General features: G+C 42.6%; 13 protein-coding genes across 43 annotated transcripts; 5 read left to right on the top strand and 8 right to left on the bottom strand.

Annotated features, from left to right (window-relative positions):
- Positions 1 to 2,945: 2,945 nt before the first annotated feature.
- Positions 2,946 to 8,777, bottom strand: LOC102696463 (NmrA like redox sensor 1). The gene is made up of 6 exons (XM_069196681.1): positions 8,551 to 8,777; positions 7,735 to 7,973; positions 6,752 to 6,877; positions 5,984 to 6,107; positions 5,326 to 5,516; positions 2,946 to 3,465 (listed from the first exon to the last, which is right to left on the bottom strand). The coding sequence occupies exons 1-6, from the start codon at positions 8,588 to 8,590 to the stop codon at positions 3,286 to 3,288; spliced, it is 900 nt and encodes a 299-aa protein (XP_069052782.1). The 5' UTR covers positions 8,591 to 8,777; the 3' UTR covers positions 2,946 to 3,285.
- Positions 8,778 to 14,300: 5,523 nt separating this feature from the next.
- On the top strand, positions 14,301 to 21,305 carry LOC102696269 (BTB/POZ domain-containing protein KCTD18). Of its 10 annotated transcripts, none has more exons than XM_069196577.1 (7): positions 14,303 to 15,792; positions 16,142 to 16,353; positions 17,045 to 17,238; positions 17,797 to 17,891; positions 18,519 to 18,621; positions 19,421 to 19,983; positions 20,223 to 21,305. In XM_069196577.1, the coding sequence occupies exons 1-6, from the start codon at positions 15,645 to 15,647 to the stop codon at positions 19,977 to 19,979; spliced, it is 1,311 nt and encodes a 436-aa protein (XP_069052678.1). In that variant the 5' UTR covers positions 14,303 to 15,644; the 3' UTR covers positions 19,980 to 19,983; positions 20,223 to 21,305. The 10 variants fall into 10 exon arrangements, with proteins under 10 accessions (XP_069052679.1, XP_069052678.1, XP_015214160.2 ...); XM_015358674.2 differs by having other exon boundaries at positions 14,304 to 15,191; positions 15,636 to 15,792; positions 19,421 to 21,305; XM_015358673.2 differs by having other exon boundaries at positions 14,305 to 14,421; positions 15,636 to 15,792; positions 19,421 to 21,305.
- A 116-nt stretch (positions 21,306 to 21,421) lies between these two features.
- On the bottom strand, positions 21,422 to 56,236 carry parp14rs1 (poly(ADP-ribose) polymerase family member 14-related sequence 1). Its single transcript, XM_015358485.2, has 35 exons — positions 56,178 to 56,236; positions 54,573 to 54,855; positions 53,361 to 53,470; positions 53,061 to 53,088; positions 52,152 to 52,409; positions 51,450 to 51,671; positions 49,039 to 51,314; positions 48,317 to 48,553; positions 47,809 to 48,030; positions 47,521 to 47,620; positions 46,581 to 46,730; positions 45,283 to 45,345; positions 44,763 to 44,939; positions 43,839 to 44,045; positions 42,822 to 43,433; positions 42,479 to 42,627; positions 42,144 to 42,318; positions 41,311 to 41,591; positions 38,071 to 38,314; positions 36,258 to 36,382; positions 35,901 to 35,931; positions 34,949 to 35,158; positions 34,178 to 34,414; positions 31,777 to 34,052; positions 31,125 to 31,361; positions 29,964 to 30,185; positions 29,257 to 29,338; positions 28,121 to 28,270; positions 27,518 to 27,580; positions 26,666 to 26,842; positions 25,920 to 26,126; positions 24,981 to 25,589; positions 24,333 to 24,478; positions 23,572 to 23,746; positions 21,422 to 22,885 (listed from the first exon to the last, which is right to left on the bottom strand). The coding sequence occupies exons 1-35, from the start codon at positions 56,226 to 56,228 to the stop codon at positions 22,599 to 22,601; spliced, it is 11,079 nt and encodes a 3,692-aa protein (XP_015213971.2). The 5' UTR covers positions 56,229 to 56,236; the 3' UTR covers positions 21,422 to 22,598.
- parp9 (poly(ADP-ribose) polymerase family member 9) lies at positions 55,197 to 65,680 on the top strand. Of its 3 annotated transcripts, none has more exons than XM_015358486.2 (9): positions 55,197 to 55,731; positions 56,774 to 57,669; positions 58,786 to 59,010; positions 60,022 to 60,240; positions 61,105 to 61,177; positions 62,322 to 62,885; positions 63,695 to 63,828; positions 64,448 to 64,604; positions 64,819 to 65,680. In XM_015358486.2, exons 2-9 carry the CDS (start codon positions 56,788 to 56,790, stop codon positions 65,109 to 65,111), a joined length of 2,547 nt encoding a protein of 848 aa, XP_015213972.2. In that variant the 5' UTR covers positions 55,197 to 55,731; positions 56,774 to 56,787; the 3' UTR covers positions 65,112 to 65,680. The 3 variants fall into 3 exon arrangements, with proteins under 3 accessions (XP_015213972.2, XP_015213973.2, XP_069052675.1); XM_015358487.2 differs by lacking the exon at positions 55,197 to 55,731 and adding an exon at positions 55,791 to 55,933; XM_069196574.1 differs by lacking the exon at positions 55,197 to 55,731 and adding an exon at positions 55,985 to 56,409.
- A 905-nt stretch (positions 65,681 to 66,585) lies between these two features.
- Positions 66,586 to 73,995, bottom strand: faima (Fas apoptotic inhibitory molecule a). Of its 6 annotated transcripts, none has more exons than XM_015358631.2 (6): positions 73,713 to 73,995; positions 72,785 to 72,844; positions 71,702 to 71,837; positions 70,854 to 71,082; positions 69,305 to 69,354; positions 66,586 to 68,569 (listed from the first exon to the last, which is right to left on the bottom strand). In XM_015358631.2, exons 2-6 carry the CDS (start codon positions 72,826 to 72,828, stop codon positions 68,420 to 68,422), a joined length of 609 nt encoding a protein of 202 aa, XP_015214117.2. In that variant the 5' UTR covers positions 72,829 to 72,844; positions 73,713 to 73,995; the 3' UTR covers positions 66,586 to 68,419. The 6 variants fall into 6 exon arrangements, with proteins under 6 accessions (XP_015214117.2, XP_015214120.2, XP_015214121.1 ...); XM_015358634.2 differs by having other exon boundaries at positions 73,884 to 73,989; XM_015358635.2 differs by lacking the exon at positions 72,785 to 72,844 and having other exon boundaries at positions 73,713 to 73,994.
- Positions 73,405 to 87,796, top strand: cep70 (centrosomal protein 70). 5 transcript variants are annotated; one of them, XM_069196511.1, is made up of 19 exons: positions 73,405 to 73,470; positions 77,298 to 77,354; positions 77,770 to 77,792; positions 78,566 to 78,665; positions 79,512 to 79,635; positions 81,131 to 81,311; positions 81,643 to 81,818; positions 82,079 to 82,138; positions 82,278 to 82,392; positions 82,687 to 82,775; positions 83,034 to 83,111; positions 83,702 to 83,807; positions 84,441 to 84,539; positions 84,754 to 84,918; positions 85,288 to 85,506; positions 85,715 to 85,883; positions 86,295 to 86,409; positions 87,014 to 87,093; positions 87,627 to 87,796. In XM_069196511.1, exons 2-19 carry the CDS (start codon positions 77,336 to 77,338, stop codon positions 87,686 to 87,688), a joined length of 1,980 nt encoding a protein of 659 aa, XP_069052612.1. In that variant the 5' UTR covers positions 73,405 to 73,470; positions 77,298 to 77,335; the 3' UTR covers positions 87,689 to 87,796. The 5 variants fall into 5 exon arrangements, with proteins under 5 accessions (XP_069052612.1, XP_069052611.1, XP_069052613.1 ...); XM_069196510.1 differs by lacking the exon at positions 73,405 to 73,470 and adding an exon at positions 74,725 to 75,117; XM_069196512.1 differs by lacking the exon at positions 73,405 to 73,470 and adding an exon at positions 75,101 to 75,117 and having other exon boundaries at positions 77,770 to 77,845.
- Positions 87,797 to 88,382: 586 nt separating this feature from the next.
- Positions 88,383 to 116,009, bottom strand: esyt3 (extended synaptotagmin-like protein 3). Of its 2 annotated transcripts, none has more exons than XM_015358666.2 (23): positions 115,989 to 116,009; positions 107,715 to 107,756; positions 106,992 to 107,126; positions 106,121 to 106,197; positions 103,970 to 104,039; positions 102,290 to 102,379; positions 101,696 to 101,751; positions 100,581 to 100,701; positions 99,777 to 99,953; positions 99,240 to 99,322; positions 98,579 to 98,627; positions 97,768 to 97,857; positions 97,531 to 97,593; positions 97,376 to 97,444; positions 95,943 to 96,014; positions 94,856 to 94,942; positions 94,299 to 94,448; positions 93,679 to 94,028; positions 92,911 to 93,009; positions 91,761 to 91,892; positions 90,998 to 91,103; positions 90,319 to 90,368; positions 88,383 to 89,642 (listed from the first exon to the last, which is right to left on the bottom strand). In XM_015358666.2, the coding sequence occupies exons 3-23, from the start codon at positions 107,088 to 107,090 to the stop codon at positions 89,609 to 89,611; spliced, it is 2,124 nt and encodes a 707-aa protein (XP_015214152.2). In that variant the 5' UTR covers positions 107,091 to 107,126; positions 107,715 to 107,756; positions 115,989 to 116,009; the 3' UTR covers positions 88,383 to 89,608. The 2 variants fall into 2 exon arrangements, with proteins under 2 accessions (XP_015214152.2, XP_015214151.2); XM_015358665.2 differs by lacking the exon at positions 115,989 to 116,009 and adding an exon at positions 115,007 to 115,957.
- Positions 116,010 to 121,081: 5,072 nt separating this feature from the next.
- On the bottom strand, positions 121,082 to 149,427 carry cfap221 (cilia and flagella associated protein 221). Of its 4 annotated transcripts, none has more exons than XM_015358562.2 (25): positions 149,330 to 149,427; positions 147,818 to 147,994; positions 147,300 to 147,400; positions 146,143 to 146,229; positions 144,901 to 144,996; positions 143,451 to 143,551; positions 140,171 to 140,274; positions 138,741 to 138,900; positions 137,149 to 137,281; positions 136,810 to 136,900; positions 134,533 to 134,641; positions 134,073 to 134,160; positions 132,716 to 132,805; positions 132,318 to 132,413; positions 128,383 to 128,470; positions 127,979 to 128,100; positions 126,678 to 126,758; positions 125,789 to 125,896; positions 123,985 to 124,149; positions 123,575 to 123,733; positions 122,838 to 122,938; positions 122,108 to 122,203; positions 121,711 to 121,821; positions 121,450 to 121,512; positions 121,082 to 121,243 (listed from the first exon to the last, which is right to left on the bottom strand). In XM_015358562.2, exons 2-25 carry the CDS (start codon positions 147,939 to 147,941, stop codon positions 121,111 to 121,113), a joined length of 2,607 nt encoding a protein of 868 aa, XP_015214048.2. In that variant the 5' UTR covers positions 147,942 to 147,994; positions 149,330 to 149,427; the 3' UTR covers positions 121,082 to 121,110. The 4 variants fall into 4 exon arrangements, with proteins under 4 accessions (XP_015214048.2, XP_015214052.2, XP_015214050.2 ...); XM_015358566.2 differs by having other exon boundaries at positions 149,341 to 149,375; XM_015358564.2 differs by lacking the exon at positions 149,330 to 149,427 and adding an exon at positions 149,215 to 149,303.
- A 1,285-nt stretch (positions 149,428 to 150,712) lies between these two features.
- sctr (secretin receptor) lies at positions 150,713 to 167,654 on the top strand. Of its 5 annotated transcripts, none has more exons than XR_011191239.1 (14): positions 150,714 to 151,437; positions 151,899 to 152,019; positions 153,734 to 153,841; positions 154,868 to 154,971; positions 155,902 to 156,002; positions 156,458 to 156,590; positions 157,030 to 157,183; positions 157,516 to 157,576; positions 157,745 to 157,814; positions 158,171 to 158,262; positions 159,865 to 160,003; positions 161,210 to 161,251; positions 163,031 to 163,327; positions 167,386 to 167,654. XR_011191239.1 is itself a non-coding variant. In XM_069196388.1 (13 exons), the coding sequence occupies exons 1-13, from the start codon at positions 151,393 to 151,395 to the stop codon at positions 163,202 to 163,204; spliced, it is 1,335 nt and encodes a 444-aa protein (XP_069052489.1). In that variant the 5' UTR covers positions 150,713 to 151,392; the 3' UTR covers positions 163,205 to 165,859. The 5 variants fall into 5 exon arrangements, 3 of the variants coding, with proteins under 3 accessions (XP_069052489.1, XP_069052488.1, XP_069052490.1); XR_011191238.1 differs by lacking the exon at positions 167,386 to 167,654 and adding an exon at positions 165,095 to 165,859; XM_069196388.1 differs by lacking the exon at positions 167,386 to 167,654 and having other exon boundaries at positions 150,713 to 151,437; positions 153,743 to 153,841; positions 163,031 to 165,859.
- Positions 167,575 to 170,599, bottom strand: tmem37 (transmembrane protein 37). 2 transcript variants are annotated; one of them, XM_069196390.1, is made up of 3 exons: positions 170,203 to 170,599; positions 169,113 to 169,271; positions 167,575 to 168,968 (listed from the first exon to the last, which is right to left on the bottom strand). In XM_069196390.1, the coding sequence occupies exons 1-3, from the start codon at positions 170,221 to 170,223 to the stop codon at positions 168,387 to 168,389; spliced, it is 762 nt and encodes a 253-aa protein (XP_069052491.1). In that variant the 5' UTR covers positions 170,224 to 170,599; the 3' UTR covers positions 167,575 to 168,386. The 2 variants fall into 2 exon arrangements, with proteins under 2 accessions (XP_069052491.1, XP_006636427.1); XM_006636364.3 differs by lacking the exon at positions 169,113 to 169,271 and having other exon boundaries at positions 170,203 to 170,474.
- A 3,192-nt stretch (positions 170,600 to 173,791) lies between these two features.
- dbi (diazepam binding inhibitor (GABA receptor modulator, acyl-CoA binding protein)) lies at positions 173,792 to 177,400 on the bottom strand. The gene is made up of 4 exons (XM_006636363.3): positions 177,051 to 177,400; positions 175,058 to 175,175; positions 174,310 to 174,372; positions 173,792 to 174,135 (listed from the first exon to the last, which is right to left on the bottom strand). The coding sequence occupies exons 1-4, from the start codon at positions 177,057 to 177,059 to the stop codon at positions 174,062 to 174,064; spliced, it is 264 nt and encodes an 87-aa protein (XP_006636426.1). The 5' UTR covers positions 177,060 to 177,400; the 3' UTR covers positions 173,792 to 174,061.
- Positions 177,401 to 179,282: 1,882 nt separating this feature from the next.
- Positions 179,283 to 182,771, top strand: c12h2orf76 (chromosome 12 C2orf76 homolog). Its single transcript, XM_006636264.3, has 6 exons — positions 179,283 to 179,682; positions 179,952 to 180,093; positions 180,392 to 180,442; positions 180,907 to 180,944; positions 181,697 to 181,778; positions 182,447 to 182,771. Exons 2-6 carry the CDS (start codon positions 179,961 to 179,963, stop codon positions 182,521 to 182,523), a joined length of 381 nt encoding a protein of 126 aa, XP_006636327.1. The 5' UTR covers positions 179,283 to 179,682; positions 179,952 to 179,960; the 3' UTR covers positions 182,524 to 182,771.
- Positions 182,772 to 183,491: 720 nt separating this feature from the next.
- steap3 (STEAP family member 3, metalloreductase) lies at positions 183,492 to 196,278 on the bottom strand. 2 transcript variants are annotated; one of them, XM_006636263.3, is made up of 5 exons: positions 195,941 to 196,278; positions 191,837 to 192,326; positions 190,722 to 191,249; positions 187,858 to 188,022; positions 183,492 to 185,699 (listed from the first exon to the last, which is right to left on the bottom strand). In XM_006636263.3, the coding sequence occupies exons 2-5, from the start codon at positions 192,314 to 192,316 to the stop codon at positions 185,418 to 185,420; spliced, it is 1,455 nt and encodes a 484-aa protein (XP_006636326.2). In that variant the 5' UTR covers positions 192,317 to 192,326; positions 195,941 to 196,278; the 3' UTR covers positions 183,492 to 185,417. The 2 variants fall into 2 exon arrangements, with proteins under 2 accessions (XP_006636326.2, XP_069053325.1); XM_069197224.1 differs by lacking the exon at positions 195,941 to 196,278 and adding an exon at positions 195,669 to 195,765.
- Between the last annotated feature and the right edge of the window lie 15,469 nt (positions 196,279 to 211,747).

Raw genomic sequence — 211,747 nt, 5'->3', positions numbered from 1 at the left:
TGGTACGTTCACATTCCCACAACTCCCTCGTCGTGGGGGCAGAGGTACAGACTTGCCATTGATCTTCCCGTTTCAGTCTTTAAGGCGAAGGATTAACGCGCGGAGGTTTAGTGGCGCCAGCAGCGAGGCAATTAAATTAAAGGCATTTCGGTTTTATGTCTGCCCACATCAACGTAAACCAGTGCTAGCACTTCAAATCAATTCCACGAGATGTCTTTCTCCTGCTGGCTCCTGTTTTGTCATTGGATGTAGTGAAGACAAATGAGATACTGAAAACTCTTCTTTGCAATAAAGCACTAAACACTAATGATGATGTTGACTGAAAAAAAAACTGTAAAGAAGGAAATAAAAAATAAAACCTGTATAATAACTTAATATTTCTGCATTTTACCCCCAAATGACAATAAGCTTTCCAAATAAGTAATCATTTCTTAAAAACCTAAAGGTATTATAAACCATTATTTCCAGCTTCTCAATAAATAGGTCTCATAATGTTTAAGAGAAAGGCCAGCTTTGTCTTAAACGCTTACAAATGAAAAATTCGCAGCTCTGAATTCCCACGTTTTCTCACGTGTAGAGCAAGAAAATGCTTTTTAACAGGGGAAAGGAAAAAGCAACATGATTTTCGACACAGAATTTCTGAATGTGCACACTCTTTTATACAACACTTGAGCAATTCAAACAACAGGGCCGCCTGCTCCAAACGCCGCGCGCAATGCAACACCGCAAAACCTGTTCAAACCGCTTGATTATATTACGGTATTTAGCACACTAAGATATACGGTGAAGAACGGATACCTGGGAGAACTAAACTGATTTTGATCGTCAGAGTACGGATACGGTGGTGCGGGTGTCCAGTCGCGTTGACGTTGCTGTTTTACAGAAACCAGATGCACGCATCCGCGATCGTCGGCCCAGCAAGCAGGAACTCGGCGTGGCGCTGCCCTCCAGTGGCGAGACCGTGGTACCGCGCGTGTGGAAACAGCTCCGTGCTGTTCACAGACAGGCAGGCAGCTCGAGAACATTAATATTATTAATAATAATAGCTTACACTTATATAGCGCTTTTCTGGACACTCCACTCAAAGCGCTTTACAGGTAATGGGGATCCCCTCCATCACCACCAATTCTGCCGTGGAATTCCTGTGACCTTTATCACGTACGTAAATCACTATCAAATGCGACTAATGCCTGTACGAGTTATTTTCTGCTGTAACTTATTAGCGTCGGGATAGCAGTATAAGGTGAGCTAACAGCACTTGATTGCCTACTAGGGCGTAATTGTGTAATTACGGAACAAGTAAATGTTTATTCCATGCTGATAAGAGAAGAAAAACACAGCATTTTGGCTGTGGAGGCTTCATCAGGTGTGGGAAAGAGAGGAGAGTAGACAGCTAATAAAGCATGAGAGAACAATTATTATTAGCTGCTGACTTTTCTCTCTTTCCCACACCTGATGAAGGCTCCACAGCCAAAATGCTGTGTTTTTCTTCTCTTATCAGCATGGAATAAACATTGACTTGTTCCTTTGCAGCCTATCTATGATATCTACTTCCATTTGAAGAACAATGGCTTTCAAATTAGGTAAGACATTGTCCTGCTCTTGACCAAAGATGATCAATATACTTTATTTATTAATAATCCGTTGCCTGATGATCTGAGGACAATTCGACGCAAAGGGCCCAAGGTGTGGTTTGCACCGATTTGCTGTTTTGTCCATAATGGCAGCAGCCCCATCATTCACCCAGTTACCAATCTATTCCACCTTCACTGTTAAGACTAAAGAAGACCAGGCATGGTCTCTGCAAATCGACGGGCACAGAAGTGCTGTTGATCCAAAGCCCAAGTCTCCACATCCACTGTGCTCCTTGTGCAGTATTTTGAAGCAGCAGCTAGAGGCAGATGGCTGGCATTAAACTGTCACCATAGCACTCACTGCGTCTGCTACACATTTCCTAAAGGTAATAATGACAATGTTAATGATAATGTAATAATGATAATAATAATAATGTATTATGATAATAATGATAGTTTCTTTATTAGCCCTATACAATTTCTTGCATTAGGAATTTGTCTTTTCACATACCCCAGCTTTTCTCCATGGAGACACAGACACACAGACAGGGAGAGAAGCTTGGGGTCAGAGCGCAGGGTCTGCCATTGTACAGCGCCCCTGGAGCAGTTAGGGTTAAGGGTCTTGCTCAGGGGCCCAACGGAGTAGGATTCCTCTGCCGGCCGCGGGATTTGAACTGGCAACCTTCCAGTCACAGGCGCAGATCCTGAGCCACAGAGCCACCGCTCGGTCTTGATAACACCACTGTCTAGAGTACAATACCCACAACACAACCACTCTAGCCTCTCCGTCCGCGTTCTCAAAGACGGTTTTCCCAACTCATACATCAGAAAGACTACAGAAACCAAAATTACCCTGCAGCTAGGATCACACCTTCCCCTTCTCTTAACGACAGACCACTTTTCTTCTAAATTCTCTCTATTCATTGGAGGTTTCATTTCACACCTCTCTACACCTATCCTGACTTCACACCTCTTTCTGTCCCCTGCTCCCGCCCCTCGCTCCTCCTCTCTCCCAGCCTGTGTTCTCCCGCTACCTTTGCTTTCTGCCCTGTCTTTCTCACACCTGAAGAAGGCTCCATGGCCGAAACGTTGTGTTCTCTTTCTTCTCTTTTCAGCCTGGAATAAACCTATTACGTGTTCCTCTGCAGCCTACGCATGCTGACGCAGCTACCCACCTGAACTACATACCCGCAATACGATCACGGTCCTCAACTCTATAAAGCTTGCTCCCATTTCAATGAACAGCAGAATTTCAATTACCAAAGGCAGTGAATGGACAGGGTGAAATACCCAGCAGTGAAATTAGCACACAGGAACATGAAAAGTATCCTGTGTGTAGCGTTGTATAAAGAAGGCACTTGACAAGCGGACTTCATTTTCATGTTTAATGCAGTTTTTATATAAAGAAAGCATTTATTTCAGACTCAACTCGGATAGACAGTTCTATTTCAGACAGTTCAAACCAGATTTGCAAGCTCCCTGCTCCTTCACTCAGACTGGTCCTTGTTCGATCTGGCTCAGTAACGATTGTCATCCGAATGTAATTAGCCAGGCCTGGCCTCACAGTTGCAGCTCTTAGGGTCTTTAGAGATATGGGCTCACTACACTTTTCACCCAACTGCGCCACCTACAGGAAGTCTGGAGAATTAATCCCCCTGCCTTTTGTAAAAGCGGAGGCGGCAGGGGGGCAGCGTTTCCGGGGCGACCGGGCTCACAGGGCCTGGAAGGCAGCCTTGTTCTTGAGGAGCCACTGCTCGAAGCTCAGGACCTGGGGGTACAGCCGGCGGGTCAGGGCCAGGTCGCGATCCGGCTTCATCAGGTAGAACCGGAACATGTTGGCCAACTCCGGAGCCCCAGGGAAACCCAGCTTCTCGAAGTCCTCCGGGGACCTCTGAGGGACAAGGGACAAGGGGACGGGGGACTTTCACAGGCACGTACTCATCCTTCCAGCAGAGCGAGTGCTCCTCTCTTCCCGAGAGGAGAAATTTCCTCTCTTCCCACATTTCGGTAACTAACAGGAGCAAGAGAAGGACCACCAGCTTCCATAACAGGACCGGCCCGGAGGCCGCAAGATCCCCGAACTCTGCGCAGGGCTCCTTGTTACTTATTTACATACCGGAGTGCGTTCAGGATGGACTATGAGGAGGAGTTGGGTGGATGCTGGTGCGAGCTCACCTAACCAAACCCCATGCAACCAGCTGTTATTTGTGACTGAACCGAACACTTCCGTTTGTTTGCTCTATCATGCAAAAATTCATCAGGCCGTAGGACTCCTCTCCTCACACAATTACCAACCAGCCTCCCGAACACTGGCCCCAGCACTTTTCCCTCCACCCTGCTTGCGAGCACAGCTTCACTCCGGCTCTTCCACAGCGTGACAGCTGGGCGGCCGGTGGGCTACCGAACCTCTCAAGGTCAAGAGCTCGACCCCCTGGCACGGTCCAGCCACCACCGCGGGGAGCAGGTCCACCTGCTCACCCCCGGGTGACAGCGACAGGACAGTTCCAGCATGGGAGACCTCCCGGGAAAAACTAAGGCCGCTGCTGGAAGAGGTGTTAGTGGGGCCAGCAGGGGGCGCTCACCCTGCGGCTCATGTGGGTCCTAATGCCCCAGTATAGCGACGGGGACACTATACTGTAAACAGGCGCCGTCCTTCGTATTAGACGTAAAACCGAGGTTCTGACTCTCTGTGGTCATTAAAAAAATCCCAGGGCGTTTCTCGAAAAGAGTAGGGGTGTAACCCCGGCGTCCTGGCCAAAATTTCCCATTGGCCTTTATCAATCATAGCCTCCTAATAATCCCCCTCTATGAATTGGCTACATTAATCTGCTCTCCTCCCCACTGAGAGCTGGTGTGTGGTGAGTGTACTGACGCACTATGGCTGCCGTCGCATCATCCAGGTGGATGCTGCACACTGGTGGTGGTGGAGGGGATCCCCATTACCTGTAAAGCGCTTTGAGTGGAGTGTCCAGAAAAGCGCTATATAAGTGTAAGCAATTATTATCATTATTATTATTATTATTATTATTATTCTCCAAGCGGTTTCCACCGATTCAGGGCTAGCACTTACAGCCTTCAGAAAACATAAGCCTTCAAATGAGAGAAAAATGACTTATATGAGTGCCACACGCCGCCCAGGTGGAACTGCACTGCAGTGGGGGTGAAGTGGGTCTCCTCCTGTGTGTAAAGTAGTTTGGGATCCTCTGAGATTGAAAGGACCATCTAAATGTAATTGACTGATTACTGTTTCATAGATGTCGTTTAAGATTAATAACACTCATTTAAGGCATCCGTATAGCACTACTTAACACTGAGGTGCAGGGAGTGCAAATTATTCAGGACAGAGTTATCACCTCTCCTGTTTCATTCTGTGCCCTGAGATCTTTAATGACCAAGTAGTTAGAACCTCAGTTTATCGTTTCCCACAGAAGTGTCCCCGGTCACAACAGTGCTGAAGTGATTTAGTAAGGGTAGTCCAGATGGAGGAGCGCCACCTACTGGATCACCACCGACATCTCACAGCAGCAGCCTGGCTTCCCTCAAGAGGTCTCCTAGTCTAGTACTGACCAGGCCCAGCCCTGCTTAGCTTCTGAGAGCCAGCAGGACCAGGGAATGAGGTGGTCACTTTGCCATCAGCTGCATGAACCACATGGCCTACTGTGTTTAAACTTTCTTTCATACAACACTCCTCGTACAAGAGGTCTCGGACCTTTTAACTCGTCAGAGTAAAAACAATATAAAAAAAACATACCTTGGCGTCAACAAAGGTCTTTCCCAGGCAGCGGGTCATGACCTCACAGTACTGCTGGACGGTCAGTCGCTCCGCGCTCAGACCAATGTCCTTCCCCACAAACTCCTCCCTGTTCATCAGGACACTGACCACCACAGGGCCCAGGTCTGCTACGGACATCCCATCCATGGGCACATCACCCATGGGGACCCCTGAGGAGAGAGGGGCTGGTCAGCTGAGAGTTCAGGAGAATACACAGGAGCTCTGGACAGGCTGGGGCAGCCAGAGAAAGACTCCATCAATCACGTGCATCAGAACGGTCAAGGTGGGTAAATATTTTAAGAGTTGAGAGTTACTGTAATGCCGATCTCCATACTGCCAGCAGCCACATTTACTTCTGCCTGTGTGCACATATAAAACTCTGTTCCCCTGGCAGCTGCTGCCTGGCTCCTCCCTCAGTAAAGCTGGGTTTGGACACCTCCCTCCTTACAGACAGACTTTCATTCTCCTCAGCCAGGAGAGTTACCTCAATAAAGCTCAGCACACGAATTGTGCCCGACGTACGGATCGGCCCAACTACTGAACTGAAATAGGGTACAGAGAGCTGAGGTCAGGGCGCCCGGGACAGTCCTTAGACCGTTGTGGGATGAAGACGACAGCCGGCCAGCTCAACACTCACCTATCACATAGGCACCAGAGTCGGTCGCCTTCGCGGGCTTGAAGAAGGAGGTGAAGTTCTCGAAGTAGAAGGGAAGGCGCACGCTGGTGGTCGGGACGCCAAGGGACCGGAAGTACTCCTCCACCTGATCACGGCACAACAGGAAGTGTCCCGCGGGGAAAACAAACACTGACGCACACGTACAGGGACAGCACAGAGGCGAAGGTTTCTCCAAGAGGGGACTCTTGCAGGCTGGGGGAGTGGCACCAGCAAAGATCATTTAGTCTGGTCACGCTTCTTAAATACGTAGAAGGAAATGGGGGAAGGACTGAAACCATATTTGTTGTCTTCAAGTAAGAGCCAGTGTCTCTGTAGGTTTTCAGTCCTAATGACCTCAGTGAGCTCATTAATGGATTAACAAACTCATTTAACAGTTTATTTTAGCTGTTGAGATGTTGGTGCTTTGAAGAGAAACTAGGACCCTCCATGATCTCCCAGTTTAACAAGGGTAAGATTTTACACTACGTGTCAGCATACAAAATTCACGGAGGAACGAGAGCTGAACCAAGGGAACCGTAATTATAACCTGTGCATGGCTGTTTGCTACACTGAGAGCTAAATTCCAAGCCTCCAGCCTTTCATAATTAAAAACAAAATCAAGAAACAGGATCTGATTCTAAAACAGGATCAAGTAACCTGGAGCACACTCTCCAGGAAAATGTCACCTCCACAGTTCTGGAGGGGGGAGTTTCAGACACGCCCCGCCCCGCCCCGCCCCCCTGTGCTCACCTCTCCTTTGCCGTCGAAGTGCAGCACCGTCAGCTTCCCCCCGGTCAGCCTGTGCACGTTCTCCAGCCCGCTGTACACCACATGCTGCAGGCCCAGCTTCTTCGCCAGGTCCGCCACCATCTTACCCTGCAGGCGCAAACACCAGCCCGTCTTCAATAGCACGACCCGCCTAGCATGTCTCTCTTAACCGTGCCTGCGTGCGTTGCCTTATGGGATAACATTGTCCCTTTTTCATTCGGAAAATGCTACGGGACGTTATGTCGGTCCCATAGACTCGAAGGAGGGAATGAGCCAGGCGGGACACTCCTTATTTGGATAGGTGGGCGGGGCCACAACAGAGGGCGGGGCCTGGCTCTACCAGCTAGAGAGAAAAAAAACCGCTCATACCCGGCTTTTCAGCTTGTCAGGGGAGAATCTGTCACTGCTGTCGGGCCTGTTCGTGCTTAAACAGAACAGGCTTGCAGTGGAAACAAAGGTCAGACCCACCACCCTCTGTAAAGAGCAGAATTGCATGTAGCAAGAAATGAGACATGAAGTTAGGGGTGTCAGGCTCAGCTTCTTTGGGGCCTCTTCTGGGTTTTAGTGCAACCTTGGTAATCAATTAATCAAAAGTTACACGCATACAGGAGACATTGTGCCTTAATTAAGCTGTTGATGCAATTTCTCACGCATGCCCCTGATCTGCATGCACTTATGCAATGTAATAGAAATGCCATATAATTATATTCCCACTTCCGGTCAGCTCTTCTATGTGCCTGCTCCCTCACCTGCACCACGTGAACCAGTGGACCGTGTGCCTGATCCCAAGGAGCTGTGCAGACAGACATGCCAGCCGGCTACACTGCCCGGCCAGCACGCACCAGTACTGCGCACCTCCTCGATCGCCAGCGAGACCAGGGGTGAAGAAAACTCAAGGAGACGGCTGGAAAACCATTCTGCCCTTCGTCGTGCACCGAGCCGAGACGGGCCGGGCCTGTCCGTACCTGCTTCACTTCCGTGCTCTTGTCAAAGTGCTCCCAGAAGTTGGTGACCAAGAAGGCGCCGTAAGAGCCGCGCAGGGCCGCCTCTACCTCCGCCGGGCAGCCGACGTCGGCCTTCACCAGCTGGGCTCCCAGGCGGCCCAGCTCCACCGCAGCCGGCTTCTTGGGATCCCGGGTCGCGGCCCGAACCTCGAACCCCGGGTGCTGGAGCAGAGCCCGCGCCACCGAGCCCCCCTGCGCGCCTGCGGGGAAAGACACGCACACGCGCGGCGCTGTCACGCACCCGGACTGCCACCGCGGGGACGAGCGCTCAGGCGCTCGGATAAACAGACAGACCTACAACCTTCAGGAGAGGGAGCGAACTGCAGACAAGCCTCTAGTCTCGTCCCGCCCCGCGCTGTCCCTTTCAAACTCCTGGGCACCGCGCACTCTGTTTTCATTGCAACACAAAACTCGAAGTCACAAGTGGGAGGACAGGCGGTGGGTACCGTGTGCCCGTTTAAGGTAGCAGTACGCTTGTTTTAAAATAGAGAGCGAAACTTACAAATACGGTTACAGGACGTTTTAGGGCTTCCAACATGAACTCTGCGAGTCTCCACAGAAAACTGCAGCTGAGCAAAAAAGCACACACAACCGCGCATACCAACTCGAGAAACAGTTGGGTTTTGCGATTTCCTTTGAGTCGCCTTTGATTTTTTTAAAGAAGATATATTTATATCTAAATATATATTTTTATCTTTGCCGTGCGGTTGTCCGACGGGTCTGGCTGGTCGCTTGAACTCTTCTAAGATCGGGGGGAAAACAACTGCTGTTACCCACCTGTTGCGCCGAAAACGACGATCACCTTCTTATCGGACATGCTTCGCAGGTGATGCCTTGGACAAGCTCTTGCGCAGACAGGTTCTGTAGAGTGACTCCGCGAATTCAGGAAGTCTCCCTGATGATAGTAGAGCAGGTTCCTGTCTCCGCCCCCTCCGCCTCCCAGTTTCCAAATCTTTCCTCCCGGCCTCCGCACTCTGCGGTTTCAGCTCTGTTTCATTAGCAGGTGGATACTTCATGGCCCAGCACTGTGGAAATTTGGCTTCGGCTCCTCTCATGAAAAGTGGAAAAGTACGTCAAACATTAATCACCCACAAAACACAACATAAAAGTCACATCAATCGCATACTGGTGCATAAAATGATAACAACAGTACATGACGGATACAGAGGATAAATTGGAAGGGGGGGCTGAAACCCGCAGGACGCACGCCCGACATCTGTACTTTTCATTCAAACAAGTTTAGGCTGTTCCGTGGGTTATTGTCAGGGTTATTGTTAGGACTGATTCTACTGCATTCTTTTGTCGAGTCGCCACAGAACTGAATGCACGGTGTTGTAACATCTGTTGACTCTGTGCGGGTCAGAACACGAGTCCAGAACCACCTGCCGGCCTGTCCTGTCCGTGGTGTCAAAGCAGCGTCCGAGTTCCGCCCTTCCTCCCCTCCGACCAGAACTGCGCACTCTTTGAGACCGGTTTCGGCGGAAGGTGAAGGATATCAGAGAAGTCACCTTCTCTAAGCTCCTTCAAATCCAGACTCAAAACCCTCTTCTTCAGAAAAGCTTTTACTGAACTGGTTCCATTCTTCACCCCTCTGCTTTTCTTAGTACCACCATCCATGTCTCCTCTGTATATTGTAATTGTGTTTTATCTTGTGTATTCTTCTTATTTATTGTTGTTGTCATCCTGTAAAGCGCTTTGAGAAGCCACCTTTAAAGGCACTATATAAAATAGTTTATTATTATTATTATTATTATTATTATTATTATTATTATTATTATTATTATTATTATTATTGTGGTCAGGTTTGCCGAGGGGAGGTCTCCACACTGCTGTATCCACGTCCGTGATATTTCCACAGCACCTCTCCAGGGTGTGTAATGTGTTGTGGAAGAGTAGGGAGGTGAGCAGGCTGATCTCTCGCTGCCCCACTGGCCAAATAAAGTTGCATGTTTTTTGGGGGGAAGTTAGCACGGACGGCCGATGGCATACAGCAAATACAACAACAGTTCTAGAAATGGATGTAGTTTTATTACTACTGAATAATAATAATAATGAGTGGTAGGCTAATAATATCAGTAGACGTAAAACGTCTAATACCCGTTATAATTAACTGATTTAAAATAAAAAAAAGAGATATACCATGTAGAACACAGGTAAACGCACACAGATGCGTGTGTAAGTCGCCGTGCCCCGAGTACAGCCAGTGGGTCCGGACCTGACACTGTTACAGGACCCCAAGACTAAACACTGCTACACTCCCGCACCGCACGTCGCCTTAGCAACACTGCGTTGCCATGGCACCCCAGAGGCACATTAGGTGTTGTAGTCCTGTCGGATGTGCTGCCATCGTTTTGTTTACACGACCGCTCTCTGTTACACAGCTAATTCAGTCATTACTATTTCATGCAGCGTTTACGCCGGCAGCACGTTAGACTGACCCGCCCGCCTGCACGGTGCGATACGAGCGGACACTGAGACACGGAAAGAAACAGTACTGCACTGAGGCAATATTGTTCACATTGGTGCCCTGCGGTACATAAGCAACGCACAGAAGCTCATTGCTGTCACCAACGAGAGAAAGATCCCGAGTTATCTCGTTATCACGAGAAAATTATCTCTTAGTTCGACATATCAGATTGCCTGGTAATTAAGAGAGAGCACTTTTTCGTGGTTATCACGCGATAGCACAACGGACATACAACACCCACATTATCATCAGCCGACTTTCAGCCTTCAGCGGGTGGGGCGATTCCGCTGTACAGTCCTTCTTGTTCAGGGACACGTGTGAGTGTCCTCATACTTACAACCGCGTTTCCCCGAGGTACAAGCCGTGACTGAACCGCAGGGGTGTCAGTCCATTTCACACTCCGCAGGGCTGCAGACGGGCCCGAACACTGGACCCTCCATTCCTGCTGAGCTCTCGGTAGCTTGTAGGTGCTGCCCTTGCACAGGGCAAGAGGTTGTTCAAGCCCCCGACTGATCATCGGGATCTGAGATAAACCTTCTGTCTCCGAATTACGAGAGACGGCTTTCTCTGTATTTTACGAGATCACTCAGAAATGTTGGGGTTGTTTTTTTTTTTCCGTTGATGGCAGCAAAGCGCTTCCGCGGAAACGCAGAAGAAACGTGGAACAATAAAATATTCTAAACGTAGATAACAAATGCGACATAAACGTGAGGGGGAAATGTAGATCAATGAATCGACGTAATGGGGTTGGTCGCGGCGAACTAGTTGATCAACCACAGGGGATGATACCGTGCTTGTTAAGCAGTTACCTCCCAAACCCTCTCGCTCGGTGATTCTGCATTAATACTCAAGCTTTCGCTATGAAACGTGTCGCACTGTCAGAAAGGCACCGTTTTCTCACACACCCAGTTCAGTGTTAAATTTAAACACATTCTACATATGTCAGTGTAATTGCAAATATTCAGAAAACTGCGCACAGTGTTTCCTAAAGGCCACGTGGAAAATCACTTTCCAACTTCTCACCGAGCGCACAGACGATCTTGAGTACTGTGTTTCGACAAAAGTAAGAAGCCTTGGTCCCCTCTGATCGCTGCCTGCTGCTGCTACAGGGATGCCTGGAATGAATATAGCTTATTGTTGTGTGACCAGCTGTTCATCTCCACGTGCTTTTCTCCGCTCCTGGTATCTTAGCGTTGAACATTTAAACGGCTCAGAGAAGATAGAAGCACCGTTGTATCAAATAAGGTCATTTGATAGTCATCAGGGATTAAAATGTTTCCAGTATGGTTTAGACCTGGAAGGTCTTTCATGTAACAGTTCAGTTTGTGTAACTGAAAAATCTTTTGGTGTTTTTCTATGATTTCCTGAACATTTTTTTTTGTATACAAAATTGTGTTCCAGAAGAATGAAACGAGATTAGAACATTTTCTCACACATTGTGCAGGAAACTATTAGGGGGATTTATACAAGAACATAAAAAAATTTGTTCTGTTTTAGAAATGCTAGACTCCTGAGACTGCGTGCTAGCGCGGCACATGGATTCATGTTGCAGGTAGAGCACTTCACGGCACTTCATTACAGCCATAACCAGGAATCAGGAATAATCAGGAATCAGTCCAGAAAAGGACAACCAGTGCAATTCCTTCCACTGACAGGCTTTAGCCCTGGAAACAAATCTAAAACCGAGAACAGGAGGCCCGTCTTTACACTAAGAGTTGTGGGTGACTGGAACATGCTGTCCGGCTGATTTCTTTCAGGAAACAGCAGGGTGAGAGCCTTGGATCAATTAGCTACCAGCAAGGAAGTAAGCTAGATGAGCTGAATGGTGAGGGACATTTCCTATGTTCTTAATTGTTTCCTGTTCGGGTTTATTTTAAGTTGTTAAGTAGTTTATTTTACGTTCTGTGAACACACACTCCAGGGCTAAATTCCAGTGTAGCTCCCTCCATCACCCCTCACACACAGACATCCTAAGACCCTGATCCCAGGTTTGTCAAGGAAGCACCCTGTGATTTCAAAGCTCTTAAAAACCAATATTCTTGCATGCATGGTGAGTAACTTACACAAGAACAGACAGGACTCATTGTACAGCACACGGAACATTGTAAAACAAGTGGATGTCTTTTCAAATAGGGAGGAGGAATTACTTTAGGAAGGACTGTGTAAGAAAGAGGAATATGGATTAGGGATTTTAAAATCAAAGAATAAGCCTGCCTGTAATCCCAAAACACATATCCACAGGATGTATGTATGGCTTAATTAATGGAAATTTGTCTTTGGGTTCTGGGTTTGAATCCTGCAATAGACAGGTGTTTAGCGAGTCTGCTGTAGATCAAACTGAATCAAACTGCTCCCCCCTTATCAGAGTCTGTTTGGAGCTCCGTCAGCATGACTCGGCAGAAAACGAGTGAAAACAATCTGCTCTGTTTGGTAAGATCATGCCTGTCCCAGGAAGATGTGTGCAGAGTGTGCAAAGACCTCAGCTGAAGAGATGAGTCTTATTGTTAGCAAGAGGAATGCTTCTTAATTGCCGCAGAAAAACACGTTTGACAGGAGCACAAACTGAATGTTTTGTTTCTCGGGGAATGTTTACAGATATATATGGGCTTGCCTTGAAACCACAAAGGACGGTGTTTTGAAATAGCATTGTTTGCTTTCAACAGTAGGATTTCTGCACAATGAAATCAAGGAAACAGGCCACAGCTAGCACACCTCAGACCTGAGGGCTCTGCACTGTAGCTCCACCAGACTCGCACTGTGGGCATTGTGCTTGTGCATTGCTGAATTATCCACCAAACTGCTGGATTAGAATGAGAATTGGTTTCGATGGTCTCTGGATACCAGTTTTTCTGGCTAACAGATATAAATTGTGTACTTTGAATTAAAGGAGAAATCAGATTAAAGGATAATTTTAATCAAAGCAGAAACAAGGCAGATATCTTTGGTCGGTAGTAGTTCAGGTGGGCAGCTGCGTCAGCATGCGTAGGCTGCAAAGGAACAAGTAATAGGTTTATTCCATGCTGAAAAAAAAGAAGAAAGAGAACACAACGTTTCGGCCGTGGAGCCTTCTGCAGGTGTCTTCTTCAGGTGTACACAGGTGCATACACCTGAAGAAGGCTCCACGGCCGAAACGTTGTGTTCTCTTTCTTCTTTTTTTCAGCATGGAATAAACCTATTACTTGTTCCTTTGCAGATATCTTTGGTTCCTAATTGTAGTTTTTATGTTTTTAAAAGATGCATTTATAATCCCTTATGTTCTCGAAAGTGTACAGTCCTCTGTTGATATTGTTGATTTTTAACATTTTTCTGAGTCAGGGACAGACGGGTTCACACCTCAGAGGCACCGCAGGGCTCATCAATGTGCCGAAGGCGCTTGTCCACACTGGAAGCATAACTTCACAGGCACCTCCAGTCCTCTGAGGCTCTGCATGGCTTGGCACCTCCAGACCTGTCTGAGTTATTGTCTCCCTGCTCCCCACCTCGCAACCTTCCTTCATCTCTCCGATCTCCTGTCTGTCCCCCCAAGCACGTCTACACTCTGTGGGTGACGGGACCTTCTCCAGCTGCACTCCAAAAGCTCTGGAATTCTGTCCCAAGGATATCAGAGTCACTGTCCCCGAGCTCTTTCAAATCCAGACTCAGAACCTTCCTCTTCAGAAAAGCTTTTATTTAATTGATGTCTGTGCCTGTCCCCTTTGCATCTTCTACAGTCTAAACCCTTCTTTTTAATTGTGCTAATTTCCTATCGCTATTTCCTCTCCTTGTTTTTATTTTCTTACTGTAAAGCATTCTGAGAAGCTACTTTTAAAGGCACACCTTTCTTTTTGGTTGTTGTGCTAAAAAAAACAGAAAGCAAGATCACAGGTATTTTTCTGATTTGAAGACCTAAAAAAAAGACCTAAAGTAAAATGAGTTGTTGTTCTAATAATTAGTCCACTTAAATAATTAAGATCCGAGATTAAATGAGATCAAGTTGTCTTTCAACTAAAGAGAATAATAAATCTGTTTCGTAATATCCCCTCCACGGCACTAGGCGTCGCTATTATCAATGTAAACCATTAACACCAAACATCTGTTTTAACAGATATCTGTACTCTTTGTGTTGTGGTTTACGGCTCTACATAAGTTTTGTTTTTCGTTCTCTGTGCGATTTTTCAAAGTTGGGCTGTGTTTGTAGTGAGGTATAGCACAATTAAAATACACTTTGATCAGATAAAGTACAACAATAAAGTTTTTTTTTTCCCCGCACACGGCGCTGGACTTATTTTGGGCTCAGGGATTGTATAGGAACGACAGGTTTGCTCTTTTAAATCGTGTTATGCTACTCCGTGCGGAACGAAAGCGATCCTGATATATAAAGGTAGATTTAAGCAGACTACACGGTACAAGCTGGATAACAGTGAAGTTTTTAATTGGTATATGATTAATTTTAGTGAATGTTCTTAGTGAAACAGACATCCATTCTTTCCTAGCGATATAGTCCGGAGTCAGTCCTTCCTTATGCATTGCAGTGAATTGTACAGATAGAGTCTGGGGTCACCGTGTGTTGAATAAAACACAATAATTCTGAAACTGACGGTTTTTCTTGTACTGCATCTGAATTATTCAACTACTTCTTCCCAAATGTTGACAGTGCTCTGTAGATAATTTTATGCCGACTGTTCGTCTTATTGTGACAGGTTGCAGCAAGAGTGAGTTAAATTGTATACACAATTTCCCCAATAGTGCATTTGTGTTTGTAGGCATTAAGTAACCTTTACTTTTTCTGCCCTCAGAAATCTCTCACGTCTCCTCTCCTTCAACGTAAACGTATAGTTTAAACGTAAATAGTTTCAACTGGTAAAATTGGTTGAAATTATTATTTTTGTAAATTAATTTTAGTGTTGGCAGCATGGTGTGACAGCACCACTGCCTCACAGCCCTTGGATCCTGGGGTCTGTTCCAGCCTGAGGTGCCTTCTCTGTGGTGCCCCCCTTGTTACTGGGTGCACTGATCTGCTGGCTAGGTTAACTGGTGTGTGTAAATTGTCCTTGTGTCCCTGTGTGTGTGCGCTCTGTGGTGTACTGGTTTGCTGCCCAGTGTTTAGTCACACCACATGCCCTGTGCTTGTGGGGTGAGGATCTGTTCACACTCTATAGGATGTTGTGGATATTGATAGTGGATGGATTTCTGTGTAAAGGAACTCATTATTGTGCTGAGTGTGTTTGAGTACGTAGAAAATGTAACTTGCAGAGTGAGCGCGGCGCTTTCTGGGAGTTTGGAGCTGTGGTGTGAAAAAAAGCAGCACTGTTCCCCAGCACCATGGGCAGCTTAGGACACATGGATAACTCCTGCCTCCCTCCAAGGGCGAGGAACCAGCTGCCGATCCACGTCTCTGTGCCTCTGTGCTCCCCAGGCGGGAGAGATGGAAACGGAGGAGGTGTCGGAGGTGCTGCAGCTCTCAGTGGGGGGTCGCCAGTTCACGGCTCGCAGGGAATCCCTCTGTCGCTTCAAGGACTCCATGCTCTGCTCCATGTTCAGCGGAAGGTTCCCCCTGAGGCGTGATCAGAGCGGTGAGCTTCCGCACGGAAAGGGGATTGTGCACGGGCCCGCGGGAGACACGCAGAGAGCCGCTGCTTTCGCACTGACACAGGTCTCCATGCATTTGTCAGACATGCTTTGAACGTGTGTTGCAGTGGTATTTCTGTCCAACTTCAAAAAGGATCCCCAAACTCCTGCTGTGTTATGACAGCCTCAGAGCTGAGTCTGATAATGTTACTGGCCTACACGATAACATACTTCTGTCTTTCACTAGAGCAACAAAGTAGCTGTCCTGTATTTACACAGCTGAAGTAGGTTCCAGGCAGTCAACTCTGTTGTATCTGTGTTCCCAGAGCTGTGTTATTCCATTCTCTGCTCCAGGGTCATGTGTGATTGACCGTGATGGACGGCTCTTCAAATTCCTGCTGGACTACCTGCACGGAGAGCTCCACCTCCCCGAGGACGAGGAGACGCGACTGGCCGTGCAGCAGGAAGCGGATTATTTCGGGGTGCCGTTCCCTGGCTCTCTGACCGAGCAGCTGGTGATGGAGCTGGAGGCAGGGGTTCAGCGAGACGGTCTCCCCCTGCGCCAGGTGAGCCTGCATCTCCTCCCACGCTGGTTTCTAGAGCCTTTCTCTACATACTGTATTACTCTAGCTGGACAACACCTGGAGATCCCTCCGATCCCTTCCAGCCAACTGGATTCCCCTTGTCTCATTTGCATAGGTGGATATCATGAGAAATAGCCACTTTCGTAACTGTAGGAATTCTTGTCTTGACTCCAAAGCTTAATATGTTTTGTTGAGACTGCCGTTTTGACTTGTGTATAGGAAAGCCGATTTTAAACCTTGCATAAAGCCTTTGGGATCCTGTGTGAGGCTGTAGCTTAATGCCGGTCACCCTGAGATGATAAGACAAGTGACTGCGGTTTTTGCATCTAAAACACTGTCAAAGGATGCGTCACCACCCGAATGAAACATAGCTCCGTCATGCAAGCATCTATAGGTAGGGGGCATGCAGCAAGGCCCGAGTTTGTGGAAATGCATTATCAACACTGAAATGGACAGAAGCGTCTCTTATTAATTCAGATCCCCATTACATTCAGACTGCGTATAGTCTCTCTTTGTATTTGCTGTCTGCGCCCCGTCCTCATGCCCATCCTTCATTAATCTCTCTGTGGGCAGAAGGCTTCCTGTGTGCAGGTAACAGCAGATCGGCTGTCCTGCAGGAGAGCGGCCGGGCGTGTCAGGGGTGTGCTCTTCAGTGCTGTGTCCTGTGTCCCAGGCCCTGGGGGAGCTGTGCCAGGCCTACGGGCGGGTGTGCACGGAGCCCGCGGTGTGGGTGCTGCACTACCTGAGCGCCTGCGGAGCCAGCTGCGAGAGCAAGGTGCTGGGGGTGTATGGGAGCCGGGAGCAGGGCCTGCAGGCCATGGACAGGCAGCTGGGGGGCAAGGGCACCAGCCGCAGCGTGCACCGCAGGTACCGTGGACCCGCCCACACGCGGACACACGTCGTCCGTCTGCGCTGTGCGCCGCAGGACGGAAGTATTCCCACACACTCCCAAGCCCCGCCCAGAATCACGGGCGCACCCATATCATCAGCTGCGCCGAGCGCTTGCTGGGCTGTGATGTCACCAGAGCACAAGGTGCGGTACGCGGAGTACAGTGCACCTGCATCACGGCTTTCCAGGGGTTACTCGCTCATTATCTCTGTGGCACCCCTGCTGTTGATGTTGTTCCGGATCAGAGAGCCAGCAGAGCCGGTAGATCTGTTGCAATAAAATCTAGACTATATTTTATGCTTTTGCTGCAACAGTAGCTTCTCAATGAGCAGAATGAGGAGGCGGCAGGACGTACCTTTTGTATTGAGGTAATAAGGGCTCCTGGCTCTCCTGCAGGGGCCGTTTCTCCAGGGTCCAGCACTCGATCAGCTCGATCAGAATATATAATGAATAACCATCCTTTGCCGTCCGGCGTATTGACGCATGGGTTTGTCTTTTCTCCCCCGTTCACGCTGTTCCTGGCCTCGGTGCTGCAGGGAGGCAGGAGGCAACATGCAGTGCATCTGGAGCTACTACTCCCGCTCCGAGCTGGGCAGGATGATGGACGCCTTCGACAGCTGGGAGGGGCGGGGTGAGTGCGGACCGCCACAGGCAGGGGCGGGCAGGCCTCCAGTTCCAACGTCAGGTGATCCCAGGAAGGTATCCCTCCTTACCCCTGCCCTCGCAACCGTGCAGTGCCTACGGACAGAAGCTGGAACTAAGCCATTCCGGACACCCATTGCCCCTTTCAGTGCTTGTTAAGAGATTTCATAAAAATCCACAACAACATTCAGTTTTGCTCCAGTGTAAAAAAAGTTCTCTTTTCTTCCCCTTTTTTAAGAAACTCACTGTTAATTTCCCACCAATGTATCTCAAAAAGAGGGAGCGTTCATCCGATCTCTCTTCTCTGGAATGATATTATCCCTTTATGGGCTTGGGATTTCGGAACGCATGGGGCAGATTTTGCCTTGAAGCACAGGGTCATCTATGGGAAATCCTCCCCAGCTTTCATAAAAGGTATCGGAGGGCATGTTATATCCCTAAGAGGGTAAAATGAGAAGGCGGATGGTACTTGTACATCACTCCTCTCAAGGGAGAGGAAATCTGGCCAGCTAGTGTCTTTAAATGAACAGCCTCCTTGCCACGGGGGGGGGTCTGCATGGCTCCCTGTAGACAGCGTGGTGCCTGATGGCCTGTGCGCGGTGCTCTCCCCCTGCAGGGGTGAGCTTCTGGAGGGTCCCTCAGGAGCTGATCGAGTGCTGGACCCTGGAGAAACGGCCCCTGCAGGAGAGCCAGGAGCCCTTATTACCTCAATACAAAAGGTACGTCCGGCCGCCTCCTCATTCTGCTCATTGAGAAGCTACTGTAGCAGCAAAAGCAAAAGCAAAAGCAAAATCAGAATCAGACTGTTTCCATAAGTATATTAAACTGTCTGATCGTGCAGAAAAAATGCCAGATATTTATCCTTCTTCCCAGGATAAAGCAGTGTTGCTCCTGTGAGCTGCTCATCAGACGTTGTATTTCTCCTTTACGAGCCTGCTGTATACACTTCCTGTATTTCCAGGTGCGAGTCCCACTACTTGTTTTGCCCCTACATTTGAATTCCTGTGTCATCTGCATTACTGCCTTTCTACTCCTGTCTGTGTCTTTCTCTGAGATACCTGACAGTTGTTTCTCACAGGATTCAGTCCCGTCTTTTCATGCTCTTAAGTAAACAGTAAAATCTGCGCGTTACTTCAGAACTTAAAAGGTAATACACCCAGCGTTGTTGTCCTGTTGACACAAAAAACAAAGTTTTGGCTGTATCAGCCTGAAAATAACTGCACACACAGAATACAATGTCCATATTAGAATCTTATTTTTTAAATATTTACATACAGCATGTTCAGGTATGCTGTAATAAACAGGGTACCTATTAATTGTGGGTATGATAAATAGGTATATTAAAATTTCCCCAGGGATAATAAAGCTTGAATTGAATACCTGGCTCAATTGTTCCCAGGCTGCCACCTCCCTCTCTGGCTTTGAGGTGGGAAATAATCTAGCCCTGCTTCTTCAGAACCCGAGCACAGTTCCCGCGGAGCGATTGTTTCTGTCTTTCATGCTGCGTTTTTCTTTCAGGTGGTTCCCTGATCTGCTGGAGAGGGAAGAAGAAGCGGAGCCAAGTCCCAAGCGCGTGGCCAACAGGATCACCTTCACCGGGCCATCCACCAGCACCGCCATCCGCGTCAGGAATTCTGGTATAGCGCGGTCCTCCGACCCCGCTCCGCGCCCCCCGAGAGCCACCCAGGCCCGCTGGCCGCAGCCTCGTGGAGCTCAGAGCCCAGGTGCGCAGCCCGGACACACGGAGAGCCCCCCCGGGGCTGGGCGTGCAGCTGGGCATGGCGGTGGCACAAGCCCGGCGGCGACAGCGAGGCTGGCCCCGCCCCCAGCACGGAGCCGGCAGCCGGACCCGCCCCCGCCCACGGCCAGCCGCCCCGTCCGTCTGAAGAGACCGGCGCTCCCGAGTCGAAACGAGAGGGCGGAGAAGAACGAAGGAGGCGGCCGGTCGTGGCAGGCGGGCGGGGGCGCTGGGCTCGGAGAGACGGGAGAGGGGCAGGAGCCGCCGGCAGCAGGAGGAGACCCGACAGTGAGCCAGCAGGGAGGGGCGCAGGGGACCGAGAGGAACGGAGAAGGCTGACGTGGTGCGTCTTAAACAGCGGCACAAAACAAACAACTTTTGATCACACGCTCTTTCTTGAGCAACACTGAAAGGACCCGTGTTTGGTGAAATACAAAGGCAGCCGCTCTGAAAGGAAACGGTTGATGTGTGTAGGCAGACACATCCTGTACGGTTCAGTGTTTTTAGATTTGCTCAGTGTTACTTCTCTATCATCCTTCTCCCTGCTCTCCACTAGATGTCCCCTTAATATCGTTCCTCCAGGATTCTCCTTCCAGCATGTTGCTCCTCTGTCTCAGCCCTTGAGTGCCAGTCAGCACCTGGACCAGAAGGCTTTTTCCATCCCTAAGCTGTATCACGAGTGCCAAGGAAGATCTGGGAAGGATTGCTGTTTCCTGATTTTATTCTAACATTCTTTTAATTTTAACCCTGCAATATGAAGAACTAAAATCTTCTTCCTGGTGGAACTTTCTAAATGTGGCCGTTATCCGTTTTTCCAGTATTTGAAGTTACTTCAGCAAGGGAGATGTTTCACTTTCTCACAGTGTAGTTGATTGTCTTGGTGCACCGCTGTTCAATATCAAGAGGAACTTAACTATTAAGACAGCTAAGTCATCTCATGGTGTTTCAATAGTTGTGAACATTTTGAATATGTAATGCAATAATTGTTGTTTCTCACTGAAACTATATCAATGAAGAGGCTGTAACGCACAGACAATGTGATGTAAGGTGTTTTAAACAAGTTGAAGCCTCTCTGCACACAATTCTGAGTTATACCTCAGTGTGTCTGTTTGCCTGTTACTGTATGAGGTGGACTTCTCGGACATTTATATCCATAACATTTTTCTCCAGATAATTTTTGGACATTTTTTTTATATTTTAATGATTTTCTTCTGCCACTAACAGTGTATTTGTGAGGCAGTTGATTCTTCTTGGGAAATAAAGCAGTTCTGAAACTAAAGTCCAACTATTCAGAGGTTCTAATGCTGTTTTGCTTTGCAGCTGATCTGAGCTCCTGTCACCTGTGTGGTACTTGATTTTGTAACCAGGTGTTTTTATGTTCTCTACAGTGTAGCACTAATGAGCAGTTCGATTTTTTGGATCACACTTTTTCTTTGCTGTAATTAATGTAACTACTGTATTTGTATGCAATGAAAATAGACCGATAACCTGAATCTGAGGGGTAGCAGTAGAGTAGAGATTTAGACTTGCAGGTTGAGGGTTCAAATCCCTGCTTTTCTTGAGCAAGGTACTTCAGTCAGGTCTCTTTAGTAATTACTCTTTTTTATACATGTATGGTTGAAAACTGCTTTGGATAAAAATAAAGGCCATACAAATTAGTGATAATGGTGGCTTCTAAGCTTGGCTTATTTCCTGATTTTAGTAAACTGCAGCAAAAACTGTCATCCCAAGAGTTTATTGGAAAAGAACTCACATTGTAAGCAATGCCAAACAGTCAATACTGCTTCAAAATACAGATTTTTATTCACTTAACGTACAGTTAAAATATTGTTACTCAAGCATCACTGTCGGTCTCATCAGATTGTTCAAGTATTCCACATTTTCAGCGTCTATTTTTTGTCCTACCACACGTTTGTCCTGGCCTTTTGCCAGTTCTGATGCTCAGCATATACTGTACAGTGCCCTCCAGAATTATTGTCACCCTTGGTAAAGATGAGCGAAACAAGGCTATGAAAAAGTGTTTGTTGTTTATCAGCTTGATTTTACACTAAAAATATATGAGAGAAATCTAACCTTTCAGTGAGGTAAAATTATTCAAAGAAAAAAAATCCTCATAAAATATTTTTTTTACTCAAAAAGACGTGTTGGTTTTTGAGTGCTAATGATCATACAATGATTGTTATTTGCATTTTAGAGGAAGGTATTGTGTACTGTTGTAAAACACTGAGACTGCTGAAGAACGTGTATTTGTTTACCATCAACGTTTGTTTTTAAATTACTGAAGATCTGACTGATTCAGTGTCTGGATGTTGGTTCATTTTACAATTATTTGAAACAAAACTTATAATATAAAAAGTGCTTTTAACCACTTAGCTTTACAAAGTGGGATATCCTAAATATTAAACAGAACATTGTGCTTTACGTAAATATGAGATATTTTCTAATAATATCCATCAGTATAAACATTAATGCTCAACATAATGTTAGTTATTTATTTGAGAAGTAGAATGTGGGCTTCACAGAAGTGTAGCCAATTAAAAGTCTTCAAATATAAAGAGTGTTTTTGTATTGCTAATCCCCCCAAAAACTGCAAACTGTATCCATGCCTGGACTGAATAACTTTAAACAGTAAAACAAAGCAAACAAGAATCATAGGCAACTCCAAAGAAGTGGAAATTATATCTGTAAGATCCCACAGGAGCAAAGAATGACTAACAAATTGATTAAAATGTGTAAAATATCAGGTCTAGGTACATAACACATCCTCAAATCTGCTGTTACTATTCAGAAACTTTTTACACAATCTCAAAAACTCTAGCACAGAAACATCTCATGTCTTGATTTCTTTGCTTCAACTCTAACACCCTTGTCCTTTCTTGATAATAGCCATTCCATACATCACTGCACATGAAACCAAGTTTCCATAATTAATCCGAGAACGTATCGGTCTAGCAGCAATTAGGAGAATGTGATTAGATACTCTGGATAGGCCTGCACATCATGGAAAATAACAAACACCCTGGGATTTGATGTGTTGTCTACTACGCTGTCATATAAATCTGTAGAGTCTGTAGAGTTCTTGGCAGGAGGGACAATCAGACCTTGGCTGCCCCGTGTGTAGTCCCCAGTCAGGACTCTGGTCAGGTACATGAACTTCTGACCCAGGGAGTCAGGCACAGAGTAAGTGTTGCTTGCAGAGTAACTGGCATCGACTGCGAAGTAAGTTCCATTGCCAATGACTGCAGCTGCAGGGAAACAATATTTAACAGTGTGGTTAAGTGATTACATGCAACATTGCAGGGTTGCCAAATGACTGGACCAGTCCCTGTATAGCTGTCTGAGAACTCCAGAATGGTCATTTGACTGTAAGGTTTTTATCAGCTAATAGCTATACATTAACATGAGGCTTACAAGCTGTGCTGGATCACTGAACTTGAAATGGCATTGCGCATGCAACTTGTTAACATACAGTATCACTGGAGAACTGCACAGTATCCCTCCATTTCAGCTCCCACTCTCTCTTTAGAGCAGAGTGCAATGTCTGGAATTGTCATTCTAGAAAACATCTACAGTAATGGTGCCTCCAATCTAGTGCCCAGACTGCATCAATGCCCACCGATGCCTACTTCTGGATAACCCTCCAGCCCCAGGGTGATTAAAGTCAATGCAAGTGTGCATTTGATTGTTTGGTGGCTACTGAGACGTAGGTCAACAACAAGGAAAGCAGTACAGCCATGCCAACTGATGTTTTAATTCCATTTCACTGGGGTGATGCTTTTATTGAAAGTGGTACAGCTGTGTTTTTTAGTAAAGTAAGCCACATATCAGATGTCAGTGGCAAGTACTCCGCTCCAGAGTCCAGAGCCCTGAGCACTCCTCCCGGAACATGTAACAAGCATGTCTAAGTGAAAAGGCGCAATCTGGGCTGTACCGTTTCTCCCTGCGTAGCTGCGGTTGAAGCCGTGAGCGTTGATGTGGCCCAGGTTGGATGGGGAGGTCCCGTGGAAGAGCAGCCTTTCGTTGTTACTGTGGCAGTTCTTCTCTTCCAGAAACTTCTTTTTGATCTGGTAGCTTTTCCACAGGTTGCTGTTCTGAATTCTTTCAATCTAGGAAAACCACACTCAGTAAGCCTGTTGTTAGTGGCTGTAATAGGATGCACGAACAATCATAGAAAATTGCGTTTTATCTGAATTATTACAACAAAGTAAAAACGGATAAAATAGTAATTATGTATGCAATATAATTCATAATTATAAGTAGTAATTCTTAAAATATCAATTATGTTTTGAGTAAATTTGTCATAGGGTGGCCTTGCAGTGCTGGGGTCCTAGGTTTAATTCCCGGAGCCTGGCTGCTGTCTGCACAGTTGGCTTACTGCCTCTGCCCGTTTCCTCCCACAGTCCAAAAACATAATGGTTACAGCAAAAGTGGCCCTGGGTGTGACTGTCCTGCAATGATGGCGTCCCCTCTAAGGTGTACTCTGCCTTGACCCGTCACTTGATCTGGCTCCTTATATAAGATTCATATATAAATCTTTTGTTGTGATTAAAATATCTGTTTTTAGTCTTTTTTGCACAGAGAAATAGTCATTTATCAGTTGTGATAATGTCTTTAGACAATGACAGCTTTCACTATAGAGGAAAACTGAACAAACGGCCATCCCTCTGGGCTTCGGGAGAGGTGATCTAGTACCTTAATAATCTGAGAGTTTGGACATGTCTTCCGGAATTCATTTTCCACTTCCTGGTACTCCCGAGAGCCAACTGTCAGCTGGACCTGCATCTTGTGTAACCCCTTCATATCAGTCCAGTGGCTCGGAAGGTTTCCCATACTGTCATCTGTAAGGCAGGTAAAACAGCCAAGTCGTAAAATACAAGCAAATTAAAACATTGTTATTCATTGTGCTTGATAAATGTCTACTGTGAAAAACACACACTCTACAACGTGCTCACTAATTGTAACTGCACAGCGCCCAGGCCTCCAAGGCATCTGAAGTTCTAACCCGGGCTGAGCCAGGTGTCTGTCCTTAACAGGGCCCATGAGTCACGGTTCAGATTCTTTTGCTCATATTGGCTTGGGCATATTGTCAAAGCATGGCTTCACGCCAGTCAGCCCTTGCTGGTGCCAGGTGGAGAATGCCCAACTTTAAAACCCTCCTCCAGGAATCAGATGTTTTCAGCCCTCCTGAACCCTTAAGACTTCCTGGCTGAAAAGAAGTGAACTAGGCAGTGATATCTCTTCTTTGCTCTGAATCAGTTTAAAATGGATTTATCTGGTGTTTGTAGCAGACATTTCCAAATAGGCAGAAAGGGGAAAAAGTGCATGTGAAAAAAAACGTACCTGTCAGTAAGACTCTTTTTAATTTAATTGTTTTGTTTCCCCTTCCTTCTGCCACCAACTGATGAGGGTCCACTTCATATTCGTAGTTTTTTATCTTGATTCTGACTTGTCGGGTTTTTCTTTCAAAGGTCTGTTCCAGGGTGAGGTTGGTGAGCGTGTCGAAGGGCACGAAGCTCTTGTTGTCCTCGTACTGCCATTCCACCACGCTGCCCACCAAAACTGCATCTCGCTTCTGCACCTCTTCGGTCTCGATCTTCCTTATCATCGCCTGGATCTCGGTGATGGCGTCCAGCACGTCTCTGGTCAGCCCCGCCAGCTGGATGGAAGAGTCTGAGCCCCTGCTCTCCAGCTTGGCGCTGATCTGCAGCCTCTTCTGAAGGCTGTGGATCTTCTGGTGTTCTCTGTCGGAGAAGAAGGCGATCCACTTGTCGCTGATGGTCCGTTCAGTTTGTTCCTTGACGATGAGATCTTTGATCCAGTCCTTGGCCTTGGCAAGGTTATGGCTCGTTTCTGCGCAGAACTGAAAGATGGCTGGTTCAATCTCCTCGCCCACGATTACAAACTCTTCTTGAGGTTTTGCTTCTGCACTGTTATCCCCCAGAAAGAGGGCTGTCATAAAAAAGAATGCAAGTGACACTGACAGCATTAGCTTTATAAAATATAATGTTTGATTTTGGTTTTGATAATCAAATATGTTATTTACACACATCAAAATGAATGGTACAAATGTGCTTGTTTGGCTTTGCAATTCTTAATTCATGGGGACATGCTGAATCTAATTTTAAAATACACAGAAACTTCAACATAACTTCTAACATGCATTTCTTTTATCCATTAGATAGAGGCCCCTTTTCAACCTGAATGTCTGTTAAAGCACAATGAATTTCCGCTCAGATAAAGCAAAACATTGTAACAATTTCATAACATAAACCAACTTACATTTCAACCTTGACAAAAGAGACTTTTGCTCCGGTAGGGCTGTGCCTTCTTTAGTTTGCATGCTTTTATGGAAGTCGGTCAACATCGTTGCCTGGAAGATCAGAATCCTGACGTGTTTTAAATATACTCCATTCTTCTTACTCACGAAATCGACCACAGCATTTATCATTGCATCTGCAACTACAGCAGGACTTGCACCTCCTTGTCCTGAAAAAGCAGAGCAAAACGTTTTCAATCAAAATAAGAATCACGACTCATCTGTGAGAACAGGGCGCATGGGCACAACAGAACTATACATTTCAAACGAGAACTGTGAACAAAACTCTCTCAAATGCTTCTTGGAAGGTCCAATGTCCTGATTTTTCCAAAGTTGGTAAAGACTTCAAAGAACATTAAAGCAGGAAACGAAATATGTAAAATCATTCTGCATCAACAGGTACAAAAAATATTAGGTACAAAATTATTAGATGATAAATACATGCTTAAATAAAGGTCAGCCTAATCTGGAAAACTGCAAAAATATCAGAGCATTTTTCTCTTAACTCATTACTTTTACAAGCTTCTACAAATCAGGGTCTAATTTTCATCTAGATGACACTATCAGGATGAAAGATGATAAGCACTTTATAACAGACCAGCATTTCCATAATGTCAACAGGTAGCACACGTGCTTGCATGAATGTTTTATTTGAAGTATACACAGAGGAGGTCAGAAGCTGGAATTGACTCCTCTTTCTCTGGCACACCTGTTCCAAGGGCTGGGAAGGCGACTGATTGGAACTTCCGCTCCTCGCAGGCCCGCAGAACTGTCCTCACCACGCCCCTGATGTTGTTGGGGTCATTCTGTCCAACAATGTGAATAATGTGTTGACACTGGAGGTTCCCAGGCTGGGTCATTATTAGCCCATCGTTCGGCTGGGATGCTGGTGAAGAAAAAACAGTGGGAAGTAAAACAGAAGATCACAAAGCTTTTAAAAGCCAGCTGCGATTGGCAAGTGACCTGACTGAAATCGGTGACGGCTGCGCTGTGAGGCTCGATAAAGATGTGAAAATAAATGTGTCATTCAGTTCAGTCACAATACTAATGGATTTAAATACATTATTTATACTAGAAATATGAAACATAATTGGGGCATGTTGGGTTAAATTGTAAAATGCACTTTCTTTAGAACATTGTGTACAATTTTGGTCAACATGTTACAGAAAACATTGTTGTTCTGGAATCACCCCAGAAATAAATTACCAGATTCTTGGGATTAAAGGGAATATCCTATACTGACAGGCTAAAACTCAATCAGAGAAGACTACAGCTGGATCTGATCAAGGTAAGAAGAATCCACAAGGGCACTGACAAACTGACTTCTTCACAGCCAACAGTGAAACACAAACCAGAGGACACAAAGTGGAAATCATGTGGACACACATTCAAAGTGAGCTTATTTCCTACTTTACCCAAAAGACTGTAGGGGTCTCTAGCCACTCAATACCCTGGCTTCTCTGAAGAAACGGCTGAATGAGATCCTCAGATCCTCACTTAGATACGAGCAACTGAACAAGCTAGATAGCAGAATGACTTCTCTTGTTTTTAAGTGACGTACCCAACTGGAGACATTCCAATTCCACGGCTCTGCCCGCTGCGTCTAGAATTGCTTTTGACACACCTGAGGAAGGAACACAAATGTGTAAATCCGGGGCTTACACCAGCGCCAGATTTCCCATTAAGCACTGCAGGCCCAGTGCCTAGGGCCTATGAAATGTTTAGGGCCTACAAAGGAGGGAAACACTGAAAAATGAGCTGAAACAACATGCTTGCGATCGGCTCGAGGTGCTCCAAATCAATAATCTAGTGGCTGTTCTAGAAACTGGAAGGATCGAAGTGGTTGTTGCTCCACTCGCTCCATCAATCACGTGGTTCAGCATTAGAATAGTTTAAGGTGCATCACGTCAATCAACGTATTACAATCATCGTTTCCCCCTTTTTGCACATTCTGGAGTGAAAGTGCCTGGGGCCTATGGACACCAAAATCCAGCCCCGGCTCACACTTCTTTTGCTGAAGAGATTCTGTACTTGCCAAATCCTGCGGCAATCTGCATCTTCTGACTAAGAGCAGCCTGTGCCCCCGACCGATCCTGACCCTCCACACTGGCCCTAGCAGTGGTGAGAACAGGTGCAACAGCAGCACAGACAAAGGCTGCTTTACCTGATTTGAGAGAGAAGGTGCTGTTGGATGAGTTGACGATGACATCCGTGGTCTCTCTCGTGATGTCTCCCGTCAAGACCTCCAGCGTCAGCCCCCCCATGGTCATTCTGTAAACTCCCAGACTGGGGCTCGAGATCCTGCTGAAGAAAGCTGGCCAGGGATTGAAGACAAACACATCATTATTATTTGCACAATTGGTCATTAAAATGGCCAGTTAGTCATTGTAATGGTTATTACAACACAGCTTCCACACACAACAGATTCACATGGGTCATGTTTTGGTTACAAAGCTTAAAACAAGTATGACTTTCATATCACACAAAAAAGTAAAAATACACAAAATTAAGCAACATACTAAGTTGAAACTGTATATATATATATCAGACTCTGGGAAACAACAAAATATTTTATATGATTTTGAGAATATGGTTCCTTATGTTCTGCTGCTCATTCTGCAGCTCTAGAGAAGTGGAGATTCTGCTATTTAAATGTTCACCTGCCACACGCACTTTTGTGTGAATTGTTTTTGTTAATCAGGCGAGGCCCTTTGGCTTGTGTGCTCATGTATACACAGCACTGGGTTCGCCAAGACTCTCACAGTGAGTTCATGACCTCCTGGATAGCATGTACTCTATCTGTCACTGTCAAGCCCATTCATTTCATTTTATTGGGTGTCAGAGCTTGTATTATTTTTTTATTGATTCTGAAATGTTATGTTTTTTAGTTTCCAATCACTTAGATCAAGTTCTATGGAATCCTCCTCCCATCTTTTGCGCGACAGCCTCCTTAATGTCATGTAAGGAGAGGTGGCTGTGTGAGCAAGCGGCCATGTTGGCTCAAAACCCAGGCCCGGTGATATGGCCTTGAGCCAAGATGGCAGATTCTTCACAGAGAAAAATGCATTCAGTTCCATCAGCCAATTTAAGCTCTTCCATATGTACAGAATCACTTTTACTACATCAACCCTTTCTATAATACAAATCATTTAGGTAATATACACATATAGTTTACATTCACATATGCTTTTAGATTATTATGACCAGAAATAAAAATACGATTTTTCTCTGTTAGATGTGTATGAGTAGTAAGTTTTAATCCATCAGAAATGAATGTTGTCAGACTGCGTAGCAGTTTACCAGTTTCCTGTTGGGCTTCAGCTGAGGGCCGGAGTTGTGGGCGATGGCCCTTGTGCTGACCTCTGAATTCTGCAGTGAAATCCTGTATCAGAAAGGCGCAGTCAGTTACTTCACAAGACAGGATCTCCCCCGCATTGCTAGTTCAAAAAGACAACTGATATACAGTTCACGAGCCCAGATTTAAGGGGACCAAAAATCATTAAGAAACAGAGACTAAAATATGCCCGGGTTTATTATTACATTATTCTATAAAGAAATGTACATGATGAATTAATCTGAAAATTGCTATTTAAAAATGGGTGTTATAAAGACACAGTGATGAAAAAACCATTCTAGTCATTTTCTAGAAATAAATTCATTCAGAATGTTTTCTCTAACACTCCGGTATCAAGTAGTATTACTTGCAATAAGAGATTGTCCTGTAGCATGCTGGTTTCTGAATATCAGGAGCAAAGGAACGGTGTTACATTATATCGCTGTCAAAGCAACAAAATGATGAACACTGACTTTTACTCCTCCACTTTGTGAAATAGCTGAGGGGCTTGGTTTCCTGAGGAGCACTGGCACGTTTCTAGAAATGCTGCTGAAGCCTGAGTCTGCAGCCTCAATGTTTGTTTCAGTTTGGCTCCCAGAACCCAGAACACAAAGATTGGGTTTTGCCAATTATTACCAAGAAATTGTCAGAAAAATGCCGGACTGCTTCTTACCCTGACGGTCTGCTCATCGCTGGGATGCACTATAAAAACAACTTGTTGAAGATGTTTGGGGCTCCACTTGCTGCTGAACTTCAGGACTTGGTCCAGCATCACTGAGGCCACTAGAGATCTCGGGAATCCCAGATTGCCTGTGCCAATCGCTGGGAAGGACATCGATTTTTGTTTTTGCATATCAGCTTCTTTCAGGCACTCTTTAATGAGGTGTTTCAATACCTGCAAAACAGAATGCATCATATCATCCTGGCAGCTACATTTGTAAATTGTACCCTTCATGTGTAAAAGCACAAATTGCTTTTCTTCCATGGAAAAAAAATGTCTCGCTCTGCAGAAATGTATTAAAGAGGAACTGCAGTCCCAATTTCCCAATCCGGTTATTACATCTCTGTAACCGAATATGTTAATTGACGGTATCACAAATATTGTACAAATTCCGAATTAAGCACAAAATTGTGAACTTTGTGAAAGTGCTGTATGGTCGTCTTGTCGGAAAACCACTGGTCTCACCGGAGGCAAGAGAGAGAGTTTACGAGGATTGTGTCTAAAACCAGCCCTTCCTGCTCACTAGTCACTGTAATGACTGATGTCATGTGATGTACAAGCAAATAAGTCCAGGTTGTGCGGCAGACATTTCACCATAAAATGATCCAATGTGACAAGGTGACCCCCATACAAAGTTAACAAGTAGTATTTGTCCGCAAAACCATCTCCAAGTCAAGAGCAATATTTCTATCAGATTAAAAGAGAGCCTGCTTGTTTAATAGATCGTTTTACTGACTCGTTCTGAATAACAGACAAAGATGGCAATATGGTGCTGCACATAGAGTACCTGAAAATTTCAGCTATTCTGTGATGTCAAAATGTAAATCTAATGTTGCTGTGTACATTTTACTTTCATTGTGGTTTGAAACGCACTCATCAATGTCAATTCTTTCTAACCTCAAAATACAAAAACAGAGGTGCAGTTCCCTTTTAAAAGGGCAGTTTGCCATCACTGCAATATTAGAACCAACATGTTATTTTTTGCCTGGAATGGAAATGTCAGAAGTGTGCTAAAACTATAATATCAAGCTCATTTAATTTAAAAACATTTCCTTTACTCACTCCTAACTCAAGTGTTAGCACACAGCAACATATTCACACATAAAGCATTACCTCTTCCGCTTTGCCTCTTCCCTGGTCCCATGAGGGGCAGATCACATGAAACACCTTGTTACACCTCAGCATGCAGCCCCCTGTTATCACCACATCCCCGTGATCGAAACGGGCGCCCGCGGTCTCTGTCTTGACCAGGGTTTGGAGCTCCAGCCCGGCTGCCTGGAAAATGGCTTTGGAGACAGCTCCTTTATTCAGATCTAGGTCCTCAGAAATGGTATTTACAATGACATCAGTCTGCAAATCCCAAGCAGAAGGACATGCAAGAGGGGAGTGAGTGTTACTGTATGTGTGTTGGGGAAAGCAATTGACAGATTATTTCAATTTTAAAAAGGACATACTGTAACTACACTCTTCAAAATACACAACAGCAGTTTTTTTCAAATGTTATCCTAAAACATATTTATTAAACAATGTGCTCTAAGGTATAATATGCCAAAGAAATATAACATTGGGTATAGAGCTCTTTCAGCATTAGTAGCATACTTCCGATGTGTATAGATGGGCTCCAAACAGTTCATTCACACTTCCAAATCCATACGGACAGTACAAAATTAAATTTGTTTGTCCGAGTTAGATTCCTTCCACAATGCTATACTGCCAGGATATCTGTGTTGATCTAATTAACACATAAATCACTACGGATACTCACCGATGCCTCCTGGATGTTCCCTTTCCTGAGGGTGATGGCAAGTCCCTCCTTCGTCTGGACAGTCTCCAAGGCTCCTCTGCTCTCGACTTCTACACTTCTCTCACCTCCCCTGAATCGTCTGTGTTCCTCAGCAGGTTTGGCTGGCAGGCTCCTCAGCTGTGGGGCCACATCAGCAAACTCCTTCTGCACAGCAGCTGTCATGGCCCGGACTGTTTTGTCATCGTTATTCACCAGGTGGATCTTCCTCAGCGTGTTCTCCCCGTAGAAGTCCTGACAGTGCTCCCTCACGGACCGAGCAATCGTTTCTGCACACAGGTCCAGAGGAAAGCCGAAGATGCCGGAGCTGATGGCTGGGATGGCTATAGATGAGCAGTTGTGCGTCTCAGCCAGTCTCAGGCTTTCTTTCACAGCCCTTTTGAGAAGACAAACTGCTCTTCTAGAGTCTGTATCACCAAACCGAGGCCCAACGGCATGAATGACGTGTTTACAAGGGAGACGGCCAGCATCCGTGATAACAGCATCTCCTGGCTTCAGGGGTCCGTTTCTTCTGATGTGCTGGTCACAGAGGTCCTGCAGCTGATGACCAGCTGCCTTGAGGAGAGCTAAAGCCAAACCTCCAATGTGCTGCAGATTCTCATTGGAGGCATTGACCACAGCATCTGCAGGATACTGACATATATCAGCTTTACAGACTGTAATTGCTACTCCATCAGACATCTGCACCTGACAAACAGACTGATCCACTTCCTCTTCTTCCAAGAACCTGTCATCCTGAAGTAACACCACGCAGTTGTGTTCCCTCAAGGCAATGGAAACAAACATCTTCCTTTCTATTTCCTGGAAATACTTCTTTGCCCCTGGTTTGACAATCATTAGCTGGTCAGTATGGAGAGCTGCAGCCAGGTGTTCAAACAAAGTCTTCACTTCCTGGACGTAAAGCCTTGCCCCACTTAGAAGGATCCGTGGTCTTCTCTGGTCGAAGTCAGTTGCCACCTGCCGTGAGCTGGCACAGTTTTTCCAGCACTCTGCTTTGTTTTCCATGATGAACTTGATGACTGCGCTGGACTTGACTGGAACAACCTCTTTGACGTGTGAAAATTTGTTTATAAAATCAGCCAGTTTCTCATGTACCTGCTTCACTGAATTGCAAAAGCCAGAAACTATAATTTGGTCTTTCCCTTCGGACTCCACTCTTCTGATCAACACTGTTTTCTGGGGGGAGTTGAAAGTTGTCTTTAAATCATTAACCAACTTCAGCCACTCTGGTTTCCTCAGCACATCTCTGTCTTCTACATGAATGTGCTGAAAACCCAGAACTGCCTGCAGCTGCTTTGCTGCTTCAGTCAGGGCCTTGTCACTGTTTCCTATAATCTCCACACCTCCTTCTTCCATTTTGTAAACAGCACTGATGCCCCGTGAAGTGAAGATGGAGTAGGACAGCTCCTTGCTGTCTACTTCACTGAGAAAGCTGGTAACACTGGGGTCAATCTCTACCTGCTTGTGTTTCATATGCATTACAGCTTCCAGGATCTTGCTCTTTACACTGAACACTTCTGAGACCAATCCAGAAAGAATGAGCTTCCTGACATCAGGTTTGTAGGTGAGCTTCAGTTCTGGATACTTGGCAGCTGTTGTCTCCTGAAGTCTATCTTGCTGCAGGATGTAGTACATGCCAGGCTCCACATCAACCTGCTCTGTTATGCTGTTTTTCTCCCTTTCAAGCCTCTTAGAGTTTCTCTCCACAATTTCCACCAGCATCTCTTTCAGTCTGTTAGCATCTTCGGACAAGCCTGCTACAGCTACAGACTCTTTAGTCATGTCAGGCTCCAAGATTGCTGCCTGTGTCACTGCTCTGCGGATTTCCTTCTCAGATTCCCTCCACACTGAGGGATTCACAGGATATTCAAAGGAACTGTACTTGGACATGGTATTGCGGAAGGCAGCGGAAGCATTCTCTTTCCAAGCATCAATGTGCTTGGCTGTCAAACCTTTTTGCTTCAGCAAGGCTGGTAATGGGCTGATCCTGACAGTGGGGCTTCTCAGGTCCACCTCACAGAAGTGCTTCTCCATCTGACTGCTGATGACTGTCACCTGCTTCTGACCTGTATGAAGAAACTTCCACAGGGCCGGGTCAATGCTTTCAGTAAAGGGGTCTGGCAGCTTCCACACTGGTCTGTCTTTGCCATATAAAGCCGTGCCCAGGGACTCATAATACAGGTACACACTGACGGGCACTTTACTGATCTGATGTCTGTTTCTTATTACGTTTTCAGCAACTGGAACAGAAAGGCAGATTTACAGAAATACAACAATTGAATCGAATAAAGGTAATCTAGAATAAACATAAACATAAGCATACTCACTCAAAAGACAGGGGAAAAGGGTGAGTCTTTGGTTTTACCTGTAGGGTCCTGGAAGGTGACAATGGCTGACTGCTCCTCGGGCAGCACCGCAACGCAGTCCACGGCCCCCCCTCCATTCTTCTCCTTCTCGAAGTACAGCTCCAGGAGGTCCTCGGTGACGTGCCTGGGCAGGTTCTCCACTCTCACACTCCTGCTGGGCTCCAGCGGCTGGGCTCGCAGATTGTTCTGGCAAAACCGTTTGTTCTTCATGCACTCTTTGAGGAAATGACCCACATCTGGAAAGAGCAAAGGACTTGCTTTCAGAGTATGATAGGTGTTTGGTTCTGATGCACTCAAAACAAGCTGCTAAGGGAATGTTTTTCCTTCAACGTGTATTAGGCACCGACGTCCCACTTTAACATTAAATATGAATGTTGAAGTTTATAAACAAACTACAATGTAGCTCAAGCAGGGAGCTGCATCAGCATGTGTAGGCTGCAAAGGAACAAGTAAAGGTTTATTCCATGCTGAAAAGAGAAGAAAAGAAACACAACGTTTCGGATGTGGAGCCTTCTTCGGGTGTGTGGTCCAAAAAAAGCTCCACAGCCAAAACGTTGTGTTTCTTTTCTTCTCTTTTCAGCCTGGAATAAACCTTTACTTGTTCCTTTACAATGTAACGTAACCGACATTGTTTAAATCAGAAGAAATGGAATAACTGGAAAATTGTTACTACATGCTCAAATAAGTACATAAGAAATGTTAATGCAGAGCTAAGGAATATACTCAATATGATAAAGCGCATCCCCATGTCAGAATGCCTTGACTCATACCATTCCTGTTTGTGAAGGATATGACAGCCTTTTTGATGTCACACATCATTTCCAGAGTGAAGTCCCTGTTCTCTTCTGATAAATTGCAAATGTTCTCCACCATCATTCCCAGGACTTCCCTTGTAAGTTTTTCCTGCACATTCTCCAGCACAACGGAACAGGTCTGTAGACTCTGTTCCCCTCCTGCGTCCTGGTTGGCATTATCCAGTCCTGAAATATAATCCAGAATATTATTAAATATTTATATAGAAAAATATTTAAAAATGTTCTTTAGAAAATAGTAATCATAGCTTCCCTTCTCATTAATTAAATCATCACTCAAAAGGAGTTGTCTCAAAAATTACTAAAGTTGCGTACTGTTCAGACTTAACATCTTCTTGCTAAAATATATCTGTCCATACACACAGCCACATGCTTTTATTAGCCTTACCTAACAGGAGAAATCTCTCTAATCATCCATTCATTATTGGAAAGCTGCATATTCCTTATAAGGGATACAGCAACCTGGAACGTATCCCAGAAGCATAGGCTCAATAGACACTATTACCTACCCACAAGTTCTTAGGAGGTTTGAAAAAAAAGAGAGCAGCCACAGCAAGCCCAAGCAAATACAAATTTGCAAATCTGCAAAGTGCACACAGAGATTTTCTTCCCAGAAACGAATCCAAGACCCAAAAGCTGTGAGTGCTGTGGTCCTCTGATCCAGCTGTGACCCGAGAATAAGGCAGCTATGACCCAAGTCAAAGAGCTTTACTGGCATGAGAGATGAGTTATGGTGTTGCATTGCATAAACACATCCTTACAACAGCCTCCTAGCTAATGGTGGCATTTTAGGAGCATCCGGCTGCAAAAAATTATGGATATGAATATTAATTACCACACACGCAATCATAGCGCTTTAGAGAAGGCACTTAATGCCCATTACATATGATATTCACTCACAGTACATTACCTGGCTCCTGAAGTTTACCAGACTCTTTCTCCTGAAAAAAAGTTCAAAAGAAATAGTCACATTTAATCTGAACCGGACTTGAATCCATCATACAGGTGCAAAATTCTGCAATTTAAATGCTTAAACTTTTCCCCAGCACACACTTTACAGCTTATGTGTCCAGGCCTGGTAAAGGCTGATGGGAGAGCACAGCAGTAAACACTGAAGACAAACTGTCAAGGTCATGCTATGGCCACCCTTAGTTATTAACAATGTTCTGCAAAGTAGTTCTGCATAAGAGCATTTAAAAAGAGTGTGATTGTATTCTTCCTCAGCCCTTAGCTGCAGTATCTGTACTGTGATGATAAATTAACTCACGGTGGCAGGGCCTTCGACAGGAGGTGTCGCCTCTTCTGTTTCCTCCTTCAGTCTGACAGTCAGTGTCACTTTCTGGCCTTCAATAACCAGCTCATGGCTTCCTCTCTCCAGGGCTCTGTCCCTGACTGAAAACAAGCAGCCAACCAAAACAGTGTGAGAGAGCAGAGAGGTGTCTTTTCACCTTCACTCTTCTGCATGAAAAGACAACATTTCCCTTTAGTGAAATAATATTTTTGGATCGAGTACATTGATAGTTGAAGATGCTCAGGAAATGACACGATTTTGTGCCTTTCATAGTGTAATACAAGGTTTGTGGTGTAAGATGAGAGCTGTTGCAGTGATGTTACTCTCAGATCTCCTGTGTCTTTTGGTGCTGCGTGAGTTGAGTAGATCAGACACCTGTAGAGGTATGCAAGACAGAAGATCCCTGTCCAGTGCCCACTCACAGATGCCGGAGTGGAGTTAAGTGCTAAATTAAGTGTGACTGATGCCTCTTGATTGCAGAGGTCAATCTAGATAGTTCAAAAATGTACTATAGAACTACAGTACATAGTTATTCCAAGCACTATATTGCAATATACAGCAGAGTATAGATGAAGTGTAAATCTTGTTTGTCAAAATAATGTATATCAGGCTCTCAAGTCAGGTGATCTCTTCCTGTGATAACAAAGGGACGAAGCAGTACTGCTGGATCATGATTTCAGTGCATACTCCTGTCACCCAGGACACAACATAAAGGTGTTTATGCTTTCTTGCCATTGTGGCCTGTAAAGGGATATGGTCAACAACTGTCCTTGTTGAATATAATGAACTGTTTCCTTGGTGTACCTCTGCAGTCTTATCAAGTGTCCTACCATAGTTCAACTTTTATAATAAATTAATCCATGAAAGAAACATTATGAAAGTGACATTCAATTCTCTAACAAGAACAATTATTTTAATTATTGAAATGTTATCACAAGAAAAAAATAAATAAGCAATAAAATAATAGCACAATTTTCATTACATTGCACAGCAACTTTCACTGTTTGGCATGCTTATTTCTTTCAGTGCAGTACAGATTTAACCAAATGAAGAAAATGTCACAATTCAATATGAAATTAATGACATGCATGATGCAAAACACATTTTGCCTCAATATCATCCCCTTATCCAAGATCCAGGCGTGGCAGTGACACTGCAGGTGTAGCCTAAGCGAATTTCCTGGTGCAGAGCAGCAGGCTTTTATACATTTCATACTGGCTATAGGCCAGGCAGCCCAGCACCTCACCCCAGAAAGCCTACAGTATATAGGCAACCTCTGAAACTTGTAATAACTGTTGCTTCTTCACCCTCGGTCTGCACTACCAGATAATAAAAGCAATAATGCAGGCCCGTGTTAAACCTTCCCTGCCTCACCCCACACGGAGGAGAGAAACAGATTTGAACGTTAGGTGTGAAAAGGAATCCGTGCGACTCCGTTTACATAGTATAAACCTGAAACAGAATTACAAATGGCAAATGACACACTCCTAACGATGTTGGAGTAATATATATATATTTAATCTTGAAAAACACAATTACCATTCCGGGAAAACCTGAAACGCAAAACCTCTATCTGGGACATCTCCGGTGTCTAAAACTGGAATGGCATAAGGTAGCTTGCCCACGTTACTTATTTCGGCCACGCAATTTATTTTTCTGAGTAAGTGTATCCCCCCGATTCACGTTAACACTCAACGATGGCCTCTTTTGAGCAGCTTCAGAAGAGGAGGTTACAACTAAATCACCACAAGGCAGTCTCACTGATCAGATCCTCTTAACTGGCACTTACTGTCCTGAGACTTGAACCACACCGTCGCCCTCGGTCTCTGCAAATCCTCGTACTCCACCTGACAGTCACCCCCGCCGGACTTCTTCTTACTCTGGAAATAAATCTGCAGCTTGTTTTTAATGACTTTGGACAGATCTGCGCCCCAGTCGCCCTCCACTATAAGGGGGTACGAGTAGGAGTCCTCCATGTCTCCGCCAGCAATGCCCTGGTTCACTCCCGGCTTCCCATTCGGCTTGGTTTTTAAGTTTCACTTTTGTTTCACTTCAGCAACTTTTAGGGCCGAGACGAGGAATCTGTTTACCTCATCTAGCTGCAAAGACCGAGGGGCGTGATCCGTTTTTCGACTCGTTACTTTACAACCCGCTTTTACTTGTGTCCAGTACCGTTGACGAGCAGCATTCAATGCTTTTTCTAGACAAAATGAGTCACACGGACTCGGAAATCAGTAAAACGGTCTTTAAACTTTAAAAATAAAAGGGAATGAGAAGCAGCTTTAAAGGCTTCCAAGTGTCTCATTTCAGGAATAAAGAGTTTTATTCATTGTGGGGCAACACACTTTTCTGTAAAAAATACGAAGATTGACTCTATTGAAACTGTTGGACTTCATCACTTGGCGAGATCGACCGTTATGTCCTTTTTTTTAAAAAAAAAACAAAATTTCACGCGCTCGGAGTGAAAGCGGCATCGCTCGCGCAGTTAACTGATAACTCAAATAGCGGTGGACGAACAGAAAAAGTTAAACAAATGTATAGAAAATGAGCGTTATATTTTTAATAATTACAGTAGTTTTCGCTGTGTGCGTCACACGAGCGAAGTCCTCGCCTGCTGGCTTCACCTGGGTGAGTCAACTGAGTACATTAAAGCGAACTAGAAAGATAATCGGACTCGATAAAAGCTCCGTGGCCGAGATGAAAAGTGTTGCGCAACATGTAGCCGAAGCAGGTTTAAAGTCAGTTAAGAGGTTTCTATGACAGCGGTAGTTAAGTTTATGAGAGCAAAGTCTTTTGATCAGGCAGCCATCTTGATTTAAGCAGGATGTTTCGACCCATGTAAATGATGTTTTCAGTTAGAGTGATACCCACCATGTTTACAGATGATTGGCTAAACAGTTTTTGTAGACGGAGTTGCCTATCACAAGAGAACAAAATGGCACTCAATCAACCGTCATTGCTTATATCCTAATTGTAACTGCGTAGTCAGTTTAAAATGACACCTACCATTCATTGACCAACCACTTTCTGAGCAGGTAGCATTAAGGAGTGTGTTGTGCCAGGTAGGTGACGAGCCAGAGAGGATTTTGAAATCAAGTGTAGTCTTAAATCAAATCTGGACGTGATGAATCCCCATGGTTCCCAAGACAAGCATAGTTTTAATTTGTAAGAAGAAAGTGGTACTCGGGCAGCTTCTGTGTTTCACAGAATATCACCACAGGTTAACCATGTTGTCACTAGATCAATACCTACCAAGTTTGTAATTACTGGCTAGTAATTATTCTTTACTAGCTAAAATCACTACAGAACTAGAATGGTATCTTCAATGGTTAGAGGTCACTGGCCAAACAGGCTTTGCACAGGGGCAGTTTGTGGTACAGAAGGATGTGCTTCTCCAAAGTACAGAATGGCAAGTCCACAGTTTATTAAAATGTGCATGAAGTTGCAGATATATACTGTATATACAGTATATGCCTACAAAGTGGGAACTAGTTCTTATCACAATATATTCTGTAACATTAGCTGTCCTTCTTCAAAGACTGGGCAGTGACCTCTAACCATTGGAGACACCATTCTAGTTTTGTCTTAGTTTGCTAGCAATTCACTCACACTGTTATTGTGTGGGATCGGCTTTTAAGCTTTCAAAGCTGCTTGGCGTTTTCAAGTTTTAGTTCTGATTCCAAACTCAAGTGAAACTCAGCACAGGATCCAAATAGGTGCAAAACAAATATTTTTGCACATGTAGATGGAAAAAAAAAAAGATACCCTTTGAATGATAAAAAATGTCAATGACACTGAAGGAGGATCCCTTCCCTTTGTCCTTGTCATTTGTCCTGAATCAATGTTTTTATTCATATTTTCAAATATTTTTCAAAATTTGAACCCCAAATAATCATACAGTAATACTTGCTCCAACACACACCCCAACACCAAGGTTACAGTTTAGAAACACTAAAAGAGGCAGAGGAGGACCTGGATTGTAACTTTTATTTTGACAATTTTCATACTAATTTCAACTTTTAACAATCCTTTTACCACCAAAAAGAAATACCAGGAAGATATTAACACAGACAGCAGCATATCCATATTCATTATTGTCAGGGAAGCAGCAGAATTCTTTCATGTGGAACTATTTACCTCATCTCTGCATTACGTTTTCCTCTCCCCCATTCTGCAACACACACTTGAGCAGCCACAAGTTGTGTTTTTTCATCTTTTTACTGTCCAGCAGGGAATTAACTCCTGCTTCATCCAGATTGAAATGCAGGAGTTTTGTTCTTTTGTGATTAACATTTATGTCTATGGGGGCTTCCACTGTCACGATGGTAAATCCCTCCTCTTAAGGGCGCTCCAGCTGTTTCCTGTTTTACTTGATTATGTGCACCTGCCTCCTTTTCAGCCCCTCCCTATTTAAACCAGACGCTCCTACCATTCTGGGCTCAGTGAGACCAGATGGCACAGGCTTCACCATGGCATCCTGACCATCTGGGTCTGGGGCTGGGAGCGCCTGGCCCCATAACCCTATTTTATTCCCCGTCCCTGAACCGGACCCCGCTCCGGTTTTTAAACCTTGTCTTGTCTTTGTCTCGTTTGGATTTTCCGGCTCTGGACTTTTGGACAACACCCTAGATTTCCCTTTGGACTCCCTTGGACTTGTACGCCAGGACCACGCCCCCCCCCCCGAGCACCAGTGCACAGTCGTCACACTCCCCTGTTCGTCTGCCTGCCGAGTTCCTCGTCGTCTCCCCCCGTGTCTGTTTCACTCTCTTCTGGTTTGACTGCCACATGGTTTTATTATATTGCATAATACCGTATCAGAGAACAGAAAGAGAATTTTGATTTCAAGGACAGTGATGTCAGAAACTAATACTATATATGTTTAGCCCATAATAACTTTAAAAAGAAAAACAAACTGTAAACTTCTTTCTTCTCACCTTCAGGAAAGGACATTTGCTCTGAAGTGCCAGCTATGGTCACATTTATACCACAAAGTGTAATTTTTACCATATGTCTTCCACAATGGCTATTATCGGAAAGTGATCAGGTATTCAGGGTAGGCCCCGATGTCATTGAATATAACAAACATGGTGGGCTTTCCCGCATTGTCAGTTACGCTGTCGTACAGATCAATGGTTGAGTTGTTCTTGGATGGAGGAACGATCATTCCTTGTCTTCCATTGGTGAAATCACCAGTAAGGACCTTGACCAGGTACATGTACTTCTGCCCCAGTGCGTCTGGCACAGAGTAGGTATTCTGGGCTGAGTAGTTTGCATTGACTGCAAAATACGTTCCATTTCCATAGCAAGCAGCTGTAAGAGAGATAATTGATCAGAAATCAGGAACACCTCAATGCTTCAATTAAAAATAGATCTAAACTGAGACCTCCTGTAACTTCTTAATGACAGAAGCAGCCCTTGTTAGTTGTCAAGATCTGCTCCAATCCACAGAAGATAAAGCCTCAGGTATTGACTCTCCCAACATGGATGTAAAACAAACCCACAAATAAAAAAGAGATGAAGCAATATCCTGCTCAAACCACTTAGTGGATCAGGATAGGAGACATAAGTCTAAACACTTGCAGGTTTATAGTTACTATATTCCCTGAAAAATATTAACTGGCTTCCTGTACTATTGACAGGGAGACACAGGTGTAACACCTAGAACAACCCATAAGATTGTTTTTGTGACAAAAACAGAAGAAAAAACAATTGACCAGAACTAAAACTGCATCCAGCATTTTCTTTAAGTCCCAATAATTCCAAGGCAGAACTGCTTTTTAAATCAACACTGATTCACAGATACCAAATCACAGACGAGACTTTTGACTAAAGAACGCAAATCAATCAATTCTGTCTCCATACCGTTCTTGCCAGCGAAGCTGCGGTTAAAGCCATAGGCGTTAATGGTTTTAATGGTGGGTTCACTGGTTCCGTGGAACAGGCGCTTTTCATTGTTCTGGTGCCCATTCTTGTCGTCCAACTCTTGCTTCCGGATCTGGTAGTTTTTCCACAGGGTGACATTCTGGATTCTTTCAATCTGTAATAAGGAAACATTAAATAGACTGACATTTCAGTAAGCTCTAGTGACCTTGTAAAGTTTTCCACACAGTATGAAGTTTTTAATGCACAGATTTATTGTAAACCTTCATACATGAAATGATTATATCCAGCTGATCAAATAAAAACTAGAGAAATACCTTTAAAACACTGTTTTTCGCACAGGTTGCTTTAAATAAGTCTTCTACTTCTTTGTACTCAGGCGTTCCTGCTTGTAAGACCACAGTCAGGGCTCCCTTAACTCCAGCCATGGAATCCCAGTGTTGTGGAAGGTCATTCAAATGTTTGGCTGTGAAGTCAAATCCAAACAGATTTTATCCCTCCTTACACCATACACACCATTAAAAATACATTTTAATAATTTTAAAATTATATTATTGCTCATTTTAAACTTAATAAAAACAACCTGCATCACAGAGAAACATTATTATTTTTTTTTTTCTTTCTCAGGCTCAGGAAAAAACTTTGTTCCAACAAACCTACCTTCAGTCTTATTGATTCTTCTTATTTTTAAGGTGACGTCCTGAAAGCCCACTGCTGGGCCATCGGGCAAGAACACCTTGTATTCTTCCTCCTGTATAGTGATGGAGACATCGGGCACCTTGTTGGCAAAAGCCTGTTCCAGCCTGAGGTTGGTGAGGTTGTCAAAGCGGAGAAATTTATTCCCATCCTCGTACTGCCACTCCACCAGGTTGCTGGCCAGTTCTGCCTCTCGTTTCAAGGTCTCCTCATCGCGGATCTTCTTGATCATGTCCTGGACTTCAGTGACAGCCTTCAGCACGTCTCTGCTGAGGCCTTCCACCTTGACGTAGGCCTGGGTGGCAGTGCACTCCAGTTTCACGCTGACCTGCAGCTTCCTCTGAAGGTTGATGATCCTCTCGTGCTCCTGTGGAGTGAAGCTGTAGATATATTCGTCCGCAATGGTCATCTCATTCTGCTCCTTGATGATCAGATCTTCCACCCACTTCTTAGCTTTTTCTACACTACTTTTTGTTTCTCCACAGATGTGGAAAATTGCTGGCTTGATCTTTTCTCCCTCGATGATAATCTCCTCCATTTGTTTTTCCTCTTTCCCATTACCTCCCCAAATAAAAGCTGTAAATACAGATAATCATGTCAGCATGTTTCAAAACAAAAAAAATTAAATATAAAACAAAAACAAAAAAATAAAACAAGATAAGTAAAATTGTTTTTGGACTTCATCACTTGCCTATGTAGTTCCCCTGTTTTGTAACTCATTCCACTGCCTCAAAGATTTCTCAATACTGTTGTGCCTTTTGATTGCTCTTAAGGCATAGTTGTTGGTTCTTGTGATCACTAGCAAATCTTTGACTTTGGAGGCCATGCTTTATGTGTTTTAAGGGGTGAAAAACAAGCAAATCCATTTTTTCAACAGGAAAACGCACACAATCTACTCATTTCAGTGAAAGAAATTATAAGTTTATGGACCGAGAAAAAATTAGTATGTGTTTGCAAACAGAGTCAGAAATGAAAGCTTACATTTTAGTTTCGACCAGACTGATCCCTTCTCAGGTGGGACTGTTCCTTCTCTTTTCTGCATGCTTTTATAAAACTCTGTCAGCATCTGTGGCTGGAAGATGACCACTCGAACGGTTTGGAGTGAAAGCGCAGATTTCTGGCTGACAATGTCCACTACAGCATCCAGCATTGTGTCTGCAATCACAGAAGGACTGGCACCACCCTGCCCTGTGAGAGAAATCATTTTGATAAAAGGACCATTACCTCTGCTAGGGGGAAACGTAAGACAGTGTGACATTTGTAGGAAAACATTTTCAAATGAATCAAGGCAAAAAATGGAAGATGTTTAGACGATGACAGAACAACATAGTAAAGATATCAGGGGGCTTCCAGATGAACTTAACCAGTGAAAGTGCTTGTCTGAGTGCAGGCTGACCTCTATGATCACAGGTTCGAGCATGGGCCATGTAACTAGCCAGCTGCAACTGAGATTCCCCAAACCAAGTGCCACAGGCAGTATCGAAGGAATAGTCAGCCAGGGCTCTCCCTCTCAGCAACACAACAACCGCTGTGGCCACCTGGGAGCCTGAAGGTACGCAGTGCTAATGTAGAGGGATGTGCCTCTCCTCAGCATTGTACCCCCTGCAAGTGGCTGTGATGCCTCTCGTGTGTTAAAAGACAAGTGGCTGGAAGAAAGGTGGGATAGAGAAGTCTGCCCACACCTTCTTGTTCTCTCCAGTATGCGGTGTATCATAGAAATAGGTGGTGATTATAAAGATATTAAGAAGAGGAGGTTAATGAGTCAGTCATGGCAGGTGAAAGTCATAAGAAGTTAATGTTTTACTTCGTAGTGCCCAAACAAACCACATCATAATCACCTTTTTTAAAATGATCTGTTTGTTAAGTAAACATCTCTTTTGACTTTAGTTATTTATTTTACCTTACCTGTCCCAAGAGCAGGAAGCGATACAGATGTAAAGTTGTTTTCTTCACACATCTGCAAAACTGCTTTGACAGACTGGCAGATTTTTTCTGGATCAGTTTGTGTTGCGATGTGAATGATTTTCTTGCTCTTCAGATTGCCTGCTTGGGTCATTATCAATCCTTTGTTGGGCTGTGCACCTAGAGTAATGGACAGAGTACTTACTGTACAGGGTTTCTGTAAGAGATTCCTGATCCTTTACATCTATAAACACACCGATGGCACAATTCAAGCTAATATACTGTTATGTCACTGTTATGCCTAACTTTTCGATTTTAGACACCTCACCAAGTTTGCATGTCTAACATCTCACAGTGCAATTCTTTTACTGCATGATTTAGTCTATGATGCCTGCTCATCAGTCTCTGTTGTGTTAGACAGGTTTTTATACGTAAGCTTAAGCTTCTTGATCATTACAGCCTCAGCACTGAAAAAAGTATAAAGATTTTATAAGAAAAGCAGATAACAAAACACAGGACTTACTCAGCTGCTGGCACTCTGTCTCTACTGCTTGTCCGGCTGCCTCTAAAATTGCCTTTGAAACACCTGAAAGGGATTGAAATAATTTACAGGGTTAAATAACAGCTGATTTAGGATCATTGATGGGACCCTAAATGACATGAAAGCTACACTTTGAAGCATTTTTTGTCATTATTGAATCAATTTCACATACTAGGGCTTTAACCCTTTACCCTCCAGTCTGAGTACTACAGACCTGCTATGTGATTTAGGAGAGAAAGACCCTTCAACCTGCACTGCAGTGACGTTTAAAGTCTCTGTCATTTCTCAACCGACTTGGTTATTAATACACTAGACCGACAATTGAATTGGGCCGATGCTGTCAAGTATGTATTTCCTTTAGTCACACTTTTAGATTTTTGCTTACCTTCACTTCTTGGTCAGTCCTGGCACTTTTTAATGATTCATAGAACTAAGCAAATTCCCTAACAGCTCTGCCATTTACAGTTATAATCATGTCAGAATCAAAACACATCTGATTATTATCTCTAAAACAGTAAACCCTCAGTTAGACTAAGGGGGGAAGGAGTATACTTTATTGCCAGATGTTTGTTAAATTATGTTTTTCAGCCCACAATCACAATATTATATGAGAAATATATATATATATGCTTTCTGGGTTCTATTTGACTTATTTTTTAACAATTATAATCAACACAGTCAACAAGAAATGTTCTTGTGCCTTTTTATCATAAATACACAATAAATACATAAGCTTTTTATTTCATGTGTCTTAGATTGTACAAATTGTGCTAAAACATACAAAACACAAACAACCATCATAAACAAGTGACGTTACCCTATAGAGCACCATTCATATTCCCGAACTGTAAACTTCTGTAATATTTTTTACCCTGTTTTATTTTTTTTGCATTTCTGTCTTATTGCAGGGAAAGTCTGGTATTTCTGATCTGACAGGCAACTTTCCCCTTCAGCAGATTTTGTCCATTAAATCCAAAGCCCATTAATGCGAAGTCTATTAAACCAAGGGTTTACTGTACTGAACCCTATAATACAGGTAACATTTCTAATATGCATGTGAGATAAATTATTTTGTTGATCCCAAGACTAGCTTTGAATCCTTCTCTGACCAAGTACAAGAATCAAATTGACAAAGATAAATCTACAATAAAGTTGGCAAATATATTTATGTACAGTCCAAGACAGGGCTTCTAGGATGTGTTATTTTTACCAAGAGTTAAAGTACTCAATATGTGTATGTAAAATCAGTAAGTATTCAATTCAATGAGAGTTTGACCGACCTTGTTTGAGGGAGAAGGTATTGTTGGAGGAGTTCACAATGACATCAGTTGTCTCTTTTGTTATATCTCCAGTGATGATCTGCAACAGTATCTGTCCAATGTTCATCTCATGCACTCCTAGATTCGGTGAAGTGACTTTGCCAAAAAAACCTGATAGGGAGCAGATACAGAAGTCATGAAATTCTGCTTAAACAGAATGAATGTGCAAAATTACCTCTGCATTTAGATTACATTGAATTCTCAGAGAACAACTGATTGTATTCTAGTTGCATGGCAAACATATACAGTACCATATATTTAAGATCATTTCATTAAGATGAGGTTAGATAATCAACAAGAATGCACTAATTATCCTAAATATTATGCAATCCAGAACAATAACCCACTGTTCTTCAACTGCACATGCTGTTCACCTCAGTCAATGCCCTTCCATTCCTCTCTCAGAGAACATTCTTTGAACATCTTCCCATGCAACCTAATTGCTTACACATACACAGACATATATTACACATTTTAAGAAAATGAACATGGGCTGATCCAGAGCACCAGCCAAACCACAGTTCCATCAAAATGCAGGTAACAGATGGAGTTTTTATTGAAAGGTTTGTTTTTAAGGAAAGTTTGGGAGGGGGGACAGCAACCAAGTCCACCTTTAATTCTAATGTTCTAAATCATAAACCTTCTTGATGTCAATTCCTGAAAAGTTATAAATCCCACAATGAGCCCCTTCCTCTTTCTCACATTCTTTCTGTATCCCTCCCCCAGCCCTTCTCCCACTGGGTAGCTGCCCCTTGGTTAGTTCCTCTTACTGCGTGGGGTCCTATGGCCTGGGGGCTGCTCCTCAACCAAGCAGATCCAGGTCTTATGCCTGGCTTCTCAAAAAATATTCCTAAATGCATTATACTCCTGAACATTTATCTACAACATAATAAGGAAGCACCTTTTCCAAGCTCTGTTGATGCAGATTCAGACGATGACCCAGAGTTTTTCACTTTAGCTGTCTGGCTCTTAAACCTCTTACTGAACTCATCTGTGAAGGCCTGGCAATGGAGAGAAAAACAAAAACATCAGAGCATAAATGTGTCTGCATGCAGCCAAACCTCTAGGCCAGTGAAGAACTTGTTAACTGGAGGGATGTCTACTCCCAATGTTGCAGATGAGGGTCCTCACAGAGAAAACACTCTTTCACTCTGTAACCAGAATGGAAGGCAAAGTAACTGTTCCTTACCTGAACAGTCTGTGTGTCACTGGGGTGTAAAAGAAAAGCAACTTCCTGGAGATGTTTGGGCTTGGATTTGCTGCTGAACAACAGAACCTGTTCCATCATCACTGAGGCCACCAGGGGCTTTGGGAATCCCAGATTGCCTGTGCCAATGGCTGGGAAGGACATGGATCTCTGCTTCAGTTGCTCAGATTTCTTTAGGCATTCCTTAATGATACCTTCAAACACCTGTGAAAAGAGTGACATTCACCTGCATGGTCTTTGTAGAAGAGGAACCGGAATGCATTTGAACTAAAATTTGGGAGGGACAACAGCTTTTTTGTTACTCACTACCCTATATGGTATACACAGTTTCTGCATAGTATCTGCAGACAAAATGGTTTTAGCATTTTATTTAGTAACTTATTTGACAGTCTATTTGCAAATGGATTTTCAGATCACTTTAATAGGTGAATAAAGGGAACTTAAAGAAGTGAATCAAGCTGAGCTGTAGAACAAGCGACATGATATTTACCTTCTCTGCAGTCCCTTTGCCTTTGTCCCAGTGAGGAGCGATGACGTGGAAGACCTTGTTGCTCCTCAGATTGCAGCCATCAGTGACCAGTACAGCCCCCTCCCCTGCAGAGCCTGCCGACGCTGCCTCATAGACCAGATTCTGGAGATCTGGCCCAGCTGCCCGGAGGATCGCCTTGGACACTGCACCGCTGTCCAGGGTCAAGTCCTCAGCGATGGTGTTCACAGTGACATCAGTCTGCCAGCACCAGGCACGCAGAGAAAGCAGGTGAGTTTGAAAAGAATGCCTTACACTGACAGGCTGAAAAAAGCACCTTCTTTATGTTGATTTTTCATTGTTTCTATACGGCTTTTGAGTACAAGTATTCAAACTAACATGATTTTAGTATCTCCGTTCTGCAGTCAGTCTTCAGAAACATCCACTGTCCTCACCTTTCAACAATATACATGATAATCAACAGGGTATTTTAAGGTTACTGTGTACATATATATTCAAATAGACTTTCACTTTATTTTTCTGAATCTTCAAAACTATCACATTTATTGGATGATCTCTGGACAATGGAAAATGTTTACTAAAAATTGCTCATTACAGGAACACATTTCATAAGTACAGTGCTACAAACTTTGTGCTATGTCACTTCAATAATGTCAATGCTTTACAGCTGGATCTGTTATATGCATACAATATTTTTCTTTCTCCTTTATTATCAAACTACTCACCGATGCCTCCTGGATGTTCCCTTTCCTGAGGGTGATGGCAAGTCCCTCCTTCGTCTGCACAGTCTCCAAGGCTCCTCTGCTCTCGACTTCTACACTTCTCTCACCTCCCCTGAATCGTCTGTGTTCCTCAGCAGGTTTGGCTGGCAGGCTCCTCAGCTGTGGGGTCTCATCAGCAAACTCTTTCTGCACAGCAGCTGCCATGGCCTGCACTGTTTTGTCATCGTTATTCACCAGGTGGATCTTCCTCAGCGTGTTCTCCCCGTAGAAATCCTGACAGTGCTCCCTCACGGACCGAGCAATCGTTTCTCCACACAGGTCCAGAGGAAAGCCGAAGATGCCGGAGCTGATGGCTGGGATGGCTATAGATGAGCAGTTGTGTGTCTCAGCCAGTCTCAGGCTTTCTTTCACAGCCCTTTTGAGAAGACAAACTGCTCTTCTAGAGTCTGTATCATCAAACCGAGGCCCAACGGCATGAATGACGTGTCTACAAGGGAGACGGCCAGCATCCGTGATAACAGCATCTCCTGGCTTCAGGGGTCCGTTTCTTCTGATGTGCTGGTCACAGAGGTCCTGCAGCTGATGACCAGCTGCCTTGAGGAGAGCTAAAGCCAAACCTCCAATGTGCTGCAGATTCTCATTGGAGGCATTGACCACAGCATCTGCAGGATACTGACATATATCAGCTTTACAGACTGTAACTGTCACACCGTCACTTGTCTGCACTTCATAAACAGACTGAGTGGGCTCATCTTCCTCTAATGAGTCTTCATCATCAAGCTTCACCACACATTTCAGCTCTCTCAGTGCCATAGATACATATAAGTCCTCCTGATCACTGAAAAATGTCTTTGCCCCTGGTTTGCTGACCTTCAAAACATCAAAATACACTGATTTGATTAAGTTGCCAAATAAGTCTTTGGCTTCCATGACAAAAAGCCTTGGACCACTCAATACGATGCTTGGTTTCTTGGTCTCATCAAATTTAACATGTATCTCTCCATTTATCTTCTCAGTCCATGAAGTGCTTTTTGTATCTTGGATGAATTTGAGCATTGCTTTTGACTTGAAGTGTACTGTTTCAACAGCATGTGTGTTTTTGTTCAGAAAATCAGAAAGCTGCTTGCTCACTTGATTGATCGGATCACAAAAGCCAGAAACGACTATCTGGTCTTGTGCTCCCTTTATCTCTGTTCGTCTTATTGATACTGTCTTTTCTGGCGAGTTGAAAGCCGACTTTAGGTAATTAACCAACTTCAGCCACTCTGGTTTCCTTAGCACATCTCTGTCTTCTACATGAATGTGCTGAAAACCCAGAACTGCCTGCAGCTGCTTTGCTGCTTCAGCCAGGGCCTTGTCACTGTTTCCTATAATCTCCACGCACCCATCTTCCATTTTGTAAACAGCACTGATGCCCCGTGAAGTGAAGATGGAGTAGGACAGCTCCTTGTTGTCTACTTCACTGAGAAAGCTGAAAATATTGGGGTCAATCTCCACCTGCTTGTGTTTCATATTCAAAACTGCTTCCAGAATCTTGCTCTTTACACTGAACACTTCTGAGGCCAATCCAGAAAGAATGAGCTTCCTGACATCAGGTTTGTAGGTGAGCTTCAGTTCTGGATACTCGGCAGCTGTTGTCTCCTGAAGTCTCTCTTGCTGCAGGATGTAATACATGCCAGGCTCCACATCAACCTGCTCTGTTATGCTGTTTTTCTCCCTTTCAAGCTTCTTAGCTTTTCTCTCCACAATTTCCACCAGCATCTCTTTTAGTCTGTTAGCATCTTCGGACAAGCCTGCTACAGCTACAGACTCTTTAGTCATGTCAGGCTCCAAGATTGCTGCCTGTGTCACTGCTCTGCGGATTTCCTTCTCAGATTCACTCCACACTGAGGGATTCACAGGATATTCAAAGGAACTGTACTTGGACATGGTATTGCGGAAGGCAGCGGAAGCATTCTCTTTCCAAGCATCAATGTGCTTGGCTGTCAAACCTTTTTGCTTCAGCAAGGCTGGTAATGGGCTGATCCTGACAGTGGAGTTTCTCAAGTCCACCTCACAGAAGTGCTTCTCCATCTGACTGCTGATGACTGTCACCTGCTTCTGACCTGTATGAAGAAACTTCCACAGGGCCTGGTCAATGCTTTCAGTAAAGGGGTCTGGCAGCTTCCACACTGGTCTGTCTTTGCCATATAAAGCCGTGCCCAGGGACTCATAATACAGGTACACACTGATGGGCACTTTACTGATCTGATGTCTTTTTCTTATTACGTTTTCAGCAACTGGAACAAAAACAGACATATACAATTATGATGAAAGGGTTGGTTTCTGGTTTCAATTAAATATTGAATTACTGAAACAGGTGGAGGAACATGAAAAATAATTTAATAATGCATCATGTTTTTAAGAAGCATTACCTCTGTGGTCCAAAAAGGTTACAATAGCTGACTGCTCCCCATCCATCATCAGAACCTCTTTCACCTCTCCCTCTCGTTCGAAGTACAGCTCCATAAAGTCTTTGGTAACTGAAGGAATGTTTTCCACTTTCACACTTGTGGTGACTTCAAGGGGTCGGGCAACTAAATTCCACTGTCTGAACATCTTGTTTTTGGCACACTTGGCAAGAAAGGTCTGAACATCTGCAAATACAAGCGATTCTTCTCCATGACTGACTCATTGTATATTGGAATCACAGTCTCTCGTCACTCAACATTCATCAATTTTTCATCCATTTTCAGTACCAGTTTATCCTCAGAGGGTTGGGGTGGGGCAGAGCCTGACCCAGCAAACACAGAGTGCAAGTTGACAACTGCACTGAAAATGGAACAGTCCAACTTAGGGTGCACACTCACATATCCACACACCCCTACACACACAGAAGGCAATACAGAAACGCCTTATAGATAACATGCACTGAATTTTAAACAGGGAAGATCTCCAAATCTTTTAATATGATTTTTGTTCATGCCAGTGAGATTTGTGATATACTGAAAGGCAAGAAGCTAAATACCAGCTGCTCACAGAGGTGTAATCTCAGATTTAACTGATTTAACAGAAAAAAATTAACTTTCTATCAATATGTAACGCATGTTTCATTTCACGCCTCCACATAATCTTACCTTTGCTGTTTTTAAATGACACAACTGCTGCATTTATATCATATATGATCTCTAAACTGAAATCAGACTCTGCAGAGCAATCTGCGATGTTTTCCACCAGCATCTCCAGAAAATCCTTGCTAATTTTCTCCTGAACATTTTCCAGCACCAAAGAGGCTGTCTCTGGAATGTCTTCATCTGGATCTGTGTTTTTTTCCTGAACTTTGGAAGAAACACTGGATTCTTCTGGAGCATCTTTGAGAGTAGAAGATGAAGACGCTGCAAGAGAGGTATTGCAATCAAGAGGCTAAAAATGCAATGGCGTTCACTTATGGTATTATAATTCTAGATCTTAATTTAGAATTATTCAGAGCTTTTGCAATCTCATGTTCTAATGAAGACTATGAAGAGAGATGGACCAGAGGAGTGTGTTCACACATTCTTATTCTTCCCATGCAAGGCAGGAGGTATCAGAGCCGGATGCCTATTCACATGTTAAACAATAGTCAATATAAAACTGCAAAATATAATTTTGAAAACCAACCATTCATTTTCAGGAGCTCTTATTCTTGCCCTTGGGAAACTGAAAAGTGTCAAAGGGAGTGTCATCCAGCACATGGCACAAGGCATGACCACACCCTGGACAGGACGCCAGGGCACACACACATGCAGAAAGCAATTCAGAGATGCCAAATAATTGATTTCTGAACAGCATGTCCTTGGACTGTGGGACAAATCCCACACAAACAAGACGATTACATGCCACATCCTCCACACGGACTGAGCCACAGTCAAACCAAGGGCCTTGGAGCCAGGAAGCAACAGCAATACCCACTCACTGACAGTTTCCACGTTTTTTTTAAAAGAACAGGGTTTGAACGCAATCATGCTTTTACAGTTGTCCATTTCATTAAAATGCTTTATACTTACATTTATGTGTGCCAGAAGATTCTTTTATCTGAAATAAGAAACAACATATCTGCATTTTATTCCTAGATTATAAAACTGAACAGCTAATTGTGCTTTTTTCTCTCTCAGGCTTGTGCCATTTTATGTCAGAGTAGTTGACACATTGTGTACTTTATGATTTAGCTTAAGTCTTGATTTTTTTTTGTAAATGTAAACCTTTCATACGTCTGTAGAATATTATACTCAGGTCTCTTTAGAACACAGAAAAATGAGGGTGATGCGCGATAAGCACCCCACCACCTGCAAATCTACATCACTTACTGGCTCTGGGCTTTTCTCAGCTGGTTGTTCCTGTTTTCTGACAGTCAGCTTCACCACACTTTTGTCTAACTTCAGCGCATGGTTCCCCTTCTCAAGAATGCGCTGCCTGGCTGAAAATTGGAGAGAATGCTGTTCACAACCAGTAATTACTGACTTGCTGGTTTCACTGCCCACTCTCTCCAAAGGCTCAAGGTTAGTGGACAGTATGGCACATTGGTTTTAGTGCTCTCATTTGTTTTTGACACACTCTAACTTCTAACACCATTTGTGGGCTCTTGTATTGCTTCCAGAACTACTGTATGTTCTAATTAACCACAGGATGGCCTTGCACCAGCAGGACTCCCCCACACTCCATTCATTCTTCCTTATTGAGGCTGTGATTATGGACATGTGACTCTCAGACTGAGATAAAGACACCAGCTTTTTGGAGATGAATCTTCAGACATACCCCAAGAAAGAGGTCTGGAGCTGACTTACAAGCCTCAAGCAAAGAGTCTGAGTTTTGTAGCTTTTGGTGATGCAGTCTGGGTTAGTTGCGATTCAGGGAAGGAGTGGAGTAAAATCAACAAGTGTATTAGATATTCATTAGCTGCAACTGTGTTGCAGGTCCTCTCCAGGTTTGGTAACTCCTGTGTTCAGTCATGCTGGTCTGGGAGTTCATCCCTAATCCCTGAGAGCTGCAGCTCTGCAGGTTATGTAAAATGAACTAGTTAAGACCAATAAAAACAATATCTGTTTCTGTTAAGTCATAAAGAGCACAGGTGGAATGAAACCCAGCTCTCTGATATAATTTATATAATTTCTTATACTCAATATTTAAAATAAGTAATAACTGTTACTTAAGGTTATATTTTGCTGTATTATATTATGACATTTGATCACAGATTTGTAATAAGCAAATTACTTTCATTTTGAATATCGTTTATTTATACATATTTAATTTACAATAGCACGAACGTGCATCGAAATGTGACTTGCAAAACCCTCCCATGTCTGGTGTATCACAAGGTAAATCCTTACCTCTGCATGAACTTTATTTGCTGTTCCTACAGCTTTATCGGCCACACGCAGTTAATAGGTCGATTTGACCATTTTGAGCAACATGCAGACATCTCGGAAAGACGCACTAACACCTGAGAATGTAGGTCTTTACAGATTTAAGAAAGGTGATTTACGCCAAAGAAATGTACTGTATGTGTGGACGGTACTTACTTTCCTCAGTTCTGAACCACACGACAGCCTTTCGTTCCCCGACGTCTCCACAATCCACCTGGCAGTCCCCTCCACTGGACTTCTTCTTACTCTGAAAGTAAATCTGGAGCTTGTTTTTCAGATTGGGAATGCCAGTCCAATCGCCTTCCACCCAGACAGGGTACAGGTAGCGCTCGGCCATCTCTCGGCTCAGCCCGGTCGAGCCCCTCGGAGCTGTACTTGTCTCGGAGCGGCGCTTTCGTTTCGGTTCTGTTTTCTCGGAAATCCCCTCGTCCTCCTGCCGCTGTAAAGACCAGCAGGAAGTTGTAATACGGTTAATGCTGAATGTTTTATCAAGCTTGTATGGTCATAAAATCCTGACGACAGGATCATACAAAGAATACAGCTCCGCGAAATCATTATACAATCCCTCGTTTTTGTTTCGTTAATATTCAGGACAACAACATATGCAAATAATCATTTTTCTGTCTCATTTCAGCAATACATACATTGCTGTTCCCTAAAATACTCCTCTTTGATAAAAAAATATATATTTTTAAAACACAGATTTTAAATTTCAGTTGCGAGAATTCTCCATTTGTTATAGAGGGACAATCTCAGGCGACACCGACCGCAATTTACCTCAGCGATAAAGTCCGCTATTCTAAACGGGACACTGCTCTTAGTGGAGTTCAGACTTCGGAAAGATCATGTGCATGAAAAGGCTTTGAAGAAAGTTGCAAAACGCCGACGCGTAGCCCTCACACTTCCAGAGGACTCTAAACGCACTATATTCTCTATTCTGTATCACATTTACGATGATACAGCGATCGTATACAACCAGGACTTGGTAACGCTTTAATCTCATAATCGCATATTAACGCCACATAATAAAACCCCCGAAGAACATAACAACTGATTTTAATTCGCTAATATGTGACTTAATGCTACGAAAAAAAAAGCCAGGTACCGCACCCAGTCTCTCTCCACATCTACGAGGAAAAGTGCGACTTCTGCGGGACGGTCGGCCAGAGCTGTTTTGCTACAGCTACAGCTCGACTTTCACTTTCGATTCCGGGCGACGGGCTGTTTTTTTCTGCCTGGATTCTGCTAGGAGGTCAAAAGGAAACTTAACGCCGAAAAAGAAAGACTTCATTCCTGTGGCTCTCTTCTTTTGCTGGTAAATCATGACTGTATCATCTTTTCTATGCGACCATCGGGATTTGTGTTCCGTTTCATTTGGTGAAATTTAGTTTTTTTAATCGGGGTCTGCAAAGAAAGTTGGAAAAACAACAAGCAGAAAATAGCAAGTCCTTTTCATGTGCAACGCAGATTTTATTTTCGCACCAGCGGGGGAATTCACTAATTTTTAGTTTTCAATGGTTAGTAGGTTCTCGTTCATACTCGAACAACAAAAAAAAAATGATAACACGACAATAAAGAGAGCGCAAAGGGTGAGCGAGCGATAGGCGACAAACTTGCATTACGTATTGCGACGTCGCTACGAGCCCTAGTCTAGATTCCGAGAGCAGGTCCTTCAGTCCTGTGCTCAAACAGCAATGGTGACGCGGAAAGAACTGTCTCGGAGCATGAACGTCAAAGTTATCCTTTCGCGTCTTTCGTTACCTTTACTTGTATCTCTCCCCGGTTCTTCCTGATTTTCGTTTTATGGCGCATTATACCTGCACAAGTCTTCTGAGAAAATGAAAGTTTTGTCTTCAGTGTGTGTACGCCCGTTTTTCAGTTTTAATTGTGTTGACAGCGCGAACGGTGTCAGAGTCACTTTTGAAAAGTAATTCATGCTACTTGTGTAAAACATACTTTTTAAAATTAATAAGAAATTGGGGAACGTTGAGAGGTAGGTAATATTTTTTCATATTATTTATGCACACACTTCATAGATTACTGTAATGTATTTCAAACCTTTTTCCCCTAATGACTTTCCAGTATACAAAAGTAATCCCTTACACAAGTGACAATCTGTAATGGATTACTAAATGTCACATTTCCCCAACATCCTAAATACAGATGTGATGTACCAATGTCTCAGTGTTTTTTCATGAAGCAGAACCATTCAGCATGCAGGAAGGAGTAAACACATATCAGCAATGGGAAACAAGCCCCTTGTTTCTGAAGGTAGATTCTCCCTTTGTGCTCGATTCGGGCTGTAGAGGAGCCCCAGAGATTTCTGGAATAACGTGTGCCGCTTTCTCCTCTCGCAGCTTTCCGGTGCAGGATGAGCTCAGGACTCCAGAGCCGAGCGGACTCTTCGGAGGTCCCGATCGCCCGGGAGATCGCGCGGATGTTGATCGGCAGTGCCGACCTGGGCGCGGTTGTCCTCAGTAAGTTCGGCTGCAACGCTGCGCTCAACCCCGCGGACCAAGTTTGGTCTTCCCCGAGCTCCTCCAGGCCGGCCCTCGTTCCCGAAAAGAGGTTTTCGGCGAGGCTGGGGAGGGGGTCGATGCTCTCCGTCTGGAAGGACGACCTGACCGCTCACCGGGTGGAGGCGGTGGTCAACGCCGCCAACGAGGACTTGGATCACTGTGGCGGCCTCGCCCTTGCTCTCTCTATCGCTGGCGGCCCAGAAATACAACATGCGAGCAATTATTTAATCCAGCTTAATGGGAAAGTAAGGACGGGAGACGCTGTAATCACACAGGCAGGACAGCTGCCCTGTAAGGCAATCATCCATGCAGTAGGTCCACGCTGCAGTCCTTACCCCAGTCAAACAGAACTTGACAGAGCTGCACCTCTTTTAAAAAAAGCTATTTGTAGCATTTTAGATATAGTAAAGAGAGAAAAACTGAAGTCTGTGGCCATCCCTGCCCTGAGCTCTGGCATATTTAACTTCCCTCTACCACTGTGTGCAGAAGTCCTTGTGAAAACTCTGAAAGAGTATCTTGAGGACGAGATACACCTAGGGGATGTAGATGTCCGCCTGGTCAATAATGACGAGCCCTCGGTTCGTGCCATGGAGGGGGCCTGCAGACAATTCCTGAGGCCAGACAGGTCCTACAGTCAGGCTGTCAGGAGCCCCGCGAATCCACAGGCCACGGGCTCACTGCAGCTCGGGAGGGTCACTCTGCACATCAAAAAAGGGAGCATCGAAAACGAAAAGGTAGGATTTCTGATCGTCTCGAGAAGATACATGTCACTCAGATTGTTGATCAAAAATCAAATGCAGCACATTAGTTGGGGGCACTTGAGCTGTTTATTCTTTGGCACAGATTTAGCAAAAGAATAAAGAATCACAGGCAAACTGTGATAACCAATGGCCTGTATCCTGACCAACCAAAAAAACCCTGAGACTGCTAACCAGTATTCCAAATCCTATAAAACACCTAACATGCTAAAAAGAGAGAGAAACCTTCATCCTAAATAAAACAGGATACAATCCAAAGTGAATGGGGCCCCATCTCGCACTGCATCCACTAACTAGGAGTGAAAAGTTTACCGTGGGAAATCATCATAAAGGGACTGTGTTTCCTAAAACACAGAAGCAAGCTCTCTCAAACAGGGTTCAAATATTTAACTAGAATCTGGTCGTAAGAGTTGATTCAAACATGGTGCCTTCTTGTATCTCTCTCTGTCTCTTCCTTTACTGTCTGTGTCTCTCTCTTCCTTGTGTCTGTTTCTCTTGCTTCTGCCTACTTGTCTTTTATCCCGGGTGTCTCACTGATGAAGACTCTTAAGGACTTAACTAGAGTAAAACAGATGATTCCTTTTGATCAATGTGTCTCAGACCCCCTCCAGCTCAGGAAATACCTCGTCGCCCTGCTCCTTGCTTGGAAGCTGAGAATTTCCGACCCCCAGCTCCATTGTTTTCTAGATCTTGAGACTCTTCAATGTATTGATATAAAAATACGCTTGAAAAATAACTTTATCATAGAACACCTGAGCTTTTCTTTAGTGGGCGGAAAGACCTGATATGGATTAAAGCTATTGCCAGTAGGGTTTCCTAAATCAGACAATACATCTCTACAGTAAAGTGTTAAAACAGCTGCAACTTCTCCAGGTTGTAGAAGAGAGAGCACTTACAGAAAGCCTTCAGTAATTATTGTCAGGACACTTTTATTTCTGTATCAGTTCTTGTCAGTATTGATGTTACTGTTTTGATATATTATCCTTAGAGCTGGGTAGCGGTTGAAATTGTAATCCACCTGTATGGCTTCACAGGTACACCTTTATTCTTTGTAAAATTATTTTTCCTTACTATTTTTAATTTTCTTCTCAGGCAGGGGTGATCGTGAATACAACATCTGCTTCTCTTGATTTAAATATTGGCGAGATCTCAAAAGCTATTCTGGAAAAGGCTGGGAAACAACTTCAACAAGAAGTCAAAAGGCAAAAATATTCTGCTTCACCTGGCGATGTCATTAGAACCCGTGGATTTAGGCTTGACTGTGATTATGTCTATCATGCTGTGTGTGCTGACAAATATGAAAACAGAGCCTCAGAGGTATGATGTATTTTATAACTGCTTACGCGTTTCATTAATCAAAATCCATAAACACCTGTAATATTTTTTAACCCTGACCTAAACTGAAAAAAGTTACGTGTCAGCTTTAACAATTAATTATTTCTATGCATAACCAAACATTAATAGTTTAAAAACAGTGAGACCAAGTTTCAGATGATCTATTTGATTTTAGAAACAATATAAGTGAATTTTAAATAAACAAATAGGATGGTTAAATATATTTGTAGAACAAGGCACCACAAATGTTTTACAGACTACAAGGTAGGTAGGTTGACTTCTTGTCTGTACTTAGCCTAGTTCTTTTGACTGTTTTCAGTCTTTAATCATGCATGAATCAATACACATGGCAAGATTCATGCATGGTCTCTGGCACTAATTGATGCATCACCTGTCAACACACAGGCATGAAAGTTATCTGGATCCTCAGCGAAGATCTCATTATCAGTGTCAATTCTGAGTGAATAGGGGGCCCCAGCCATTCTTCGACATGCTCAAATACTTGAGGGTGATTGTCAGAATATTTTCATGGAAAATCCCAAATCTGGTGCCATGTCGTCTGTCTCCGTATAGACTTCCACACTTCTTAAACTGAATTGTTGATGTAGAGGAGTGTCTACAGCCTTGGTCATTGCCAAGGAGCTTGGATCATCCATGATTCTCCTCTGTGGGCCACTCTTGCTGATGCTGGGAATGTGGGAGTGACCTCTCCAAATACTTGTGACAGCCATTAATGAATTGTAGTACATTTGCAGCCTCTCTTTCATCAGAAACATTTGTGTATTATACAGATAAATGTGTAGGAGATAGGAGACATCAGGCTTCATTCTAGCTGTAAGCTTCTAGCCAAGAAGATTGCTGGATGAATTAGTAACATACTAAACAACTTTAGTACGAGTATTACATTTTTGCTCAAGGTCACAAAACAACAGAATGATTGGACATATTCTTCTTGTGTTCTTGAATCATTTTGTTGTTTTTGCTGTTCTCCAGATTCTTGGACAAGTTGTCAGAAGGTGCTTAGAAATGGCAACAAAAAATTACATGAAATCCATCTCATTTCCTGCTATTGGTACGGGTAACCTGATGTTTCCCAAGGATGAAGTGGCCAGGATCATGGTTAATGAGGCTACATCTTTTGCACAGATTCACAATGGAAATCCAATTGATGTTTATTTTGTCTTGTTTCCTGCTGATAAAGCCACTTATAAGGTAATTCTATACATATGAAACATACCTGTCCCTCCCAGGGTAGGACGGGATCAGCAATCCTTTTGAATGAAAGTGGATTGAAATTGCGTTTTAGCCAGTGTGATCTTTCATGTGTGTGGGCAGAGTAAAAGTTTAAGGTTATTGCATTTTCACATCATGTATTATTATTATGTAACATACTATTGTGGCAGTAGAGGAAGTTGCCTTTTGAATATTTCTAGGTAGAACATCTGCGCTTCCCCAAAACACCATCATTTAAGAACTGTACAGAAACCTTTTGTTAATCTTGAACAACTGGTGTGGATCTGAATGGCCCAATAAACACACTGTAAGAGTGACACATATGCATTTTCAATAGACACAGTTTGTATCCCTTTTATGACCACCATTCATGCATGCACTTTGTAGCTAATACACATTATCCAGTTATTTAATGTTCCTTGTGCCTTAATGGCCTTATGTTTTCACTGGGCTGCTAACATGCTTTCATAGCAGACAGCTGATTGTGGTGAGTTGAAGGTATTTACTGTATAAAATCTCCTCACTGATGTTCCACAGGTGCCATACCAAAGAATCTTGTGTGCTGGGATAGAGTATGACTGAGCTGATTTTATTTATCCTTTTTCATTTAATTTCTCAATCTTTCGTACAATACAGACCATGATCGAAAGGAGTTGTGAATACTCGCCTTACTATGAGCCGTAAAAATATTTTCACTTTTCGGTTTTGACTGCTATAAAATGGACTGAAAATAATTGAGGAATTGCATTGTGTTTTTTATGTTTGTAGATTGATATCACGTTTTGGGGGAGAATGTCTTTTTTTATGCTGCAGTCTATGGCATTAAATGTGTTTTTCCCACAGGCATTTGATAGAGAAATGAAAGCAGTCAAAGAATCATCTAAACATTCCAGATCATCTCACAGTTCTTTGAATGGTGAGTAATTCCAAAATAGTTTATAAATCTGGTTGAATTCAAATTAACGGTGTTATGTTCAGCCATATCAAAAATTCTAGTTTAAAGTTTACAGTTAGCAAAGATGACGCTCGCTATTAGTACTTTGTTTCAACTGGTGTGATAAGTGTTTTCATACAAGCCACATTATTTTCTCTTCTTAACTCTGTAACTTTGTCAATAAAATTAAATCTAATTTAATTGATATTCTATAATTCAGCAAGTGTCAAACCCCCAACTTCTATAGACAAAGAAATTCTAGAATTCTATCCTTAGACTTTAAAGAGAACAAACCTTATCAGGACAACCACCTCCTAACAAAGCAGATCCTAACTAGGACCAAATCTTCCTCTCCAAACAGATGTTCACAAATTAACACCCTTGGTCTGCAGACACCACAATAAAGGAAATATTTGTTTTTCCATTCAATAATAATAATTATTAATTTGAATATGGCCCAGAGTCCAGTAGTCAAAGGACAGATTTCCTTGTTTCAAATCTAATTTGAAGGAGACATTCTTTCTCTGCCAGGTTAACTGGATTCTAAGAAACATTTGTCCTAGTTGTGAGTGAGTGTGTCTGCCCTGTGATGGACAGGCCCCCATTTAGGGTGTACCCCGCTTTGCAACCATTGGTTGCTGGGATAGGCTTTGGCGCCCCCTGCAGCCCTGAATTGGAAGAAGTGCTCAGAAAATGGATGATTGTGATGAGTCTACTTTGTCTGTATTGTTTCAGCTTTTTTCCCCCTGTCTTCCTGTCTGTTCCTGTATTTGTGCTATGATCCATTCTTATGGAAGCGGCTTTAATGACCTCAGTAGGAATCACCCAGTCACTGTTGTAATACCTGTCTAATTATCTGTCTTAATGATTTCAAAGTGATATCATTTAATATACTTACATTATTAGTAATCCTTTTCATCATCAGTATCTCAGTATGCTCACTCACTTGTCACAGCCTGAAGACAGTTATGTAAATACAATGCCCAGGGTCTAAAGGTTTGTTCCAAACCTTCCAAGGAGTGCAATAAGATGGCATTCAAGTGCAATCCAGGTAACCCTGTGTATGATTTTTTTTTCATACAGGATTAGCCCTTTTAAAATGTGTTTTTTTGTTTTGCACTTGCAGACACCTATGAGGAGAGGCAAGGTGCAACAGCTGCAGGTGATCGAGGGCCTTCTGTCACTGTCTTTGGTGGATCTCCTGAAGGAAAGTTGGAGGCATTGGCATGGCTGAGCAAGACACTGATTCCTCGTCCTGAATGCGTCGTCAGGAACAACCATATTTACTACTTTGGCCAGAAGGAACACGAAGACCTCTTGTGTTTTCAGGCAATTCATGAGGTGACCATTCAAGAGACATTGAGGGATGGAAAAGCTTCTCTGTGCATCACGGGGCAGCCTCTGAACGTGCTAGCCGCTAGGCTGGCAGTGGAGAGGCTGTGCTGCAATGTGCAAGAAGAGTATGCAGTATCTGAGGAGAGCGAGATGCTGCAGGCCCTGGTCCGCTGGCGGTGTGATGCCATTCCAGAGCTGGCAGCGCCTGAGCACAACGCTCACATGGAAAGAGCCTACTTGACAGCCAACAATGAGAACTTGCCCTACACAGTAAACGGCCATGAAATTGAGGTGTCATTCAAGATGATGCAAGTACGAGATCATGCTGGAAACAGATGTGTACTGGAAAGGAAGTGTAAGTATGCGAATGCAAGCAAATGATAAACATAAATCATTAGCACTGTGGGAAAAGATTTTTATTTATTGGATTATGAAAATATCTCCATTTCAGTCACACTATGCTTATTCATAATGTCTCATTCTACACCAAAAATTATATATAAATCTGAAAAATGTGTAGTTTTAAATAATAATTTTAGTGTACTTGGGTATGTCTACAGGCTGGCTGAACTGTTATAGTAAGTACACAGCTAGATGAGACTGTCAGATCAATTAGTTGCTAATTAGTTCTCAGATTGCAAGCAGAAGGCATTCGGGTAATGCAACCATATCAGTAATCTAGATACTGGTTTTGTTAGTAAAGTAGTCAAGATTACAAATTATACCAAATTAAGAGGATTAGCAGACACTGTAGAAGGAGCAAATGAAATCCAAACAGATCTAGATAAAATTCCAGATTGGCAGATGATGCTTAAAGTAGACAAGTGCAAAGTTTTGCATTAAGGTAGTCAAAACACAGACAATGAATAGAACATGGGAAACTGAGCTAGAAGGGGCTACTTATGAAAAAGACTGATCATGTTGACACTTCATTTTCTAAAGAGATGTAGACGTGGAAAAACAATTAAAAAGGCAAACTAACATTAGGATGTGAAGTTACAAGCACAGCACACAACATGTTGGGGAAAATACTACTAAACAAAATAAGAAGACAGGTACAGTGTGTCCAAAGACAGCTCGGTATCTTACAGGGGTTCAAGTGTATAAAAATATATTGCTCTTTGACCAATTCACTGATTTTATAATTGCTATTTTTATTTTTAGGCCAGATAAATGTTGACTATGCACAAGGCTTGAAAGGCTCAAATACATTGTTTTATAAGAAGAAGCCTGAAGATATTTCCAGATCCAATAAAGCAGTGAAGCTGTTTGAATCGGCTGGTCTTCAGATAATCAAAGTGAGTACATTCTCGTTAAAAAGCAGAACGCAACATATATATATATATGGATTAACAGTAAATTATTTTTTATGTTGGTTTTTTCCTTTGATTATGTTAATCCCAGTTATTCTGCTATATACTGAACATGAGTTGGAATTTATAATATATTCTCAATTCTCAAGATCACTTCCATAAATATCAAAACTTTTCTGGTTGCACTGAAAGTAATTATTCCCAAATGCTGTTAGCAATGACAGTTTCCTCCATCCATAAGAAATATTTTGCATATTGAAAGGTATTCTATAAGACTGGAGAGCTCTTCTTCATCACTCACTGTGCACAGTATTTGCAAGAGAGCCAATACAAGTCAAAAGTCCAAAACACGTTCGTAACAATGCATGATTTAAGTGCACAGCAAGGGAGATTTGAGAATAGATATGTGTGTCTTTTGAAAAGGAAATTACATAGGCTCATAAAATCATACTTTTAAGAAAACAAAAAGTAATATAGTGCATACTATGTTCTACATTACATTTACATTTAAAAATAAATATTCCCTATTATACAGTATACGTATTCACTAAAATATATAAATCAAAATAATTTTCCTAAATTTGTTCTCTATTTTTTCTTATAGCTTGAAAAAATTGATAATCCAATTCTGGAACAGCATTTCCGATTGAAAATGAATCATCTCTCAGACAAAACTCAGACCCTGTACCAGCGGGTTCCTGCACAGTTCTGCGATCTGGTTTGTAGGGTTGGGTTTCAGAGGCTGTACTCGGAGCCTGATGGTAAGAACTGACGGTTCTTGTATCTGGTTTACAATTATAGTTAATGCAGCTTGACATGTAGATTTCATATTTTCAGTTCTATTCTCTGGAAATCTTAAAGAACACAATGAGAAAGCCTGTGAATGAAAGGAAGCTATTCAGTTTGCTTATAACAAAAAACCTGCAGGAAACTTTACATGTGCAGATTAGCACGCACTTTATTTTTCTCTTCTAGACCGGAAGTTTGGAGATGGCATCTATTTCAGCAGCAGGCTTGAGACACTGGCAGACTGGAGGACCTGTTCTGAGCCAGAGAAATTCATCTACATCTTCCAGGCCCAGGTTCTGACTGGGAGACAGACCAGTGGCTCTCCAGGGCTGATCGTGCCTCCTGCCCGCACTTCCGACCCCCTGTCTCTCTTCGACAGCGTGACAGGAGGAACCAGCACGCATGTTGTGTTCAACAGCCATCAGGCTTACCCTGAATATTTAGTCACATGCAGAAAGATAAGGGCGACTAGAATTTGATCCTGTTGCAGACAGAGATGCAGCATGAGGACAGACCTCAAAACATTTGAGACCAACCCCGTTTTTCGTACAGTTTAAACCCTTTCAAACAAAAATATAAAACAAATCAGTTGCTGTTAATACATAAGGCTGGTCATCGTCGGTTAAAACCTTTCAGTTAAAACTTAATTTCTTTACTAAAATGTTTATTTTATGCTTTTATTATAACAATCACTCTAAATTCTGAAGCCCATAGGTGTATTGACTGGTTAAAGATAATTACTTTTTGGAGTTTTTTTATTTTATTACAATATTCTGCTTCTCTACCTTCTCCATGTAATGTAGGTTCGCATTATTCTAGAACATGTTTCACACTGTTTGCCACTTTAATAATACACCTAAAGGAATTAGTTGTTTTTTTTGTTATTCTGCATGGTTGACAGAAATGGGAAATTCACCTTGATATTCCCTGTTTATTACTTCAATATGCCTTTGGGCAATGCGATTCATCGTTAGCTGTAAATGTAAACGGTATATATGGTATTTGGAAAAAGCTGCAATTAATCAGTAAAACAATTTATTAATACCAACTGGGTCCACTGATTTTTATTTCTGTGCATTATTCTGTTACTGAAAAACTTGTTTAACGGAATAGTTTTTACACCAACAAAAATACATTAAATAAAAAGGGTGGGTCCTAAATAGAAATATTGAACAGATTAAAACATTTTAATGCAAATTTCATGGTTAAAAGTACACTCTATTACTAGCTACAAGTCCTTTTAGCATGGTAAATGTTATATGCATTATTCTGATTCACTTAAAAACACAATGCCTTTCTGGTTAGATTCCTAAAATGTCAGTGGGGTGAATTTAACAGTTTCTTCTGTGTATACATCACTTGCAAGGTATGCTGAAAAACTGGTATGTACAGTATGTCAGGGGCCTCCGAGTTCTCTTTAACATCATTGTCTTCCCCATCATCCTGCTGCACTGCAATCATATCCAGTTTATTCCTGTAGGCTGTTCATGTGAAAGAAAGGTAGTGTAATATTAAAAAAATCACACATAAATGGAGTTCGGAATCTGCGTTTGGGAAGAAGATGAATCCAGGTACCTCACAGTGGTTTAGATTTTGGTGAAGACTGCAAATATGTGACTCTTCTGGCCCATCTGATGCCCAGCACTCCACCCCCATACTTACTGTATCATTGTCTGATCTGAGCAGGAGCTCTGCATTCCCAGTCCTCATGGGCAGCGTTCCTGAAGCCAAAGCATGGAGTGCCCCAAAACAGCCATTTAAAGATTCTCAAAACTATTTTTGGGATGTAGCTGCCACCTCCTAGAGTCGCAATGTGTAGGGCTTGTTGGCAAAAAGAAGTGCCCTGCTTCAACCACTGGCTGTCCTTGGTATATAATGACCGTCTCATTATAAAGCAACTTGCCATGACTATTATGAAAGATGAATATGGGAATGAATCCAAGAATGAGAAAATTAGGATTTAGTTTTTTATTATAACAAACCGCTACAGATTTCACAAAAAAACAAATACATATTACAGTCACCACATTGTTACAGACTGTTTCTGTATGCATATACAAGTGTAAAGGTTCACCCTTTGGGATCTGAGGTGAACAGCACAACCGAATCTGCACACCAGAATAAGTTAAATGGAAATGAGGCCAAACAGATACCTAAATAAAACATGTGTCAGATAGGTATCTATGAGCTCTCAACAAAAATATGATTTTCATTAAAGACTTTTGTACAGAGTTCATGAGCACTGAAAGCCTATCAGTGTTTTAACACGGAAAACAAAACACAGAAGACTTACAGGAAAGTGCACTTCCTCTTGATTGTTGGTTATTGCAAACAATTGCACATTATCCTGATTCATAGATCTTCTTTAAGTGGTCCTAAACTTTGCAAGCATAAACTTCAAAATTCTATATAGACTTAGTTATAAATCTGAATAGGAATAAATTACCAGAACTCTCTTCTACACAATTTGGAAATATTCGTTTCAAGAGTGAGCTTTCCAAGTTGGAATAACCACTTGGAACAGAATAAGATAAATAGATAAGCTCTGCCAGCACATGAGTGTCATTTGTCATTTGACATGATGCAAACTGTACAACACCTGATACTGCAGGAGACAGAACTCACAGACATCATTAAAAGCCTACTGGTTCCTGGCAAATCACGGGACCCACTGTTTGCCAGAAGCCAAGAACCCTGGCAGACAACTCCCACCCTTACCTTGGGGGCACCTCCCAGTCGTGCACTGCTGCCAGGGCAACCCCAGTCACCACCAGCTGATGACATGCCCCAGGCATGAGTGTGGATCACAGAGCACAACACATGATCTGAGCAGGCACCTTGCATGCTTTTCATTACATTAAAAGTTGTATTCTTTTCACTATATACTCTTTTAAGATGTACTTGTGACTCCACGATGACCATATTTTGTTACAAAACAGTAACAGTAATCACAGTTAACCAGTTTTCATATTCCATACATTACTGATTAACTACACAATTGTAATATATTGCAAAATATAGCATGCTCAGTTACACTTTTCCTTTTCGGCATCAATTTTCACACATTTCCATGTGATGCAAACAAGTTAAGTGATTATGGATAAAATGAACTACAGAAAAGAAACAAACCTAATGGTGTATTTACTGGGGCACAAAGATAAATAGAAAATAAATGCCATTTTTAACATTTAATTATAAAGCTACTGAAAAGGGTAGTGGATTCAATTTATCTTATCTTAATATTTATTTAATATAACATTGAACCATAAGCATTTATTGCATTTTAATGCCTCGCCCAATATCCTTGCTCCTTTTCACTCATATTTTCTTCATATTAAGATCTGTGTCTATTTAAGGGTGTGTTTTGCTGCTCAAGTGGAGTCCAGCTACAATTTACTGAGTAACATTATCCTTAAAGACTGGAGCAGGTTGGCAAAGTAAAAGACAGAATCACAACAAGAGTATTGTTTAGAAAAGGCTATGGAACGCTGATGAGCCTTAATCAGACTCCAGTTACTAGCTTTAGTGTTTGTGAGGCTACCAAAAAACCCCAGAAATAGAACTAATACTTTCGAGCATGTCCATGTGTGTATGCATATGTACAGTATGTGTGTGTGGAGCAGTGCTAGAAACTCTTAGGGATAAGGTTTGATTCTGCTGCTGTCACCAGCTCACAAACCCACCAAGTCAGCATGGTGAATCTGTCACTTCCCTATTTGGGAAAACCTTTATCTAGGGAATCGTTGTCTAAGCTTGCAAAGTTTAAACCAGATGGTTGTTCTCTCTGTTACTCTACTGCTTCTGGTATCTCCATCTCATCGACAATGAGAGAGTGGATTATTCCCTCTCGTCGTTTCCCACTGCTTACTGCTTTGATGCAGCAGTCATGGTTTCCAACAGTGAAGTGTGTTTCTGTGCCATCTTCGACAAACTCTCCCTAAAGAAAAATGAGAAAACCTGTAATTGCTGTATATCACTGTTGTGGACGTGAACTGTATGTGTACAGTATGGTACTGTATTGTAAGCACTGTATGAAGCGTACAATAAGTAAAAAGAAACCCAGTAATACATGAACTGAACTCCTAGTACACTAATGAAATAAAATCTGTACCAGCTTGTGTGGAAACCACCTGAAATAATATATTTTTAAATATAGGACATGGAGTCAAACTAAAAGATAAAGATCTTGGCTTAGATAAGACAGATTTAAAACCTTTACAGAGAAAGAACTGCTAAAGTCTTGAGTATCAATAGTGCTGAAGAAATACTTCAGAAGCTGAAATTCCTATACACAGATGACAGACACTGGTAGTAAAGTAATAACAGCAAATTGATCCTTTTATGCAAAGACCCTCCAGACTGGCCATTGCTCGTGATCAGATACTAACTATAATAACCTCATGTCCTGAAAGTCTTTTACACATTCATTAAGGACTGGGATACTTTCCATTGTGCTGCTCTCCTGGAGTTACTTTTAGTTGTTCTAAAAGGAGCCTTTGCTAGCTGATAAAATTCAAGTGTTTTATTGGCCGAATCCAGTTCAAAAGCAGATGCAGGAAAAAGACCACCTTGGTACAAGGATAATGTGGTATTATATTGCTATGAATAATAGGAATTTTAGACACAAAGCTCTCAATTTTCAGAGTGAAAACCAACCAAGTACTGTACTTACTGCAGTTTCCATTTTTTTCCCATTGCACCATATGTCCATTGTGTCTTTCTCTGTTGAAAGACGAAAAAGAGATTGAAGTTCAGTCCTACGGATCACAAGACACAATTCCATACATTTTACTTAAAGTAATTGTAGCAGAAAGAATACTACGACTAAATGAAGCCAACAGGAATCGCATTGTAGGAGTTGCAGAAATGGATATCAATGCAGAAATATTGTTAGAGCTGAGTTAAAATCCATGTGCAAAAAGCACCAATCTTGTGTGTGTATGGGTAGATTATGTACACACATATGTGACCTGGGCATAGGAACAGCTCACTTGTGTAAATAACCTATTTAATGTTGACTGAGAGCATAACTGTCCTTTTTAAAATATTTCAGAGGTACAAGTTAAACTTTTCCTTTGTAATCGGACTGTGAACTCACCTTAATTCACCAGCATGATGGCATCACATGCGTAGCTTAATTATTTCTTAGAAAAAGTTAAAAATAAAAGCTGCACTCAGCACTGTGCTTTCATTGTCAATACTGTACCTATAAATACTAAAATTGTGATTTAATAATATGTCAATAATGTTACACTTAAACTGCCACGTTGTGTAAGGTCAATACAGAATCATCACAGAAGGACCAACAACTGCACAGAATGATTATTGTTAACAAATAGATTAATAATTATATTCCTAAATGTTAAATGGGTCTAGTCTATTTAATAATGAGCAGCGAAAGCAATTTGGAAGAGTTGAAAATCAACAACCAGTATACAAGAGTGGAAACTCAGAGAGCTTGCTCAGTGAGTGAGCTGTAAATCAGAGTAGAAATCACAAGGCGCACCAAGTCTTATCAAGTCGGTCTTACTGCAGTAGAGGGTAACAATCTTCACAAAAAAAGCAGCTCTCTTGAAGAAGCCTTGCAGGAAAACCACAGGGCTGGAACACTGTGCTTCCGTGACAGTAGGTTTTAGAAATGACTGCCCTACTTGCTTTACCTTGGACTTGAGCTGTAGACCTGGCCAGGCAATATTATCACACCTGTGGCTGGAACACCACACAGGGGGCTAGATGGCTAGACTGAAATCTGTTCCTATGCTACAGTTTCTGAAATATTTCACTGCCTTTCAAAATTAAATGCAAGAGGCACTGTGCTGTAGGGGGTGGGGCTACATTTCAGTAGTGAATGAAGTGGATCCTTTCATATATATAAATATTACATTTATAAATATATACATTTATATAGAGAGTGTTCCTGGATCCTTTACACTATTGTTATTTATAGTGGAAGCTTTGTAATTGACCCTTTTCTACTGAGATAATAACTGCCTTTCTCTGATCATTAGAGGACTGTAGCTTTCATAGTGCCATAATCATAGCATTTTAGATCTTGTTAATGTAAGGCCATGCTAACATCTAGTTCATTAAAGATTACAGCAAAACAATGCCAGTTACCACTTGATATACAATGATGATCTGTTCACAACTAACCTATAACAGGTTAAATAGAGGATTATATCTATTAATAAAAAAAGGTTAAAGAAAAAAACGTACAGTACCTAGTACAATCCTGCAGTCCACACCATCAAGATTAATGACCCACGTATTGGTAGTCTTCGATCTGTTTTCCAAAAACTTCTTGAGACTTTTCCCATTGATTTCTAGAGTATATTCATAGCCAAAGCCACTGACGGCATCAATATTTATAGTGGCTTTTGTTTCTGTGTCCCCAACATTGAACGTTTCTTTTCCAACCAGCTTGAACATCCACTCCCTTCTTATTATTTCCTGACAGCAAAACACAATAATAAAAAGCTAGTTCATTACAAAAAAACGACAAAACATTCAGAAGTTTCTGAACAGAATGCTCGCAGTTACAAGACTGCAAGTTTCCACATACTGCAGTGATGAGAGATTATCGCTGAACAGGTCTGGAGAATTGCTGCACTATGCAGCAGAGCCTGCAGGAGGAGACCTGTGATTACTTTTCAGCCTGGGCCCTGAAAACATGAAACACACAAAGTGCTTCTAACAACAGAAAATAAAAATGTTCCTCTACATTTCAGGTGCAATGGCGACATTTAAACAACAACCTGATTTTATGTATCTTGCACAGCTCTAAAACATGTGCCCTGAGACTTAAAAGCAAGCTGCAGAAATTCACAGTCTTGTTTCTTAGACTATTTAGACAGGCATCTTGAAACAAACTGGTGCCAATGCAGCAGGAGACCTTGCAGTAATGACAGAAAGGCTTGTCTTTACACAACGCAGGCCAATTCTGATGAGCGCCTGTGTTCTTCAGGTTAGCATCTACTCCTAGATTAACCTTAATAAAATGTTGCCTCATACATCGCCTGTGTATTAAGCACCACAAAAACAGCTGCAGTAAAAAGGTCTCGGGGCCCACCTTCCCATCAACGTAGACCACACGTTTCCCCGATGTCGTCCCGTGCTCGAACTCGATCTTGTGCACCCCGTCACTCAGAGCCACCTCCCAGACCCCCACCAGGTCGGTCATCTTGTCCAAGTGGCCGTAACGAGACCTTTAAGCAGGAAGAACAAAAAACGAGAAGTGGAAAAGGCAGCTGCCTCACCACAGGCATTATGAAGGCCTATTCCTCCAGCACGTGAAAAATGTATGTGCTTAACAGACGCTCCACATAATAGGTAATCTAATCACCTGGGCAGAAAAAAAAAACCTCTCTGCAGCAATGCTATCCAGGGCGATCCTATATGTGCATGCTCAGCAGACTGTCCATTTCTTTAATGAGCTTACGAACACATGCGCACATACAGCCTACACACCTCAACAAAGCATCACACAAAGTTCAATGCATTTTACCAAAGGATACTTCCTTTATTCCTCAGGGGGAACTGCTGTAGTATTAATGCTCCAATCCCATTCAGAGTTGCGTCAAGTCATAGTTTTATCAGCATTAGAGAACATGGAAATAACACTGCATGACTAAAAGGCTCTCCCCATCTTTCTAATTAATCACACTTGTTTGCTTGCAGGCATTCACACACAAGAAGACAACAACGCCGCACTTAACAGGAGCAGTTAAAGGGCTCGTGAACAAGGAACAGCGGATAACGTAACAGCACTTTTATAGAAATACAAAACACTGCAGCACATCTAAAACACGGGCAAATAAACAGAGACGCACACCGTTTCGACAATACAATAAATGGACAAAACTATGAGGAACCCCCACGGCAAAACGTGTTAGGCCTCTGCCAGCAAAGGTTTGAGCAGGGCGTTAGTCAAGTGTGAGTTATTCACACTGGGTTATTTCACAACATACAGCCTGGTTCCAACCCTACGAGTTTTAATCAGGACGAAGATCTGGAAGGGAAGGTGTTGGAACTCCCTCATATTTTTGTCCGCCGAGCTTTTAAAACCCACAGGGAAGACAACAGCCGGGCTAACGCGACCACTGCGAAGGGCACTTCACCAATATTGATACAGTTGTGAAATGATATGGTTTACCTCACTTCATCCTCACAAAGTGTAAACTCTTCTCGGGAGGCCATGGCCACAAAACACCCACTTTAATCCAATTAGCGTTCAAGGACAGCAGAAAGGGGGAAAGGCACAGAAGAGTTTCAAATGGACATCCTTCCGAACATTATGATAACCAGCTAGTGCCAAGAAGTGTGCGTATCCCATTGAAATATATTTTTTCCTAAAAAACGGTCCTTAAAACAACGCTCTTTAATTAGGAGCAGTGAGTGCGGGATCTTAAGATGATCAAGACTTATCAACGAGCTACAAATAGACGCACGGCGACCAAATGCCCAGTAGACACGTGTAAAATACTGTATAACACCTTTTTAACACGAAAAGAAGATCTGCGTGATCAAATTTAAACACAATCGTCAATTTTAGTTTTTAATCCTAAAAAGTTTAAAACTCTACTGCTGCATTCTTCCAGGGCAAATTATAATCCTTTTTTTACATAAATGACGTTTCTGTTCGTTAGTTTAGTGGCACAATCAACTGGTTTCAGATGGTTATATTTTTAAAGAAAATGCATTTAATTACAATCCGCGGTTTGAATTCAGAAATTGTTAATCTACACCGCAAAACACTGCCGAGTCACGTCATCTGCCTGCTGTACATACACGGAGGTTTATATGGGGCTGCTAGTGCCGAAGGACGTGATCTTCTATTTGGTAATATTTTTAAAGTTTTTTTGTATCATTTACTCCCGTCTGTCTGATTTCTGTTTTGTGTTGTTACGCAAAATACCGATAAAAGGACACAGATCTGAACAAATTGCCAGATTTAAGAAATGAATCCTACTAACAACTTGACGTGGTTCTCCACGTTTGCAATTTCTACTACTAGTTTCTACAAAGAATAAATTGCATTTACAAGTCTCAAAATCACGATGAAATAGTTTATTGCACCTTACCTGCTGCTTAACGCAGGTATTAAACTGATTCTTGCAACAGACGAGAATACCGTCACTATGGAAACGCAATGCAACCTAGTGTACAGTTAACTGTGCAATTTACACATTAGCGTGTCAAAATCGTGTCGGTAATCTAACATGAATAATACGATTACGCATTATTTCTGTTACCTTTTGTGTCTAAATATGTATGTGAATTCGGTTTAAAATGTTCTATTCACTCTTCACACACACCAAGAAGGCACAAAACAACGCAAACCTCGCAGTGACGTCACTGCAAGGCTTGTAAGATCTCTGCGTTCCTCGCGATATTACGTTAACAAACCTGCCTTTCTTCCTACCCGAATTCCTGAGAGTTATTTCACATATCTATGGTAGCGACACGCGATTGTCCAGACGTCCCGGAAAACTCGCAGTCCCTCAGGATGTAGCCAATCGCAGACGTCCCTCCTCTGAAACCACACCTTCTGCCCCCGCCCAAAAGGGGCGTGTCAATAAACGGATTCGGGTGGGAATAAATGATATTCCGTGGCCCGAGATTTTCTTGAAAGTATTAACATATTATGAACTATATGAGTATCGGTTTCACCAATGTTTCCGATTTCACCATTTATTAGGAAACAGAAACAATTTCACAAAGTTCAGTACCAATGCCATACAGTCACGCACGACTGCATGTCGAGATTAGTTAGTGTTGTGAAAAGGCACTTATCAATTTTTCTATGCATGCATGTGGAAATTTTTTTCCCCAGTACGTATCAATTATATTTTGTTCTAGTTGCTTCTGGAATTGGGAAGCAATTTTCTCCCAACATTTTGGTATTTAATTATTCCCCAAGCCCTGCCTGCCTCAGTGCTGGAAAAGTACTGTTTGTGTCACCAGTGGACCTGCAGAAAGTTAGTTTCCAAATATACAGCATAACTCCCCCATCGAATAAAAGCGGATTTATTAAGAAATAGAAAAAATGACTACATTTAACATTGTTGTGCACCGTTGACACGCAAGAGGAGCAAACAACAGTCTCAGCAGATTGACAAATAACTGTCCCGCACAGAGCGCGCGGGGGCTGCGGTTTGCACACGTGTTTGAGTTCCCTCCTTTGATAGGCCGCTGTAGTCCGTCAATCACATTCCTCTAGCCAATTACCTCTCGGGGTGGAGGGATGGGGCGGGCCATCGCCATTCCGTACTCTCCTATTGGTTGAATTCCAGGGAAGTTTCGCTTTACTTAGCCGCCGCTGTGTATTTCAAACCGTCTCGAGCCCGCATGTAAAAGTAAGATTGCACCCAGAGGGTTGCAGGAACGCAATACAAATATTTCTTAAGATTAAAGGGGGGTATCAAAACACTGTTCCATCATAATAATAGGATATTTATGAAAACAAGATTGCTGCCCAACATACAGGTAAGGTTACGAGCCTTTCAGCTACCCTGCTTTTAACGGCTTCTGACCGCTTTTGTATTTCATTTATCCACGTTTTTAAAACAAGTGTGCGCGACAGCTAGTTTTAAAATGACAACGCACAAGACGCCGCTTGGCCGTGCGAGTACGGGGTGCTGAGGCTGTCCCTCTGGCGCCTACTTCCGCAGCGTCTTGTTTAGCAGTTTCCCCACAAACCTCGGCTGAGAAAGCGTCTTATGTAGCGAGTCTGTTTCTGCGACTAGAGGTTGTTCAGTAATAATGGAGGCTGCACAACCCTCCGTATCTCAAGCCATAAATTGAAATCCATCCCAAATAACCAAGCGATTCACCGAGTAATGCTCGTCAATATCAACGAGTGGCTGTTCAGCCTGCCGTTCTTGCCCGGCTGCCGAAACCAGCGGTGTGAGGGGTCTCGTTCAGGCGGTTCTGGCAGAAACCAGGGTACCGGCTGCAATTACAGGGGTGTGCATCTTGCTCCAGACTCCCAGACAGTCCTCTCCTGTGAAGAAGTGCACTTTCTCTCCGTTCCCACTCGTACCTTCATGCTCATCTCTTCTAGGGCGGCCTTCCCTGCCTGTTTTTAAAGCAGATGCACCCGTGGCGCGAGATGAATTATTAAATTGGTGCAATTAAGTCGTTAGCTAGCAGACGGTTAGGTCATCAAGAGTGGAGTTGGAACAAGGATCTGTAGAAACGTCGGCCACCATAAGAGCAGTATTGGACAGCCTTGACCCAGCTGTCTTTCTCAACCCATTTCGGAGAGGCAGTATTTATAAGAGGGTTTGTAATACCGTTACCAAAACTATATATAATATTCTAAATACGGTTTTATGAATGCAATATATAATTATATTGATCTTAGAGTAGAACAAAATAAAAAAAGAAAGAATTAAAGTAACAGCTGAAGTAAGGGAAATATGCTAAGATTATACCATAATGTAATAGAAGATTCATGTTTGAATTTTATTCACATGCTGTTCTTCATGTGCACTGCATTAAAGCCAGGTGCAAGCTTTATGTATGTTTGGTTCCCAGCCATCCTGGTTTTCTTTCCAGATGAGCTCAACAGCCGATGAATTAGTTGATCTGCTTTCTTGTTTAGACTTGTATCTTGTTTCATAGGTTGGTTTTGCATGTTAGTTACACCCTATGTACTCTGTTTCCAATACTTCAACACACAGAACTTTATGCTGCCTCTTCTTATTTCTGACTAAACAGCTCTAATTTATCGATCACCTGATGATCAACAGACACAGGTGGGAATTACACTATCAGACTCGCCCACAGGTGAGAAGGACACTATCAGACATATACTGGGCATGACATTGCATCAGATATATCCATTGTTGGATTGCCTCTTTATTGAACATCCCCCCAATGGGCGTGGTCACTGTATCAGACACCCCCACAACACCAGTTTTTTCCCTCTGCAGTTCATAACAGTTCAGGCAGCACACCTGAATGATGGCTGTTCTAAAATTCAGAAACAGGCACTGGTTACATTTGACCTTTTCTGATTTGAAAGTAAATTTACAAACATGCCACAAACCAAAAAGTGAAATCAACTAGCCTGTAGAGTGAAGCAAAACCCAAGAAGACTGATGCTCCAGGACCGGGGCTGCAAACCAGTGGCCTAGAAAGCAGGGCAGTTCAGCATGAGGCTCAGTCCAGTCCAGTCCAGTCCAGTCCAGTATACTGCACTCCATGTCAGGTTTCTCTCCAGCCAGCTGTTTAAGGATGTGATTGACAATCATCAGTAAAACAGCTGAGGTGCTGGTTAGTCTGAAGGACTGCAGTGGAGTGGATTGACATTTTCAGTTGAATTTGAAAGATCATGACCTGTATCTGTTCTTGTTGGCTTACATCACCCATTGTGGCAGACGTCTGAAAGAAGGGACATGCTCTTTATCAGCCTTAACTTCACAGTAGGGGTTGACAACCCAGGTCCCAGTGTGCCATGAGTCTGACTGGGTTCCATTTCAAAGTCATTAAGGCCTTAATGACTTCCTTAAGTGTATAAGAAGCCCAGTCAGCTGTATTTTCCAGGTGTTAAGTGAAAGATTACTTTCAAACCTGCAGGAACCTGAAACTGCAGGACCAGCTTTGGGCTGTGTGGGCTCAGTGAAAATAGGTCGTTTTTCATGCTTTGTTTGTATTTGTAGTACCTTGTGAAGAAGACTAGACTCCGTATCCCACAGGCATGGCTCATCAGAGCTCGGGTAAGTTAATAAAAAGGACTGTGTCACCTTGAGAACATTTTTCTCTTCCATACACGTATCTGAAAACCAAAATGTTGTAGCAAAACAACTACACTATAAGGGCATGTAAAATAGTGGACTGCAGTACAAAATGCAGCACTCAATACTATTGTTTACCTGAGGGGACTTCTCTCCATCATTAGAAAGCTGCTGATTCTGTTCCGTGCTGCGAATGCCACACGTTACACTTGCAGACACAGACGTTACAACGTAGACACGCGTGTTGTTCATGCAGACACATACGATCCACACACAGATGCGTACGTGATACACACAGACACACGTTAGCCCATCCTGCCTGCCTTTGGAAGGAGGAAGGATACCACAGCATGCGGAGAAAGTTGTTAAGTTTAAGAATCCTTTCTTTTTCTTACAGGTCAAGAAGTGGACAATGAGCAGGTCAGATATTGGTTTATCCCGTGAATAAAATGAGGGAAGGCAGCAGCTGGACGGTGAGGCTGCTCCTGAGCTGACAGTGCTTGCTCTCTGCTCCCATTCAGAGCTCCTGCCGGGGGGCAGTCACCTGTAACCTGACGCCCGGCCCGGCCGGGTGAGGCTGCAGTAGGAAGGAGGGGAGGGGGGCGGCCGCTGCAGACGCAGACAGAGCACCCCGCCGCGGCTTCAGGAGACAGGGCAGCGGCCGGGGAGTCCTGGAGAGAAAAGAGCTGGGCAGGGGCTTCACAGGGCTGGTCCTGTGAGGCGCGGCGGGTCGGAGGATGAGCGCGTTACAGCAGAAGGACAGGACCTATGTTTATGTGTGGACCTGCAGCCAGTTTCAGGTACAGGACGCGCCCCAAGCACAGCTCCAGGGATTTCCTTAACGTTCCCCTGGGATTGAGCACTGGGAAGCAGTTTCTCCCTTTTCTGTGGATCGAAAGGTCATGCCTTTCAGGGTGTAAGCGGATCCTGTTCCCTTACAATGATGAACTGAAGGGAAACCGGTTTATTTTGTTGTTACCGAGCCTTGCTCCGGGAACGTTTTCACTGTGTGTGGGAGAGCCGTCCTGCTTTCTTCATGGACCCTCGTCATTTAGACCTGCGCTCGGTCTGACCCGATTTCGGATTTCCTGTGTGTGCGTGTGGTAAGAGGTGTCGATGTTGGCGTGCCCACAGCTGCGCGGCTCCCCGTTCTGATTGATTTCCTGAGCGGCTGTTTTCTCCGCACTGTGCAGCAGGAGCAGCTGGAATGGGAGGCAGTGAACCGGATACTCCAGCACCACGGGTTCAAGCCCATTCACTTCGCAGACCCCATGGAAAACAAGAACCTATCAGGTGCGGCACAGTCGTGCGGGTCGATGCAATGTCTGCATCATCCTGCAAAATCGTTAACGGAGCCTCTCGTCATATGGGAATGGGAACTGTTTTAGCAGGTGCATGACTGTTTGGCATAAAATATCGAATGGTTCCGTGCTCATTTGTGTCTTTCGTTTATACATTTCTGGACTGACACAAGGTTTTAAGTATGCTTTTGTTGTTTGATGCTCATGTTCAGATATGTGAACCCAGATTGCTTTATAAATTGATTTCAGATTTGAGGTCACGGAGCCTATACACTAAAGAAGCGAGAAGTGTGAAGCTTCAGAAAGAGGCTGTGTTGTAATTTTGTCTGGCATGTGCGTAGTGCTTACACAGTGCCTGGCTGAAATGCAATAGTATCGAGGCAGAGTTAAAAATGATAATATGTAATACAATTACTTCTGTAGCTTAGTAATGCAGCTCAGTTTTGTAATCACAAAGATCAGTGTATTTTTTATTTTTTGGTATCATTAAGCTCATTCATTGTCTCACGTGGCTCAGCTGTGCTGCTCAGCTGCGATACAAACATGACCGCTATTGTTTGCTTCTGTTATTATTCCACTGTTACTATGGTACCTCAAGGAGCTCCGTGTTTCTAAGGTTTTGCATTGTTTTCTGCACCTGGAGCTTGAATTAACAACCTCCCTGCTCCATCTAGACATCCTAAACCCCCTGTGGCTTCGGAGTCACCTGGCCTTTGCAGGGGTTTACTGTCAAACCCCACCTCTTGTGTTCCAAGAATCCTTCATCTCCATCTCTGTCAATTGCGTGTTGCATGAAGAAGCTATTCTCATGTTTAATTTGACATTTCTTCTCTTTCAGATCTGGTTCTGTTGGAGAAAAGGTCTGCTTCCGAAGTGAGGCTGGCTCTGAAGACACTGTTAAAGGACACCGAGAGGAGACAGGCCTTGATCCAGGAGCTGATTCAGACTAACAATCAGCTGAAGTAATTCCCATTCTCATTTCTCTTTGACTTCAGCGCAGGTTTCCGTTCTGTACCCACATTGGCTGAGAGTGTTTATAATGAGACATCAGCGCCCTCACCCCCAAACACTTGGGGTTTAGTAAAGGAGGACAAAACCTGTATTTGAGTATCTGAATTGGATTCAAATCAAGGGATTCCAGGGGTTAAACTATATCATGACCCAGCGCAGACCTATTTTTAAATCTGTGTCCATTTGTCCTCAACACCACACTATAGAAACGACATACGTGGGTCTGGAGGTGCCAGACATTCTGAAAAGTTAGTTTTTGAAAACCAACATATTGCCAACACCATGAATAAATGAAATCTCTTTGCACTGGGGAAGAAGGAAGCCCATGAAGTAGGACCACAGTTTCAAACGTTACTCTGAAAGCAGACACAGAACTCCCAGCAAAGACTCTGGTCTGTATAAAGGAAGGTGACTGGAGGCTTCTGGGAGTCTTGCCTTTTAAAGGCCTGTGCTTTGAATGCAGGACGGGAATGGCGATTGTATTTTAGCTGTGTGGGGAAAATCCCACTGGATGTCAAGTCCGGTCCCTGAGCCGCTCGGCCTTCGGGCACGGAGGTGAGAGGGTACTTGTTGGAATCCCAGCGAGCACTGGGGCCGGGAGCCGAGTGAGCACAGAACTGGCCGGCCTCTGCCAGCGCTGGGCCTGCTGATGTTGGCACCATGTGTGTTGGGCTGCCTGCAGGACCAGGCGTTATTGGTGAAATCGGTATAAATGGCAAAGAAAAGATGCCAGTGTGGTCTGGCTTTGTGTGTTTTGTTTATTTTATTTGTAGTGGATGTAGTGAAACATGTTTGACAGTGGCAGAAAGAGAGAATAAGTGGCATTTTAAAGTAGTCAAAAAAGAGAGAACCTTGTAGAGAAACACGATTCATAGGGACCCTTTAAAAAAACAGATGGATGGGGCAATATGATACAAGCAATTTGATGAGCTGGATGTCTTCCTCTCATTGGTGACCCTATCATGTCCTATTGTTCCGGAGTTCGCTTGCTCACCACCTGTTTCCAGACAATGAGGCTGATCCCCACTGGGACATCGTGAGCAGGTCACTGAAGTGTGGCAAAGCCCCTGCGTCCGTCACCTGTCCCTGCTCAGGCCCGCGCAGGTCAGAGGTCAATAGCACTCTCGCCTCCTGCCTGGCAGAATGCTGGGGGAAGACGTCAGCCTACGGGGTTTGGGGGGGGAGAAAAAGAGTGTGTTACAAACATTCGCGTTGTCTTAAAAAGCAAAAGCCATGAGGCTGAGCCTGGCTGTGCTGTGCTGTGCAGCTGCTGTGCTTGAGCCCGGCCATGCTGTGCCGAGCTGTGCCGAGCTGTGCCGAGCTGAGCAGGGCTGCACCGTGTCCTGCTGCGCTGAGCCCCTGAGCCCAAGTTCAGCTGTGCTGTATGGCTTGTGCCGTGCCGAGCCGTAAAGCCCGTGAGGCTGAGCCGCGGTGTGTGTCGCGCAGAGAGGAGGCGCAGCAGCAGCAGGCCCGAGCCGCTCGGCAGTCCCAGCGAGCCTCCGACCTGGAGCGGATCCTAGACGGAGTCAAGACCAAGATCCAGGCGCTGGAGGACGACTACATCGCTAAGGCCGCGCAGCACCAGAGCCAGCTGAAGCAGCTGCAGCAGGAGAAGAGGGACGTGCAGGTAGCTCATGGCTCCTCTCCCCAGCACGAGGTCGGCCGGCCTCCCAAACGACAGGCGTCTCATATCGGGTTTATTTCGTGTGCCGCTGTGCTTGGTCTTAGCCAGTGTGCACAGGATTGTACGAGTGCCTTCTTTCTCTTTTTGGCGTCTCTTCCTGTGTCCTGCACTTGAGGGCATCTTGAAATCAGCACGAGAGAAATGTTTCATCAGATTGCAGGGAGGAGATATTTGTCATAGTTTCTCAATAAAACAGGAAGTCGTCCTCCAGGACTGCTGTCATTGGGCAGAATTTTCCAGTTTAATTTTCACTGTTTTCCATCTCTTCTTAAAGAATAATTACCAGGTATTGGAGCAGAAGCTCGGGGAAGAGAGAGAAGTGATTTCACAGCTGCAGAAGAAGCTGTATTTTACAGTGAAGGAGGAGGAAAGGAGGGTAACCAGGCAGAGCAGTGCATTTCAACAGATCTGCAGACGGACAGCCAAGCCACATTCCCAGCTTGACCAGCAGTGAGTACTTGTATTTAAAACAGACTGGATTTGTGTCTGAGAAAAGACATGTTCCTCTATAGCATAAGTATAAGAGCTTGTACTTTGTGCTTTGTAGTTAAACACTTTTTAAGAATTGGCTGTCAGTGCAGTATTTATAATATCTGTGCATTCAGTTCAGTTTTAAGGTGTTGAGGTGTGACTCAAAGTGCTGCCAATGCAGACAATAACTGTAATCATAAAAGACAATCTTTAAGATGTGCTTTCTCTGTTTCCTACAGAATACTGGATGTTATTGACGTCTATGAAGCTCAGATTCAAGAGCTGCGTACAGAACTAAGGTACATGGTGGGATGAAAGAATTGATAAGTATACAAAGACAGAATGTGTGGCACTCATTTTGAGGTTTTGCTTTGTATTCAAGACAGTATTTCAAGTTGCAGCAGGCGACGCTCTTTTTAAACCACATTTCTGTGGCAGGACGTGGAGAGGAGATGCTGATGAAACTGACCAAAATGGAACAGCAGGGAGCAGGACAAAAGAAGAAAGAAATCGCACGATAGATGCAACTCTCAGTTACAAGGCACTTCTTAAGGTACGCTGTTAGACATCAGAATGGCAGAACGCTTTATTTTCGGTCCCATCTACATCTCCTTCTGTGGTTTTATTTCCTGAGTTTTGGAACCTTCTGCTGTGCCGTATTTGTTGAATTTGCCTGTGTTTGCATGTGGGAGGTGTCTGGGAGTGTTCTGGAATGTCCAGGGTTAACAGTGTTTTTTTTTTTTTACGCGTGCATGTGATTGGAGTCGCACAGAATAACTCAATCCCATGCACACGCGCACACTGCAGAGTCACACTGTAACAGAGCACGTGTCTTTCCCTGTCTCAGTCCTATCAGGAACAGCTGAAGGAGACCAAAGCCCAGAAGGAAGAACTGAGAGAGAAAATCCAGACCCTGAAGCAGGAACTGGAGTCAAGGTGCACATTTAAATTTGCAGAACAATCTTGGCTGAAACGGATCCAAAGCCTCATGGCTTCAAACCCTTTTCTGCAGATTTACGTCAAAATGCTCAATAATGCCTTTTCTGAGTTGCACAATGATCATCCAAAATGAAAACGAGGGTAGATTACACATCCTGCAGGACATTGGAACATGTTAATAACATAAATACAATCGTTTGCCCGGCCTATTGTAATTGATACATTTGGTGGGTTTCCTTCTTTCCATTCCTGAAGGCCAACAGCGAAGGAGCTCAAGTCTTGCAAACAGCAGCTGAAACGGATGGACAGAATTATCCAGCAAACCAACGTCAAGTGAGAAATGGCTTTTATAGATGTTTTTCATCCCTATCTGGGAAATAGTTCTGGAGAGATGAAGAATGCAGGTTTCTTAAGATGAAGCAGGCATCTGTTTATCCAGGTGGGGAGCTGCGTCAGCATGCGTAGGCTGCAAAGGAACGAGTAATAGGTTTATTCCATGCTGAAAAAAAGAAGAAAGAAAACAACGTTTCGGCCGTGGAGCCTTCTTCAGGTGTGACACCTGTGACACCTGAAGAAGGCTCCACGACCGAAATGTGTTTTCTTTCTTCTTTTTTTTCAGCATGGAATAAACCTACTACTTTTATCTATTTATCCAGCCTAATAGAGCCAGGAAGGTTTATTTTGTGCCTGTCAGTCATTGATCATCATCTCTTTAAACCCTCTAATGCTCTATGAATGAGCAGAAGTGCTCACACATTCCTGTCTGTGGACACAATGTACATACAGTAGAAAAGGTTACATATACTTCAGCATCCCCTGATTTTGTAGGAAAAGGGTTTGCCAGAATTTCTCCCAAACTCTGAGACCCCTTTCTCTTCCTCTTCTTGATAATGAACCTTTTTTGTTCATGTTTGGAACTTAAGGTCAGCTCAGCTCTGCTCTGCTGAAGAGAACGGCAAAGACAAGGACAGTACAGACGTGGAGCATATAGACAGCTTGCAGGCCAGCCTCTGCCGGTGGTATTTAAAGGTTGGTTTTGTTTTTGTAATGATTTATGACAGCACGTTGCAACGTTATTCCTCAAGCTGCAGTGCACGCAGGGTGGTGTTTTCACACTGTGGTCTGTGTGCGCCATGTTGGCAGATCTTTCTGCTCTAGGTCCAGGCTCTGGGTCTTGAGCTGAGTGCCGTGGGATGGGACTGGGGTTGTCTGGCGGCTACAAGTCTGAAGCTCTATTAGCTGATATCACTAAATAGATAAGATCACTTTATTGGCCATATACAATTTCTTGTATTTGGGAATTTGTCTTTTTGCAGACCCCAGCTAGCTCTTCATGAGACACACAGACAGGGAGAGAAGCTGGGGGTCACAGCGCAGGGTCAGCCATTCATACGGCACCCCTAGAGCAGCTGGGGTTAAGGGCCTTGCTCAGGGGCCCAACAGGGGATACGAACCAGCAACCTTCCAGCCACAGGCGCAGATCCTGAGCCACAGAGCCACTGCAGCGCTCTACAATCGCTGGGGAGGTCATTGCAATTACAGTTCACAGTTTTGCAGGGTAGCCCCTGACAAAAGCAGCCTGTTTCCTTCTCATAATCTGACCAGAGTTGCATTTAAAAGCCCCTCCCCACCACATGCCTTGTGTTATTTTTTTCCTGTTAGGGCGCCTGCAAGGAACTGGAAGTCCAGGATTTGAACGACCTGATTCCAGCAGCGAAATTAAGAGCTAAGCAAGCAGCGTCCGTCCCCAAGCTGACGAAGGTAAATGAAGGTGAATCTCTGTCCCGAGTACCACTCCCTTGCCGTGGAGACAGTAAACAGGCGTGCTTCGCGGTGCACCCAGGGAGTCCGGACCCGAACCCGAACCCGGGTTCGAGGCGGGGCCCAAGCCATCTCTTTCCACTTAGCTCCTCTGCGTCCCTTTGTACTTGGCGCTGTGGCAGAAACCCAAGCAGAAGCGGGTTTTGTTTTGCAGGTCCTCGATGCCCTCAAGGCGGTGATGAGTAACCCAAGGGCTCCAGTGCTGCTGCACAGGCAAAGGCCGAGTCGCCTGCTGCCCCCAGACAGCCCGGAGGAAGTGGGGCTCGAGCTCATCGTCCCCACCATAGACATGTGGGCCAATCAGCTCATGTCTTTGAAGGTGACGCGGCGTTTTCTGTCCTGCAGTGATTTTTCTGACAGAGATAATGGAATCTGACTCCTCGGGTGCCACAGGGGCTCATTTCAAGGGATTGCACTGCTTGATTTTTATTGCTTTATTACTTTTAATGCGATCTGTTCCTACGTGTACACTATCCAAGTGCACGGCCTCCGTTTGAAATGTACTTGTGCAGTTGCGAGTCTGAAATTGAAATTGAAAAAGGTTTTGGAAGACGTTCTAATTAAAAAAACCAAAGCCTTCTTGTGAGAGAAATAACCGCCACCCGATCAGATCTGTGCCTGCCGTCCTGATGGAGGAGAGAGAGCCCGTTTTCGGTGTGTTTGGGACACAGCTGTTATTTCTGTCTAGGATTTGCACTGCGCCCTCAGGAAGCTCTTGCTCAGGGTGGCGCCCTGGCAGTCGGCGGGCACGCAGGGCGCCAGCGAGACGGTGCGAGTGGAGGAGCTGCTGCTGATGGCGGACGTCATGCTGGAGGAGACGGCGAAGAGCGAGAAGGTACTGCCCAAGAGCAGCGTGGGCCAGAGGCCTGCCATCAGCTCCACACTCTTCAGCGGCCCTTTAGCAACTGTGAGAGTCTTTAAACTTAATACTGCAGACTTAGGAGCAGTGAGACCTGAACAAAATGCATAGAAAGAAGCGAGCGGTGTCTTGCCCCCCAGTCGGTTTTCAATCAATGATTGTTGAGCGCGCGCTTCGGCAAAGCGCACAAGGAGACGAGCCGAGTTCTGACCGTCCTCCGATCGGAGCGCCTGATGGGTCTCCCCGTGCTGCGCAGGAAATGAGGAGCCCCACGAGAAACACCCTGCACGCCATGGTGACACACTTCCAGCAGCTGTTCGACGTGAACTCCATCGCCGGGGTCTACCCGCGCATGAACGAGGTCTACAGCCGGCTGGGGGAGATGACCAACGCCATGAGGAACCTGCGGGAGATCCTGGGACTGGGTGGGTCTCGGCAGCAGGAATGCACACAAGAGGCAGGAGTGGAGCTGGGAGCTCACTGATCAGAGGGTCTCAGCCAGCGTGTACAGTTCAATAAGGCCTGGTTAGCTTGTTCCTTTTATGTTTTGTGTAAAGATGAACCTTTTGTTCATTCGTTTTAAATGTACGTTCTCTTATTTTTCCTTGATTTCTCTTGATCTTGGTGTTATTGACTTAGAATTATTGACTTAGGAGATCAGCCTCCTCTTGTGCTGTGTCTTGTGTTTTGTTTTCTAATCAGCTTGTGTTAATTAATCCACTGCCTCTGTAGCACTGGCAGTGGAGAAAGTGTTTTCCTTTCTGAGCATGCTCTTGGGTGAGGGCTCTCACCTGTCGATGTTTGTTTATTTGGGTTGACTTCCCACTTTGTTCCAGATGAGGGCGCTCCCCCCAGCGCGCTGGTGAACAAGGTGGGGTGGCTGTGTGCGTCACTCAGTCAAGACACCAGCCAGCAACTTGCTGGGCTGCTGGGCGCCAGCGACATCGACAGGTACAGTGAAAATAACCAACTGAAACCAGCTCTTCATACACTCATCAGAGTGAATATAAAGTATTGAAGAGTATGAATATTTATAATTCATATAGAGATTAATATATATCAGCCCCCTTTTGAGGATTAACTTAATTTTTTCCCTCAATTTTCCCTTTTAAAAAATTAGTATGAAGTGGGACAGGTATATCGACACATGATTCTAGAGTTAGTGGTTAACTGTGGAGAGACTGCAGAGATAAGTTAGCTTAGCCCTACAGGCCTGTATCATATGCCAAACTGCTCCAGGGTCTGTTAAAGTCTGATATGAACTCACTGTAAAAACAACAGTAACTTCTTTGCTCTTAACGAGTGAAGGAGTGATCAGCCAGAGCCTGAGCTGAAATACCTGTCACAGACTACATGTGGCTGTAGTGTATAAAAAGGGTTAGAAAACTCGAGCGGTCTGTGTTCTGCAGGGCTGACCCCACGCTGTGTTGCTGTGTGTATTGAGCTCAATAAAAGCTGACTCTATACAAGGCTGTTGAATAATTTCTCACAGCAGAGTGCATAAAGGTTAGTATTTTGTGGAGAGCTGTCATTAACATGTGTTGTCCTCTTTCAGTATTATCACCAAATTGGAGGAACATGAGGAGTTTTTCCCAGAATTCCACTCCCTTGTGCTGGAGCTGCTCCACATTCTAGGTAAAGGAACAACAGGGCCAGGAGTTCTCACTGCCTGTCTGCAGTGTTTGGAATTGTGCATGAGAGGCGGTCAGCCTGCAGATTGTATTCTACATATGTGTGGGACAACTTGCCCTAATAGGGTGTGCATGCACTAGAATCAGGAATGCACCAAGACACTGCGGCTGGAGGCATACGTTTGCAGTGAGATTGTGACTGAAAGCTGCGAGCTGCAGGGAGCTTTTGCAACGACAGGACTGCTGCATCTCACATTCAGCATGTTGCAAACACCAGTCAGATATTGTCAGGGAGAGCTGCCAGAGATAACGAATGAGATAATGAGTTCCATACCCTAGCCTGCAGCCTTTCCACTATGCAAACGACAGGAGCTGCAGTGACTTTGTCAGTGAAGCAGCGCAGGGACCTGGGCTGGGAGTTATTTTCATGGACAGGTTGCACAAGTGGCCTGTATATGAAACGTGACCTATAGTTTGTTGGTCCCCAGTGTTCAGCATGAAGAGACTGTCGTAATCCGATTTCTGTTGCTTTTGCAGATGTCAGGCGCCTGGATGAGATCGTACCAGCAGTACGCTCACTACAAATGACAAATGAATAAAGCCTAATAACACTAATGTTTTGTGTGAATAGTTTAAGGTGTTTTAATAAATATTTCTGATTGAATACCATGCATTTGCAAAATAAAGAAGTTTTCTAAACATTTTCAGTTCTGTGTAACAAATTGTTTTTTAAATGAGCAGTTTCTATCTCCCTTGGACTCCTATTGTGGTTTTTCCTGAATTTCCTTTAAGCTCTTGTCTGATCATCCAGCTCTGATTTAGAGTTCCCCAGCTGAAGAGCTGAAGTTACACAGAGCTCTGACAGTGTTGAGCCTGTGATCTCTTAGGTACTTGTTGCCCTTGAAAATGAGATTGGTGAAATAGTTTGACATCTCCAAGAAAGCACTTTTCTTCCCAGGACAGGTAAGAGGTAAGTCAGTAATTTCACATCAGAGTTATTTGGTTCTGTGATAGACAATGGAACAGGTAAAGGTTTATTTCCTGCTGAAAAGAAAAGAGAAAATGTTTTTAGGTTAAGAGCCTTCTTCAAGTGTGTGAAGAAAGCTCCACAGCTGAAATGTCTTTTTTTTTCTCCTTCCAGCACAGAATAAACCTTTAGCTGTTCCTTTACAGCCTAAACATGCGGACGCTGCTACCTGCAGTACCTGAACTTCTCCAACCCAATGTTGGCAGACACTTAAGACTGAAATATGGGTTATTCATATAGATGCACACAAGACGCATTGGAAGACATTTTAGTATTTAAATATAAATTTAATTGAAAATCTTTTACAAGAAAAAAAATATACAGTTAAAAATCTGCCTTATATCCATACACCTATGTACACAAAAAAACATTCCACAATGAAACACATCTCTTTGTGTCTTAAAACAAGTTTCATTGAAAAGTACATGTATTCTTTTTGGCACTGCAGTCATACGGAACCAACCTGTCCTGTGCCATTTTGAATGGGTCCTAAGGCCCAGGGCCCTCCATGTCTGTGATTGCTTAACAAAGGTAACGAGCCTGGTGTCTTGCAGTGCAGTACAGTGGTATGAAGGAGGAGGAGTGCTGTGCACTTTTCACACTTGCCTGCCTTCGGTCAGCAGCGTACCAGTCAATTCATGGGAACCAAGCAAGATACTGTACATGGCCTACAGGGGGCACCCGTCCAATGTCCTCATTGCAATTACACTGCACAGCCGCGTACAGGGGGTCTCAACAGTCATTAGTTCTTTCTATATTTTCAGACATTGTTGCCATTTCTTGATCTCACCTTCCATAGGATCAGCTGAGGATGGGTTTTGATTAAACGATCCGAGAGAGAGAGAGGGGGGGGGGGTGGGAGAATTAAACTTTTCTCCTTCGTTTCCCATTGTGCTGGAATTTAAAAATGAAACCCGACACCCAGATGAACAATATTTGGATCTTTCGTTTACAGGGTCCTTCACCACGTGGGATGTGTTCATACACAACAGTGCACCACTGGATGGTTGGTTTTATCAAAAGCCATCCTTTATTGACCAAAAAGGTACTTTTTGGCATTTTGCTGATCCCCACAGAATGGTCTGTTTAAAAATACCTAAAATCTTTCTTACAGATTTTTTTTTTAGCATCTGAAATGTATTTAAAATATATATAAATATTTTTTACACATGTAAGGGAGAAATGGCAGAGAAACCCCCGATATACCCAACAGATCACTGTAGCATTCAGAGAGGTTAAGGAGATCTGAAAGACAGGAGGTGGTTTTGTTGAGACTAACTTGATCGTAGACTTTTCTTCTCACAGATTTATACACAATTCTCCAGCGAAATTACTGTTACATTCCAGATCAAAGTATGACCGTAATGGCCTTAAAAGTGACTGAAGCACACTGCATGAAGTTTAGTAAAACAAAGACGTCAGCTGAAAAAAATAAGCAATGTGTTTTTGTCCACATCCTTGTATCACATATTCCTTCCCCGTGCAAAACTCCTTATTTCTGTACTCCTGGTAAAGACAACTCGTACCTGCAGGGGTAACAAACAAGTATTAACCACCACACACGTTATACACACCTGGAGCATCATCACACAGTGCAGCTTTAAAAAAAGTCATCTTTCCAACGTGAGACCTTACTCTGGCATCACACACGCACATGGCCTGTAATGGACCATTAGGTTAAAAGGAGTAAATCGTTCTTTTGTAACTCAGTAAGAAAACATCATCCTTTCATCTTAGACTCCAGTTAAGTGCTGGAGATACTACAACATCTCACATCATGAAACGCTCAGGTAGGACATGATCCTCTGAGCTGCTCAGGACTCCAAACTCTTCCCAGACCCGCTTTGAGCTGGCTACCAAGTGATTTCAGAGTGTATTCAACTGCAGCGAAATGCTACTGTGTATACTCCCATGGTATCACTTCTAAACTAATGTGCTGGCTCTGCACCCATAATTCAATGTAGTTCACCTAAACCGGCACATCCTGGCAGTTAATTGTGGACGCGTGAGAGCAGGGCGAGCCCGAGTGAGATCGGAGATGCCCTCACGCTGCCCCTCCGCCAGCAGAGGTACTGAACGACAGGCGAGTGTCTTGGAGACGGGTTCCAGGGCCCGTCGGGAAGCACACGGAGGCGGAAACCGGCAGGAGAGGAGACCCATGAGCTAATCCCTACTCAAGGACAGGCTGTGGAAGTGACTCACCAGTTTGTAAAGCCCTTTCTCAAATCGTCTTGAGACAGATCAATCAGGACCTAGACAGGGAAAAGAGATGTTTCAGCAGGAATTCTTCAGGCAAGAGGAACAGGCTTATTTTGTGTTCTCAAAAGCCTTAAAACACTTCCGCAAAAATAAATTCAATACTGGGATAGAATGGGATAATGTACTAATAAAAGACCGTTTTTCAGAATGTTTATAAAAATGCTCCGAGACCCTGAAAAAGTTGGCAATATACATTTCATTAGAATCTCCCGCCAAAGTCTGCAGTAACATTTTATAAAGAGTGATCAAAGTTTAGATATATTTAAAATGTCATTAAAAATCATTGGGATGAGCCCTTTACTGTTCAACAGAAATGAATGCACCATCTACATAATATTAGACTGGTCTACAATAGATCCACATGAACGAATTCACTCCTTAACTCCACTTTCAGCAGTAATGCACAGCAATCGGGCCCCTTTTCCCGCTACATGAGGCCACACTGTCCAAATTCTTGCATTATCACAATGCATACGGAGTGTTATAAGGAAATCAAATGTACAGTATATATATATACAGATCGCTATCAACTAAACACTTAAGTATACCGAATCGCAGTGTCTCAGTAACCCTGCGTTTTAAGCAGAGCTGCATGAAATGAAAACTCAGACTATGATCATACCATCCCAATTTCCTTCCTGTCTCGCTTTTTGTATGTCCTGTTGTTCTTCACTGCAACGTCCAGTTGCCTTGTCTTTGCTTCCTCCAGAGACACGGAGAACTCGAACCTAAGGATGGGAATGACGGCATGAGACACGATGCCTAACGCGAGCCGAGCGTTCTAGGGCTCGCAGCGGCACTGGGGCTCCCCTGCCCAGAGGTGCACAAACACTCGGCTCCAATTCACTTCTTGTCCAGATCTCCATTGCAAACAAGAAGGGTGTTATTCAAGTAACATTCTTCTTGCAGCAAGAAATCCTACCCACTGTCATTTGTTCTCCACACTAGAAAAATATTCCTTCAATCTCAACAACAACAGGCTTAGTGCATTCAGGCAAGGAGCCTTGCTTTAATCTTCCCTTTGAAGAAAAGTTCACATCCTCCCAGAACTACTGTCCAAGCTGTAAGGACTAAGGACCACGTACTTGCAAGAGGTATGTATTTAGGATTTGCCAATTCCTTTCTTTCCAGCTTTGACATTAATAAAGACAATAGTCATTTTTCTCAACCAACACCCCTTTTTACATTCTCTCCTTCTTGCAAAAAAAAAAATAAGAACACACTGCATCCACAATCTGTCACTGAACACTAAACAGTTTTCATGTACAACATTTTAACTATTTGTATTCACTTCAAGAGTGTACAGCTATTGATACAGATTTCTACACCCCATTTCTGAACAGGGCTTTGCAGACTAGTGCTCTGCTGTACTTCACACGTCTTACTTCTCTTCGAAAACGGGATCAGACGTTTTCTTCTTCACTAGCGTTCTCTTCCTGTGCTTCCACTTCCGGTCGGGGAGCAAATATATCCGCACGTAGGGATCGGATCCTTGGTCACCGCAGGAAACCAGGTTCCTGGGAAGTGGGAAAAGAAGGCTTGAGTAAATCATTCTGGCTCCTTTTTAAATTGTTATGGAACCACCCAGTTCAGACCCAGCAGTGTCTGTTTCTCTGGGCTCGAATGGACGGCCCCCATACCCACTGCAGGGAGATCGAGGGAGAGCAAACAGGCTCCTCCAATCCACCCGCCCTCCAAATGCTACAGTGACTTGCAACTTGCAGGGGATCCTTCTTCTGATAGAGGAGAGGTGAGTCCTTTGCCAACGTCCCTGCTGGCCTACAGCCACCCAAGACTTTACAGGGTTTCACCAAGAGCAGAGAGATGATCTCCCATCAGCTGATCCCACTGCTGCCCCCAATGCTTCCAGTGCCCCCAGGATGCACCTCAGTTTCCCAGTCTGTCAGCTAGTGGCGTGACCCAAGACACAGAAATCTAGAAGAACCTATTCATTTTAGTTGGTCTTGTTTTAAATTTGACTGAATAATTTTCTGCCTGTAGCAATGCTGTGCATTGAAATGGTTTCCAGAGAAACGCAAGTGTAGATGAGACACTGAAAAGCAGAGAAGCAGCTGTATTATACAACTTCCAGCAGCACTACCACTCGCTAGCCTGGGATGGGAGATCTCGAAGGAAAACTACACTGCTGCAGCGAGTGCTCTCGGTGATTGAACAGTAGATGGCGCTTTTCCCTCTGGCAGGGACCAGAATTTTCAAACCAGTGTCCCATGACGGCAACTGGGAACACTGCCCTGAAGGATGAGACGTTTAAGTAAGGTTATTAAGGATCCCATAGCACTGTTTGCTAAAGTAGGGATGTTAATCCTGTTGTCCTGGCAGAATTTCACCTGGGCAAGAACAATCTAGCTAGCCTTAAGATCCCACTAAGATCGCTCTCCTCCAGCTGTCGTCCGCCTGATGTACTGCGTGCGCGTCACCCAGGTGGAGTTGCACTTCAGTGGTCACGTCATCCTCCAATCTGAGATCAAAGTGCTGTTAGTACTATTCCAGGTCAGGCCTCGACTCCATGCTCACCTGCAACAGTTCACCAGGACAAGCAGCTGTTTCCTCAGTGCGGCATAACGTACAGACAGCTGAATCTCCCCAAATCCTCCTTGATGGCTTAGAATGGCTCTAGGTAACAAATCAAATAAATGCATGTCATGGAAAGGAATAAAAACATTTATATCTCATCTGTGCCTGCACAGTTTCCTGTATAAACACTTTAAAGGGTTTGCAAGTTGTAACTCTTCAACTTTCAGGTTTTTCAAGAAAATCTGACACTGGTCTTTTAAAACGCTTTGTTTATATTCCTGTAGGTCCTCTTCATTTATGTGATAACAATGGCACTTGTTGTATACAGAGAGCAAGTGCCAAAGAGAAATATACATTAGCGTTTATACCGTGAACACATTTTAAAAGAACGAAAGCAAAGTAACTGCTGTTTTGAGGTTTCGGATATAAAGGCCCTATGAAATGAGCTGTACGGATTATTCTAAACCGGAGTTCTCCAGCCCTGATCCTGTAGAGTTCCAGTCCAGCAGGTGTTATAGGTTGCCTTTAAATAATCAATTTCTAAAACCCTGGAACGATTTAACCACAATCAATTAAGCAGGTGGGGTGATCAATAAACATATTGAGAGATCCTTTGGGACAAAAACCCCAATATCCTTCAGCCCACAAGGACCGGTGTTCCCCTCAGTGAAACGCCATGTAATTGCTCAAACACATGTGCTGATCTATTGCTCACAGGTGACCTATGGGAATGACTGCAGAGGGGCTCCCCAGGCACCCGGCACTCACTCAGGATACGACCCCCCCCCCTCCGTCAGGTCGTAGCGGGAGGAGGCCACCGAGTAGCTGGACAGCATGCTGCTGGAGTCGTATCTGCGGACGCTGGAGACTTCCCGCACGAAGGGGGTGGCGGGGGCGGTGGGCTTGCCCTCCGACTGGCCGTTGGGTCGGAGGGACGGGGCCTTCCTCCCGCTCTCGCCGCCCAGGGGGCTGCGCACCTCGCGGTCCGGGCTGGGCAGGGGCTCGCTGGGGCTGGGCAGCGGGGAGGATGGCTTGTTCGGCCCCTTTGCTGGCCCCCGCGCCCGGGCGTTGAGCTTTGGGTCCACCGTCTTAGGCTGGGGCTTCTCGTGAGCCAGGAACTGAGAGGAGACGTGGGACACAGGTCAGAAGAGCAGCGCCGATCGACGGGGACAAACATGGCGCGTACGGCATCTCCGAACTCCATCACAGCAATCTCAGATCACTCTCCCTCTCGGCTGACATCCGGCCAGTCAGGCAGTCTTCCGGGTGGAGCTATAAAAAGTGCTCGGACCTTGGTCCCCAGCCGGGGGGCGCCCTCCCCTGGGTCCCGGTCCCCGGCCCTTCCGTGGGTCTCAGTTCCCTGAATGGCACCAGTGTGGGGGACCTACCCGCAGCGTGGCCTTCATCTTGAGGAAGCTGTTCACCCCCGAGCGCTCCAGCTGGAAGCGCTGGTCCAGGGTCATGTCTGTGGCGGTGAGCAGCCGGCCGAGGGGCAGCGCCAGCACCCCCAGAGGAACCTTCTTGTCGCTGCCTTTGACCTAAAATACAAGAGGGCAACACCAATATGAACACACCGACCTTAACAAGTTTTTAATTCAATTAAACTTGACAGATCAGATTTTTGTGGTTAAAAGTTCAAGTAGTATACAGTATATGGGAACAAGTCTTGTTGATGATGAGAAGCTCCTGAGAATGCAGTTGTCAATAGATGTGATTGGTAAACAGGATCGGTCAGATAGATGCTACAACACTTTATATTTTGCTGATTATTTTGAAATATTTCATGCGTGTGAGTGATCCGATATCAAAATGAAGATTTCCGAGTTGCAAGTCATTCATATGCGTAAGGACGTAATCTTTCTGTTATGAGAAGCCTGGTCTTTGTGACAGTTTGGGACACAATGACAGCTATTTGGACCGGTTTGTTAAATGAATTATACTCCACCTGAACAATGAGAGACTGATTCTGAATGTGGTGGACAAAGAAAGTGAAACACTCTTCCCACACTGGGTCCTTAGTTGCATGTATGGTCTTTGGGAGGAGAGAGGAGAAAAAATGATGATTAGGGTAAATCTGAACCAAATTACAGGACACACTTTCTCATCTTTCTACAACTTCACCTCCGAATTCAAATAGATATACAGTACGACACCGCCGAGAGAAAAACTTTACCCTCCTTTGTAAAAATGTAGAAGAAACATTTTGTCCTTAAGAAAATTAACGGCTACCTGATAGGGCTTTACCCTCTCACTTGCTTTGTGAGGTACAAAAACATTTTAGGATGAAAGCATGAAGAGAATACGATCACAAAACAGCCAAGCCAGCAGTAGTCTGTCAGCTTAAAAAAAACTGCGCGCTGTGATTTTCCAAGCTCACTGCGTGGCTTTATAATGTCTAGAATGGCTTTCGTCTTTGCTCTACACCTTTGACAGAGAGCTCAGGAATACCTGGAGACAGAAAGCTCAGGGATTTTAGTCATGAAGAGATGTGCGAAGCCGAATGAATAGGAACATTGCTATATTTTATTATTAATTGGGTTGTGGGGTTCTGGAACAAGATACCCAGCCATGTTGTTGAAGCCGATACCACGACTTCTTTCGGGAAACAGCTGGATAGGGATAAGTAGGGAGCTGCTATGGCATGCGTAGCCTGCAAAGGAACAAAATATTTTATTCCAGGCTGAAAAGAGGGTGATACCCAAAAGAGGCTCCACAGCCAAAATGCTGTTTCTTTTCTTCTCTTTTCAGCACGGAATAAACCTTTACCTGCTCCCGGATCGGGGTAAGCTAAACTGGATCATTTAGCTACCATCTACAAAACAGACTGGGTGGGTCGAATGGCCTCCTCTTGTCTGTAACCTTTATTATGTTAAAAGAACATTCATGTTGTTGAATGTTTGATATGAATAAACTACACACCTTGAACAAGTTTTACTTGTTTGTCAACCTTTGTGATAATTAGATATTCTCCAAGGGCAGCTATTGTGAAACACACAACAAAAGAGATGGCTGTATCCAGACGGATTGCTTACGTTGCTTTTCTGGGTCTGCTGCTCTACAGTAAGTTCTGCGTAGGAACTGGGGTTGTCATTCTTCCGGGTGACCTAACAAGCAGCACACCAACAGAAGAACACAAGTCAGAACCCACTGCACAGTGGCTTCAGACCCGACCTGTGACCGAGCAGTTGTCACGCAAACATTTTGACAGAGGTTATATGGTTTTATATGCCAAGCCCTGGCTCAGCATTTGTGTCCTCACAATGCCAGAGAGAATAAATAATTTAGAAACCAGTCCAGTCAAGTTTCTTGCTGGTGAACTGCATTAAACGGCAATTACATTTGAAATTCAAACAGCATCCACAAGGCATTTAAAATGGTGGGGTGTTTTATTTTTACTGCTATACTCAATTTGCATTGAATAATCACTAAGAAATCTGATACTGATGGAATGTAACTCAAAGTGAAATAAAAACTCCACTTAAAAATGGATCATATGGTTTCTCAACTTTCCTTTTATCTACCTGGGCTTCCAGAATCACTACAAACTATTTATAGACAAGGGAAACAGGCCAAAAACCGAAACTAATTAAATATGAAAACAAACGCATGAAGGAATGAAATACAAGGGCAGGAAACAAAACGTTTCCTTGATGATCCCCAGCTGAGGTATGTGAGAAAGTGACAGGAATGTGAAAAATGTGGCGAAACAGGTCCTGGATTCCTGAGCCCACGTAGGGCCGAGCAGCCTCGATCCTGAAACACAGCCAGCGCCAGGAGCTCCCTTTCTGGGGACACTGCACCCCCTTCTGGACCAGGCCACCTCGCCCAGCAGCCCTGTTCCGCAGCACAGTAGGACAAAGGAGCCCGATTCCTGCACTCGAAAAGGCAGGTTTTGAAGCCAAGATGCAAACTGAAGCACTGCTACCTTTCAGCTTCAGTGAGATGGGTTTTGTTTTCAAATGCATTGTTTATTTCTTTGCAATTCTTAGTCTAACATGGGCAATAATCACACACAAGAGTAGTAAAGGAAGTGTTCTTTTGTAAATCAGAATAGTATAGTTCCACTGTCCTGAAAAGGACTACTCTCACTAGCCAGCAAGAATGAAGCCACCACAACACTGAGTGATGCAGGGTGCTGACTAACACAGGCCAGAAAGGTCAGGGTGGGAACCTGAGGCCACAGATCAGGATGTGGGAATATGGGACATCCACACACGTTCACTCGCATAACATTTACACAAACCCCTGTCCTTCCCCCACCCCCCCGAAGTCACAGGAGTTAATAATGCCTCCGATATTTCCCAACTACCCCAGACAGGTTCCCATCTATCCCAGCATGCACTCCTGATTGCTTATCCACTCCGTGCCCGATCACTGCCCGATTTTATTATTTTTTTTACAGAGTCTGGACTCGACAAGCAGGTGTGAAATCCGAATTCACGGGGCCTCCCCCCTGCAGCGTTACCTTGCTTTGCTTGGCCTGCTTGTTGTGCTTCCCTCCATAGTCGGTGCCGCTGTACTCCGTCAGGTTCCTCTGAAAGCACAGCACAGAGGTCAGCGTGAGCGACCGCACGACACCACCCGACGGCAAGAAACGGCCGCGACACACCGGGGACGCACCGGCAGGCTGGAAGCGCTGTCCAAGTACACAGCCAGCATAGCACAGGCGCGGCCCTCGCGGGTCTGCAAGCAGAGGAGAAGTCAACAGGGCGGGATGAAGTCGCGGACGCGGGCGGCGGCGTGGAGCAGGGGTCGGGGCGGCCGGAGGGGTGTGGTTCGGACCCCCCCCCCGGTGCCGTGACACGCAGGGCTCCACGCTCCGAGCGGCAGTGGGTCCGCGGTGAGGCCTCGCCTTACCTCCTCCAGCTTCTCCAGGTCCGTGACCAGCGACAGCCACTCCAGCCTGAGGTGCAGCTTCCCAGTGTCGGCCTCCTCCAGCTCGAACCACTGCGGGGGAACGGGAGCGGACAGGTGACGCACGGATTCGGACTCTCCGTCTTTTGGGATTGAGCGCATTCTTGACGTCATTTTGTGCGAGACCCTCCCCTTCTTTCATGGGGCCCATCTTTGCCTGATAAGCTTCCCGACATACTTCAGGAGGGATTTACTGAAGCATCAGCCTCTGAAAAAGCGTGGAGCCAGTACTTCGGAAACACCTGGCTCACCGCCTCTCTTCCAACGATGAACATTTTAAATAGCGCCACTATCGGATCATTTATCTCCATGCCCTCCACAATACGGAAAAATCCCACATTACAACAAAATTAAAATTACAGAGCTGCAAAGAGAAACAAAACTATTATATGCCCTAACATACCAGAACCACAGGCACGAAACCAGACGGGCTTCTGGGTAAGGTTTGCTCGAGTAAAGACCTGCACTTGCCAGACCTTCATTTAAAGACAACAGCCTGCTGTAATAAATAGAGCATTTCCACACCAGACGGCAAGGCTGAAGACCATCTATATTACTTCAGACTCACAATATGACTTGGAATAAGAATGACAATGAATGGGTTTTACTGGAGTACTGGTAATATTAGCAGGTGCACATTCCTTTGCAAGAACAAGGATCCCTCATTATCTAGAGCGAAGCCAAGCCCAGTCTCTTTCCGAGAAGCGCACTCCAGCCACAGACCCACCGCTCGCCCAGGTCCGTCTCCTCTCACCTCGTCCAGGAGCCTCTCCTTCATCACGTCCCCCAGGTCCAGCTTCATCCTGCGCACAGAGCAAGGGCACAAAGTCACGGTGGAACCGGGACACTGCCGTGAAAACACTGCCTTTCTAGCGACACAGAAACAACGTGCGAGACACCGCAAAACACTCTGGCATCACAGAACAGCAGGGGCTTCACTGGAAGCCAAACCTTCAGAACAGGAGCCGTTCTGCTTCTGACGTAAACACTATTGCTATATGGAGTGAACTGCATCCTGGGGGTAATTATTATACAAGAACTCCTTCTAATTTATTTCATTTTTTGTTGGTGTACCTATATTACACACATATTTTGCTATTACTTTTGCCATGGTATTGGTAGGGCACCTCAAGTATTTGAAGATCACATATCTACTGTAAGTGAAGCCCCCGGTTCAATTCCTGAGCACTGTTCCCCCAGTGTTTGTGTGGGTTTCCTCCCCCAGTCCAGAGAGCTGCTGGGTTAATTGGCTTCTGAGAAAACTGGCCCTTTTGTGAGTGTGTGTGTTTTTGTGGTGGTGTCCCATCCAGGGTGTATCCTGCCTTGTGCCAGTTTCTTGCTGGGATGGAATCCGGCTCCCCAGAGACCCTGTAAATGGATGGATGTCCGAGTCAAAACATTCAATGTCATCTCACCGTCCAAGAAAGTCATCTCTGTCCGTGTCCTCGTCATACAGTTCCACCTCGAGCTCTTGTCCCGGAGCTTCATGTACAACAAACTGCAAAGAAACAAACCTCGTCAAGCAGGCAGGATCATGACCTCTTAATCAAAATGGCTCCAAAAAGACCAAAGCAACACCCAAAATCTGTAAACTTTATTTCTCCAACACACACATATACTGTACAAATAGAGCATCAGACAACCTTGATGACTCATTATATGTTCTTGGCACTCTTATAGAAAAACAGACACCAGAAGTCCGTATTGACAGGAAAATGTGGAGACAAATATCAGAAAAGACCGATTCAGCAGCTGCAGGAAAATAATTTTGTTACAAAGTCAGACTCCTAGAGTTACAGCATAAATGTTTACCTGTAGCCAAATCAGCCAGTCAGTCGCCCGTAGTGATCACTAAAGCTCATGTCAGTCACTGAACACAGAAGGCCCCCGGACCCGAGAGTCCAGCTTTCTCTATTGGCCTGGTGTTCAGGGTCGTACCATACTGCACGTACCTCATAGACCTCCCCCCACCGGGGGTCCAGGTTCTCCTTGATGGTCTTGCTCTTGAACGCCTGCGTGCCAACCCGCAGCTTGGCGTAGGGGTCCGACTTGCCCTTCACCATCCCCAGCATGTAGGTGTCTTTCGCCATGAGGTCCTGCGCCTCTATGAGATGAACCCGGACGACACCCTGCGCCACAGAGAACCCCCACTGAAGCCAGGGATGCCAAAGTCGCAATGCAAGGCTTCATTTTTTTTTTTGAATCCCACTTAAACAGTGGAGGGATCAAGCAGCATGCAGCATATGCAAAACAAGACAGTCCCACACATAGGGAAGGTGTCAATTTAATTTGTAATTGCCAGTTGTTTCTGTACCCCTCAAATGGTCCAATTAGCTCAGGTCACTCTGGTGACCCCTAGAGCAGCATGAGGGCATTGAAGATAACACTGTGAGCTCTCAGGCTCTTTGCCTTTTCACACTGTGAGTCCAACAGCTCCAACAGGAGAGCAGGCATTCACTGGAGGACTGATGCAGCTCTGATCTCGCACTGCATGATCACGAGGGCCACAGGAGGGAAAGGGCAAAAATGCATGGCTCTGGCCATGCTGAGCCCCAATCTGTCTCAACCCCCGCAATCATGGCCAGCTGATGTCGCTGCTTGGAGAATCCCAGTCACTGTGGGCCACTGCTTGCACCCTGGTTCAGAATTTGAAGCAATGTAAGACAATGGGGTTCAAGATTTGTTCCAAATGAGTGACGTTAAATAAGTCGTATGACCCCCCCCCCAAGACACTTTTAAGAAAAACCAGCACTCACTCGGGGAAGAGGGAACCTCATCTGAGCCACCTGCACTTGATCGATGAGTGGGAAACACATGCGATTGGGAAGGACCATGAAGGAGGAGATGATGTTCAAGATGGCGTCCTCAGAGATGTTACTGCATCACAGTAGGGATAGACAGAGAGTCAGCAACTGGTATAGGAGAGATGCTGCTTGCTCTGCCCTCTCAAGGCAAGATGGCTACTCCTTTCTCCACAGGCTTGTGAACTGCGTTAGACACAGCAAAAGGTTTCATAGGAATTAAATCTGAAACACAGCTAAAACAAGAGCAGTGGTGCACCAATCGTGAAGAAAGCAAAGTGAATCAATGCAAGATCTACACTTCTAAAAAACTTTCAATGGGTATAACGTTAGGAGCCTTACAGACCACCACATTCAGACAATTAAAATGAAACAGTTTAGAAACAGGATTATTAGGAACAGTTTCCAGGGAAAAACCAATAGGAATGTCAGCAGCCGAGACTGAAACAGACATGGCTAAAGACAGCCTCCACGCTCATTCTGTCAGAGCACCCACAAGAGGCGGTGAGTGTATCGACCCCGTCTTCTCAACTCATCAGGATAATAAGCGTCAAGCACAGGGAATAAAGGATGTGAGGAAGGCTAAGAGACACACAGAAATTAAATTATATTTATAGAAATATAAATATTATCACTACCAGCACAGCTGAACAGGGCGGTCCATATGAAATTAAATGCATCGATCATAATATGTGAAACTGAAACAACAATGATGAGGAAATGGCTGCTGTATTAAATGAATACGTCACTCTGGTGTTCACCAAGGAAGCAATGAACAGCATGCCTCAGGCTGAGGAAGGACAGAGTTCTATATGAAACGGCATTAGCATAGAAAAACTGCTACAGGTGCTAGAAGCACTTAGGATAAACCACATCCCAAGGGCCTGAAGGGATTTTTACCACCTGTCCTACAGGAAGAAGAGATTTTAAACACAGACCATTAAAATACCTTAAGAAAGAAAAACTCTAGTTTACAGTATACAGCGTACAGCAAGGCTCTTTGTTTTCTGTAAACCTTCTACCATCCATCGACTTGCAGTTTTCATTTGAATAGGTGAATAACAACTTACTTCAGCGCTGGGGAATCCAGCAAGTTTGTTAATCCAGTCCAGTTAATATCCAGCTGCTACAAAAAGAACAAATCACAAATATTTGTTAAATAAATAGATACGTGTATTTTGCACGGCACACAGATACTTCATGTGATAACAGATCTGCAGTAATCAGTGGGGCAGAACTGAATGGGCGAGCTCTGAAGCACCCGATACAGCTTTTGAAAATGACTGACTGAGCCCAAGCTACCGGGGACATGAGACGAATCCCCCCGGATCACAGGCACTACAAAGCCACAAGAAGCCCTGGTCTGTAGATGCTGTACCCTGCAGATGGATTAAAACGTCACAGCCTTGAAATGTTCTCCCTAACAACCTGCTGCAGCGAGCAACACCGTCAGAGCTCATCGCCTGTGAGCTGTACACTGTGCTCGCTGGACACGCGGCTCGGGAGAGAGGCCGAATCCGGACTCGCCCTTATTTTTACATCGTGAAGAAACACAGGAAAACAAATGAAGCAAAACCCTCACTATAAGGCTACATCATTCTCTCAATCGTCGTGTAAATGTCCGCCGCTCACAGCGCGGCTACAGGCGGAGACTCTGGGCTTACCGGCCGGCGGATGAAGAATATGGTGACGCCGCCGACTAGGGGGGACTGGCCAGTCAGGGGCTCCAGAATCACCCGCAGCAGCCCGGTTAACTGGATCGACACAAACACCGTTCAGCACAGGTGAGGACTGCTCAGGGTTCACCCTGCTGAGCCGACACCTTCATGACTCAGGCGCGAACAAGATGATTAGTGCGCCTTCTGTACTTCTGTACACAAAATTGTTGTGGATAAACCTGAAAAACTATCTTTAAGAGATGTATTATGGAAAAAGAGCATGTATGTAAAATTAGTCCGTTTTAATAATGGGTATAACATATCCACAAAACAAAACAGACCAGTGCTACCCCATCATGTAATGTATATAAGCTGGAAATAGAATACCGCTTAAACTCCATTAAAAACATGAAAAAAACACTATGTAAAAAATCATTTTTTTTCATGAACGTTTCCATGTTCAAAATTGTTCAATGACCTCTGACAACTTAGTGTTCTGTGACTTTTTGGGGGTCACACATTTTTGTATACTGTTTCACCTTTGTTTATATCCTTCAGTGTTCAAAGACACGCGAGTTAAAAAAAAACAAAGATAATTCAGTTATCGCGAGCACTATCTTGAAATCTGACGACGGCTGTTTCACCACAATGGAAGCAGGTTCCATTTTCATTGACAACTTTTTAAGTTGCCTTCAAGGAACGTCTGGAATTTTAATCGTTTCTTTGCATATTGCTTTGTAAAAGGTCTTATTAATTTCAGAAATTACTTTCAGACTTATTTCAGGACTTGCATATGTTCAGTACATCTAGACATGCAGTGTTTAAATAGGATACAGTACAAGGACACTAGCTGACCGGACAGGAAGCATTTTTAATGAGCGTACTGTACATCACCCCTTGACATAATCAGGACAGCTTGTCACCCTCTGCTTCTTGTGCTCAGACTATATGCCAATAGGGATCTTTATGCAAAGGATGACATATCAAAATCAGGCACACGCCCAGATCACAAACAGTGCAGCGTGATCAATCAACAAATCCTCCAGCGTTCCCCTAAAACTGTATGAACTGGCAGGCCTGAAAGTCATGGGACTGGAGTTGTCTGACCAGATATTCAAGATGTTTTAAGGTGGGTCTGTGAGCCAGAGGCATTTGACTAGCACGATTACTCCTCTGAGCAGCCTCAACTATTTCTGTTTTCAATTCTCATTTCAAACCAAATCTTGAAATATACTCCTACAGTATGCACCAGAATTTTGTATTTACCTGTATATTTGTGCAACCACAGTTTTGTTACGTGCAGAAACACCCTGTAGTCTCTTCTTCACCATGGCTCACCACAGAAATATTAACACTTTTGTTTTTAAGAGGAAACATTATATGCTATACTGTATATAATCATGATAGTGAGAGATCATGCATATTCATGGTTATTTTCTCTTCACACGCAGAAAAAGTGCTTGATTTATTAACAATGTACCACTAAGAAAAGCCAGATTTCATCATCAGAGGAATGAGGATTCCATCATCAAAGGAGTATACACATGACTTTTGATTTATAAGTATACAAGTGATTATCTGTGAACAGAGAAAGCAGGAAAGAAGCAGGAAACGTCTTCAGGTGCTTTGACACTTGATGGACGAGGAGATTCAGGAAACGGGGCAGTGAAATGGAAATAAACTGACCTGAATGCCTTTTACCCCAGCTGTGATGGGCTTCTTCACCTCTGCATCGATATCCACATCTCCAGCGTAACTGAAACAGATCAAAACGAAAAGTTTACTTGCGACATACAGTACTCTGCCTTGCAAAAGTATTCAGACCCTTTCTATGGTACCCGGATGCAGGCTTTTTTAAAATTAAATATTTTATCCAAACCTGAATGCACAAAGTGGCAACTTCTATGGGCAAGACGCTGTACTGTATGTTTCAGTCTGTAAGTACAGTCTGGAAAAACCAAAAGGTGTTATATGAAAACCACTCTAAGCCATGAGCTCAATATTTGGTGGAAGTCTTGCAGCTGTAATTGCTGCCAAGGGGCAAGGTGCTATTTTTGCTTGCTCGTTTTGGAAGATTTGCTCAAGCTCTCTCGCACATGGACACCAGGTTAAGTCTTTCCACAGATTCAAGCTTGGCCTTTTGCTTTGGATTATCGTCATGCAGAGAGGTGAGTGTTATCCTAGGTTTGGATAGGTGTGAAGAAAGATCTGCCAGTACTTTGCTCCACCTCTGTTCTCGGTCTTGACCAGCTTGGCAGTCCCTGCTGATGAGAAGCAGAGCTCTAAGGCTGCTGCCACCGTTCCTGACAGTAGGGATGGTGCTGTCTGAGTGATGCCCTATGTGTGATCTGTAACAGATGGAGCACTCACCACTCAGAACAGAAAGTTACAGTTCTTTCTTGTCCGACTACGAAGCCTATTGCCACTTGTGTGGTTTATTCCCTGTGGGATATGAGACGTTTTGTTTTGGCTCCATACCAGCCTCTTTGTTGAGTGGCTGGTATATTGCTGGCTTGTGGACGTTTTCTCCCATCTCTGCCACTGACGTCTGTAACTCTTTCAAAGTCGCTGTTAGCCTCACACTGGTGTCCCTACCCAGTCTCCTCCTTGCCCGCCTGCTCAGCATGGAGGGACTTCTTAATGACTGACTTCATGATGCTCAAAGAGATATCAAGGATCGCTGAAATCTTTTTATACTCTTCTCCTCACCTGTGCCTTTACAACTTTATCTCCAAGTGGTCTGAAAACTCTTTGGTCTTCATGGTTGAATCTTTGTGTGAAAATCGCTACCAGACTGATGGTCCTTATAGGGATACACGTTGTATTGGGAAATCATGTATATATAAAACCACTATGATCACACACAGATAGAAAACCCTAGAATAATTCATAATTTCATATTAGCTATGTATTTACTTTGCTTTTATCTATTTCATCTATTGGTTGTTTGCTTTCAATGTGTAATAGGTTGTACATAAAACAAACATGAATTGCCTCTTTGAAGTGTGCAAGCTTTAAAGCAACACAATGTGAAAACCAGGGTATGAATACTTTCTCTCTAGAACTCCATCTTCTACCACCAGAATGGCTTTTAGCATGCATGCCAATCAACTTTTCAAAACTGTGTTAAATTGTTGAGTTGATCAAGAGTTAAAGACAAAGCAGGATGTAGGAAATAAAGTAGGAACTGAGGCAGTTTCGCACGTGGTTCATTACTGAAGATGTTGCCCCCAGTGACATCTCATGAAACACTGAAAACAACAGGCCCACTCTGTAACTCTGCTTAATGCTGGATGATAGAACCACATTCCTTTCCACACAGCTAAGGCTTTGAAAGGTTTTGCCAATACCAAGAACTGATTTTGCTTTCCATTTCAGAGAACTCAAAGTATCATATGGGCACTTTTTCATAAAGGTTACTGTCCCCAGTCCCATACCAAGCAAGGTTACTGTTTGTTTATTACAGACTCACTGTATCCCTGCTTTAGCCTGGGGCTGCCCAAATTCCTAAACATGGAGGAGTTTGCCTTCATTATTGCATTTCTTAAGTAACTTAATATCTCACTTGTAACCAAGCAACCTGTCAGTTCGTCTAACCACAGAGCTCAATGAAATGAATGTGGTGATAACCAGCAGGTATGTGGTAACCCGGGACCTGGACTGGGAGCCTCTGCTTTAGCCATTAAAAAAACAACCTTGAGAGATCTGCCATTTTTTCTGGGAATTTAACCCCGCTTGTGTTGGAAATGGTTGGGGTGAACGTGACTCTAGACTTCAGCTTCGTGGAAAATGGCAGCAGTCAGGCTGGCCTGTGGGCACCTGCCCATGGGAGCCTACCTTAAATTGAGGTCCAGGATGACCTGTCTCTTGTCCACCTCCTCCGTGTACGCCTTCACCCCAGTGACCCTGAGAGGCTACAGGACACAACACCAGTTTAAATCAAGACTTCCTTCCTCGCCCGTACAGCTCTCATCCTCTGTGCGTCTGCGCTTTCCTAAAACAGCGCTGGTCAGCCTTATCCTTTCCGCCAGCTGGCAGCTCCCTAGCAGATCGCTCTTTACTCCAGCTAATCCCTAATTATTCAAGCGATCTTCAGACAAATAAGCAATCAAGGCTCAACTCAGTAATTTATTGGAAAGTTCACAGTATTGTATTGATATCAAAAAGTACCACCAAGGTTCTGTCCTAGTCAGTTATTGCAAGTGGGTACTTATCGGCTGTTATCAATCATGGCCTCCTAACAATCCCCCTCTGTGAATTGGCTTCATTACTCTGCTCTCCTCCCCACTGATAGCTGATGTGTGGTGAGCGTTCTGGCGCACTATGGCTGCCGTCGCATCATCCAGGTGGGGCTGCACATTGGTGGTGGTGGAGGGGAGTCCCCATTACCTGTAAAGCGCTTTGAGTGGAGTGTCCAGAAAAAGCGCTATATAAGTGTAAGCAATTATTATTATTATTAATTATTATGCAAAAAGCAATTTCTAAAAACCCTTAATGAGCTAATGCTCAACATTTGAAATGCCCACTGTATCTGAAAAAGCTTCTTATTTTCCTGAGCACCTAAAATAGGGCTGCACAACTGCTGGGCAGTCCTGATTCAAAGGCAGTACACCGACTTTTTATAAGATCCAAAACCCTTCAGGTACACCATCACCTAAAGGTGTACCAAATGCACACATACATCAATCCTAAAGAAACACTCCCCTACCTTCTGCCCAAAGTGGACCTTTGTAAAAGTGAAGGTTTTAAGGTGTGGACTGGATGCTCTGATCGACGGCTGGATTTTTTCCTTCAATAACTTTTCCATATAAATTCCAAAGAAAGGCCAGGCCTGCTGCAGTATCTGTGAAGACAAGATGGGCTGGATCTGTGCTCTGCTGTTTCAATTACTGTGCCAGTGGTCCCACAGATGAAGCCCCAAGAACAAATGGCAAAGGGAAGTAAAAATAAAATTCTAATACACTTGGTCCTTTGTTGAAAGCCTTATTAATGCATTCGTTGTGGATCTGCAACAGAACTCGTGATGCAACACTATGCGAGGCACCAGACAGCCCGGACAGCAAAAAACAGAAACTGAAAATTTTACAAGTGGCTGCAAAAAAAGTACGTTAAACTGTCTGAAAGCTACATCATCTCCCAGCCAGGACTGGGGGAACAAAGTAAAAGAGCTGTCTTTGTGTTAAGATTACAATTCACTAGGTGAGATGCTCTGCTCAAGGCTATAAGAGATATTTATTCTCTTATTTATTCCTTTGTCTCTTCTTTCTGTTCCTTTTCAGCTGTAATTCTATGTGCAGCTCTGTTTATTGTCCAGACCATGGCCCGTTTTTCATGCAACACGGACCTTTGCGCAGGATTTTCTTGTCCTTGGGCTGCACGTGGAATTGTATTTCTGGAACAAAAAACAAAGGAACAACAAAACTAGAAGTACCTTGTTCAGCCAGTCAGCCCTTTCAACATCTGGAAAGTTGACCTGCAAGAGCACAGAAAGAAAATGCAGGAATTATTAGCGCCCAAGACCTGGGGTGGGACTGAAGATGAGTCTGTGGTGTCCGTGGTCTGCCCAGCAAGACCCCCTTTCTTCTGGGCCGAGGAACACATTTAGCCCGCTCTGCTCTGCCTGCACGACAGGGCAACAGCCCAAGGGGTGCATGATGGGAAGTGACCCACCCAACAGGGTAGGAGGACCAGAATAATCACTGGCAATGTGAAAACACCAGCCTGAAGGAGCTGTGATGGACTTGATCGACGCCACTGGATTCAGGGAACACTTTGCCCTGTTTTATTTTGTCGTGCTCCAAAATGTCTTTGCTTTAGGCCATCAGAGCAAGTCAAAAGACAGTCAAGACAGGCCAAGGGATACGCGCTGGGAATCTTTCATATGCAAAAAGTTATCCTGGTCAAGGAATGACTTTAACCACAGGCATCTGTGAAGCAAAAGTACAGTACATGACCACTCAAAAATCATGAATTATAATCTTCAACAACCAGAACAATGACCCCTCGTTAAAAAATTGTGCCAGCACCTCAAATTTGAAGAGCATTCCATCTTATTCACTAACCCAGAGTTTTTGCTTCGTACGTGTTCTGCATACCTGTATTGTTCACGTGATGAACTCAGGCTGTCTGGGAGAGGCCAGAGGGTGTGGACAAGAATGACAGAATAGAAGGATTCATGTTCACAGTAGACTCCTACTGCATGAGTAACTCCTAATGTCACCCCGACATAAACGTGCACACAAGCACGATCAGAAAACCACTTATTCCTAGCAAGAGAAGAAGCCACCCAAGGCCTGTCGTGGGAGTATGGGGCTGCGGGGCAAGACTTGACCATCCTGGGTGAGGCACCAGTCCATTAAAGGGCTAACCTCAATTACCAGCATGCTTACTGCCCCCTCCCCCCCAAGGTGGGAAAAGACTGGAGCTCCCAGAGCAAAACAGAATCTAGACCAAGGGATGTTAAGTTAAAATTGTACAATGTGCTGAAAAAAAACGAACCCTGCTCGTCGACTACTCGACTGCTAGAGACGACTACCTGCTACAAGCACTCACAGTCCTCAAAGTGCCTGACAAAGTCGGGCCAGCGGACTTCAGAATCAACAGGGAAACAGGAACCAGAGGGCACAGGTAGAACTGACATGTAAAACAGGAAAACAGGAGGCGCTTCCTCATCCAAAGGCTCATGGGGGCTTGGAACAAGCTGCCCATTCAGCCCGGGCTTCTCTCAGGAAACACCTGGGTGAGATCCTTTGATCGATTAGCTACTGAATGCCGAACAGGCCTGATGAGCTCAATGCATTCTTCTAGTTCCTAATCTTTCCCGAGTTAAGAAAACCTTGCAGACTCCGGATGAACCAGCCAGCGCCACACAGCAGGCACACCAGGGCAGGATCAAACCCAGGACCCCGACACTGTGAGGCAGCAGCACTGACCACACCAACCTCGGTTTCAACTTGTTTTTAAAAAAGCCAGTGTTGTTTATTTAGGTCTAATTTAGCTTCAGGTCATTTAAAACTACACTTTCCAAGATATAAGATCCTAGTTAATCAGTTTAATATTCCCAAGTAGGGAAAAATGTAATAAAACCGAACACCTTTTTTATTATATTGTTAGACAGGTACCTCAGCATATTTGGGAAGTGAGATCTGCAGGTGCGATGATTGGCCAATTCTAAACAGTACATCCCTTGACGATTCTTCCCAGGAGCTATTTCCAGCTGAAGGAAGGGCTGAGCTCAGCTAGCTGCCACAACACACAGAGCTGCTGTACAAACATTCAGCTTTCGCTGGGAGAAAGAAAAAATTTGTGACCTCTCCGACGTGCCAGTCCGACAGACACCGTAGGCACACATAACAAATCAAAACGTGTTAATATCAAGCACGAAAAAAAGTAACAAGCCCGGAATGACATGTCTTTGCCTCAGTTTACACAGGAGATCGCAAAGCGACACATCTAACCTCAACGCCCCAGGTCACAAGTAAGAGTTCCGTCGACGGACCAGAGCTCTTTGTCCGGAGCCGCCGTTTTGATCTCCTGATAGGACAAATTATAAACAAGTCCCCGAGGTACGGCACTGTGCGCAAACTCTCTGCAACGAGATCTAGGCTCTCTCGCGCAAGGCGTTCCCATAGCAACACACACCCCCACACCCTCTGTGCTCCAGCAGCCCGATTCTAAAACCATCCACTCGCAGCCAATTACAATGTGGTGTTTAAACCGCAAGGACCTTGTGAGAACGCCATGAGAATTACTGGTATGTTCCGAGGTATGCGGCGCCGGCCAGCCCAGTAGAGGAAGTAGAGGAAGAGAAAAATGTCGAAACGGTTCATGGTTCCCAGTCCTAGACCTGGTGACCTGCGCACCTGTCGAGCCCTCAGTGGCACAACCAAACCCTCCAGGGTTTCTACTGTTCGTCAAATTTAAACTGTTTGTTCCCAGCTCTTCAACTGTTTCATTTTGTAAGTGAAATAACGTTCCAAACTCGCGACTACAAACAAAACGCAAATATTCCAATGAAGCAACTTCTCAGATCGAGTAAGGTGGGCTGGAATGAAAACCAGCAGGTGTGTGTGGGTCACCAGAACCAGGACTGGGAACCACTGTCCTGGCGAGAGTCGCTGTATGGCTGTAGCCCAAGCTCTCTGTCCCAGACAGGGAGACAGCAGGGGTCTCTTCGCCTAAATGACTTAGTTTAACTTTTGCTTTGCCATCGGCTCATACAACAAACTTCAAGTTAACCCATAAACCATTGAAGTTAAAACATTCTTAATAAATGATCATCATTGTTTTTTTAAAAAGCTTGATGATGTCCGCCAAAGGGTTATTGAAGCAATTAGGAATTCAAGATGATCCCCAGAGACCCTGGGATTTGCAAGAGATTAAAAACCCGGCAGGACATCCTTCAATTAAAATGTTGCAAATATGCAAGGAATTGCAAAAATGTTTTTCTAGCCCAGGTCAGGAATGCTGAAATCTGTCAGTGATATACGTGTCAGTCAAGCCAGCGAGATCCAGCGGGGTGTAACTGATCAAACCGAGCAACTGTAAGTAACGAAGAAGCTGCAACACAAGGTTTTATTGCGACACGCTTCTGACTTGCGCTTTAAACTTCAGAAACACAAGGCCAAGATCTATTTTCTCCCAGTCACAGACTGCGGCGTCACATCGCCCCAGTAAAACAGTCCCGTGCGCTGGAGCCAGCCAGGGGGCAGACTCTTGGCTTATTACTTTGAAGAGAGAATCTGGAACGAAAGTAAAGAGGAGCTCTCAAGAGAGCACAAAGCTCGAACAGCCTCATTCTCCTGAGGATCAAGGAGCAATCACTGGTACTGTGAGCAAAGCTCTTCTGGATGGCTAAAGCATGTTTAAAAATCTGCTATATATTAAAAGTAGTAACGGGTGGGTATGAATCTCTAACCTCTAATCTCTAACAGTGCTTTCATTGCTGAATACTTTACTTTTTAGGTACAGAAGAAATTATTTTCAAAATTCTCCAGAGGTCCAGAGCACCAAGCATAATGTGGAACACGACCAGCCCTCATGTGATTTAAGGAATAAGCGACACTGTGTTCGGTTTCCACGTGTTCAGTTCAGTCGGAAGGGCCGTTTCTGTCATTGTGACGTCTCCCATCTGAGGTCTCTTGAGCTGGTGAGCCACAGACTTGATGAGATCTGTGGCAATCTGATTTCATCCCGGAGGAACTTCCTGTCACAGTCTTTAGCCTGGCTTAAGACAACAGAGCCTATGGTATTGAAAGTATTCTACATCTGAAGTCTTCAGGAAGTCTGTTTTCTCAGCAGGATAGTGAGGAGAGAATTCTCATGTTATTAATAAAAGACACTGGACATTTAACATTAAAAACTAAATTATTTAAGTTGCAACTTCTTATTTTCCAATGAATGCAAAATAATTGAAAATCTACAAATACACTAGTCACACGCTAGCCCACTCTGGACTCCTACTTCATATTTCAGTGACACCCAATCAATAAAAAACGCCACATTAAACCTAGAAACTGATTACTGAGGACCAAGTATCACAGTCCTGGACAGATCACCAATACATATGTTAATACAATTATCTGAATTAAAAAGAAGATAGCCCTGCTCTGGAATCAGTCCAGAGAAGAGCAACATGCATTCCAGGCCTACAAGGAGTCTACAACACTGACAGACTGGAGGAACTGAACCTTTTCATGCAAGGGCACCTCAGACAAGTGCTCCACATCCTTAAAAGCACCAGCAAAGTCAACCCAGCAGATGTCTTTAAAATCAACAGCAAAACACAAAACACAGGGCATCCCTGGAAAGGTTCACTGTATCTAAAAATATATGAAGGAACGAGTAATAGGTTTATTCCATGCTGAAAAGAGAAGAAAGAAAACAGAACGTTTCAGCTGTGGAGCCTTCTTCGGGTGTGATGTGTTTTCTTTCTTCTCTTTTCAGCAGGAATAACCCTATTCCCTGTTCCTCTGCAGCCTACGCATGCTGACGCAGCTCCCCACCTGAACTGTTTTCACAGGTAGAAGCTGTCCCACTTTTGCCATGGAGTGCTGCAGTTGCAGGCAAACCGGCAAAAACATTCAACTTTTCATCTGAATAAGTACTGAACTTGCACCTTGGGGACAATCAAACTTAAGTTCAGTACAGGAATCCCACTGGAATTGCAGCTTTGCTCATTGAGTAGTTATTTCCAGCACTACAAGTTAATTTACTAATAGCAGTTCAATGACGCAATTCAGTAAGCTGTCCTTTTCCCCCATATAATCAGCACATTTTGTCTGTCCCTGAAATGCTTTTTATTCACAGCCTACATTTCTCCCTGAGCAATAGCTTTTGCTTCCCTAATAGCAACTAAAATTTAAGGAACAAAACATGACAACTTTATCAAGAGTCAAAACCATATCTCATGAGCATCTTTCTCAAAGTGCAGGACATGTCAACTCCCACAGTGCACTGCTAGCTTGCCTAATATGTACTGTATGTGTTACTGGGCTGTTTGATGTGCAGAATGGAAGCTACTTGCCAAAATGTCAAATGAGAATAGGAGGCACTTCTTTACCCAAAGGGTTGTGGGAGAGTGGAACAAGCTGCCCTGCCATGTGGCTGAACCCCAGCTTCTTTCAAGAAACACCTGGATGAGGTCCTCAGGTCAATCAGCCACTGACTACAGAATGGGCCAGAACGTCTGAAGGGTTGTATCCTTTCTCCCCCAACCCAAAAAGTAATTTCTTATCTGGTGTTCGCGGTTTTGTTTTCACCTTCACAGCTAACTGACGAGTGGGCGAGCTGCATGCAGCCAGCAGGTTTGGACGAGGAAGGACAACTTGGCAGAGAAACTCAACCAACTACCTGCTGCAGTCAGTGGCAAGAGTAAAGCAGCCAGCCACCTCAGCGAAGATGAGCGCGCTACCGAGCAAGAGCCACCTTCTGAGTCAAGGGCAACTGTCTCCTTTTTCAACACTGACGGACACAGACTCTTTTAACAGGACATATTTTGCAATTCCAGCATTATTGTCTTCAGCTAACCACAGTTAAATTTATTGCATGCTAGAATATCTTTTCATTCTTTGCAAGAAACCTCAGTGTGAGACTTTGTGTACCTTGTAAATTGTCCAAGATTACAGAACTTGCTAAGCAAATAAATTCATAACAACTTCTTTCTTTACTGAAATTGAAAAAAATACCCGAAAGGCTATTTCACGCAAAGCTATTGCTACCCAGAGATTAGGCTGATTAACATTTCTTCAGTTGTACTCCTGTTTTACTGCTTTACAGTTCTGTAACTTGAATGGGTGGTGCTCTGTTCAGGATTCTCAGTACTGACTGTCCTTTACAAAGTATTCTACAAAGAACCTTTAATATGATAAGCTACCCGCTACCACAGATACCTGCCATAATACTCCCTCTTAGAATAAGAATTAGAATTTGCACCTTAAACCCTGCATCTTGTTACCAGTTCAGGAAACAACAGACCACTCAATGCTATTTAAAAACTGGTTCTGCTTCTCGTCTGCGGGTTTGTCCAGAGTGGTCACTCCTGACAGGGTGGCGTCGCGTCCGCAGCGAACAGCTGCCCATTCCACGGCAGACTGGAACAGAAACCTTAACGATCCGTCTTTAGCATGATAAACGAGAAACAAACGTCTCTTGATGGATCGGCTTTAGAACTCCCACTTCTTAGTGTCTCAAGAAACGACAGGAAAAGGCCAAGACCTTTTCACCAACACCTCAACACAGGTTTGTGAACAGTAATTTTTCATCTTTAACTTTACTGCTTCTTATATGGTGAATTCAAGCCTTCTAAATAAAGTCTTACCAAGTACAGCTTTTCATTACAAATACTGTATAAGGATGGCTGATAGGAGATCTAAAACCCCTTATTTATCCACCATCCACAGTCACTCAATAAATAGTAATAATCTATTTTGTGATTATACAAAATTACTAGTTTGGGAGGTATTTCTTTGTAAAGACGCGATACTTCACAACCGGGCATCAGTCTCCAGTTTATCAGCTGAAGAAACTTTTTTTTAATCTTATTAGGCTTATATCGATATCTTAACATTCCCACAGCAGCGTGCAAAAACCTGGAACAGGCTACTCAGCTATGTCATCGAAGCTTTTCTGGTTTCTTTCGAGAATCAGCTGGATGGGATTCCCAAAGTAATTAGCTGCTAACAGCAAACAGACCAGATTTGCTGAGAGGATAAAAACGAGAGGGGGTCATTCTAACACTCTAATGCAGGTGGTTTCAGCTAGCAAATCCTTGTGCCCACTCTTTCCTTCCCCTGCTGCATCAGCACTTGTTTACAAGAGCTGGTATTGGGAGGTGAAAGGATTGGCCGTTTCTTCCCCCAATTAAAACAACAGCAAAAACACAAGACTCAAATGTCTCGACAGATTAGAAGATCAGAGATAATCCAGCTCTTAATTAACCACTAACCCAACAATTCATGAGACAAATCGATCGATCTCAATGTTATACAATAAACTATTGTCGCCTGCCGTCTGCTCAACAAATATTGCTTTGTTGAGCTCTAATGTCTGGAGAGATTTGATTCACTTGCTGTTAATGCCACTGTTCTTATAACACCTACTACGCACACACACAACACTACTAGTATCGCAATTTTCTAAAAATGCCTCTGGGAGACCGTCCCGAACAGGGAGAGCTTTTTCAGTAGCGCACCAGCACGCAATCAGGACTCAGGTGCTACATACCCAAGCGGGCATGTTCAACGCCTTCATCTCCTCGTTGATGACAAACCGCTCGTTCTCCAAAAAGTCGATAGCCGTATCCAGCCGGGTGCTCTTCACCTTCCTGTTCCTCCTCCACCACGTCCACAGCATCAGGCAGAGGAGGACCCAGCTGATGCTGAGCCCCAGGTAGCCCGTCAGGTACACGGGGAAGAGGAACACGAAAGCCCTCCCGAAGTACAGGAGGACCTCCATCAACATCTGGTTGACGGCGCTCGTGCTGTAGCTGGTGTCCTCGGGGCTCTCCGAACCCGCGTCGTCAGCTGCTGCCGGTTTCGGGGAGCCCCCCTGTGACGAGTCGGCGGGGCTCCGGGGACCCCCCGAGCCCGTCTCGGAGACGCCCCCGGATCCGCCGGCGGGGTGGCGCGGCGCGCCTCGGCTGGTCTCCAGCCGAGACATGTCCTGCCGCTCTCCTGCTCGCCTCAAGTTCACCCGAGGCCGTCAGACGGGTTGGGTTGCCGCGGATGCCGAGGCGGGGAACCCAGAGCCAAAACAACAACAACAAGAACAACGACTCTTCCCAGAAAATTAAAAAAAAAACCCGACAAAACGTTTTAAGAAGTACGTTCTAAGTAGCGACGCACCGCCTTCCCCGTGAACCCCGAGCGGAATTCATGGTTTCTGCACTGTGATTTTCCTGCGCTGTACCGTTCCCCCGGCCGGAGTTGCACCTCTCTCCTTCGCCGACTCGAGATTTTAACTTTGCGACTTCCGTGTTTAGCAGCCCACACGCCTCTCCTCGCCGTCTCAGGTGATTATATACGACTCGCCCGGCCGTCGCCCTGGGATCCCGCGGAGCCTACAGTACCTGCAGAACAGGTACCGCTCAAGGCGAGGCGGTAACCACACGGCGTCTTTCGCTCGGCAGGGACTTAGCCGGCTGTGGACGTAACCTCACTCACTCACACACACACAAAGCTCATTTTGTAGCTGAAGCGTACTGTACCTGCGACTACATGTATCACCCAAACAGCACCAACTGCGGTGAAATTGAACATATCTTCGTGACGCGAGACTTGGTGCAAGTAGGGCTGTTTGTGAGAGAAGAGCGGTGTTGGAAAATAAAAAGCGACACTGCGCTACCGGGCGGCCGTCTTGCGTTCATCAGCTCACACTCACAGCACAGTTTTTAAATTTGTATTCCGCTTTATCGATGACAGAAATCCTCCGCGGTCGTGAAGTTTCATGCATATTTATTTTATTTTACTTATAAAGTACTGTCCTCTAACCCTAAGAATCCAGTCCGAAGTGCAGTTTCATCTATGGTTGGACTTTTACACATTTTGCATTGCAGGTATTTTATCTGCTACAATGGAGTCTCGCCTCAGGGTTGATATACCCGAGGTGGAGGAGCTATGAAATTCATTCTTCGACCTAGCCGCCTTCCCAGAAACGCTACACTCTAGACGCTCACTAATCTCTCAATGTTTATTTTATTGTTAATATACTCTATTTTACATCTAAAAAGACAACATTATTATCGATTTACTTTCTGTTTTGCTTCATTCCGCGGTTTTATTTTCACTGTTATTACTCAGTATGCAGTTGCTATGATACCCCCTAAATCCACTACTGCAGAATTCGATAAGTTTGATGAGCCCAAGAACGATTAACTGAAAGCACCAAGTCTGAGGATTTACGGGAAGAAGTTTTCGAGAACTTACTTTTTATTTTGCACCTTTATCGTTAATAAAATAGCTTTTTTTCTTTTAAGACTTTTGTTTTAACCCTTTACCTGAGGCATACGGCCCTCGATATCAGAAGGGATAAATGCCACCTTAGTCGATTGTTTAGCACGTACCACCTCCAATGGGAGTACCAATCTGTGGTTTTTGCAAACAGGTTAAGAATTATTGTCCTCTTTAATTCCACATCATTTCTTAAGCTTTTGTCAATCAATGTCTGTTTTTGTATGACCTCATTGTATCTGACTTCCTACCAGAGATGCAGTATAGATCTCTTAGCTCTTTGTATTCAGAACTGTTAACCAGGAACAGTCTTCCAAAACCTGAGTTGTACATGACTGTTGTGTTTCCGATAGCACCACATATTCAAGTATAAATACTCCTGCCTGAAATGCAGAAGTACTTACATTTGATGGAATGAGGCTTCCTTATTTTTGTACAATAAAGAAGTGCTCCATCTACGAATGTTTTACACACAAGAGTTGTGTGAGTCGTAAACAAGCTACTCAGCCATGTTTTCAAATCTGACTTCCTGGCTTCTGTTTGTAACTTTCCTTTGTGGTCCTATGTGCTTATTTTTCTGCAGCTCCATAATAAGCATATCAAGTGTGAGAGTACGGGTAAAGGTTTATTCCATGCTGAAAACAAAGGAGGAATGACGATTCGGCTGTGGAGCCTTCTTCGAGCATGAGAGTAACCTAGTTCAGGGAGTGGAGTGGGTATGAATATTCTACAGTCAGATCTGCAGTTTATGAATATGTACTTTGCAATACCTTGCTCTGGGCTCATTAGCAGGTCTTTCACACGTGCTTCTCCTCATAGGATGTAGAATAGATCTGATTGCACTGTCACTTTATTCCTATCTACACACTGGCACAACAAAGGCATCAGTGCAGGAACGGGCTAGCTTGCATTCTGGGAAACACTGGCCCTTATTGGTGCGATATAGCCTCCTGCAGCACTGCTGACGGGATTTCTACAGCACATTAGGCTAAGGAAAATTCCAAGATCCTAAAGGACATTTTAAAAGCTAATATGGGAAGCAAAGTAACTTGAACTAGAGGGAATAAGAGTTGGCATATACAGGGATCATGTCACTAAGATATATAGTATTCACTGGTTCTTAATGTGATCAGTGCTCCAGTGAAATTTCTACAAGTACATTTTTTTCTCCATGGTGTTTACCTTGTAGACTATAGAAAACCAGGTGTCTCCTGGAATCCATCAGCTCTATCATGGTCTAGAAACAGGACATATACATCTGGTCTGGATTTGCACAGAGCTATTGGCTTCAAAGGATACAGGATGTGATCTCACTTGTCTGAGCATCACTGGAACAATTTGATTAACAAATTCAGATGTTTTTCATCAGAGAGGCTTCTAAGGGTTCTCTTAACACTGGCTACCTAATATACTATGCAGGAAATAGGTAAACAAAAATGTCCTCTCACAAAAGACTGCTCCTGTTGTTTCTGGTAGTTTGTTTTTATGTCCCTGAGTGAGTGATTAATGCAATATGTAGTCCTCGGTGTGCTTCTGATCCTGAACCTTCAAGTTTCTAAGCATAGATTAAATATGCAGATGTAAATTATATGGATAACCCCCCCCCCCCCCAATTTATTCATACTCCTTTCAAAATACACTAATAAGCACCTACTGTATTGAAAGCCACGCAGGGAACCTGACAAAGAACGTACACAATTGTATTGTGTTTAATACAGCAGAGAGCTCAAGTACGACTGGTAGAAGGAACATCAATATCTTGGATGATGGCATAAAGAAGAAGGAAAGACTGCCACCATGAGGAACATAAATGAACTGCAGACAGAGCAACTTGGAAGCAGCAAGCTCTTAGTTAAAAAGACGTTGAAATGTCTCAACACTTTGCTGACACAACCATTATAGTAATATTCAATTGTTACCTAACTTAAAATGGGTAAGCTATTTGCAATTGCAGGTATATATAGATATTTTTTTTAAACAATGAAGCCCTAGAACTATTATAACAACATTAGGAAGGTTCCAAATAAGAGGAGAAAATGTGGCCCGTCTGACCTCTTCGGTTGTTAGTAAAAAATTTGATCCCAAGATTTCATTCAGCGTTTGTTGAAAGAAGCCAGGCTATTGGTTTCCACAATGTTTATGGGCAGCTTGTTCCAGACTCCCACAACCATTTGTGTAAGAAGGTGCCTCTTGTTCTGTTTTAAATGAGGTTCGCTATACTTTGCTCTTGTTTCCTCTGGGTTTTCAAATTGGACGTTCACTGAGCTGACATTGATGATGCCTTTGAATACTCAAATCAGGTTCCCTTTTTCTTTTGTCTTCCCTGACTGAGACTAGGAAGTTTTTAGCCTTGGGCAGTGTAACACATTCCTTTAAGCCTGGGGAGGTATCTGGTCACTCGTGTCTGTACTGATTCCAGGATTGTTTCAAAGTGGTGACCATAATTGAAAACAATATTCTGAATGGGGTTTAATTCATTGTTTGTACAACTTTTATATACCATTCTTAATTTAAAATCTACACCTTCAACGATACAGCCTAACATTTTGTTTGTCTTTTTTGTTGCATCTCCACACTGTCTAGATGAAAAAGCCATCATAGGCACACTTGTCTTCAGGCAAAAGGCAAAGACTGGATGTAAAATCAAGAAATTAATACTACTTATTAAGATTAAGAAAGCTCAATTAAATACTGATTAATAGTACAGAAAAAATAATGAATGTTAATCCTTAAGAAGGGAATTTTTGACAACGATTTATTACACTGAGTTTGTCATAACGGAAGGATGTCTTTACAGCAGTCCTCCATTCAGCCACGAGATGGTGCTCTAACACAGACAAAAATTTCGTATATTTTTGGGTTTATATTTCCGTTGAATATGTATCTCCATAATCCCGTGTATCTAGGTGCACTACTATACAAGACAACACTTCAAAGTTACCCTTAAATGTGAAGACATGTATATTCACACATGCCACACCTTGTTGTTTAATTGCTGTGGGAAGTGTGGGGGAGTTTGACTAGTTGTTTCAAAATGACTGAAAGAGCTGTGGGTTGAGTAGCACTGGTATAAAGCACTTCAGTTTTGGAGGGCAACGTTAAAATCGTAGATTCTCCTAGAGACTATAAAACCAAATGGTGACTGCCAGTTTAACATACTGTAGGCAGCAGTACACCTTCCAGTGCACTCCACTGCAGGTCAAGTGCAACCAGCACCTTAACTGTTCTATTGATCACTGCTAATAATTAATTAAAGAAACAAGGAGTTGGTTACAAAACGCTCCAATGGAGTGCAAGCGTTTCAAACTGAATAGCCCTTATTCTACAGCATGCAATATGGCTATACAATAAATGTACTGTTCACTGCACATTAAGAAAAATAATTCATAATTTAATCACACTGTTGACACTTAACAACTGAATATACATTACTGAGCAGTTATATACAGATCATGTTAGAGCAGATATGTTGATATTTCAATTTTTGTGAGAAATAACGCTCCAGCTATAAAACTTAGTGAAAATACAGAATGTAATTTCAAAAGTACAGGTGGATGCTGCACATTGGTGGTGGTGGTGGAGGGGACACCCCATTACCTGTAAAGCGCTTTGAGTGGAGTGTCCAGAAAAGCGCTATATAAGTGTAAGCAATTATTATTATTATTATTATTAATACTAGACAGTAGACAATCATCAGTTCCCACTAGTACACCATTTTCAGTGACATCTAATATTTACAAACTGCTCCTATTGAGGGGGGCGCAGTGGGGTGTCAGTCAGTGCTGCTGTCTCACAGCTCTGGGGTCCTGTATTTGATTCGGGACGGGGGCACCTTTGGGGTGGAGCTTGCATGTTCTCTTTTGATCATGTGGGTTTTTGCCTGGTGTTCTGGTTTCCTCTGACCTTAGTCTTCTCGCTTCAAAGTTTTCTGCCATCTTTAAAGCGTGTGTCTGTGCACCCCGTTAACGATGGACACCCTGTCCAGGCTGTAGTCCCACCTTGTGCCCTGCACGTCCAGGACGGGCTCCGGATTGCCACAAACCCTTCCAGGAATAATAAGCAGTTTTCCGATAATGGATGGCTGTATTTGTTTTGTTCCATTACTTGGAATAGACATCTAATGAGATTATAGAAGTTTTTAAATAACAATGGATGTAAACTTATTTGTTTATGTGATTTTCCTTCTCTGAAGTTAACATTATGTCTTGCATTTAGTTTTAACAAACACACCGTATTTGTAGAATTAAAACCTATTTTAAATTAGGATCTAATCATTTATTTTCTGCTTCAAAATGTTTATAGCAAATTAAAAACAATATCAGCAAGAAAGAAAACAAGAACTAAGTTGATATAAAGTGTCATATTACATTGTGAAAACGTTTAATCTTGGATGAAATCTCTGCAACCAGTCTTTGCCAACGCCTTAATTTGACTTAGCCGTGCTTGAACTTTGATTCCAAGTTTATTGCTCTGAGATTTTAGATCATGCTCGAGCTGCTGTTCTCTTAATTCTCTAGAAAAAGCAAAAGAAAAGCATCAGTAACAATACATTGAAAACATTAATTATTTTACGTTTTGCAATAATATTCCCTCATTATTAAAACGTCCCGTTTTACTTAAGAACGCTAAGACTTGAATACTTAGTTGCAGACAATGGCAATCTAGATTAAGATCTTCATCAGTAAGGGTTTGGTTAACATCTTCCTTGAATATACTCACCTGGAAATCGGTCCACTGGCAGTTAACGTTGTCAGAACTGGAGTTTTGCTTTGGCTTGTAGGGCTTTAATGAGAATTGAAGTTCGAAGGAAATTCTGTCACATTTTCAGAAGCGTCAGCTCACAACAAAAGTTTAAAAAAGACTTAAAAAAATAGTTATAGTAGCAATATGTAGTATTACAGTATGTACTGTATTTTGAAATGAAAGTTTATAGAACAGAGTGAGAAAAAATAAGTTGAAACATATGCTTATCATGCTTACCTATCATCTCTTACTGATCTTTCCTTTAGGTGTGCTGGTGGGACGCTCTCGGTCAGTGGAAATTCAGCTTTAAGCATCTCCGGAGTCAGAATTACAACTGTATTTTCAGATCTGTGTCACAAATCAATAATTAAAACAATGATCAAGCTGACTTTCCAAAATAACACAAAACATTATTTCTGTAATTACCTTAAGATGATGAGCTGTATTTATCACAGCTTGCAAATGTGTCATTTGTGTATGGCATCAATGAAATGCAATATTATCTGAGTTATTCCTCAATTCTATTCTTTCATTAAATAAAAAAAACTCATATCCTTTCTTTCTTACTAAGCTATACATGCTATTCCAGCCTGAGCTGAATGCACACATCTATATGACTGGTCAGTTTTCTTACACTTCATCAATCACATCTTCTTGTAACTCTTCTGGCAAGCCCTGTAGAACAGGAGGAACCACCACAGGAAGCAAGTCATAGCTGAAGGGGTCTGACCTTAGAAAATAAATAAATAACGATTTTAATGATTCACTCAGAGGAGCTAGGCTGTTGTTATTCTGTAAAGCGCTTTGAGAAGCCACCTTTAAGGGCACTATATAAAATAAAGTTTATTATTCTTATTATTCTCTCAATGTCTAAATATATGTCTTTCTCAGGAAGGCTTTAATTTTCAATTGTTCTACTATCTGTAAATATCTGTTCTTATACATAAGGTATAGAAAATCTGTCAGTGAGGCACTGGAGGTGTCCTGATTTTCACAGAGGCTGCCAAAAATATACTGCACACAATCAAGAAGGCTCCTAGCTTGCTACATTTAATATAAACTGAGAATTAGACTATGGGCTGTTGTTCTATTTCACTTTGAATTTCTTCATAACATTTTGGCATCATTTCAACAAAACATAGTCCTGTGACCCAGGTTTCAAATAAAGTCCAGAGCGAGTCTCAAGCTGTAGAAATCCGATTGGAAAGCAGGACTGAAGCCCAGGCTAGCCTGTCACCTACTTTTAAAATGCCTTTCTTTGCCATTCACATACTGGGATCAATAAAAGTACCTGTATTGGGATTATCAGTATTAAGAACATAGCTTCCAGGAGCTGTATGTCAGCTGTATTACAGCTGACTCACCTGCGGGGTGTCCAGGAGCTGGTCAGTGTGGGAGTGGTGGAGAGAGTACTGAGCGCTGCTGATGGGAACTTCTTCCAGGTCATCAAACCACGAATCACATCCTAGATTTAGCAAGAGCACAGACAATTGCTAGCTAAAGGCTTTTTACACATAACACACAAGTAAGTCCAAAGAAAATTACTTTGGCAACTTACAGTACATCTTAAAGGTATCTAGCCAAGTCGTATTAAACAGCTGCCAAGTAATACACAGAAAGAATATACTGTGCTCATAGTAAGACCTTAGGCTTCACTTAACTGGAATATTTTTCTAGAATTTGTATTTAGATTACTTTTTTAATGAGTCTTGCACTGAATCCACTTTGCTAACATAAGGATGGGTGTTAGTCATCACAGAATAATTAGTAGTAAGCTTGGCCTGTGTAAATTAAATTAAAAGTATTTATGAAACAGTTACATGAATATTTTTAAACAAATGTATTCCCCATGACAACACTGTTTAATAATAATGTAGATTTTAGTTTATTTAACATTTACATTTACGGAATTACATATTCATAAGGAAAATTATGAATTTGCCACAGATGTGCTAAAGGCAAACCAGACAGATGTAAACATATTAGATTAAATTCCTTTCCATTGTTTCCATGTTCCATGTTTTTTTATTTATAAAGTAGCTTGACTTGACTTTATCCATGAAGTAGCACCATCATTAGTTCTGGTTATCGGAGTCTGTACCGTTTGGTCCAGGAATTTCTTCTGCGAGCTGGGAATGTGAACCCCTGGCATACTGTCCTTGGAGACAGCATACCTCGGGACTGGGCACAGGTGGAACTCCAGGTCGGTCTCCAGGTAGGGGAGAGGCTGTTTAAAAGCATAAAGCCCTGGAACAGGATTCTGCCAAAGGAATGAAGCAAAAGCAGGAATTCACATTTCATGCTGCAGTGAACAGCATAAAATCCAAGCACAGTGACCTACAGTACAGTAATGAAACGAATCGAGGCTCTGCAATGATATTGATCTGAACAGCAGTCAAACATGAGTGTCCTGCTGAATCAATATGAATCTGAGGACACTCCAGGCACACAAAAAAGCCATTATGAATCCTAGTTTGTAGTCTGTAAATATGCTGGGCTGTTTATACTTACAAAAATCTTGAGAGGGTGACACTCAGGGGCTTTTACTAAAGCAGAGGGTGCAGTGAAGGTGAATGGCGAAGACTCTCTTTGCTCTGAAACTGTATTTTGCTCTTCCTCTAGATTCACTACTGTAATTCCAGAAAAGGAATTGGCTACTGCTGGGATCAGTTCATCCTACAAAAAAAAACAACATTTAAAACAAGAAAAACATGAACAAGCAGCTTGACAAGTACAGAAAAAGATCATTTCTGTTTTTTAAGAAAATACCGATTTTAAAATTATTTTGAAACTGAGATTACCACAAGCAGTATTATATATATATTATACTTTATACTTTGTTTATTCCACAACAGTCATTGTTATTGAAGGCTTGGGACCATGGTCAGAGTTTGAATGAAAAAGGTTAAAAGCATGCTGCATAATATAAACACTACATTTTCCCAAATATAAAATGCAACTTGCTTTTAACTGGAAAAGGAAAAACAGAAGAGCCGAAAGAGCCAGGCTCATGTCAACAATGTCATAAAATTATTTCTTGAAAGAAAACACACCCAGCATCAGAATTATAGTCTATGTTAGAGAGAAACTTTCTTTCCAATTCTTCCCAAGGGCAAAATATACATGGCTTCCTAACATTTCACAATATACAACATCTTTCTCAAGGGAGCATCTGTTTATACTAAAGTACTTATTTTCTCTTCTTGGTAGTTACCAAGTCAACAGAACACTTCTGAGTGAACAAATATATATATACAGTGCCTTGCAAAAGTATTCAGACCATTCCTATGGTGTTCATTTTGTCAAGTTACACAATGATGTATACACTCATCCATTTTTTAAACAGCTTTTTCCAGTTTGGGGTCGGGGGGTAGATGATATATACACATCTATATTTTTTTTAATGTATAAAATTATTGTTTTATACAATTCTTCAGTTTGAGCATTTGTGTTAATAATATGTGTAGCTCCTTTGTAACTACAGACTACCTGCTGAAAGGTGAATTTTTGTCCCATTCAGAACAAAATGTTTTTAACCTTGCCCAGCTGGATGATCAATTATTGATCATAACAATTAATTTAATCATTATCAAAGAGATGTTAATTGTCTTTGAAATAGCTTTATACTCTTCTCTTGGTCTGTGCCTTTATGCAGCTTTATCCCTGAGTTGTTTGAAAACTCTTTGATCTGTACAGTAAAACCTTTGCTTAGAATACATACCTGACTGAGGAACCTTACACAGGTACTGTAGGTGGATTTATTCTGAAATAAGTGTTAACCACTTCTGTTGCACATAGTCAGAGGCTACTGTACTATGTGGCTTGTCAATTAAATTTGTTTTAAAACTGTGCAAGGATCTGAATGCTTTCGCAAAGCACTGTATATTGATAAATTAAGGGACAATGAGTTAAATATATATATTTGGTTTTTATTCAGTGCTTATGTTTGATTATTGCAATAAATTAAATGGTGCACAGCCAAAGGGATTTTACAAAATGTTCTATTCACTTTTTGTTCCACAACAGATTTGTCCAGTAAATTGTTGCCCCTCACAGCTTGACGTACTAGAGGCCTAACAGGACAAGCCAAACTCTCACCTCCTCTTTGCAGGGGTATCAGGAGAATGGGCAGTGATACGTGTCTGAGTTAACCCAGAACAAATCATTTATGCTATAGATCTTGTGTTTATAAATAGGTTTTCAAGGAAAGGCATGTTTTTCATCTAAAACATCTTGTGGCACTTATGAAATTACAACAACACAAAAGGGGTGTTCTCAGACCTTCTTGATCAATATCTCACATGCTGCAATTTACCTCAGCACCTGACCTCAGTGGTCTTGCCAGGGTTTGGGGTAAATAGCTTGATGACACATGAAATACTGAAACTGGCTGATATCCCATCTGTTTGTAATGCTGAGGAACCTAGGTTTAAAAAACACAAACCTCAATTGCCAAGACAAGTCAGAAACCTACAATGTTTCATTACAAATACATTGCATCACAATCAAAAATATTGAGGTGATATCAAACATGAATCCGAGGTTATGGGGAGGACAAAGATTATATAATCGAGAATCATTGCCTGGCAGAATCTTAACACAAAGAGATATACAACGTAATTTAAAGCTACAAAACATCAAGAAGATGTTAATTACATGCTGAAAAGTAAGAAAAACAACAAAATTCTACTTATGACCTCTTTTCAAGAAACTCAGGAGCACTCTACTAAGTAGTGTATGATATACAAAACAGAAAGGGACAGCAAAAATGTTGAGAGCTGTAGAAATGGACCAGAGCAGTGAGCTCCAATAACGTGGTGCTGCACACCAGAAGGCAGCAATCAGCTAACAGCGTTAACAGTTAACAGTTAACAAACTGCAAAATTGTGGAAATCCTGAACACTATTTAGTACATAACGCGTTATAGCACTCTAATCTTGATGAAAGGGAGAATGAATTCAACATTTTTAGCTTAGATGGGCAGACCAAGCATTGTTACATAGCTGGTATAAAGATGCTTTGTGATTTTTTTTAATGTATAGTTCAGACAACAACACGGGGTCAAAGGTAACACTAAGGTTTCTAACTTCCATGGGGGGCTGATTTCAATACTGCCAACAACAATGAAGTTACTGACTTCACAAAGAAGATGCTGTCTCACAGTGTACATCTAAAACCCTTCAATGAACACACAAGTTTCAGACCTTTAGCTTGAAGATTGGAATTTCTGGTTTAATGCTGATATCAACTGGCTTCACAGGAACTTCTCCAAGGGCATGAGCAGCCTAGAAAACACAAACACTGCCATCTGAATAAACTAAATATTTTCCAGTACCACCCATTCTTGTTACAGGTTTCAGTCTAAAATGGAAGGGTTTTGATTTGTCAAAGTTTCAGCACTTAAAACAATAACTGACAGCTCATTTGGTTCATGCTCTTTAAAGTAATGTACTATATAATGTATTTGTTTAGCTCAGGCTACTTACCAGGTGTTGTATGCATCTGTCTGAAATTTTCACACTAGAATACTTTCATAACATTGGCCACTTTTATCCTTATTAATGACTACTGAGAGAAAAGATGACATTCTTACCAAAACCTTTAATTAAAACTGCATACTGATACTGTATGACAATAAACAGATCGGAAAACAATGGCTACTGAGATTTTGTAAGTGGCCTTGGATAAGGATGTCTGCTAAACAAATAAATAAAAATTAAAATTGACTAATATTGCAAGAAAAAAAACGATCAGGCAAACACACATAGTTTCACAGTAGATAACTAATTCCCAGATATTTAAAGGAATGTAAAGGATTTATAATTTTCTCTTCTCTCTTTTTACTAGCCAGCAGCCATATCACCCTGCAGCTCACAGCTGGTGACCCCACTGAAGCTCAGCAGTGTGAGCCTGGTTAGTACCTGAATGGGAGACTCTTGGGAAAACTAAGGTTGCTGCTGGAAGAGGTGTTAGTGGGGCCAGCAGGGGGCGCTCACCCTAATGCCACAGTATAGTGATGGAGGCACTATACTGTAAACAGGCGCCGTCCTTTGGATGAGACGTAAAATCAAGGTCCTGACTCTCTGTGGTCATTAAAAATCCCAGGGCGTTTCTTGAAAAGAGTAGGGGTGTAACCCCAGCGTCCTGGCCAAATTTCTTATTGGCCCTTACCAATCATGGCCTCCTAATAATCCCCATCTATGAATTGGCATCATTATTCTGTTCTCCTCCCCACTGAGAGCTGATGTGTGGTGAGTGCTCTGACGCACTATGGCTGCCATCGCATCATCCAGGTGGGGCTGCACACGGGTGGTGGTGGAGGGGAGTCCCCATTACCTGTAAAGCGCTTTGAGTGGAGTGTCCAGAAAAGTGTATATAAAGTGTATATATAAGTGATATATAAGTGTAAGCAATTATTTCCTCATGGCAAGAATGAAGAGAGACAACAGACAAGTTGTCAGACAAAGCCAGATCTGAACAATAAAAGTTATTAATTGTGACTTACAAGTTCATCCACCTGGTTAGGTGGTATATAAACAGGAAGTGTGAAGGGATGCAACTTGTCCAGAGAAAATTTCAGCGGGAATGATCTTTTTTCCTCCTCACCAATGCAAGACATCTTGTCCTCTAAGAAAAAAAAAATACAGATTACGGGTGATCAAACTATGTTTCAGATCAAGAGCTAGTTTAATTTGAGATTAGTGAGATGCTTTACTACTACAGAGTACTGCATAGAGAAAAATGTACATTGTGGACAGACCTAATCAACCTCAAGGAATTTTATGATTCTCAAGGAGAACATAGTAAATTAGCAACAATTACACTTGGGGTCATATATATAGTATATACACCATGCAGCAGCCACTACACAATTCACCATGTAAAGGTTCAGAATGAAGCAAACCTCACCTGGGGTTGTCATAGACAGTCTCTTAATGTCCTCAATCAGCTTCTTCACATACACCAGCCTTTTATTCATGCGGCCAAGAATCAAGACCTGAAAAAAAGAGACTTTGTACAATATCTATTTTCAGCACTCCATAGCACAGCCTTTCTTTGCTTCTGTGGTGTAAGTGCAATAGTGTAAAGTCTCTATACTGTTTTAAATACACATTGATTGAGAATTAATAAACACTTATTAAAATGGACATTAGCTACTCTAACTCTAATATTTGCCCCAGAAAATGTATGACACATATTCTACATTGTTATGCACTCCTCTAAAACAAAGAAAGTCTTAGTTTTGCTGCACAAACCCTTCAGTTTCACTGCTTACAATGTTATTTATAACACTAACTAAACAGTTCACGATGAGGCCAGAACTGGGATGACTATTCCCAAGCACTGCGCTTGGAGTTTTGCAATGTCCAAAATAACAAACATTCCTGTCGGGATTTCATAAGAAACTGCCACTTTCACTATGAAAGCCTTTAGCCTTTTAAAAGAAGACAAAAGTCATTAAAATCCCAGATTTTATTTTTGTGTTTGGATACTATGACTGATGTTACGACTGATATTAAGTCTTTATTTTCAAATACTTCTTTGTTGATCAGTAGATTACTGTGCTAATTCAATGACTGGGCTGTCAATTCCACAGACAAAAATACTGAACCTATATCATCCCTGCCAGGTGATAATTTCCCAAAAGGTTGTGTGCATGGTCAACATGCATTTTGTATTTCTGGCAGATTGATTACATTTTAGGGATGCAGAGAAATCGAACAAGTGAAGAGTGATGTTTCTTTGAGCAGGGACTGACAGAACAGTCAGTGTATGAAAAACACCAGAGGCTATTTCACAGTGAATGTTTTCATTATATTTGCAAATTATGCTGGTAGTTAAGAGAAGAAGACAGCACTGAACTATGAGCTTGTCAGATAGCAGCTAACTGTGTTTAGTTTAAATATAGCATTGCAACCTTTAAAAAATAAACAACTTGTTACATGTATCTAATGAATAATATTTATCAAAGTGCCACAGCGCAATACACTGTAGTGTACATTTTCCACTCTGCTGTCACTGACATGAAAAATATACAAAAATTCCCTTCATCTTCTTCTATTTGTTATTTAAATGCATTAACAAAACTGTGAGAGCCACGATTAGGATTTTTATGTGAGTGAATGCTTTTCTGATATGTGAAACATAACATATATATTTAAACAGAAATTTTCAATAGCATTTTCTGGATGTTAGGAATATGTGCAAATGTCAGAGGATTTGTTTGACATTAGTTGAACAAACAGTAGTTCAGCTACAACTAATTCCTCTATAATGCCCAGTTCTTATGACATGATTATATATTGGTTATATATATATTGATCAAATAATTCTGTACTAATCTTGTTTCTGCAACCACCTCTGCAACTTTCTTTAACCTTGCACACTCTAACACACAGATAGATGTTAATCTGCACGAATACAGTATGTAAGGTCTGATTCACAAAAGGTTCTAATGTGATTAGAAGCATGTAGGCCAAAGTGAAATATGATGAAATGCCACATTTACAAACCTAAAAACATAAAAAGCATCTGAAAGTCTTGCACATACCCATCTGTAAAACTGCAGAATTGTAAATGTGTGTTTAATATACCACATTTATGCTAATGAATGCAAACAATGTTGAAGGATATAAGTTCTAAAGCTGATAATATACAAAATTCACAAGAAACTTTAACTTGTACAGTATGTATATTGGCATGGGATTGATGAAAAGGGAGTAGTTAATTAATTGAGATCCTTCTTTCAAAAATCTCATTATTGAGTGGCCTGCACACGAACTCTTGTGAAAAGAGAGAAGAAGAATGGTCCATTCCCCGAAGGCTAATAATTTCTATGACATACATAAACATGAGGGGGTGCGTACCATAGTGAATACAAACTTAATTGTGGTTATTAAACACATCTAAAGGACACAGCTTACATACTGTATGTCCTTTGTAAACACGATATAAATCTTTGCAAATGAGTTACTTGGTATCGTTAATCCCTGCATCCATCTTTTAACCACTTCATCCAATACAGGGTTACAGGCAGGGGAAGCCGGAGCCTCTCTGGACAAGCAGCTGGTGCAATACACCCTGTGTCCATCACAGGGAACAAACACACTGACACAGACACAGACACGCACACATCCACACTGGGGTCAGTTCTGGCATCGTTTATCAACACAGGAAAATAGACATTGCCACGGTATTTACAACACTGGGAGATTTGGAGTTTTTAAAAGGGGATTAAAATGTAAAAGTACTGTTTCAGCTCTAGGTGGCTGAGAAGTGTCTCTTAGATTTTAGATAAAGTTTGTGACACTTGGAAGGGTAAACACTTCTAACTTCAAAGCAGAGAGGATGTTTGCTGAGGACTGCTTCCCTTGAGCAGAAACAATGGTAAAGTTTACCTTGGTATACCTAGGGAAGTTGTGGATTAATAATTGGCAAGCACCAGTACAGACAGACACAATATAAGATCACATGAAGAGCACAGGAGGAGAGGAGGAAGTAAGCAGGCAACAAGGAGAAGAGAGAAGAGTCCGGAGGAGTGGGGACCTGAAGCTGGCACCAGGCGAGAGCCCCTATTTCACGATCATCCAAAGCAAACATGACTGGAGCTAAGTATTTGAAACTTGTGAGAGAGAGCATTTTTATGGATAGGGATATAGGCTCCCATTTATATTGTGGCTTCCAGGGTACAGAGAGAGAGATTTAACTGCAGGCTGCATTGTATTTAGTTATGAGGCAGCTCATCTGTGTGGCCTCTGTAGGCATATTAAGAGTTTAATGCTTAGTTTAATGCTTTAATGCTTGGGGTTTTCTGGGTGACCTCTGAAACGCCTTGTTTGTTAATACTGTTTAACTTGTGTGTTGTATGTTTTGTTGTGTGTAGTGTAGTTTGTGTTTTGTCACTGTAATAAATATTTGTTTAACCAAGTGTGCCTGGCTTATTACTCCTCTCAACCAAGCTGTGCCAGAGAATAAAGAATTCACGTGCCTCTTATTATACCAGACGCTTGGGTGTATTGCTAGAAATCATTGGCATGTTGGGGGGTATAAATAGTTATTGACTACACTGCTCGGTCAAGTCCTGACTTTCACCAGTTTTGTAACCCCCCATTTGTAACAGTATTTTACCCTAAGGATAAGTAAGCACTGCAAAAATTTAGAATATAACATTACATTAAAAGTGTCTTGTACTCAGTATCCATAATATTCAGGCAATAATTTATTTAAAAGGTTTTACAGTATTTTCTGAAATTAAACTAAGAAAAATATGTTATGACTAGAAAATGATTAAATTTCAAAGGGCCAATAAAAAGAAAGGAACTTAAGTCAACGGATGTACCCAAAAAGTTTAGCACTACTGTATTCTGTAAAATAATTGTAAATCCTTCAGCCGCAGCCTGTAAATTTTAATGTTATAATGTCAAATTTTGCTGGACCAGTCTCACCTTGTAAAGGTTGAAAAGGTGATAGTACGAATCTTATTTCTTAACAACCTTGCGGCTAAGAATACTAGTTGACCTTTGAAGCTTGTTTCAACACCATGTTCTGAAATGACTCTTTAATGTTTGGCGGTGATATATAGATACTTTTAAGCACCTTTTGTTCAAGGATTTTGTGGTATTAAAAATACAGAACTTTGAAATGGCATACTATAAAATGACTTTCACGCAAGTGAGTAATTTTTCCTGCAGGATAGTAAACTACGTCTCCAGCTATAATGTTGATAGCTGCTGTGCCATTCTGCACTTTTATGTCAGTCAGTTTCGGAAATGTCATGTTTTCAGTTTTACTTTCCTTACACACACTCACACACGTTCAGCACACTTTGCTAACCGCTGGGTTACCTTTCGAGCTGCTTGTTGAAAACGGTCTAGAGCTCTTTGTCTGACTTCCCAGGGGTTGTTTGAATGGACATCAAATTTAGGAATGCAGACAGGAAGCTAAAACATATCAGAGACTCATCAGGCTTAAATGTTAAGGACACACATTCATCAGCAAATTCAGTGGTGCTCTTAATGTTTATGCACATTATAGACGCCACATTCTTTTCCTATGTCATTATTAAAAGTCGGCTGGGAGTCAGAAATAACTCTCAAACTTAATCTTTCAACCGCTGCTTCAACTCCCTGCACACAGTCCATAAAATCACTGTGCCTGTGCAAATTCATGATTCTCCTGTCATTATTCATCATTTTGATTTTTGTACCAGGTGTCCTGCATTGAAACACAGAGCTTACTGTACCTGGCCTGCACGACGCAGAACTCGCTTCATTGACATCTGGGGTTGTGTTCTACAAAATTCTTTTTCTTTCTCGAAGCCTTCTTTTTTCATCTAAAAGTTAAGACATTTCATGTATCCAAGAATAAAGAGATACACCGGGCAAAAGAGACCCTGATATATGTCAATATACAGTATGACAGTTGTGTCAAAGTGTTAAGATATAAGAGAAGACCTACAAACAAAGAGGGCTGTCAAATAATAAAGTGGCAAGCCTTTCTTTTCGTATAAACACAGAACCCTGGGTCCCATAAAGTATTAGATGTGTAAAAAGACTGTATAAACATCAGGAGGGAAACGGATGGGAAAGGAAGTACATGTTAAATGTGAGGTCAATGCCATCTTCAGCTTAGTAAGAAGTCTAAGCAGTACCCTTACACACTAAAATGTTATTAAGCCTTACTTTTAGATTTGTTTTAATAAGTGGAAAGTCAAAAATACTAGAAAAATATATTCAGTACATTTTGAAAGTAAATTATTAGCCAACATACGTAAATTCTTCCTTGTTATTTATTTTCAAAACGGTAACACTGTCTTTAATACTGGAAGAGTCTTTTTTGCTTTGTAGCTACCTTATTTGAGGTATAGTGCTTAGGAGTATAAAAAAGTACAATTTATTAGAAGAATTTTAATAAATAAAATATATACATTCTCATTTCCTAAGTGGTTATAAAATCAGTGGTGTTTCAATAATTTTGCTTTGACAGCATATGTACAAAAATATACACACAGACACATGTACACCACCAATGACATTTTGCTTAGTTCTCTGCTGAGGACTAGATCACCTCTCTTTCAGGCGTGTCTTTAGGGTTTCAAAAACTGGCATTGAGAATTATCACAACATATTCTGCATCTTGATAATTCCTTAGGAAAGCATTTCTAATAAAAACTGTACTCCAGATTTAAGATGCAAAGGTCTACCTACAGAACAGGTTATTACATACAGCATTAAAACTGTCAAGTTATGCTTTAAAACCTTTCATTGAAACAATTGTTCCCAAAGAGTAAGTTTTTTCCCTTTGTTTTCCAAAGAAAAGCAATTATTGTAATGCTGTTAAAAGTGTTCTTCACTCATGACTACATTATGTGATTGAATATTCTATTAATTCAAACATAAATCCAGTAGATGTAAAGCATTAATTGCAGACATTACTCATTTTGGTCCTTTATAAAAAGAGATGACAGACCAGTGCATTTGGACTTGACTCAATACATTCCTTTCTCTGCAGTATGGTCATTAATTCATTACACTCCTTCTTGAAAGTCACTGTTTACTTCCTAGAACATTGTATTTTACTCTGGACTGAATTCATTTTACCGTATATTCATGCTCTGCAATCTCTCGTTCCTCCAGAATGTGTCTTTTTGCTTTTGTAGAAATTGGATCCTTTCCAAGATGCACTTGCCTAAATTAAGAGAGATCTTAATTGGATCTCTTATCATGAATTCATAAGATTGTTAATTTGGTTCAGTATGTGATATTTAAGCATTTGGTTCACTCATTAAGGACTAACAGCCTGTCCTATTTTCAAATAATAAATCAGGATCATAGAAACTCATTTAATTTACCACTGTTTACTGTGAAAACAGATAGCTTCACTTTGTTTGAAATACAGCATGATTGCAAAGGAAACATTTAGAAGGTACAGTTTATCTTAACTGCCTATAGTAAAATAATAAAAAGAAAGAATATTATAAGAACATCAAAAACAAATAAAAACTGATACATTAAAATGGTATTCACTTCTACAACTGCTATTAATAAGAAACATTCATACCATCTTAGTTGATTGGCTCTCTCTTCCAGTACATCCTGACGGACCTTTTGCTCAAATGATGCTTCTTTCATCTGTCTTGTTTGAAATGTATCTCCTCCGTTGCAATTGACTTAAAACATAAACATTATAACAAGATATCATAAAAAAACAAGAATATTAAAATAATACTTTTTTCTTAATCAGCATTTTGTAAGTACACAAGGATCTCAGTAACAAGTGAATGTTGGGTAACTCAAGAATTTCACACAGAAGTAAAAAAAGATTTTCGTGCTCCTCTGTGTATGGGATACCTTTACGAAATAGATACCCAAAGACACAATCATTCTGGGCAGGCTGTCATCACGTGTCCAGTATCCTCAACTTTTAAACTAAATTAAAATATGATCAGAGATCACAGGTTTTCATCTTCAGTAAGAAAGTCTAGATTAGGTATTACAAAATGGGAGGAAAATGGATCAAGGTAAAATGGACCTACAGTACTGTACTGTAGCAAAGAAAGTTAAAATGGGAATAAGGATGAATTTCCTACTATGTGTAGGAACATAGTAAACATTACAATCGAGAGGATGCCCTTCATCACATCTAGTTCATTTGGATGAAAGGTCCTATAATGGATGTTCAAGTACAGATTTGTGGTTCTCAGCCTTTGTCCTGGTGGACCTGGTGTCTAATGGGTTGTTTTCCAGTTGAGCTCTAAATCTCCAGTGCAAACTGCTGCCTTTTATTGAACTGCTTTTGTCTTTAGACAAGTTTGGTCTACTTGTATAAAGTTTAACCTCAGTCCCGAATGCAGCAAAATACCCCATTTCCAGCATCCTGTTTCCAAGAGCTTCAGGCCACAGAACGTACTGCAGCTTCTCAAAGGCTCATTCTCCCTCAGTTCTGTGTAATCTGCTCCTCATAGGTGATCAGTTACAATGGCAAACAGACACAGGTGGGAATGACAGTGTACCCACAATGAATGTTTTTTTTTTTGCTTCCGTACAGGCCCAACACAGAAACTCAGAAATTGCTACAGGATTCACACCAACGAAAAATCCTCTTTGGTTTAAAGGGGCTGAGAACAAATGTCAAAATAAGACTCCAAAAGAACATTAATTAGGATGTGATTAAGAACTCACTATGAACAGAAAACTGAAGACAATATTGTTCCCCAGGACCAAGAGCCACTTCTGTAAATGCGCCTCCTCGAATAGTTTGTAACCTCACGTGATTCTGTAACACTTTTGCTTGTTTACAGTGGGGCAAACCATAGAGTCCAATTTGGGGCTGTAGTGCCATGTGTGTATTGCTACAATTATGAAGCCTTAAATCTCCTCTAGTTTGATTCACAGCCAATTTAGAAGGCATTCTGACATTCTAAGAGTCTGTTTCCAAAAATACACTCGGCTGCCTATGAGGAATTATTGGCTCTAAAGAACCAAAACTCACATCACAGCTATTGTTTTGCCACAACAGCACTAGTCTTTTAAAAATATTTATGGATGTTTGGAAATGTTATTTGTAACTGTCTTTTTTATTCGGGATGTAAGTCCTAAAGGCTTGAGTAGTCGGTCAATAAACAACGCAATTGCTTCCCACAGGAAGGCCTCCCTTTAATAAATAACAGCTGCTGCATTTGACCCATACAGCTACTAAGGATAAAGTTTTATTTATAAATAAAATTAAAAAAACTATAAAATAAGAAAATATAAATGGGATTGTATTCTTTATGGTACCCGGAATTTCTTTTTGTATTTTTGTGAGAGCATTAAATACGTTTATGTCTTTAATTATAAGAAGGATGTAATGCTCAAATCTAAGTTCCTTCCAGATCTGTAGCAGTTCCCAAAGAGACCTGTGTAGCCACCTGTACTGCAGAATCCAGCATGCCACTGTTCACATACACCCTGCAAAACAGCTGGACCATGAGCACACACAGCATCCAGAAATCCCTAAAGCGGGTCTTAAGAGCTGTAATCTTATCAGGCAATTAATTGTGGAGACTCAATTAATTAAGGCCAATGAAGCTTAAAGAAAATGGAAAATGGTGATTATTACAGATGAGTAAATACAATATAAGGATAATTATCTGTGATTCTGCTGCATTATCATCTTGTTGGAACAATATTAGAACAATAAATAGAAACATAGCTTTCTTCATTTATGCTGTTTTAAGCACAATGTATTTTATTGATAAGATTTATTTAATTAATAATACATCTAGACATAAAGATATCATGACATAAAAAACGTAATAATTACAAAGCATGGGGCACTGCTCTAAAATAGCGCTACCTTCTTTTAGGTCTTTAGCACGCAACTTGCCAGGCTGCTGAATTAGGACTTTGGCCACAGCGGCAGGATTTGACAATTCCAGTGGAATCTCCTGAAATAGAACAAGACGTAGTCAGTTTCACAACGTCCTGAAAAACACTTTATAGTCATTCAACAAAACTCATATAATCAGTGCTCTTGATAAATCTCAGCTTTAGAAATACTGTAGTATGTTTAATCGTTCTGCATAAATGTTATGCCCATTTCAAGACACATCTATCAGATCACTCATTTTGTTCAACCACTCAAAGCTGACATCAATCAATAACAAGACCGCACATTTCTTTTTAATCTCTTTACCTTGGGCTTATGTGAAGAATATTTTGGATTTAATTTTCGTTTGGCCCTGGATAACTGTACCATTGAAATACGCTGAGGGTCCAACAGTTCATTTGAAAAAGAGAATCCTGTGTCTTCATCTTTATCCTGCTGCCTGAAACATCAACATCAAAACATTAATAATCAATATATTATTGGTTGCATTTGGATGAGAAGCTAAATTTTCCATGTCTAAATACTGGTGTTCATTGTGTTAGTGTGTATCTTTCCATCTATCTGTTATTTTTCAATATTTAGTTCACATCTTCAAAGCCATTTGAAGCAAATCTTATGTGACATCTTAATTAGAGAAGAGTTGATATCAGAACACATTCACTTTTGTAAATCATTAACCTCTTCAAGCTATAAATCGGAGTAAAGCAGAGCTACACTAATTGATTGATTATGGTGATTTTCACATGGGAACAAAAAACTTACAGCCAGGAGTCTAACATGCAAATTGAAGGAGACAAACCACAACAATATCCACTCATAATACATTTTCTCTTCCCTTTAAAAAATAATGTTTTCAAGCCAAGCAAAAACATAAAATTACTAAGAAAAATACTAGGTTTCATCATCAGTTTAAATTTATTTTGGTACTGTAAACATTTGCATTTGAAAAAGCAAACAAAAGACAGTCATAATGGAGATCATTATTACTCCTTCCCTTTTCAGCAAATATAAACACACATATTGCTTCTACACCTGTAAATGTCATGGTCAACTTTTGCTGACAAACAAACCAAACTAATGCGGTGTCTTCCTCTGGCCTCACAGTGAGATTCAACAATACGTCTATTGTCGGTCTTCTAGGCCATGGTGAAGAAATGGGCAAATTATGTGTAAATCATAATGCTGTGCTTATATATCAAAGGCATCATGTTATGATAAGAAAACAAGATGACACAAGGCCAAATCAGTTCTATCGTCAAAGGAAAGATATGATACTTTTATAACTAAAGTACCGTACATCTTACTTTACAAACCATATATCTTTTAAAAAGGCAGTGTAAAAGGCAACATACAAAATCAGTTATCCTGCCCATCATGGACAGCCTCTCTTATCTAATCATACAGAGATTGTTATTTTTGAAATTGTTGTGGGTATACAGCAACTTTCATTTTTTATTGCACGTCATTCATCAGTGGCTTTAGTCCTAAATGGGAAGAGGTACAATATTATATTGTATGCATCTCAGTTTTGTCATCTATTTCCATTTGCTGAAATTGTTCAATAAATGCCAGGGAGACCCTTAATTTGAATATCAGGAATAATGGTCACAGTACAGAACAAAATGTTTATCTAACTTTAGGACTGCAACATTACAGATTATTCCACTTTAAGACTATCATCAAATGGATGAAGGCAAAAGGTTTATACAATAACATGAAAATTGACATGCGTGGTAGATTATCAACACACAGACCTCTATAATACGAGCAAATCTGTGTGATGCATTTAGCCATGTTTACACTCACATGAACAAATATGTGCAAGCAAAATATCTGTGAATCAAACTCAGAAATGATACTGGGATTTATGATGGTGGTAGATCTGACTAAATAAATACCTTAGACCTAGATATGGAGATGATGTTCCAGAGAAAGTGCAGACATAAGGCTTGGAATTGAACTGTGAGATTATTAGTTGTAATGTTGTCTGTGCTGTGCCGTATTCAAATGGAGTAAATGTCACAGTGATATCCATTTGCCCATTGGCAGGAATGACTCCTAAAAAACAAATATGTAAACAAATGACAAACATTTATGGTCACAGAATGATGCACAATACAACTCATAACTCTAAACTACATTACACATTACACACACTAAATTCTATTAAAGGTATGTGAATATGATGTGTTTTAACTTTTTTTTTTCTTTTCAGAAAGACCTGACACTCAATAGTTACAACATGATAGTTTCAGGGCCAGGGGTGTAAAATTACTCTACAGTTAAAGCTAGTTGTGAGCCATTTTCCAGTGTGTGGGATTTAAGAGATCTGATGTACATGGGGATCTGGACAACATCAGAGGATAAAAAAATCCTTTACTTGATTTGTTTGAACAGCTCACTTAAATGTGAAAACCTGGAGCACCACGATCTGCTTCCATTAGAATGGAAATATAATAAACAGAAGATTTTGTTTGAATTAGTGTATCTGTAAATTAAATTATTACCTCTTTCTATGTGTACCACAACAAAATATCCAGTAAGAAATAATCTAGGGTTTTCCATGAGCTCCAAGAACTGGTCACACTGTATTTCTCAATCCAAAGGTGAGGAAGGCTAAGAAAAAAACTGACTTTCTCCAAAAATTTGATAACAGATTGAAGATCTTATAGTTTACAGATTTTAGATATAACAGTCATGTTGCTGAAGCTGACCCTCATTACCATTCATGGCTTCTTTCAAGAAATGGCTGGATGAAAGCCTGGATGGAATAATTAGCTACTGGAAAACCAAATGAGCCAGAGAAGCCGAATGACCTCTTCCCATTTGTACCTGTTCTTATGTTCTTATGATCATATTTCAAACAGCGGCTGAAGCACAGCTGTGTGAGAGCAGTGACTCTGCTCTGACTCTGTGTAATGACAATGGCTTATTCAAATGACAGTTCTGCCTAACTGCTGCACACCTGCTTGGGCAGATGGGCAATGCAGACAGCAAATCTCCCCCGCATTATGCATCATTCATATTCAGATTGTACATTGCAAAGAACTGAAACAGATTACTTTGGAGAAACACATGATGCCACATTTGACAAAACGATAAGCAAATTTGCTGTCAATAAAACGATTACTTCTCAGATGACAGATTTAATTACAAAAGTAATATATACAGTATATTTAAAAAAGGAAAGGACATCAATATTTCTAAGACAAGTAGTTTCTTCACTGAGTAAGATCTGATATTATTATTGCTGTTTTCAGTTTTTATAAAAAAAAAAACAAGTTAACCTTTTACTTTCTCTTTGGACTTTATGATCTGCATATTTTACCTGAAAGTGGCTCGACTGAAAATGCCCTGTGAGGTTCAATGCAATAAATCTGGAACTCAAAGTCAATTGGGCAGCAGCAGGTCAGAGGGATGACATAGATCTTGCTATAAAATGCAAGAAGCAAAAACAAAACATAAAAATGAATGAGATGGATAAACTGAGAGGCCCTTAACCTCTTCCTTATAAACACAAAAGGCTGAGAATTGAAAAACAGAAGTAACTCTGGAAATAGCACCCAAGGTAATGAGGATATTTTCTACTCTTCACTGCATTAGCTAATTATTTCCATTCTTTAAAATATTAATTGGAAGGCCTAGCATTTGCTATTGTAATCTGGTAATTACGATTATACATAGAATTATATATTTGTTATAGAATGTGTACACAGTAGCTGGCACTCAAGATTTATGCAACACTGGCACAGGATGGGAATGATGGTTTATTTTATTTTAAAAGTCTTCATAAAATATTTAAATTATATCACATTTTAATTCCAGATAGAAAGCAAACAAAAGAGGAAACTGGGACTAATACTTTACAAAGAAATAAATGAAGTAAACTGGATTTTAGGTGACTCTTTAACTGCCACGGTAGAACTCAATTAAATATGTAAACATGGCTAGACATTGATTGCTTTGTATCCTCAAGTCACTAACTGTAGTACAGTACATCTATTAAGGCTTTTAAGTGCATTTTGTTTTTACCCTTAAAACACCCATGTCAATTCTTCAAAGTACACGGAAAATGACAAAGGGATTTTGCATTTTACAAAGCAACTGGCTGGCTCCAGGACTATGCAAATAACAAACCTGTTACTTATCATTGCTAGATGACAATGTGTAAATGTTTGTTAAGACTGAAAAGGGTCACCCGCTTTACTTAAAGCATTAAAGTTCCTATACTTCCAAATGCAGTGCCTATCATATCTCCACTTTGTAAAATGGCTGTTTTCCTTTCAGAATTACCTTAGAATGCACTCTCAATACAAAATATTTTAGAGTCAATTCCTAACAGTCTCCAATATACTATTTGAGTTGGATAAGTGACATTGGTTCATTTTTTAATTTGTACATTTTGAATGCCTTTTAAAAGTCCCACATTGTCCCATTTGGTTGAATTATGTGTACACATTTTAAAAAATGAGTAGGAAAAATAAAACTATAATATGTACGTATTCACCCCTCACAATCAATGCATGCTGAAAGCACGTTCAGCAGCAGTTATAGCTGTGACTTGTTCTGATAGTTTTACCAACTTTGCACACTGGGATACTGCAGGCTGTGCCTGTAACTAATTTTTGCAAACATAAAGCGCAAAATGAAAAATTAATTTACTATATTACTTCCATTATGTGATTTACAATACTTTGCAAAATTGGAGTAAAGACATAACTGTACATGTAAAAAAATCATATATAACAAAATATAACATTCACTGCACTACAGTTTCTGACAAACCACACTTCCTGACTTTTCCCTAGAATTTATGGCTGTAAACCTTGTAAGCATGCAAATTTGTTAGTGACATGAACTTCACCAAAAACTTTATCACTGTTCAATATGTATCTCATGCTAATACTATAATTATTTCTCTGGAAAAGCATTATTCTTATTATAATAATGTCTTATTATTTATTCAAATTAATGCTGGGGGATTTTATTTCTTATGCCTTCACTACTTAACACTACTTAACTCCATACTAGAAAAAAAAAGTTTTATGCTGCCTTTGTTTTTTTTTTACTCATTTCAAAAACATAAAAGCTATATATTAATTATTAGAGACTGGTGCTCAAGAAAGGATCGAGTATAAGGACAAATTTAATATAACATGCCACAAATATTTAATTTCATACTGCTAATGATTCTAGTTGAAATGATCACAAAAGAGCATGAGGAATATCTACATTCAACATCAGACAACGTGTCCTGTGATATTCTACACACACAGACCCTATTTTTAGATGGAAATAACTTTTTTCCAACTGAAATAAATTAATGTAGTAAAAGACAAGGTTTATCTCATGTATATAAAATGAAAAGTTTATTATTAATTTGCATTTCTGGAATATATCTACAGTATGCTATTTCCACTGGCTATAAAATGGAAAGTGCCCAGTAAGTCTTTTGTAAGGGTACTGCTGTTTATGCTGTCCTTTAGAAAACTGGCAACTGGCCATTCATGAAAATTTATTTTAATCCCCTTCACTTTTATATTGTGTTGTGCTGTGTATATATATATATTTAGAACATTTTTCAGTGCTTTTCTTTTGTTCTACTTTTTTACCTCTTTATGTGTATTGCATGTGTGCTGTACTGTAAGTATGATGTAGTTAAGATAATAAAGGTGAGTAACATCTAGTTTTTCCGTCTTGAATTTAACCCTGTACGTACAATGTGGATATGTGTATTGATAATATTACCCTATAAATTAGATCAAGACAGAGCCTTTTAGGGTCATTCCTACTCTACCTCTGAATTATTTTAAATACAGAACAAAGAATAAACACAACTCCAAGGTGAATGTTCATACTCTATAACTTGATATACAGCAACAGCAATGTTGCTATTTATGCTAATAAACAGTATTATAAATAAGAGACATTGCCACGTGCTATTCCAGCCACATTTTAAGATTCATACTTAATTTTTAAAAAGTACATCTTGCCAAAAACAACCATTTACAACAGTACTGGGAATTCGGTGTGAACAATGGCTACTTTATCAGGTGGAACATGCTCTTGACTAGTCTGATTATGACTCTTTAGTCATGAAATTGGGCAATAAAATAATAGATAAGACTTTTAGTATCATCACTGTATAATAAACAGTACATGAAGGAAACAGATTATAGTTAACTACCATGGTATCTCCTCAAAAGAAGGAAGCACCCTGAGTTACCAGGGTATTTCCATGAATGGACTCTGTTTTATATCTCTATCATGCTCTCTCTTGAATATCCGTCAGTGCTACCCATGAGTTTAATAGTACTATTAAAAATTAATCTTTATGACCTGCTGCTTTAAGATAATAAGGCCTGTGTGTTTAGTCCTGAAATATGTAATGTTTATTCTGATTATCTCTTTATAAACTTAGGTGGAAATGTCTACATCTTTTTTTAATTCAACCTTTAAATTCTACAGAATGTTCCTAGCTTACCTAAAGCAAATGAGTGCTTAAAATATTATATTGTATAGAAATACCTCTCCCAAAGACATGAATCAACTGAGCACAGCACAGAACCGTGATGCAAACACTGCAGCTCCAGATTTCATACTCGTACCTCTGGCCAAGTGGAGTGCTGGAGAGGCTGATGTGTGAAGGGAAGTGCAAATCATTGATCACTGGATAAGCATGGATAGGAACAAGGAGGTTGTCATCTCCCTGGAAACAATCACCACACTGCATTTGGGAGGGACTCATGAAGCCAATCATAATTCAAAGTGACATTAGAAAGACAACAAAATGCTGTTTTAAACAGAAAAAAAGAAGTAAACAGCACAATGTACATTGCAGATTGTAAAACCAATGCTGTTGTTCATTTTAAACCTAATTTGTTTTATTTATAGTACATACACAATATTAAAGACAATCTTGAGCACTAAAAAGCTGTATGAATTTCTTGCAATGCTTCTGTTGACTTAAAGCTCTTTGCAATGTTTGAGGCCCAAAATAATAGATAAATAATAGTTTTAAATAGATCTGCTCAGAAAACATAAAACGTACCCATAACAACAATACATTTAATTCTGAATTTACCCAGATGAATATGTACATTCATATACAGTGTTGGAGAAAGTGACTTTGAAAACGCGACTGTCACGCCCAGGCTGCAGGCGGCCCACAGACTGCGGTTACCACAGATAACTGCAGCCTTTTCACAAGCGATCACGCTCCAGGGGACCACGTCTCCATCAGGCAGCCAACCCTCCAGTCAAGCCACCAATTAATGATCATGTTAAAGGCTTGATTCACCACTAGACAGGTGCTCTGACATTGAGATTACTGAGAGCTGTCTGGCGGTCAGCTCTGCTCTCCACATCCAGCCGCTCTGAAAGTGAAAGCCAGGACTATTCAGAGAAACTTGCCTGCCGGGTCCTCCTGTCTCACTCTGTCACCTCTCACTCCATCACCCCTCACTCTGTCGCCGCCCACACCGTTGCCCCTCACTCCGTCACCCCTCATTCCGGCACCCCCCACTCCGGCACCCCCCACTCCGGCACCCCCCACTCCGGCACCCCCCTCTCCATCACCCCTGTTGCAGCCCACACCGTTTCCCCTCACTATGTCACCCCTCACTCTGTCACCCCCCCCCTCCGTCACCCCTCACTCCGTCGCCCCCCACTCCGTCGCCCCATCGCTATGGAGAACTAGCCTGCAGCCCTGTGCAGGACACTGTGGTGTGACAGTAAGACACTACTTGTGCAAAGAATTACTTTTCGAAATTGCTTCTCGGGTGTAATTTATTACTTTATATAAAAGCTATCCACTTCACTATATAGTACATTGCAGTAACCGACTTTTGAAAAATTATTTTCACCCAATTTCTTATTATTTTTAAAAAGTAAACCCTTACACAAGTATCTTGGAAGTGTGATGGATTGCCTTAAAAGTCGCTTTTCCCAGCAATGTGCATATACACCAACTAAGACTTTCATCTGCATCTCCAATACACACTACGTGCTATACACAGACCTTATCACCACATAATAACTCAGTAAACAAATTCCTACCTTGCAGTGAACTCGAATACAATCATAAAAGTAGCGCCACTCATCAGGGCAGAAATGGATGGTTACTGTATACGAGAGCCCAGGGACCAGCCGGTGCTACAAAACAGATACCTTCCATTTCATTAGAGTATAAATTAGAACACAGAAAAGGGGATCTGGAAAATCACAACGTGGACACCATACATTACCAATACAATTCAAAACTTGTTCTTTCATTTATTTTAATACTAGAAAAATGATCATCTTCTCTTTTCTAAAGAAAAGACTTTTGAAAAGTATATTGTGTGCTGAAAAAGTATTCAGACCCTTGCAGTTTTCACATTTTGTTGCTTTAAAGCTTGCACTCGTGACTATTTGAAGTAGCAAATAAATTGCTACTGTATGTTTACAACTGACCTCACGCATTCGAAGCATAAGGCAGAATAGTAAGTAGTAAGTAGATCATTAATATGAAAGAAAATGAAATTTAAAAGTAATCATGCCCTTTGGCTGTGGCAAATCTAAGTTAATTTAGGTGAACAAAATGACCTTAATTGGTAAAAAAGTCTCTATCTGTGTGCAATCATAGTGGTTTACATGATTTCAGAATATACACGTGTATCCCTGTAACGACCATCTGTCTGCCAGTGAATGTCACACAAAAATTCAACCATAGAGACCAAGGAACTTTCAAACTTTGAGTTTTTAAACTCAAGTTTTTAGGGATAAAGTTGTATAAAGGCACATATCAGTAGAAGAGAGTAAAATATTTCAGCCCTTACAGATACCACCATGAGGCTAAAGGCAACTTTAAAAGACTTACAGAGTTCAGGGGCTTAAATGGGAGAAAATGTCCACGAACCAACAATATCCCAGTCACTCAACAAAGGGATTTATACGGATCTAAAATCAAACACCTCAAATCCTGCATAGAGATTGCAACAAAGTAACAAAGTGTAACATCTGGCCAAACCCAACATAGTGCATCACTCAATCAATACCATCCCTGCTTCAGACATGGTGGTGGCAGAATTATGTTATACAGAAGTTCTGCTTCTCATCAGCAGGGACTGCAGTATGTATATGTAAATACTTATCTAATACATGAAAAATATAGAGTATAGGAAATACCATTAGATGTTTGGATGTTTACATACTATTGTATTTTGAATTTAACAATTTTAACATACACATAAAGATTTATATAAATTAAAGTTTATGTAATGGTGAAAATATAGAATGTTTTGTCAAACAAAACTGTACCTTTTTAGAATACGTGATCTGAAAGTACTTTGTCTGGGCTGGCAGGATATGAATGTTTATTACTTCTGATGAAATGTTGACAAATTTCTGTGAGAAAAGAGAAGCAAGTCATAATTCACTGTAATCTTGGTAAAAATGCAGCAAGTAGATAATCTAAAGGAAACTCTGTCACCTTCCTAAATTCAATGTTAGAGAGAGGTCATGCTATGAAGATTTTCAGCTTGTGTTGTTGTCAAGTTGCTCAATTAGAATGCACAAAAATTGTGTCCAGTTGTGCATATCGTATGGCATTACAGATTACAGATAGCAGACACACTGCAATGACATTAAAAATAAATCTACTTCTGCACCATCATTTATAAATTACAACTCACACTATATTATTTACAAAGAGATTAACTCTTGCGCTTTGTGAGTGGAGTATCTTTTGTTTGTTTTGACAACTGTAGGTACTGAGTGCAGCCTGTATTTATAGACTCAGAAACTGTCCAGGACATGCAAGTATTAAAAACAATCCAAAGTCACAGAATATTATGTATTCTTTATATGTACCATGGATAAATATTGATATCCCCAAAATTCCTAAATTCTCTGTGACAAACGTGGTTGCAGCTCTTTATATATAATTTCTGTATCCACTAATCATTAAATGTGGCTTTAGAAAATCCCCCAAAATAATAACATTCCCACCATGTGATTTATACAGATTATACAGGACCTCTGTGAACCCAAAATGCAGATTAATTGAAGGTTTATTATTTATCAGTTCCTTTAATGTTTTTGTTGTTACCATCCCTGTTTGGGCTTGTATATATTAGCTACGATTAATGCATTTAAATCCCCAAAATCTAATAATGATGATGAAGATCCTGATGAAAACATTCAAAAGTGCTAATACATCATTTTTAAATCGTAAGAGTGCCAGTTTGATTCTGCCATTTTAATCATTTTCTTATTATAATCTTTGTGTGTGTTCATTTTCTCCTTCTTTTGTAAAACATGACTTTATTACTTATCAGGCTGATCACCATCCCATATCCCACACAGCATATATGCAGTGAAATCATTCTTCTGAGGAAAAATACAGATGGAAATCTCTCTGTGTTATTGAGCTGATGTTTCATGTCATCACTGTGAAGCAGTTTGGTTTAACTTACCACAGTCTGTTGGTAACTCTTTCCCAATTCAAAGCCACTAAAATGAATGACAGGAGGTTCGGCCTGAATGCCGCTATTATTCTGTAGTTTGGCATAAATCTCTGAAATAGAGTGTAATATTCAACACATGAACAGAGGGAGGATTGTGACATTACTGCCTGTGTATTTTCACTATACAGCACTGTGAAGACAGATGCATTAAAGTTAAATAAAACAAAGATACTATCATTTTTACAGTCAGTAACCGAACAATATACACCACTATAATTACAATTTTAAATTAAGACAGTGACATGAAATACTAGATCACATGCAACTCTTCAGTTTCCCTGTAATAAACTGATGGGCTTAGATGTTTTGTGCACCTTCAGAAGACTCTGTGAAACTAGCACCTTCTACAAAACTGATTCAAGGTCTGTCTCGGAGGTGGTGCAAGTCATTTGCTCTCATAACATCTACTGCTTTCCCACACTGACGATTTCTTTCTATATTTAATCTAAAAAAGAAAGATCTCCTACTGGTTTCAAGGTGATTGGGTACATCAGCTCCCTTTCTGGTTTCCACTACAAGCTGACCCAGGGGCAGGGTGTTTTTCTTGAAGCTCTTCTTAAAGGACTCAGACGCAGGAGGGACAACCTCCATCGCTGGAACCTTCTTCAGCCTTCCCGGTCCTTAGATAGTTTCAAGCATTTGTGCTAAAATGAGTAAAATATTAATTAAGCAGATTTCGATTTCAAGAAAAAAGATTGCTCTTTGCAAGATTCTGTAATAATAATAATAATAATAATAATAATAATAATAATAATAAACATTCAACAGCTGAAAATCCAACAATAAAGAATAAAATGTACTATTTTGAATTTAAATTACATTTGCACAGTCTTTTAAAACGCAGTTTTAACACTGAGGAAAGAAAATTCTGTTTTCTTTGATCGATTTCAATTTCATCAGTATTGGAAACATGGTATAAGAAAATATAACTTTGCACTTATTTTTTTTTACAATACAACCCTTTTTAGTTCACGGACAACAAAAGGACAAAAAAAACATCATCCAGGTTTACTTCTGTGTACATTTTAATTGTACACAACAGTGCTTTCATGAAAAGGAATTCAGTAGAATGTGAATCAGTTCTGAAGTCAAAGAATTCAAGGTTGGAAATAGGTTTGTTACTTCCTCATGTCCCATGTAGATTCTGATGCATGTTCTGAAGCTTACACAGCTTGGCTCTTTATCTACCTTTATATTGATTCTTGCAATTTATCTTTATATGCAAGGACACCATTGCAAAATCTACTCCTGCTACGTCGTGTACAGTGTACCACAATGAAAATCAATATGTAAAAATTCAAAGATAAGACGCTACTGAACGAGAGTTTTCGTGATGTCACAATAGATCATTTATTTTGTTGGGGGACGGGGGAGTTTTAATACTATAAAAGCTTTTCAGTTCATTAAGTTTACCATCAGCAACGAAATTCACATGAAGTCACCACCTCATGTATAATAAATATCATCTAACATCTCGTTTATACGTTTTCGTGTAACTAGAATATTTTTTTCGTATAGATGCTTTATAAATGTCAAGTATGGAAGAAAAAGTTAATTTAAAATATAGCTAAGTTACTCTCGGAGAGTTTAACAAAAAATCAGATGCCATTCACACGAATTCTGCATTACTTACACTATCTTGTTACTTTAATAAAATAGGTATAATATATCAAATTATTATTTGCTAACCAGGCATAAATTGTTACAATAACGGTAGACTTAAGAAGATTACTGAATTACTTAAATGCATTCACAGAGAAATATCCCTTTACGTTTATCTCAGCTCCAGCCATATTGTGAATTTGATTTAGAAAGTTAAAAAACTTCCAACATATTACAACGTAAGCTACAATTCGCACTTTACCATGAAACGACACATTTCCAAACGTTTTGCTCCGTTTTACTTATTTTTGTAAAAATAAAAGTCGCTGCTGTAACATTCACTATACGCTATATAAATGATTTGATGAAAATATTACCTCTTACGCACAAATAAATCCCCAACTCGTGAGCCAAACATTTCCATCACCATGGTGACCAAAGTCCTCTTCCGGGGCCGCGCGCGCAAGAGGTGGAGTTTTTCCAGGTTTGTGCACGTGGGAAGGGCGCGAGCGAGCCGTGCTGCTTTTCAGAATTACAAAGAATTGTTTGTGGTCATAATTGATTTGTGAACTGCTGCTTTGGTGACTAAGTTGAGTTAATGGATTTTGTTTTTCCAAGTTGGCCTAAACAATTACCTTCAGGTGCACATGGGTTTTGAAATCCAGGTTGGTTTAAGATCGATGTTAAAGCATCGTGATGAAGTAGATGTTGATAGTGAAGCCTGAGATTGATAAACTGGTTTCATCCAGGTACCGTAGAGTCTTGTGTACCTCCACATTTGCCTCTTTTACATATGCACACCCAAGTAAAAGAAATGGGGCTGATGGAGGATTGGAAGAGCTCAATGGAAAACTATTTCCAAACTAAAAACAATTACAGTTTTCCATTAGGGAAGGTATGGGGGTATAAACAAGACTACTGAACTCCCCCCTCGTACCACAAAGTTACTGTTGTTCGCTCGATAATATCACCTTTTAAAAAGGGTTTAAAAATCTACAGATATTATATTGTTATACGGATATTTATTTATATACTAAGGACTTTAAACCACAGTACAACCACACATTTCTGTCCAGTGGCCAGCGGCCTTCGTCATTGTCATCGGAGAACTGTGCCAAGGTTAGAGAATTTCACCTTCTAACTGCGAATTGATTTTTCATTTAGTAATACTTTCATGTCATTTTCATTTACCATCAACATGTTCCCTCTGAATTCCAAAGGAACTTTTTTACGCAATTCTTACTGCCGCTGGGTAAATATCGTTATCAGGGTTAGATTCAGATATTAAAGAACGAAAACTTCTGACTATATATATTAATTACTATTACAATTACTATTTTTACTGACTTTTAAAGTATATTTCTTCGCACTAAGGCCCAGGAAAATGTTGGGAGTATCTTTACACTTACGTTACTTTTTAAAAAATAATTTCTCTGGTACCACCGCTATTTCCAAAACAAATGTAAAACATTCTCACAACCTCCAAAGGACCTGCCGTAGAACAATTCAAGGCGCTCAGAAACACGTTAATGTCTTTTTTGACAGATTAATCATAACCACCGTAGTTTCGTTGGCGTTCTGTGGTTTCCGTGGTCGCACATCCTAGCGTTAGGCGAGGCCATTACACGCAACAGTGAATGTTTATCCAGATTTTGAGGCGGTTATGTTACAACTAAACTCTAGGAGGTTCCAATGCTATGTGTTCCAGGTAGCGCTGTATATAATGTAGATAACTTTGTTCATAATGATTTGTGTAATCATAATCCTCATGGATTCTAAAGAGCAATACAATTAATGGTCAACTGGATTAACTGGATGGCACCCACACGGGTAATAAACCCCCCCACCCCACAGCATGGACTTTTAATAGGAGGATCGTGTACAACAGTAGGCGCTGTCTTTGTTCCACTCAAAACAAAACAATCGGAAAAAACACGAAGAACTAATGGACTTCGGCTCAACCTGCCGCGCTCGTGCCTGCGTCGGCGCGCGCGCGCGCGCGCGCGCGTGTGTGTGTGTGTGCTCGGGCTCGCGCTCGGAGCAGGGTTCGGACGCGAGGACTTTGCTCGCGGCGATAAGTTTCCACCCCGGAGCTGTGATTTAGTAATCACCCTGTCACCCGCGGCGTGAACTTGGGCTCCGGCAAAGCGTGCGCCGAGCCGCTCCGTGTGGCAGCGCATCGCGTCTCCTGAAGACCCCCGCAGTCACAGCCCTCTATTCTCGTGCTCCAAGAGTTTGGATGTTTGTCTGGGGAGAAAAAATGGACCCAATCTGATCAGATATGCTTTCTAAACGCATTATAGTACGAGATTAAAAAAGAAAACAGGCACCCGCATAACACGTACTGTGGGATATTTGGGACCCATCAGCAGGTGAATGGAGCGTGGAGACCTATGGCTGGAATAAAACGCAGTTTGCAATATTTAAGATAACTTTCACAATGCGGGAACTTTTCTTTCTCGTTTTACTACAGATCTGCGGCCAGGTAAGCGATCTTTTACCATAAGAGATTCGTATTTTTTCGACCGTGAAGAAGAACGTAAATGACTAATATGTGATAGACTAGTAAGCGGTTCGTTATTATTTAATTAGTGAATATGGGATTTCAATTCAAATCCTTAAAATGTTTGAATTGTTGAAAATATATTGGCGTATACGGAGCACTTTTGAATAAATTGCATAGCTCATGGATATGCATTTGATCAAATCAGTTGTGTAATGGCATATTCTTGAATATCTGCTATTCCGTGTACAGTATATATACCGTATCAGTTAATGAGTACCATATTTCTACAGTAAATGCTGGCATATATCGTGACATATTGTATATGCCCAGGAAAGTTTGCAACATAGCACTAAGAGTTAATGATTTATAAAAAAGCTATTTCAATTTAATACTGTTTGTAAAGAGATAAAAATAACTTCCCGAGGTGTTGATGTTTGAAGGTCGAGGCTGTTCCCCCGGAATGTGATGCGCACTTGATTCTCCTGAAGGAAGAGGAGAGCTGCTACGATTTACTTCATCGGCTGAGACAGAATCTATCAGATCTCGGGTCCAATCGGACAGGTACTGTTAAAAGACAAGGACAGGAAAGAAAAAAAAAACCCGAGAAAATACCGGGAGGTTATTTAGCAAGCGCGATCCAAGTGTGCTCAAAATAGTTCCTCAAAGAACCAGGTCGATCAAAGGCTGTGAACTCGGGTCCGATAACGGGTGATATTCACGGTTCTATCGGACTGAAGACCGGAAAATTATTTTCCTGTTCACATCAGAATGGCCCAAAGGATTTTCAGTTATTTAACGCGTGTTATCGATTCTTAATCAGTAACTTTCACTTCAGTTTTCAGCGATGGATGCTCATCTCTGCTACCTCAGTTCAGACAAGGGTATCCAGTGTGCCTATAGGTCAATGCAACTTAAGCTCATTTAGCTTAATGAGCTAAGTTAGCTGGTTACTGGCTTATTTATCCCAGTGAAACAGCTGCCCCAGCTCTTTGGGTGCTGCTGCTTTGAAGAGCCCTGGAGGTCTTTTGAAACGGGACGGGACCACCTTGGTCTTGGTCTGCTGTCGATCTGCTCGATTCTGACCGACACTCCCAGGAGCGAATCTCCCATTCTCGCGCTCTGTAGTGTTGTGAACTTTGGACTTTTATGCACGTTGCCGAAAGTGTCTGTTTTCATGTACACCCTGACATTTGTTTCAGTGGGGTCCAGAAAGATCCGAATGAAAAAGAAAAAGACTGATCGAAGTAACCAGCGCGTGCACTGGGAAGAAGGGCATATATTCACAAGTCCTTCCACTGCCCAGTGCTTTTCAGTGCAGTGTGCTCTACGACACCGGTCTTTTCTCATCAGCAGGCCTGTGAGGGGTTTGGTCTGAATCACACTCCCCTTCGAGGCCACACACTCACCTGGTCGCAAGGCTCTCTGGTCACTGTGAAAGGTGTTCAGTATCGACAGCATAACACCTCAAACCACTTCCCCCCTCTTCTGATCTCTCTGGACTCAGAGTAATCGAGGACATTTCCCGCAAATCTGGTTAACTTGACCCAGATGTGTTGAGGTACATTAACTTAGAAACGATTCTGCCTTTTGCACATCAGCTACCTGATTGACACCTGTCTGATAATCCTGGTATTCATCAGCTCAGCGCCAAAACTGAAAATCTTTGTAAGGCTTTCAGACTTTGGCCTTTTACCAGATGTGAGGCTTGAAATCATTTTATTTTATTTACCTAAAATTTAGCAGGATTTAGAATTCAAGAAACACCTTGCTGTTGTAGTAGTTATTTCTACAAGGATGATACACTAGCACCATCCAGTGGTGTTACACCTAAAACCTCACTGTGAAGTTTCCCACATTTCAGAAAACAGGCTGCTCCCTATATTTCTGCCTAAAGTAGGGAAATCAGCTGCGATGGCAAACAGACAGTGACAGCTGGAATGATTTAGTACTTGCCTGTATAAGCTGTTGTATTTACACTGTCCTTGTAACTATGTACTTTCCAGATGCTTGTGTTACCTGAAGGCCATTAATATTATCAGCCCTGTTAGCACTGTAGTATGGGGAGGTCCATTGTTTGTTGTGAGCTAATTGCATTGTGTTCATAATTTAAACTATACTATAACATAATATAATGTATTATAATAAAGAACAGGAAAAAACGCATGAACGCACTGTAAAGGAGCTAAAGAACAAGACTGTTCTTACTGCTGTTATTCTAACAGTTTCGAATGGCCAGAACGGTTCGTTGTTTAAGATGGCTGTGTTTTCCATGGAGTCTGTGAAGGGATGTGGGACTCCCAGGGGTGCTGGTATCCTGCTGTTGCCGGGGAGACTGTGGCTGTTTCCTGTCCTGAGCTGCTCATCACCCTGACCGGGGTCACAGGTAAATGATGGGCCGAGCTTGGTCGTTTCGATTGGTGCAGGTCAGACCAGGTGTGGGCCCCCTGGACTTCCAGTGCTCTATCCTGCAGGATTAGGAGGCACTTTCCAGTTAACACCTGATTACGACCTGGAACACACAGCTGACGGGGGGGTGCTTAATTGGTTCAATTAACTCATTAAGGTCCAAGGTGGCGTGAAAAAACACAAAAAAACTCTTAAGAACTCCGGACCAGAGTAGCCAACATGAGAGTTATCGCAAATAAAGCATAAATCTTTTGTTCTTTATTTTTCTCAAATGTGAAATCGCCAGCGTCTATGTTTTTATGGTCATTTGCTTTTTTTCTGTCTGTGCTCTGACCGAACCCCTTTGCTCGAGCCCTTCTCAAGATTGTGTTGTGTCTCCTCTCTTTCCTTCTTCCCACCTCCAAACTGTTTCCCTCGCGTGTCCATTTTTAGTCCCCACGAGTCACTTCTTTCTCAATCCTCGAAGCATTCTGTCTTTTTGAATTGGGATTGTTCTCTGCAGTCCTTTTATACTGTGGGTATGATGTGCTGTTTTTTTTTATTCTAAAACCATCTGAAGTCCAAAAGCTTGTGCCAACAGAACAAGTTTTCTATTCTGCTGTGCAACGTTATTCTACAATGGCTTCAGTGAGTATTTGTGAAGGCAGTGCCCATGCGCTACACAGCTCATTTTGGTGTTATTAAACTACTGCCATTACTTCATCGATTTCCACTCCCCTTATCTGACGTCTTCTTGATTTTCCATTTGGTTCTTTAAGTTCACAGCGCCCACCTGGTTTACAAATATGCATTTCGACCCTTCATTGACTCCAGCTGTTGGTCTGACTCTCACGCGCTCCCACCAGCTCAGAATCTTGAGTAGAAAGATCCGATACGAGGGACGGAGGATGAAAGGATGCGTTTTCGGACACTCAGATTTAATTGGAGAGGGTATGTCCCCGATTTTCGGGGTGCTGCCTGTCAAAGGGTAGCGGATCATTAGTGTTGCCTTGTTGTGTTACAGGATGGGTTTATAGGAACTGCACCTCGGAAGGCTGGTCACATTCGTTTCCGGAACATCATGTCGCCTGTGGATACGATAGCAACGTCTCTGGAATTACTACCGAAGTACGTGGAGAGTCTAGCAGTGTTGTCGCTTCCCGGTGTTGTTTCTCGTCAGCATGTGCACTGGGTGGCTCCTGCCTGAGCAGCCGAGATGAGGACGGTGCGCGCAGGATCCCTTTCGTTTTGTGAGGAGCAGGAATCCCGGTTTCAGGGATACAAGCTGGTGGGAAGAGCCTTCCGCAAGAGCCAGAGGAAGCGCGTCTTAGCCAGGGTGTGAAAATCGCCCAGCGCCCAGCTGGTTTACAAAAAAACGCCTCGTCCCCTTGTGGATCCCAGCCACTGGAGTCAGTGTCCCTCTCGGAGCTCAGAGTCTGGTATAGAAAGGCAGAAGGCACAGTGAGGAGGAGGTGTGGAGCGCTAGACTCCTCTTGAATCGGATCTGGACCGATTCCAGCTCTTCAGCGGCGGAACGAGAGGAATGATGGGGCCCATGTGGGAGCTCAAATGTACTTCCTGAGTATTCGAACTCAGCTGAGAAGTGAGGATAGTTCAGGAGCCTCTGATTCACAAAGGGTTTCAAGGGATAAAGAGCGCTGTGGCACTTTAGACTTGAGCTGCCCATATTGGCAGCGCCTGAAGACTCGGGCGCTGATCGTGTTGTGTTTGAGAGCTATAGCAGAACGTTCTGAACACTTAGATGGTACTTTACACCTAATCCTTTATAACAGTGAAATAAAGAACAGATTGGTCACAAGAGCCCCGTTTATAAAGACAGTATGCATTTACTACTGTATATATGGTGTAACTACCTGTATCCGTTTTATCCAGAAATTCCTAAAAGCTCAGGAGGCCAATAAAAAAAAAGAGAACACAACAATGCACTTTTTGAGTTTCAAGTTTAGTAAACACTGGTATGTCTGAATGGCCGGGCTATGAAAATACTGTAGGTTAAGGTGTCATCATGCAGCTGAAGATCTTGTTCTTTCTCTGCAGACAGGACATTACTTCAAGTATATGAAGATCATGTACTCTGTGGGCTACGGCTTATCTCTTGTCTCCCTGATCATAGCAATTGGCATCCTCTGTTTTTTTAGGTAAGAAACCTTTCTTTTTTAAAACTACTCCAGTACCATGCAGTAAAATGAGCTGTGTATTTCTGTATGTATAGCTGGCCCTGTCATGCTGTTCTCCAAGTAGAACAGCTACACACTGAATACTGGTGTTGAAAAGACCTTTGTGGAGTTCTGTTTAGCACTGCTGCCTCAGAATGCTCCAGTCCCAGGTTCAGCTCTGGGCTCCGCTGGCTTTGGTTAAACACATTTGCTTAAAATGTCTTTTCATTTTAAATAACACTTTGTCAGGTGGATATTAAGGGAGATGATTCCCTGCTCAAGTTGAGTCCCGTACTCTAAAGGTTTGATGCTTCCCAAGCTCGTGTAAAAGACTGACTGCCTTGCAATTGCGGGAGCAGGCTGAGGAGTTGAGTGTAGAAAATGCAGAGCAGTTTTCTCTGGTTATTTAAGGATACTTCTCTGTGCCTTTGTTTTAGGAAACTCCACTGCACACGGAATTACATCCACATCCAGCTCTTCACGTCCTTCATTCTCCGTGCCTTGTCGGTCTTTGTCCGGGATGCTGTTCTCTTTTCTAATAATGACATTTATCATTGCAACGTCTACCCGGTAACTATAATTTGCTTGGGAACTGTGGCATTGAGCCAGTGTAGGGACAGTACATTGCCTTATTTACTTTGATAGTCCCAGATGGGAAATATGCTTTGCAGGCAGGTAAAAGACACAGCACAATACGCAGTGCATGTAACACAATGTGAACCCATTAAAAATAAGAGACATACATGTACGATGAGAAAAAAAATATATACATAAAGTAAAATATGCAATCAGTTGTCCACATTACAACCGAGGTTAATAGCCAGGGGAATCAAAGATAACTTAGTCCTATTTCATCTGAATCTAGGCAGTCTAAATCAACGCCCAGAGTGAAGAGGTTCAGATTCACTGTGCAGAGGGTGGTCATGACAGTCCATGATTCTGCTGGCCTTCTGCGCTGTTTGTCTGCACCTGTTGTCACCTGTGGCCCTGGTGCTGTTGCTTCCCTTAGGTCGGGTGCAAGATGGTGATGGTCTTCTGCCACTACTGCATCATGGCCAACTACAGCTGGCTGCTGGTCGAGGGTCTGTACCTCCACACCCTGTTGAACGTGTCGTTCTTCTCGGAGAGGAAGTTTTACTGGTGCTATCTAGGTCTCGGCTGGGGTACGTTCCTTTTTCTTCGTTCGATTTTTTTTTTTAGTTTTTTTGAACGCGTCCACAACAAACGGGGCGAGGCGCCGGGGGCGTCGGCCGCTGGAGCAGGCGCGGTGGCGCGGGCGAACGGTGGCTGGGTGTGAAGAGCCTGTATGGGTTTGGACAAACCCACGCCCAGTGGCTGCCTCGAAGATGACACTCACCGTGTTAATCGAGTCAGCCGCTGTTTGCTCTCATTTTGGGAACAGTTTGTTTGAGGAGAAGAATGAGTACGTTATTTACCTGTATGCGAGTACATTAACAAACCTTGCACTGAATCTTAATTTTCTTTTCTTTTTCAGGTTCGCCGATGTTTTTTACGATCGCCTGGTCTGTTGCCAAGATGCTATATGAAGATATAGGGTACAGTATGGTCAAAGTCTTTCCAGTCTTTCTGTGATGTACGGTTACCAGTATGTCTTGGAATTATGCCTGCTAGGATACGGAACTGTGTGCTGTGTCAAATTGTTCCTCTTTGTTTTTGCTGTATCCTTCGCTGCAGTAACGCTCTCTTTCTTTCTGCATGTGAAGGTGCTGGAACAGCAGCCATAACACCACCATCCGATGGGTCATTAGGGGCCCTGTCATTACATCCATATTGGTAAGCCCAAACTATTTAACTATTTTAAGTTGTGGCAAGTGAAAGTTGTGCAAACGATAATCTGACAGAACTGTGGACGACGAGCCCCAGGTATTCATATCGATGCAGAACTGCTGCCATTGTAGCTGTTTTTTCACAGCCGTGTGGACACGTCAGCACTGTGCGTGGTTTCTGACGTTTGCCTTTGAAGTAGAGCTGGAACACTGGGTTCCTTTTTGTTTTTCAGCGTAGAATTCAAACTTTCTTTGTTCCTCATTAGGTGTGTCATATACATGTGCAGTTTTACCAAAATCTAAAGCCAGGTATAGGTGTTTGGGTGGTGCTCAATAATAAGATTGGTCTTTTTTTTTTTCCAGATCAACTTTCTGTTTTTTATTAGTATTTTAAGAATACTAATGCTCAAACTGAAGACTCCAAATGTCGGGGGAAATGATTTAAATCAGTACAAGTGAGTTCATCAAACTTTCTCTATAGAATTATTTGGTCGCAACAGTCCATACTTAAACTTTCTTCTTTAATAATGGTTGATGTTTGTTATGGTTCTAAATTTTATGGGCAAAAATCCTGAATACATTTTGTCAGAACGTATGTTTGCAACAGATTCTTTTCTGTGTAGATTTTACACTAATGAGTTAAAAAAAGTGTCAACATGACAAAATGGCTCAGGATCATCATCAAACCGATGTTTTTGGCACTTATCCTTTTTGTAGAAAAGAAGACCTTTAACAAAAGGAAAATCTGTTATTTTGGTTTGTTCAGATTTCAAGTTTCTGTCTTGATCAGCCAAACCCTAACCCTAACCCAAACACCCAGCCCACTGGTTATGATTCTCTTTCTGACAAGTCTTTGTGATCTGACAGCTTCTTCCTTCAGATGATTAAAACAACCAGGAAAGTGCTAAAAGATAAACAGCCAAGAGCTAAAACATCATTCTCTGTGTCAGATATGTCGCGCTGACCCCCAGAGCACCCATGCAGACTCTGATCTGAGATTATTCCAGCTTCGTGTGTTGTATAATAATTGCAGTGCAAGATGATCTGAAAGCTGGAAGCTCTCCTAGTGGAACAATGAGATTCCACCACACCTGTTGTCAGGTCGTGCGCTGTTTTCACCAAGTGAGCCAGCCCAGCAGACCATACGGAGCCACAAGTCCAAGGAAGTCAAGGCTCAGCTCGGACTCTTCCTGCCCCATGCCCAGAATGCTTTTCTCTGCAGTGGTTCATTGTCTACAGCTGTCTCCAGCCCAGAGGGTAATCAGAGATTTGGAGGCTCTAAGACGGCAACATGCAGAAGAACTAAGGTCCATCAATATGAAGACTTGAGATTGAAAAACCTAGGAGAAAAGTGAGGTGTTGGACAGTTTTGACTGGCTCATCAATAGTTCCTTACTGGAGATCCTTGCAGCTTCCTTTGTATTGCATATTCCATTCATCCATTTGCTGACTGCTTTTCCAAATCAGACTCGCGGGGGGTGGGGGGAGACCCCAGTCCAACACAGGGCACATACAGACTCATACACACACTCAGACCCATGACCAGTTTTCCCAGAAGTCAATTAACATACTGTACCACTATGTGTTTGGACTGTGGGAGGAAATTAGAGCACCCAGAGAAAACCCTCACAAACACGGGGAGAATATACAAACTCCACAGAGACAGAACCCCAGATCTGGAATCAAGACCCGGATGCCAGTACCGCAAGACAGCAATGCTGCCTTCCATGCCCTCGTGCTTCTAATACATGCATAGAAGATTACATGGGCTGACGTGCTGGTTTATTTAACTAGACATCTCTCGGAAGTGAGGGGTTAGTGGCTGTGCTACGGGTTTCTGGTTCATTATGTTTGCAAACTCTCTGTAAAAACCACCGGCTGCGTTTGTCCTCTAACGAGGTGGCTGATCTCCTGGTAAAGGGTCAGGTGTTAAAGCTGAAGAAATAAAAGTGAACGAAAAAGACGGATAAGATACGAAAGGGTGTCTGTTTGTGTGAGAGTTGCCACATTTTCCCAGGCAGTGAGAACATACTGACATGACTATGTTTGTATTTCAGGAGGCTGGCAAAATCTACTCTTTTGTTAATTCCTCTGTTTGGCGCGTACTACATCTTATTCACGTTTTTCCCTGACAACCTCAGCATTTTATCTACCAACATACGGTTGACCTTTGAACTTGCACTGGCATCAACTCAGGTAACTCAGGTTTTTAAGCTTTTATTTCTAAATTATTTTGTAAATATTTTTTTTGAAAAATACCAAATGTGTTCAATTTACTTTGTTGCCAATGCAAAAAAAAAGAGAAAGGCTCTTTTGCGATTTTAAGGTATTCTAATTTTAGGAATAATTATGGTTTGGAGGAGAGTAGCACAGAGGATCACTGACAGGGAATGCAACAATTTATTTTCAAATATTCTATCCAGGGCCATTGTAGGGGAATCTAATCATGGGTCTTTTGGGGGAAAAAAACTAAAATATTTTGTCAGAACAACACAAACACCGTCAGATGTGAGGTTGGGGGTGACACTGCCTGGTGTAGGGTGAGCCGTCCCATCAGCCATTAGTTTGACGGACCCTCAAGAGGGGGTCCTCCAACTCCAGCCAGCCGCCCGGAAAACCCCACCTGAAAGAGGGACCCCCAAACTGCTTTAGCCCCCTTTTCACACCACCGCCCACCTCAGTCAACAAAATCACAGGGCCGCTTAGAGAAGCCTGAACTCCTTCTCAAGCCAGTGTGTTTTTTTCTGTTGGGCTCCTGCAGTTCTCGCGTACAGTATGTGGACTGATGAACCTTGATGAGATGTCTTTTTCAACGTTGTTCTGGATGGAACAGTTGCCACGACAGATAATGAACTAGTGTGAAAGAACAGCAGAGTACTATCTCAGTTTCCACACAATATGCAGTATGCAGTGCTGTACATTGAACAGGGGACAGAATAGCGCAAACTGATCAGACGAACTACAGTATTCTAATAGGTCTGTTTCTCTGCAGTGAGAGGCTTTAAACCTTTTTTTTAAATACTGATTAGCTGAATGCATTTTTAATGAATCTGTCTGTTAGACATCAATGCTAGATTTAATATTCATTGCATCTAATGTTTTTATAAAACATAATCATAAATGTCCAAGAAAAAAAAATGCCTTTCTGAACATTTAAAATCTAAGAAACAAGTAAAGGTTTATTCCATGCTGAAAGGAAAAGTAAAGAGACGCAACGTTTCGGCTTTTTCACACCTGAAGAGGGCTTTACAAACCTGAAGCCGAAATGTCTTTTTTTCTTTTCCTTTTAGCATGGAATAAATCTTTACCTGTTGCTTTGCTTTGCATGCTGAGACCGCCACCAGCTCAAACTATTTATGATAAATGTGATCCATTTCCTCATAAAAAAAACTTATTTTCCAGGGGTTTGTGGTTGCAGTTCTCTACTGCTTCCTTAATGGGGAGGTAAGTTCAGTTTTTCCCTATATTTTTCGTACTTAAAACACAGATCCTTTGGAAATTGAACTTATTCATCAATATAGATTTGTAATAACCCAGATGATGTGTTCCACTAACAGACACTAATGTAGAGTCCCAATTTTTATATTGACAAGAACACTCATTTTTGTTCCTTTTGTACCTATCAAAAATATTTTGATTTTTTCCGATAGTATTGAAAATAGAGAACTAGCATTTCAATTGGTTATGCACAATAGCGTTTATTTGTCATTTGTGTTTAGTGAAAAGTGTTTCTTCGCTTGCAGAATCCGAGTGATTCCCTGTGAAGCAGAATTTAGCCTGTCTGTGTGGAATGACTGAGTGTGGATTCAGCACAAGATGTGAAGCACAATGCCTTTGCTAGCTAGCAAGCAGTACAGGCTGCTCTTCTTCCATTTGCCCAAACAAAAACTGCTGACGAAGTTTAATTTATGTTGGTTTAACTTCATAATTGTCAAAAACAATTTCCCAGTGTGAGACCTGGAAAGTGATTAATTCGTAATCACCTATTTCAGTAATTACATGTTGTGTTCCTTGTTTGTGACTCCTGCTGGGGAGGTGGGAGTGTGTATTTAGAAGATACTTCCCGGCACAAAGGCTTTTCTCCCGTTCATTCATCAAAGGTGTCAACACGTCAGCGTGGGAATCTGTTGTTGCGTTTTCTGCAGGATTCCACTCTTAGTCTTAATCACTCTCCTGCTTAGTAAATTGGCTGTAAAAGCTGGATTGTTATTCATCATTGTTCTGCACAAAAGCGTTTCAGGATTCATTAAGCCTTGAAAAGGCATGTCAGAGTGGGTAATGAGCTCTTTTTTGCAGAAAATTGTGCTTTTTCCAAAGCAATCAGTCTAACTGGCCCACAAAAGTGATTCAGCGGTGGTAAACAAATACAGACACATTAAGCATTTCTGTGCCATGCAAACCAGGGGTTTCTCCCCTATGCACAGTACCAGCAGCAGACTGCACGCCTCGAAGTTGTGTTTCTGTCATAAAACCTTTGGCAAAACTCACATAAAACATTGCGTGCTTCATTTTTGTTTTATTGCCTTGGATGTGGCTTTATATTATTGTAATGTGCTGTAACACTTGTGTTTCTCCCCCACTCCCCCACTAGATAAAGAAACCAGATAAAGAAAATGGTTTAGACAAAATATGACGATTTATCTGTACAGTCCTGTTTCATTATAGTACTGTAGTTTTTGTTAAAGCAATGAAAATAGTCCATAAAGAGGGTCTTCCCATAACCTCCCATCATACTGCCACTGGCAGGGGGGGATATAACCCTTCAGCTGAACAGGGCCTCACCAGGCCTATCTTATTAGCACAGCAGACAGTGAAAATCTGTGTCTGTTCTCTATCAAGTCTCTATCTAGGATCTACACTGAGGAAGATGGATTGTTTTTGACAAAGAGTGTTATTATCTTGGCTGACAGTCTTATCCAGAGTGTTGCAGATTTGCACCTGTTTTCCTGCAGCGAACTGAATGAAGTACCTCGCTGAACAGCATTCGAACCCCCAGCTTTCCTGTTCTGTGTGGGTCTAGAGCCCTGACCACCTCCCCTCTCTTGCATCTGTTTCATCTTCTGTCCACACAAAACCTTCAGCGTTGGCGTTCGTGCGCTGCAGTCCTGAAACACCCTGAAATGGAAATGCAGTGAAACCTGCAGGGTGCTGCTCAGCCGCCGGCTGCAGTGGACACCCGGCAGTGTTTTAAAGGTGCCTTTGCCTGTCTCGCTGCTGCCCCAGGTGCAGTACGAGATCCAGAGGAGGAGGAAGAGGAGGACCCTGCGGCAGTGCCTGCGGGACGAGCCCAGGCCCAACCACAGCTCCATCAGCCACAGCGGGGCGGCGCCGACGCAGGTGTCGCTGCTGACCCGGGAGCAGAGGAACCCCAGCCACTGCGAGTCCAGCCTGGCCTGAGCCTGGCAGACGGGCAGGAGCCCAGCAGGGGGCGCTGGCGGTCGGTGTGGACGACGCCGTGACACCGGTGCACCAAGCTCTGTTTGAAAAGAGCCGGCAGTGACTGTGACTTCAAGCAGCTCGGTGAGCTTCATTAAAGACTGCAAAGAGCAATAAGAGTCTGCAATACGTGGAACTATATCAGTTCAGCTGAAGGAAATATATCAGTTTTAAGAAACCAAACATCATTTCTTTGAGAGGGTCGGTGGCAAAGCTGTGCAGATGACTTTGCAAGAGAGGCAGGTTAAAAAACTTACAGTAATAGAAGCAGTTGTGAATCCAGAATATAGTCACTTTGTTCTAATCTTGCAGAGCATGCCAATGGTTCTCTAGGGCACTAGCACCATGCCTGTCTTGGACAGTCTGAACTGAGCTGGATGCTCGTGCAGATATTACTGTCAATTGGAGAGGTTGCAGCCGTATTCGTAACCACGCACTGTAAACGTTCGCTTTGCAACTTGGATAATACTTCTTCGGTACCCACCAGCCTAATTCTCAAAAGCTGACGAGTGCACCAAACCATAAGAGGGTTAATCATAACACAGGGGAATTTCACATCCGCTGCACTGCAAATTGGGTACGAACCTCGCTTTCAATGTTTGAACAGGGGAAGGTTTAATTTCGGATGGGAATAGGAGCTGATTTGATTCCAGCAGCCTTCAGTGTTTGATGATGTATTAGAGAAGCCCTGAAAACTGTACAGAGGCTGGACACTGTCAGAGGTCACTGTGAGGCTGTTGTGGTGAAGATCTTGCCAGGCCTCTGTGCGTGTTCAGGTTAGCAGGCTCCTGAGCTGAGCTCTGACCTCGCAGATGACCGAATGGAAGGCATGCAAACAATGGAGACAGAGCCAGATGTTTCTGTCGCAGTTAATTAAATCAATATATTAATTCAATGTTTATTTTTAAGTTGCAGATCAATAATGTGTAGTGTTTCTTCGGCCTTTCGTTTCCTTTTGCACACTGATGTTGCATTTCAGGTGTGAACGGCCACAATTTTACCTGTGTGATAATCGTACGAGTAGGAAAATCTTTGCAGTGGATGTCTTCAACCAGCTTTCAAGACGCTGTAAATGCTTTTCAGTTTATTGAAAGGTGCAGATCTTCTAAATGTAAAATTTCAGCGTCTACTAAATCAGCAGTGGTGAGAGACGTTTTCTGCTTATTATGTAAGTTGCTAAAAACTGAGGTGTTTGCGCAGCTGATGATAACTGAACTAAGAAATGGAGCTTACAGACTCTGCTAGCACCGTTACCGAAGAGATATGTGCACTTCAAATTGAAGTCCAGGTGATAATGCTGTAAATGCATCCTTTCTCACTAAATTAAATTCCTGTTCTTTATTGTACTACCTGCCTTGTAAATATTTATTGGTCTGTTTCATGATAGCTAGTCTTTGGTGTAGTAACGATCTGACACGCCCACAGGTGAAACAATCAGCTCTTGTCCTTTGAGGTGGTGGGAGGTGAAGCTAAGAAGGACTTAAAAAAAAAAACTTTAAAAAAGCTGCTCAAAGATTCAGATTCAGAGAGGAATGGGTTTTTTTGTTTGTTTTGTGGAGATACTCTCCGTGTCATCCCTGACAAATGTGGAAAGAGTGAATAATTTTAAAAGCCAAAAAAATATTGAAAGGGATCAAGGAACAAAAAAGTCCAGTTTTTCCAAAACTCGCACTCAGCTTGTGAATACTAATAAAAACGTTCATTGCTTTGTCATATCCGTGTTTAGTCTTCCATTATGGAACCGATTTAGGTGATAAAGTTGTTTATGATCTTTTATAGGACTTGGGGAAAAGCTTTAAAAACAGAACACTGTCTATTAGGCACTCTGCTAAGTGTTATTCCCTGTTGCAGCGTCACTTTTTAATACCGTGTGGACCATTAAGGAAGGCATAAACAAGATCATGACCGCAGCCCCACCAAGGACAGGGAGATGGAAATCAACCTTTGAAAAGATGATAAAAGCAAGCAAGAGATGTGCATTGGGCGAATCCTGCACTGGGGAAAATATAACAACTGTGCACATCGTAAACCCACTTTATGAAGAAAAATAAAATACTAAATGAGAAAATAAAAAACCTAAAAATAGATTGAATACATAAGCCTGTAAGACTGTTGATATGAGCATATAAAAAAGGTTACAAAGGTTACAAATGAGAGGACAACGTTTGGCCCAACTAACTTGTTTGTTTGCTGGTAGCTCGTACAACACTGTGTTCTCTCAAAAAACCTGTTTGAAATGCACTTACGCGCTGTCTCCACTTGTGTGCTGTGGTGAAGTCTGATGGGTTGACTCTGTCAAAGTCCTGGAGGATTTTAAATATTGAATCAGGTCTTTTTGTGGGTAACTCTATTTGAGACTAAAAGGTTTTAGCCTTTCAGAACAGAACCTTATTTTGCTATATGGTGACAAATATTCTAAGTGAGGCCTAACTACTACAATTATTTGAAATACTATACTGTTGACTCTGTATCCACTTAAAGTTTAGATGAAGATAATGTGTCACTTAGCTTCTTCAAGTTAAGGATTTTCCATTTATCATGTTTTTTCCTACCTGCAGCATGTGTAATAGTCAGCTTTTGTTTACATTAAATGACAGGTGTTTGCCCAGTCCTTCATTTTAATGTCTCAAGTGTTTTTTTTCCACCTGCTGCTTCTACAGCATTTGATAAAGCCCTGTATTATCATCTGTAAACTCAGCTTGTTCAATCACTATACCAAAATCTAGATCATGAATATGAATTAGAAAGAGCAGTGGCCCTAATTTAGACCCTTGTGTTACTCCACTAATTGCATCACCCCATTTTAAATTCTCACCACTTATCTGTTTCCTACCCATTGACCATCTTACAATCCAAATCTTACTTTTATGGCAATTACTGTGCTTCAGACAGAATATCTTTAAAATCTTGCTTATTGCCTCCTGATTCCATTTCTGTTAATTCCTATTCTCTCTCTCTTAAAGTTAGAATATTTAGGTATTTTAGCACTGACTTGAGCTCCTGCTAAAAGGGTTTTATTGATGGTCTACAGTACGTGTACTATTGCCAGTTTCTTCATGTAGAATTGGCAGACTTCCATTTATTATCTCTGGTTATTATCTCTGCTTTAGTGTTCTGTTGTAATTTTAAAAAAAAAACTGTAATGATTTACTCGAGATTCCATTGATGTACTTAAAGGCAAAACATGTTTTCATCCCTCCATTTTGATGTTTGGAAAGCCTAGGTCAGTGCAGGCATCACTACCTGTACGCTTTCTGACTTTCTGAGTGAAGAAACTGTCTTAACCCAAGTCAACTATTTCAGTTTCACATCTCTGATGGTTATTCCAGATGTTTTGAAGAAAATTAAATTCTCCCATGCTAATTACTTCTTTGTACACATACGTTTTTGACTTCATTATATAAGATGCCATTATAATTCTGAGTCTGTAGAATTGTATATATATATAATTCTGAGACTATCCAGTCTGAATCTGGGGTCTGTAGCACACTCTTACACAATGCCCATTGAGCGTATTTCTATGTCTGACCTACTGTATATAGATTCTGAGACACCTAATTAATCAGGGTTAGGTTGCAGTGCCTGAAGGCTCTTTTCAATGTATTGTGCTAAACCTCCACCTCTTCCTGTCTCTCCAGAAATCTATATCCAGAAATCCTGTATGCTTCACCATCACTCTCTCTGAGCCATGTGTCAGTGATTCTACATACATCATAAACACATGCTAATGTTTCCCATTGGCCCTTACCAATCATGGCCTCCTAATAATTCCCCTCTATGAATTGGCTTCATTACTCTGCTCTCCTCCCCACTAATAGCTGATGTGTGGTGAGCGTTCTGGCAAACGCTCTCTGGCAAACGTTCTGGCAAAAGCACTATGGCTGCCGTCGCATCATCCAGGTGGGGCTGCACATTGGTGGTGGTTGAGGGGAGTCCCTATTACCTGTAAAGTGCTTTGAGTGGAGTGTCCAGAAAAGCACTATATAAGTGTAAGCAATTATTATTATTATAATAATGTGGTACCAACAATTTCTGCCATTCCCAGCATTTAGGTATGAATGCTGAACTTCTCCTGATTTTTCCTCTTTTCCAGTTTTTCACAAAATGTTTCCTTTGGTTTTTCTTTTTGTCACTATTTCTAGACACCGCCACACACTCTCACACCAGGGTCAGTTTTCCTAGAAGCTAATTAACCTACTGTACCAGCATGTCATTGGAGTGAGACCCAGGGACAGACAGCGGACAGACAAGAAGGAAAAGGCCTCACTTGACCTTCAGCATCAGAGACACCGAGGAAACAATTGTATTGCTGGACAATGCTCACAAAGATGTATAAACCCAACAAAAATATTTATTAAGTAAAAAAGATTTACTGAAATAAAGGAAAATGGGACAGTCTTGACAAACAAAACTCCTGGTGAGTTAAGAAAATAACATTAAAATCTTTAAATTCCTGACTGTACTGTTCAGGTGTGGCTCACTGAAGTAGAAAAAGAACAAGTTGTTTGTTCATGTGGTGCAGTTTTAACCTGTACGAAATGTAAAAACTTAAAGAAATTAAAAGACAATACAATACAATCTCTTCTAACATTTGCCTTAAATGACAGGCTTTAACAAAAATCTGGCCATTTCCTGAATCTGTGAAACGGGTATTTACCTTCAAACCTCAACTATTTGAAACCAAGCTATAAAGGCAATATCTTTATTCTGAATGTATTCATCTGTTCTAACAAATACAGAAGGCAGCTTCAGTTACAATGCCCATCAGTATTTACAGTATGTATTACTTGCCACATTGGGACACAATCTTAGAAAATGTCCTCACAAGGATAATAACTCCCGACAACCAGAAGACATCTCTGCAGTGCAAATGGCTCTGTTCCCAAACCACATGGCACCTGCTTTTAAGTCTGAAAGTGTCAAGGAAAATCCTTGTTATCTGAGCCGAGTCTGGAACAGTGAAAAGGCTATTGATGAGAGTCAACAGGAAGTCCCCACAAAGAGAAGTAACAGGCATATAATGTGATACACTGCCATGCGGACACGACTTGCTATCAGATCCCACCTAGACAGCGGCCCTCTTAGACTGTGTGACCGTACTGTACGTGGATGTTTGCCCTGAATCCAGAAAGAAGGTGGAATCTCATCCTAAGATTTTCCCGGCGTTCCCCACTGGCAGCAGGACCATGCTGTGGATGTGATGTCCGCTCATGCCGTTCAGGAAGAAGAGGAACGCTGCTGTGAACTGACACCAGAATGTCAGGCTGAAGCCCAGGAGACTGGCGTAGCTCCACAGCAGGGCGACGAACCCCAGCAGCCCTGACGCCGACAGCGTGAAGGACAGGAGGACGAGCGCGGATCCTACGGACCACCTCTTCCGGGAGTCCTGGTCCTCGCACACCTGAGACATGACCAGCAGCTCCAGGCCGAAGATGGCCGCCACCACGCTGAAGGACACCACGGACCTGCACAAGACCAGCCCGACCGGCAGGGAGTCTACGCCAGCCTCCCCGAGATCCGTCGTGCAGTTGGGCAGAGACTTATCCTCCAGGGTACAGAAGTGCCAAAGTCCAAACATCTTGCCCTCGGCCAGCAGCCAGTGTCCATCGCACACGGCTATGGAGGACAGCACGATGGCGAAGGCCGTGCAGAGGATTATCAGGCTCCGGGTGAAAATCTCGAGGAACGGCGGTTTAGGTTTGCTGTAGAAATGCACACTTCCTGCCTGATAAGAAAAAAGTTCATTTCTGTTAAAGATTTCATGCTAATTTGATTAGTACACTATGTATATTACTATTTTATAATTTAATAAACCACACATGCTAGCTGCTAACCAAGCATTTGAAATATTTAATAATAATTACAATACATCTTCCTTCCTCCTACAGCCCAATGATATACTGCTTCTGGGAAAACTGGAAGTAGGTGGGTGTGTCTGTGGCCATGTGACGGACTGGCGTCCTGTCCAGGGCGTACCCTGCCCTGCGCCCCGTTGCTTGCTGGGATAGGCTCCAGCTCCCCCATGACTCTGAAGTGGATGAAATGGTTAGAAAGTGGATAAATGGATAATTCAATGGAAGCTGGACTTGTATTGGTGTTTACAAGAGATGGTGTTTTATCTGTAAGGCTGCCACATAGCGGTGAGAAATCTACCAATATACCACTCTTAGACGCTATATGAAACTGTACACTAATTATTCTAGCGATATTTCAAACATAATTCTGTCTACCGAGATAACCAGAGTGTCACATAAGAGGAATTTTACAAAACATTAAAATAAAACATTTAAAACGTTTTTAGGATGGTTGGGAAGAAAATGCAAGAAAACTCTAAAAAACCAAAATCGCACAGCTTTCGTATTTATTCTCTTAATTGTGTGTTGAAACAGAGAACACAGGGAAAAACTGGCCAAAGTGAACTGTAAAGATTACACATCATGAAACAAAAAATACATCACAAACACGTATATGTTTAATTCACAATTCTTAAAATCATTAGGTTTTTTTCCTTTTTGGAAATATAACTAGATGAGAAAGGTATTTACAGTAATAGGCTAAATAACTGTCCAGTGAGAATTATAGTATAGCTTTGCATTAAAACAAATTATAGAATAAAGAATTGACATTCTCTTTTCATATGTTCCTTGTAACTGGGAACAGAATTTAAAAATATATATTTTTGCTTCATTTTATGCATTTATTAACAGTTATTTATGCAACTCAACACTACTAGTGTTAAGAAAAATTTTATTAAATCCAACATATATATTACAGATTCCTAAAGGTCTTGGAATTGAACATTAAGCACATTGAGACGGTATTTGTCCACAACTGGACAAAGAAATACATTTTAGTTACAAAAATATTTTGCATATTTAGACCCTAAAAACAATATTCTTTAGCCATTGAGTACTCCCAAACTAATGTATATAACAAGAAAATTAGAAAGATTGCATTACCTTAATCTTTATAGCAGTCATGGTGGAGTTTTCTTAAATCTAGAACTGTTCTCTTATTCAGGAAAGCACAGAAGAAAAACTGTAAATGAGATTAGTTAAATGAGTCAAAGGTTCAGCGATAGACAGACTTTTAGTGTATGATTAACAAACATTGTAAAGACAATGAAAGTTTATAGCTAAGTCGGAACGCCATGGAAGAACATTTTCCTTCTGCTGAATCAGCAGGAAAGAACATTGTTTTTTTCTGGCCTGTTGGGAAACTGATCACGAAGCAGTTTTGAGGACAAAAGTAAAGGGGGCTGGTCTGGATGGAGGAGGGAACTCTGTGTTACTGCTAACAGCAGATCTTTTTTCTTTTGTTAGCGTCTCAGTGATTTGCAGGACATGTCTGTTGTCTGGGGGATCGGTTTCTCTGTCTGCTAGCTGTGATTTATTCTCTGGTCATTCATGCACCAAGCTCTTTATAACTGCACCCATAAGAAGGCTGAGATTCATGCTTTCGCTCATTATCAGCCACGCATCATCGTGGTTGGTTTATTACCCAAGTGCTGAGTTTAAAGGTACAACTGACAGCAGCATTAAACAAGGCTGGGATTGGTCAGTACTGGGGTTTCTGCTGTAATGGTGTTGGTGGGCCTGTAGGTGGCACTCTTTCCCCAGACCAGATTTTCCAAACCAATGTGCTAGTGTGGTGACTGAAGACTCTTTGCTGTACGATGTACCGTTCTTCAAACGAAATGTTAAAATAAGGTGAAACTAATAATCTACTTGATTATTAAGGTCCCAGGATACTGTTTGCAGGTCTAGGGGACTTAACTAAATTTCACTCTGGGCATGTACAATCCCCCTTATTTCACCCTGTGACCATGTTTCTCACTTGTCCCCTTGAGTGAGGCAGTGGGGCTGCAGGTACAGAGGGGCCGCTGTGTGCCACCAGGTTGGTGGTGATATAATTAGTCAGTGATGACTAAAGTGGTTCCCCATCTATATGAAAAGTGCTCCAGCATCCTCTGGAATTCAACCCAATTAAATATCAGGAATTAATAGTGGAGACAATCTGGAAACAAGTAATTGAGAAAAATTAAAACATTGCACTGTTCAATAATGTCAGCCGAAGTCATGTGCCCATACTTCACACATGAAGTCCAATCGCACACACACACACAGTTTCCCAAAACGTTAAAGAAAAAAAAACAGGAAACATCTTGAGGCCAACGCTCAGTTTTAAAACTATCACATTTTGTTTTGTAGCTCCTGCAAAGGAAAGAGCACCAGATTCATTTCACTGTTCACACTGTTGCAGTGATACTGATTTAAAAAAATATAACATCAGAGAGACAGCTGTGCAGCAGATTAAAAGTGCCAGCACAGTCCAATTTTAACAAACTATGAGCAGTGTAAATAGTCAACTATACAACTACGAATGTTCACTTTCTGATCAATATCAAACAGTCGTAGTAAGGATTTATGTATGGATTTAATAAACTGGATGCATTCACCAAACATTCCTGCGGGAACACACTTTTCCAGCATTCCATTTATAGCTGGTTGATGTAACCTAGTGACATCTCCTGGGAGCAGAGTCACTTTGTAAGGTGTGGGAAGGCGATTTGCATGATTTCCCCTTGCGCACAAGCTTCTTCTCTGCCCCACTACACAAAGATGATGTTTCCTGATGCCGAAAAATGTTGTGTGTGTAACAGTGGTTTGCATCACATTTAATCCACAAAAGAGAGCAGATTCAGCCTGCCTTGCTTGTTTGGGCACTGGCAATTCAGATTTTCTTCCCGTGAAGTCTCGCAGAGTCCGTTTCTACAACATGACGAAGGTCCCTACATTTCCTGTTATAAAGGAGCATCTGCCACTTTTTTTGCTGACTGCTGACTGTGCTAAAACTAAGCATTTAGGGAAAGTTACAAAGGTTATCTTGTTGCTCTACTGTGGACTGATTCCAAGAGCAGCAGTATTTTTCTTCTGACAAGGTGACTGAAATAGTACACCATATTCCAAAAGATCTTACAATTACATTGTGCAATTTGAATACCTTCATTTAGTCTACACTTTTAACTCTATATCCTAACTTTGTTTGCCATTGGTATTACTTCTCCACATTGTCTACAGATGTAAAAGATGTGTAAGATTCAAGCACTTCATTTTCAGTTTCCTCAAGCTTACCCTTTTCCCATTTTACATTTCTGTTACCTGCATGTCATAGAAGACCTAACGGTCTATAATTAAGTGGTTTGGTTGTGTCGCCCTTTTAAGTGGATGAGTACACCAGCACATTTCCAGTCAATGGGTATTCATCCTCAGGGACTGCATAGTGTGCTCAATCCTGCACATTTATACTTACCTGTGAAACCATGTGTTGGATTGTCACCACCACCACGTGTATTGAACTATTGTCAGCTCATTTGGTCTTCTGGGTACTGTGTTGTGTGATTATATTGTCTGACAAATTTCTGTGAGCTTCAAGACTCTGACTCTGCCTCTGTCTGTCTGGGCCTGTCCATTAGAGGGAGCCAGAAGCAGAGTTTAGGGTTTCAACTGCAGTACCTGAGCACACAGAATTAAGCCTGTTTTTGACTTGAGTTTGAGCTGTTCCCAATTGCACTAACTTACTCTCTTCCCTCAGCCTGAGGCATGTTGAGGAGTTCCTCCTTGGTCAAACGTTTTCACTTGTCTTCCCACTTAACCTTGTGTAGTGTTCTGCTCACGTGTTACATTGAAAACCAAGTACTCAAAGAGTGAATAAAACTAATCAAAAGCAAATGTTTTAAACTTAAACCTTTAAATGTCTAATGCAGTTCTCTGCAAGAACCACATTTCTGAGAGGTGTAGCAAAGCCTGCAATTTCTGGGAAAGATATTTAACTTTGCTCCTCTTAAGACATACATGTGTACCTACAGAGAGCTCTGAAATAACCATCCCATCAACTGTTTCTAAGGATGAAAGGTTACATATTTCTAAGGACTTCCAAAAACCTTGTTTAGTTTACTCCATTAAAATTTTACAGGAGCGATCTGACTTGATTAATTTGAGTGCCACAGCAGACAGATACAGCTCTTTATTTAACTGATTTTAGAAAGTAATCTCTTAAATAGCTGTGCTTCAAGGAGAATAAAGAGTGCTTTTGAATTAAAGTAAAAAACATGATGAACACCGTTGGCAGCTACTCAAGAATTACTTATCTGTTTTTTTTTTGTCTCGAGAACAGTCTTCCTGACGTACAGGAATTGTGAAATTATAAATCGACATGTTACAGACATCAAAGTGTTGAAATGATTGCACATGTTCCTAAGTAAAAAGGGATAGAGGAACTTCACAAATGTATCTGAAGCTTCTGCCAAAATTCAGCTGTTTAATATTGTACATACAAGACCAACATGCAGATGAAAATGGTCTATAACAGATGTTTGTTTTCATTTTAAAAATGTGTGTTCCTGCACATCACAGGCGTTACAAACCCCTGGTCTCCAAGTGCCGCTGTGGTGCTCGTGATCATGCTCTCTCCACTTGAGAGTCTAACACGAGAACGACTACTGCACGGTTTCACTCTTGTTCCATCACAAAAAGAAAATACTCACAATCAAAGGAATAAAAAACTGACTTTATCGGTTTGTTTTTAACCAAAAAGGTTTAACAAGAACAAGAAACTGCTGGTGGATGGTAATTCAATCATGCTTGGCATGGAATGTGCAAAATACCTTATTCTATTGTTTTTAAGGCATTTTGGAAACAGACACGGATACTCGAGTCTAAGAAAATCATGGTCAAGGAAATTCCTGACCACACAGTTTTCAGAATTAAAAAGATGCCATGGATCCAGCACTAGTGCTCGTACCAGCTAAATCTGCCTTTAAATTCCATATTTTGCCTTTAGTTCTTCGACTTTTTCAATATACTTCTTCATTGCGTCTTCTTTGCTCATTCCTAAGGGGCAAAAAGACAAAAGATCACAATAAACATGCAAGAATTTTTTTTTTAAAAACCCCGCTAAAGGCTCTTTTTGTGTTGTGAGCCACATCTTCCTCGTCAGCCCTCTCCCCAGAATGAAACGGCCCCTTTCGGAACGAGAGAGAGAAGTGTGTGACATTTTGTACGGACCTTTGTTGGCGTCCCAGGCGTCCCACTTGGCTTTTCCAGTGAAGTCTAACATTCCGGGGCGTTCTGCAAAACAAACCCGGCCCGTCAGCTCCTGCGGTTTTTGAACGTGACCTCGGCTACCGGGTCACGGGACAGAGCACACGCCCAGCAGTGACCCACCAAATCACAGCATCGCAAAAAAAAAGCCACACAGTGAAACACACCATAAACCGCAGTGCCCCTTTGGCAGGATGCAAGTGGACACAGAGGTCTTCCAGGAAGGGTTGCCAACTGCCAGCCTAATTATTTAGTAACCAGGTGCTCCCATTTCCAAGGCAGTGGGGCACAACTCTGGTCCTTTAATTTCTGCAGGGTTTTGTTCCACCTCTGCTTTTAATGACCTAATCATTAGCTAATTGAACCACTTTAACACGTTTCAATGGGCTTCAGCTGTTAATTATTTCAGGAGACCTAGAAAACGTGCTGGCCGTTGGCCCTAGAGGATTGGAGAAGGGCACTCCAGTGTAAAAAAAGGTTATGCTCCAATGGCTCGGGCCTACTCAGCCTTTGTGTTTCTGGGCCGTATATGTGCTGCTTTTTGTTACTGGCTGCAGCTGCCCAAACAAAAGATGGTGGCAATAGTGTCAGCGCTCGACTGCCAGCCCGGTGCTAAGGGTTAATTTAAAAGGTTAATTACAACCCAGCTTTCACTACAATGCAAGTGTACAGAAGGCGGAGACAGCTGTGTGGCTCCAGTGAAACTACATACGCGTGTTGACGTCTCCCACGGTCGCCTGTTTGTAGAGACCGTAAATCTCCAGCACTTCTTTATCTGCGGGCTTCGTCTTCAAAATCTTCACCTCCTCCGCAGCCTTTTCAAAATCGGCCTGAAAAGGAATCGCAAACACGACACCTAAAAATGACTTCACGGCAGGACCGAGTGGGAAGAGTCTTCTTCCACAGAGCCGTAGGAACACGTCTCGCCCTTTTCAGGTCGCACCGTATCACAACGGGAAATGAGAACAGGGCTTTGTAGGACTGAAAAAGCTTCGCATTCAAAGATTAGACGTGTTCATGCGGCTGCATACATCTGCTGACCACAAAGTATCTTGTTGTTTAAACTTTGCCTTTTCTATTTGACAATAAGATTCCGTCTGTGCGCTCAATGCAGTCTGCTTAACGTCTGCGAGGTTCTGAAAACCTTGCCATGCTCTGAGAGGATGCAAAATATTTCAGACTTTTAAATCAAAAACTAAAACGCGGTAGATTGTTTTGAAATCCAATAAAAATGCACCAGTTCCACTGTATTGTTGTCTCTTTCTCAGATTGCCTAATAAAACCGCGGCAGAGAAGTGAAAAACCGAGAATCCCAGAGATCCGTTATTTCGCGCAGTCTCCCTCGGCACAGCTGGCCTGATGAAAAGGTTGGGATCTGTCCCACTAGGAATCTGCTTTGGGTCTGAACTGCATGATCTTTGGCGTCACCATGGGACCTACAGGAGAGGAGGAAACAGATACTACCAACCCCTGTCTGTTCGCTTTTTCATCATTACAAATGAATTAAAGTATTATGAAGTATTCACGGTGGGCTGCGCACGTCTATCTCATCATCTTTACGAAACCCATTATATCCTATGAACTCAACCACGTCTTGAGTTAAGAATGTCCTGTTTTCAGATTAAGCGCCTACAAAACCGACGTGATTATTTAATATTACGTTTTTACTTTTAATTTTCCAAACGGTACCTCCTCATTATTGACTGCATTTTATTGCTTTAGTAGCAAAGATCAAGTTTTTGCCCTAAATGAATCATACAACGCACAGGATATATAATCATTTAAGAACCGCATGCTGTTCATCGGTCCTGAGTCACGAAAAGCGTGATAAGAAAAAGATACTATATATCTTTAAGGGCATCTTATCGCAAGAGTATGGCCGACATTTGCAATGTAACCCGAGGCCGTTGTGAAATCTACTGCAGATTTTCCACTCTTCAACAGAGATCAACAGCGAGGCTATATTTGTTGATAATTGTAAAACCCGGTGCAGAGGCGGTGTTTAAATAACGGAACTACAGGGAGTGGCGAGTGGACATTTGATCAGAGAACCCACCCATAAAATAAATAATGATGAGCTGCGACGTTTTAAGACATCTATCTTGAGAGTCATTTATTTAAACTATTTCATTATTTTCGTGTTAAACTAAGCCTGCCCCCTCAGGATTGGAAGGAAACACCATCGGTTATGCGCCGAAATAAAAGATCTGATTAAAGGAGTTAACTCCTAGATTATGATTTATAAATCATTATTCGGGCACGTCTTCAATTTCTTCGATCTCCCAAGCGCAAAACACGTGGACCCGTCTACAAGTGTAACAGAGTGGCAGATGAAAACCCTTCTGATCCTGACGGCTGTACGAGCACCGCAGAGATGCCAGTTCCAAATACACAAGTAGCTATTAAACACTGCATTTTCACAGTCTACGTCTAGTGAAATCTAGAAGCATTTTATTCTGGCAGGAAACCCGGCGAATAGTGTACGAAGGTCAGATTTTATTTTTTAACAGCAGGGGAAAGAGCAAGCCCTCGTCTTCCTGCCAGCCCGTTACAGAAAGGCACAACTGCTCCACCAGCCCGTAAAGTACAGCCGTCAGCACAATGAACCCTTTCCAGCAGCGAGAGGAAGAAGAAAAAAAGCCCCTCTCTCGTCCTTTCAGCGTTCAGCTGTCGGATGAATGAGGCGCAGACATAGATCTTTTTACCTGTGACATGATTTCTCTCAAAGTCGGAGGAGACCCTGGCTCTTCTTCTTCAACAGCGCTAGACACGGCCTCGTTACAACCGCTTCCGGCCTCCCAATGCTTGTGGAGTAGGTAGTCTACCGAGCCCAGCCCAGCCCACCTCTGCCCGTTCCCCTCATTGGTCTGCGTGGTTCCCCGGCGCTCGGCAGCCTGGGGTGAGCCGGATCGAGCCAATGGAGATCAGGCGAGAGAGGCAGAGCAGGGGCACACACGCACGGAGGTTACTGGGCTATGACTTCATCCTCTGTGCAAAGAATGGGGCGCTGTGTTGTAAGGGCTGTGTTTGTGTGTGTGTGTGAGAGAGAGAGACCCCACTATAGCTCTCCTCATGTGTTGCAGTTGTCTAAGAGACACTGAACAAAGCGAGACGCCGTGGGTCAGCAATGGGGCGCACGCCTGGAAGGCCCCGCCCGGCTGTGTTGGGCTGAAACACCGCCCCTTTTGTTTTCTCTGTCTGTGGCGCGCCTGCTTACTCCCTGATTTAACAGAGCTGTAGTTTGTAAATGACGAGGACGGGTTTCTGAAAAACACGAAACTCATAGCACGCATAGCTGTCTATCGACGGTCGGACGTAGGGATCTTGCGTTGTTTGTCAGCGGCACTGCGTGAAAGGGAAACGGATATCTGAATTTTGACAGTGCTGCTGATAGTCATCTGTGTCCCTTCCTCTATTCTGTAGATATATTTATTGCCTCCGGCTGGAAATTGCGTTCTGTATTCTTGAAATAATTCAACAGTCCGCTACCTCTGACCCAACAAGGTTTATTTTGGCCAAAATAATATCTTAACACGGCACCGGTCTGTGGGCGGGTCTGAGGACTGACAGCGGTCTCTCCTGGGGTTTTCTGCAGCTAATTTCCTAATCACAGGGTCATTGATTTCATTTCTTTCTGTTTGGAACGTATTTGTCAATCTGCTTTCAGCTCCTGAAAATCTGGGAGGGACTGTCTAGCCGATTAAACCTGAATCGAGGGGCTCGCGTTCATCTAGTTGACATATAGAACGAGTAACCTACTAGATCGATATTATTATGATTATTTCGAAAGTGAGATTTCACGTTATGAGGTGATGCATTTTTTTATCTAATTCCATATATGCTCTGGACTGTATACAGAACATCAGGATTTCTGCAATTTCTGTGCGACATTTTTATGGTTTTTATTATTATTCTTAAATACAAGGGGGAGAATACAACCAACAGGTGAATATACACATATACAAACGTCACAACATGATTGCACATAGGTAACATCAAGTGAATGAAATAAAAGAAAAACGAATTTCCACAGTACCGAGGTTATGTGTTGTTAGGGGTTACATTAAATACGTTTATACGCCAGAAGAGTTTTGTAGACCAACTCACCAAGCTTATTTTTAAAAATGTTTAGTGAATTTGAGTATAGCTTAAGTGAGTTCGAGAATTCTTTAAAGCACATAGTGGTTTTTTTTTAACTCTACACGAATGTATGTAAAATTTTGCTAACATTAGAATGACATTTACCATTATACGAACTTCTTTGTCTGGACTCGGAACTCCCAGAACAAGATCCTTAAAAGTTAGATGTACACGAGTATTACTATGATTAAGCCAAGAACATACCAAGTGCCAGAAGGTTGTTGAATAATGACAGGAGAAGGACGTGTTCCGTTGGTTCAATATCAGATTCGCAAAAGGTACAGGTGTTGCAATCATAGTTTAACTGTTTTCGTAGATATTCTTAGAGCCTTTCATGCATTCATGAATATGTTATACCGAATGTCCTTAGTATTTGGTATCGTGGGGATAGTAATGTATTCAGTTGTAGCTGAGATGAGAGAACTCTCGTCTACATCATTAAAAAATATTTTCTCCTTGATGGCTGGGAAGAATCTCTGAACCATAATTGTACAGATGTACTTATTTAAAATACTGTAAGGACCAATTTTGATCTCCGGTAGTGGGGGAATTATATAACTGCATTGTGGATTTTTTTTTTACCAAAGCCAGTAAAACACGTGGAATTGTATAAATAATTTATTTAAATTGCTTTGGGTTGCACTCAATGTCATATTTCTTAACAAAATCAAAATACTCATATCATTCTCTATTAGCTTCTAATAGACGCACAATCGACCAAATTGAGCTCGGCAGCACACGCGGGGTTTACATGATACAACCCCATTATGAACCCATTCCCCACGCGGGCGTATTTTCTGCACAGACTCGTTTAGCTTGGCAGAATGTACTGTATTTTAAAGAGCATTTTAAATTAATGCATGCACAGTTATATAGTCACAATCTGCTCATTTTACTGCTTTCTGAGTAAAAGGTGAATACGTGATTTTTGTTTTTACGGAAGGCTATATTGTCTGTTTTTGAAAATCTACTAACGTTGACTAAACCTGGGATCTTCACGTCCAGCTGTCGCAACGCTGAAACGGATTTCTTAAACCCTCTCATGCCACATCGGAGGTTGTGTCATATAAACCTCAGCTGTGCCTTTTCCGTTTCCGACTAAACGCCACCATTTCCGAATTTGATTGCTCTTGTCTGTGGGTGCAACTAGGAATTCGCACCGAGTTGGAAGAAAAGCCTGGAAGACGACCGGTTTAAGTAAAAATACTTTTGCTGATTATCCTCTTGACAGTTATAATCTGTTAACGGTGTTTCTTGTGTTTAGATGACGCCAGCCACGTCACCAAAAACACGTTTGTGCAGAGAAAGCATGTTTTACAGAGAAAAATACACATTATTATATGGAGAATATGTTTTTTTAGGAATCGTTCATGTTGGCAATAACGTTACAAGTAAATGACGGTTTATTGCGATTTAAAAAAATGCAGATAATAATGCTGTGTATTGCTTGTTCGTGCCTTCGTTAGGAGCCGCCAATGTCTTGCGAGGAGGTAGTGCTAACCGTGCGCCTGGTGCGCTCCTTCGAGCACCGCAACTTCAAACCCGTCGTGTTTCGAAACGTGAACCTGAACCAGACGGTGAAAGAATTTATCGCTGCCGTGAAGGACGGTAAGACATGGCCTCAGTCCCCCACACGTCTGTGTTGCGGCTCTGGTGTAGTGCGTGTTGGTTTAAGGTGACGCATGTCTCTTAAAAAACTACCGATTCTAATCTCTGTTTTCTATACCGCCCTGCAGATCGAAATACAGGGGGTAAATACGCCCATCAGTCCTGAAAGTCTTTGAACAGTCGTAGTTGGGTTAATCTGCTTTTGATATTTAAGTAGTGCCCCCAGGTCAAGCCTACGCGAAAGCCACCTCCTGCCATCTGTGCCCACTGTTAGAGACGCTGTTTTCTCTCAATACAGATGTCTCTGCGAGACCAGGGCTGCCTCCACCATTCAAAAAGTTCGAATACGGTAAGGTGATGGTTTTTTTTGTAATGGTGTTTGTTGGTTTTTGGGTGATGTTTTCATCACCGTGTTTCTTGCTCATTCCCCACCCGCCTTGCATTGTTACGGGTCAGTGGAGGAGCTGCTGATGGCTTCCTGTGAATGTGCTGTGCGGCTTCTTGGCAGCTACGTGTCCAAGGCCAGTTAAGGCCGTCATAGCTGTGCGGTGAGCCGGTAACACCGGGGAGGTCAAGGGCAGATGTACGCGTTGGTTTGACCTCTTTCAGTTATCCTGTGCGATGCGACAGATGAACAGATATTACGCGTGTGTGTGCACGCCAGCTCTGCTTCGACCACAGAGTCAGACAGTTGTTTGCGATGTGAAATATTGTGAAATTTCCGAGCCGCCGCACTTGGGCTGTGCATGTCTTGTGTTGGACCTGTAGCTGCTTGTTAATCCCCGCTGAGTTTCCCTGTCCTTCTCCTCGCAGACACGATGAAGATAATTCACCAAGCGCACGGAGCTAAGGTGGGTGTTCTTCCTTTTAACCGCAGGGTAAAAAAAAAACCTTTAAAATGACAAGCGCGCAGAATCGTCACAAAAGTAAAAAGTAAACACCTTATTTTTTTCTATATCGAGCTACGATTTCTGGTCTAAATATAGAGGCCCTACAGAAAGCATGTCCGGCATATTCAGCTCTTTACAGGCAGGCGTCTGAAGGAGGTCGGGGCGGACGCGGTGGAAGGACTGAATTTAATTGCGTCGCACACTGGGCTCCAGTTATCCTCGCTGTCAACTTGCATCATCTTCCTTGTTTGCTTTGTTGCGCCACAGCTGGACACACATCACTGATGCAATCTAGACAAGCCCAGTGCCCTGTAAACTTGCTGACTCAACAGCGGGGTCACCGTGACCCCGCCAGGCTCCAGGGCCGGGCAGAACACTCTTCTCCCAGGACCCGATCGGTGCTGGACGTGTAAGATCCTCTGTCAGCACCATGTCATCACAGAATGTTGTTCTTCTTTGCTTTGTTCTGTCAGGTCAGTGCTATAAAGTTCAGCGACGAGAGGCCCAGAGTCTGTGTTTTAAAGAGCTTAATTGAATCTTGCAATTCACGCTTTGCCTGGTGATTTACTGAAAGCTAAATGTATTTAGCAGTTATTTTATCGAGATCAGCAGCATGCCAGTAATCATCAGGCCACAGGTGATCACAACACAACCCGCGCGGCGGTGGCGCTGTGAGGGACCGTAGAGCCCTCACCTGTACCGTTCCCTTTCAGACGAACGAGCTAGTGATGAGTTTGGAAGACGATGACAAACTGATCCTGAAGGACGACAGCACTTTGCAAGAGGCTGGAGTCGGTAGGACGCTTGTTTTAGAAAATCATGAGCCCAGTGAGACCAGCATTTGGAAAGTCTGTTGAAATTGGGATAGGAAGCAAAAAAAAATGCCACAAGAATGAAAATGTTTAGTAACAACCTCTTCAGCTTTCAGTTTGGTGTTTCTTCAGGGTGGTGAAAAAATTTTATTATATCAATTAGAGCAATTAAAAATGTATTTTTACCTGTGATGTCCTCTATAAAGGAAAAGAGAATAGCAGTTGTTGTTCTAGAGAGCACAGCGCTGAGCATTGCTGCCTCACAGTACTGAGGTCCTGGGTTCAGTTCCTGTGGTGCTGTCCATGTGGAGTTTGTATGTTCTCCCCAGGCTTGTGTGGGTTTCCTCCCACAGTCCAGTAGGTTAACTGGCTTGTGGGAAAATTGGCCCTGGTGCGAAAGAGTGTGCTCTGTGACGGACTGGGGTCCAATCCAAGGGTGTCCCCCCACCTTACACCCGTTGCTTGCTGGGATAGGATCCAGCACCCCTGTGACCCTGCATTGGATAAACCAGTTGGAAACTGGATGGATGGATTGTTATGGTCATATCTTATAGTAGCTCATCTAGCAGGAGGACGCTGTCTCTTTTGCTACGAATGGAGGCAAACAGAATGACTCGTTTAAGGTTTTTCATTTTTACATTTTTAACTTAGCAAATGAAACGGAGTTAGCCTTCTTCCGGAACGAAGACTACGAAAAGTACAAAGCGGATCCAAAAACTGCCTGGTGATGGACTGAAGAAGCTTGTGTGGACATTAGCGAAGTAAGTCCCCTCTCACGTGCAGCAGCCAAGCCAACGGAGGATGAGAGGACGTCTGTTCTGCGCACTTGCCAAAGTTGAGAGTTGACTACAAACAAGGTGGACAAGGTCCTCTCTTCATTGTACATTTTGCACTTAATTTCCTCGACTCTGGTTTTTACCACTTGCCACAGATGTGTATTTCTTTAGTTATTAAAGTTTTATTTTTCAGAATATTATCAAGTTTTTCTTTTTTTTCCAGTTCAGACATGTGGGATATTTCCCTTGGTAGAACATTGGAAAAACTCTTACTTTTCCACACATTATGGAAAAAGCCCCAATACAGTGTATTATGTATATTAGCCATATCACCATATCAGCCCACTGAAGCTCAGCAGGTGTGAGCCTGGTCAGTACCTGGATGAGAGACCTCCTGGGAAAAACTAAGGTTGCTGCTGGGAGAGGTGTTAGTGGGGCCAGCAGGGGGCGCTCACCCTGCGGTCTATGTGGGTCCTAATGCCCCGGTATAGTGACGGGGACACTATACTGTAAACAGGCGCCGTCCTTCGGATGAGACGTAAAACCGAGGTCCTGACTCTCTGTGGTCATTAAAAATCCCAGGGCGTTTCTCAAGTAGGGGTGTAACCCCGGCGTCCTGGCCAAATTTCCCATTGGCCCTTACCAATCATGGCCTCCTAATAATCCCCCCTCTATGAATTGGCTTCAGTACTATGCTCTCCTCCCCACTGACAGCTGATGTTTGGTGAGCGTTCTGGTGCACTATGGCTGCCGTCACATCATCCAGGTGGGGCTGCACACTGGTGGTGGTGGAGGGGAGTCCCTGTCATTACCTGTAAAGCGCTTTGAGTGGAGTGTCCAGAAAAGCGCTATATAAGTGTAAGCAATTATTATTATTAAAACCCATCTTGTTCATGGAATAAACTTCTGATTATCTCGGATAATGAAAAGCATCCACTTTATTGCAAAATAAGCACACGGATCTCCATTCAACTCAAGCAAAAGGCAAGTAACATAACAGTAAGCAGAACACCAGATACTGTTTAAAACATGAAACCCTGAATTTTGATTTTTGCACATAAATACAACATTCATGTAACATCCTGATGAAGACAACAGACATGCTTTGTCTTTGCAAGGTAGACAAAAATATAAAATGTGTTTAGTCTATCAGTGCTCAAAAATTGGTTTTACCAACCAGCAAAGATGACTGCATATTTGATAGATCAGACTTTATTAATCCCGTAGGGAAACTGATTATTAAGTGTATAATATATTATTATATTAAGTGTAAAAAGAAAGAATGCTTGTAAAAAAAACATACCAGGCTCTTGTAAAGTTTGAGAGCCACATTCAGAATCAAAGGCTGTTTTGCAGTTTTCCTACTAATTAAAGCATAACCTCTAGCTGAAAATATAAACACTTACTGCTAACAAGCAGTACTAATGTCCAGCAGTCTTGATTTTTAATGCCTTCTACTAATACTTTGCAGTCCATGTACTGTACCGACAATGGTAGCATATTTTGAGATCTAGGCAGGATAAATAAAATAGAATTTGTGTAACAGATATAAGACTCTCAGAGTACAAACATTATATTAAACTTTTTTCATTAATATCATTTATAAATGCGTATAGTTAATTTTAGGAACCCGTTCTGCACATGAACGAAACTTGAAGCCTACCCATGCCAACGAGACCATTTTATATTTCATAGAATATCATTCTCTGAACAACTCTTAGATAACCCTTTCCCCAGTACTCCAGCGGGAGACGGGATTTGGAGCAAAACCGCCTTCTCGTTTTTTTTAAACATTCCGATGAAAGGCCCGAAGGGGTGGGTTTTAAAGCAGGGCACACAGGCTGTAAAAAAAACAAGAGGACTGCAGTGTCTACAGAAGTCATGGCCGCAGCTCCTCTAGATACTGCGCCTTACCAAGTCCTGCCTCTGAGGCCAGAAGACTCTGGAAGGCATCTTCGTCCTCCCCCTACTCCACGGGGGAGGGGGGGTACGTTTGCAGACGTTATCAGAAGTGAACGTGTCGCTTTATAAATGGAGACATTTCTGTAACAAGGGAGACGGATCTCCATCCCAGCCCTGGGCTCCAGGCTATCCTGGGAAAATGTCTCTGAAAACCTACTCAGTCGGGACTACAAGAAGTCTGAGATTGAAGTACATTCTAAAATTAACTGTAGTAGCAAAGTCCATCTTAGTGTTACAGTCGGGCTGCTTGGTGTTAACGCGTCAGAAACGAGCACTGTTCGAATGATTTTGGAGACGTGGGATTCTAGTTCATTCTTCCAGGCAAGGACAGTGTTTTTACCTCACAGCGCTGCGCAGAGCAAAGTCATCTGTTGTGTTTCCTGACCCAGATAAAGCCCGTCATACTTCGAATGAAAGCGAGAGGCTGACAGCAGCTCAAGGGCCTTTTGGGGAGCAGCAGCAGGCGGAATCGTGGGAAGCTGCTGGAAAAGGGCATTCACTTCACTGTGGTTTGCCATCACCGAAGACAGGGGTTACGTCACAGCCGAACTGAAACACAGGACCAGAAACCCACGCGCTTGCTTGTATCTCAGATACTGGGCCCAGCAACTGGTGATCCAGCTGATAAAGTAATTCAGCTTTTTTTAAAACGTAAAAAAAAACATAAACATCTCCCGGGTGTCGACAGGCCAGTGAACAAAAGAAAGAAAGGGCAGGACTGCAGGACTCGAACGCAGTTCAAGCAGGGACAGGCACGAAGCACAGCCAAGCCAGCGGTTCTGGTGTCGTCCGTCAGGCAGGGTTTGCTCTGGGCTGCGCTGCCGGGAGGCGATGGCGCCCGTCAGGAAGGCACGCTTGCTGTTTTGGCACTGCCTCCTCCCCAGTCAGACGTTGCTGACGTCCTCTAGGGCGGCACCGTCCTCGGGCAGCCGGAACCGGATCTGCTGCCCCCTCTCCCAGCCCCTGCGGATCCTGGTCAGCTGCAGGCTGGCGCAGGGCAGCAGCAGGCACACCTTGCCCAGCAGCACGGCGCAGGGCAGCGCCAGGGCCACGGCGAAGGTGGGTGGCAGGTAGAATCTGTACTGGTCGGGGTCGAAGGCTCTCCTCCAGCCGAACGCCAGCGTGTGCAGGGTGGCGATCAGCAGGGCGCTGTACCCCAGGTTGGACTGCGGGGGGGGAGACGGAAAACGGGCGTCGATCGGCGGTCGAACGGGCCCGCTCGCAAACCGCACGGGCTCGTGGGCCTTCGGTCAACACACGGACTCGGGCAGCTCCAGCCCCTGCCCCCAGCAGCCTCGCGGTGCGCATTTATTTTGTGCAAGCAGAGCGACCGTCGGGTGCGGTCTGACCCACGAGCTCGTGTGTGCTTTGTGAGCGTGAACAGTCTGCGTTTATGAAGGAAGAAATGGAGGCCGGCTGTAAATCAGGACCTTAATCATTATTTTTATCCTTCTGGCAGGCACCATCTTTAACCCTACAAGACATGATGGCCACGATGTACTTCACCACCATTACATATTGTCAAACTTTTACAAGGGTGGAAGTGTTAATGTGTGAGAGCGAATTCATTGTGGTCTCTATAGTCTGGTCTGGTTCAGATTAAAAACAGACCATTATGTAGGCTTTTGTACAAGCAGGTATTCTCAGTTAATCAGATAGACATGGCTCAATCACAATGCCTTGGCCATACTGACATTTTGTTTTGTCAGCAATAATAGGAGTGTTATTGGCAAAATATGCTGCAGTGTTGTTTAACCTGGATGCTGCAGGTTCGCAAGACTGGATTGTGTCTGCAGATCAGCCTGAATAATTCCATCTATTTTAATGCCGAATAAAGCTCACATTGTATTTTTCATTCTCGCAGCAAACTCTAGGGTACGATGGGCACAGCAATTTCTTTCCACATTCATTTGAAGGTGTACCAGCATGTGACTAATCTTACACCAAGTGGATCAGCTTAACATAAATATTAAAGGAGGTTCAAAAGCAGTGCAGGAAAAAGTAAATCCCTTATAAATGGAACCATTATTGCATGTACTTACTACAAACTCCAAGGCAAAGAAAGCCTAACAGGTTTTCAATGGCCATGACCAAGAAGCTTTGCAGGCTGTTACGTTTGAAGGCTATCTGCTGTGAAGCTAAGGATGTGCTGTAATGTTCGTTCTTCTACAGTCTGTCCAGCTGTCTTAAAGACAGAGCTCGCTGGCTCTGGCTTCTGCCCTGTGGTCTGGATACAAGGGCCAGTCCTGTGCAATGACCAGACGGCACTGCCTGTCCAGGACAGAAGGTCTAGTTCAAAAATGTGAAGCCTAAGACAGACATTGTGACAAACACTGTATTATCCTTTTTTCCATTTTCCGGATTACAACAGTGTGAAGCTAAATACTATGTTGCAAGGGAAGAGAGAGTGTTTGATGAGGAGATAAGTGGATCACCTACTCATGGGAAGTTAGAATACATAAGTATCCAAATTTAGTCATTTTAATTTTTAAGCCCTTGAGAGATTAAATTACTTATAACTGTGGAAACAAGGGATACAACAAAAACTCCTCTATTCTGCCATAGCACTGTGCAGCAAGTCACCACTTTTTGTTCGTACTGTAAACACAAAAGCACTGACATAAGAAACACTTGAGCTTTCACACAGGAAGGGGAAACCTTTTCTATGAGCCCAGATGGCAGTTACTGTCTTTTTCACACCAAGAGTGCGACCTGCTGACTCGAATGCCTGCTTCTTGTTCCTTGGGGATAAAGCCACGGAGGGTGCTTACAGCAGCTGAAGAAGAAAACCATTGACAGTAGAGTGCCCCCCTACGAGAATACAGTGCTGAAGGATGTTACTATCAAGACTTTGGTAGCACAGCAAGTCAGGGTGGATCTGATGCCAAATGATATGCAACAATATGCTTGTAGGGGCGGCACGGCAGTGCAGAGGTTGGCACTGCTGCCTCACAATGCCGGGGCCCTGGTTTCAAATCCTGGTGTGCTATCTGTGGGGAGTCTGCCTGTTCTCCCCAGGTTTGGGGTTTGCTCCCACAGCCCAGAGACATACTGGTAGGTTAATTAGCTTCTTGGAAAACTGGCCCTAGTGTGCGTGTGTGTTGCCCTGTGATGGACTGGTGTCCCATCCAAGGTGTATCCTGCCTCTTGCCTGGTGCTTGCCCAGATCCGCTCCCCTGTGACCCTGTGTTGGATAAAGCTGTTAGGAAAGGGGTGGATGGGATGTGCTTGTGTCGCAGCCCACCAATCAATCCATCATGAGCAAAAACTGAGGCATGATGCCGACGTGTGCCATGAGCCATCGGGCGGGTTCGCGCGGGTCACCTGAATGAAGCTGAACTCCCTCCAGTTCAGCGCGTTGCCCACCGAGGGCAGCGAGGCGACCGCCAACAGCGAGAGCACCGCCAGGGCCAGGACGCCAAAGGACAGGTAGATCTCCATCCTCCACACTTCTTCCTCCACCCAGACGCTCTCCTGGCCAGCCTTGACCTGCGGGCACACGAGCGGCACCGTCACACACCCCCGCGCCACGGGGCAGCCGAGGCCACGCTGCCACTTCCTGCCCCGTATTCCGCAGCTCTGAACGACCACAGGACGGCCTGTTGTGTCTGAACCGTTTTCTTCCCCCGCCACTGAGGACTTCTCTATCTGTCTGATGGGGGGGGGAGGGGACTTTGTTTTCATCACATTCTGGAAGCCAAGGCCATTTCAACAAGCTTAGTTTAGATAATGGACTTCCCGCTTTTGGAAATGAAGGAGTTTTACTCAGGGACTGCATTCGCACACCCGTCTGTCGAAGCCGCGGTCAGGGAGCTATTTCGAGAGCGCTGCTCTGGTAGGACCGAGTGTCAGGCTGGGCGTGGCTCAGGGTGCCACGGTCAACACTGCTGAACGGGCAGATGGCGAGTCTGCCTTCTGGGGGGGGGGGCGGGGCGGGGGGAGAGACCTGCTGAACTGCACGGCGGCTGAGATGCCACTCAAAATGGACACGTGAGGCGTGTGCGGGGAAAAACGGCAAACTAGAACATTTGGGAACCCAAGCGAGTATTTTTAGTCTGCCCAATATGAAGTCCATTTTTGCTGAAATTTGGGAAACAAAGCGAAGGAAACTGCCAACTTTAACATCCTTGACCACCTGCCTCGGCACTAATTAAGTCGCTGGAGGTGTCGAGTACAAATGGTGCCAGCCCGCAGCGAAGATGAGAAACTGCTAATAAACAAGGCCCCCAGCCGATCTGAACGAGCCTCTTACTGCAGGGCTCCATTCTGGGGTGAAAGCACTCTGCGGTAACTTGTACACTCAAAATGATTGCAGGCATGGAGCTAAAACAAACAAAACTTTAACCCAGAGCAGCAGCTCAGAATACCAAATTAAAGCTTAAATAATAGCATCTTAAATTATTTCACACTTAGCAGTTCTGGTGCGTACAGATAGCGGAGGTATAAACGATTTTTGTCCACTCTTAGAATCGTCTCTCATGCAAGGCTATGTGTGCGTTATCATTTAAGTCGGTTTAATTCCAAAAAGGTGATTAAACTGTTTGAAATTACTCAGCACCTTTTGGCTGAGGCGGAACTTGAGCTCAAGAGAACTAGGTGCCCTGGCACGTACTGTAACAGAATTTCTATGCTTAATAACCTTACGCGCTGAATATTTTCCAGGGTGGTGGTTGGGTAAAGATGTGTCTGAGTTGCCAACATCTTAAACGTGGATGTGCCACTGAATAATAAGACCACAAGGTGGCGTGAGGTGACTCGGCTGGCTGATATTTATTCATTTTCTTTTAAAAAAAAGTGTTGGTACCTTTTTGAAAATGTCACCTAATGCGGATAAAGAAATTAATTCAGACTGAGTCCCTGAGTAGACACAATGACCTAAGAGGTTAGCAGTGCTCTGTTTCTTGACATTTTCAGGAGTCAAAGAAAGCATTAAATAGGGCACACTCCAGAAGGTCTTATCACAGCCCTCCTTTCTCTCCAGCCCTGTGCCATTAGAGAGCTATTAGCATGATGTAGAAAGCAATACAGATCACTTCGTTTTGATAATCAGAAAAAAACCCAAAGTTGAACAATGGATCAGCTATTATACAATGCTGTTCTACTGTGCTAAATAAACACTGTAGGCCTATTTTTCTGTGCTAGTGTGGTTCAGCTCAGCAAGGGACAGATTAAATACAAATTTAAAAGGACGCATTAAAAGTCGGTGAAGTTGTAAATTCTGAAACATCCACCTTAAATGGCCAGGGTTGCTTAAAATAATACGCCCACGCACGTTTCCTCTCTAAATCTCTAAATAAAAAGGCCTTATCCCCTTGTGAGACTCCAAGGAAACACGGAACAAGGAAGTTATTCAATACATTACAATACTGCTGTTGAAGATCATTAAACAATAGCTCCCTAAGATCCATAAAATGTCAAGGGCTTAAGTACTTTGTGGTCACCTTATACAGCACTTGAATCAAATCAGTTTTATTTCTACCCAAAATACTTTCATTTAAACATCTCTCGTTGTGCCTCACTTTTCACTGCAGGTCATGACGCACATTGAGCAGGATTCGGATGACTTATTCACCACCCTTTACAGCGGAGGTGTGTAATTAATCCTCTGATGTTTTTCTGAAGTTGGCTACTGGATACATTTCACAATAGCTGAGCCCCCAGACAGCTACAGTACCACACTAAATTTACTAACCGTGTGCATTAGGGAGGCTGCTTCCCCATTGAGTTGTTGTCAAGTGTTAAGATGTGCAGATTATATAAGGAACGAGTGAAATGAACTGCTATTTAAGATCTGTAATTGAATTAATACAGGGACACAGTTAAATAATGGTGTTGGCTCAACAGAGTTAATAGAAAAGGACAAACCCCCAGCTATAACTATCTAGCGGGAGAAAAGAGACAACTCTCAGCACTGCCCTTGTGTAGGAACCCCACCAGCGGGAGTGTAGCCTACACAGCATCGTCTGTACCGCCACTCCCCACGAATCATGACTGCAGGCAATGACTGAATACTGAAGCACTTGACATTTTATGGATCTTAGGGAGCTATTGTTTAATGATCTTCAACAGCAGTATTGTAATGTATTGAATAAGATCTCTAAAGTGCTCGTGCATTCCGGCTTCATATAATTAGACTGTTCACTATCGTACAGCTTCTTTCAGAGTCCCACCGATCTCAGGGGGTTTACCTGCTTGAAGGCCTCGTTGAGCAGGCGGTAGCGCGCAGACCTGCGCATGGGGAGACACAGGCTGTAGACGGCGTGCAGAGCTGCGCAGAGGAAGCTCAGCAAGCCGATCTGCTTCCTCTGCTGCAGCCAGCGGTCCAGCCAGTCGGGAAAGCGCCGGTACTTGGTGCCGTGGCGCAGCTGCAGGAAGGCTGCCAGGACCCCAGGCAGGTAGACCAGGGACAGCATGACGTAGGCCACGCAGGGCAGGGACACGTTGACCATCTCCACCGGGATTTTATAGAAGCTGTTCTGACCCTTGGTGACGTAGGGGTGGATGACCCCCCGGACGAAGTTGTAGGCGTAGAAAAAGGAAAAGAGCCCCAGGGCGCAGAGAACGGGGCTCTTCCAGGAGGGGAAGAGGCGCAGGGGGATGTTCTCGATCTCCCGGGCGGACGGGAGGGACCCCATGTCCACTGGGATGAAGCCCATGGCACGGGCCAGGTGAGCCACCGTGCTCTTGGCCTCGCCGCTGTCACCGCAGAGCAGCACCTGAGGGAGGGACAAGGACACCGAGTCACAAGGGCCGTGTTCCAGCTTCCACACTTTCCAAGAATGACCAAACGGGAGGGGCGGCACGGTGGCGCAGCGGTTAGCGCCGCTGTGTCGCATCGCTGGGGTCCTGGGTTCAATTCCAGACCTGGGCTGCTGTCTGGGTGGAGTTTGCATGTTCTCCCGGCTTTTGCGTGGGTTTCCTCTGGGTGCTTGGGTTTCCTTCCCACAGTCCGAAGACATGCTGGGAGCTTAACTGGCTAACTGGTGTTTGTGTCTGTGTGGGCTCTGCAATAGGTTGGTGTCCCGTTCAGGGTGTATCCTTCTCTGCACCCGTTGCTTACTAGGATAGGCTCCACCTCCCCTGCGACCATGAATTGGATAAAGTGGCTTGAATATGGATGGATGGACTAAACCCGAGGTGGGTTTGTCATATTCCCACAATAAAATGCTCCAATGAGGTTGGAATTTAACTAAAAACATGGTGACCCCCCCCCACTGATCTCTGATCATATTATGCCATACTAGATATCTAGACACTGACGAGACCTGTGCCACCCTCCCAGCTTTCACTCCGCTGACCTTACCTGCTTGCTGCCATCTTTAGGACCCGACTGCAGCGCCCACGCAGAGAGGACGTTAAACCCCTTCACCACCGTGCATTCTGGGAAGAGTTCCGCCAGGTGCTCGGCGTTGGACTGCTGATGGAGGTTCAGCTCGGCGTTGTTACTGACGTCCACCAGCACCTTCCCCGCCAGCGCCTCCTTCAGGCCGCACAGCGTGGCGTAGTGCTCGCGGAAGGCCGCCACGAAGACCACGTCGGCCCGGCCGGCGGCGTCCTGCTGCGTGGTGACCTCGGCGGCGGCGGGGAACAGACCCGCGTGCCTTTTGGGGTGCCGGCTCCCCACCACCACCCTGTGCCCCGAGGACACGAGGCGCAGGGCCAGGGAGCGGGAGAAGTCCCCGCTGCCCAGAATGCCCACGGTCAGGCCGCCGGGCTCGGGCAGCGCCTGCTCGGTCTCCAGCGGGTTCCTCAGCAGCGGCTTCGTCATCTCCCCTCTCGGCATCCTCAGCGCTCTGCAGAGCAACGCGGAACAGAGAGGAGTCTGAGCGCCGGCCGCGGGGAGACGGCTCAACCACAGCCCGGGGGAGTAGGGGGTACCGGATACCATGAATGATAATAATAGCTTACACTTATATAGCGCTTTTCTGAAAAAAAAAATATATATAAGCTATATAAGCGCTTTACAGGTCAATGCTTTACAACTTAAAGCGCTTTACAGGTAATGGGGACTCCCCTCCACCACCTACCAATGTGCAGCCCCACCTGGATGATGCGACGGCAGCCATAGTGCGCCAGAATGCTCCCCACACATCAGCTGTCAGTGGGGAGGAGAGCAGAGTAATGCAGCCAATTCATAGATGGGGATTATAAGGAGGTAAGGGCCAATGGGAATGGTAAGGGTAAGGGCCATGATTGGTAAGGGCCAATGGGAAATTTGGCCAGGACGCCGGGGTTACACCCCTACTCTTTTCGAGAAACGCCCTGGGATTTTTAATGACACACAGCACACACAGCACACACAGCACACACAGCACACACAGCACACACAGCTATACACATCCATCCCTCTCTCAACAGAATCGTGGACATCACAGCTTTCCCAATGTTTTCCAGGCCCGGGAGTGTTGTAATTGTCCTACTTTTTCCCCAAGGACGTCCGAGTGCCTGAAACCGATCACTCCTCCCGCTTCCCATCCTGCAAATTTCATCATGGGAAGGTGATCTGTGCAGCAGAGGTCAGGCACTGTAAGCTGATCTCTTCAATGTCACACGGAAGGCCTCTAGCCCGGAGGTTAGGTTAAGCCACCCAACGTTTGAGCCCCTCCTCTTTCAGAGGCCTGCGTGTCTGACAGTCTGAACCCCACACTGCAAACCCAGGGCAGAGCCGGCAGCTCGGCTCAGGTCACAGGTGAGGCTGTGGGAGCCCATCAGAGGTCTAAGAAACATAAGGAAGGCTAGAAACAAGAGTGGGCTGTTCTACCCACCTACTGTATCTCATGTGGTGTTAGCTAACTGATCCAAGGATGTCTTCCAGCCCTTTCTCACTGGATGCCTGGGTGTCAGGTTTCCAAACATAGCTGGGAAACTTGTTCCACCCTCCACAACTCTTTATGTACAAACATGTTTCCTATTCTTTTTTTTTTTTTACATATCTGCAATGATCATGAGAGAGCACCTCTTTCAGATGGTGGAATAATACCATTAGACTTGATTACCCTTTGTTATAGGGGAGACTAAAGAACCACTATGCATTATATTGACTTTCAAGTGTAAATGCGAATTTTATTATGTATTAACATAAGTCATTATGAAAAAATAAGTCTGATATTGGTTGAAAAATATTTTAAAGGAGAAAGATTTTGACAAATACTGACCTAAATTCTTATAGTCAGTGGATAAAATGCATGAAAGAATACAAACACCCATGCACTACAATACATTGTGAAGTTAACGTTGGGTCAAACAGAGTGCTGTTAAGAAATATCAGTGAGGTGTTCTTCTTGTCCAAACTGAGATATCTGAATGTCAATCATTTAGTCTGGCAAAGCTTTTATATAGGTGCTTCATCTAACACAAAATTACTTTTAGTTTTCTAGCCTGGTGTGGTGGACCAGGTACTGTGTTTCAAAATGCACTGAACAAGACAGTCAATAAAAGTTTCCAGATGCGAGTCTCAGTCTAATGGAATCTTGTGATGGATATGCAAGCCCAGGCAGATGGATTCTGATCCAACTCATTTCTTAAAGGACAAGCCTAGTTTGCAGTCTCTGGACACAGACTCCAGCCTTCACTTCTGGGAATGAAGAATGATTTGTCTATCTTAATTTCTGTTTCTTTAAGGCTGTTGAAAGCTTAATATTCCTGTATGTAGTGAATGTAAAGTACATCTCGCTATGCATGTTACTAAGGGTCAGAAAAACAAAGTTAGGCTCGAGTGGAAATAGCTTAATTGGAATTAAGTCCAGGCAAATATCTACAAACTTCAGATAAAACATTCAGGCTCCAAATAAAACAATAAAACTTTCAGCTAGAGTGAAGCAAAGGATGTGCTGCCTGTATTCTATCTTAAAGAGCTTCTTTTACCCAGTGAAGTACTGGAGACTTGGCAGGAAAATCTTTAGCCCTTATCTGCTGGGGCTTGTATCCACAGAAGACTCTCCAGCACAGTAAACACTGTCCCATAATTCCTGTAGTCAAGACTGCTCCTCATCTCTACCACAAAACTTATCTTTTTTTTGCGCTGGCATGTTTAGTCTGAAAACATAACTACCTATTGTTGTGCTGCCTTTTAAACTAATAATTACAGAATTAGAGAGGCTTTCCTCCTTCTTCCAAACATATTATTGACTCCTTAAAGGAAATTTCTAGTACCCATTCGACTTATTTTAGAATCCGAAAAACATTTTCCAGGAACAGGACCAGATTTTAAAGACGGATACTCCCTTACATAAGCTTAATGAATTCTGTCGCTCGTGTGGCCCGATAGGAGTTTAGTTTTGCCATTGGATAAAAAAAATCTTGAAATCTTGAATGACTCAATTTTCCAGTTAGTGCACAGACTAGACTTCTGTCATCATGATCATGCACATTTTCTGTGTAGTCTGCAGCAGGTTCGGCGGGGACTGCGAGCAAGTTTTTACTGGAAACTTACTTGGCTGTGGTTCTTTAAGAGTAGGAAAACAAAACTCTTATTATGTACTTGAGCTTTCCAATTTAAAGCACTGTAAGAATCTAGTTCACACAGCACTACGACTGCACATAAAAAAGCATTTGTTCCGCGCACAACGATAAATGTGAGACACCGTAAACGCTCTCATTGATGTTTTCGAGCTGTTTGTGAAGTACGAATTCACCAAGGACAAATAGTTTCGCGCTAGTGAAACTCGTACGGTATGTCTAAAGCTTGGCTGTATACAAAAATAATACCGGAAACAAACTGCCGACAAACAACAAACATATTCAAACGTCCCAGTACTAAGAATGGCAACTCTGGGAGCTGCTAAAACGCAAATACTCAGTCTAAATGGTTCAAGAACTGTCGACACCCCCCAGTAACGCTGCGATTCTGTCAAACCTAATTTGGGCGACACAGCACCTACAGGCCGAAGAGCTGCTATATTAAACCGAACTGTCACCATGTAAAATTGCAGTTGACGCCAGGTTAATCCGTCCCTGCATCAATTCTGACATCCCCGAAGACATGTGGGAGCCGATGCAATCTTGTGACAATTCGTTTTCTTGTTCTAAAGAGATTAGTGTATCGGTCTCCTCTATTTGAGCTCTGCCGTTCGCCGCCCATCCGACTTCCACGCAGCTAAAACTGAGTTATACTCGAAATCAAGCAGGATTTATACTTTGAATGATACATGCTCTCCTTTTTCCCCCCACAACTGCCGTCTCCGATCTCCCTCGCAGCAGAGGTAGAGCAGACCCCAGCCCAGCCAGACCGATGCAACATGTGACTCTTTGTAACAGAAAACCGACACAGGACGCTGCCGCCAGGCGCTTCTTCACAGGTGAGTCGCAAACTGACTTCAGGACAAAGACACACGCCAGGTAAAAAGCTAACTGTGTACCCAAGGGAAAACAAAATACTTTTATACGTTTTTTTTCTTATAATACTCACGCCAACAGTTGCGAAGCATATGAACCCCAGCGCCCAGCGCTTTTTCCTGCACGCCTGTTCTGACGATGTCTCTCCAAACTCCGCCCTATACCCCCTGAACACAGGCGATAAACTGGGCCAGGCGGCCTGGGTGACTTATCTCGCCTTTCAACGACCTGCGCTTATGAACCTCCCGTTAGTGCGATAATTTTTTTGGATAGTTTTATGTTAGAGTTGCGCTCTGAACGGTACTGCTCATAATCTGATGCTCATGGCTTTTGAAATTAATTTACTGCTTAATAACTCCTGCTTTCTTGATAGGGAAACTTTTTTTAAAACTTTTTTAAAATTTGCATTCGTTTCATATTTTTCAACTGATGTGTATATCTTAGAAAAATATAGTAAGCTGTACACCAGACCTATCCAAAACGAAAACTGTAATGAGGAAGTTTAGAAGTGGATAAAATAGAAATGTCCATTACGATTAGCGAAGTAGGTACGGTATAAGCACGAAAAGGACAGCAGTTGCTCGTCCGTGTCGATAGGAGGCGCTGTAATGTGGGCGTGCGCGCTGCATGGGGAGGGCGCGTACGAGTGACGTCACGCCTCCTTCCGTTTCTGATTGGTTGCTAGATACAATCACAAACGAGGAAGGAGTTTCCGCCTGCGGTGTGGTCGGGGATAATGGGGAAGAACAGACACCGCAGTAGACAGATCGGTCGCAGTCACGATTTGCGAAGGAGTTTAATTTGATTCTACTCAGAAATAATGTGGGGGAAAAAAAAAACCCTAACACCCCCAAAGAAAAACAAAACGAAACCCGCTAGGGGCGGGAGGACCAGGTCGGAATCAGCTGATCGCTAAAACAGCAGTAGCAAACAATCCATCACAATGTCTAACAGGGGAGCGCGGCCTTTGTCAGAAAGGTCACCGCGATTCCCGAGCCTCCCAGGTCGAAATACCTTCTCGCCGCCGTGCACGTCGTGAGCGCGCTCGTGTGCGTGCTCGTGCTCGGAGCCCTGGCCGGGGGGGTGGGTGTTCACTCGCTGAGTCGCACCCGTGTCCGACGCAGCCGCTGCAGTATTTCAGCTCGATCTTGGGGGGGCTGTTCGAGTGCGACCGTCCCAGGAGTATGTAAAGGTGTCGCCTGAAGTACAGCTAAGCTTTTGGATTGCCTTTATGTGAATTCAGCCGTAACTTACAATATTAATAAATAGAATGAATAAAAGCCCTTGATTTTTTCCTTCTCACGAAAAGGTAAATTAACACCCATCCTTGCACAATCAGCTGTGGTATCTCCAGCTGGTGACCACCCCTCTCAGCCTCTTGCAAGCTTGCAGTCTGCACTCTGGTCAGATTTCGCATCTTATTTCGCGTTAACGTCCAGCAAGTTAATGTTAGTGTGTACGTTTCCAGTTCAGAAAAAACAAACATCGTGCACGGTATGGGACAATGCCGATGAAATTAAAGATCAAAACAGGCCATTGCATTGCTCATCATGCGCTGTTGTTCTCTTTTTACATATTGAAGTAGGGTGTTCTATGCTGTTGGATGTATAGGATTCGGGAATACTTCATTTCCGCGGTTGTATTTCTGAAGTGTCCAATTGTTCCTCCAACAGGACTTTTAACTTTCCTTGTAAAAATGTTTAATCTCTTCTGGTGGCGCAGATAAAGACCTGGGCAGGCGAGGACTGTCCCAGAAAAAAGTCAAACGTGCTTGTACAAAGTAAGAACGGCGTTCTATGATTTTGGCAACTACATTTTCCATCCCGTGCCTCCATTCTCCCATAATGTGTAAGGATGCAGAAAAATGCTCACAAGGCAGGATATGATTCAATTTATAAATCTAGGATTAAAACGTGGGAAGGAAATCAAATCTTGGATTTTGTGCTAATGCTTTGCATTACAATCTAAAGCCTTTTTTATCTCACTGTTGCGGTGCTCAGTTTGTTCGTTTGGAATAATTGAACTTCCAGGATTTCTGCTCGTTCAATGCCTAACGTACTGCCAGTTCCACGCTGAGGAATGTTTGTCTCTGTCCAGCAGCCTTTCATGATCTAAGGGTATGGTCCAAAGCCATTCACGGCGCTGTTCATCATATAAAGGAAACAGGGTTCTTCCGGTGTCCTGCCTTCCCTCCAGCAGTAGGGGGAGCTGTGGCGGAAGAGGTGACCACTCCTCTCAGCTTCTTGCAAGCTTGCAGTCTGCTCTCCGGCCAGTCAGCAGCTGTAAGGTGAAGCAGCCGGCCGGTCTCCCTGCAGTAGAGCTCCTGACCGTGACCTTCAGATTGACCCTCTACGCCGTAGATCAGTGGGAACTTCATGTTAAACTCAACCTCCGAAAATGTTTGTTTTTCAGTTTTTTTGGGCTTCGATCTGACAGATTTAAAAGGGTGAAAGCATTAAAGCATTTCAAAATAGATTATGAAGAAACGTGTTCCTTGATGCAGCCTCTGACAGTTAGGGAGCTCTTTGTATCAGGCGTTTTGTGAGATAACCCTTCCCACAATTGTGCCGTTGAGTAACAACTTCTAGCGTTGCCCAAGATACTGTTGTCTATAAGCATCACTTCACACAGATGAGTGCAGAGGCTTGTCAAGGCAAGAGCAGCCCCCTGAGACTGACCTTAATGCTCAGTTATTCCGAAGAGCCTGTTGCAATACCCTAAGCTGTATTGTGAAAACAGCCAGAGTTAAGGACTCTCTTCCAAAGCTTAATGATGTGAGAGAAGGTCATTGTCAATCACCATTTCACTTTTTTCATTCATTTCATTTGATACGTCTTGACTGTTTTTTTTCCTGTTGTTAGTAGATTTTCATACCTTGCAGGGACTGTGAACACAATAGCGTAAAGTAATTGGTATATTCTGTCTTTGCTTTTCCAACCTCGTTTCAGCTGGCAATGACTGTATAATTGGTACACACACAACTCCTGTCATGAAGTTTGTGGATGACATCAAGTTCACCTTGAATCCCACGGGGACTGACACCTGTGAGGTCTGCGTGAGTTCAGACTGATACAAATGGACAAAGAATGAGGCCAGAAAGAACGAGCCAATAAAAACACTGTAAGCAAGCAATCTTTAGAGTAAGACTAATATTTACGTGGTGGGAGCACTTCTGGTGGTTGTGAATTGGAGACATTTAGTGGACCAGCTCCAAGACCTCTCCTTAATCTTGGAGCCTTTTACTATTTCATTTTTATTTTAAGAGTGTTTATCGGGTACTGTGTTGTGTACATAACCCTTAATAATAAAAGTGTGTCAGGCTGTCAGTGAAACATCTCTGTCTACCCCCAGTATGGTTCCCTCTGCTCTCTGTGCCTTAATACTTCAATGACGATGTTGCTGCAAGTTACAGTAACCTGCAAATGTGCACAGCAGGCAACAGAGGTTCACAAAAACAGTTAGAAAAAGGATTACCTCTGATGCTTTTGGTCATTTTGAGATAGGCTTTATTAAACCTTCCCATTCTGGGTTCTCACTGTAAGTGTAGGTATACAATGAAAGGTTGTCTAAAAGACTAATGTTTCTCTTTTTGTTCTGTGGTAAGGGCATCTCAGTGTCTCCGAGCTGGTATGCCATCTTAGATTCAGGAACAGATAATCGCAACATGTGCAACCTTCGTGAATGCTAAGTTCTTTAATGTATACCTTTTAGGTCTTATTGTGTTAGGCTTTGTCAGTCAAGAAGCAACTTGATTCTGCAGAATGCAATGAAATGTTAGAGAAAAATCATGGCCAGTGATATTTGATGATTTTGTAACAGTAGCCACATTTTTCAATGGGGATAAACATGCATTCTTCTAGGTGTGAAGCATGGCTGATGATAGCTAAAGACGGGGGAAAAAAAAGTGAACATTTGTCAAACGGTGCACAGCTCGCCAATCAAGAGAATTCAAAATGAGATCTTATTTCTGTGGCCCTTGCAAAGATGTTATTAAATATGATGGTGATTTTAGAAGCTGCCAGTTCACTGCACGTGGTCCTGTGTGAAATGATAATGAAGCTCGCTGGCAGGAGAGGCCGGGGAGTGGGATAAGATCTCCACTTGTCTGACATTGCTGTTTGGCCTCAGGTTATGATGGACCACCAGGTCACGCAGTCCCACCTCATTAAAACAGCCTGATAAAGGCTGGGGCTCCTTAACTGCTTCAGCGCTGAAGCTCCAGACGTCTGCAGGAATCCAGAACTCTCACTGAGGAGATCTGCTGTTTCTATGCAGGTGCTCTGGGGTGCAAATAACCTTTTTGTTTCTTTAAAATAAAGATTGGAACCTAACAAAATATACAGCATAGAGGCTTTAGGCTGTTAACATGTAATCATCTGCACATTTTGGTAGTCCATGTTTATCTTAACATCAGACGCACCTTCTTTTAAAAAAAGTGGAGTAAACCTGTACTTGTTCCTTTGGGGCCTACGCGTGCTGGCGCAGCTCCCTGCTTGAACTACAGTACATTGTCATGTGTTGTCAGAATGTCTTCAGATATCAGAGGGAGTGCCTCAGAAAGCAGGTGTAACTCCTTTGATATTCGGGAGTTTGGCCTGTGACATACAGGGAGAATTCATCAGGTGTTTGCAGCTATTATATAAAGAGTTACTGTTTGTTCTCATGTATTTTTCTTTTTGTAAATGCGTTGCAAACTTGTATTTCTAGTAAGCCTGTCAAAAGCAAACGAAAGACATGAAACTTTCCATGTCAAGGTTGGCAAAGTTAAATATGTCATGATATTTGTAGTTAAATATAAAACACACTGTCCTGGTTGTCCGGGTGCTGTTTAAGAGATGAAGTTTAGGTACTAAATGACAAAACTGCGTTATGGAGTGCATGCAGTGTATGGAGCAGTCATGGTACAGTTCTGTGGCTTTGCAATGAAATCCAACTACTCAAGATTTATACTTTACAGTGAGTTTTATTTGTAATGAAAGCTGGAAGAGAGGTGTAAAGCCACCCAAATACAGTGCCATTATGTGGTTAAAACTCACTTGGTATTCCAGCCCAAGTCTAAACCAAAAACACGAAATAAAGTAAAAAGGAAAGCATGACTGCAGGTCAGACTCTGTCAACACTGTTTCATCAGTCTGCCTTTGCTGCAAGATGAAGGTTAAATCCTTCAGGCTAGTGGCTGCATCTGTACATTTCTTACCGATGGACAGTGGAGAAGAAAAACAACAGAAATGTTAACGGGGAGGATTTGTCTGAACTGATAATGCAAATGTGTTCTAGAAACTGGACCACATGGCTCTCCGTTTGTTAATTAGAAGAGCGCTGATGATCCATCAAGTGACTAGCTTGAAGGGATTCCCTGTAGCCTCGTTTAGGGCTGGCAGTTTCTCTCTGCCTCTGCTTATTTTTAATTGCGCTGGGGGGCTAACCTCCCGCTCTCTCTTCCTCGGGGCGCTGTAGGATGCTAAATGTAAAGAAAAAATATGTTGGGCAATGAGTGAGTAATAAAATAATGCGTGATACGGCCCACTTTGTCGGTCAGATGTTCTTTCATTCAGCGTTAGGATGGGCTTCAGTCAAGGGATCCTGGACATAAACTTGGGCAAAGGCCTGCTGGGACACTGGAAAGATTTCTGCTGCCTTCTTTCATCACCTCTGACAGCTACATTAGATCACAGGGTGATTGTCAGGCATGCCCAGGATATTGCTGAGTGTGTCACACACCTAAGCACCGTACGCTGAGCTGTATTGGAGTGCCACGACGGCTTACGTTTCAAGTACAGAGGAAATGCAATTCAAATGAAACACATTTTCAAAGGAAGCCGTCATCGAGACCACAGGAATATCTGGAAGCCCTCGCGTAACGTCCACTGGTGTTAATTGTATGGGCTGTTGTGCAATAAATGCTCTCATTTTATGAGCAAAGCTTATGTGAGGATCAAATCCCATATAAAGTTGAGTTTCAGTAAAGAGCTTGAATTGTTCACTGTTTGTATAATACATAGTTAATATAAAAATAGAAAAATGCCAACAGGTGGTACAGCATATAGCAGGGGTCTCTTTCCTGAGTCCCTCTCTATACTCTAATCCTGTCACCAGCTTAAGAACTAATTCTTGTTTTATTTTTTAAAGTACTGTAACAGATCTCTACTTTTCAAAAACAGACAAAAGAACACCTTACAAACATTACAAATTGCAGTTCTACAGGAATCTCATTTTATGTGATTTAATTTATGAGAACATTTAATTTTAGTACCTACTTTTTAATATCACGACTGTAACTTCGCTAGTGCTATACAAATGTTTTTTTTTTTGCGAAGTACTTTGGAACTTGTGTCAGCAGTTGGGCTTCATGTCATCATTCGGAAAGAGTGCATTTTCCTTTTCTCCCGTGCATAATCTTCCCTTTTTTGTTGAATCTTTTGGTCAGCTTTCATAGTGTGTCCCCCTTCCATATGCTTTTCCAAGTCTAGACAGAAATGTAAATCAGCTCAATATAAATGTCAAAATCTGCTCTTGCTGCCTCCAACAGAGGGCCAGCACAGTTTTCTTTTAAGGCTGCGACATGTTTTCAGTTTTGATTTGACCGGGTTCAAATATGACAATATAGGGGAGGAGGATTATCCATGGATAAACTGCACTTCTCGATGAATAACCTTAGTTCTCAGCTTTGTTTTGTGCAGAATAGTCATTTCTTCCATATGTGTAACTTTTAGGTCCTGAAAAATAAATAAATTGAATTTTCAATTAGCATTACATATACAGTATATGAGCATTTCTACGTCTCTCAGATCATTTGGTGTTTTACAGTCTTTTTTTGATACCAATGGTCACAGTTTGGCCATCTGCTTGGGGGGCAGCTCTGGACTGGATGACAGAGTGTGTTGAGGTCAGCTTAGAGCCACAATCGCAGAGGCTGCCTTCACAACACCTGCTAGCTCATTCTGCATGGCTAGACTCTGCTGTTCCCTCTCATCTCTCATCAGCATTAAATCCTTCCCAGACGGATATAACGTGTCAGGCTGTGGTTGTCTGAATAACTACTGTACCAATTTTCCGGTTTAATTTTAATTCTCCTTGCATTCCTCTGTTTTTTTTAATGTTATCTGGGTTTTGTGTCTGAGGCTCGATGGTTGTAAGTCACATCACTGGTCACGAAAATGTTTGAAGACCAAATTAAGACGATTTCTCTGGGGCATGTCCTGGGAAGGTAAAAATATACACAGAAATTGTCATTTCCTTGTACCGATGCTGGTGCTCATTTTAATACAAAAATAGTTTAAACGAGGGACTGAAATTCTTCCTTTCCTTTGTGGGTCATAGAGGATCCGATGCAAACACTTATTAAAAACATAAAATAAGTTTAAAGTCTTTAAAAATCCCTGCTCTGTCACTCTGATAGTGGCATGAAAATAATAACAACAGCACTGAAAGTCTGAGTACAGAGCAGAAACTATTTAGAAAATGTGTTACTCTACTATATTTTTTGGAATAAAACTGTAGGATAGAAGGAAACAATGCAAGATGTAGTACTACAGTGGATATAAAAGGTCTAAACACCCTTATTGAAATTGCAGGTTTTTGTATATAAAATGGATAAAAAAGGGTGTTGTAGGTTCTTTAATTTAAATTATTTTTCCTAATAATTATCTATTTGTTCTTCTCTTGAATGTTGTTGGTTGCAAGGTCACATTAAAGATGGAAAAATGTCTGACACGATTTATCTTGATATCTGGCTTTACATCACAAAAACCTGCAGTTTCAAAAAGGGAGTGTTGACTATTTATGTCCACTGTATGTGAAAGAGGCTTCTCTAATTGAGGTTTCTCAATCATTCCTCTCTGTCTGGGTGATTGGTCTGTTCGGAGAGTAATTTGACCCTCTGCCACCAGTTGTTCAAGCCACCTGGGTCACACTGTTTGGAACGGATGAATGAGGGTGTAGCCTGGGAATCTATTACAAACCTCATTGGTTTCAGATGATCTTGATTATGCCCTGGAATACCTAAATTGTTGTTTTTTGCTCCTGTAGTAGGAGTATCAGGTTCCCCTGGCAATATGTACACTGTACGTTTATATTATTTTCTGAACTCTGTAAAGGAAAGGAGCTCCTCGCCTTGTCTTCAAGGGATGGGGTGTTGGGAGGGATGTTGACATTTTTAAATAATGTAATGTGGAGTACGTGTTGCAGAGAGCAGTGACTGGCAATCCTGCAAGAATAAAAAAACATGTAGTATTTGAAATGTGAATTTGCCTGGTTCACACAAGAGGGCAATTAAGTATACAGTGAGCTACCCCAAAAAAAACATGCAACAGTACACACCCTGGGTCTGTGGGTCTGTAGTAATACATATTAAAGACGAGCTTGTTTTCACCTCAAGCTTTCTGGAAGTGGCAGCTCTCTGCATTTTACATTAGGCCCCGCAAGGAAATGGCTCGATCTTGGCGCCAGTTTAAAAAGGTTGTGCTTCAGAAACCTGATTTCACCTGCAGTCCCATCGAATTAGTTTATTTTTAGATAATCTTACATTTTCCCTCTGTTCTTTTCCTGAGAAAAGTTTATTTTCCCACTGTGGTTCCTCTTTGTGTATTAAAATTTATTTTGCAGACATCGGGAGTAGAAGAAAATCCAGCTCTACTCCAACATACAGTACCCGTAAGGCATGCTATTCAGTGCAATAACATGCACTGTTTTTTTATATTTCTTTTATCAGTTTGCATGCAATAAATGTTACTGTCTTATTTGGAAAGCAGCACCTACTAACACACATTGGTTAAATGTATTTGTGTAGAAGATTACAGTACAGTCTAAATGTGTACAGTGACCAATTTGTGAAATTGGTATTGGTACCTTAAACATTTTCTTTTGTTTGCAGGGTGTTCTGTGTATCTTAGCAGAATTTGAGGCCTAACGTTCTGAACACAAATGGCACACTGAGCTTGCAGATGTCCAGTAGGACTGCCTGGGCTGTAGGTTACAGCAGGTCCTCTCGGGAACGTCAGAGCTCATTGTTGTGTGGGAAGAAAAACATGGGTTGAACTGCTGCTTTTTTCCCTTTAGGTGAAAACACCAGAGATTTCAGGTTGTTGCTGGACCTCTACAATGAATAGTTGTGTCTGAACTGTTGTTTACCTGTCTGTAAGAAAGCCTGTGGTTAAAAATCAGCTAAAGACTTACTTTTATCTTCTGACTAATTATAGTCTCCTTTTACTCTTTTTTCTTTTATTGGGTGTTTTTATTTATCATAATTTTATGTGTATCAGTTCTGGGCTTTGAGATGCAAGGCGTCTAATGGATCTTTATACATAGAATTTGATTGATTGATTAATGAATAGGTTGATGGATGCTGCTTGGAAAGGAAGCTTCTTTTAAGGTTTTCAGTGGCGCACAAAGTCTTGCATGTTTTTACAGATGTGACTTTACTAATTTAGGTTATTACAGAGCATAATTAAGATAATTTGGAATATATCTTTGAATTTGAACTTAAATATAGGCTTTGAATTTGTATATACATTTGTCAGATTAATCTGGCTTCTGATCTGTTAGATAACAGTAATTCTACTCTTAAATTTCTGTGTATGCAATCTAGTCTCAATGACTATCGACAGATGCTTTGGTTTTTAATTACTTATTAGCTTCAGAATATTGCTAACAGAAGGAACAGACCTTATGACCTGTAGATGCACCATTTAATTATAAATTGTGTATGTCTGGTTGTGCTGTGCTTTTTCATTCCTGCAGGGTGAAGTTTGCATTTTATTGATAACCGCTGGAGACGTCTTGGCTTGAGTATTTGTCAGCATCGTAAACAGGTTCTCTTCTTGAAAATATGGATTATAGCATTTTTCAAATGGACTTTGAACACAAGTCTACAAAATATAACCAATACAAAAAGCTCGGGGAAAATGGGACGTGTTAGACAAGCTCTGAAGAGAAGAAAAAGCATCTCGCCACAATGTTAATTTTTCACTCTCAAAAAGCAATGGAGCCTTGTTTCTTCCTGAAAAAGCAGTCGAAATGCAACTGAGTATATCATAAAGGCTAACTCACTCTCCCCCCAAACTCTCCAAACTGCTGTCCTACATCGTGCCTGAAGATTGATAGTAATTTTGGGGGAATTGTCGTTAAAAGGCTGTGTGGCAGTGAAAATTATTGTTTTTTTTTTTTTAAAAAAAACTTTTTAAATGACATAACATGGGTAGAAACCTGTCTTCTTGTGGAGGCCAGAGCCCTCTCTCTGCACTGGGCTTTGGGCCATGAGAAGCCTGAGCTGTTCTGTACTGCCCCCTGTGGTGAGACAGTCAAAGGTCCCAGTCTGAAGCAACACGAGTGTCCAAATGGACAGATCCAGATCACCTGTGAATTGTGAGGTTGCACTAGTGGCTTATACGATAGGACAAGTGTTATAGACATCAAATCAGCAGGAGTTGGAAGTTGAAGACTCTTTCGATGGTTCTGTCTACAAGTGCTATGAAACAGCAAGAGTTAATTAATGTTCATGCCCATAATTCATAGTGACTGCATGCTCTTAAAAACCACAATAACTCTGAAAGCAGCTCCCGGTGAGATGTGTGTGTTTATGTGCATGTGTGCGACCTCATAAAACTGAAATGGAGAGCTAACGCATGATATAATAAAAAATCTGTGTCAAAAACCAACGCGGGTTGGGTCAAGTCATATAAATAAGGCTGAAGCCCTCAAGGCTGGCTTTACCACGCTGGATCAGACTTTTAAATGTGCAGCTGAACCAAAATTAGGTCATATTTGTTTGAGACCAGCCCTAATGCTCGAAGTGCAGAATGTTCAAATTCCATTCATGAGAAGATTTTGTTAATTAATTGAAGGCTCTCGTGCTTGAAAAATACAACTGATAACTCCAGGTTTGATACACAAGACATTTCAGAGCGATACTCTGATTCTGCTTCTTTTAAATGAGACATTGCAAACATCTGCTCTTCAGATCCCATATTTTAATTATTCAAAACATACAGTACGGTTTACACCCTCATTGAGTCATTAAGCTTGAGGAATGTATTAGTGTTATCAACATGTGATGAATTTGCTGCAATGTCAATAATCAGGGGCTTCATAATCTACAGTTAATAAACATTTATTACTTTCCATTGACTTTCCTAGAAATAATTTAAAATAATTACCAGTGATTTAGGGTATACAAAGCCCAAAGTATTTTAAGGGCCTCTGACAGCAAACATCCTGTTTCAGTATTTCTAATTCAGTTTGCCTGTTGCTAAATGGAAACAAATTCTGTGTAGATTATTTTCTCAAACTGGCTACTTTTCAGCAAGTATTGTAAATCAAGGATCTGTTTCTCCCCTGATCTTGCAGTTACAATCTTATAGGACACCCTGAACTCAGTAGATTATTATATTAAATCATTAGAATGATACATCAAGCTGCAGTTTTGTTTAGGGAATAGAGATAACTGAGTAGATTTAAGATTATAAATGTAAAAATTGGGACCTTGTCATTTTATTAAACAGATTAAAAGCTCAGGACTCAAAAACCAAGTGAAAACATTTAATAGAAAAATATGGCAGAAGCTGTTGAACACAGAGTGGTACAGTATGTGTATTATCATTTAACAGTTGCCTACTAGAGCAACTTAAAATATACAAATTCAAGCCATATATTTTGACCAATTGTGTTTTTAGCCTTTTCATTCATCGATGAACTTTGCTTTTTGCCATGCTGAAATTTTACTTTGCATTGGCAAACTTGCAAACTTAAAATATTCATAGTAAAAATTAGGATAAAATGATTTCAAGTAGGTTACTCTTCAGACACCAAAAAAGTGAGGCCCTATAATGTTTTAAGAAAGCTGACTTTCACTGTGATTGATTCCAAAGTGTGAGTGGTGAGAGCTCTTTACTTTAAATGTCCAAAAGTCTTTGTCCATCCAGGTGTTATCTGATCCAGTGCACAAAGAGCTATAGAGCAGCTCAAAGCCATCAACATGTTTGCAAAGTGATAGTACAGCAGCTCCAGCTGGAGAGTAAGAAGAGGTTTCTAGTGACATTAAAGTGGTTTGACTAGAAGATAATTCTTTTGCTGAATTTTGGTTGCCTACATAAAAAGATACAAATGCTGTTTTTTTTTTTGTCAATGTGTCATGTTCATTGACAGCCGATCAGGCCACAAAGAGAAAAGGAGTGGGACAGAATTTGTTACTTTTTTTGAACTTTTGGTGTGAAGGATTCTCAGCTGAACATTGTGCCTTAGCAGCTTGTTTCTGAGAGGACTCCGTGGGTAACTACACCGCGATACAAGGCTATGAGAGCAAAGAAAAGCTGTCAAGAATGAATTGCGAAATTTTAAGTCACATATAAGCAAAAAATACAAATTTAGCAAGACTGTCCCAGCAGTCAAAGATGCATCCGGGTTCTAATGTTTTTATTTGTCTGCGTGATATCAGTCACATTGTAAATATACTAAAATACAGCTATCTGTGGCAAGGTAGTTTGTCTGGAATGATTTTCCTAGGATTAGAATGGGTTTGTATTTTAATCATAAGAAAATCCCCGTATCATGAAACCCTTTTGTATGATTTTATGAAAACGCTTGACAGAAAAGTCAAACCCCTAATTTTCTTTATGCTAGGAGGAGCAATGACTCTCCCAGCAACATGACAGCAGTGACAGTGGCAGGTACTGCTAAAAAATGACACTATCCATCATCAGATAATTAATGGGGCACACTGACCTCGCAAAATAAATCGTTAATGCTTCTGTTCCCTCAGCCCAATAGTCTGTCTGCTTTGCAAGTCACCTGGTGAAAGGCTGAAACACCATCATCTTTCATTATCAAAGATGTTTTGTGGGCGATTTGTTTTTCGAATTGTAGACTGCAGCTCACAGGGATGTAATGGTGCCTGAATCCCACAGCCAGGCCAAGCCACACACCCGAGTGTCTGTGTGGAAGGTGTGGGCCAGGCCTGTCCACTCCTGATCCTGGAGGGCTGGGGTGCCCTCAGCAGGATCTCTATGTTTCTTCAAAGCTGGAGCACCAGCAGATTTAAGACGATCCCGTTGTTAAATTGGTCTTGTTAAACCTGTAGCGAGAAGATTTAGCACATTAAGAGCCGAATTGGAATTAAAAAAGAACTGTTTGACACCCTGGCCTCCAGAGACAGGATTAGACAGGACTGATGCTCAGGAACACAGACTTTAACCAACAGGTGTCTGCAGTGTTACAGAAAGGGCAGTCTGTTGTATGGCTCCACTGGTCTGAGGTTTCCTATAGGATGCCGAAATTATTTTTTCAAGTTATGAGCAATTGTGGGCTGATGGGATCAAAGGCCATGGCCCTTATTGCATGCACACCTGGAAACTTCCTGGTGAAACATCTGTAAGTCCTCATTCAGTCACATCAGGTTAAAGTAACAAGACCTTGTAAAGGCAAGGCTTTTAGACAGTTACGCACTGAAAGGCAACAGTAGAAGCATGCAGTAAGAATCCGAAAGAGAAAATGAATCTAGTTTGAATCCAGCACTCCTTGAGGACTGCTGGAGACCCAGGATCCTTTGCACCTGATAACTCCATGATAACTCCATGAGGAAGCATTTGCAACCCACAGATTGCAAGCCTACTAGTACTTCTGTGTTGAAATTAGATGCAGCCTACAGAGTTGTTTTAAGTAACAGAAATACAACATGATGATTGAACTGTGAACAGCTGACTGAACACTCTGGGGTCCTGGGCTCACTTCAGGCCTTCTTGGGTTCCTCTCACCTCTTGAAGACCTTGCTAGTCAGATCAGTAGGTCTCTGTAAATTTTCCCTGTGTGTGCATTCCCCATGATGACCGGGAGAACAGTGTTCCTCATACTTCAAGGGTAGGCTCTGAGTTTCAGCAACAATTATTGGGGGCATTCTGCTAATGGATGAGTGAAAATATGTACCTTCAATCCAGAAGTCCAGTGCATAAAATTCAAATAAAGGTGTATTCGATTTAAACTACCTTGGCTGTCCACCTCTTGTGATCCTGGGAAAGTGTATAGCAGGATTCTCATATTCAGTGTTGTAAAAATATATATCTAAAATATGTGTGTACTGGGAAAATGCCATATATTTTGTCCTCACACACATGGTCTTTGATGGGTGGCAATAAGACCTGCCACATTTGTGCTGAGCTGTTTTAACAATACATATCACCTCAAAGTGTAAGTGTGTGTAAGTCTGTTGACATGCAGAGAGACACGACGAAGAAAATTCATGCTATGAAAGTACCGTAAGTGACAATAGAGACGTTCTGATCTCTTCCCCACACCCGGAGCCTAGCCTGGCAGGACTGGGACAGAGCTGCACACATTTCATGAAGTGTACCACACAGGCGAAGCACCTCAGTGTATCAAGATGCTAGTTTTAAGAACTGACTGGCCCAGTGATCAAGGGAACATCTGCTCGTTGTGATCCCCAGGGCTGAAGGGGCGGGGGGTGGGGTGTGGGGTGGAACAGAGAAGCAGATGTAAAAATGAGTGTGTGACTCTGGCTGGCAATTTCAGGTCCTCTGCTGTGGTTCCCATCTGCGTGTCCTAAATGGAGAGACTCTCTGCATATTGATCATCATTGGTACTGATCAGTTGCACACTTTAAGTCGAAACCCTACATTTCATTTCCATAACAATTATCAGTGATATTCTTACCCAGATAAAAAAGGTCACCTAAATATCTTTCTCAAGTTTTCCATACTTTCTTCAGATTTAATTTTCATTGCTATTCTCATTTGCTGTGGTCTGTTCTTTTACAATGTGGTGTTTTAAATTACTCACACATATCTGAAAAAATACCCTCGGTTTTCTACAAAGCTGTAAAGCTTTCAGGCAGAATTTATTGCAGCAGAGCATTTTTCTACAAAGCCTGGCTTTATGTGTCAAAGTCTTTTTCAGTTGACCTTTATTATATGGTAGCTCACATGTTGACATGTATTTATACATTATCTGCCAGAGAGAGCCGCAGTGCAAGCCTTCTTTAGCTGCTGTGCTTTCCTGCTAAATGAATATCTTTATTAGGAGCTTTTAGTGTTCCAGTTAAACCAACTTCTCGGCTTGTCAGAAGGAATATTTCAACTTCGTGCTGCATGATTTTCTCTTTCAGAAACCTGAATTCACAGACAGCAAAACATACCATCATAGGAATTAAGCAAAAATATTTCACACGTGTCTAGTCTGGTGTCTTGTTTTCAAACAAGACAGGAGCTTGTTTTCTATCCAAAGGTGCACAGTCAATAAATTATAGCCTGATTTTTAATGAAAGATTGAGCCAGATGGTTCAGAACCAAATGATCACATTACATAATAGTGAAGATTCAAGCCAACTCTTAATCTGTTTTTGTGTGCAAAGTAGCATCACAGAGATCATGAACCTGGGGCATCATTACATTACTGTTTATCATGTCATGTTTGCTGGTTTACTTATTTATGTAAATCATCTGATTCAAAGGAAAATGCATGCAATACGTGCAATAAATGAGTGTGCACAGGACAGAAAAGGCCCATATCTCTTTACTGCAAAAGCACAAGGCTGTTGCTAGAGTTGGAATATGTATTAGATGTAAATAAAGTGGCGATTCTAAATCTGTGCAGCTAATAAAACTATATGGATCATGGGGTAATTACAGAATGAGGCTGACATAAAATGGAAAACCTATGTTCGGGGCTTACATAATGGATACAAATGTCAAAATATCACTCGATTCTCGATCCCTGAACTCCAATGTCCTTTGTAGAAGAAACCAGGATAATTGTGGACTGCATTTGATTAAAAAAAAAAGATTTGAATAGAAGAGTCTGATGCAATTGCCACTTTTTAGCACCACGTTCTTGTACGGGTACAGGGTAGCCCTGCAGAAAGTTCACAACCCGCTTG

This window comes from Lepisosteus oculatus, chromosome 12, assembly GCF_040954835.1.
Source record: "Lepisosteus oculatus isolate fLepOcu1 chromosome 12, fLepOcu1.hap2, whole genome shotgun sequence".
Lineage (NCBI taxonomy): Eukaryota > Metazoa > Chordata > Actinopteri > Semionotiformes > Lepisosteidae > Lepisosteus > Lepisosteus oculatus.
The sequence above is the reverse complement of the archived record's forward strand: the minus strand, read 5'-3'. Positions and strand labels throughout refer to the sequence as shown.

What these genes read in the sequence shown, in the direction of transcription:
- parp14rs1 (XM_015358485.2), bottom strand. Translation starts at nt 56,228, where the DNA reads ATGCGCCATAAAACGAAAATCAGGAAGAACCGGGGAGAGATACAAGTA. An exon ending in TACCTTCTCCCTCAAACAAG is followed by an intron (nt 45,346 to 46,580) that starts GTCGGTCAAACT and finishes AATCCCTTTCAG; the next exon opens with GTGTTTCAAAGGCAATTTTA. An exon ending in CAAACTCTCAGATTATTAAG is followed by an intron (nt 23,747 to 24,332) that starts GTACTAGATCAC and finishes TGGTTTTCCTAG; the next exon opens with ATTGAAAGAATTCAGAACAG.
- faima (XM_015358631.2), bottom strand. Translation starts at nt 72,828, where the DNA reads ATGGCCTCCCGAGAAGAGTTTACACTTTGTGAGGATGAAGTGAG. An exon ending in CTTTGTGAGGATGAAGTGAG is followed by an intron (nt 71,838 to 72,784) that starts GTAAACCATATC and finishes TCCTGCTTAAAG; the next exon opens with GTCTCGTTACGGCCACTTGG. An exon ending in GGAAAAAAATGGAAACTGCA is followed by an intron (nt 68,570 to 69,304) that starts GTAAGTACAGTA and finishes ATTTTTCTTTAG; the next exon opens with GGAGAGTTTGTCGAAGATGG.
- tmem37 (XM_069196390.1), bottom strand. Translation starts at nt 170,223, where the DNA reads ATGACTGCTATAAAGATTAAG. An exon ending in TGACTGCTATAAAGATTAAG is followed by an intron (nt 169,272 to 170,202) that starts GTAATGCAATCT and finishes CATCCACTTCAG; the next exon opens with AGTCATGGGGGAGCTGGAGC. An exon ending in GCTGTAGGAGGAAGGAAGAT is followed by an intron (nt 168,969 to 169,112) that starts GTATTGTAATTA and finishes TTTTCTTATCAG; the next exon opens with GCAGGAAGTGTGCATTTCTA.
- parp9 (XM_015358486.2), top strand. Translation starts at nt 56,788, where the DNA reads ATGAGCTCAGGACTCCAGAGCCGAGCGGACTCTTCGGAGGTCCCGATC. An exon ending in CTGATAAAGCCACTTATAAG is followed by an intron (nt 60,241 to 61,104) that starts GTAATTCTATAC and finishes TTTTTCCCACAG; the next exon opens with GCATTTGATAGAGAAATGAA. An exon ending in GCTGTACTCGGAGCCTGATG is followed by an intron (nt 64,605 to 64,818) that starts GTAAGAACTGAC and finishes TTTCTCTTCTAG; the next exon opens with ACCGGAAGTTTGGAGATGGC.
- LOC102696463 (XM_069196681.1), bottom strand. Translation starts at nt 8,590, where the DNA reads ATGTCCGATAAGAAGGTGATCGTCGTTTTCGGCGCAACAG. An exon ending in ACTTCGACGGCAAAGGAGAG is followed by an intron (nt 6,108 to 6,751) that starts GTGAGCACAGGG and finishes TGCCGTGATCAG; the next exon opens with GTGGAGGAGTACTTCCGGTC. An exon ending in CTCTGGTGCCTATGTGATAG is followed by an intron (nt 5,517 to 5,983) that starts GTGAGTGTTGAG and finishes CTCTCTCCTCAG; the next exon opens with GGGTCCCCATGGGTGATGTG.
- esyt3 (XM_015358665.2), bottom strand. Translation starts at nt 115,441, where the DNA reads ATGTCTCGGCTGGAGACCAGCCGAGGCGCGCCGCGCCACCCCGCCGGC. An exon ending in AGGTCCACTTTGGGCAGAAG is followed by an intron (nt 106,198 to 106,991) that starts GTAGGGGAGTGT and finishes TGTGTCCTGTAG; the next exon opens with CCTCTCAGGGTCACTGGGGT. An exon ending in AGCAGGCCAAGCAAAGCAAG is followed by an intron (nt 96,015 to 97,375) that starts GTAACGCTGCAG and finishes GCTGCTTGTTAG; the next exon opens with GTCACCCGGAAGAATGACAA.
- cfap221 (XM_015358562.2), bottom strand. Translation starts at nt 147,941, where the DNA reads ATGGAGGTTGTCCCTCCTGCGTCTGAGTCCTTTAAGAAGAGCTTCAAG. An exon ending in TTCAACAAGCAGCTCGAAAG is followed by an intron (nt 128,471 to 132,317) that starts GTAACCCAGCGG and finishes TCTTTTTTTCAG; the next exon opens with GTCTTGATTCTTGGCCGCAT. An exon ending in AGCTCCTGGACACCCCGCAG is followed by an intron (nt 122,204 to 122,837) that starts GTGAGTCAGCTG and finishes TTATTTTCTAAG; the next exon opens with GTCAGACCCCTTCAGCTATG.
- LOC102696269 (XM_069196577.1), top strand. Translation starts at nt 15,645, where the DNA reads ATGGAAACGGAGGAGGTGTCGGAGGTGCTGCAGCTCTCAGTGGGGGGT. An exon ending in ACGGTCTCCCCCTGCGCCAG is followed by an intron (nt 16,354 to 17,044) that starts GTGAGCCTGCAT and finishes CCTGTGTCCCAG; the next exon opens with GCCCTGGGGGAGCTGTGCCA. An exon ending in AGCCGCAGCGTGCACCGCAG is followed by an intron (nt 17,239 to 17,796) that starts GTACCGTGGACC and finishes TCGGTGCTGCAG; the next exon opens with GGAGGCAGGAGGCAACATGC.
- dbi (XM_006636363.3), bottom strand. An exon ending in CGTGGGAGACGTCAACACGC is followed by an intron (nt 174,373 to 175,057) that starts GTATGTAGTTTC and finishes TTTGTTTTGCAG; the next exon opens with AACGCCCCGGAATGTTAGAC. An exon ending in CGCCTGGGACGCCAACAAAG is followed by an intron (nt 174,136 to 174,309) that starts GTCCGTACAAAA and finishes TTTGCCCCTTAG; the next exon opens with GAATGAGCAAAGAAGACGCA.
- steap3 (XM_069197224.1), bottom strand. An exon ending in CTAAAGATGGCAGCAAGCAG is followed by an intron (nt 191,250 to 191,836) that starts GTAAGGTCAGCG and finishes TCCCTCCCTCAG; the next exon opens with GTGCTGCTCTGCGGTGACAG. An exon ending in TCAACGAGGCCTTCAAGCAG is followed by an intron (nt 188,023 to 190,721) that starts GTAAACCCCCTG and finishes GTGTGCCCGCAG; the next exon opens with GTCAAGGCTGGCCAGGAGAG.
- cep70 (XM_069196509.1), top strand. Translation starts at nt 78,110, where the DNA reads ATGAGCGCGTTACAGCAGAAGGACAGGACCTATGTTTATGTGTGGACC. An exon ending in GAGCTGCGTACAGAACTAAG is followed by an intron (nt 82,139 to 82,277) that starts GTACATGGTGGG and finishes TTTCTGTGGCAG; the next exon opens with GACGTGGAGAGGAGATGCTG. An exon ending in GCGGGAGATCCTGGGACTGG is followed by an intron (nt 85,884 to 86,294) that starts GTGGGTCTCGGC and finishes ACTTTGTTCCAG; the next exon opens with ATGAGGGCGCTCCCCCCAGC.
- c12h2orf76 (XM_006636264.3), top strand. Translation starts at nt 179,961, where the DNA reads ATGTCTTGCGAGGAGGTAGTGCTAACCGTGCGCCTGGTGCGCTCCTTC. An exon ending in ATTCAAAAAGTTCGAATACG is followed by an intron (nt 180,443 to 180,906) that starts GTAAGGTGATGG and finishes TTCTCCTCGCAG; the next exon opens with ACACGATGAAGATAATTCAC. An exon ending in ACCAAGCGCACGGAGCTAAG is followed by an intron (nt 180,945 to 181,696) that starts GTGGGTGTTCTT and finishes GTTCCCTTTCAG; the next exon opens with ACGAACGAGCTAGTGATGAG.
- sctr (XM_069196387.1), top strand. Translation starts at nt 151,393, where the DNA reads ATGCGGGAACTTTTCTTTCTCGTTTTACTACAGATCTGCGGCCAG. An exon ending in TACTACAGATCTGCGGCCAG is followed by an intron (nt 151,438 to 151,898) that starts GTAAGCGATCTT and finishes TGATGTTTGAAG; the next exon opens with GTCGAGGCTGTTCCCCCGGA. An exon ending in CTATCTAGGTCTCGGCTGGG is followed by an intron (nt 157,184 to 157,515) that starts GTACGTTCCTTT and finishes TTTCTTTTTCAG; the next exon opens with GTTCGCCGATGTTTTTTACG.